The sequence below is a fragment of the Lepisma saccharinum genome, chromosome 2 (genome assembly GCF_977018435.1).
Source record: "Lepisma saccharinum chromosome 2, izLepSacc3.1, whole genome shotgun sequence".
Taxonomy (NCBI): Eukaryota; Metazoa; Arthropoda; class Insecta; order Zygentoma; family Lepismatidae; genus Lepisma; species Lepisma saccharinum.
Genome location: NC_139230.1, coordinates 106,015,347 through 106,303,704, shown reverse-complemented (window position 1 = coordinate 106,303,704; position 288,358 = coordinate 106,015,347). Strand labels below are relative to the sequence as shown.

Genomic DNA, 288,358 nt, shown 5'->3' with positions numbered 1-288,358 from the left:
GCTAATAATTCATGAAAATCCACGTTCTTAGAATATCATTCCCAATCGGTGACATTATGAATAGAAATGCGGAAATATAGAACGCATACTTTGAATCAGTGTTCATTAAAAATAACCCAGGAAGCTTTCAAGTTGAACGGTGCTGAAACTTGGTTCACGTCAAATTTCACGTCTTGTCGAATTGTATTACTCGTCCCCATCTGTCGCCACATCGATGGCGATGCAATCGATCACGGTTAAGCTCTGGCAATTAGTAATATTTTATTATTACTGCAAGAACTGTGCGTTACTTCTAGGCCTACAGTAGTGTAATTGATGATACAACCAGCACCACTTACAAGTGTAGAAAGGAAGAGCCCCTCTCATGCAGATTTGCTACACTTAAAACTTGCTCAACATGCCCATATGAGTTTTTTGCTCTAGTGTGGAACCCCGTCTAATCCAAGATTTTTGTAAAAATGCCCTTCAGAAAGGAAGAGCCTCCCTCAGAAAGGAAGAGCTCCCCTGTACTACCAGTGCCGGAAAGGAAGAGCCCCTCTCATGCAGATTTGCTCTAGTGTAGCACCCTGCCTAACCCAAGGATTTTGTAAAAATGCCCTTCAGAAAAGAAGAGCTCCTCTCAGATTGATTTGTCTATACTTACAAAAGGCACTTCTGTGAGATTGTTGTCCATAAACCTGTCAAAAATATGCCCCTCTTGGGCCACACTTAAAACTAGGCCACCTACCCATACACACCTACACCCACCCACACATATTTACTTCCGGTCCACTTCCGGTCTACTTCCGGTCCACTTCCGGTCCACTTCCGGTCTACTTCCGGTCCACTTCCGGTCCACTTCCGGTCCACTTCCGGTTTGACTACTTCCGGTCTACTTGTGGCCAAGTTGTGGCCTATTTCTGCTATTTTTATCCAGCATAGAGTTTTGATTTGAATCCCAAGAAATTGTATATAAATACCAATGTCAAAAATATCAACACATACACACACATACACACACACATACACACACATACACACACACATACACACATACATACACATACACATACACACACACACATACACATACACACATACTCACACACACAAAGCACAGTGTTGAACCCAGCTGCTATTTTTATCCAGCATAGAATTTTGATTTGAATCCCAAGAAATTGTATATAAATACCAAAGCCAAAAATATTAAGTGTATACACACATACACACATACTCACACACACAAAGCACAGTGTTGAACCCAGCTGCTATTTTTATCCAGCATAGAATTTTGATTTGAATCCCAAGAAATTGTATATAAATACCAAAGCCAAAAATATTAAGTGTATACACACATACACACATACTCACACACACAAAGCACAGTGTTGAACCCAGCTGCTATTTTTATCCAGCATAAAGTTTTGAATTGAAACCCAGGAAATTGTATATAATAAACAACAACAAAAATGCCGAATCAAAAACATTGTAATCAATGCAATAAAAATATATTTAGCTCTAATTGGGCCAGACACCAAAAGATTTGTAACCCAGACAAATACAGAACTCCCACAAAAATTTGCCCCAAATGCCATAAAAAATATAACATGCAATACTTCACATATATACATAAAGATACTTGCTCTGCACAGTCATCAACACAACCATCTACATCTGGTCTGAAAAGAAAGCACGAAGCACCTGTTAATGCTGGACCTGCAAAGCAGCCACGCCATGCACCTATCCATAACAGTTTTAATGCCCAACTTAGGGATTACCGGTTTGTATCAGAGTCAAGATGTGGCATTGAGAATTTTTTGAACAGTATAAATTCTGATCTGCAGGCAATTCTTAATGCACAAAATGGCTCTTATAAACTGTCCCTCAAATTGTTTGTACAATATAAGAAACCAAATGGCATAAAATTTATACAGCCCCACATAACAGAAACTGTACCTGTATACTCAAATGCAAATTCAGACACAATAATAAGCAGCTTGATAAATCAATTGAATATTAAACACTCTGAATTTGCTGCAAAAGAGTCAGGATGGAGCCTATGCGGTTCATCACACAAGCTCTATGTTAATATTTCTGAATTCAGCTCATTACAAGGATCTACATATGTGCCATTACCTGCCAATATCACAAACAAACAAGCCGTGGTTAATATAAAAAATAATGACCAGAAATGCTTTTTGTGGTGTATATTAGCTGCTTTGTATCCAGTTTCAAGAAATCCTCAGAGAATAAATTATTACAAACAACATGAACATGATTTTGACGATGCAATGGAGGGTTTAGAATATCCAATGTCTGTTCAGAATATTGATAAATTTGAAAAAAGGGCCAAGCATATCAATGGCAAACAATTATCTATTAATGTATTTATTTGTTCCACTGGTAATTGCTCGATAGAACCTCTCAGAATCAGTACATTTGATGATGATTCTGCTGTTCCGATTGATCTGCTCTTAATTGAAAAGGATGGCACAAATCATTATACTCTGATACATAATCTTGAAGCTTTAGTCAGAACACAACTAGACAAAACTCATAGAATATTCAAGTTGTGCAGAAGATGTTTGACTGTATTTGATGGTCAAAAAATGGTGAAAGGGGTTCGGGAAGAGAATGCAGAAATTGCTAAAAACAAGTTAATTGAGCATCTGAAATACTGTGGCAACCATAAACCTGTTCATATGCTTATGCCTAATCCAAGTGAAAATTGCAAATTCAAAAAGTTTGAAGCCTTGTTGGAACACCCAGCATATATTGTCTGTGATTTCGAATCGAACCTCAAACCTCTTGCATTCTGCAATCCAGATCCCGAAGAATCTTCAAGTACACCATACCAGCTACATGAACCTTCCAGTTTTTGTTATATGGTTATACGGGATGGCGTAGCTAGTGAGCCACACTTATACATGGGACCAAATGCCATCAAAGAATTTGCACATAGAATAGAAAATGAGTGCCGTGACATAGCATCTAACATCTTATTAAAATCAAAGCCTATGTTGCCTTTAACAGAGGAACAGATTGAAGATTTCAACAATGCAGAAAAATGCCCGGTATGTGATTCTGAATTTTCAGATACAAATATCAAGGTGAAACACCATTCTCATACAGATGGTAAATTCTTAATGGCCCTGTGTAATAGCTGTAATATTAAGATCAAGAGACCAAGATTTGTCCCCATATTTTGCCATGGAGCATCCAATTATGATTTCCATCATTTGATCAGGTACGAGGGGTTTGAGAAGCAGAATTTAAATATTTTAGCTGAAAATGATGAGAAATATATATCTATTAGCAAGATAATTAAAGTTGATGGTGTTCCTATTCACATAAGATTTCTTGATTCTTACAGAATTTTACCTGCTAGCCTGGCTACACTGGCCACTCAATTATCTGATGATCAATTCAAAATCACAAGTGCCTTGTTTCCAAATCAGGACCTGAAATTAATTAGGCGGAAGGGTGTATATCCATATGACTATGTTACAGATTTTTCTAAATTTGATGAGTGTTCTCTGCCACCACAAGAAGAGTTTTACAGCAAAATCAGAGGATCTGGAATCACTGATGATGATTATCACCATGCTCAGTTGATGTGGAACAATTTAAAATGCCAGACATTTGGTGATTATCACAAGGCATATTTGAAACTTGATGTCACCCTCTTAGCTGATATATTGCAGGCATTCAGAAAATCTTCCATGCAAAATTATAAGCTGGATCCAATGTATTTTTACAGTGCTCCGGGCCTAGCATGGGCTGCAACGTTTTTGAACACGAACATGCATTTGGATCTGATCCACGATCAAGATATGTATCTGTTTATGGAGAAATGTATAAGAGGGGGGATGGTGCAATGTTCTCAGAGATATGCCAGAGCAAATAACAAATATATGCCTGATTATGATCCAGCACGGCCATCAAATTATATAACGTATGTAGATGCAAACAGCCTCTATGGTCATGCCATGATGCAAAAACTGCCATATGCAGAGCTTGAATGGGTTGAAAATGTCAATATTGAAGATCTTAAGAATTATGATGACAGTAAGTGTGGCCTCTTCTTAGAGGTTGATCTGGCATTTCCTGATGATTTGCACAATAAATTTTCTGATCTGCCCCCAATTCCCGAGGTTCAGTGCTCACCCGGCTCTAAACAGAAGAAGCTCATGATGACTCTAGAGCCGAAACAGGGATATGTCACATATTACAAAAACCTCCAGTTCCTGATGAAACATGGTGTTCAAGTAACCAAAGTTAGAAAAGTCTTAAGGTTCAGGCACTCAGAATGGTTGAAACCATACATTGATACAAACACGGAGCTTCGAACATCTGCAAAGAGCCAATTTGATAAGGGCTTGTTTAAATTGATGGTGAATTCAGTGTATGGCAAAACAATTGAAAATGTCAGAAAACATACCGATGTTAAAATAATTACTGACCCCAGCCTGAGCAAAAAATTGGTTGCAAAGCCTAATTTCAATTATAGAAGAATTTATGATGAGCACATGGCACTTTTCAACATGAAAAAAACAAAGATTAAGTTTGATAAACCTATTTATGTAGGGGCTGTGATATTGGAATTGTCCAAATTACATATGTTAATATTGTATTATGATGTGCTGAAACCTTTTTATGGTCATCGTGTAAAATTATTGTACATGGACACGGATAGTTTTATTCTTGATATTCAAACAGAAGATGTTTATCAAGATATGTCACAGCCTGAATTGTTTAAATATTTTGATACCAGTGAACATACAAAGATTCAACCCCACAACAAAAAGGTGCCTGGCAAGTTAAAAGATGAGACACTTGGTGATGTTATTGTGAAATTTGCTGGGTTAAGTGCCAAGATGTACACTTTTGAGACATGTAGTGGTGCTGTTGCCAAAAAGGCCAAGGGCATTGGCAGAGTAACTGTTGAAAATGAGCTTGAATTTGAAGATTATGAAAATTGCATCAAATCCCAGAGTTCAATCAAAACATCAGAAAATAGAATTCAGAGTGAGGATCACTTGCTGACTAGCAATATTGTAAGAAAAGTGGCCCTGGACCCACATGATGATAAGAGATGCATTTTATCATGTGACATACATACTTTACCTTGGGGGCATTGTGATTTGAAAAATGGGAATCAATGCCCAATTACAGAGCATGATTTGAAATAAATAAACATGCCCATGAACTTATTTGGGTTCAAAAAACAGGCTGTTATGGAGCTGCCAACACCACAACCCTCTTCTGATATGATATCTAAACTGAGTGGCTTGTTAATTATTCATCTGAACAGCATACTTACAGATGTTGATGATGAAACAGGCAAAATATTGTACATATTTAACAATAATTTAAATCATTACCAATTACCTGTAGGTGGGCAATTGCAATTTATTACAACCCCTGAGGGTGATGTCAAGATTTCAGTAGGGAGAAATATTTATAGAATTAAGCACTCAAACATGATTTCTGGCACTGTATATACTGTTTCTGCTGGTGACTGCTTATATATTGAGGTCCCTGGATCATATGACAAGCTTATACCCTTTTTTATAGAATTAAGAATCAGATACTCTATAATAAATAACCATTAAAACAAAAATGCCTAATGATATATTTGGCCATACAAGACATGAAGATCACAGTGATGAGATTCTGATGCTTGATGTCAGAGTCAAGAAATTAAGAAGTGATTTACAAGCTTTACAAACCACACTCAATGCCAGTCTTCAATTAGAAATTACAAATTTACAATCACAATGCATGGACCCTCTTCTTAAAATTGATTCTGAACTCAAATTGTTGCTTCAGAAATATACTGATCTGGCGACATTAGATAATTTTCAAAGTTTAGAAGAGGCTGTAGCAGCTCTTCAAGCCAAATTTATGACCCAGGCTAACAACTCTGAGCAATTGAAACAGCAATTGGAAGAGCAAATAAATAATGTCCAGACACAGCTCCAAACAATTGTCAAAAGCATAAAATCACAAGAAGATTTTGATCTAGTCATTTCCACTCTAAAAGAACAGATTCAATCACTCCAGATACCTAATCTGGATCCTCTGCACAATGCCATAGCCGAGGTTAAAGAAAAAATTGAGACACTTGAAAATTTTATGAACAACTTGCCATCTTCTGATGCTTTGAATGCAATAACTCGGAGTGTTGCCAACATTAAGCTGCAACTCGAAACATATGAAGATTTTGGAAAAATTCAAAGTACCATAACCCATCTTGAAGGTACAATAGCAGCAGTGCAAAGTGATTTGGCAAATGTACTAGAATCCCGCCTGCCTGGTATTGTAGACACCCTTGTCAGTGTCCAGCAACAGATCACAAAGCTTGAAAACCTCAACACTGAATCTGAACTATCTCATTTTCATCACTTGATCGATGATATCCAAACAAAACTTGAAATTTTACAACAATCCACACCCTCTCAGGCAGATATAGCCCTGCTCCAAAATGCTATGCAAAATGTGGCTGATGCTTCTGAATTAAATAATGTAAAATTGGCACTTGAATCTTTGCAGAATACTGTATCAAATCTGCCTACATCACAGGAACTTAAAAATATTAAGAGAGCTGTGAATCGCATATTGAAATCAGAAGATATCAAGAATATCCAGACAGAGATCAAACAACTCACTCAGACAGTAGCCACTCTACCAACTAATCAACATATTAATGAACTGCATGCCCTGTTTGAGGATATCAGAAGACAGGTCCATGATCTTACTGCTCAAAATTCAAAATTGGCAGTTGTTGAAAATTTGCAACAAATTGTAGCTAATATCAAGCAACAGCTAGGGACCATGGAATCCAATCAGGCAAATGCTCTGTCTGTTTTTGCCACCCAGCTTCAAGAGATTGTGCAACAATACAAGAAACTTATTGTGGACATAAAGATCAAGCCAGGCCATGATGATGTTGTTAGGACCATCAATGAGCACCTTGAATCTGTAACAAGCAGATTGCTTACAGCAGAAAAGGAAATAACAGGCATAATCGAGAATCCAAAACATACAGTAATTCTTGAATTGTACAGCATCCCCAACAAAGAATATGATTCACCATTTACACCAGGTGGCAAAATATATATGCTGTCCCCTGTACAATTTTATTACCAGTTTTTTGTTGGGGGCACATTGAGACCAATCAAGATCAAATATTGGCATCAGCCACAGGCACACCACTACCCTACCTTATCAATAACAAATGCTGACAACAAAGTGAAAATCACCAGTGTAGAGTTGGAGGATTTTACAGACCCCAATACATTAGAAACAGCCTATACTGAAGATGATGGCACTTTGGAATTTAAAATACAAATAGGAGACAAATTATATTTAGAAAATCCTGTAGTATCAGCTGCTGAACACCCCATAGTTGCAATATTCTTGTTTACATATTATGTCTAGACAAATTATTGTTGATGAATTACACAGACAAGCCAGACATAATTATAAGAGACTCCCAGTAGTCACAAAGGGCATAGATGATTTATGGCAGAGCGACTTGATTGAGTTGTCAAGTGGACAGTTGAAAAACTTAGACAAAATCAACAAGGGCTACAAGTATCTACTCACTGTAATAGATACATTTTCAAAATTTGCCTGGGCTGTGCCACTCAAATCCAAGACTGGAAAATGTGTTACAGAAGCCATCAGAACAATCATCAATCAGAGTGGAAGATCACCGCGCTATTTGCAAACAGATAATGGCAAAGAATTTTATAATTCAGTGTTTCAACAATTTATTAAAAGCCAGGCAATAAAACATTACTCGAGTTACAGTGATCTCAAAGCCTCAATTGTAGAGAGATTCAACAGAACTCTAAAAAATCTTATGTATAAACAATTTACCCTCCAAGGTAATTATAAATGGATTAATATTCTTCCAGAACTTCTAAATAAATATAACAACTCTATCCATTCCACAATCAACATGAAACCCTCTGAAGTAACTTCATCTGATGAGCAAAAATTGATCAGGACTGTTTATTATCCTAGATACCAGCCAACAACAAGAAAGGCCAAATACAGGGTGGGTGATCAAGTAAGAATCAGCAAATATAAGCACTTATTCAAAAGAGGCTTTACAAGAAACTGGAGCACTGAATTATTTACAGTGGTTCAAATTAAACCCGGGACCCTTAACACATATATAATAAAAGATCATCGAGGAGAAATTGTCAAAGGCAGATTCTATGAACAAGAGCTCAGCAAAACTAAACAGCCTGACACATATCTTATAGAAAAAATCATCCGCAGAAAAGGCAACAAGTTATTTGTCAAATGGCTGGGTCATCCGGAAAACAGCTGGATCGATGCAGACAAAATAATAATATGAGCACCTGGGATGTTATAAAAAGGCTGCCAGAACCTGAACAACAGAATAAGAGAAATGGCAACTTGCTGCCTGATAATATTAGGTGTCTTATTGTCGGGCCATCTGCTTGTGGTAAAACTACACTAATGGTTGATAATTTTTTATTGGCACCCAACTGGTTAGACTGGAAAAACAGGCACTTGTATATCTTCTCTAAGAGCTTGGAACAATTAAAATATCAGCAGCTGATGAAGCTATATGATGGACTGGATATAGCCACTTTTGAATCAGATGTTAAGCCACTTCACGAATGTCTCGATAATTCTGTTGTTGTGTTTGATGACATTATACTGGATAATCAAAACAAGGTTAGAAATTTCTTTACACAGGGCCGACACAAAAACATTGATTGTTTCTACCTGGCACAGACTTTTTCTAAAATACCGAAGCAGCTGATCCGAGACAACAGCAATTTTATATGTGTGTTTCATCAAGATCATACCAACCTCAAACACATACATGATGAATATGTAGGTGGGGACTTGAGCTACAATGACTTTTCCAAGTTTTGCAGCAGGTGCTGGAACCAGGACAGTTATGGGTTTGTCACTATTGATATGACAAGAACACCTAATAGTGGCAAATACAGAAATAAAATCAACGATTTTCTAGACGTTGAAACATATATAAATAACCATGAAAAGGCCAATTATTGATGATCTTAAGTTAAGAGAATATCTTGTAAAAAGTTTTAAGGGATGGAAATCAGAGAACCGAGGAATTTATGAAAAACACAAACAAACAGAACAGCCTGTAATTGATGCTATTAATAATTTAGGTAAAAATATCAAAACTGTTACAGAGCAAAATCAAAATTTGATCACAGAGCTTGTGCCTGTAGCTGCAAGGAACATATTAGATTATCCATTCACCCCACTTTCCAGTATTCATACACCTAGTCCTATTGCTCCTAGAAGAATTGAAGCTACTCAGGATCCTATTGAATTGGGTCTTCTTGCTCAAAAATATTTAACCACACCTAAAGACAACAAAGATGAGGTCTTTGGCTTATATGCTGACACAGAGCTTGATGGTAGCATCATACATAGAATTGGCAATTTCAGAGTAACATTTATGGGAGATGATATAATTGTTTATTCAGAATCTCGTCTCGGAGAAAAAGGTGGTTTTGTTAAGTACCCCGGAACACCTGGATTGTGGGAATTGATGACTAGGAAAAGGCCTGGCAGCTATACAGATCAAGATTATGAGGATTACAAAGAAATATTAATAAAATCAGATGCTCTATACAAGAACAATGATCCCACACAAAAAAGAGTTAAGTCGAGCAGTGGGGCAAAATACAACAATTTAATCAAGCCCATATGGTCACAGATCAAGACTGGCAGTGGAATCAAACAATACAACACCCTGCCTAAAGAATTTGTGTGGGTTGATGATGTCAGGAAACTTGTAGATAGGTTATTGGTGATAGCTGGGGAGGAAAATGCTGGGAACCACAATTTTTACAATGAAAAGGTTGGAATTATGGACATGATAAGCACAAAATTGTCTAATTTTATAGTGAATGACCCTAAGGGGATTGGATATCTCATAAAAATTATTAATACTCTACCCCCTAAATTTTGGAATATTTCTGAGGGTCGGGGCCTGGTTAATGACATTATAAACAAGCTGCCATTTGAACTACATATTCCAGGCTATCAGTATTGTGGTCCAGGCACAAAATTGGATCATAGATTAAACAGAGGGGATCCTGGTGTAAATCCCCTAGATGCTGCTTGTAGAGACCATGACATAGCATACAACACACATTCTGATCTTGACAAGAGACATGTTGCAGACAAGAAATTAGAAGAGGCTGCATTTGGTAGATTTGTAAGCAAAGATGCATCTTTGAGTGAGAGAATATCAGCATTGGGAACCACCATAGCTATGAGCACCAAACAAAAACTGGGGTGGGGGTTGTGAATATGTATATAATAAACCTACAATGAAGGCCATGGGTGTTATGTATCAAATACCTTATGCAGGTCTCAAATCTCTTAAAACTATTGACAGTCTTTTGACCAAAAAGCAGCGCAAGAAAAAAAGCTCTTGTCTTGCAAAGGGCCATGGTATGAAATTGTTGCTTAGTACCCCCCAATTAAAAAAATTACAGCAATCAAGAAAAAAATCACATGTGGGGGGTTTCATATTTACTATCCCTGCCATCTTAGCAGCACTTGGGGCTGTTGGGAGCTTGGCTGGGGGATCAGCTGCCATAGCAAAAACAGTAATAGATGCCAAGAAAAATAGGGCAGAATTAAATGAGCAGAGGCGCCATAACCTGGCCATGGAGAAAAAAGGCAAAGGTGTTAAGAGAGCCATGAATAAGTTTAAAAAAAACAAGAGCCGCTTACAAACCAAGATATTGAAGCTTTAATCAAGCCACTGGGCATCAAACATTTTAGGGGTGTGTACATGTCTGATTCTTTACCAGAACAACCACTCAACAAAGAGTGTGGCATTGTTAATTTGGATGAGTACAAAAATCAGGGCACTCACTGGATCTGTTATCTTAAATATTTAAACAATGAGGCATTTGTGTTTGATTCATTTGGAGGTGTTCCACCTGAAAATTTAATAAAATATTTAAAATCAGCTAATCTTTATTACAATAATGCCCGTATTCAAAACTTCAAAGATGTTAATTGTGGACATTTGTGTTTATCTGTTCTTAGATATATGTCTCAAATAAATAAACCATCAATTGAAAATTTTCAAAAGGCCCTGTGGTATTTAAAACATCATGGGGGTATTCCATCTCACCAGCCAAAATTCAATATTGAAACTCAAATTGCATGATGACATAGTGTATCCCAAAACAATAGCTCTCAGAGCATTTTATGGCATGTACTTGATCCCTAATATTACACACCACAACAACACAATTGCAGTAGGGGATCAAAAAATTGTTATTACTCCAGGGCAATATAATCTGTCCACTCTAAATGCTCAATTACCCAGAGGTGTAGTGTTAAGTCAAAATTCTGTCACTCACAGAGTAGAGATTGTATCTGCCACAGAAACAGTGGATCTGGGTACTATAGGAGAGCTGTTAGGCTTTGAGAACAACACAAAACTTGAACCGGCCATCAAACACACTGCTATGAATATACCTAAATTCTTAGCCATAGAGACTCTGAATATTCACTGTAATGTGGCTGAGGGTATGATCACCAAATCAAATGGCATAGGCACTCACAAACAAACCGGCATCATTGCAACATTTAAACCTAATTCCGAATTCATGGAGCCCATCATCTACAATCCATCCCCAACATTATATTTTCCTGTGTGCCATAATAGAATAGATTATATTGAATTGATGGTCACTAATGAAAAAGAAGAATTAGTTGATTTTGCTGGAGCCACAACAACTGCTATCATAGAGATTAACATTTAAATAAAAATACATACAATGGAAAATATTGAGAGTTATGAGCTACAGTCATTCCCCCCAAACAGGAGGACATTTGCAAATTTAAATCAACCCAACACAGAGATTGAGGTTGATCTTGACGTAGGGGATGGCTTTATACACCCCCACAGAGCAGATCTATACATCAAATTTGATGTTGTAAAGCTCGATGGAACAGATTATCCGGCAAATTCAAATATAAGATTGGTTGACAAATTTGTGCCGCATCTATTCTCTGAAATTGAGGTCAGAAAGCATGGCGTTGTTATAAACAGAGTGGATTATCCCGGCATTACCTCCACAGCTTTGGCCACACTAAAATTATCCAAAACCGAGGCTTCTTACTACCAAATAGGTGGATTTGAGGCTGGTGATAAAATATTATCCAAGAGCCACACAGTGCTGTTTCCCATGCGCCTGTTGCCAGGATTCTTCTCAGATTACAAAGATATTATGTGGAAGGGCGGGTTAAGAATTACATTTAGAAGAGCTGCAAATGATAACAATGCTTTGATGAGGTACAGCACATTAAACCCTACAGGAGAAGCTCTGCCCAATACCCTACCTGATGAAGGCAAATGCATTATTCAGACTATGGAGTTAAGAATCCCAGTTGTTGAATATGAGGCCAGTTATGCTCTTAAATACAAAGCTGATATAATAAAAAATCCACAGATTCCTCTGCAATTTTACACATATCAATGTGTACAGAAGCCTGCATCTGGCACATATTATGAGTTTGATGCTACAAATTCATTCTCCAGCATACAATACGACATGCCTGATTTTGTGGTGGTATTGTTTCAGACTGGAAGACACAATAATCAGGAAAGAAATTCAAGTAAATTTGATAACTGCAACATCAAGAACATATATCTTAAAAATGGCAGAAATGAGGTATTTCCTAGAGAAAATTACAATTTAGACATGTCCAAGGATGATTTCCTCAAATTATATGAGGCATTTTCTTCCTTCAAACGTGTCACTACTGGCAGTACTGACATGTATTACACACCAGATGAATTCAAAACACAGAGACCCATGTTTGTAATTAACACTTCAAAAAGGAAACAGGTTGTGGTGAATGACAGGACAAATATTAAAATTATCTGTGAATTCCATGAGGCTTTACCTGATGACACCATATGTAGTGTTATTCTCATAGGTGAAAAATCATATGTTTATGATGTAAGAAATGAGAGAGTCACGGAGCAATTCTAGAAGCATTACATTGTTTTAATAATAGATAAACAAATTGAGCCTGGTGTCCAATTGAACTTAAACCGGAAGTGGACCGGAAGTGGACCGGAAGTAGACCGGAAGTGGACCGGAAGTAGACCGGAAGTGGACCGGAAGTGGACCGGAAGTAGACCGGAAGTAAATATGTGTGGGTGGGTGTGGGTGGGTGTAGGTGTGTATAGGTGTGGGTGGCCTAGTTTTAAGTGTGGCCCAAGAGGGGCATATTTTTGACAGGTTTATGGACAACAATCTCACAGAAGTGCCTTTTGTAAGTATAGACAAATCAATCTGAGAGGAGCTCTTCTTTTCTGAAGGGCATTTTTACAAAATCCTTGGGTTAGGCAGGGTGCTACACTAGAGCAAATCTGCATGAGAGGGGCTCTTCCTTTCCGGCACTGGTAGTACAGGGGAGCTCTTCCTTTCTGAGGGAGGCTTTTCCTTTCTGAAGGGCATTTTTACAAAAATCTTGGATTAGACGGGGTGCCACACTAGAGCAAAAAACTCATATGGGCATGTTGAGCAAGTTTTAAGTGTAGCAAATCTGCATGAGAGGGGCTCTTCCTTTCTACACTTGTAAGTGGTGCTGGTTGTATCATCAATTACACTACTGCCTACTACGTAAATTTTCCTTCCATGCACGTTACTTTAAATCATTTTATGAACAAAAGAAATTTAGAAACATTGGTAGGGAACAACCCTAGAGAACAGTGTAATTTATTTTCATTTTTTATGCAAATATTTACAGTTAAAAATTTGATAACAAGATATTGTAGGCCTGGCAGCAACCCCCTCTCCTCGTGATCCAGTCTCGATCAACCTATCTGTGAACAAAGTGAACTATAAAGAAGAATGTTGTTCCCTAGTCATAGAGGATCACCGACCTCTACTCCGATGGAGGTACAAGGACGGATACTTTCATAATGTCACTCGGCCACCCAATATTTAATAACATTTTGAGACGTTTCGGGCGAAAGTATCCCATTTCCCAGTTAATCCGCCCATGACTAAATTTACATTGCATATGCTATTTTGCGCTTAATAGAGAGAGTTTCTTTGATCTCTGTGTCCCATTATGGTTAATTTACGTTTCTCTTCACCGTAGAATGATGAAGTAATGGCATAATAATCGCAAAAACACAATAGAAACAATGTCTATGCCTAACCAGCGTTGAACCCGCTTACCTCTGGCTCTGCAGGCTGTTAACCTCACCACTTAACCGTGGGAGGTTGCAAGTGAAGTTTTGTATTGGTATCAACGTGGCTGGTTGAAACTTTAGTGAATGTACGCATGCCAATAAAATTCCTTATAATGATAGGTTTGATTAGATATATTTAATTCGCTTACTTTCAGTTAATCGCAAATGTTATTTGGATCGAGTGTCTTGAGCACGTACTGCAGGGTCCATGGTAAATATGAAGTTAAGGAAACCGTCCCGTAATATTTCCATTGTACCAGAAAATACACCAGGAAAAATAGGGAGACAGAAGGGTGTGTATTTTAGGGACAAAATATCATTGGACATACCCATAAAAACCATACGAAGATACGATATATGTGTTTGAAAGATCGTTTATTAATTGTACTTCTCTTGAACTTGCTTTCTGGGAGGTGAGAAGTTGTATAGACCTTATCCCATTTACGTATGTTGTCGCCGACGTACGCCGTGTTATTTTATATTCTGCCGTCGTCTTCGGTCTCTTAGCGATTTTCTTTCAATCCTTAAATTTTGTATTCCTCATGACATAGTTATGAACATAGTGATGGACAACTTGCCTGCTGCTTCAGCTGCTAACTTAAAATAAGAGAATGCAAGTAACATTACGCTATTGCAAGTTTAATTTGTGGAAGCAAACGTTATATTTTTCCTTCCTTGATTCCTGCTCTTCGCCGACCATTCTCCAGACTTCCAGGAGCAATGCACTGACACAGCTTGCGGAAGCATTGTTCCCAAACTTGCTTCTGTCCGACTCAAATGCTAGGGGGAATAAGGCATTAGATCGCATCGTTTCTCAACCTATGGGGCGCGACCCACAGCTGGATCCCGATGGGGTGTTTGGTGGGTAGCGAAGTCGGGCTTGAGAATTTACTTACTGTCTTTCAAAACTATTACATTTAAAATACTAATATATATTGTTTCAATATGTTAAATTCAACCCGTGTTGTCCGTAGTCTAAGCTCTACATTTCTGTTATGCGCACCCTACCATTGCTTTTTACCGGAATCTCTCAATTTCAGACTTTTAAATTTTATATGTATGGTACTTTTCTAGAATGAAATATGTGAAATTTGTTTAAGCAAGCGTAAAAGAGGGCTTCGTAAATTACTCGATGTTAGCAAACATACGTACTATTATAAACTGGGTGCACACCTCTTCAAGTAATTCTGCTGGCTCCCATACTTGTGGGTCCCGTGAAGTGAAATATTCTTCAAGGTGGGCCCCGGTCTGAAAAAGGTTGAGAACTACCTGATTAGAGGTCCTTGAAAAGTTTGATTCACTGATTGATTGAGTTTATTTTACTTCGCTTTTCTGCTACTTCTGGCTAATCGCGAAGGAAAGAATGAGTGATGAAATTGAAGAAAGGACTTTCACAAAGAACTCCAATTCCCAGGTCGAGAATCGAACTAAGAACCCGTGGCGTCCTAATGTGGTGTGCTACCCACTTCGTTACGCAGGGCGGTGCACTAAAGGAAAACTTGGAATTGGAAGTAAATTCCGCACATAAATACGTACAGAGTAAGTGAGTGAATGGTGGGTAACATTTTCTGAATACTGATGGAAATAATTAAAGAGTTGTTTTAAGTCCCGATAATGAAGAGATTTTGTTCAAAGCTAATCTGGTTTGGACGGAATCCAAGCAAATATGTGACTCCGCCGGACATGAATTCTGGACCCTTGATAACAAGGTAACAGGATTACCAGTGCACCATCAATATAAACGGTTTTAAAACACATTGCGCTTTGCACGTTTCAAGATGATTGCCAGTTAGAGCAGCGCCAGGGTGCACGTGCAGTCCTGGAGGTCTTTAAGAGCAAATTTAGAGAAAACCGAATGACATATAATACATATACTTTTTCTGAAAATTTATCCAAATGCTGTTTATACGGCCTTACTAAAAAACCTTCTAAAAACACTTCGTTATGTGTTGCCGCACAAAGTTCATACATTGCTGAAGACATTATTAGAGTTCACAATCAAAATTATTTGGTTATGCCATACAGTGTTGTAACGAGGCTAGAAAAAGCCATTTTACCTATCGTATATTAATTTTAAAATGTGACTTTTTGTCGTATTTTTTGTTTGAGTTTGTCCACTTGCTTATGGCAAATCACAGGAATGTAAAAGCTTTAATAACATAAATTGGGGTAGAAATTATCTCACACAAACTAATTTGGAAGCATTAGGTCACTGTAACATCTAGAAACAATAGATTTCGTGATTATAAGTTTCCTGATAATTGCAGGACAAACTACATCGTTGGAAATTGATATTACTGAAATCACTGTCGAATTATCAGGAACGATTGATTGATTAATTTGCTTTATTTTACTTCTCTTCTTGAGCCACTTTTTGCTAATTTGCGAAGATGGGGATGAGTGATGATATGATGAAATTGATGAATGGACACTCGCAAACATCCATGCCTAGGCCGGGATTGAACCCGGGGCCCTGGTGTCGTAGCGCGATGTGCTAACCACTCCGCCACGGGGACCGACTTATCAAGAAAGAAACAAGTTTTAAAATATTACATTTCGCATGTAAATATATCACCGAATGCATAGTCTGCGTATGCATGGGCCGAGTGACGGAGCAACCAAAACATTAACAATTGTTTCATATATGTTAACCAGGCGTTCGTCTACTTGTTAGCTTTGCTCTAACATTGACATTTATGTGCTTATATCTGTTGTAAAATACGAAATTATTTTGTTTTTTTCACTTGCAGGAGGGAGGTTATATTATGGTGGAGCAGTGGTGGCGATTAGAGGGGCGAGGGGGGTACTTGCCCTCTGTTTTTCGTCACTTTTGCCCTTGAACTGTGCTAAACCTTATATTCAAAGGGAAATACTGTCTTTGCTTTCCGGTTTTGGAAACCAATCGCCGCACTGTGGGATAAAATTCGAAAAAGGTGGTCATCATCAAATAACTCGAGACAGAATTGAAAAATCGTGACAATAATCGTTACTCGGGGGGTTTTTGGGGTCGCTGATTACGAATCTGACAATATTTTTACCAAAAACAAAATGGCGGATCCAATATGGCGGCCAAAATTTCACAAATGTTGATAAATATTAATGAAAATCGTTACCCGGGGGTTTTCGGGACCGCTGATTACGAATCTGTCAATATTTTTCCCAAAAACAAAATGGCGGATCCAATATGGCGGTCGAAAATTAATAAATATTGATAAATATTAATGAAAATCGTTACCCGGGGGTTTTCGGGACCGCTGATTACGAATCTGACAATATTTTTCCCAAAAACAAAATGGCGGATCCAATATGGCGGTCGAAAATTCATAAATATTGATAAATATTAACGAAAATCGTTACTCGTGGGTTTTAAAAGTGTATAAATTTAAAAATAATATTTTAAAAACAATTTTTATTGCAGTATACAGTTTCTACCGTGAAAGTAATAATCGATGAAATAAATCGCTCATTGTCGCTTCTCGGCTATGTTTTCTGGAGAAATCTTGTCTATATTTTTTTATTAGCTTGTAACTCGCTTCTTGCGCTTCCTCAGACATCTGACCAATTGGCAACAAAGCTGAAGCGATGATTGAGAATCCATGAATCAACAGCTTGTGAACTGATGTTGGCATTGGATACCATGGATACAAATGGACGAATAGCTCGGCGGTTTCGTAGGAGTATTTACTGAATTTACTGATGTCGATGTCATGGTTTGATGAGATTAATTGTAAAATCACATGCAATCTTTCAATTAAACGTAAATCGACATTTGTAATTTCAGACGAAGCTGCAGCCTCTTGAAAAAAGCGACGAGCCGTGTTGCCGTCGTTGGAGCTTCCGAACGTTTGCTTTGGTTGGTCGACAATTAAGCCTAATTGTTCTTTAAACGCTTGCTGGGTATCTGCTTTTCTTTTATTCACAATCTCTTTTTTATGCGCAGTTCTCGCTTGCCACTTTTGTAACTTAACAAAATTGTATTTAAGTTATTCACTTAATTTAATCGTCATAAACGATATCAGCATTAATATTTATTTTTAAATAATGTAATTAGTCCAAACGTTCCCTTCAGTAAATTTGAATATAATTATTTCAATTTAATATTTCATTATAAATAATTATAATCAAAATTAATATTTATCAACATTTGTGAATTTTTGGCCGCCATATTGGATCCGACATTTTGTTTTTGGGAAAAATATTGTCAGATTCGTAATCAGCGACCTCAAAAACCCCCGAGTATCCATTTTCAACAACATTCATTAATATCTAACCGATTTTCCACCCACGTACGTTATCTTTATATTTTGTTTATGACTGCACATTGTTTAAACAATTAGTCTTAATACTAGGGTAGCAGGTTGTAGCAGCCAATTCTTTGAAATATCGAAAGTTAAGGGTTCAACAAACATTTTCCAGTGAGAATCATCGATCGAGTGAAGTCGAGTGGTTAACGTTTTGCTCAATGTTTATAAAAATGTTCTCAATAAAATGAAAAAACATGAGTGTCTTTAATTATTAATAACTAATTTACAGTTAATTATGAATAAACTTGGATTTAATTATCTTATTACACATACCTTGCAGAAAAGAATCCGAAACAATTTATACTAATATCATATATTATGCCGATAATAGCGCACTATTTCTCCGGCACTTTATATACACGCTGTATTTTTGTTAGACGCGTCCGCTTGCACGTTGAACTTTGAAATGACCTGACTCACTGCTGAGTGGCATCAAACACTTGAAAACCGGTTTTCCTTGTGTTTTGGGGTTCCAACTAACGGTCGGTACACAAGGCAACGTTAAACTGGGACTTTCGATTTTTCCCCAATAGCCAGCTTTTTTCGATTCTATCCCACTGTGCGCCGCAGTAGTTATGGTACCGCCTTGAGTCCGATAAATCAATTGATTGGAAAAGATCGATCAAAGATCAATTGATGACGCAGCAGTTTTTTTTGTTTTTTTTGGATGACGTCATAAAAGGGGCGGGGCTTATTTTGTAAGGATGATTTTGATTGGTTGTGACGTCATAAATGGGCGGGGCTTATTTTGTAAGGAGTGTTTTGATTGGTTGGAGGAATTCGGGTTTTTCCCGCGGGAGTTTCCGGCGTCTGAAAACAGATGGCGTTGATGAGTCAGAAAGTCTGGGGTGGGGAGGAGGAAAAGTACGCGGTGACGGTTGGTTTTCTCGGAATTGGAGTACGTGTTTTCGGGGTCTGAAAACAGATGGCGTTGATGAGTCACGGGTTTTTCCAGTGACGGCTGGTCGGTAGTTTCCGGTGTCTGAAAACAGATGGCGTTGATGAGTCAGAAAGTCTGGGGTGGGGAGGAGGAAAAGTAGGCGACGCGGTGACGGTTGGTTTTCTCGGAATTGTTGTACGTGTTTTCGGGGTCTGAAAACAGATGGCGTTGATGAGTCAGAAATTCTCGGAATTTGGGTGTTTCCGTTGTTTGAAGAGAGATGGCGTTCATGAGTCATTGTTGGGAGGAGGTGTTTTTCTCGGGCGACCGTTGATGAGTTTGAAATTCTAGGAATTGGGTGTGGTCTGAAACATGCCCGAACATGTTATAGATTGATGAGTCATTCTGGGGAGGAGATGTTTTTCTCGGGCGGCCGTTGATGAATTTGAGTGATGGAGAAACGGCAAAAAGAGAAAAAGGAGAGAGAGCGTCTAGATGTAAAGAAAATAAATAGAGTAAAAAAAGTAGGTTTCACGGAGGGGGTGACTGTGCATAGCGTACCAGGGCAGGAAGAAGATAGGAGAGGCACGTGGGCGTTGGATGCTCTGCGCAAAACAATGCGCGCCGAATATAATTCGAAAATACGTCACGGAGACAGTACTATATAAAAAAGAAAAATTGTGTACGTACCGCAGAACTGTTGATCGAAGCCTACCGACCGGAGATCATAACCGAGACTGGCACATCTGTTGCGAGAGTGAAGAAAATTGAAAAGGTAAGAGACAAATATTTAGTTTTAATGTTCTACCTAGAACAATGCAAATCGCTGGTCAAATACTATTATCACCTTCACACAGTGAGAATCGTAAACATAAATACATCTTTCTTTTAAAGCAGACAGCTTGAAAGGTGTGAAAATAAAAAACGGTACCTGTGTCATCAACAGTTTAATGCAGAAGAGGATGACGTTTAACAGTGATCGATGGTGGGGGGGGTCGGCTGCCGGTCCTCTTCTGCTGGGGGTGGGAGAGGGGGCGTATAGCGTCCATCCTCCTCTTCTTCAACCACATCTTCTTCCTGCTCTGACAAAACAGGAGAAACAGTAGAAGAAATAGAAGGAGAAACAGGAGGCACCAGTTGGCGCTGCCGATTGGCTATATCGTCATTTCGGTTACGCATTCTGAAAAACAAAATATAAGAATTAGAATATATTCCGTTCCATGTAGATATCGGCTAGAAAGAAAAGTTATCAGATATGTAGCATATATAATCGGAAAAACAGCATGCTATAATAAACGATGTTATCAGAAATAAACTGAAAAATAATTACCTAGCTCTATACCGACGGAGATTGGCGTGGAGCCTTTCCCTGTTCCGGGTACGTCGAGCCCGGAAAATAGCGGAGGCACGCTGTTGGGCCTCCTCAATTCTATTCTCTTCCTCCAGGTACCGCTCAATGTACCTCGTAGCCTCTGCGAAATGCGCAGCGCCTTCAGTGCCTGCCTGATGTCGATAATATGCATTTCGCAGTGCCTCCCCGTGATGGAGTATGTGTTCCTGAAAATATGTGTGAATTAATATATGAAAGTGATTAATTTGTGCAAAACATAATGAACATATTTTCTGTCTAATTTCAGATGTCGACACTCCCTCTCGGATTCAATTTGATGTATGGCGATATTAAGGAGACAACAGCAGGTCCGACAGAACGAAGGAACTTATGGAGCAAAACACATGCAAGACAGGTTGAAAAACACATCGGCAATTATGTGAATTTCTGTGAAGAAAATGGACTGGCGGAAGAGTTATTGGCAAAATTAGAAGAGACATGTAAAGATATCGAGGTATCGGTGGACTGTTTGGTCAAAATATTTACTTACATTGTTGACAAGAAACGAGATGCGCCAGTGTTTGGCGATTTTGTAGAGAATATACAAAGAGCGCAATATGTGCCTTCCCATCTATCTTTAAGAATATGTTTCGAATTGATGGAGGTGTTTAAAGGTGTGAGAAATGAGAAGGGTGAAAATAAGAAGACAGGGGGAACAGGGGAAAATATACATGAACGAATGATGGAGATGTTGAAAAAAAGAAAACTGAACGAGTAACAAACACATACTAATACACTAACATCTACCAGTAGTGTAACAAAATATGTAAAAATATCTAATAACCTGTAGTACGAGTTGAAATAAAAAGTTTGTACATGTAGAAAACTTGTAATTTTCTGTAGTTCAATGTGTTAATAAAAGATTTTGTACAGAACAATATTGTTTTTGTATATAAATAGTATTATATTAGAATGCCTAACACAGGATAAAAACCCCAAAAGTTTAATGAAAAAAGTACCACGAATCCTGAAATTAACTATGTTTTGATAAAAGAGGTACCGGATTCGAAACCCTCCAGACATGGTTCGAATCCTGGAATTGCCAATGTTTGCATAAAGAAAACCAGGATTCGAAACCCACTCAGGTATGGTTGCGAATGTCGCCGGAGACCCTGGATTCGAATCCTGCAATTAACTAAGGTTCCCTAAAAACATGTTTGATTCTGCTCAGGTATGGTTGTGAAATGTAAAAGGGTACTTACAACATGTAATAAATCTTGGCCATCCATGTTGCTGCTCAGATGAAAAGGAGATGAACTGGAGGGAAGGATGCCTGCAGAAGGAATTATATCCACTTCCTTATAGACACACACATCTGCAATTATTTTTTGCAATGTACGTTAGAAGTCTGCATATGAGATCACGACGTTTTTGTGAGGCACAACAGTTCCTTGATAATTTTCACAGAAGTTCCTTGTTTCGTGTCAGCACATGTTCTTCGAACAAGACTTCCTTATAGAGACGGACATCTGGTATCATTTTTTGCAACGCGGCCCAGATGAAAAGGAGATGAACTGGAGGGAAGGATGCCTGCAGAAGAAATTCTATCCACTTCCTTATAGAGACACACATCTGCAATTATTTTTTGCAACGTACGTTAGAAGTCTGCATATGAGATCACGACGTTTTTGTGAGGCACAACAGTTCCTTGTTCCGTGTCAGCACATGTTCTACGAACAAGACTTCCTGATAGAGACGGACATCTGGTATCATTTTTTGCAACGCGGTTTCCTAATTTCTTTATTTGCAATCGTAGACCCCCCTTCCGACCACTCTAACGAAAGGTCACGACGTGCAGATTACGAATATGTAATCGGATTTGCTCTACGTCAATTAGGGGAGGAGTTAGAGCGATTTAAAAATTTCGATTTTTTCACTTTTTTTTTTTTTTTTTTTTTTTTTGCGAAAACTTAAAATCGCTGTAGCTCGGCTCCTAATTGAGCTAAGAGGGTGATCGATAGCTTGTCGGACTCGGAGTGAAGTCCTCTTTCCTGTGAACCAGGTTTCATTGTTCTAGGACCGGTGGTTTCCTACTTTCTTTATTTTCAATCGTAGACCCACCTTCCGACCACTCTAACGAAAGGTCTCGACGTGCAGATTACGAATATATAATCAGATTCGCTCTACGTCAATTAGGGGAGGAGCTAGAGCGATTTGAAAATTTCGATTTTTGCAACTCATATGAGTCAGGAAGACATCTGCGTTGAATAACAGAATGTGTCACTGCTAAAAACCATCTTGTAAAGACGGTTAATTGATTCCGAGAATTTACATGAGCCTTCGTATCAGTCAGAAAAACATCTGCTGAAGACGTTTGACGATTTCTGAGAATTTTACATGAGTTGTCATATCTGCCAGGAAAACATCTGGTGAAGACGGTTAACTAGCCGCAGTAGAACCGTTAGGAACGGGAATAACTGCTTTGTCATGCTTGCGTATATAAAGAAAGGCGTTCTCTCCACAACACAGTGTTCGTGAAACAGTCATCGTACGATCATGGATGTACAGTTATCCGCTGACGATCTGTTAGCACGTTATCGTGATGGATATTACACAACACATGGACAGTTGCGGGAAGTGTTGACGATCATCGCGCAAAAAATCATCGCGGGAGAAAGTATCTCCCTAGTAGAGGAGTATGACCGTCTACTACAGACCGTGACATCATTCGTACCCGATCTTACCGGAGAAGGATGGAGAGATATTTCCGAAGAGTCGCCAGGCCCGTCATCAACACCTGATCCTGTATCCAGAGTTGCCGAGGAGAAGCAGATAGCCGTCACATCACCAGGAACTTCCAGAAGCACCGCATCCGGATCAGACCCGGAACCTTTACCAGGACCGTCATGGAGACCGGACCCTTTACCCTCAGCAGAACCGTCATCCCAAAGTGCTTCTGTATCAGATAGAAGAGGTAAGAAAAGAAAACGTGATACAGTGCCTCGTGAACAAATAGGGAACATAATATTACACAACATTCAAGAACGTGAATATCCCAAATTCCGTTCCAAAGGACGTCGTGTGGAATTCAGTTTCTCGCACCCTCCAGAAAATGTCGATCCTCACACATGGATCCGTGAAGGTGTCGAAAATCTTCTCACCTACGTTAAAAAAGACACCAAAGATGAAGACAAGATAGGTTTAACTCTGTCTAACATATCTGACCCCACCGTGAAAGATATTTATGTCGGGTGGCACAGATGTGATCAGTTACACAGTGATATGGTGTGGAACATTATGTACAAAATATTGCAGAGTGCGAAAACATTCACAGCTACAGATCGGTTAATTTTGCGAGCCGACCATGTCGACATACCTGTCGGAGGTGGTGGAGGTAAAAGAACATATTGTTTACCTAATTACATGTTAAGCACGCAAAAAAGGAGTATCGTCGGTGTGCCGAATAGGAAAAAACCACTCTGTTTAGCTGAAGCTTTGGTAATAGGAAAAGCCCATGCCGATAATGATCCGTCCTATTCACAGTATCGGAAAAATAGAAATCTTCTCAAACCTGTTTTCGAACTTATGCGCAAAGCAGATGTAGATCTCACAGACAATACGTGTGCAGGAAGTGGAATTCCTGAACTGAGAAAATTTCAGCAAGTTCTTACAGAATATAAAATTGTTGTATACAACAATCTTCGTGATGTGAAAGATGTTTTGTTTGAAGGACAGGTTGAAAATGCTTCCAAATATATATACCTTCTTTATGATAACACTCGACAGCATTATGATGTGATAGTAAACCGTGTTGGAGCATTTGCGGCAAAACAAGAATGTCGCGGGTGTAACGAACTCATATTTCGAACAGCTCATAACCATCTGTGTAAACAATTATGTTCTATGTGCCGATCAACTCCACCGTGTGTGCCTGAACAGGGTGTTCGCAGAATATGTCAGACATGTCACAGAATTTTCAAAAATGAGAACTGCTTCACAAATCATGTTTCTACACCATTCCGAAACGGTACAGTCTGTAGTGAAATCCAGCAGTGTCCCCGATGTTTCAGAATTATTGTAACACACAATACATATGAAAAAGTGCATAAATGTAACATGAAATACTGTACTGTATGCAACTGCGTGAAACCTATAAATAATTTCTGCTACATGGCTATACCCAAACCTAAGCAGAATTCTAAATTTCTATATATTTTTTACGATTTTGAATGTTACACAGATATTCCTCACTCCGAGAAAGAGAAAACTTTTCTTCATGTTCCTAATCTTATTGTGGTGCAGACGGCCTGTCACGCATGTTACAAGAAAGGGGATCTAACGGTTCCATGTTCTGTTTGTGGAACAAGAGAGTTTATATTCTGGGATGACCCTGTAGACACATTCCTGTCCTACCTGGAATTGCAACATAAGTTTTCAAACATAACCATTTGTGCACACAATGCACGAGGTTACGATTGCACGTTTCTATTACGAAGAATGCTGGAAAGAGAAATGAAACCTCGTGTGATCTTAGACGGTACCAAAATCATCAGTATGTCATACCAAAATCTTCATTTTGTGGACAGTCTCAACTACGTTCAGACAAATCTTGCTGGATTTTCCAAACTTTTCGGTTTGCCTGTTCAGAAAGGCTATTATCCGCATCTGTGGAACACTTACAAGAATAGAAATTACATAGGACCGATGCCTCCTCCTTCTGCATACGGCTATGAATATATGAAAACAGTTGAAGATCAGCACCGTTTTATGTCTTGGTATGACATTGAATGCAGCAAAAATGTACCTTTCAACAACAAAAACCAACTACTCCAATACTGCATCAAGGATGTTACCCTGTTGAGACAAGGATGTTTGAAGCTGAGACAGAATTTCCTAGATATATGCAAGATCGACATTTTCAAGGATTGCCTCACAATAGCATCTGCCTGTTCACTAATTTACAGGCAGAAATTTATGCCGTCTAACACTATTGGAATAATCCCTAAAGGAGGTTACCATCATGCAGATCAGATGTCCAAGTTCGCATTGAAATGGTTAACCTATGTTGAAGAACAGAATCATGTAATACTTCTTCACGGTGGACGTACTCGTGAAAAATATGTCATAGGAGGACGTTACAAAGTGGACGGCTATCACGAGGAGACGCAGACAGTGTACGAGGCGCTTGGATGCTACTGGCATGGTTGTCAACGCTGCATATCAATTAACAGAGATATGTATCCGAAAAACGACGACGAAGAAGAAACAGATCAGGATAGTAACAGTCAGAAATATAACGACATGTTGAACACAGCAGCATTCAGATACGAGACAACATGCCGTAAACTTGAGGCTCTACGTTCTGAAGGATACCGTGTCGTTACAATGTGGGAATGTGATTTTAACAAAACATTGAAAGCCGATCCTGAACTCGATAGACATCTATCGACGCATCCTATCGTCTGCTGCATTCCTTTAAATCCACGAGACGCCTTATATGGAGGAAGAGTTGAAACAGTCAGGACGTATTACAAAATCAAGGAAAATGAGAAATTACAGTACTATGATTTTACAAGTTTGTATCCTTATGTCAACAAATACTGTGCCTATCCTGTCGGTCATCCTACCATATTTCTAGGAACTTCTATTCCTTCGGTGAATGAGGTTTTGAACATGGAGGGGCTCATAAAATGTACTATTCTGCCACCAAAAGCCCTTTTACATCCTGTTTTACCTACAAAAATGCACGGAAAACTGATGTTTGTCTTGTGTAACGAATGTGCTATCAGATTAAAATGTGAAGGTACGTGCAGCCATTCCGATGAACAAAGCACACTTTCGGGGACTTGGGTCATCGCCGAGGTGCGTAAAGCTTACAGTTTAGGCTACAGAGTACTGTCAGTGTCGGAAGTGTGGAAGTATGAAACATCGATATACGACCCTGTCACAAAAACTGGAGGACTTTTTGCTGGTTATGTCAACACCTTCTTGAAAATAAAACAGGAAGCGAGCGGCTGGCCTTCATGGTGTCAGAACGACGAGGATAAAAAGAAGTACATACAGAAATATTTCGATAAGGAGGGTATTCTATTGGAAGAAAACAGTATCGAAGTCAATCCTGGTAAACGTACTCTGGCTAAACTTTGCCTTAATTCTTTATGGGGTAAGTTCTGCCAACGGGACAACCTTTCCCAGACGACCATCATCAAGGAATCGAAAGATTTTCTCGATAAAATGACTGATCCAAATATAATGATCGGAGGAGTCGTATTCATCAATCAGGACACCGTTTTAGTGAACTGGAAATATGTTGAAGAGGCTGTCAGTCTGAACAGGAAAGTAAATGTTCCTATCGGAGCCTTCACAACATGCCATGCTCGTCTGAAACTGTACGAACTTCTCGAAAAGTTGGGTGATAGGATATGTTATTGTGATACAGACTCTGTAATTTACGTAGATAGTCCTGAAATGGAGTATCACCCACAGACAGGTGACGCACTAGGAGAACTCACCGATGAATTGGCAGATTTCGGACCCGATGCAGTTTGTGAACAGTTTGTCTCAACGGGACCGAAAAGTTACAGCATGAAAATAACAAAACCGTTCTCCGAACCGCAGTATATCTGTAAAGTGAAAGGAATCACATTGAATACCTCCACATCGGAATTGGTCAATTTCGATACCATGTGCGATATGATAAACGATGAAAAACCTGAAGTTATGGTCGAAAATATTTTCAGGATCAGAAGAACAAGACAGTTCCAAGTAATCAGTACATATGAAAAAAAGCTGTTTCAGCCTGTACTGTTGAAACGACGTTTCGACGATGAACATTTATCGTATCCCTTCGGATACTGTGCTGACTAAAATATGGCTTTAGTGGTCCAGAGTTTGAACCCTTCTTCGGACCGTCAGTGTATAAAATGTGTTTACAATGTGCCTGATCTTCATTTTTCTTCAAATCTCCAGTATAAAACATGTTTCCTAAACTTTCCCATCCTTTCACCATGATGGTCTGCGGAGCATCAGGAAGTGGAAAAACTACTTTTGTGACAAATATGGTCGACTCCATCGTTCATCTCGTCGATGGAACCGTGAAGAAAATCATATGGTGTTACGATCAGGAGAACAGTATTCCGCAAAATCTTCGAGATGTGCAATATCATAAAGGTATCGTCGATTGGCAGTCGTGGAACGGAAAAACCCCTACTCTCATAATCCTGGATGATCTTATGATGGTTGCTCAAGGAGAAAAAGTAGCTGACCTTTTCACAAAAGGCAGTCATCACAAAAACATTTCGGTGGTGTTCATAACACAGAATCTTTTTCATCAAGGGAAAAATTGCAGAGACATATCGCTGAACGTAAAACATTTCGTTATTTTTAAGAATCCGCGAGATATGAACCAATTCACAGTGTTTGCACGACAACTTCATCCTCACCGCATGAAGGAACTCGAAAAAGTATATATAGATGCTACCACTCAACCTTTCAGTTATTTGTATATTGATCTTTCACAGTCAACACCGGATCCTTTACGTTATCAGACAGACATTTTTAACCAGAATTACTCAACTGCATATCTTCCTCAGGAATGTTTAAAACATCGAGATGAGGAGAACGAGGAAGACACGTACCAAATCACGTTCTAACAGGAATTCGACTTCTTTCAAGAAAAATTCCCCTTTTTTGCACGTGTTGAAAAATTCACCGACCAAACTCCGTAAATCGTTGCTGAAAAGTGCTCCGAAGAAGACAATCCGTTTCATCAGCGAATGCTGCCTGAACGTTTTAAAAGGAAACTTGAAGATTAAACCGTCCACAAAACGTCGTCTGGCCCCTTACAAGACAGTCTTACGCAATCTCGTGAAACCGAAAGTGAACATCGAAAAAAGAAGAAAACTTCTTGTGCAGAAAGGAGGATTTCTACCCTTACTTCTAGGGTCTTTGTTATCGGGTCTTCTCGGTACTCTCATTCCTCATTGAAAAATGGCATCTTCTTACAAAAAGATGATCGTCCTTTCACCGGAACAACTAGCACGTATTCGCGGTTCCGACTTGTCTGTAACTCAAAAATTATCCGTTCTGGATAAGAAAATGAATGATATTCTGAAAATGAAAAATATAACAGACGATCAAAAATGGCGGCTTTATAGAAAAGAACTGGACGAGTATTTATGGCTGAGTCGAAAACTCCAAGAACCATTACAAATTCCTATTGTTCAAGATAACGACGGTTCTTCTACTATTTCGCCAGGATCGACGTATTTTCCTCCGAACCTAGCAGAGACGTTACCCCGTAATACACGTCATCAGTTACAAAATATCATCGACGAGTACCAATCTACGGCTCAACATTTGATAGACGAACGTCAGGAAAAAACACTTCCTGATCCGAAGACGTTGAACTTCTCAGCGTCGTCAACGGAAAGCCCTGGACCGTCTCATCGACAGAAACAGAAAAAGAAGAAGAAAGTGGCCGTCCGTGTTTCCAGAAAAACTACACCTTTTCTGAGAACACCTGACGCATACAAGCTGGTTCCTTTGAGAAAAAGCCGTAGACAGAGAGATCAGTCATGGGAGTCCCTAAGTTAAAACACGATAAAATCCTCACCAAAATATATTACGATCCCCGACACCGTGCTTCATTCTCATCTGTAGATCGTTTATGGAACGCGGTACGGGATAAAAATATATCCCGCAATACTGTGAAAAAAATGGCTGATGCACCAGGAAACGTACACTCTCCACAAACCTGCGAGAAAAAGGTTCCTCCGGAATCATTACAATGTGTGGAACATAGACATGCTTTGGGAAGCTGATCTCAACGACATGACTTCGATACAAAAACATAACGATGGATACAGATATCTTCTGACAGTGATCGATGTATTCTCAAAATATGCCTTTGCATTACCGCTAAAAAATAAAACAAGCAATTCGGTAACCGAAGCTTTCAAAACTATTTTTGGACGAAGCAGACGAAAACCCGTCACACTACAGACCGACCAAGGAACAGAATTCACGAATTCTACATTCCAGAAGTTCTTAAAAAATGAAAATGTAAATTTTTCGATCGCTTCAAATTATCCTGTGAAAGCAAGTGTAGTGGAACGTTTCAACAGAACATTGAAAGAACGAATGTGGAAATATTTCACATCGAAACAAACAAGACGTTACGTAGACATTTTACCGCAACTTCTCGAAGGTTACAATACAACTATCCACAGTTCCATAGGAATGCCACCTCGAGATGTGAACGAGTCTAACGTTTACATCGTGTGGAAACGTCTCAACAAACCTGACAAACATATTTCACAACCGTCTTCAGATCTGAATGTTGGTGATTTCGTACGAATCTCTGTCGTCAAAGGACATTTCGAGAAGGGATACGAACAATCGTGGTCACGAGAACTTTTCAAAATCCACTCCCTTGTTCAGCGATCACCTGTACCTGTATACATATTAGACGATTTAAATGAAGAACCTGTAAAAGGTACATTTTACAAACATGAACTGCAAAAAGTTTATTCGGATCCTGACGAAGAGTATAAAATTGATAAGATTTTGAACAGCCGGGGAAAAGGTAAAAATTTGGAATACCTGGTTCGCTGGCTCGGATATCCACCTAGTTTCGATTCGTGGATCAAGGCATCTTCCGTAAAACAGTTATCAGAAAAATAATTTCCAAAACATATTTATATCAAAATATATCGTCACCACGATCCAGTGAATTCTTTGTGTTCGACGAGAATGGACGATAATTTCCATGTTTACCTTCCGTCATCTGCATCGGAGAATTATTTTCCGAACAACACGCTGACCCATTTCAACGTAAAACTTGCAAAACGGATCGATCTGTCTCCAGAATTGTGGGAAGTCGGATTAGCAGAACTGCATTATTCAACTCTATACGACAATGTTTTGGAAACAGATTACGGAACGGTGACCTTTCCTGTTCGGACGTATGCAAGTGCTGAGGACCTGATCTCTACCATCGAAGAATCCCTCCCCAACGACCTGGAAATACGGAGAAACGTTCTTAAGCAATTCTGGCATTTTCTGTTGGAAGCGCAATGGGACGCATCGGGATCTTCTGTTTCTACGGATAATACACTCTATATTAACGAGCAGCCATTTTATTTTCCTGCAGCAACATATACAATAGAGGAGTTCATTCAGTTCCTGAAAACAAACCCTGCTAACGCCGTTGTTCCTACTCATCTCAGATTTTTCTTTAAAGAGGCTGTGAACAAACATCTGTCCGTGATAGGGGTTCCCGATCCTGAATCGGAAGGTGTTCCAACAAATACTGTTACACCCATAGACGAAACTGATGACTACGCTAAATTTCGATATGACGTATTGAAATCTATTTATTCTACGCACGTAGTATCCAATAACGTCGTGGATAGAAGCCCCTACATATTCATTTATTCCGATCTCGTGAAACAGCAATTGGTCGGAGGAGAAATGCTACGTCTTTTACGTCTTGCCCGAAAACAGTATTCGGAAACAGAATCATCTTGCACAGTACCCGTAGCCCATCATACATTTAATCCGATTCATTACGTTTCTCTGGATAAAGGTTCTTTCGAAACAATAGAAATTGCGATGTACGATAGAAAAGGATATTTTCTGCCTTTGAGAAACGGCTCCGTACCTACAATAGCTGTTTTACATTTTCGTAGGAAAGCAAAGTCCTTTTAAAAAACAGTAAGGAATCATTTTGCTCAGTCTATGTCGAAAAGCTGATGAATCACCATGAATTCGCAGACCGAATATTACAGTAATCAGATCCGTGGGGGAATTGGACCCATCTATCGTTCAACTAGAATTCAAAAAGGGAGAGGATTGGGGTGTCTCTTCGCAGGACTCTTTAGAATGGTGAAACCTCTACTCTGGAGTGGTGCAAAAGCGATCGGAAAAGAAGCTTTGAAAACAGGCGCTAACATTGTCACCGACATTGCAACAAGCCAGCAAACTCCGAGAACTATCGTTCGTCAACGTGTACGTGAAGCGGGTCAAAATCTTCAAAGTAAAGCACAACGGAAAATCGACTCTCTGGTAGGTTCCGGTATAAGAACAAAACCTGCAACAAAAATTGCTCAGTCGATGTTAAAACGTTCAGCCACCCGTATTAGAACATCTACGATCCGTAAAAAAAGCGCATCCAAAAAGCGGAGAAAAACATCCACAAAATCTAGGACATCACGCAAAAGGAAAATTAAACAGAAGGCGGCAGGAAAAGATATTTTTGGATAATGATGGAGAATAACACTTGCATGATCTCACAGTTCGATCTTTTCAGCAAAAAACCTATTCAGCAAAATGTCGAAAAAACTTACACGGTCGCCTACAAGCCTATCACTTCCATCGATAATCAGAACATACTTCAATTTGCCGTTCCGCCGGCAGGAACAGATTTTCTAGATCTTTCATCTGCCTATCTCCGTCTGCTAACGCAGATGGTCAATCAAGATGGGTCTCCCATGAGTGCTTCCGAACCTTCCAACGCTCTCACAAAAAACTGCGGGGTCGTAAATTATCCTCTCCATTCACTTTTTTCACAAGTTACAGTGGCTCTCAACGGTATCGCTGTAACAGTTGCCGATAACAATTACGCATATAAATCAATCTTCGAAGCAGAAATCAATTACGGCAGCGATGCTGCGAACACGCATCTCACAAATGCCTTGTGGTACTTGGACACACCTGGACATCAAGATGCAATCACAGCCGACAACAAAGGTTTCACCACCAGAAAAGACTTTTTCCAGCACGTTCCGACAACCGGAAATCCTACGTAAGTGTCTGCCGTAGTCGAACTTATGGGAAAACTGCACATAGATTTTTTCCACCAGCCTAAATACCTGATCAACGGTGTTGAAGTACGTATCGATCTAGCCAGGTCACGTGATGCTTTTTACATCTGGGGAGATCAAACTTCACCAACCACCAGATTAAAAATTTTAAAGGCTGTTCTCGAAATAAATCACATCATTCCTACTCCTACCACCAGTTTGGCCATAGACAGAGCACTCTCTTACGCTCCTGCCCATTATCCGTTCACCAGAAGCGTCATCAAAGCTTATTCTTACGTTGCCGGAACGCAGCAGATTTCGATCGATAATGCTTTTCAAGGTCCTTTTCCGAATGTTGTTCTTTTTGCTATGGTATCCACCGCCAGCTTTCTCGGAGACAGTAAGAAAAATCCGTTCGACTTTAGAAGTTTTAACCTATCTTCTTTCCATCTTGTGAAAAATGGAGAACTCGTACCTTACGAACCCTTGCGGGTCACCACAGGAGGAAACGGAGGATTGATAACACGTGCCTATCAAACTCTATTTTCCGGTACAGGCATTCACCACGCCAATTACGGACACCAGATAACAAGGAAGATGTTCGAGAACGGATCCTTTTTCCTGATTTTCGACATAACACCTGACTCTTCAGGAAACGACACGCACACCAGTCTCCAGGAACAAGGTATCATCGGAGCCGAGATGCAATTTTCTCCCCAGCTGTCGGAAAATATAACATGCCTTCTGTATGCTGAATTCGAATGTGCAGTAGATATAACAAAAGACAGAAGTGTTATCCTCCATCAGTGAGACCGAATTGTCTATAAATATGTGTGCTCGTGTTTCTGGCTCGCAGTGTTATCCAGACAGTTCTGACGTAGACATTATACTATCTGTGATGGAAAAACCAGCCGAACGGAAAACCCGTGATATTAATCATACTAGTGTTTCTTCGAAAGTGACGACTTCCAAACCTGTTGACACACGTTTGCTTCCACGACTGCCAGACGCCAGATTTTACCCTGGACTCGTAGAAATGACCAAAGACAGAGATATTATTATAAACATATGAAAACATATGTAACGTGAGATGAGAAAACTCATCGAACTGTTAACCTGTGATGATATTTATAATAGTGATTCTTCGGAAGTACTGTCCGCCAAACCTGTTGACACGCAACCGTCCCCCAAAATATTAGAAGAATATCATCTTACTCTCATTTTACGTTTTCGGAAACATAGGCAGCATGAACACGTCGCAGATCAGGGAGATTCTATCTCAAAACTGTTCCACCAAGAACATTTTCTACGGTGTTTACTCGAGAGATCTTTTACCTCGGACGTTTCCTACCCCTGCCTTGATAATCGCAAACACTGACACTTCCAACTTCCAGGGTACACACTGGGTGGCCTTCTATTTTGGCAAAAACAATATTGCTGAATATTTCGATTCATACGGATTTCATCCTTTCTATCCAGAATTCGTAACTTTCCTGAATCGTCATTCCTCGGTCTGGACTTACAACAACATTCCCTTACAGGGGGTGTTGGCCACGACGTGCGGCCATTACTGTTGCGTGTATGCTTATTACAAAGCACGCCATGTTACGACCAAGGATTTCATTCAAGCATTTCCGCCCGGTGTCAGTAAAGATGGATATATCCTACACCGTTTTCGTCAGATCTTCAAATGTTTACCCCATTCCAAGTGCCCGAGAGGGGATCAATCGTGTTGCTCCATCCACACCATCCGGTGTCGTGTTATGCAAAAAGCTATATAAATGTGTGCTGCTGTAGCTTTCTCTCAGTGTCGTCGAGACAGCTCTAGTGAAAACATCATGGAGCCTACTAAGGATTCTACAATGGAAAAACACGATAAACTAGTGAAACGCATGACCCATCAGGATGATGCTTCCAAACGTAAAACCCGCAAACGTGTGCAGCCCCTCAAAATCGAAACTGTCCCTATCAAGAACGAACCGATGGACGAGGGGATAGATTTGACTACTGACTGTGATTTCATGAAACGTCGTAGGGAGATCGGCTTTTCCCCAGATACAATCGAATGTCCTGGACTACACAACGTAGATGCATGTTTAGATCTCTATCTTGCTAACACATATTTTCTGAACAAGGAAAAAAACAAGTTCGTGGCAATAGGATTCGAAAAGCAATCCCCTTTCAATTTGGTGTGGGAGTTTTCGCAACAGGGGAGATCACCCGTACGCATCGATTCTAAGCAGATTAGAGAACTGTGGGCTTTGAAATCTGACTTACTGAATTACGTCGAAACAGGTCGTCGATTCAATTACTTGGTTACAGGAAATATCACCGTCAGTGCTGTAAATTTTTTCGGGAAACGTTGTATCTCGATGTATCAGCATCATTCATCCGATGCTTTTATTTTCACAGCCTCTGAACTACACTTATTTTTGTGTAACCTTTTTTGGCCTCTGCAGAAATTAAAGAACGAACGTTATCATAAATTGCAACCCGAAATGGAGGCTTTTGTATATTGTATCAAGAAAAATATGGTTTCAGAAAAAAAAGAAGTGCCCAATTTAGTGAACTATTTTTATATTCTTTGGTACAACGAACTGATGATTGAAATATATCTTGAGAACAATCTTGGGCAGACATTGACATTGTAAATAAGTTCTGTTCCTTTCATGTATCTGATGTTGTAAATGAACCATTGTTCTTTCTGTGTATTGTTATTTTATGTATTGTAATATAACCCTTCAGGTATTGTAAACCTTTCATATTCAATTGTAAATACAACATTTGTGTTATTCTATGTATTGTAAACCTATATCCATATTCTCGATTGTAAATAAAACATTTGTATATTTAAAAAACTCTTTTATTTCTTGTACTTATTACAATAGAAACTGTACATCTTCCAGACATTTTCAACTGCACAGGTTTTTTTTACATTTTCACATTTGCTATGTTCTTTGCATCTTCCTGAAGTGTTTTTCACACTATTCAATTTTGGACATTCAAGTTCTTCGATGTTACGTACGGATATTTTACCCCTACCTTTTTTTCCAAGTAATTGTTCAAACCATTTCACTTTCTCCGTACCTTTGACGTACACTATTTGATTCACAAGCACAACATATAACAGATCTCCTAATTTCTCATACGGCAGCCATCCATCTCCCCAGTTGAGACCGTGTTTGTTGGCACGGAGCCAGTAATTCACTCGGCGATACTTTTCACTCAAACAGTGTAAACCATATGGAGATTTCACTAGACAGTCAAATGCATTGTCAAAAGGAAATTTTAAAATTCCGACTTCTTTCCACACAAATTCTCCTCCTACTCCTCGAAGACCTTGAACGTCCAAAAAACAGACATTCATTTTGTTCATCAGGTGAAAACTGTCAACGTATCTTCAATGCTACCCCGGCATACGGCGCACTTGTTCAATTGGGAAGCACAGGATCCGCAGGAAACAAAATGTCTACACGGGAGAATTACAACACTGCTAGGATTCTCAAAACATATTTTGCACACAGAATCCACACTAGGTTTATCGGACGTTTTCTCAACAGCCTCTGTACTGTCGCAATACTTGCAGCTCTTGGAGTTACGATGTAACGCCGCAACACTCTGTATAAAAGGACACTGGGGTACCAACATGTAATGTCCTAGAATCGGGCAATCCTTGGATGTCCAATCGCAAAGTCCGTACGAACAATGAAAACATAATACTCTGTCGCTAAAGCCTGAATAGTAAAATCCAGCAGTCACTAATTCTTCCGGAGTCTGACGTAATCCTATAGGCCACTTTCTGTATGTTCTGTATCTCGAATTCACTGATAAGTAATTGATAACATACGGCTCGGCGTGAGTCCTGCAGACGTGATAAGTAAACACTCTCATACGTCATAAAAGGTGAAGTAATCGGATACTGTAGGTGACGGCGTCCCAGGTATCGGCGATAAAGGAACAGCCAGAGGATCGTCGGGGAACAGACGTCTGCGGACACCGAAACCTTCTGCAGGAACCACAGGGAAACAGGGATGTCCTTCTAATTTACGTAACAAAGGACGATCACAGCCAGAACACCACAAGGAATTTCTGTTCGCCAACAAAGAAAGCCACTCTTTCACTCTCTCCTTCAAAGCTTCACCGAGCTTATCCTCTTCCTTCCTGCGACGTAGTTCGCACATACACCCGTGACTTGGAAATCCTGTTCTCTCGTCCGCTCTTCTTTTTCTCTCTTCTATCTCCTTCAACGTCTCGCAGTGATGATGGACTCCTTTTCCTAATCCGTTGAACAGGTAACATCCACACCAGGGAGATTCAGGTATCGCTACATACATAAACGGGAAATAACTCAGCACCCGATGCAGGGCCGTTCGATCGTTGTCCAGGTCGCCGCAAGATCGAACAAGTTCCCAGAACTCCTCGTAGCTAACCTCGTAGAAATTCACGGCGTTATCAGACAGTCTTGTACCGCACACATCCATCCTCGCATGACGCTATTATCATGTATCCCTTCTATTTATACCTTCTTTTTTTCTACGTCACGATTTCCGTTACACACACTTCAAATAGTCCTCTAGAAGACCGAGCCTAAAACATGTTCGAACATGTTCCTTTCAGACAGAAAACAACCACACCCGATTCCAAGAATTTCCAAGAATGGCTCATCAACCTAAAACATGTTCGAACATGTTCCTTTCAGACAGAAAACAGACACGCCCAATTCCTGGAATTCCCTAGAATGACTCATCAACGCCATCTGTTTTCAAACACCGGAAACACGTACTCCAATTTATATATGACGTCACATGCCAAAATAACATAACAAAAACTTTTCCTCCTCCCAACACAGACTTTCTGACTCATCAACGCCATCTGTTTTCAGACACCGGAAACTACCGACCAACCGTCACTGGAAAAACCCGTGACTCATCAACGCCATCTGTTTTCAGACCCCGAAAACACGTACTCCAATTCCGAGAAAACCAACCGTCACCGCGTCGCCTACTTTTCCTCCTCCCCACCCCAGACTTTCTGACTCATCAACGCCATCTGTTTTCAGACACCGGAAACTATCGACCAACCGTCACTGGAAAAACCCGTGACTCATCAACGCCATCTGTTTTCAGACCCCGAAAACACGTACTCCAATTCCGAGAAAACCAACCGTCACCGTTTACTTTTCCTCCTCCCCACCCCAGACTTTCTGACTCATCAACGCCATCTGTTTTCAGACGCCGGAAACTCCCGCGGGAAAAACCCGAATTCCTCCAACCAATCAAAACACTCCTTACAAAATAAGCCCCGCCCATTTATGACGTCACGACCAATCAAATTCATCCTTACAAAATAAGCCCCGCCCCTTTTATAAAAAACAAAAACCAAAAAACAAAAAAACTGCTGCGTCATCAATTGATCTTTGATCGATCTTTTCCAATCAATTGATTTATCGGACTCAAGGCGGTACCATAACTACTGCCGCCACTGGGGTGGAGCATTTCCTTTCGTTATTAGGAGCTGTGCCGTTATCCTGTAAACACATTGTCTATGTTAACTTGACGCTCAAGTGTCGACCAACCGCGGAATTGTTTTTTCTCATTTGTTTATTATTTTTGTTTTAGTGAATTGTATTGGTCTTCTTGTGCTTAAGTGGTATTTTCTCATGATGGACAATACACACATATTGTAATGTCTCCCTTGCCCTCCGTGCGCACGTCTATGCGAAGGATTGTTACTGCTGTGGCTTTCCATGCAAAGTATGATTTATCCTGAACAGGTATTGAACTTTTGAAAGATGATTACTTTGAAGATCTGCCTCTTAAAGGAGGAGTTCAATGATGCATGGATTCAACACACACAGAAACGCTCAGGTCGTTAGACCTGACTCAAATTTTTATTATTTTACTTCACTTTTCTGTCACTTTTGACTAATCGCGACGATGAGGATGAAGTTGATGAAGTGACACTCACATCCATGCCCAGTCCAGAATTCGGAACATTCGACGCCGGGCGACAAGTAAATCGAGTTCACAACCGTTGACTTCGTAATAGCCATTGATCCCCGTTTATCTACTCGTCATTAAATGAACACTGACGTCATCGAAGCTGCTACCCTCGAGATATAAATAACCATCAACATTTAAGTTTCCGTGGTGGTAAATTGTAGACAGTTGTTGCTTCATTCTGCGTGCAACATTTCATCGTAACCTAACCTCTCGATTTCAATGCACCGTGCTATCGGACACGCTCTTCTTTTCAACAGTTCACTCATTAAGTCCTTATTTATGTTGTAATTTATATAGGGTAACCGTACTGGGACAGTCCCGTTTGAGAGACGTGTCCCGGTCGTCCCTTCGATATTATTTAAAAATACTATTTGTCCCGTTTTATACAAGTCTGGGTGTTAGCTTTAAAACCAAGTATAAAGTTGAGACATTGCATGCTAAAAAATGTTGTATTGTTTTGCGTCTGTTCCGATATTTGTAGGGCAGTGCATAAGCATGCCCAAGAAGCGTACATGCAGTTTCAATATGGACTTGGACAAGACACAAACCACAAACTCAAATGGCAAATCTCGCGTCAAATGTGTGGGGTAAGGTTTTCAGGGAGATTTATAAACGGTTGATGAAAAATAAAGCTGCTCTCGTGAAGATTGATTGTTCTGATAAATACTTCTTGCACTTCTCAACTTTAGAGTAGGGCTAACATCAAAGGTTGATCAGAAGGAACCAGAAATACTGTGTAAGTCACACCGAGATTATAACAACGACAGTTCATATTTCAATTAATAATAACGATACTTTACTTACAACAATAATTTTATAATTAGGCCTAACTTATTTTCCAGGAGGGGAGTAGGTAAACTGATCTCCTTGGGATGTCCCGTTTTTTGGGCAAAAATATTATGGTTGCCCTACTACTAGCACACAGTATGCGCAAGAACTGAGAAGAAGGGAAGGTGTATAATGTTGATTGCAATACTGAAACCTGAATCATTACAACACTAACTTGAAAACAAGGTCAAGGCGTCCGCAGAAATTTATCCACGATGGGCCAAAATCACTTTCAGACATTATGTTTGTTCGAATTTCTAGGGAAAGCAAGGCATATACTATAGAAAATAAACATTTCTCAGTTAAGTGCATCATTATTAGGAGTATTAGTATTACGTAACAATTTCGTTTTTTGACGTTAAAATTACTTTACTTTTTGTTTTAATATTTACACAGAAATGAAACATGAATCACTATTAGACAGTTTTATACGGCCGGGTCGAGAATAGAATTTGACGTCCTTTGTATCTCATCTTAGGATATTTTTATTCATTCATAAGAAATATCTTTTAAAGAGGGCAAAGTGTGCATGAGCGTCATAAAGCAATTGTATTTCGAGGAAAGCGAAACAAAATTCTAAATGGGACAAGTGTAGCGCATTGCGAGAGGAGTGAGCAAGATTTTATTTAACTGACAAAATTCATTTAAGTTTTTTTCTAAATAAGAATGAGATGGATGTTACTATTAAGAACGGTTCGAAGTGCGTGTCGGAGTGAGCAAGAAATGTTTAGTAAATATATTTCTTGGAAAACTGAGTGCCAATTTTAAAGTAAAAAGCATAACCTTGAGTTGCGGGCCATAGAAACAAATGTTTAGAGTCCGGAGCGAGCAAAACAATTGTTACTAAATAGTACATGGTAAAAACAGACAATTTGGTCTAAATTGAACAAAGTATATCTTGTTCCAATCCTCCATCCCCGGTCACGTGACTGGTCTTGTATGGGAGGTTATTTCAGTCGTTCACCGCCAGCGTGTCGGCCGTTCGGCGGACTCTTCATGCAACAGGTCCCGGCAAATTGCGTTCAGGAAGTCCGTAACAGAAACCGCTTGTTTTGTAATGTTTCCACTTTTCACAATTACAGTTACAATTACAATTGAAATAAGCACATACCTTGTCGCAAGGATGCTGGAAAAGGTGTCCTCGCAAATACAAATATTTCTGGCACCTTATTCCTGACATCTAATCTTAGATTAGACATCGCTACTTTATCCTCAGTTGACATTAAGGGAAGACAGCATCCCGGCGCATAAAGCAAACCGAAAGCGTAAAATGATATTTAAAAGTAATAATAATGATGATCACTAACCTCCTGTGTTATAAGAGATGTTGAAAATGACCTCCTTGAACCTTCTTAGGTTCAAGAGATCCTGTCTCTCGTAATTCCCTGACCACTTTTCTGCAAGAATTCGTTTTCACGTAATTATCGTACATAAAAACTCTCTGTTCAAGAGTATATTTGTTTAACGGCATAAGTAATGAATGAATAACAATTAACACACAATAAACACTGGCCATGAATAGCACATTACAATAACACAGTATAAACAACACGCGTACTGATAAACGCAAACAGAAGTGAACATGAACGTACAGTGACTACGTCTGGTAGCTGACAGTGTTGCTAACCATTTTTCGGCAATGTCCCTACAGACGTAGTCAAAATGTCCCTACAACTGACCAAATGTTCCTGCTCCACGTAAAGCGACTAAAAAAAAAAACACCTCATGAGCATGCAAGACAGAAGATAAAATATACACATTTACTTACCAAATCTTTCTGCTCGGTGCTTCCACAATTAATGAAGGAGCGAATTTACAGTACAGGACCCCTCCCCGATTTTTGTAATATTTGGCATACTCACTAATTGAGGCCTCCTAATCACGAATTTGAAGTTAAAATTTGTGGGTCACGTGTAGAAATTGCAAAATAAGTTAAATTGAGTGGTCCGCGATCGGCACGATTGCTCATTATTTACCGGAAGATTTTGTGTTTCCAATACTTAAAAAACGAAATATACATTCATGATATTACTACGACCCCAAATTTTAACTATGTTTGCTTATCCTAACCTAACCGTACCTGAATGGTTCGTGGGGCTATCCGTCAATGGTTTGTTGGGCTACCCGTGCATGTTTTTTTCGAGCCCAAATTTTAACTATGGTTGCCTTGCCTAACCTAACTTAACCTAACCTTACCGAGAATGGTCAGTGGGGCTATCCGTGAATGGTTTTGCGCTTATGGTGATTACGAACCGATAAAAAATCTTATTTTCGTAGCACTTTAACGGCAAACGTTCATCATCGAAGACGCCATTTTCGTATCCTGCAATTTTATGATTGATGTACTGTTGCCAAATTTACCTGTAATCAAATCAGTTCTTCTACATCGTGATTGTCGCTGTCACATGTAAGGACGTTCTTTGGGCAATATACTGAAATCCATAAGTTTATTAATTAGCCCACAGCCATCCTCCTGCACACTCAACCTAACAATCTGTACAACATTAACAACTTTTTACTGTTCTCTTCCGCCATTATTACACAATTCATGCTCTCCAAGTATGAAATCAACAGTGTGGCAACGCTGTAGAAAGCGTAACTAATTGCAAACGTCAATTGTTCATATCAACAAATATAGCTACCATACTTGTATACGGAGAATCATTGCGAGAATTGAAAAGCTTATTTTACAATTTCTACACGTTAATGAACAATTTTTTCACCTCACCCCAACATGTTAACTTGAGATAAATCATCACGACTAATTATTTCGTGAGTATAAGACGTAGCATAGAAATTACAGAAGGGTCCGGTATTGTAAATTCTTGCCTTAATGAATAATAGGGGTGTGCGGGACAGAATTTTTTGGGTCGGGACGGGATCGGGACGGTAATTTTTTTAAATCCCGACATTCGGGACTGAAAAATTTGCAATTTCCCGACCAAGTCGAAAAATTTTCAGGACGGGAAATGTTCGAAATTTTCCGAAGCACTGGAAATTTAAGTCATTTTCACTTTAAGTGATTGTTTTTGCATTTCTAGAATAAAAATTTACAATTTTCGATAAGTTCCAAAAACTTACAATGCAGAAAACGTCGAGAATTAACGACTTTTTAAAGTGACCATTCGGTATTTCCCGACTGCTCGGGATCCCGAAAAGTCGGGAAGTCATTTCCCGAAGTCGGGATTGGGACGGTAATTTTTTTCCCGATCCCGGTCCTGACTTTTCGGGATCACGCACACCCCTAATGAATAACGTTGAGTCGTTTACTATTGATTATGTTATTTGAAGTCATACATGGTGTTGCTGTGAAGAGATAGATGTTGGTTGGTGATATATGCTGTATTTCCTGCAGTCTTTAACAATTTTGGTCCCATTTTATTTCCCTTTGTTGTTTTTGTATCACTTAACATTGGAAATATTCTTTCCGTTTCCACGTTAGAATGGGGCAATGTTAGCACTATTTTCGCGAGAGTGGAAATGTTTTCAAAAAAGAACGTGCCTTGAAAGTTTTTGGTAACCGATAACATGTTCCAAAATTCTGATGGAGACTTGTCAGTTAGTTCTTTTTTTTCCTCCTCGCTAAAGTATCCAGATAAACTAATACATAAAATGTAATTTTCCAAGATTGAAAAAAGTACCTACGATTTCCCTCATTTGGCAAAATCTGTCCCTACGTCCCTACGCGGGCGAAATTTAGTGAAAAGTCCCTATGCGTAGGGTTATGTCCCTACGGTTGGCATCACTGCCGATACGTGCAGTTTGAAGCGCCCTCTCGCGGCTGACAACTCCCCCAACCTCCGATAAGTTGCCGGCGCTGTCGCGACAACTGAGGATAAAGTAGCGATGTCTAATCTAAGATTAGATGTCAGAAATAAGGTGCCAGAAATATTTGTATTTGGGAGGGCACCTTTTCCAGCATCCTTTCGACAAGGTACGTGCTTATTTCAATTGTAATTGTAACTGTAATTGTGAAAAGTGGAAACATTAGAAAACAAGCTGTTTCTGTTACGGACTTCCTGTAATGCAATTTGCCGGGACCTGTTGCATGAAGGGGCCGCCGAACGGCCGTCACTCTGGCGATGAACGACTGAAATAACCTCCCTGTATAAGTGTCAGGTCATTAGAAACCGAATTCGTTGCCTGTGTGCTCACTGAGGGTCTGCTTGAGACGATTCCCGACACTTTGGCGCCAGCGGTCAGCTGGGTCGCTCGGAACTTGCTTTTGTCGCGGGCACGATTCAAATGGAAACAGACAACTCTGCTAGTGATTGTTGCAGTCTAATTCTCGAATGGATATTTCACTTGCTCTCGCTGCCTTCACGAATTCTATTTAAAGCAGCCCAATAATCAAAGAACGAAATAGCTACATTGGAAACCTTTCAATAACTCCCATATTCGCAAAATAGTACATATTTTGGTTGGTTAAGTCCACTTTATACACTGTAAGGCTAATCGGGACTGGACCTACAGTTTAAAGTGGGATCCGAGCCACTTGTGCCTCCACCGGGTATCGAACCCTGGACACCTTGACGCTACCACTGCGCCATCGGGGAGGCCCAGTACATATTGTGCAAGAATATTATATATTATATTAAATAGTACGTGTTAATTGTATTTTTGACTGTAAACACGAGAATCTAATAAAAATGTTCCTATATTTTTCATCACGTTTTAATGAAGTCAAAAATGCAATGTTCAAACTTTTTTGTAATACTCTTCTAGATATCCAAGTTACAAGATTTTGTAATTTCTCAATGATAACTTTGTTGCAACATTAATATATGTCTGTCATTGTAATCAGCATTTCTCAGCTACGGTATAGTAAACGTTCATGAAACTTCTCACTCATTAAACTTATGCACTTTTTGCGTGAGGCCCGCCATCATAAATTAGGAGGGAGGAAAAGAAACGGATGACACGCTCACTCAACAAGAGGCCTTGCATCAGTGGTGCTTTCAAATCTGGGCCGAATAACAATTACAAAAGTCAGAACGAGTTTACACCATAGATTGAGCTGATGCACTCGTATCCGGACTGAGATTTTCTGTGTGTGTCTTCTGCAGATGACTGTAGGCATAGCAGCTTCGTCGTCGGTCAATATTTTCCAAATAATTGCCCTAAATTAAGAAATGTTACAAAATATTGGGACATTAAGTGAAATATAATATGTGTCACCTTACAACTACATCCATGCAACGCTGTAATGCACTTTACTTTAACCTTGCATGTTTCGCATTCATATTATTTATTAGTATTTTTTGTATTAAGAACTCTACACCTTTCCAACGACATTAAAGTCTAAAGCCTTAAAATACCACCATAAAATAGAGATTGCTCATTTTATGCTCGTAGGCTTGTTGCACTACGTCGCTGTGTATTAGTAGCGACATGTTTTGTGCTGCGATTGGTTGGAAATGTTTCGGGTGTACGTCGATTCAGACTGTTTCTTTCAAGGTTTGTTGGTAAAACTACACACAATAATAAAACTAGACCGTATGATCGCAATAATCGAGACAGTTAGCTTCTTGTGCTTTTGTAGTCGGGTCAGTTTGTTCTGCCAAGACGACACCATCTACTTTTTATAAGTAGTTAATTGAAAACATTTCTTGTGACTAAGAAATGTCTCCCTCTGTTGCTAATATCGGATTCTTGAGATAACAGTGCAGAATAATGGTGTGTTCGCCTCTACCTCACTTTGGTGTAGCCACTTGTTTTATTGCGACATGTTATGAAAGTTATTTCAGCAGACTTTGCAAAGAAAATGTAACGCAACATCAGTTTAGGGTTGTACAGTCTGGGTAGTAATGATCCCATTGAAAGTCAATAATGTTGCTACAACACAGAAGTGTCCGTGACTGTACGATATGATTCTCTGCCTCGAGAACTTTGGTTCATTTCTCTTTCTTAATCGTAGCTGCGTATTGCAAGGGTGAAGTGTTTGTGATATGGAGGTAGCAAGGTGGTAAAAAGGGTTGTTTTTTTCTTGCGTTTGAGACTGGGTAACGACATTAAGACGTATGATATTTAAACTTCTTGACTATATGCTTGCTTTTGGTGCAGGTGGAACTCGTTTGTTTGAGTTGGTGTTTTAAGTCCGCTTTATGCACAGTAAGGCTAATCGGGACTGGACCTACAGTTTAAAGTGGAATCCAAACCACTACGTGCCTCCACCGGGTATCGAATCCGGGATCCCTTGAATACAAGGCGAGGAAGCAACCACTACGCCATTTTTTTAAAAAGGAATATCCCTAAGCGGAAGTATCACTTTATTCTCAAGATTTTCATTTCTTCGTCATTCTCAATTTTCCATTTTTCTCATTTGGACAAACACAAATACCCATGCCTTACCCGGGACTCGAACCCGGAACCTGTGACGTCGTAGCCCGCTGTGCTAACCACTCCGCCACGGAAGTCGACAGGGCCATCGGGGAGATCTTAGGTGGAACTCGTACCCCTCCTACTTGACTGCGAGAAGAACTACCGAAGTAAGAAAGCACCGCGCGTCCGGTAAAAAAGGCGCGAAAAAGAAATGCTTGTGATCCAGGTGCTAGGACGCAAAGAAGCACCAGCAGACTTCATGGGCGACGTGGAAGTAGAGGTCAGGTGATCAACAGTTACTGTGATTGGGTGGTTGCAAGGAATGAGATTTATAAAACATTTTCTTGTTCGCTCCATTCGCGAAACAAACATTTCTGTACGCTTCACATCAAGTTTATACGTCAATCATTCATTATTACAATTATGCCCTATTTCAGGGGATCCCAAACTTTGTAGTTTTAAATTTTTTCCGCGGCACCCAAGTCAGAATGTAGGCATAGGCCTATCTAAAACTTGCAACGCTAAGTTAGTGTTGTTAGGTTGCTTGCCTTAAGTTAAAAGAATAAGCACATATTTCAAATTCAGAAACATTGTTTATGTAAAAAGTACTAAATAAGCACATGTTTGGAACAATCATATCTAAAACCAAGTGTATTCTAACAAGTAAGTGGCATTTCAGTGAAAATATCGGAAAATTTCGCGGCACCTCAGGGCGCCGCGGCACACACTTTGGGAACCACTGCCCTATGCAATTAATATTGAATCAGTTTGTGAAGAAAGGTTTAATTGAAATGTCCATTAAGGCTCACACCATTATATACGTGGATAGTTTACTGTACTGGACCTCTGGTAAATTTTTCCTTTTCTCGTTTTTTCAAATGCACAGTCTACATGGAACAGTCATTTGAAGCACACCCTTCTCCCCCAATCTAATAACTCCAACAGAAGTAAATTTTTTGTCGAGTATAGTCTCCAAATTCTATTCTCACCCAGAGAGATAAAATCGTAATGATGAAGAAAGTGAGATCCTAGCTCCAGCGAATAATTTGTTAGGGCCGCTTCAGCAGATTATAGTGCACGCTGAGTGTGCAAAGAAAATAGAGTTTCAAATATAATGAGTGGCTTCGCAAATGATCTGCGGAGACTTTATTTGAATAAGCATTATCTTCCTTCCCTGAGGAGAATTGAATAAAACAATGGCTTGGTGTAGCTTTCAGAGAGGAGCGGTACGTGACACGCTTAACTTGCAAACCAGCATTCAGAAAGCGACAGGACTAGCTGCATGTGTCGCTCTGATTAGGCAGTTTTCTCAATACCGTGTTCTTGTTAGCTCATGCGCGGTGAATGCTTGAATTTAAACTAACTGTGCTAGTGTCGCTTGCCGCTTGCAGCTTATGTGTGAATTCTCCGTGTCGCTTGTCGCCTGTCACTTGTCGTCTGTCGTTTGCAGCTTTTTTGCTTTGTAAGGGAGATTTCACACGAAAGCGACAACCAAGACGTGTCCCTTGGAAGCGAACCAGCAGTAATGACTTGAACATAAGCGACACGACAAGATGCAGGTTGTCGCTTGTAGCTTGCGTGTCGCTCTGATTGGCCAGTTTTGTTAATACTGTGCATCATGTGGCTTCGTACTTTTCTTCGCGCATGCGCGGTGAATGTTTTGCCTTATGTTTAATGGTCTAATGTCGCTTGTCGCTTTGCTATAAAATCTCCATGTCGCTAGTCGCCTGCCGTTTATGCCGTTTAAGCAGATTCCAGACCGAAGCGTAACGCGACAAGCGACAAGCCTCGGTAATCAATGCTACGTTTCGAACTGATACAGCACGGTAATCTGCAAATATTGCATGTCGCTTGGTTTTGTCATTCAAACTGGCTATTTTATCAATGTTGTGCATCGTGACGCCTCCACTTGTTGTCGTGCACGGGCGGTGAATGTTTTAGTCTACAAGACAAAAGGGACCAGTGTCTCTTGTCGATGTGGAAGCACACTGTCGCTTGTCGCCTCCGTCAGAATTCTTCCCCTGACCCCTTCAAGGAGACTTCAGATCGAAGCGACAACTGGCAGACGACAATCGACAGGCAACACTGGCATGGACGTCAGCAGGATTTTTTCCAGGGGGGGGCAAATAAGCCACATTTTCCCCAATGTTCCCTCAAAAAACATTGCTTACATTTGAATTTATCATGTTCGTGCATTAATTAACACATATTATTGTGGATGAAATGAAATTATATGTGTAAAATATATAATTTTTGGTTGACTTTCTTTTCCAGGGGAGCACGGCTCCACCTTGCCCCCCTTCCGGACGGCAATGAACACTGGCGACTTCAATCTAAAGCAAGAAATTCACTGCTCATTCGCGAAAAACCTAATGCATCGACCCGCAAGCAACATGTGCAGCTTGCCCTGTCGCATCAATGCGAAAGGTCGAATTGGTTACTGAGGGTTCAATTCCAAGCGATACGTATCTCTTGTCGCTTGTTACCCATTGCTTTCGCTTGGTAGCGTGCCAATAAAGAGCTTCGTTTCACACAGTTGAGGCATGATAGGCAGCACAAGCCTGCTTTGATTTCAGAAATCATCAAACAACACATAAAAGTATGCAAAGTAAAAATGAAGATTCAGCGATTAGGGTAAATGTGATTATTTTCTCAATTCCACAGTGGGGTAAAAACTCCTTAAGTACGCCACTGACTGCGGAGCAGTTAATCCCTTCCTAACTCCGCCGCGAGAGGAACTGTGCTTTCCCCCTCCCCCTTCCTAATGCTCTGCGCCGAGACAGATACGTGCAAGCTACGCGCTCTCAATTGACGCTGTAAAGCGCATTTCACAACTTTTTGCCCAATTCGGTATGGCACGTAGCTGCTAACACACAGAAGAAATCATGTGACCTACAAGAATTGTGATTGGTTGGACGGTTTGTGCAATACTGATCGGTACCCAAAACGGATGCAATTGTATTAAAATTACAACACGTAAATTAGACAGGTGATATTGGTACCAGGTTCCAACAAGAACAGTAACCATTTTTTCGTGAGGAAAACTGCATAAATGATAATTTTCAAAAACCACGGTAGTATTTGTAATCACATGCATGGTCTCGACATTTTAAAATGACCTTGATTCTGCTAATTTATCAAATTATAGTGGTTCTAACAACATATGTACACTCACTCGGGCCTTATAAGACCACGTTTACACTTATGTGTGTGTGTACAGAAACACACGCACAAGCACAAAACCTTTAATTGTGGGTAATATGTTCTGAAAATAGAGGTTGCTCATTAAGGCATAGTGATATGAATAAAGGATAAAATTTCGAAACGAAAGGGGTCTTAATTTTTTTCCTTCTAATCAGGGTAGATCACCACTAAAATATATTTGCGCTCAGACAGCATCTTCTATTGGCGCAAACCGGATTTGCCAACAATTATGACTAGGGCTAGGATTTGTATGACCTAAAAATCACCAAAATATGCAAAATAAAATATGCTCTTATGACTAAAACTTTTACAAAATGTGCACTATAATTTGAAAAATATACCCTTACAACTAGACTGTTTCAAACATCAATATCTAACTTATGCTGAAATATTTTTATATACATACTATTTGTGGTTCACTTTATGGGCCCTGACGAGTTGCAATGCAAAATGAATACTTTCTGTAAATTTTCAATTAAAAATGAAAGAGATTTTGCTGCAGTCCAAAATAAGAAAAAACCTCGAGTGAAAATGGGAGTAAGAACGAATCCACTTGGGAAATGACTGTTTATTCCTTGAAAAAGCGAAAATATGCTGAATATGACTCAAAATCCATGAAAATATGCTTTATCACGTAGAAATGGCCAAATATGCCAAAATATGTCCTTAAAAGCACCTTAATATAATTAGTTTCTTCACAATATTAATTTCTATATATTTAGGGAACACATCACCCTTACCAAAAAAAATATGCTAAGTCATAAAAATCCTAGCCCTAATTTTGACGATTAAGAGGGTAACGTTTCACGTTATCTATAGTATGTTCATTAATAACTACAGGAGTGTTGTTTGTAAGATTTTCATCTTTAGAGTGAGAGCTCATTGTGTGCATGACACCTCTCTGTGAGTTAATCGCAGAATTCACTGAAATAAGACTTGTGCGCATCAAATCAGGTGCACAGGTCTTATTTACTGTAGTCATACTACTCACTTCTAAATCTAATAATGTATTACTGATAAGCTGTATGGAGATATCACCACAATCTTTCATATGTGCATCATGTGATCTGAGTAATCTTACCATACCATCATGAATATAATTGTGTTTTGCACTAAAATTACTTAAGCGATCACTAACTGAACAGTTACATCGTACACTAGCATGCATGCGAGACCTAAGCTCCTTGCACTATTACTGCACTTGAAGTTACCAGAGTTTTGCTGAACACTTTCAGTTCTCAAGTTCACATGTGACCTAGTTACGTCATGTTTAAACTTAAATTTTAATTTATTTTCTACATACCCAGTACGTGCACAATCTGTAAGTAAGTTAGGTAGATAATTCAAATATTCACTCTCGTGAACATTGTAAATTTCCAGGTTTTCCTCTACCTTTTCAATAAATTCAGAAGGTATCATATCTGAAGAAACACCATCAAAATGAGGAAAATGCCTCAAATCTTGTGGTTTAATTTTTGGCTTACACCTAACCTTTACAGTATCTCCCAATGGATCAACTTCCGTATGTTTAACATTTGAAACATTTGTCGGAGGAGACATCTTAGATGTACTACCTACATGCCGTCCAACTCTACTAGTTAACTTGTCACCCTTTGACTTGTTTTGCTTTTTAGCAAGTCTAGTATTACAAAAAGGACCATCATCTACGCATGTACTATCATGATCCGAGTTGACATCACAATCAGTCTCTGAATTAGAAATTGCACCTAAAATGTGACTGCTATTACTGTAGTTAGGTGGTACATGAGTAACACTAGGTTGACTTTCACTTTCGTAGTTTCCGACACCCACATTTACATCATTGTCTAGAGCATACAAATATTTTACAGACTTGTCATTTCTAACTATACATTCATTCCTATACTGACCAATTTCAATTTTGAAATCTTTAAGCTCCTTAGTATGTGCATTACTTGCTTCAGTTAGTGCATGCAAAGCTGTGTCAATTTTGGTATTATGTTCTGCTTGCACCTGCAAAGCAGTCTTAATATCACTTTTGTATGAAGTTAGCATTCCGACGATATCAGCCAGTGTGAAATTCCCCTTGACAGTTTCAGTCATTGTTTATATATCAAAACAGACTTGCGAGTTAAATACAGAATTACACAAATTAAATATTTTATTCCCTATCACTTAAGAGACAAAATGAGTCTCGCTAATCTAATATTGATAGAATTTCGACTTTTATGAGACTATAAAAAGCAGAAAAACGAGTTTCAGTAATTTTAATAATGACTGAGACTAAATGAGTCTCATAACTAATATAACCGTTAAACGACATTTTTCCTCGGCTAAGAATTACACAGTCGTGGTTATTTTCTAAAAATAAATTAAGAAAATTGTTTTTTAATTTTACATTATACGTTGCCAAGAAGTTCAAGTCAAATTTCTATGTATTAACTTACTGACCCAATTACTGTATTAACTTTCGAAGTAATAAAGGAAAATTACCAAAAATTCAAATATTAACGAACAGTGTATTTAAACAAAATTAACAACTGCGTAAAAATTGTTCTTACATAAGTTTAGTACATACTTACATATTTAATGAAGCAAGATTTTGCTATACGATTTCACTTTTACATATTTCAAGTTTTTTCTTCACATTAAGCACGATGTCAAATCAATTTATAAGCACATGTAAGATCTTCCTATTTTGCGAAGATTTTTACGAGACAATTTGCATCATACTCTCGATTACATCGAAGAACAATATAAGACAAATTATGTATATACAAGTTCAGTAGATTCTTCAAAATTCAGAGTAATTTATACTTTTCATAACAACAACATGTGTCTTGTCAATTTATGGCTATTTGCCATTTCGAAAATACTTATCTGTAAGTCCGTCATGAAGACAAGATGGCTATCAATTTACGTCTTTACGACAGTTCACTATTTTCATGTTCTTTTGACTTTTAAGGTTCTTCACGGCCTTTCTGAAGATAGAAAAACCGTTACTATTCTTATTTGCATCGAAATATCACATTTCACGGACAAATCTTGTTGTTTTATATAAAATATTTCCAATTTAGGTCTCCGAAATATTTAGCGACTCCATCCTACGAGTCTCGATCTTAGAGATGAAGCAGTGTATCCAAACTCACACTGTTACAACTTTACGCACAGAATACAAACTTGTTATTATTTTTCAAATGACAATTATAGAATTGCACAGATATAATACAGGAAAATGCTTGTAAAATAAATTAGATACAATAAAACAGATATTACAATATTCTATTACTTGTTTACGTATTTTCTTTTCACCTTTACAGTTATTTTAAGTTTTACAATTTTGGTGGGAAAAAGGTTATTTACGTGTAACTTAGATTTTTCCCTTTATGTGAGTTGGCTATGTTTCACAACTTTAAAACTTTAGGATTACTCTTCAAGGCGCTCCTTGTAACAAATCGTAATTTTATCGTCGAAATTCTACCAAAACTTATTTCAAATGGATTGTACGTGTTAGTAATACATATTAAATACATGTTCGTACCCATATACTTATGAATGAGCAAGTAAAACCGGTTGAAACCAAACATATGTGCGATTTTGCATAAATTGGCAATCTACGGTAAGCACATTCTTGATACATCACAAACCAAATTACATCGCTGAGATATAAAAATATTTTAAATGTTTGAAGTTTACATACGTACTTCAATTAGAACAAAGCCAAAGTGATGTAAATTAATTTTGTACAAATATAAACCACCAAATACGAACTTAAATCGTAGATTTGAACTGATAGAATTATTTTATTTATCACGTTATGATGGTACTCATTATGATACCGTCATAGTATCTCAATGAATAAGGAAATACACCTGGTACCGTTCATCAAGAGGAAGAAAGCAGTGGACCGAAACCGGCACGAAAAAAATTTTAAAAAATGTAAATATTCGTGTGTTAGGGGTTACTATGTTCCGTCATCACTCTGCTTCTCTTCCAGACGCCTCTGGCACACAACCAAAGGGCCAATGGCACGCATGGAGGGCGTCGATATCCATATCCAATATTAAGTTCCATATTTGGCGATACTCTGGACAACTGGGGACCTTAACCTCTGCTGCTTACGCTGTCTTCCCTTGTCACCACACCTTGCTTCTCTGAACTACCTTCTGGGTGTTCTCCACCGTAACTCTCCGGTGGTCCTATAGGGCTGCAGTCCCCAGTTGTCCAGAGTAACGCCAAAAATGGAACTAAATATTGGATATGGATATCGACGCCCTCCATGCGTGCCACTGGCCCTTTGGCTGTGTGCTAAAGGCGTCTGGAGGAGAAGCATTGTGATGACGGAAGATAGCAACCCGTAACACACAAATCATTACATTTTTTATATTTTTTCCTGCTGGTTTTGATCCACTGCTTCTTTCCTTTTGATGAACGGTACCAGATGTATTTCCTTATTCATTGCGACACACAACATACTCGATACGGCTAACCTGGAGCATCGAAGGCGAAGTCTGCGTGAACCGTTAACCTCTTAATCGTCATAATTCTTGACGAATCCGGTTTGCGGCAACAGAAAATGCTGTCTGAGCGCAAATATATTTTAGTGGTGATCTACCCTGATTAGAAGGAAAAAAATTAAGACCCCTTTTGTTTCGAAATTTTATCCTTTATTCATATCACTAAGCCTTAATGAGCAACCTCTATTTCAGAACATATTAGCCACAATTAAATGTTTTGTGCTTATGCGCGTGTGTGTGTGTTTCTGTACACACACACACACACACACACACTTCTTACTTTACCTCTAATTTTGCATCATCATTCTCAATTTACCGAGTACAGTACGGTGTTGCGATAACGTAAATGGCACCTTAAGGACGAAGCATGTGGCAACAAGGCAATGTCAGTTCTCATTGAGGCTCGTACCAGCGAACAGCCTCAACGATGCATGCTACGTTGAAAATTCAAGAACATTATATTGAAAACATCATATTTCCAACAACTTTCCTCTCTTTCCATTTTTCGCCATCTGAACTAAAACACAGTTGTCCTATTGTGTCAGACTCTTGAAATACCCTGTATATATACAGAGTGTCAAAAACTGAACTATTTTTATTTCATGGGCTTCGTCTGACACTATTTTGGATGCTTCGGTTGGGATGTGGCACCTCCAAGTCATAAGGCGGTTGATCTCAAACATGATCAACCAGCTGAGAGGGTTATTTTTAGACTTTTTGCTGCCATATTGACCGCCGAATTTAATATTATTTGATAAAATGGGTCTTTTTTAATTTCTTATTATCATAATAGGGTTATAAACTGCAAATTAGGTGAAATTAAGATGTCATGAATGATAAAAAACTGCAATGAACTAACAGGTTTCAGGAATATAATCTTCGTCGTGACCGCCATTTTGAATACGCCATTACAGACAAACGAGGGCTTAAATACTTGGATTCTGTGGCGTTTTACGTTCGGGAATTAATGTAGTATCCGCCCCCCAAAGGGCACGTTCTCCGTCGGAATTTCCAGGGCTCCGACCCCACAAGAGAGAGAGTTCGGAGACTGTATTTACCGATCCCGAACGTGCCAAAAGAGAAGCTGAAAAAGACTAAATTTCTTGGGATACTAAGAAAGTATTGACACCCCATTAAATTAATGTTCTTGAAAGCCTGCGAAGAAATGAATATAAAAATTTTCTTCCCCGCTTCTCTCGCAAAGTAGTGTTTTGCTTGAATGCGTGTTTGGCGCTTTACTGAGGTGAATGTGAAGTTTTATACTATAGCTGCAATACAAGACATAATCGATATTGTCGATATTCATTAATAAAATCAATTCTTAAGAAATAATGCTTAAAGTTGGTATACTATTTAATTTAAAGCAGGTTCATCATTTGGAACAAATATATATCGAATCCGCACTTCTAACTTCTTTTCACAGGAGAATTTAATTTTAACAAGTTAAATTTGCACTGAAAAATATAATCCACGTAATTATTGTTATGGGTTACTAAAATAATTATATTTATCCAGAGAAAACGGGAGTGGGGGTGAGTTCTTTGAAAGAGGAACCGTATTATATTATCGCCCTGAGATTAAGAATTTCTAGATAGGGTTCTGTAACACTAATTGAATCGGTCATACGGCTGGAACATGTTATTTGGTTTGCCACGGTTGAATTTTCTATCTTTGTCTTAAGTTTTGTAACAATTTGTGTTAAATACTCAAATTGTGAGTTTTATAAACCGACTCACAAACACTATTTATATGCATATTTACACAATTTAATTTACTACACTTAACCAATCAATCGGCTAGCTTTAATTTTTTTTTCGAAAATCGAAAAAATAAAAAGTATAGACAATATAACATGGTATTTCGTTCAAATAGACATCAATTATTACGTATTCGTCAAACTATTTTGGGGGATAATGATGAACGATTTCAGGGGCAGTCTTGAATGATTGGCACCCCTGTTTAGGGAGGAGGGGCAGATCAAGTATAGTGCTCAGTAAAGTTAAGAAAAAAAATTACTTTCGGTAGTCACGCTATCATAAATAAATACTTTGTGGAGATTACGATATGGTTTGAGCGCGCGAATGATATTATTTGTGGGACGCATGACATGATATTGGGGGGCTTGCGCCATTGGCCTTGGTGGGGATGGGCACCCCTGTGTAACAGTGCCCATGTTAGGTTTAATGATAACATGCACTATCCACTTTGTATGTAGCAGTAGTTGGCTAGCAAATATCAGCAGCAAAATAAGCTTGTACTAAATTTTCAGTAACTATAACTGCAACTCAAATAATTTATCAGAAATATTATATAGCTAGTACTCAGTTACTGGAAAATATAACTTTCAGCACACCATTATAGTTGGAGAGATAAACTGATTTCTTAAATACTGTTATAGCATTCATTACACTATTAAAAATTTCACTTCGGTTAAATTTAGAATAACACTCCATACTAAACTAACAATAACTTTTTACTATTTTCCAGCTGGGGCTTCATTGGCTGACAATGGTAAGTAAAGGACTTTTGTTCATTCAATCAAGAGTGTGTCGAATTCACATTTCTGAAATAGATCAAAACTGCTGTTATTTAAATTACTCTAGATGGAGTACAGAAATATAATAATGACGAAATGAACACATTTTGGGTGGGATCAATTAGTATCTTGTATTCTCAAATGTAATTACTTTGTAAATATTTTTTAAAAAAACTTTTATTATTGTACAATTAGTTTCAACGTTAATGTTTATTATTCATGAACCTGAATTGCTTCTAATAACATAAATTGTAATTCTAATTTTGCCTTTCCTCAATATATTTATATATATATATATATATATATATATATATATATATATATATATACAGGGTGATTCTAAAGGTATAGTACAAACGAAAACCACAGATACCTCCCATGAAATAGAGACGAAAGTTCCCCTTCCACTTTGCCGAGAGATGCCTCCGTGAGGAGCTAGACAACGCCGAAAACGTGTGAAAATGAACTTCACACCTCTGTACAGCCAGTACCAGTGAAGATAGAAAGGCGGAACAAACGAAGTCAAAAGGAACACCAAAGTCGCCCATCCGAAAAACACTAGGCGGCAGCTGCGCAACGCATGCGCATGGGGTTCCACAAAGGAAATAGGAGTGTCCCGCAAGACAAGTGAAGGGAAAGGGTAGCGATCGACAACGGTAGGGACAAAAGAAGCAATGAAGCATGAAGTAACAATTGCACAGCGGGAAACAAACACATGCAGCGCGTGGGGAGTCCCCAAACACAGTGGGGAGACACCGCAGCAAGAACAAAGCACGGTTCAACAAAAGAGAAAGAGGACCGGACGGGGAATGGTACCTGTCAAGGAGACAACAAATGCGGGACGAGGGATTCCCCGTAGCAGCACCGAGGGGATGTCACACAGAGGTCGTGCGCCAGCAGGACAAACACAGCAACTACGGGCACAGGAGGTGTATTGCCACGCAAAGGTGCACTTACAGATAGGAATAGTACGTAGTACGTAGTCGTACCCCGGACTGACGTTGTTACAAAAGTTGCTCAAATTGACGACCACCACATTCAATGCAGGCATTGCAGCGTCGCAGGAAATTCTGGCGAACCTTATCAAAAATCCCTGGCATGGTACACACCTCGGCCGATGCTGCAAGTATCCGCGCTACCAATGTTTCCTTGTCAGGCACCGGGGTCTCGTAGACGAGTGTTTTCACATGGCCCCACAAGAAGGAATGCATTGGTGTGAGGTCAGGCGAACGGGCGGACCAGGGGACGGGGTCCTCTCTGCCGATCCAGCGCTGTGGGTAGGTACGGTGCAAAAGGGTTCGCACTGTGCCATCAAAATGTGCAGGCGCTCCATCCAATTGAAACCACATACGGTGTCGCACGTTGAGGGGTACATCTTCTAGCAGCTCTGGAAGGACTGATGCAAGAAAGGTGCGATAGAGGCGGCCATTTAAACGTGGTGGCAGCAGGTATGGACCGATAATCTGTTCATCGATGATACCTGCCCAGATATTCACTGCAAACTGGGTCTGATGGTGCACCTCGACTGCTGCATGTGGATTTTCATAATCCCACACATGGCTGTTTCGGCAATTGAAGATGCCCTCACGGGTGAATGTTGCCTCGTCCGTGAAAAGCACATGGCGCAAAAAACGGGGATCGTCGGTACAAAACTGCAACAGTCGTTGACAGAATTCCACACGTCGCGGGTAATCCCCAGCCTGCAACGCGTGGACTCGCTGTGGATGATAGGGATACAGCAGATCATCATGAAGGACACGCCACACTGTCGACTGTGATACTTCCACTGCACGTGCAATGCTACGGGTGCTAGTGGACGGTGTGTCGTCCACGCGAGCAAGTACGTCCTCCTCGACCGCCGCGGTACGCACATGTCTTGGGTGACCGACATGATGGCCTGCACGTAACACACCCGATTCACCAAGGGTACGGTGCACGTTCGAAAACAACCTGCTGTCGGGTTGTCGCCTCTCCGGATACCGTCCGCGATAAAGGCGTGCAGCTGCTCGGCCATTGCCATCTGCAAGGCCGTAGACAAAATGCATGTCCCTCAGTTCTACAAATGTGTAGCGTTCCATGGTACGGTGAGGATAGTGCCAATTATGGAATACTGTACTGCAGTGCACAGGTGGCACACACACACACACTGGTCACAACGGCTTCGATACAACGTACTCAATTGTCGTACGTCTAGCACACCACCACCGCACCGGCTCTTTCACTGACACGCTCCCTGACGCTTCACTTCAAATCAGCCCAAACGTCCGCACGGCGCTGTGGTAAAATCAGCTGACGTTCCTGAGCCACCCGTGCCTGTGCTCTTCACTACCTGACCACTGCCGTCAGGTGGGGCCATGTACTCTGAGGCCTTGTCATCGTGGAACACATGTAGCGTCCTTCATTCTTGCCCCATTCACTCACAACACGTACTTCGTCCGTCTTGCTCGAGCCGACGGGGAGCACTACGTACGAACGTGTGGTGTTTGTGTACACCAATGTGGGGTAACCCAGCAGTTGAACAGACGTGCATACCCCCACGTAGCTTCATTACACGATTGTCCCACGCAGTTTTTCTGTCAAGCCTTGCTCGGTCCGGTCTCACACCCACGCGGCAGTGTGCGGCTGCGGTGGTGTGAGGCCACGCTTGGTTTCGGAGCGGAAGGCTGCTGCCGAGGAGGGACTCGAGTTGTTCGGCTGGGGTTGCGCTCGGAAGCAAGCAGCCGCATCAGGTCTGGGAACGGTGGACCTGGTGATCGGGATGGAAACATTCCGACCTCGTCCATTAGTGTCGTCCATCGTACGGAGTGGTGGGGTCCGTACGACACTCCAGCAGCCTTTCGCCCGCTCCCACCCAGCGATGTGCCTCCGGCTTCATTTCTAAGAGGCTGATTAGGCCCCATCACGACGTTTGTTACAACGGCAGTACAGGGTACGTGGTCCTATCTGTAAGTGCAATAACCTCCTGTGCCCGTAGTTGCTGTGTTTGTCCTGCTGGCGCACGACCTCTGTGTGACATCCCCTCGGTGCTGCTACGGGGAATCCCTCGTCCCGCATTTGTTGTCTCCTTGGCAGGTACTATTCCCCGTCCGGTCCTCTTTCTCTTTTGTTGCACCGTGCTTTGTTCTTGCTGCGGTGTCTCCCCACTGTGTTTTGGGGACTCCCCTTGCGCTGCACCGCCAGCGCCGCCATTTCTGCACCGAAACATGTACGCGTCTGTTGCCTGTCGAGTGTCACGGACCACTTTTCTTGCATTCTCGGTGTGTTTTTACATCCTACGTCGTCCTCCCGTGGTTCTGCAACCCCGCACTACTTTTCTCGACTGCACTGCTTCAGTCATGGTGTTTGTTTCCCGCTGTGCAATTGTTACTTCATGCTTCATAGCTTCTTTTCTCCCTACCGTTGTCGATCGCTACCATTTCCCTTCACTTGTCTTGCGGGACACTCCTATTTCCTTTGTGGAACCCCATGCGCATGCGTTGCGCAGCTGCCGCCTAGTGTTTTTCGGATGGGCGACTTTGGTGTTCCTTTAGACTTCGTTTGTTCCGCCTTTCTATCTTCACTGGTACTGGTTGTACAGAGGTGTGAAGTTCATTTTCACACGTTTTCGGCGTTGTCTAGCTCCTCACGGAGGCATCTCTCGGCAAAGTGGAAGGGGAACTTTCGTCTCTATTTCATGGGAGGTATCTGTGGTTTTCGTTTGTACTATACCTTTAGAATCACCCTGTATATATATATATATATATATATATATATATATATATATATATATATATATATATATATGTGTGTGTGTGTGTGTGTGTGTGTGTGTGTGTGTGTGTGTGTGTGTGTGTGTGTGTGTGTGTATGTATGTATGTATGTGTGTGGGGGGGGGTTGTATGAGGAGGTCTAAGTTCTACAAGTGAAACTTGCTTCATGTTTTTAGGCTTCAGTTGTGCATGTTTCTGTGATCAAATCATGACATGTATAAAATGTCATTTGGGGAGCAGTACTCTTTGCTCTGCAATATTTTGGCAAATTTTCTGGCAAGGGAATCCTGTATCAAGGTTAATTATCAGATCAAATCGTAATTCTTATTTATTTTTACAAGCTACCTGAAAAAAAGATAATGTAAAATAAACCCAATGAAATTATCAATTATGATCGCATTTACTGAGAATTTCGTCATTCAACCTTACCAGGGATTCCCTTGTTATCCATTTTCTTCGTGTTTGGAAACCATAGTGTGAATGGTTTGAAATGAAAAATGCGTTTAATATAATATAATTCACGAGATTAATCTATAACAGTAAAGAGTTATTTATAAACACATGCATGGTTTAAAGTTATGTTTTTTATTATTATTTTTCCGCACATGATAGGTTTCCAGACTGGCAAAGAGTACAGTTACCAGTGGACTGCTACCTCTCTGGCCTCTCACTACGACATATCTGACCAACATGTTGGAGTTATTGTGAAAGGAAAACTGACTTTGCAAGCACCTTCTGAGAATGTTCTTGTTATGAAGGTAAAATATTTTTTCCCAGAAAGTACATTTAATCAAGAATAGATTAAGGTATAGGATAAATTACAATGTGAATTCTTCGATTGTTTCGTTTGATTTGATTTTCGTGTGTCTGTTGCAAGTTCTCTTTATCCTAAGACAGGCTAATTGAAACTAGACCTGCAGTTTTAAAATGCTATCTGAAACACTGTGTAGTGTGGTTCCACTGTCGATAGAACCCAAGATCCCGCAATTAAAAGTCACAGTTATATATTGTTTGCTATACAGAGCACAAAGACGAAACTGCTCTTTCCAATTTAAGAAATCCTTCCTGGAGTATTAAGGAACATTTTCGGTAACATCTGTGGCGGTGTGAAGCACAGACGCCAGAGGTGATGAGTTCGAATCCCGGATTGGGCATCGGAGTTATTTGTGAGTTATCACTCATTCTCATCGTCACGATTAGCCAGAAGTGGCAGAAATGCGACGTAAAATAAGCACATTTAATCAACCAATAAAGTACACTTTAATTCGAGTCACTTTGGTGAATATACGTTTGGCGAGGGAGTTGAAGGTAGAATGCATATTACGCTTCGACGAGAAGAACTTAGGATACGATTTAGTACTACGTCAAACTGTTCTCTGGTGCGAACATTATCAAAATAAGGTATAGCTCAAATATACAGGTCAATCCAATTTTTTTTATTTTAAATCAATTTTAAAAAAATATATTGGAAGCCGTTAAAAACAAATCAGTGCCTACAAGAATTAATTAAATTATTAAAAATATGTTATCCTTACAAGATTGATTTCATAAAATTAGTATTGAATATTGAATTTGCAAATACATAAATTATCCAGATAACTATAAATGTTTGTAGCCTATGAAGCTATTTGAATTATTCCTCTGTTACTGCTATAATGTTGACTTTATTTGAAAATAATTGTTGTTTAATTAGGTCATATTTCAATGTTGTGTGACAGTACATAGATTTTTTATATTTCTATAAAATTTAGTTTGGTTAGTTTGTTTCTTTATATTGTTGTGCTACGGTGGTGAAAAGTGTATTGAGAAATTGAGGATGATAAAGTACCTACACGACAAATTCGTACTGTACATCTATCCGCATCAGATTTATCCACGAAGTTAATGGAACTTTTTTTCTATTCCAGCTCTCTGACCCGAAATACAGCGAGGCTCATGTCCACTTACCCGGAGGCTGGGACTCAGAAATCCCTGAGGAGAAGCTTTCCTATAAATCACTGCCTTTGAGTGGTAATCCTGTACAACTAAAAATACAAAATGGCGTGGTAAGTTAGTATGCCAATTGTTTTAGTGTCGTTAATTTGTAGCATTAAAATATCACGAAATGGCAGTATTTGCAAACTCTCATTTATTACAATTGCATAAGCAGTGCAGTATTTGAGGGGTCTATTGGACTTGATCCTTCCGAAATGTCCTAATATTCCATTAACGTTTATTGTCAACACTTCTTGAACTATGAATATTTTTAAAAAAATACTACACATGAATTTTAATGTCCGAAGGCAACAATTGCAATGATATCTTGCAGCTTGCGAACTGGAGAGACATACGTAAGTTGAGAAAATAATGAAATAAAATTTTAGCTGCCTCCTGAACGAATTCGTAAATACGTATGACGCTGCATATAAAAAAGTATATTGTTACTCACTCCGATTTTGACGAACACTTTAATTTCGTTTTACATTGATGCCTCGAAGAAATGTATTAAAAGGGTAGGTTCAAGGCTAAAGCTGACGATTTCAAAACATGCATTTTTTTTAAAATTAATACTGATATCTATGCTAATAAATAGGTACTTCTGTAATTCTAATATTTCGTAGTTAGTAAACCCAGGACATATGTTCGGATCATATCTCCAGGAAAGCCAAAATTCCTACTTACTTAAGTGACTTGAAAACAGTTTTAAGAAAACAAATTTGAAGAGTAAAGATGTGTTTCTCAAATGTGAAAAATGAAGGTACGTAGGATGTTAAGAAGGATAATTTGGCCATGTTCTGAAATAAAGGGTTCTCAAATATGATGATGAATATTGTCAAATACGAGAGTAATATTTTTATTACTTACGACTTTCTTGCCTTGAAAAGAATAATAATGTTACAAGCTCGTATCAAAGTGAAAAACCTTATTTGTGTCTATGAAACTAAAAATATAGGACACAATTCATCAATTGTTACGTTGTACACCATGTATGTAAAAATTAATGAGTTAACACTCATTTACGAATTTTTGATCACAAAGCTTTATTCTGAAGCAGAAAAGTATAATTGATTAACTTTCAAGAGTTTTATGAACTCTCTTTTTTATGAACTTTGGCATAAGAGTACGTAGGTTACTTTTCCTAATCACGAATCCCACTGCGTTTAGTACATAATTACTACTTGATTATGTTTCACAACAAATTTAACGAACGAATCACTAGCATTTGCCATTATTATTATATGAAGAATATGATGAAGTCCCTTACACAGATATATACGACGCAAAACAATATATTCACAACTTTCATCGTCCTCAAAAATAGAACTAAATATCCGGTATGTTGCGAGTCTCGTATTCTGTCAGACTAAACTGTCCCTCTGTTAGACCGGGTGGCAGACCATCTTAGGTCCAGTAGGTAACTACATTGCTTCCCTATCTCAAATGAAAAGATTAGTCCTGAGTTCACTAGTTGTGTATCTTTCCAAGTTATTTTTTAAAATACATTTCAACATAATTTGTAAATTTCATTCATATGTATATGTATGTGTATATTATATATTTACAATTATTTCCATAATTGTCTAGTCTCAGAGACTCTATCCAGTTCGCCCATGCATTTTGCTGTTTGAAGTGGTTGTAATCATGACAACAATATTTACAACAAAACTCTAACAGACTTAACGTTGTTAACATTAAATAAAATAATATATTATTATTTACATGATAAGAATAAAATAATTACAATGTAATGTAAAAAGTACATGTATTGTAAGTAGGAATTGTGGCTTTCCTGGAGACATGATCCGAACAAGTGTCCTCGGTTTACTAGCCAGGTTAAATCGCCGTTAGCCTCTATTGTTTAGAGCGAATACATTGCTCACATCATCAGGGATTGTTATATTGGAGACCGGTGTAATGTTATATATTTGGCAATGATGGGGCGGAACTTGGACACTGTCTTGTTATTGGTTCCCTCTGGATCCTGGTGTTTCATTGGAGGATGTCGTGCATTTATGGAGAAGTGGGTTCCAAGCGTGACCGACCTGGAGTTCCACGTTCCTGTTGAGGTTCTTGCTTTCCCGGGAAATGGCTATGGGTTATTTTATTCGCCGGTGCCTGTAAAACTGCACATTTGGCAATGATTTTGGTTACTCCAATTACATGTATTATTATTCTTACATGAGTACAAAGCATATTACATGTAATATGTTTGCATTCGTGAAAAATATTTTTTACTAAAATAATAATTATGTTTTATTATTTTATTTTAACATTTTATTATTATTATTTCAGTTTTCTTACATAAAACGCAATAGTTATGCTTGATACATTTACTATCAATAATTAAAAACTAATGCTATGCTAAATGAACAAATATTTTCTTTCTTTAGGTACAGAAGCTGTCAGCCAGTAAAGATGCTAGTACATGGGAAACCAATTTGTACAAAGGCATTGCAAGCCAGCTGCAATTGGACACAGAAGGAAACAACAAGATCCGAAGTCCAGGTTCTCAACTGGAAGCAAGTAACACAGTCTACAAAAGCATGGAGGTAAGTCCTTTCGATCACGTTTCAAACAACTCTTTCAGAATTAGTATAGCTTTTATCTGGTATAGTGTATTCACGAATATGTGTCAATACTACAAAAAAAATATCTAGTAATAATTAGAAAATTTCTAAAACACAGAGACCAACCATACATACACGTATACATATATATACACATATACCCACAAACACACACATATATATGTATACGTGTGTGTATGTTTTCTTTATGTTCCTTGCACGCAGGTGGAAGTAACTGATACGTAAAAATAAACTGAATTTTTACGGTGACTTAAATACTTCAATCACACAACAAAAAGGGGAGAGTGAAGCCGTGGCGGGCAGATATTAATAGTAATTTTTAACTAATTGCCACAAGTATATATCATTATCATTTCACAGAAAAATCCTAACATAATATACGCGTATGTATGTGAAAATCTCGAATTCTATGCACTGTGTCTCCGTCCTTGTAGTAATCGATTTCGCATATCTGGAATGAAAATTACATATATCTAGGTAATTTATGACATTCATAGCGTAAAAGACTTTCAGAATTAAACAATTTTAATGTATAACCAATCCAAATCTCCAACTGTTCGGGATCCCGAAAATCTAAAAATTATTCCACTCATATTGCACGAGAGCTGCGAGCTGAGCTATTACTAGGTTTTTATTCTATTAACCTATTTTTTCCTTTGCAGGTAAATTAGGAATAACAATTTATATCAGCGTTTCCTTAAGAAACGAAAAACTGACGAAGTTCTCTAATGCCTAAAATAACCTATTTTGCTTGTTAGAACCTATTTTAGGTTTATCTGCCTAAATTAAACCATATTTTAGGATTTTATATTTTTTTAGGTTTTACAGGATTTTTATATCTCACAGAGGTATTTACTAGGTTTGGTGGCGAAATAAATCAATGACTGGCGTGTTTGAAACATGTTTTCTGTCGCTTTCTTTCTCTCCAAGTATATGATGTTTATCAAAGCTTTAAATATAACAAAAATGTCCGACGTCACTGTTACCTGCAGACGGTGACGGCGAAAGGGGACAGTTCTCCCCTACTTTTTACCCCTGCACTATAGACTCTTAATGCTAAGCCTTGCATACTAAGATAAACTAAACTGTCCTTGCCCCCCCCCCCCCATCCTCCCCATTCTCAGTTTTGGCACCCAATCGTCTCTACTGCCTGCACAGTCCCAAGTGCAAACTTCTGATCTATGTGGCCTTGCTCACTCTCGTGTCAGTTTGGTCCTTTTTGGCATTCACACCTTGCGAAGTAACCTTTCAGCGTTCAAATTTGCACTACTGACTATGTTTCTGTTGAAAGATAATTCTCAGCACCTGAAATGATTCTCACATACAAGAGGCGGAGTTTGAGTGTGGATAACGCAAAAAGATTCAGGGTGGTCATTAGCACCAAGTAATTCAAGTATAATTCTTGGTTTTCAAGGTGAACTTTCAAAAAGTTCAAGGATACAAGCACATGTTTTCTCGACTCCAACCTTACGTTTTACCGACTCTCGGGCCCTCCCCCATCCACACACAAAAATATTAACAATATAAAGGGTTTGTGTGATTCCAATGTACTAAAAAAAATACCTAATCAATTTCAAGTTATTATTTTCCAATTATAACTCCATTAAGCCTTGTTTCCATGATATGAAAAACTCAAAATGACGAACAAGGTAGAAATTTATTTTATTTAAAAAAATAAACTAAGCGTTTAAATGTGTGCAACGTTTAGTTTATTTTTTAAAATAAAATAAATTTCTGCCTTGGTCAGCATTTTGAGTTTTTCTTATTTTCCAATATTCTTCCGTCTGCTAGATAGATTGTTCTGCAAAAGACACTAACAAAGTAAACGGATTGAGAAAATTTTGTTAAATTTTACATGTAGCTTTCTTTTTCTTCCTAAAAAAAAAAGCTAAATTGAGAGAAACTTGCCTCAGGGCATTTATAAATATGTATAAATTTAATGGGATTTGGATTAATAAAAGTTGCAATTTTTCACGTCTACGGAGAAAAAAATTTTAATAGAGAAAACCTAAGCTTGTACATTTTTGCACGTTTTTTCAAAATTTATGAATAATTTGCAGATACAATAATTCACGCATAATTTCCGGAGCCAATAATTCACGTGTAATTCCTGGAATTCAAGGAATTCCAAGTGAGTAGCCAACCTGATATTGTGCAGCAAATTATACATACGTAATTCATTTTTCATATCAACAAGTAACTTTTTCTAACAGCACAAGTGCAGTATTATAATAATTTGTAGGTAATTTTGAAAATAATATAAAGAAATGAAAATTTGTTCTTGTGAAATTATGTTTTTAACGATTGTATCTAATCAGAAATTTTCAGGTATTTTGTACCAAATTTAGTCTTTTTGCAACCTATTTTAGGATTTTCGAGCCTAATTTAAGGTTTTTAGAACCCATTTTAGGATTTTTAGAGCCTATTTTAGGAACCTAAAAGCGCACTTTTAGAACCTAAAAATCCGACGTCTAGCTATTACGTAAGTTGGTTTATAGTTCAAGAAAGTTTAGATTACTGTAGAATGCTCTCAACCATTCACATAACAAATCCGCTACATCTGTATTCAAAAAGTTGTGAAGTTAAATATTTAAATATAGCGATATGGATAGTGGACAATGAAAGGTAATTTTCAATAAAGTATGCTTTATCGAAGATACTTTGAAGGGTGAACCTCCAACTCCCCGGCCCGTGCTCTCTCGAGGCGTCCTCGGTCCCACACATGCTCCATACGTATTTAAACAATTCCTCTGAATGGACATTTCAGATTTATTAAAATAAAACGATCTTATTCTAATGAAGTCTGCACATGCATTCGAAAACTGTAAGAGAGAGAAGGAGGATTTTTCTGTTAAAATGTGTGAAATGTTACTTATTCTTGCTAATATATCCAGCCAGATTGAAAAAGTTCCGAGTTCATTCATGTAGCATCCAACTCGCTTGTGGTAAAGAAAAGGGCCATGCAATGAGAATTAATTTGTTTCCTTTCAGGCTTCCGTTTCTGGCAAATGTCAAGTTCAATACAGCATTTCACCAGTACCAGAATATCAGATTCAAAACGAGGAAGAACTTGTTCCTCTCCCTGAATTGAGTAATGGACAGTATTTCGAGGTCTACAAAACCACCAACTTTAGCAAATGTGAGAAGAGGCCAGCCTTTTATTTTGGTGTTACCGAAATCACGGACGTCCATTCAGGAGACAATCAAATGGAGAACTTTTTATCAGTAAGTATTTTATAACTTCAAAATTGATATACGTTGGTGGAGAGTTGCTTATATAGCATCAATTTTCTATCAAATGAACGTACGTTGAAAATAAGTGACAGATTGTAAGTTTTTGTATACTAGCACGTAAGGGGATATTCCACTTTCCTCTATGTCGTTTCAGAATATTTTATCTACAGGTATTTTGGAGTGCCAAAAAATAATTTCCAAACTCTCCACCGTGCACCGAATGATGTAATTTAAGAACTGGCGATATTTAGGCAAGTCACTCGTATCATTTCCACTTTTATAATGTTTCAGCACTAAACGCAATAGCCTACTTGTCTTTACTTATGAACATGTAACATAACAGTTATGAAGCTTTTATATGAGTCCTGAAAATCTTCATCTTTAACAGCTTTCATTTGCATTTATAAGAAAACAATTAGGACGCTTCAAAATCTTTCGCTCACACATTATATTCCTTTCTCAGAGTATTTTCTACCACGGTTGCATAGTAATGGCATTGTGAATGTTTTTGTTTTACATGATCATCGTAATGGCCATCATTGGGTATTCGTGTAAATACATATCCGTTGCTATAATAATTTATTTAAGGTCAACATTTTTTTTCTGTATGCTATGTGTATATTGAATTCTCTTCCAGAGATCTTCAGAGACTCGCATAATTGCGTCTGGTACCCGAAAAGATTATATTATTCAAAGTTCAGAAGAAACTTCGAGGACAATTGTCAGTCCTGAATTATACAATCAACAGAAAAGCATGGTCGTCAACAGAGGAAAACTTACATTAGAATCTGTTCAAGATGGAGCTAGCAGAATGGAGGAGCCTTCAGATTTAGAAGATTGCGATGATCTCGTGTATGCATATCCCACTCCATTCCCGCAATATCCAAATTCGGAGCAAAATATGCAGAGAAACTTGCACAATCAAAGCTCCGAATCTAGCAGCAGTTCTGAATCCCAAGGAAGGTCCAACGATAGCAGCGACGAGCAAGGCCGTGGAGAATTGTACAGGAGGGATAGTCGAGAATTCAATAAATCCAGGGGTTTCAGCAGCAGCATGTCATCCAGCAGCAGCAGCAGCTCTGCCGAGTCTCGGGAATATCCAAGGGTAACTAGGAAAGCAACTTTTGGAAGCAGTTCTTCTTCCAGTTCCAGTGAAGACTCAAGTTTCCCCAACGAGCAGCCAACTCCCTCCATGGACTATCCTCCTCAAACACCACTCCTACCTTATTTCGAAGGTCATGACGGAAGTTCAATGAAGAAATTTGACAATATGGATACAATTTCAGCTGCCAAGAAACAAGCACAAGAAATTGCTGAAGAGATTAGGAATCTTTCCTCCTTATCAGAGAAGAAAACTCTGGAGAAATTTAATATTCTTTCAAGGCTCGTTAGTCTAATGAGCGCGTCGCAGATTCAACGTTGCTCTGATCAATTGCATTCTTCTTCTTCCTCATCTGCTAGGAGTGACAAAAATGTTGTGTGGTAAGAATTTTAATTTCGTCAAGATGTATTTATTTCGTGATCCGTTTATTTTACGTTGCTTTTAACGTTATTATGTTACGTTCTAAGATGAGGATAACATATGAATTAATTGAACAGGTGACTGAACAATCACAAATATATATCCATTCCTTTCCTTTTATTCAAACCCAGACTACTGAACCTGCATTAAGATATGATATCAGCTATACTGTACTAGAAAAATAGGTATGTTGAAAACTCCAGACAACATTCGTTTACCTATTTCAATAATTCTAACTTTGTAGTTATTACAGTTCATACATGATATTGCATTTTGAATTTTAGGTTATCTTGTTTGGCTAGTGATAATAAATGAAAAAAATATGTGCTATTAGTTGACTATATTGAGTCATTTTGAAGGTATCTGTGTAAAACCTCACGTATTTCACTACAGGGATTATTCAAGAGTAGACACAGCGAACGTTTAACTTTGGAGACTTAACATGAAATTATTTCTTGTTATTAACGAAATACAGCATCAAATAAAAATGTACGTGAGAAATACACGGTTTCGTTTGGAAACGTCATGTGAAGAAATGTATGTATATTGTCCATATTATTATATGTATCACTTTAAAAATGTTTTATCAATGATGTATGTTTTACTGATATATTTCATATTTTACAAGGAACATTTTCCGTGATGCAGTAGCAGAAGCTGGAACTGGACCCGCTCTTCGTTCAATTATTCAGTGGATTCAAAGGAGGAGAATTGATGCTGAAGAGGCTGCACAACTAATAGCAGCCCTACCAAGAAGTGCAATTCAGCCTACACGGGAGTACCTGAAGGAATTTTATGTAAGTTCAATAAATACAGAAATGTAACTGATGAAAACTTTCGCACCCATTGCTCTTAAATGTAGTTAGTTTGTTTGCAATATAAAAATATTATTTGCAGCACATACATTGCATAAACACGCACACACATTGTGGATCGCCGTAACCAAGCATTCAATGGTCACCTTGTCTCTTTGTAATCAAGGGGTTATTACAGTTCATGCATGATATTACCATTTGAATTTTAGATTAACTTGTTTTGCTAGTGATAATAAATGAAAAAAATATATGCTATTAGTTGACTATATTGAGTCACTTTGAAGGTGTCTGTGTACAACCTCGCGTATTGCACTACAGGGATTATCCAAGAGGTCCATTGCAATGTGGTTAAAATCGCAATTTGAACTGTCTGAGAATATGTTTGACTTAAAGAAACAAATCAAGTCACATGTTATCCTACTGTTATATGTATTGTATTTAAGGTTTGCAAAACGGAAGGTAGTAGTATCAGGCTGCTAGAAAATTGCATTTGATCAGGCGAATTAACGAATTCGGTATTTTCTTTGATATTTTCCAACGTAGGCTGTTCTCTCTGAAAATTCTCGCTTTTCTTGTTTCAACCATTCGTATTTATGAAGATTACATAATTATCAGCAACAATGTTACTATTACATTTGTTTGCAGAAATATAATCATGCTCTCTATTCCAGGAATTAACCAAGTCCAGCGAAGTAGAGAGCCACGAGAATCTATATTCAGCCACTGTTTGCAGCTTTTCGGAACTTCTGCGCGAGGCTTCTATCAGCTCCATCGCCCACAAGAAATACCCAGTTCACAGCTTCGTTCGCATGGCAATAAAGGATCCCGCAGTCACGTCGGAATATATTCCGTTCTTGTCACAAAAACTTAGCCAGGCAATAAATGATGGAAATGACAAGCGAATTCAAACTCTTATACAAGCTCTCGGCAAGACAGGACACCCACGAGTAATTAGAATTTTCGAAAGTCAGCTTGAAAATGATAAATTGTCCACTTTCCAACGGCTTTTGCTTGTCATGTCTTTTAACAAGTTGGCCAAGGTGAATCCTTCTCCAGCAAGGAAAGTTCTGCAAAACATTTACCAGAACTTGGGCGAATCTCACGAAGTTCGATGTGCAGCAGTATTTTTAATCATGAAGACGAATCCCCCAGCCGATCTATTGCAAAGGATGGCGGCATCCACTCATTTTGAACCCAGTGAACAAGTAAAGGCAGCACTGGCATCGTCAATCAGATCTGCAGCTGCTCTTAAAGCGCTTGGCAAAAGAGAACTGTAAGTATTTCAAGCACATTATTTTAACCTCCAAAAATTTGTTCGTTTTGTTTCTAAGCACTGTTAATTATCAGTAAATATCAAATATATTTTTCAAACTAAAAAATAGTGAGTTTCTTTGTATATTCGAACAGACACTTACAAACAGAATAGGAACTCTCACCGTGAAGTATCCTGGTGATTGAACAGGTATCGGATGGAATAAACAGCACACACAGTAACCATTTAATACAATTTGAAATTTTATATATTGAAAAATTCCAGCCGTATTCACATATTGAACAAAATGGAGGTAAGTACTACTTGGATGGGTAAGCCTGGGATATAACCTGGGTGTAACGGAATATGTGTAGTTGATGGTGTGTGAGTGCATCGTAAATCTACTAAGTGGCATACGAAGTCAGAGAAAACTTGAAGAAACTATGTAATTCAATTATGCCTTTTTGACGGCCGAGTGCGTTAAGTGGCCGGTCGACTTTCGCACCGAAGTTCCGGAGTTCGAGTCAAGGCCTGGGCATGGGTAATCTTTGGGAGTAACCCATCATTGCTTTAATCTAATCATCACTCATCATCGTCGTCGAAATATAAGTACAACAAAAGCGACGTTAAATTACACGGTCCAGCCCTCCCTCAAATATAGTACATTATGTAGTTGAATATAAAATATAATTTTTATTTACAACTAAAACATGAATTATTAAGAAAGGTTTGATCGAACATTTTTTATTTTAAATTTAAAATTTTAAACTTTTCGTATTCAGTTATGGTTTGCAAACTGCTGCGTTCACCCTTTCACTGTAAATTTCAAATCTTACAGCGGCAATATAACAAATTTATTGAATTGATTGATTTGGTTTATTTTACTTAGCATCCTTCTGGCCAATCGCGACGATGAGTACGAGTGATGATATGATAAAATTGATGAAGGAACACTCACAAGGAACACCCATGCTCAGGCCGTGATTCGAATCTGAGCACTTGGCGTCGTTGCGTGCTAACCACTCCGCCACAGAGACTGGCACAAATTTAATGAAACGTGCATCGATGCACATACACACAGCACGTACGCATATAAATTTACAATAATTTTCCCTAGTCAATGTAGCATTTTAGCTATTTAAATAGCATTAGAAGTAACTACTACATATTAAATTCAACAGATGATTGATTCTACAGGACGGTTAAATATAAAATGATTGAATTAACTACAATGTACTACAAGATACAATTCTTCGATAGTATAATACAAAGTGCATAGTTATTGGCCCTTCAATAAGAAATGCCATTCCCCAATGAGCTTTTTCGTCATAATATTGCAAATGATTTATTTATAAATGTCATGTTTTATACTGACACCTTTCTAAAGTTTCAGCACATAAAGGATGTGTAATATTGTGACCGAAATATTTATTTTACTTTTCGTTCAAACTTAAACCAATATCTATCCACTGACTCTCTCTCTCTCTCTCTCTCTCTCTCTCTCTCTTCCTCTGTGTGTGTGTATGTGTGGGTGTTACAAGATGTATCAAGCAGCCAAAATGTACTCACATAACAGTTTTTCTGTTACTTTGACTACCAACACAGTTTTTCAAAATTTATTTTAATTACGTCCATGTAATTGGATCACTAAATTATGCTATGTTTTGTGTTTTCAGTGCAAAGAAAGCAGCTGCCGTAGTTTATCTTTTGGCCAATGAACTTCCAAGTGATATACATTTGTCCCATAACTATCTAAGAAACTACATTTTAAAGAAAACTAATGTTGCATATGAGCAGATGGCAGCATGGATTGGAAGTCCAGACAATATCTTGCCTCGAGCTGTTATCTACAAACTGACTCAGAATTTGGGAGGATATAAGGATGAAGCATTCCAAGTAAGTAATAATTCGTAAATTATGTTCCTATTGTGTAACTAATGGGAAAAGTACTTTCTTTTCTGACTCCACAACACTTATTTAGAATTTCCCACCTCTAAAACTAGGCCTTAATGCACTTTCGCTTCACCCAACCCTCGCATCTTCATCACCATCCTCGTCAGTGATAACGTTTTCTTATTCTTCACATTTTCTTGAGCATTTGGTTCATTCTTCAATTATAAATGACCGTATTGCCTTCCATATGATCCTCAGTACACTCTATTAAAGAGATTCTAGTAGAAAGTGTTGCCCGATTCTGTTAAGGACCGGGTTTTTGAAGCGGAAAATAACGAATGTGCTCTCACCGAGATTACATTCAATTACATAATTTAACTTTATTTTGTTTTTTGTGTGTGATCGCTGTTCTTTCCATACATGAAAGTTCACATGAAAGGACATTTCTTCATATCAGTTTCCTAGTAAATAGTCCCTGAGATGCTTTTTCTTTCGAAGTAGAAATTCTATGTGACATAGGGATGTGACGACCTCATCGCCCAGTGACTTGTTCACTGCAGTTAGTCAACCAACAGAGTGAAATGGTCAACATTTTGCTCTGTTGGGATTTACAGAGCTGTCCTGTCATGGCTCTATAAGCATCCCATAATTTGCAGAAGTGGGGTATGATTCTTGGACTACAATATGATCCTCCCAGCTAGATCCGAGGGATCCGCTGACCAGCGACAGGTGCGGTCCTCCATTCAGATTGGGGGTTAGGCGTAGAGCTGACAACTCTGCACTGTATAAAGACATGTCAAGAAACAGCATTATGAGGCCATGGACGTTCCCAAGGTAAAATATTCTGGAGGTAAAATAGTCCCCCATTCGGATCTCCGGGCGGGGACTACTTTGGGAGGTCCCTGGACTAAGGATATTAACTTGCGCACCTGGAATGTTCTGAGCCTTTACCGGCCTGGGGCATTTCAGTGTACAGTTAATGAGATAGTTAAGTATAAATTAGATGTAGTAGCTGTCCAGGAAGTTAGGTGGCCAGGAGAAGGGAATTGTAAAACTAAAATTTATACTTTTTTCTATGGTGGTACTGAAAATCGTAATTTTGAAACAGGCTTTTCATAAATAATAGAATTATCTCGGTTCTTAAAACAGTAGAATTTTTTAATCATAGGGTGTCATATGCAGTTTTACAGGGTAGGTGGTGTAGAATTATTTTAATAAACATACATGCACCAACAGAAGATAAAGATGATAATACTAAACATGATTTTTATGCAGAGTTAGAACAGGTCTTTGATAAATTTTCTCAGTATGATATGAAAATTCTGTTAGGAGACTGTAATGCACAGATTGGCAAAGAAGAGACATTTAAACCCACGATTGGTAAAGAAAGTCTTCATGAATTAAGTAATGATAATGGTATAAGATTGATTACTTTTGCAACCTCAAAGAATTTAATTGTGAAAAGTACCACTTTTAAACATAAAGATATCCATAAATATACCTGGTCTTCTCCAGATGGTAAAACTCATAATCAGATAGATCATATTCTCATTGATAAGAGAACGCATACTAGTATAATTGATGTTCGTACACATAGAGGTGCTGACTGTGCCAGTGACAATTATTTAGTAATTGCTAAATTAAGTGAAAGATTCGCAGTGATAAATCATAAGCAACAAAATTTAAAATTTATAAAATTTAATACAGGAAAATTTGCTGATAAAAGAATTAAGATAGATTATCAAATTAAACTGTCAAATAGATTTGATGTTTTACAGGATTTAAATGATGATGAAAATATAAATGAAACAGACGTAAATAAGAATTAGGAGCACATACGTAATGCAATAGAATCAGCAGCTAAAGAAAGTATAGGATACCATAAACCAAGAAAAAGTAAGCCCTGGTTTGATAATGAATGTCAAAATCTAATAGAAATAACAAATCAGGCTAGACTTAGGTGGTTAAATAACTCTGATGATACAAATCTAAGCAATTATAATAGAATATAGCGAGAAGTTAACACCACGTTTAGAAGTAAAAAAAGAGATTACTTGAAAAGCAAAATTAATGAAATTGAAACAAACAGCAGAAACAAAAATATCAGAGATTTATATAAAGATGTAAATGAATTTAGAAAGGGGTGGCAACCTAATGTAAACCTGATAAAATATAAAGACGGTGATTTTCTAGCTGACCCAAGCGATATTCTAAATAGATGGAAGAACTACTTTAATGACATTTTAAATGTTCATGTAGGAGATAAATCAGAAGTAAATGAAGTCCACACAGCAGAACCTTTAGTTCCAGAACCTAACTTGACTGAAGTTAAAGATGCTATTAAAAGGCTAAAGAATAACAAAGCACCTGGCATTGATTTAATACCAGCTGAGTTAATTAAATATGGTGGAAATTCATTAATATGTCAAATTCATAAATTAATTTTTTAATATGGAATAACAGTGGAAAGAATCCATAATTGTTCCTGTTTTTAAAAAGGTAATAAAATGAACTGCAATAATTACCGTGGAATTTATCTGCTCTCAAGAACATATAAAATATTATCTAACATTCCAAGACTAACACCATATGCTAATGAAATTATAGGTGATTATCAATGTGTATTTGAACGTAACAGATCAACTACAGATCAAATTTTTCATATGAGACAGACACTTAAAAAAAGTGGGAATATAATCAAAATGTCCATCAGCTAATCATTGATTTCAAGAAAGCATATGATTCGGTCAGAAGAGATAAATTATATAATATATTAGTCGAGTTTGGAATACCTAAGAAGCTTGTTAGTATGATAAAAGTATGCACCAGTGAAACAGAAAGTAAAATTCGTGTGGGTATTAATGTGTCCGACAAATTTACAATTCATGATGGGTTAAAACAAGGAGATGCATTATCTCCATTGCTCTTTAATTTTGCCTTAGAATATGCTGTTAGGAAGGTAAGAGAAGCTAACGAAGGACTAAAATTAAATGGTGTGACTCAGTTGTTAGCATATGCAGATGATGTAGACTTATTAGGGGATGATATAAATACAATTAAGTATAATGCTAAAATATTTTTCAAAACTGCTAAAGAGATAGGTTTGGAAGTTAACAAAGAGAAAACTAAATATATGCTTACAGGCCGAAACCAAGTGTTAAGTAATAATCAAAATCTAATTATTAATAACAACTCGTTTGAACCAGTTTCCAAATTCAAGTACTTAGGACTAATACTAGCAAATGAAAATTATATTAAAGAAGAAATAAAAAGTAGGCTTAATTCAGGAAATGCATGTTACATCTCTCTTCATAAACGTTTGTCTTCTCGTTTAATATCTAAGAAACTAAAATTTAAAATATACAAAACAGTAATCTTGCCTGTAGTATTATATGGGTCTGAAACTTGGTCACTTACATTAAAAGAAGAACATAAATTGAGAGTATTTGAAAATAAGATCTTTAGGAAAATCTTTGGACCTAAAAGGGATGAGGAGACAGGTGAGTGGAGAAGGTTACATAATTTAGAACTACATAATTTGTATTCATGTCCAGATATTATTAGAATAATTAAATCAAGAAAACTTAGGTGGGCAGGCCATGTGGCACGAATGGGAGAGGAAAGAGGAGTTTACAGGATTTTTGTTGGGAAACCTGATGGTAAGAGACGTGTAGGAAGGCCTGACGAACGTTGAGATAGACCTGAAGGAAATCTGTAGCAATGGAAAAGATAGGAACAGATGGAAGGCAAGTGTTGCTGCAGCCATGAACCTTCGGGTTTAGGAAGACTAGAGAGTTAGTTAGTTAGTAGAAATTCTATGGAAAGTCTAGTTGGTGCTATAAGAGTTTGAATCTGTTTGAAATCGAGTACACGGGTTTCGGTGAGTTTCAAAAGTTACATACACAGTTATCAAAAAAATGTTAACTCTCATGATCACATGCATTTTCAGTATCAAAATTTAATATTTAGATTTTTATATTAGAATGAGTTTCTACTTAACACTCAAGCCTGGTGCATAAACTAGTACGAACATTTTCAATTGAAGAAAACGGCAATATTGGACTTTGCGCATCCACTAAAATGTAACGAGTTTTAAATATTTACTCTTGTCCTATATGTCTGTGTATTTTTACAAATTTACAGGCTCAAGTCATGGTTTCAAGTGTCAATGAACTTCTAAATTCAATGTTTGAGCAGTTTGAGGACTCTTCAGATGATTCCAGAGCTTCACATGAAATCCGAGATCAGCTGAACGCACCTAAGATTGCTCAGTCATTAAACATTAAACCAAGCCAATCTGAAGAAGTGGAAGCTAATATCGCCATCAAACTTTTAGGATCGAAGAGGAATTTCCCTCTCGATAGCAAAACAATCCAGAATTTACCAGAAAGTAAGTTCAACATTTCCACGTGCTTTAGTTTCTTTTGACTGCCGGTAGGACAATATAGCATTTACAGGGGCAAAAGTGGAAAAGTTTTGAGGAAATTAATCCAGCCTTGATATTTTGATATAATGCAATTTAAATGCTACATCCCTCCAAAAAAATTTCAAGTTACTACATAGTCACATCCTTTACAGCGGTAATTTGGCACATAACACATCTGGTTAAAATTTGTTTACAATTTTTATTATTAGCTATCAAAAATTATTTTACACACATTAAAATGAAACGACCTAAGTCAACACTATGTCATATTGACAAATGAAGAAAGTAACATTTACATTGTTATAACTCTGCTTGTAAAGTTTTGATTTGATTTAGTTTATTTTACTTCGCGTTTTGTGCCTCTTGGCTAATTTGCGAAGATGGGGATGAGTGATGAAATTGATGAATGGACATTCACAAACAACCAAGCCCGACCGGGATTCGAACCCGGGACCCTTGGCGTCGCAGCGCGATGTGCTAACCACTCGGCCACAGGGTCGGGCTCTGCTTGTAAAGGTCCTCAAGGTTAGATAGGTTGGTAATAGGTTAATAGGTTGTCAATAACTTCTAGTTTATAAAATTTTTATAATGTCCATGAATACCAGAAAATACTCACAGGAGAAATATTATTATGGAATATAACTCCATTTATAAATATGAAACATTGCTTGTTAATCCCGGAAATGAAGAAAACATTATCAAATATGAAGAGAAGGATTCATAATCATGATTGCCTCTAAACTTCTGATCCATATACTATACTACTGATATGTGTATAGGCTCTAAAACTAAGACTTCCTTCATCTCCTAAGTAGGTTCATTAAAAAAGGAATTTCAAGGACCATAAAGCTCCATGTACTCCTGAAGATTATTTTAAGTGTTCTATTTTTGTATCTTGTTCTTGTGTGTTATACAAGGTAACCAAAAAAGTTCTTGCCGTTTTTGATGTCCCATTAATCATGCGCTCACAGAGAGGAAACGAAATGACGCACGTGCCTGCCAAGCGATCGGGAGTTAGTCTGACACAGTAGTCATAGCTCGTCCAGTGTCGAAGAGAAATGGAGGTATCGAAGCAGCTTGTTCGCGTGTGTTTGTTGTTATGACTTTAAAGTGGGCCTGTCAGCTGCCGCATCAAGTCGCCTCATTTGTCAGGCATTTGGGAAGAATCCCGTAAACGAACGCACTGCCAGGCATTGGTTCCAGAAATTCCGTTCGGGAGATGTGAGCCTTTCGAATGAACCTTGCAGTGGACGACCACATGTGTTGGATGACGAGGCCCTGAAAGCAGCCGTCGCGTAGGACAGTGGTCTAACGTGTGATGAACTTGCAGAAAGGTTCCATGTTTCCGCTGAAAGAGTCAGACTGCACCTTAATGGGATAGGGAAGTCATACAAGTTAAGCAAGTGGGTACCCCACACATTGTCGGCAGCCAACAAGGAACAACGAGTGACAGCCTGCTTGTCCTTGCTCACTCGGCACCTGAACACACCCATATTTGATCGCTTGCTCACTGGTGACAAAAAGTGGGTCCTCTATGACACTCCCAAGCGTACCAGACATTGGTTGTCGCCACGTGACACCTCAAGACCACCTCTGCACCCACGAAAGGTTATGCTCCTTGTATGGTGGAATTGTCGGCAAGTAGTGCATTACGAGCTCCTTCCACCTGGTCAGACCATCACTACTGACCTCTAGTCTCAGCAGTTGCAAAGGGTGCACCGTGCATTGCGGCAGAAGGAGCCGGCATTGGTGAATAGCAAGAATGTGCTGTTCCTGCACGACAATACCAAGCCACATGTGGGAAAGAGGACCCGGGAGACCCTTCAACAACATATTCACCGGACCTTGCACCAACAGATTACCACTTGTTTCATTCCATCGACAACCACCTCCGTGGGAGATCCTTCGCAAATGAGGGAGACCTGCGGAACGCACTCACAGACTTCTTTGGATCCAAGCCCCCCGAGTTTTATCACCAGGGTATTGTGCAGCTGCAGGAAAGTTGGCAAAAGGTGTTGGATGCTGATGGAGATTACTTCGAAACCTAAAGGTACGTACCGTCCACTGTATTGCTATTTGTTTATCACTGATCTAGAACGGCAAGAACTTTTTTGGTTATCTTGTGCTAGAACATTTATAACTCAACTTTATATATTCATTTATTTTCCGGGTGAATTAGGTACAATTTCCATTCACTTTTTAATATTGAGCACTTCTTTATACAGGTTTTGATAGTTGGTCTACGTGCAATACAAAACAATCCGCACAGTGTAGAGAATTCAGCAAGAAGTAAAGAAAATAAATTGTGTTATGTTAACGTGGACAAGATAACTATGAAGGCATTCAAATTTGTGTCATATTTTCAATGGAAGGAGGAAATAACATGTTTCAAATCACTGAGAAATAGAACTTACTTTGACAACCATAAGTATAAAATAAACATTTCAAATGTTTTCATTACATCACAGTACTGCATAAATGAGATAAAAATCAATGAAAATAACAATAACATAACATTTTTCTTTCAGTTGCAAAACACATTGAAGCTGTATTGCGTTCAGGTCAAAAACTTGATTACACAAAGTTCTATAATCAGTATGCTCTAACAATTGCACATCCATCATGTACTGGCTTCCCTGTTGTTATCACCGTTAAAACACCAACAGTGTTGTCTGTCGCTGGAAAAGTTGGAATGAGGCTTTCAAACACTCGTAGTAGCATTCCTGACAGAGTTTCTGCAAATGCCGATATCGATTTTCTGTAAGTAATCTGCTAAAATATCAGTACACGTAAACTTTATTGAACTAAATGATAATAAAAACTAACTAGCTGTATTCCTTAATGCTAAGATTAGATTGTATACCAAGAAAAAATGATGTTATCCTTGGTATGCTACATTTTTTTTTGTGTTACTTCATTTGATGTTCAACCATGTACGGGCACCCCCAATCACACACTTCACCCCCTACCCTTCCGCCCCCACAACTGAAGTTAATGAAATATCGAATAGTAATGAGAGAGTTCATTTCTAAGAGAATGACGATATTCACCTTTTCTAAATAGTGTATTCGGCATGATATCACTTTTCCTGCTTATAATAACAACTTGACTAACAAACATTATTTTTGTTTTAGTATATATGTGTGTGTGTGACTTTCGTTCAAGATTCCAGCGCTGTCCTGGGCATTCATTTAGGCTCTGTAATAGTCGCGATTAACCTAAGTTTTAACCAGTGAAGAACTGGAAAAGGCCGTTAAATGTGAATGTTTTTAAAGCATGCTGTGTGGTTTTTACGCACACATCTGAAAAATGGAAAGTATATGTGTAAAAGTTTGGATATTTTTAAATGCTCTGGCCTAGGTGGCCTTTTGCTCAGTAGCCGGGGAAGCCAACGGTTGCTTTCCCTCAACGGCTTCCCTGTTTGAAAGGTAACAATAGGGCCTTGCCCCCTTTTTAGGCCGGCTCGTTTGTCGGAGGTATAATTACCGGTTCCGACTTGTTACGGTCTCTCATACGCTCATATTCTCAGGCTCTCAGATGTCGGAATGTGGCCGCCCCTCAATGGATTGAGGCAGTTTTTATGGATGCATAGAGATGTACAGAGAGTGAGCGCCGTATATTTAAGGACCTCTGCGTGATAAACAGCGGGTGCGGGTTAGCGCTGTGCTAAATAGTGCGCTCGTAGCTTAATTAGATTAGAGGGCGGCGTAGGGACTCTTGCGTGATAAACGGCGAGAGCGGGTTAGCGCTATGCTAAATAATGCGCTCGTAGAGTGAAGTCCTGGAAATCTTGATAAGTGCATTTCTCTGTGTGATGAGGCAAATCGTAACTTAGAGCATGTTTATTGGATCTGTAATGGAAAGATGTATATACCGAGTAGAGCAGTGGCGTAAATAAAACTGTACATACAAGAGAAAACTGCGTGATACGTTATTCTTGTCAACAAACATCACGAGCATTCTGAGGACCACAAATACCATCTGTAATACGGGCAAATTATTCTAGTAGTGGTTCGTTAGTGGCAACGCTAATTAGTGAATAAACTTTCAGTGGTGATTCAAGAAAACCGACACTACATGTCAGTTTTGTGGATGCATAGCGGTTTCTGACTATTCAGGGACTTGCTTTTTGAGATGATGATGAGTCTGAGGCAAGCCTTGACATAGGGAATTTCTTGGAACACTTAAAGTTCATTTCAAAATGAGGCGATATTATTCAGAATTGTATTGAACTTAAACCTTAAAATGCAAATTATACTCACCATTCAACTCAAAACAAATTAATCTGCATAATGCCCACACTTATTCTCAGCAAAATAAGTCAGGAAGTGGAAGAGACGAAAGTATTCGCACTGATGTCAGATGTCAGATTGTGAGATTAGAAAAGGACAGATAATTGCATCAAGGGCAGGAAAGAGAACGCTTCTTAGGATTTCCCGCCCTTCAATTATTAGATACAGATTCGCTCTTTGCACTTGTGAAAATCAATGAACTTATTTCCAAGAACTCCATAGATGCCTGTAATTGTGTAGCGCAAACATACTTTGGACTACTCGAGTGAGAGGTGCACCAGGTCAGAATATTTCTAAAATTATGAGAAAACTAACCTTTTTCAGATTTTTATTCCTGTGATATAATTTCCCTACAAAGCCCAAAACTCTTCAGCGTTACGAAGATGGAACGAAAGTAGTCCTTGGTAGTACAAATTGGCATTTCACGAGGTTCAAACTCTAGTTGTATTCTCTGTAACAATCCCAGTTTCCGATGAAAGTGAAATAATCTTTTCGTGTTTGAAACTTTTGAAAAGCCTTGCTCGAAACAGGATGCTCGATGCCAGCTGCCTTGCTATTGAGAAGATGGAATGTCAAGTCTTCGACGTACCGAAGGTGGGCAATGAGTTCTCCAAAGCACGTGTAGCAGAATTCTCCTATAAGAGAATTGCACTACACCAAGTGACTTTCGATGTTTCTAATATTAAGAAAATGTATTTCTTCCAACGTCATGTTTATTTTGCAAGAAAATTAAACTCTTCAAAACATTTCTTTCGCCATTTATATTATTATCTTATAACTTGAATATTTATATCACGAGTTTCATCTCAAGGAAGACGATGGATTATACAATCATAAATTCGGAAACTATTTTAGACCATTTTCTACTTGTTCTACAAACCTAAAATAGACCACTAAAAACAAAGAAACTTAAGGCAGTTTCCACGAATACAAAAATAATTAATGTATTTATTATAACGAATCATATGGAGACAAACTCGTAATAAAGAACTAAATTTAGGCATTAAACGTCCACTCTGAATAAAGGACGAACACACAACAGCATACGTGAATACAATAATAATAAGTATTATTGCTATATATTTATGTATATTATAGGGGAAGGTAGCACATTACCGAACACCTAAGGTTTGAAAATTATTTTTCAGATACTATATTGTTTATTCAAAAAGAAAAATGACGGAACAATAGATACACAAGTTATTTATTAGCTATCATGAACACAAATCTTAAGACGCAAAGGAAATGACCTAAATAAGTGGTTGTAAATCAAGTGAAAATTATCAGATTCAAAGAACAAGCTCCCAGTACCGGACAGCAAACATTAAGTCATAATTATCAAGATTACGAAACATAAAAAGTAAGAAAACTGTGTTCACTGATAAAATAACTACTTTCAATGGTCACAAGTATAAAAGGGAATATGTTCAGTATGAGCACAGTCAACATGAGTCCACCCGTCAGACTTAAGACACTGAACCCACTTCTCATCAAAAGTCTCTGGGCAAACGATACATGTAATATTATTTGTACTAGCTACGTTCTCACCACTATGTAACTGTAGTGGTTTCCGAAGTGTATCTGTGATCGGGTTCCAAAACTGGAGAGGCAAGGTAGAAAACCTAACTCTTTTAGTCTGTCTCCTAGTGTACTTTTCGGGACCAAACTGATTAACAGCGTTACTAATAGACAATACATTTGTCCTCACTTTCTCTATTGCATTTTTAATGTCTTCTTTAGTCCACTTCCCTTTCTTTCTATATTCATTATGTGATATTCCAACTGAAAAAAAGAAAAATTTCCAATTACACAATTGCAAAAGACGAATGGTGCTTACTTTCTTCTGTCCGGTACTGGGAGCAGACCTACCGTCCGGTACTGGGCCACATACACGTGTTATGAAATTCGTTCTCAGACGACGCACAGTTAATACGATAAGAAAGGATGTCAATGATCTTCGATCTTACTTAATCATAGATTAATAAATGCCTATTACGATTCATGAAACTCGCCCTTCAGGATAGGTTTTTCTGTTAAAAATTATCTTACGTTGTTCACTTTCTTCTTACCACGTGCAGAAACCACAACATAATGGTTTCTTGTGACGTAATCTGTGACTTCGATTACTCTAACTGCACCAGTAGCGCCACACAGGCGTCTCTTACATATTCATTGCTGTACGTGTATGATATCTAGCGGGGATACAGAAAAACAGTTACTGTCCGGTACTGTGGGCTGTCCGGTACTGTGCAACTCTCCACTATATATGTAGTGTTTTCGGGCGTTTTAATGTCACTGCCCCTCTACAATATTTTCTCGCCCCCCTTCCGCCCCCGCCCCAGTCACTGAGTGTTTTCGTACAGAAATTACAAAGTTTGGAAAACCGAAACCACGTTAAAGAACATATCCGTTTCTCAAGATTCAGGGAAGGAAATAACTTGAAAATGGACTAATATTTTGCTTGAAGTTTTCCTTATTTTCTATAGACTCAATGAAATCTGTAAATATTTAACTATCACAGAACATATCATCACTGAGTTTTCCAATGATATTTGCAGAAATTCTACTAGGGAATATGTGGTTACAATTAAACTATATTCTCAATTATGCATACGCTGCGGGACGTTGTGAACTTATCCGTTATCATCCTTCGTCCTCAAGTAAACTATTTTGTGAGAAAGAAAGGCGATAGCATTTGAAGAGAAATGAAGGAACATATGGTACATATTGGAAATCCATTGTTATGATTGTATACGCGTTATCTTACGATACATAACATTTCGTAATGACATATTCGTCTGTTTCATTTTCTGAGATTAGGGGAGTTAAAAATAACCGCCCGCTGGTTGTATCCTTGTGGAGATATGGATTAAGGGATTGCTCAACCGTACGTTTGGGAATACGTTGCTGCTGATGGTCAGTTGTGATTGCTTTATCTGTTTCTAAAGTGCTTTTTAGTGTGTACTAAAGCGGAAGTCCAACAAGCGGTGATGTTTCCTCCTTTCGACACCGCCTACAAACGATGTTGCCATCAAGCCCAAAGCAGGGGTGCCCACATGGGGTGATTATGGCGCAGGTTGAGCCATCGAGATTTTTGGGGGGGATTTTTTACCAGTATAAATTTCAACATTTATATATTTTTCCAAAATATATGTAAAAATTGTACACCTTAAATGCACCATATTTAATCCATTAGATGAAGAAAAGAAAGTGTTCAGAGGTATTTTCGAATGGGTGGGGGGGGGGAGATATATCCAACTCTTACATATTAGGCATTGGTAAGTATACTGCTTAATTTAAAGCAGGTGCATCATTTGGAACAAAAATATATCGAATCCGCATTTCTAACTTCGTCACAGGAAAATTTTACTTTAACAAGTTACATTTGCACTCAAGATAAAATCCACTTAATTATGTGTTACTAAAATATATGTACCCCAGGAAAACGTGGGCGGGGAGGATGTATGAGTTCGTTGAAAAAAAAAACCGTATTATGTTATTGCCCTGAGCTTAAGAATTTCTAGCTAGATTTCTGTAATGTCTCGCAAACAGGATCGGTCATGCTGCTCGAGCATGTTATTTGGTTTGCCAAGGTTGAATTTTCTATCTTTATCTTAAGTTGTGGAACAATTTGTGTTCAAACTGTAAGTTTTATAAACCCACTCACAAACACTATTTACATGCATATTTACATAATTTAATTTACTACGTTTAACCAATCAATGTGCTAACTTTACGTTTTTTTTTCGAAAAACGAACAATACATAAATATGGACAGTTTAACATGGTATTTCATTATATATATATATATATATGTGTGTGTGTGTGTGTGTGTGTGTGTGTGTGTGTGTGTGTGTGTGTGTGTGTGTGTGTATTAGCAGGTAACAATATGTTATAAGCACATTCTTACTTTCCAAAGAAGCGCATGTGGGATGGCAAAACGGATCAGGATCCGAAAATTCCGAATCCTGATTCAAAAGTACCGAATCCGGATCCGAAAATTCTGGATCCGGATCCGAAAGTTCTGGATCCGGATCCGAAAATACCGGATCCGAAAAATTTTAGGATCCGGATCCTAAGGATCCGGAACCAACCGGATCCGGATCTGGCCATCCCTAGTCTCGACTACAAGAGAGGCCACATATTATATTTCACTTAATGTCCCACTATTTTGGAAATTTCTTAATTTAGGGCAATTATTTGGAAAATATTGATCGACGACGAAGCTCCTATGCCTGCAGTCATCTGTAGAAGACACAGAATACCTCAGTCCGGATACGAGTGCATCAGCTTAATCTATGGCGTAAACTCGTTCTGACTTTTGTAATTGTTATTCGGCCCAGATTTGAAAGCACTACTGATGCCAGGCCTCTTGTTGAGTGAGCGTGTCATCCGTTTCTATCCTCCCTTCTAATTTATGATGGTGGGCCTCACGCAAAAAGTGCATAATTTTAAAGAGTGGGAAGTTTCATGAACGTTTACTATACCGTAGCTGAGAAATGCTGATTACAATGACAGACATATATTAATGTTTGCAACAAAGTTATCATTGAGAAATTACAACATCTTGTAATTTGGATATCTAGAAGAGTATTACAAGAAAGTTTGAACATTATATTTTTGACTTCATTAGAACGTGATGAAAAATGTAGGAACATTTTTATTAGATTCTCGTGTTTACAGTCAAAAATACAAATAACACCTGCTATTTAAAATATTCTGGCACACTATGTACTGGGCCTCCCCGATGGCGTAGTGGTAGCGTCGTCGCCTTGCAATCAAGGGGTCCAGGGTTCGATACCCGGTGGAGGCACAAGTGGCTCGGATCCCACTTTAAACTAGGTCCAGTCCCGATTAGCCTTACTGTGCATAAAGTGGACTTAACCAACCACAATATGTACTATTTGCGAATATGGGAGTTGTTGAAAGGTTCCCAATATAGCTATTTCGTTCTTTGATTATTGGGCTGCTTTAAATAGAATTCCTGAAGGCAACGAGAGTAAGTGAAATATCCATTCGATAATTAGACTGCAACAATCACTAGCAGAGTTGTCTGCTTCCATCCGAATCGTGCCGCGCCAAAAGCAAGTTCCGAGCGACCCAGCTGGCCGCTGGCGCCAGTGTCTGTAATCGTCTCAAGCAGACAGACCTTCAGTGAGCACACAGGCAATGAATTCGGTTTCTGGTGAAGTGACTCTTATACAAGACCAGGAACGTGACCGGGGATGGAGGGTTGGGACAAGATATACTTTGTTAAATTTGGACCAAGTTGTCTGTTTTTACCATGTATTTAGTAACAATTGTTTTGCTCGCTCCGGACTCTAATTGTTTCTATGGCCCGCAACTCGAGGTTATGCTTTTTACTTTAAAGCTAGCACTCAGTTTTCCAAGAAATATGTTTACTAAACATTTCTTGCTCACTCCGACACGCACTGCGAACCGTTCTTAATAGTCACATCCATCTCATTCTTATTTAGAAAGAACATGCGACTTAAATGGATTTTGTCAGTTTCAAGAAAATCCTGCTCACTTGCTCACTCCTCTCCCAATGTCCCATTTACAATTTTGTTTTGCTTTGCTCGAAATACATATTGCTTTATGGCGCTCATGCACACTTCCCTTGTTTAAAAAATATTTCTTAGGTATTAATAAAAATTTCCTAATATGAGATAGAAATGACGTCATATTCTATTCTCGACCCGGCCATAAACTATCCAATTATGATTCATGTTTCATTTCTGTGTAAATATTAAAACAAAAGGTAAAGTAATTTGATCGTCAAACAACGAAATTGTTATGTAATACTAATACTACTAATAACGATGCACTTAACTGAGAAATGTTTATTTTCTATAGTATATGCCTTGCTTTCTCTAGAAATTCGAACAAATAGGCCCATAATGTATGAAAGTGACTTTGGCCCAACGTGGTTACATTTCTGCGGACGGCGTTGACCAAGTTTTCAAATTAGTGTTGTAATGATTCAGGTTTCAGTATTGCAATCAACATTCTACATCTTCCCTTCTTCTCAGTTCTTGCGCATACTGTGTGCTAACGGGAACTCAAATTTCAAACAAATTCTAATAAGCATGAACAAGATAAAGCTTGTGTGGAATCAAGTAACAATGGATTAGAAAAGGCAGAATTCTGGTCTTCGATTGGCACCGGGTGTAGAGGCTATTAAAAAAATGTTAATTTGACTTCACGTAATGGAAGTTTTCAGTTTTTCAATGCAACGCAGCTGCTCTGCATAGCCATGGAAAGGTACACTCTAGAGTCCAACAGCCATTTGAAGACCAGAGCCTATCAAATGGGTTCTTCCTTGAGCGCATTGAGTCCCATCGACGCTGTTATCATACTTTCTCAATAGGAGCCTGATCGTCCTTATTTAAAAAGAAAAGTGAAGGGAAAGTGCTCCCCTGTGCAATGCACCACTACATGAAGGCGTATAGGGGGTGTGGGGTTAGGGCCTCACACTTACTTGGTCACGGTCGAAGGTGGGGGTGATGTCATCAGCACCACGCCCCTTGCCGCCTTTACCCCCAGAGTTTCCTTCAGGTACCCACTTTATACGACGCTGGGTGGACGCCAGAGCTGCTTGAACAGGCGGAAAATTTTTCGGTTCTCCCCCGCCTGGAGAACCTTATTAAGTCTTTGAATTATATTAATTGTGTTGCGTCATCACCCAAATTTTGGAGCTCTCATCTAAGTTCGAACCCGAGACCGCAGATAATACGCAGGAGACCTTTTCATGGTAAGAGTATGATAATTACAATAGAATGAGAACCCAGGAGCTAGATATTTTGGTTCCTTAGTAGTAGGGTGATCATAATATTTTGACCCCAAAACGGGACATCCCAAGGAGATCAGTTTACCTCCTCCCCTCCTGAAAAATCAGTTAGGCCTAATTATGAAAATTTTGTTTTAATTAAAGTATTGTTATTATTATTATTATTTTATTATTTGAAATATGATCTCTAGTTGTCAAAAGGTATTATTTATTATAATATCGGTGTGACTTATACAGTATTTCTGGTCCCTTCTGATCAACCTTTGATGTTAGCCCTACGCTGAAGTTGAGGAGTGCCAGAAGTATGTATCAGAACAATCAGTCTTATTGAGAGCGGCTTTATTTTTCACCAACCGTTTGTAAATCTCCTCGAAAATCTTACCCCACACATCTGACGCGAGATTTACCACTTGAGTTTGTGGTTTGTGTCTTGTCCCAAGTTCTTATTGAAACTGTATATACGTTTCTTGGGCATGCTTATGCACTCTCTACAAATAACGGAACACACGCATAACAATACAACTTTTTTTTAGCATGAAATGTCTCTAAACTTTGTACTTGGTTTTCAAGCTAACCCCTAGGCTTTTCTAAAACGGTACAAATAGTGTTTTTAAATAATATCGACGGGACTACCGGGACACGCCTCTCAAACGGGACTGTCTCGGTCAAAACGGGACGTACGGTCACGCTATATAAATGACAACATAACTAAGGACCTAATGAGTGAACTGTTAGAAGAAGGCACTCCAATATCAACGTTTCCACTTCCACGTAATACACCTGAGAAACTACGTTCTTGAAGGACATTGATGATAAATCCATTGTCAGTACATATTCTGCGAGGTTGTCAGTTATTGTGCGATTTGTCCATTAAGTAGCGATGCTCCTATACAGCCGGTTCTTACTGTTTCTTTTAGACGCGCCTGAGCTGACGTCTTCCGCGAAAAATTAAATAAAACTATAGTAGCTATTATTTTCTTCTTCTGTAACTGAATCATCACGTTATCGTATTTACGGCTAGAACAGAAGGGGGAGGGCGTGTTCCTTGGCACGCTAAATCACTCGGTCGCTCCTTCTGAATTCCAGAGATTTCGAACCATCAACATGAGCACGTAATTTGATATGATCGAACAGTGGCGTGAAGAAGAACGGTGGCCAATATTCTACCCTATAACACACCGACTGTGCTGCAGCGTTTCTACATGGAAAGACTCGCGCACTTTCGGCGTGGCCTTTGGCCACGTCTTGTACAGTCTTAGAAAAAAATACCTGGGCCACGGGACGTAGAATTTCGTAACGTCTTAAAGCCTGTTGTTTATGCAACCCAAATAACAAAATATTCGCTTAAGTTTGCCTGGTGATTCTGAGTTCTCGGGAAGGATTGAGCTTTGATAGCATGAGTCACATGACTCGTGCCCCAGCCACAACAAACAGCTGGGTGCTACGATGCCTCCAGAAGAAAATTTCAGGAACTGGTTTCTTGACAAGACCTACTCGTAAAGAAATACTATTCTTTCAAGTGATATTAGAGTCATTGTCAAGAGGTTCGCTGAAATGATGGTTCTCATCACAGACCACATGCCACACGTTAATTGTTTAAGTCCAGTTCATGCACTGGACCTACAGATTAAAATGGGATCCGAACCAAATGCCTCTCTATTTGGTATTGAATTCGGAAGCCTTTCATTACATGGCGAAGACGTTACCACTACGACATCAGAGAGGCAATGGAACCCCTTGAGAAAGAGATAAGCGAAAATTGCTACGTGACAAACCATATTTGCCCGTAAATTTTAAAAATAAGACAATATTTTGTACTGACAGTTTCGAACCGTGGGAGATATTCATAATATTCTGCAGTCACTTGAGTTGTATTCACGGGATGCTATCTTTAAAGAAAGCCGTGGTCTCTTCCTTGTCTTTTTTGCTTTCTTTGTGCTCTTGCTTCCCCCGTCACGATTGGTCTAAAACTAATTAATGCGACGTTAATTAAACAATCCAAACAACGAAACAATGCACAATCAACTGCACAAAACAACATTCCAAATGTTTTCGAATCGGAAAACAATTGAGATGCTGTAAAATGACTTAAGATGCAGTAATAAAGTGGGAATTCGGTACCGTATAGAATTAAATCGGTAGAGATGTTCGATTTGATTGGATGTTTGTTATTTAGATTTGCTATTCTTTCACTTTTGGCAAATAGCGACGATGAAGATGAGTGATGCTGTGATGAAATTGATGAAGGGACACTTACCAAGGACACCCACGCCCAAGTCGAGATTCTAACCAGGGACCCATGGCATCGTAGCGCGCTGTGCTAACCACTCCTCCATGGAGTGGACATTATAGCATATTTTGTGTGCTCAATTGGGATCAATCAATGGAATGAATAGGCATATTATATGATTAATAAATTCATATCATAATACCACGTCATATTATTCGGCACGAAGTAACATCAGAGACATTCAATCTTGCATTTTTGCCTTTCAACTAATTCTTTGAATTCAGGTTAATCACAACAATAAGATAAATTATGAAGCAAATGATAGTGAATGTGGGATATTATTACGAATTACCTGACAGAAACAACATTAAGCAGGCTCGGTGGTCAAGCTCATTAAGTGATTGACATTCGATATCGTCGCCAAAGTTCCCGGGTTTGAGTACCGTCCTTGTCGGGGGTGTTTGACTATTTCGTCATCACTCGTCCTTATCGTCGCGATCATCGAACAGGGAATAAAAATTATAAAAATAAATACGATGGAAGAGTACTTATTTCATCTCTCACGAAATCTCCTACAAAACCGGAATATATAAAATACATGTATATTCCTTCACATACATTTTCGATTTCTATATTTAACTAATCGAGACCGAGAACGGGAGAGCAATTTTCAATTCGACAAACCGAGAGACGGAGAAACTGTCAAGTCTCGTTTCTTCTTGGCACCTCCGTAATCGAGTTGTTCTGTTTGTCATTGGCTTTGAATTGGCAATTATTGCCAGTATTCTTCCCCTGCAGGTAAACCATAACGATGAATTATGATGAAATGAAGCAGATAAAAGGGCAAGAACAAGAAAGTCATGCCTGTTCGGGACTCCAACCCAGAACCTTATGTAACGAGATTTGAAATTCTGGAGAAGGCGTCCGTGTTTCGCTTGGTTTTCTCTTTCCTCTACTTCTCTTATATTATCATACATGTATAATAAAAATGGATCTGATACGATATGTTGCGATTCATAATTGTGCTGGTTAGATGCTACAGATGTGAACTCCAAACTGCAATATATTATTCCCTTGTGTTTCGTATGTGGTTGAACATGAAATTTTCTTACACTGTGACAATTTCTTTCTTAGTTTTGGTTTGGTGCACAGATATGCTAATCTGGACTCGACCTTCAGTTTAAAGTGGGATACTAACCACTATGTGCATCCACCGTGTATCAAACCCGGGATCCACTGATTACAAGGCGACGACGTTATCACTACGCCATCGAGGAGGCCCCATGACAAAATGTTATTCACTCGATCTCTACCATAATTTATTTCAGCATTTACATTTTCGATTTCTTCTTCTTTTTTCCTTTTGTTAACTACTCTTATACAACTCTTTTTGCGTCTTCGAATTTCTTCTTGTTTCAGGAAAAAATAATACATGCAGGCTGTATAAAAATCCCCCGTTCAAATAGATAAAACGTTCACTCTCAAGAACTAATTTACATGTTTATCACTAAAGTAACCATTAGGAAGGAAACTATTGAAATGGTAACTGATATAACTGCAGATGAAACAATACTTACAGCCACTAACGAAATATCTATTCTTGTGTAACCTCACAGACAAGTATATGGTGAGTCATTCACTCTTGCTGACTACGGGCGAAGGTCACTGGACTAAAGGGTGGTGGCAAGCAAGCAGGCTTCTGCTCTACCAAAGACGAGGTCACGTGTTCCAGTTATCAATGGCGTACGAAATAAGGAGGAACACAGCTATCTGTCGTATGTTTTGGTCCCGTCATTGCACTTTATCGTCGTGGCCTTGAAGTTCCCTCAGGGCACTCCTACGTAAAGGCTTCTCAGCTAGAAGGATATCTTCCCCATTGAGTGGAGGAAAAGTGGGTGCGTATAGAGGTCCTTCAACTTTCGTATTCTTTTTCATTTCAGAACCCGTGCTGTATCGTCGACTTAATCCAATCTATCCGATGTAGGTTTTAGGTTCTGTTTCTGTTCGGTTATTTCACGTTGTCTTCCTGCTTATGTTATTCGCGACGAAGGCTCTGGATTCGATAATCTGGACAATAACGGGATTGTGTTAGTTGCTTGATTTGGTGTCTTAAGTCCACTTTATGTCCTGTTAGGCTAATCGTGAATGGACCTATAATTTAAAGGGGGATCCGAACCACTATGTTCCTCCACCGAGTATCGAACCCGGGATCCCTTAATTACAAGGCGCCCACGATCCCACTGCGCCATCGGGGATTGTGTTCGAAACGAATGAATCAAATTTGAGTGATATGATATGCAACCATTGGAAGACTATTGAAAGAAAGCCAGTTTTTCTACTGCAGACAGGAAACCATAAACATGGAAGAGAAGCTTATATTCTATGAAACCTGACGCTATGTGCTCGAATACTGGCTAAATATAATCCATAGAGGCATAGCAACGTTAAACAACCTCTTATATGATACATATAGGTTTAAAAAGGTCAAAATACAAAGATTGTGTGCACCTCACTGATGGCGTAGTGGTAAGGCCTTGTAATCAAGGGGTCTGGGGTACGATACCAGGTGATCGCACATAGTGGTTCGGATCCCACTTTAAACTGTATGCACTTCAGATTAGTCTATCTGTGCCGGTGACTCAGTCGGTAACGCGTCTGACTACCATGCTATAGGTCCCGGGTTCGATTCCCGGCCGGTTCAAGCCCGGGAACTTTTCTAACGTTGGAAGCGGCCCCAGCGCCCACCCAGCGTCGAATGACATGGGTAAAGGCGGTCAGGGGCGTGAAGCTGATCACATCACCCCCACTCACGAACGAATCAAGAAAGTGTGGGGCGGCGTTATGCTGATCACATCACCCCCACTCACGAACGAATCATGAAAGTGTGGGGCGTTACCCCCACACCCCCTATACGCCTTCATGGCGTAGCGCCAAGCACAGGTGAGAACTTTACCTTTTTTTTTTTGCATACAGTGGACTTACAACAAAATTTCAACTTGCGATAAAGATTATGATAAGGTATTAAAGAATTGGGTCTAACACATTTTTTTATTGTTTACCAATGACATTATTAACTAATATTCTTAATTTCAGTTTCAAGATGAAATCGGCTACGAAATAAAAGGAGTGGGTTCATATTTCTGTTACGAAATTCCACTTTTGTAGTAGACCTGTGCCACACTAAGTTGTGACAATAAACAAATCTGAGACACTTTCAAAGTATTAAATTTCTATCTACGTATTTGGGAAAAATCTTTCAATATAATACTTTTTTGGACGCGTCAAATCATAGTATTTAATTCCTGTTTTAGCAGCTTTAAGAAACCTGATTTTTTTGGGGGGGGTTACAAATGCCCTTTCTGCTCCCGTCAAGTTACGCCTATGACAAATAGAAATTCAAAGTAAAAGACTGTCCCGACTAAATCGGGAGACACGTCTGATAGATTTACAATTGGGAAAATCATAATTAAGCGTGTAGTTGAAAACAACCTATTTTCATATATTGCATGCAGCTCTACTTTTTCTGCAATGTGGATCAAGAACTGGGGACGTGGAGAAGCACAACACTCCACGTAACCAATAGTCACGTGACCCTCTTTGCTTTCCTGTCATGTTGACCTTCGCGTGGAACACATTTCTCGGTGTTAAGACAGGCAAAATCACCCGATCATCGAAGGGTGCAATATGTGTTGCCTACCCTCCTGCATTACTTGCTCCTATTAAAGCCTTATGGGGAAGAACTTTTTTCCATGACTGTACATAGTATCACATGGTTAACCTTCGGCCACGTTGTGGGCGCAATCATGTTATAGACGGGGTTTCTCAATGATATTAATGATTTTGAAGATGCTTGCATGTTGTATTGGATGAAGGGAAACAAGTGTATAAGTTCGCTTGTGTGTGTGTATGTGCTCTAATATTTTACAAAAATTTAACACATATTATTGTCTAGTTTCATAATAATAAACTGGTACATATGGTCCGTTTCAAAATATTTAGATATTTCATATAAACGAATTAAATAGCGACATGTCTCGTGCGCTCGCCGACGTGGCTCGCTTATTTGAAAAGTTTTGAACATAACGTTATGTGTGTTCGGCCTCTTGTTTACTTTCTAAATAATAAGCTGTGTAAGTAGAAAGAGTTTCAAGTTAGTTAGTTGGATGTTTTCTGTAAACGGATTCAATAGGGACACTAAATTGGAATAGCAATATTTACGTATTGTGTCATTTTCACAATTTAAAACGTAATTGAAAAATAATTGTTTTCCGTCATTCCCCTCGAATTCCACCTCTCCTCTGTAATAAATTATGAGGCTCATATTTTGAAATTCGAACAGTCTAGCATAATTCACTTAGTAGTTTCTGGGATGAAAATAAAGTTCCCTAGCAACGTCTGTTGCCATGGTCAACAACAAGCAAGGTAAGCTCTGAAGAATTGTTTGTCATTATATCTCCAAACATTTAGTTAAAACAAGCACGATGTAGATATTATTGCATTGAGTATACCAATATTTAATTGTATCTGGACTGAAACATCTTCTTATGTAGATGCCAACCTTGTTGGAAGTTCCTTCTCAAAACCAAGAGTGTGTGTGATCTGTGAGAAATAATGTAGCTTCACAATAAAGACTTGAATCAAACAAGATAGTTAGTTTGATGTTTTGTATAAACGAATTCAATAGCGACACTAAATCGGAAAAGCAATATTTTACGTATCTTGTCATTTTCACATTTTTGAACGTAAATGAAAAATAATTGTTTTGCGTTATTCCCTTCGAATTCCTACCTCTGTAATAAATTCTGACGCTCATATTTTGAAATTCGAAAATTTGTCATAATTCACTTAAAGTAGTTTCCGGTTTGTAAATAAACTTTCTTTAAATTCCCTAGTACCCATTTTTAAGATAACATACTAATTATATACTGCACAAACCTTGAAACCTAACTTACGGTGAAGGTAATTCTAGTTATATCTAACATACTATCCATCTATATACTTCTAATAAACTTGCTATCCATCAATGTTCATTTGTTTTCTCAACAATAAAATTAATGAAACATATGTTATATTATTTTGATAGATACCCATAATGTTCTATGGTATATTGTCTTATTGTCTCTTATTGTGCACAAGAATCATTTTTAAACAACATGAGCCACAATCTTAGTTTTCATCTGGTAGTCAATTCCCTTTCACAAAATTTATTTTCCGTAAGGTATGGACAGTTGATACGAGTCATATTTTACGTGACGTTACTACTTGAAAAATATGACATTAAGGTAACATTTTCAACGTCTGCTTCCAAGTTCAATTACAAGCATGGCTAGCACAACAGTATTGCATGTCTAAACAATTCATTAAAATAACCATGATTTATCGAATTTTGAGTACTAATTAAGTAAGTTATTCATGACTGTTTATGTTTTATCTGGACAAAATCTTCTTATGTCACTCTTGTCTGATGCATGTTTTCTAACTAGGAATTTAATCATATGTGATGGTCATTATCTCGAGGGTAATAAAAAAGTTTTGGAAGGCACTAAAAACTCTCAACTAAGCACCGAAAGATACAAAGTGCAAGTCATTTTAATTGTTATTATTTTCTTGGGCAACATGTGTCGCCTCAGTCGAATATGACCATGTACATTTTTAATCTAGCATTGCAACATCTGCGCTTGCATTAACCAGTGCGATTCATAAAAAATCGAAACATATGCAGGAGATTTGTTGTTATTTTAGATATCAAGATTAACTATTTTCAAATTTAGTTTGCAATTAGAAAAATATTTAAAGAAGGTATGTGAATTTCAAATTTAATTATTATATGGGAAAATTGTCGGATTTCTAGCTCCTGGACGAAAAACAGACGTTGCTAGGGAGTATGGAACAGGCATTTTCACCCTTTGAAAAAGGCTAAGTGAGCGTCTCATGCTCTCGCCGACGTGGATCGCTTATTTGAAAAGTTTTCAACGTAATGTTATGTGTGTTTGGGCTCTAATATGGTACACATATTGTCTATTTTCTTATAAGAAAGTAATAACCGTTTCAAGCTTAGTTAGTTGGATGTTTTGTATAAACGAATTCAATAGCGACACTAAATCGGAATAGCAATATTTTACGTCTCTTGTCATTTTCGCATTTTTAAACGTAATCGAATTCCTACCTCTCCTCAGTAATAAATTCTGACGCTCATATTTTGCAATTCGAAAAGTCTAGCATAATTCACTTACACTAGTTTTCGAGGTTAAAATAAACTTTCATTAAGTTCCCTAGCAACGTCCGTTTCCATGGTCAACAACAAGCACGGCAAGCTCTAAAGAATTGCTTGTCATTATACCTCTAAACATTTAGTTGAAACGAGTACGATGTAGATATTCTCGCATTGAGTATACCAATATACATATACGTAATTGTATCTGGACTGAATCTTCTTCTTATGTAGATGTCATCCTTGTTTGAGGCACCTTTTCAAAACCAGGAGTTCATTCATCTGTGTGTGATCTGTGAGAAATATAATGTTAAGAATTAAAGGAAACAATGTGAGCAAAAAGAAAAGCCATGGAAACGGTTGCTAACGACCCTTAAGAAAGGGCCAAATGAGCGATTTTTTAATTTTCTCGGCTTTTTGGGACAATTTCATGTGGGATCGTAATCGGGTATTTTTTGCCTCCGGGGCTTCCTTCATGGAGAACATTTATGTCAGTGAGTGATGGGATTGGGGCTATATACACACACACACACATATATATATATATATATATATTGAACTCGCGTACTTTCGACGTGGCCAAAGGCCACGTCTTGTACGCTCGCATGCGTGACCTTCGGCCACGTTGTGGGCGTAATCATATTATAGATGGGGTAAAATGTCTGCATGTTGCATTGGATGAAGGGGAACAAGTGTATAAGTTCGCTAATTTGAAAAGTTTCGAAAGTTACTTTATGTGTGTATGGGCTCTAATAAGGTACAAATATTCAAAAGAGTATTGTCTAATTTCTTAATAATAAACTGAGTAAGTAATAACTGTTTCAAGATAATTAGTTGGATGTTTTTGCATCAACGAATTCAATAGCGACACTAAATTGAAAATGCAATATTTACGTCTTTTGTCATTTTCACATTTTTGAATGTAATTGGGTAATAACTGTTTTCCGTTTCCCCCAAAATTACTACCTTGCGTCTGTAATAAATTCTGACTCTCGTATTTTGAAATACGAAGTGTCTAGTATAATTCACTTACAATAGTTTTTGGGGTGAAAATAAACTTTCTTTAAGTTCCCTAGAAACGTCCGTTTCCATGGGGAACAACAAGCACGACAAACCCTCTAAATACGTAATAGTTTGTTATTATATCTCTAAACATTTAGTTAAAGCAACCATGATGTAGATAATATTCTCGCATTGAGTTTACCGGTATATACGTAATTGTATCTGGGCTGAAACTCCTTATTATGTAGATGTCATCCTCGTTTGATCCACCTTTTCAAAGCCAGGAGTTGATTCAGCTGTGTGTTATAGATCTGTGAGAAATATAATGTATCTCGACAATTAAGAATTGAAGGAAACAATGTGTGCTGCAAGAAATGTCCGTGGCAACGATTGCTAAGGACGTGAAAAAAGAAGGGCTAATTGAGCTATTTTTGAATTTTCTCGGCATTTTGGGACAATTTCATGGGGGGTCGTAATCGTGCATTTCTCGCTATGTTTGTATACTCTGTCCCGAGAGTGAGTCGAGAGTGATCGACCAATTAACGCGTGAGAGGGAACAGGGGAAATGGGAGAAAAAAGGGTTTTAAATTCGTCGTTGAAATCTTCAGTGATACTTATTCTAAAGGTAAAAGGTAAATATAATCTATGTGCATTGAATCGTGCCGTGAAGGTACACAGGGGTCAAAGGTAGAGCTCTCCCATGGTTGAAAGACCACAAGGTGAATGCAACGCGGTCCTGGAAACTCTCCCTTCTGAAGCATGACGTCATATGAGTTGCAGAGGCGGGTCCCGTTCCTCTGTAGGCAGGGAAGAAGTGAATTGGTGTTTGCAAAACAACAATATTTCATGAGCTTTAGAATATTAGGAGGGAACATTTAAGAAAGTCAACATCTTCTAAAGTCCAAAATTTAGCACTAAAATATTTCTCTAGAGCATGGTTTACTTTAGTTAGTCGTTAAAGACACGCCTTGGAGTAAAAAGTATTCTTTAACAATTAGGTTATTATCAGTCCCTCTGATTTTTATCAGCCTGGTGTGCAGCATTTTTCATTGCTTTGTATGGGTCATACGTAGATAGCTCGGTGGTCGAGCGTGTTCAGTGGTATACTGGTGTCCTAGGTGCCAATGGATCCGGGTTCGATTCCCTGTGTGAGGTGTAAGGCGTGACGTTTGTGAAGAGTACGAATACCACGCAGTAAAACCCTGGACCGCATTCTGCAGAATAATGAGGATCTGGAGCCCAGATGCACGGACAATATAATCCTCTGCGGTTGCGTGTTGGCGCCCTGCATGCTAAGTTGCCCTTCGCAACATCTGTTTTTAACTAGGGCGTACAGACTTGAGTCTTCAGACGACGGCAGTTCTAGTATTTGCCTCGACTGTATGTAATCACTGGCGTAGGCCGAATGGGGCTGGTTGAAGGGGCTACAGTCCACTCCGAAATTTTAAGAAAACCAACATTTTAAATAAAGGTAGTGAAGAACTGGGGAATGGGGGACCAGAGTGAGTGTTAAATGTGCTGACGTGTCCATAATTTAAATAAATCAATAAGTATTTTTAAGTTCCGGCCTGCATGAGTCTACCTTTGTAAGTGTAACTCATAATTCATCTTCGTCGTCGCCAATAGTGGCTGAAAAGAATGCAAACATAAATTCTAGCTCTACGCTGTTTCAATTCTAAACACCTCTCTTACATAAATCAATTTTGTATTATTTTTCTCCATGTAGATGCTTCTCAACACCGATATCTGGTTAGTAAAGGTAGAATGAGAATGAGAGAACGAGAGGCCGTCTTTCCAGATGTTTCCAGCTTTGGCTGAAAATCGCTTCTCCCATCTGGAGAAAGACCAAACTGTTAAAATTCAAATTTGGAGGCAGTATGGGAGATATAACTTTCATTATTGTAATGGTTGTTTCTACATATTTTATTTCTTGAGGACACATTCGAGGATGGTTAGGCACCATTGGCACCCCCCCGTGCGCAAGACTATGCCCTCACATATCATTTTTCATTTGCTTCATCTGTAGAAGAAAGTATTGACGGTAACCAAAATTAACGATGTTGTTTGAGAGTGTGTTAATATCGGGTGTGTTGTAGAAGAAAATAAAGCATTATTTACACTGTTACTCTTCCTTGTACTCGTATTGTGTTTCGTTTGTTGACTGGGACCTCCCCGTTGGTGTAGTGGTAACGTCGTCGCCTTGTAATAAAGGGGTCCCGGGTTCGATAGCCGACGAAGGCATAGGAATATAGTGTTTCGGGTTCCACTTTAAACTGTAGGTCTAGTCCCGATTAGCCATACTGTTCATAAAGTGTACTTAAAACACAAAGTCAATCAATTAATCGTTTGTTTACTGAACGGTGTTGTAACGAGTGCACTCACGGTCCCCGAAATGACGTGTCAATCATACCCCGGCACGGGGCCAAACGTCGTTATGTGTACGGGAAACCGGTCGTGACTCTCACGGTCCAGGTTTTCAAGTTCGGTACTGAGACGGTCGTTTATTGTCGTGCTATTGCAAGGCGGAGATAAATACCTTGAAATGTTACACTGTTTTGTTTACCTTTGATATGTACATTCGAACAATCATAAAACACTAATAGCATAATATCTGATACCTGAAAAACGTCAAATAACAACACTGACGAACGGTAAAAAGTTAATATATATTGTAACAACAAAAAAATATTGCAATCAACAACTGTTTACAAAGCCTCCTCAAACTCTCACAACATTCACTTTATTCTCTTTCACACACATGAGGTATTTTTACATGTGAAGTATAGATACAATTCATGGATCTCCTTAACATATCATTCCTTTTTAGTTTTAAACCTTTATGTGAATTTAGGGTATTTGTCTGCCAGCTCCTGTGATCTTTTAAATTAATTTATGTGCCAGTCCTCGGAAAGCGGTTAACTAAGACAATTGGGTCGGCGTGGTTAAATCTTTCGTTCGAATGAACGTATGCATCCAGTCGTAAGCACGACATTTAACAAGTTTCTCGGACGGGGGTAGTACACATAAGCCTCTTTCGTCCAAAGAGAACACTACACCATTACATAAGGATGCAACACTTAATCGGCTCCAGCTGCTGGAATACACAAATCAATCGTCGGCGCGAGCAAAAATTACGTTAAAAACCGCTATGCAACAAATAATACTACTTCATGCGCACGACCTTGCAATATAAAATTACGCTTTACACAATTAAAAAGGACTCATCAGTCAACTATTGATAAATGAAATGGCGCAACGGGGCGGTCGGTTACAAAAAAATGGAGCACACTTTGACAATTTACACTAAATATTAAAGTAATGAAATGGAGCTTCTAACCCTGAATGCAGACAATTAAATTAGAACATCTGAACATGAAATAACCCTTTTTACAACAATTCCAAAAAAATTTAGACACGGAAGTTAGGTTCGGGGTTTCCTGAGTCACTTTGCAAATAAGTGAGACTTCGGCGTTAACAGTACGGTGTTGATACTAACAATGCACGTTTACATGGACATAAGACCCTCTGAAGAATACTGTACCGGACTCTGCTACATTGCGTGGTCATTCATCTCTCCTGGAGGCGGGACTTGCACACGGTTCCTTTGTGGCGAAATTGTTCTCCGAGGTCGATCGCGACGAAGAATAATTGCGACGATATGGTGAACTTGCACCTCCTTAGTTCTTCGGGGGTTGCTCTTGTCACTAGCGTCGGGTGTATGTGGTCACGCGCCGGTCCGGAATCTCTCTAGTGTCGGACATCAATTGGACGTCGATCTGCAATGATCTCTCTCGGGTAACGGGCTTCGATTGGGCGTCGATCTGGAGTCGTCCTTCTCTCTCTCTCTCTCTCTCTCTCTCTCTCTCTCTCTGGTAACGGGCTTCGATTGGAACGTCGATCTGGAAACGTCCTTCGGGCTTTGGGCGGTGGTTGGTTTTGGCGTCGTCTGGCTGGCTTCTGCATCGTTGCGGTTGCCGGGGAGGCGACGCCCCCCCTTCTCTATCTCCTTTAGCCCTCAATTATTAGGTAGTCCACGCTTGGCAAAAAACAAATCACCGCGTAATACTTTACCAAAATAAGGCGCACACTGGTAACTCTCTATCTGCAATTCGCTCACGGTACGTAAGAAAACAAAGTCCACGGACACAAAACAAAAATCACGCGAGAGTGTAGGGCGGAGATGCTCTCTCTATGAAATCCGGGTCAAAACTGTGTCTGGAATCGTAGTACGCATATTTATAAGAGATTCAAATTCGTCCGTTGAAAAGCACGCTCAAGGTGGCTTGGCTTCGCTTTCTGGGGGGATGGAAATGACCTTTCTCCATTGTCTTGAAACGCGGCCACCGACGCGTCTTCGATCCTTGCAGGCTTGGGCTCCAGCTGATTCTCCTGGTCATCCGTGACAAATGGGTTCGCCCACCCGCTGCGATTTCAAGCCCGGTATCGACGAAAATAATCTTTCCTTTTCTCCGTGTTGGTGCAAATATGTCATGTTCTAAGCCGAAATGACAGTTCAGATGTCACTCAAGAAAAAACCGTCTCCCAACTCCCGACGTCTGGCTCGGATACAATTTTATCCACAAAATAAAATCAAACCTCACACTTTTATATTTGAACATAAAATGAATCAATAAACAAAATTAATTTATATCGAACTGCGTTTCACATGTCACTAGATACCGTGACAGTGTTATTCGAATATGAGCAAAGCGCTTTCGTTACTTACGAAAAATGCTTCTACTTTAACAGAATTATAATCGAAACGTTTCATATCTTTCAGCTATGATTGCTTCGAAAAGTTAAAGGACGTTAGGATTGTAAAATCTCGGTGGACTCATTATCTTAGCACCAAAAATTCTGGGTAGGAATTCCTATGTCAGTTTCGTCTCTCTAATGAGGCAAATAGGAAATAATTTGGAAATATCCTCTGCCCCAGGTATCTCTGCAGCGGCCGAACGAAAGCAAGTCTCTGCGCAATGAGTCAATATGGAGGACTGACTAACGAACGCGTGTGAGGGAACGGGATTGTAGTAAAGGTGAACAGCGACCACCCTTTCCAGCACTGATTCGCTCCGCTTACTCACTCTTGTTCCATAGATACCCGCGACAGAGTATAGAGAGAATTGGTAGAGACAGTAAACGTGCCATTTTGGTGGCAGAAGTACTCACTGCATCTACGCAAAGTATCGGCAGTTTTAAAAAAACAATGGCATCTATTTGCCTTGGTAATACATCAGAAGGTAAAGAAAAAGCAAATGCTGTCATTCACTTTGTTGATGTCTGGTTAAGTATTTTCCTATCTCGTTGTTGTTAACTTTATCGAAAGAGATTTTTTTTTAACTCTGCAAAAGATAAATCGTAATTTTGTTACGAATTGCATGTATCCAGCAGCTAAATATGGACAACAGTAAAAACGCAACAAAACCAGTGTGTAGAAATGAACGTTCCTTTCAACGAAACTCGCACGACTCGACCGCTATCTGTTACTGGCGCCTAAGCGTCTGGACTCTGGGAGTTGTTTCGCCCAGACATGTGTGCTGGATCTACTGTGAGAGCTCGAGTTTCGGGTTCACTTCCAAGTGAACGAGAGTAATGTATACACCCAAGCATCAGTGGCGTGTGCATGGGGATAGTTATAGTTGGGAACGCAATACTCCCGATTGATTCAAGTTCGCTGCACAATTAACGTGAACTGCAAAGAAAGATGGGGAAATAGTATTACTGCTGTCCGCTATCGCAAGTCACGTAGTGGTAACGGTATCACATGTAACGATGCGGCGGTCCGGCGTTCGAGCTTCGGTGGTTAAGTTTCCACTGGATGATATTCATTGCGCGAAATCACACCCACCGTCATGGCCACGATTTCGGCAAACGTTTCGGGGTGTGTTTTTAACACACTTGATAGGCATTGCGCCTACAGTATTTGTGGCAGTGACTGAAGGTACGCATATAACGATTACATTCTAAATGCAGTTCTTCTTCATTTTGTTTTAGTCTCGTAAAAATTACCAGACTATCTATCAGACTATCTAAAATGATGTGTAAGGCCTCACACACTCTTCGATCACGGCCAATTTGGAGGTGATGTGATCAGCACTAAATTCCTGCCGCCTTTACACACCAGAGTTTTACCTCTAGTTACCCACCATTTATTTGAGGCTGGATGAGCTCCAGTCGCTTTACGCGGGGACAACGACTGAAAAATTTCGACCTTAGATCATCCAAGGGACTCCCGTGTGGCAGCCAGGCGCCCTACTGACTAGATTACATTATATTGTGTATAACCATTATTTATTTGGAATAAGCCCCTTCCCCCCGCCCCTAATTAAAATTATATATTGTTAGCACTAGCTTACCCAGGGGGGGGGGAATTCCAGGCCAACCACCTCTTGTTTATCAAATTCCCAACTGTGAACATTTGTATTTAAAAAATGAAAATAAATTAAAATACGTTGCAATGGTCCCTACCAATCTTTCTGAATTAACTTTGCTCATACAACCTTGGTGACAATGAAGTTCAACCAGAAAGGAATACTTGATTAAATGCACAGAGGCATAGGCGGTGGAATGGGTGACCCGCAGAAGTGACGCATGTGTGTAAGAGGAGGCGTGTGAGCAGGCAAGAATCGTGATCCCAGCATGTTGTACCCAAGGTCACGTAAAGAACGAAAACGGGGAACAATACGCGTGACATTGAACTTCGACCAGGCACCAGACCCATACGGAAAATAACAGATAGTTGCGCATTCGACGGAAGCATGACGTCACGGACACGATAAGGGAGTCCGCCGTATATAAGCGCGTGCTGTGCACCGAGGAACCGCAGTGCATCATCACCATGGCCAGGGGCAAACCTATTGACAACACCGTGAGGAGAAGAGTGGTGGAGTTGCAACGGGATGGACTCAGTGAACGGGAAATAAGGCGCCAACTGAACTTACCCAAGTCAACCGTCCACTGCATCATCAAACACCACCAAAATACTGGTACTACAGGGCCAGGTAAGGCCCCCGGTCGAAAACGCCTGCTGAGCGTGCGTGACCTACGGATATTTAGGCGCTATATCCAGACCAACAATCATGTTTCTATGGCCGAATTACGACTGTGGACTCGAGAACGCTTTCACATTGAAGTGTCAACCAAAACCATTCGCTGTTACCTACAGCGATGCGGTTACCGAGTGTACAAGGCGAAACGTAAACCCTTCCTTTCCATGTTGAACAAAGGCAATCGACTACGGTGGGCACGAATGTACCGGGGATGGACATTTCGGCAGTGGAACAGGGTTTTGTGGACGGACGAATCCATTTTCAATGTTGTGTACGGGAAAATACGGAAAACAGTCATTTGTCGGAAGGAGGAACAGAATGAAGCAAAATGTTATGCACGTCGAGTACAGAAACCTGCGTCAGTGATGGTATGGGGATGCATGACTGCATCTGGGGTTGGCCCACTACACGTCCGTGAGGGCATTGTGAATGCACACGCCTATACACGCATACTGGAGCGGCATCTTTCCACAGTGCGAAGGCACCTGTTCCACAGGCGGCGTCTCATCTTTCAACACGACAATGCCAGGCCTCATACAGCGCGGCTGACAAGAGAATGGTTGACTCGCCATCACGTGCGAACTCTGCCGTGGCCACCATCGAGTCCCGACCTCTCGCCCATTGAGAATGTGTGGCGTGTTCTTAAGCGACGTGTGCAACAGAGGGGACCCACGACAGTGGCTGCTCTTATCGCCTGCCTGCAGGAGGAATGGCACCGCATCGATGTGGAATACCTTGAACGACTCGTCCGCAGCATGCCCCGACGCATTGCCACAGTTATTCGCCGACGGGGCGGCGTCACTCCATGGTAAACAGGATCCCCTCTAACAGTGGTCGAACTTCAATGTCACGTGTAGATGGACGAAAATGTTTTATTTTGTGTGGACACCATACATTGCTGCGTTGCAGCGGAAATTTATGTTTTCCTTTGTTCCATGTAGCCTGCTGAATAAAATATGTTCAGCATATGCATGTGTTCTCCTTCTTTCACAACGCACTCCTATATTTGTGACTGGTCGAACTTCATTGTCACTAAAGTTGTACAATGATGAAGGTAAGGTACATAGAAGGAACATTCACGCTCTGGGCCTATCAGTATGTTCCGCCATGAAACTTGTGCCTGTAACAGTGTACAATTGGTTGGTAATTAAAGTAATTAATGTAGTTATTATAATTACTTGAGAACAGCACATACGAAAACAAGAAATAGCATTAATTCGTCATTAACGTGTAATTTTGAGGTCTAGTGAATGATAAAATGTGTGCAATAATTGGTTCACATGATGGTAATTTTGCAATTATTATATTTGTTATATAAGTGCATCTATATGAACAACAAAAGAAGAAATGATTCATTAAAAAAAGTTTCATGAATTTTAATGTTAAAAAGGAAAAAAAATGTCTGGGCCTCTGAGAGCCCCCTCAGGTAAGTTAATTTCTTGTACGCCAGGGCAAGCTAGGGATAAGAAAAACCAAACTTCTTCCAGTCTTAACTGCAGTTCTTTTGTAAAACAATGGTTTCATGCTTGCAATTGTGTCTTATATGGTATTATTGCTGCATGTGTTATTCGCTTTGGTAAGATTCCCATTCATTCAACAATTTGGCTGCCACCTTTCCTCTTCTGTCTTTTACTCCTGTATCTAGAATACAATTCAAATGTAGTCGAAAAAGGTATAGCTAATGTAATTTGTACCTGTTTCATCTTCGATTCCTACAGATCATAAAATTCTAAAGTTGCGACTTCAATAACACAAATCATTTTTGTCGGAATAACAGTTTTAAGTAAGGTATCAAAATGGCTACAAATTTGCCGTGCTTCAACTCTAGATATTAGAGTACCAAGTTAAATCATTTGAGCAAGTAGAAATACAAAATACGTATGTTGAAAGGATATACGTATTGTAGAACAAAGTGAAAACTATAAAAACCAGTGAAATTGAAATAAATAATCTACATTTCTCAAGTAAGCATAAATTAAAGGAAAAGTAACGCACAATTCTTGCAGTAATGATAAAATATTACTAATTGCGACAGCTTAACCGTGAAACGATTGCCCCGCCATCGATATGGAGACACACGGGAACGAGTCATACAATTCGACAAAGTCTGCTAGGCCTCTATTTTGACGTGAACCAAGCTTCATAAGTTCTTTTTAACAAACATTGTTTCAATGTGCGCGAGCTGTACCTCCGCAGTTGTATTAATTTGTAATGACCTACTAAAAGCGCGGATTTTCATGAAAGGCTAGCATGTGAGTCAATGTGTGAAGAACCCCGTCTCCTCGGATTAAAAGCGCGGAGTTAGAGTAGAACCCAGAGCCCCCTGGTAGCAGCAGATTTTTTTGGCGGATGGAGTAGGGGAGGGTTGCACGTAATATTTCATTTATCCTGTAGGAAAGTTCAAATCCGTGAGGACAGCGACAGAGTGCTGAAAACAACTTTTACCACCCTCTTTTTTATTGTTACTAGCGTTTTGGATAAGATTGATTGATTGATTTTTTGTTTCAAGTCCACTTTATGCACAGGAAGGCTAATCGGGTTTTGGATAAAAGTATTTACATTTTAAACGCATAGTTTCCCTTCCCTTGTAGGAATAATGCGGTGAATTCAGCAGTCCTACAACAGCCACCCATCCGCACTCTGTGATGTCTCAAATTGAAAATATATAATACCTTCAAGTACATTAACTTGCCATTTGCATAAAAGTAAAACATTTTACCAGTAGTCTTTAGGTGAGCCTACGTACAAAGATTTAATTTTCCATAATTGTAATTGCTACAGTCAGTTAACAAAGCATACACCCTTAATCCACCATCGTGGAATTTACATTTCTTTTCGCATGCATATCTCAAAGTTCGACTACAGAAACACAATTAATTGACTTGGTGTTTTAAGTCCACTTTATTCACAGTCAGGTTAATCGGGACTGGACCTACAGTTTAAATTGGGATCCGAACCACTAGTGCCTCCACCGGGTATCGAACCCGGGACCCCTTGATTATACAGAAACACAATTACCGGAATTATGAGAATAAATAATATTCACCCATGAAACCGCAAAATCAAGTTAAGGTTTTGCAACTGATGTGGTGAATGCTCCGTGCAGACTTGAAGACGCCAATGCAACAGTCTCTTTTCATCTTCCCAGTTATATCGTTTACGTCTCGGGAAACACTCCCGGAAGCACAAGGTATTTCAGTTCGGCTCTATGGCTGAATTGTTAGAGTAGCGTGCCACAAAACACGGTGTCCTAGGTTCGCATCCCGGTTAAAAAACCTGGACATGAAGTTGTGTTTGTTCCAACAGTCTGTTTCATCATTCATCCTAGCCTTCATATTATATGCGACATTTGCATGAAGACACAACATTTGCTGCTGTTATCTACTTATTGATTTGATTAGTTTACATCTCGCTTCTATCTCTTTTGGTCACTCGCGAAGATTAGGGTGAAATTGAAGCCAGGCAATGACGAACACGCATGGGCGGTTAGCAACACACAGACTGAGTGTGAGTCTAGACGCCAAAGCCCCGTTTGTCTGCAAAATGCACACTCTGTACTAATAGCACTTGTATAGTTTAAAATATCGATACATCTGATTAAAAATATTCATTAAACTTCGTTGTCCTTTAAAACTGCCACTTTCAATATGTATTTCGCCATATAACACAAATACCGCAAACGCACTAAAGGAAAACGGTAGCCACACTGGACGCGAACCAAGAAACAAGGATGTTGATTTCAGCCTTCAATATCTCTCTACTTGACTTTTAATTGTTGCCATTGAAAATGTTTACATTCGTTTATTTCGAGGAACAATTGTTTATATTCGAGCAATAAAATTGTACATATTGTTTGTATCACGTGACCTTTGAAAATATGGTCAGAACTTATGGTAAGAACTTATTTTAGCGCTAGATACTCCTTCGTTCATGAAATAAGCAAGTTAAAGGATTTGACATGTTCTATTTTGCTATTATAACAACGTTAAGAAATGTTAATAGTCCATGGTCTTCTTCACTTCTGCTCCTTCAGCTTCTCATTTTTGTGCGGCCCTAGGTATCCTAGTACCAACCCCCGCCCCCCGTCCTTGAGTCCATCGTGTCATACGTAAAAGAGACGTTGACATTTTGGCGCTTGAAGGAAAGTCATCCCTTACACCCCGCTCTTGTTTGTGGGCAATATTCCCACCCTTTCAGTGGCGTGCCTATAAATGTAGTAAAGGGATGTGAGCATAAGGAGGATATGAGTTATTTCTTACCACTCCTGGATCATGCAATTTTTTCCTAAATTTGACGTTTTCTTAAAAGGAAAGTTGCTCTAAAACCCCTTGTACGAGTAGATAGGCAGCTGTTTCATAAATTTGCAGCTGGCCTATCTTAACACCCGTGATTCACCCAGTGACAGAATTTGGCTCTGTTTAACGTGAAACACAATACAAGCTGACGTAGTGGTTAGGATAACAGACTGATTCTTTAATATTTTCCCACTCATCTTATAAATTAATCATATACAGTATATAACAGTCACGATGAATAAAATACGTGGCGAAACGGCCCTTGAATAACAAACGACTGTTGATTGGTTGACACGTGGTCAGAACATCGAATCACATTGCCGCTGTTATCTGGTTTTCTCGATCGGATCCCACTAATTCACGTAGTTTCCCAACTGGCTTCAAGAGCCAGAAATGTTCGAGCTCCCACCGGTAAATAAATCTGTTATCACGCTAACTTGAGTTCTAAGTTTACTTTATGCAAAGATGGGCTAATCAGGACTGGACCTACAGTTTCAAGTTGTATCCGAACCACTGTGTGTCTCCCCCGGGTATCGAACCCGGATCTCCTTGATTACAGGCCGAAGAAATTACCACAACTACATAGGGCAGGCCCTATATGTTAGGCACTAACCGTTCGACTGCTTCGAAGCACTTTGAAAATCGTGGGTTTAGTACGGAAATAATATTGATAAAGCAAACAAAGTTACAGTAATCTTTGCAGTATCGAATTACCAGCAAAGATACTCCGTAACACCGTCTTTCAGCCCTAAAAGATGGGTCAAACGTTCCTTTTGTAGCATTTTGACTATCTATTCCGTCCGCAATGAACCACCGGACACGGCCTTCTTGTACTGCATGTACAATGTAGTTTGGCGAAAGGAAAAAAATAAAAGCACGCATTTCTTATCGCTTTCTTGCAGGAAGAGCAGAAACGTTTTTCATCCTCTTAGCTTCTTAGTTCTTACACAAGGCATGGTTTTTCCTGTATTTACTTGGGTCTCCCCGATGGCGCAGTGGCAGCATAGTCGCCTTGTAATGAAGAGGTCCCGGGTTCGATACCCGGTGGAGGCACACAGTGGTTTGGATCCCACTTTAAACTGTAGGTCCAGTCCCGATTAGCTGAAAGTGCTATTAAAACACCAAATCAATCAATCCTGCATTTACTTCAAAGGTGAAAACGTATCAGCTGCAAAGAACGGAATTAGCCGAAGTATGATTGAAAGTCGAACTCCACCTAAGAAAAATAGAGAGAATGAATTTGATGTTTAAGCAACAAGGAACCAAGATGTGAAAAATCCACTGGCCCTGTTATTTAATTTTCAACAGTAATGGAGCGGTCGGAGAGTGGTGACGCAATGAGCTGTTTACCATGTGATCCTGCCCCTGCGTTCCCAAAATGTTCAGCATTCTTCAACAGATGGTCGTCACCTTTATTCAGTGCTAAGCATTATCATTATGAACGTCAAACATCGAAAGTCGAGATGTAATATTTATCGTTGTTGAAGCTTTTGATAACGAAGGAGTGAAGGAAACTGGCAACACGGCGGTACTCTGTTAAATGCGGAAGAGAGAGGAGAAAACAAATGACTGCCAGTGACGGATCTACATATTTTGGGCCCATGGCAAACATCACTTAAGGTCCCTTCAATGTAAAATACACAAGTATGTGAAAGGAAATGTCAAAACCTTTGCTGCTATTCCGTTTCTTCAATGTATGTATATATATAATGTTCGTGCGTGCGGGCCCCTGGAAAATAAGATTTTGTTATTTAGCGACGCTTTTCTACGGAGTGTGTCTAATCGCGACGATGAGGATGAGTGATGATAGGATGAAATTACGGAATGGATGCAGCAACACTCACAAGGAACAGCCATGCCCAGGCAGAGATGCAAACCCGTTACCACTGGCGTCGTAAACTCTGTGCTAACCACTTCGTACGGTGGTCGGTATATCTCTGGATTTTTTACTGATAGTTTTAAGTCCATTTTTATGCACAGGTAGGTTAAATGGGACCGGACCTAAAGTTTTAAAATTAGATCCGAACCACTATGTGCCTCCACCGGGTATCGAACAAGGTATACCTCTGAACAGGAAGGTGGAATTGGAAAGGTAGAGTTTTGCAAAATCATGGACAGATGAAACTTTTGATAAGTCACTTATGAGAGATGTCTAAAGATAAAACTCAGCTGGGAATGATGGACCAATAACTGTTTCATAATACATTTCATTCTACATTTGCTCGTTATTACTTTTAATTTGTCAAGCTTTGGGCTGGGTATGCAGTAGTGTTTAGGTAAGCAAATCAGGTTTGATGGTTCCCAATGTAAATAGTAATTTCGTTCTATCCACGGAATTTTCGTCCCTTGCTCCGCCTGTCTGTTACAATTATTACTCATTCATTGGACAAACCATTTGTAATATTAATACTATGCAGGTTCTCTCCAAGAACCAAGTACGACGGTTAACTTTTGCATTCCGAACTCAGTCTCCCTTTGTCTCGGGGGATTAACAATTTCAAATAAGGTATTCTTACTTTTCTTTGATTGTCGTTGTAAATACAAGATTTAGAAAAATAATAAAATACTCGTATTACATTTAAAAAAACTGGGAATGAAACGTTCGATCACAGGTGAGTTTCCTAAGTAAACTGTCACAGAAAAACCAACGCTGTTATTCATTTTGTTAATTCATAGTTCATAACTTCGCTATCCCGTTGTTGTTAGTTATTGCGAAAGAGAAAAGTATTTCACTCTGCAAAAGGGCAATCATAATTAATCTCTAATAATAATCGTCATGTTATATGTGGCATGAGGTATCATTTTGTTACACCTTGCTTGTAGCCCGCAGCGAAAATTAGATACCAGTCAAAATAATTATTACGCACTACTCTCGTAGCCAAACAAGTGGGAGAAGGGGAAAGACTGTAGATTACGGCAGCAGATAACACCCACTTGCTCAAGCAGTAGAAGCACTCTACCATTGAAATATCGAATTGGGACATTTGTACAGTCACTGACACTACTGGTTTGTAATTGTCCAATTAAAAGTCAATGGAATCGTTACAACCCAGAACTGTTCGTGACTGTACAGCTTGTCATGATGCAAGAGAGGACAAGTACAAAGCATGCTTTTCTGGGATTTGAAACCTGAAACGTTACCCTTGCGTGCTGCATGTAAATAAAGACGGACTGGAAGTAAAATTTAGATCTGACATTTTTGTTAATCAGGTTCACCAGAATATGACGAAGAGAAACACTCGTGTCTTAATTTTTAGTTCAAGTTTGTTGTGAAGGAGAGAGTATAAGCAACATATCTTTGGTCTTTGGAAACACTCATGTAGTCTGCAGGCCATGCTAATTTCGTGTTAAAGAAAGGAACATACTAGTATTACATTTTCGGGTTAGTGTAGTATTTTTTTTTATTTGTCCCTAAGTAACTTGGAGTTTTCGATTATAATTTGGCTGGTGTGTCTGTAGAGGCCCTCCCCGATGGTGTAGTGGCAACTTCGTTGTCTTGTAATCAAGATGTCCTGTGTTCGATGGAGACACATAGTGTTATGATTCAACTTTAAACTGTAGGTCCACCATGACTAGCCTATTTCTACACAAAATAGATTTATAATAAAACTGAAGTCAATTTAAATCACCTGGTTCGTCTAACCTATTATGCACAAAAGATCAACAAAACATAGGACAGCTCAATTATTCAGAAATCCTGGTAACGACGAATTGTCCATTGCCAGTGGCGGCAAGGGGGGCACTTCGGCACTTCCTCCCATTCTTTGCAACTTTTATGCTAAACCTTATATACGAAGGGAAAGTAAACTGTCCTTGCCACCTTCCCCCCCCCAGTTTTGGCATCTTCCCCCCAGTTTTGGCACCTTGCACCCCAGTTTTGGCACCTTGCACCGCAGTTTTGGCACCTTGCGCAGCATAAGCAGAGGACATTGCCCGCTTCATACTAACATAATTTACTCCTAAAAACAATATAGGATGTACAATAGAATGAAAATGTAATGAAAATAGCGTTGGGCAATGTTCCTACCATTATCTTTGCCGTTGACTGTGCTTTGGAAGTGTCAATCCCAGAATAAAATGCGTAGGACAGCCAGTTATGAATTTTAGATACCAGTTTTCGGTGTATCGAAATACGGGTCACATCGAAGGTGCAGAACATATTTGTTTGATGACAATACTTGGGGGTCTGTTATATTCATATTTTCAGCAGCCCTAATAAGTATCACGTTTCTTACAAGTTGTATTTATTTTGCAATCAGACAACGTCCTGCATTTCTGCACTTATGTAGGTCCAGTTCCGATTAGCTTATCTATGCATAAAGTGGCCTTGAAATACAAACTCAAAACTAAAAATATATGGGGGGTGAACGTGCGTTCGTTTTTTTTCTCACTAAATTGGCAATTAACGTAAAAGGGATAAGCTTTATGAAAATAATGCAACTTTAGACAAATTAAGTATTACTTCTATTTATACTAAGTCATTTTATGGCACTTTTCTTTGAATTGGGTTAACCGTGACGATCTTATATACTTCTAAACTGTGAATCTGCCGTTACTTTAATATTTTTACTAATATATTATTTTAAGTGTACCCTTCTCTCACTGACATTCGCCAGAATGCACAGTCAAACTGCTAAACAATAGGAAGGGGGACAGGGGCGTGACTTTTCGTGATACACAAACGACGGGTGAATTTTCCATTTCGGCTAATTATAACACACGTAATACGTAACGTCGTTAACTAGTAATGAAAGGGTTCGATACGCGGTCGAGGCGTAGCCCGCTCCAACTTTAAACTGTGGCCCAATCCAAATTAGCCGTTCTGTGGTATTTAAAAAGTGGAATTAAAACAAATTCAACAAGAACCATCACACAATACTGTTTTTTACTGAGACACTTTTAACTGATTATTGAAAATTTTCCCGCTTTTCTTACTTGATTTGGTTATGCATAATTCAGGGCAAGGTCTCTCATAATGCACCACCTCCAACATTTCGGTAGAAGTTCTTCAACTGAATGAAAAAAGATCCCTAATCGAGTACTTACCTGCACCACTGCAAATCGGTGGTTCGTCTGGTTTGTCATCCTTGGAGGTCATTTTCAATATAGATTTTTCACTCAAGATAGCAGAAGCACCACACAAAATACGCGTAACAGAATAACACAGGACGATGGCCACAGTAAAGAAAACACGTGTCCGCAGCTCCCACGCTACGCTTCCAAATAGCACCCTCTTCCTCGCCCTATTTGCAGTGTTACATACGCTCTATATTTCGGAGTTACTGATCACATGCCGGATATGCCCAAGTATTGGTTGGTGATTTTACTTATAATAATATACTATACGCCCGACCCTGTGGCCGAGTGGTTAGCACATCGCGCTGCGACGCCAAGGGTCCCGGGTTCGAATCCCGGTCGGGCTTGGTTGTTTGTGAATGTCCATTCATCAATTTCATCATTTCATCGCTCATCCCCATCTTCGCAAATTAGCCAAGAGGCACAAAACGCGAAGTAAAATAAACTAACTCAATCAATCAATCAATCAATAATATACTATACGACCATTGATCATTGACTAACTTTATATGGTAATTTGTTGATTACTGAAAAGTTTCACACATGAATAATCGTACCGAGTTAGCTGGTTCCACGGATGCATGTAAAATTCTGGAACTTAGAACACTTTTGGGCAGCGTAGACGAGTTCTTTCCAACACCCTTGCCAAGGACAAACGCGGGCCTGGAATCGCTTGCTTTCGACTTTTTATTTAGCGTGAAGGGGGACGGACAGTGACCATGTGAGTACTGCATAAAGCATGACGTCCACTGAGACGCGGAGAAACTCAGCAAATGAACACGACAGACCCGTTTCCGGCGGCTCAGTGGGCGATAATCTGTAACATAACCTGCCAAAAATTTCGTGCTTCGATTTCGCGCGTTTCCCTGTAGTGGGCTTTACACCATTTGATTTAATATCGTGCCACAGTAACCATCAGCCATGGAATCACTTCTTGGTGAACAAGGGCAATTACATTAACATATTATTATTAATAATATTAAATAGAATAGGATTATACACAGTGGCGGCGATTATGGGGGCGTGGGGCAAGTTGCCTCCTCCCAAATTTTGGCACTTTTTGCCCCCGTAACTGCGTCCTCTAACGAAATTTCCTGACACTCCACTCATCTCCACTTCAAAAGCAATGGAATAAAGAAATAAGTAAGTTAAGAATGGATGACCATAATTAGAGGCAAACCAAAAGAGTGATCAGGTGAGAAGTCGACACCATCCTTGAAATAATTTCATTTCGATCAGTCAAGTATGAGTTTTTGAACATTTAACAACGTCTTAGATCAAAATCTTTTTATTACATGAATGCGTGCGTTTCGTTGGTTCTCTTCCTACCGAGCCCATTTGCCATTGCCTTCTCTGCAACGTAAAGGTTGGGGGACGTTCGAGATTCGAACCCGATGCCACGTGGTCAACAGTCTGTCATGCTTTGTCCAGATGTCGGCTCGTTTTGCCCCGTCGGTAAAACTAAAAAAGGAGCTCCCTCTCCTATCAGGAGAAGGAAAACCTCGCGAAGTGACACCCCGGAGACGTGATGTGAGGTGATGCTCATTACTAGGGCTAAAAGGAGATAAAACATCACCCTAGTTGTTGCAATCAATGGCAGAATTGCGATCCAGTCCCATGTCTTCATCTTTGCTTATGGACGCGAGAAATCCCCCCCCTTTTTCCTTTCCTTTCTCATTTCAAGTGCTGGAGAGTAAACTTATACCTTGCAAGTGTCAGTCTCAGAATATTACGAGTATAGAATGAGTTTTAGATACCGGGGTTCAATATCTCGAAATACCGGTTACATCGAAGATGCAAAAAGTACCGGAAAATAACGAAGGTACCGTTTCGATATATCGATATTTCGTTGTTGCCAATGCCTGAGATTCCGATATTTTCAAGTAACGGTAAATCAATAACTCCACCATCTTTAAAAAGTATCACGTTTCTTATCATTCATATTTATTTTCTAATCACACACTTATACATATGCACACATGTGGAGGCTGTGTGCCTGTGCAGTGCTTCTTTCGGAAAAAAGTATTCAGGTACTGTTTCTAAATTCGTAAGCAACAAAAAACGAAAATCCGAAGTTAATAAACAACTATTTATACTCGGTTATTTACAGCGCGTTCAATTTAAAATTGTACCGCAGTCCGCCCATTTACGAATACCTAACGCAATGCATTTCTTTGTTTGTAATGGTAACACGACGGCTGCATAGTCACGTAGCTTGGTGTGGAACGAAGAGGCAAGAAAATGGGAAAGGAAATTAACACTTACTTTCATGATGCTTTTCCGGTGGGTTCAATTTTAAATTGAACGCACTGTATATTTTACGTAGCTCTTCTACCTGTTTTGTTAATCGCTCCGATTTTACATTTTGATACTCCTAAACAATAATGTTGTATATTCAAACGTCAACCTGCTATTATCCTTCACATTTATATGTTTTTACTTTATCAGTGACTCACTGGCAATTGCCATATTGCACAGTCGAACATCTAAGCAAAAGAAGGGCGAAAGAAAATATTATCGCACTGCGTCTCGGTTCTATTTAGGGGTGAAAATGTTCCACATTACTCAATCGCGTCTGAACTGAATCTCCTACCTGCCCCAAAGGAACGATTGATTGATTATATTGCTTTACTTTACTTCGCTTCTTGTGCTACTTTTGGCTAATTTGCGAAGATGAGGATGAGTGATGATATGATGAAATTGATGAATAGACACTCACAAACATCGATGCCCAGGCCAAGATTCGAACTCGGGACCCCTAGCGTCGTAGCGCGATGTGCTAACCACTCTGCCTTCTGGGGCCGGCCCAAAGAAACGAGTAGAAGTGGTTAGTTATCTAAATAACTTACATAAGTTTGTTGAACGAATAAATTGGTCGCTGAAGATAATGGACATTGCTTTGCGTTGATTAAAAAGAGTCTCAAAATATTTTATCATATATACTTGCTTCAAATTAGCAATCTCGTTACATAATTTTGTACAAGCTTCATGCTTTTCGCGTCTTTAAATATGTTGGCTAAAGAAGAGTAGTTGGATAGCCTCAGGCTGAATTATTTTAAAGAAAATACGAGTTGATCTAAAGTTATTTAAAGTATTTTCTGATAATTTTATAAATGTAATTAATAGTTCTGCTGTACACTCAGCGGCGAAAGAAACAGTAGCCAAATTGTACACCACCACCATTTTCATTCAGTCTGTATTACACAATGTGATGATACTGAATTGAAATAATGACGTCAATAAGCAGAGAACAATGCCTGCTTCGAACCAGCAGAGTGTCATTCCTTAAAACAACACAGGATGTAGAATGAAAAGTAATGAAAATAGCAATGGACAATTTGCCTACCATTTCTTTGCCGTTGACTGTTCAAAGTAAAACGAAAACACTCTTTGGTGGGTTCCTTTATTTTCCACAGTGGGCTTTCAGAACACCACAAGCGATAGATAATGCTGTGCAACTTGCTTCGTGGGCTCCCTTGCTGGCAGCGTCAGCGGAGTAAAGAATGGCGCCAGGAAGTCTCATCCCGCGTTCGGAAAAGCTACAGACGCAAAATTGCGTTTGCATTAGCTGCTAGTCACTACGTACTTCGTTTTTGCCATCGTTGGTAACATCTGTCCATCAAACTTGGTCCATCATCCACTTAAGTAGGATATAATTGAAGTCAATACAATTTATAATTTATAATTTATAATTTAAAATATACCAATTTCAATCCAAATTTGTTGTTATTATTACAACTACAAAGCAAAACGAATGAATGTAAGGGTGGGGGGGGTCAATGTTGTTTCATCGTTTAATATAGCCTACGTGTCAAAGCAAAACTTTGGTCAAACCACATTCATCTGTGGTTTAACTTTGTTTTGAGTCCATGTTTTGCATGATAGGCTAATCGGGAAGGACCTACAGTTTAAAGTGGGATTCGAGCCTCTGATCAATCTGCCCCAAACAGGCATGAAAGTTCGATCTCGGAATCCATTCATTACAAAGCGACAGCGTTGGGCATGAAACAATCAGGGAGGCCCATATCTTTGAAACGGAAGGCAGAATATGGGTGTAACATCATCATATTGACTCTTCGTCGTCGCCTTGTAATCAAGTGGTACCGGGTTCGATGCCCGGTGGAGGCACATAGTGGTTCGGATCCCACTTTAAACTGTAGGTCCAGTTCCGATTAGCCTTACTGTGCATAAAGTGGACTTAAAACACCAACTCTATCAATCAATACTGACTCATCTTCTTTTTGCTTCGTGTACATGGTGTGAAATCACTGGTTGAGGGGCACAAAGATATTACTCTACACGTACGTGCGCGCTAATATATATACGTATTTTAAATACAACATTACTAATTACTAAATCACTAAATATTTAAAAATAACATTATTAAATACATTTAAAGGATTTTTTTTACATTTACGTATAAATATCAGATTTGCATCAAGAAGCAAACTGATTTCTTTACTAAGTGGTTAAAAATGTCAATTAATTTCAAAATTGTTGAAATTGTTTTATTATAGAAGAGCTGCAAAATTGATTGATTGAATTGGTTTATTTTACTTCGCTTTTCTGCCACTTTTAGCTAATCGCGAAGATGGAAATGGCTAATGTACAATGAAACCGATGAAGGGACACTCACAAATACCCATGCCCAGGCCGGGATTCGAACCCGGGACCTCAGGCGTCGTAGCACGCTATGCTAACCACTCCGCCACAGATGTCGGCGTAACACTTAAAACATTGTGTTTAGTTTTTCTATTAATATAAATCAATTAGGTTTCATTCTTATATTTATTGTCCTTTCTTGTTTCACTTTAATTGTGAATAAATACGTTGCTATTGCTGTAGATCTGTTAATGATCTTTTGAAGGAGAGATTGTTGGGGAAATACCCCCGTTGCACCTTGCCCTTGGACCTCTCCGCTCCTAATAGTTCTCATGCACTATCATCCGATGAGAGGAGATCGTTTCGAGGGATATTGAGCAATATAGTGTTACGGTGAAAAACCTTCTTTCGTTTCACTTCAGGTGACAAACAAATCGCAAGAAATTAAGTATAAAGAACAGATGGAATTGTTTGTGACATTTTGTAAGATGGTACATGTAAGATGTACATGGTAAGATGTCACTTACTATGATTTACACCCGAGCCCTTCATTTATTGCATTTATTTTGCTTGTAATATTAGTTTTACGTTCAGTTACTCAGGGCTGGGCCTCAAGTTAACTTCTCAGCCCGGACCTTGGGGTGCACGAGTTTGGGGTGGCAAAAAGCCTTATCTTATTTAAATCTTCTTTTCGTCAATATTCGTGAATTGTAGTGATAGTGAGTTGCATGTTATTGAGTAGGAAAGCAAGCAGAGAACAGCAATTTCAGTAAATCAGGCTGTGATTCCGCCCTTTGGAAATTTATTTCTCACTTATTGCAGACGATTATTTGACCAGAACCTTTGATAACTTGCAGGAAACATCCCGTTTCTTCCGTTCTGCACGCCCTCTCATATCCATGTCGTCGTTAACAAGACGGTACAAATTAGTTACTTTCGCCTCGTACTAATCCACACAATCCACAATACTTTCACAAAAAAAAAAAAATACTTGGAACGGTAGACATATTATAACTTGAGCAATGCATTGGTTTGGTTTAGAGTACGAGGTCGTTGTATTATGAAGTTCATCTAATTTTGTGTGGTGTCTCCAGTGTCACATGTTGGTACAATGCTGAGGATTTCGGTTTTCTCCTTAGTTGACTTATATTCAATGACAGCTTAAGGAAAGCTAAGCACTTGTTTATCGCAGAAGAAAATTGTTATAACAATGTAAAATGTGACAAATCCACAACAAAATTATATGCAAGGTAATTTCGTACTTTGTAAGTCACGCGTATATAACCTATACTGAATGAATGAATGAATACGGCATTAAAATTTCTTTGAATATTGCTCATGTATTAGGAGAGTCTAGAGACCACCCCCCCCCCCACCCCCGGTACGCTCTCAGACAAAAAAAGGTACAGTAAATAGTAAAGTTGTTGCGTGGAAATATGGCCATTCTATTCAATTGCTATTGCCTTCGGTTTGTAGACCGATTGATTATAAAAAAAGTTGTTTTCTAAACTTTTTTTCGAAGAGCTTGCATTTTCTGCAGCTTGCGTTTGCAACATTGCAACCAGGAGACAGGACAACCTTACTGTCAAACTGGCGATTTTTTTTCTCTATCGGTATCTAAGGTTGCCAGACCTTCATCTTTTATGATTAACTTTGCTGCTTTTAAATAACGTTATTTTTTCAACATTAAAGCATAAAGTTGGTTTACACAGTTTAAATTGAGAATATTTCTGTTATACGTTTCGTGAAGCAATGCTGAGAGAACACGGGAGTGAGCGTTCTTAGTTCTCTCTCTTCCCACACGACCTGCATGTGTTTCTGAGGCAGTGGCAACCATGCCCACTAAGTACCTCGCCCTAGCAGACAAGAGATGAGGGTAAACCACTCGGTGTTGTTTCTAGATGTTATCTGTAGAAGCACTTCCCAGGTTTCTGTCGCTCTTCCTGTGTGACTTGCGATAAATGCAGAATTCCTGTGCGCACAATCGAAGGCAAATGTAATAATAGACAAATTGCTCATCATTATGTTAATTAAGTCTGTGTTCCTCAATGTGATTTTCAAGGATCGGAATCGTCTTCTTAAAAAAAGCTCTGTCTGGGAAAGTAAATAATGGAGAAAAACTATTGATATCTTGCCTGCTATAATTTTTGCCGTTGACTGTATACAGCAAAAGGACGTTTTGCTGTGGTCTTGGAAAACGATAGCGTCGTGGCTTTGTAATCAAGGGGTCGCGTCACGGGTTTGATACCGGTGGGGACACGTGGTACAGTGTTTCGGATTGCACTTTAGACTGTAGGTTCAGTCTCGAATAGCCTTTCTGTGCAAAATGTGGCAATTGAATTCTTCGAAAAGGAGCACACATTTCAAATCTTGGTCGTCTAATACACGAATGTTTGTGCTCACAGTTGCTATGCATTGGCAATGTCAACATTAAAATAAGAGTTCCAGTGTATTTCTATTTTACGCCCATTTTCTACCTATCTGGTTAATCGCGACGATGAGGATAAATGACGAACCGATGAAATGGTGATGGAACACAAAATGATACATCCATACCTGACCAGGTACGTAGGAACCTGAGGCTTCACAGCGTGTTACGTCGTTTACATCCGCAACGGAAACCGACTAAAGGTTTCAGATGTCAAATGACAGAATGTAGATATCCACATCAACGGTTCAAGGTTGAACCCCTTTAGTATATTCTTTTTTATTTTTTTAGTTTTTGATTTTAAGGCCATTTTATTCACATAAAGCATACACCTATTGTTTGGGAATGAATGTTTTATTTTTGTGTAGTGTATCGTTCAGTGGGTAACACTGTTGTCTTGTAATCAAGGGGTTCCAGGTTCTATTCCCTGCGGAGGCACATTGTGGAGTCCGATCTTTGCAAGAGATTGACTTAAAAGAAATTTTTAATTTTTTTTTTTGTCATCTTTTGTCTTCATCATTCGTTCTCATCGTCGCAATCAATCAAAATTGTCAGAGAGGAGACGTAAAATGAGGAAAGTTCTAATACGACAAAGACGCTTTTCTGATGTCTTGGCTGATAGTCAACAATTTATTAGATGAAGAATTCAATCTAGAGTTTGGTATCCAATGCAAATTACGCTAACCAAAGTGCTTAACGAAAAGTTCTTTCAGTAGCAGGAAAAGGAAAGAAAGAATGTATGAAGTTGATGTAATCTTAGACGTTATTGTTTCAGAATGTATACAACCAGTATACAGTACTTACAAAAATGTGTACATTTTTACTATTTTATCGCTTGTCGGCACTGTGTTGCATGTTGCGCGGAAATCTCAAATCATTATTATCTTTTCTGGAAGTCGCACATATTTTTCGCTCGTAAGTCTTATTGACCGATATAAATAATTTGTAAACACATGTTATAAGTTATCGTGAGAATTTGTTTTTAATCACTTTCTGCATTTCTAAGTAAAAATTCTTTAATCTTGAATTCTGAGAATTCTTGAGATGCTCAAAGTTAATAACTTCTGCATTTGTTTTCTCATATCCCTTCAAAACAGCTATTAAAGTTGACAGGACAGGTTTTTCAGGGAAAACAATAATTGAGCTTTGATAATATAATACCAAAACATTAAAACATATATTTATACAATTTCTACGACTTCTACCTAACTTCACACAAAAATGTGTATAATGCATGTGTGGTTGATTTGAATTGTTAATAAAGTGCACTTTATGCACAGATAGGCTAATCGGAATTGGACCTACAGTTTATAGTGTGATCCGAACCACTGTACTGTGTGCCAGGACCTCTTGGCAAAGCGACAACGTTGCCACTACGCCATCGGAGACGCCCCAGGTGCGTGTGTGGTGTGTTGGAGCAGAGGATTACTTGCAAAATCAAACTAACAAATAACCAAGAGTTCATACGCTAAATGAAAGTGCAAAATTTGTTTTGATTATTTTTATGTTTCAAAACATAAAGTGTCTTTACATTCCCTTCGACAATCTTTTAAATTCAACTTCGGCAATGGAGATTTGAAAGATGCGCGGATCCAGGAACTGCCTGTTTTCTTTTCTTCAGCTTTGGTTTCAAGTTTGGTCCTGCAAAATGGTTAACTCGGATTTGCGACCAGCCAAAGGGATGGCCTGTTTCCTCCGGCCCATTTCTTTCAAGAACTTTTAAGAAATAGTCGGGCTGTTTGCTTTGCTTTATATGCAGTGTAAACTCACTTTTCTCGGTGGCCACTAGGGATGGCCAGAGCCGGAACCTAGCGAATCCGAAATCCGGATCTAAAACTTTGGGATCCGAATCCAGTACTTTCGGATCCGGTACTTTTGGATCCGGATCCGGAATTTTCGGATCCGGATCCGTTTTGCCATCCCACATGCACTTCTTTGGAAAGTAAGAATGTGCTTATACCATAGTGTTATCTGCTAATACACATATATACGTATATAATATACATACACACATATATATGGTGTGTGTGCGCGCGTGCGCGATTTGTAATTAATTAATACACTTACAAGGGAGGTCTAAGTCTCCCCCTCCGATTTCCATGAAACTTGGCAGGTGTATAGAGCCCCCCCTCCTCAAGATGAGGAGAAATTGAAGTGGGGATTTGACCCCGAAACCACGTAAATATGGCATAGGAAGAAAAGGGGGCATAGGGCCTCTCTATACACCTGTCAAATTTCATGCGAATCGGAGGGGGACAGAGGGGTCAGATGATCCCCACGTCAATTTGTCCTCATCTTGACATTTGAGAGAAGGTTGCCCCCTAGAACAGATTTTTAGCCGAAACAAAAAAAACACGTAGTTCTTCATTTGGGCCCGTTTATACACACACCTGCAAAGTTTCATGGAAATCGGAGGGGGACACAGGGGTCAGATCCTTACTTCAATTTGTCCTCATCATGACATTTGAGGGGGTTTTGCCCCCTAAAACCGTTTTTTAGCCGAAACAAAAAAAAAACACGTATTTCTTCCTTCGGGCCCGTTTATACACACACCTGCCAAGTATCATGGAAAACGGAGGGGGACACAGGGGTCAGATCCTCACTTCAATTTGTCCTCATCTTGACATTTGAGGGGGATTTGCCCCCTAAAACAGTTTTTAGCTGAAACAAAAAAACACGTATTTCTTTTTTGGGCGTGTTATACACACACCTGCCAAGTATAATGGAAATTTGAGGGGGACACAGGGGTCAGATCCTCACTTCAATTTGTCCTCATCTTGACATTTGAGGGGGTTTTGACCCTTAAAACCGTTTTTTAGCTGAAACAAAAAAAGCACGTATTTCTTCCTTTGGGCCCCACTATACGCCTGCCAAGTTTCATGGAAATCGGAGGGGGACACTTAGATAACCTCCCTTGTTAGTCTTACACTTTGTAATTATATAACACTGCATATATTATAATGTTTTATTTTAATTTGTAAAGCTGTAACTGTAGAACAATTGTATAATTTTTGTATAACATTTCTATCTTGTTATATGTGTTAAAGGTTTCATCCTGGAATGGAATGTCTCACATTTATGTGTGTTTTCATTTCCAATACATTCGAATGAATACATATTCGTTTCAATGGCATTTACAAAATCACCTCTGACATTTTATGTTAAACAAGTAAGATTATTTTTGTGCACGAGTGTGTTAGCCGATGCGTAGCAAAGTATTTTAGGAACAACACTTGAAAAAATTCTTGTAGGACTAACTAATGAAAAATTTCTTTGTAATCGAAGATCATAATACCTTTTAAGGTGTGGTAATATTATAATGGGATTGAGATAGTTCCGGATCCGATTCGGATCCGGATCAGGATTTTCGGATCCGGATACAGATCCGAAACTTTCGGATCCGGATCCAGATCCGAAACTTTCAGACCCGGATTCCGATCCGGAATTTTCGGATCCGGATCCAGATCCGTAACTTTTGGATCCGGATCCGGATCCGTTTGGCCATCCCTAGTGGCCACATATCTTCGCTTACCTACGAACATTTGAATCATTTATTAAATCTGTTTCTAATTTTAACTTTCCTCTCCTTGCCTTCTTTCGTTTATTTTCGAATTAAACTTGCAATTTAACATCCAGGATATTACTTCTTACTAGTGTTGCGCAATATATCGTCAATAAATTTTAGAACATCTATCGTGTCAGCGATATAACGTCACGATATTTGGCGACATATATGGTGTCAGCGATATATAGTCACGACATTTGGCGATATTTATCATGAAGACGATATATCGTCGGGGCAGGTCCCCGTGGAGTACTGGTTAGCACATCGCGCTACGACATTAGGGGTACCGGACAAGGTACGGAGAATGCAATACGTATATGTATGTTAATGAGTTTCCTTGTATTATACCCTGCCCGAAACAAAGTTAAAGTACCTACAAGTGTGATTGCAAGTACGTTTAGTTCCACGCCTACGCGCATTTGCGTATTATTAATGTAAGAAATGGTCGAACAGTTAGCAATGTTTACCAGTTTTCTTTGTTCAACAAATGTAAAAAAAAAATCATGCTAAAACGCTTTTGCAAGTCAGTTTAAATACAGATGTCTGAAAAATATGTGCAATCAAACCATGGCCAGTATTAATGGAAGGACTATTATGCCAACTCATTTTATACAGGCACACTTTGTGCTTGGGGGAAGTGAGTGGTCAGACGAGGCACTTTCTGCCTCTCCCAAATAAATCAAGATTAAATTCTGAGCTCCCAGCAGCCACTTACGGTTACAACTTTTTCCTTTAGTAGAAATTTTAGACTAAATATTTGGTCAAAATTTCCGCTTTTCCCCTCAATTTTGCAAAAAAATATTTCTTGCTTGCTTCGATTGTAATACAAACGTTTCTACACGTCACAGTATTTTGAAAGAATTGTCGACCTATTCAATTAAAATGTTCCCTACATAGCTATTTCTATTTTGTTTATTTTTGTATTTCGTAGATGAATCGAGACAATGAGGTGGAATGATAAAATGATGAAGGTACAAACACGATGTCCATGACTCCATATTATCGCGTTTATTCTTTAGATTTAGTTGCACCACGGAAAATTGTGAAAAAGTATTAACGCAATCTTTCAAAGCAGAATTTTGGTAATTGTTTGAGACCATCAAGATTGGCCCATGTAAGAAAATGGATCTCCGACGCTGTGCTTCTTGCTTGAGTGCGAGGGGACGTCAAGGGAGGGGGGGTGGTGACGCCGTTCGTGGCTGATTCCAGGGTTGCCGCTTGAAAGTAAGGAAAGGAGGGAGACTATGCTATTCCTGTTTTATCTGTGTTGGTAATATTTCAGAGCATATGACCTGAAAGCAAATGATTGTCTCCAGTCGGATTAAACATTGTGGAGACTCGAGTTTGAACTCCAATTAAAAATTAACCAGTAGAGCTACGTATTTAAATGTCGTCCCGATTGGACCACAAGTTTTTTAATTACAGAATCTCAAAGAGAGCATAGTTTGAAAAACAACAAAAAAGCTGCATTTTTTTGTTCTCACGACGATAAGAAATTGAAAGTATACTTGAAAAGAAAATAGTTTTTTTTAGCTTAAATCAGAATTCAATAAGTTATGTGGTTAATTTTTAATTTGAGTGCAAACTCCAGTACCCATAATTTTTAATTCGACAGTAGTTCGGCAGAATCTTTCTATATTGTTTCTTTTATGACGCAGTGTTTGTGCGAGAGATCGTGATGATTACATATAAAGAGATATCGCTTTTCGTTAACAGCTTGTAAACCAATCGCCTGTTCTCTGTCACCTTAGCACATTTTAAGTATAAGCACCTTTCAACTCATTCAGCAAAGTGTCATGATGTTTTAACTTCATTAACTAGCAAGTATTAATATAATAATTAGTTTCATAATTTAAATGAATAATAGAAATATGGGCACACATAATACGTACGCAAAATTCAGAATTATTTAATAAAATGTGTTCCAAATCGGAGACACTTGAAGAATTCAATCTATCATCATAATTATTTTCTTTCTTTCACTTTCCGGTCTCGGAATGGGGTCTTGAGGCACGGGCCCCCTCCTCTCGCAGTGTGGTGTGTGCGAAGTCACCTATACCACTAACATTGCGTATATATTTCGGGTGAAGACAGCATAGAATTGTTGCAGTAATCAGGTTACCTTATCATATTATGCCCTATAACTCCACAGTCCACACTCCCATGATATTCAGTCGTGGCGCAATGCACAGGGAACAGCTGTATCTTTACTGCGTTCTTTCCATGTAACCTCTATTTGTGCTGAAAGTGTTCGTGTTTAATTCTTTTCGCAATTTTTCTACTCATAGTTGTTCATTAATTTTTGTATCGTTTCATTCTGCTTTTCTTTAAAAAAAATAATGAGAATCCATACACTGACATGGTGTCATTCAATGAAAAACTTCTTGACAACCTTTGGCTTTCCAAGGGAAGTTCAAGTTTCACCAATCAGTTCAGTTAGCGTCCACTAGCGTCCTCCAGGCAGGTGAAAGAAGTCTCGTCTCACACATAAAGATCGATATTTAAGATTTCTAGGTAACCGAAAGCACATACTACCGAAAAAGACTTGACTCAGTTAACATGCATTTATTATTATTATTATTATTAGACGTATAACATATAGCGAATACATTACATTCAGTTAGAGAAGTTGTACAGTGAATATTGTTTAAAATTTGTGCATTCAAAGAGCCGTAGGTTGAGAATTCTACGCCAAAGAAAACAACACAATTCGACACACAAATTACACATCATTAAACTTTTGCTTCTGTCGAAAGTATTATTTTAGAACATATATACTCAATATGAAGGAAAGCTTTCATTGTGAACCGACCGAGGAAATTGTCTTCACTCAATATAGGGTTAAAACGGATAATTTAGACCGGTTTATTAGTGTAAAAAATGTGTATGTGAAATTATCCAATATTTCAAGGCATAGACATTTCCAGCTCCCTAGCCTCCCTCTTCCCTGCATTGAGGGAGCTGCTGCTGTGCAACTGGCCACTGCTGAAACCAACTTTGTTCTATTTTATGTCTTATATTTGTACAGTTATAAGCCCATGAAATGATCCCCTGTTTAAAAGGGAAGTGGGGGGGGGGAGGGTGATGGACTGAGAGATTCATTTGTGGAGTTTATGGACAATACGAAGCTTTGTCGTCTGCCAGGCCACTGTTGTTTAGAAGCCATTTGTATTTGATATTTATTTTATGTCGCTTTTCTTCCACTTTTGACTATTCACGATGATGGATCATGATTATGCTAAATGGATGAAGAGACACTCACAAAACAGCCTCGTCCAGGCTGACGGGACTCGAAGTCGGAGTGTATGGTCACTCAACGCACTCGTCCACAGAGTCGAACCTTTAGAAGTGGGGGAATTAATATTTTCACACCATATTTCTCAGGAAATTAAGTGATTGAAAATATGAATATATTTTAACTGACATTAAAAGTGTTGTTGAAAAGCCGTAATTTCTTTCTATAAAGATGTCACGGTATCTAGTGACATGTGAAACGCAGTTCAATATAAATTATTTTTTATATATTGATTCATTTTATGCACAAACATGAAAGTGTGAGGTTTGATCTTATTTTGTGAATAAACTTGTATCCGAGCCAGACGTCGGAAGCTGGGGACGGGTTTTTCTTGAGTGACAGCCGCCGCTTAGAACATGACATATTTGCACCAACGCGAAGATAAGGAAAGATTATTTTCGTCGCTACCAGGCCTGAGTCGCAGCAGGCGTTCGAACCCATGTTCACGGATGACCAGGAAAACCAGCTGGAGCTCAAGCCTGCAAGGATCCAGGACGCGTCGCCGACCGCGCCTTTCAAGACAATGGAGAGAGGTCATTCGCATCCCCTCTGAAACAGAAGCCAAGCCACTAGAGCACAGATTAGAAATAGGTTTTACAGATGGGAATGTTCCTATACCTCCCGTGGAAATCATTTGTCGTCTGCTAGCGTGCTTCTTCCGCCTGTCGCTGCAGCGCTAGTATCGCCGGGAGCGTGACGTCACATGGTTCCGTCATGCCGTTACCATGGCAACGCACAGCATTCCCTGAACCACCGTTCGTCTGCTTGCTTTCGGAACCACCGATCGTCTGCTTGCGTTTCCATTTTCGCAAAGAAAGCCTTTTTCGTTCGAAGAAATAGGCCAATATTTTATCTTGTAGACAAATTTATTTTTATTAACTAATTAGAATTTCGTGAAAAGTAATAAGAATAATCTTTTGTCTTGAATGAGTTCCTAAAATACATTTTTAGGCAAAAACAAATAGCTAAATTTCTCGAAAAATTCTGTTCATAATGTATTCAATTTTCTTTTCTGCACAAGAAATATTTTAGATGAAGAAAATACTTACACATACACCAAGGTAAGGGTTGCCATATTTCTCCTTTTGCACACAGAACGGGTACATAAAAACCAGTTACACTAACACACAGGTGATATATTTCATACATTTAAATTCGCATTACATATTACATTGAAATAATATATAATTATTCACAGGAACAAAACAAAATTGCACAATAAAGGATATTTGGCAACCCTAACCAAGAGTATGGATTTCGTAGTTTTGAACTTTAGTTTTCGTAGTTTATCTTCATAACACATGGTAGAAAAGAACCTACAACAAACTGTACAGACTATAATTGTATGTTTGCAGAACTGTACTGTAAAATAAAACATTTGAGACTCCATTACATTACGTTAGTAACAGAATGCAATTTCTGATCGTACTAGTTGCAAAAACTAGCAGAATATATCATGAAAAAATTACAGGATTCAACAGGTGGGTTTCATGAGATGCCAGGATTTGCAGTCACCATGTTCATGGCCAATTTTGTGCCATGTGTAAGAACAAAATAGTGAACTTGTTTCAACAACATTATATATAATGAATAATAATTACTATAATGGCAGAAAAGTGCATTGCATTCAGGATTCAAGAATGTGAATATTGTACCAAGTACATCATCAATAAGGTTCAAATCTCCAGCCCACTTGCTTGAATGTGGCCTCCATAATGGCTTCTCAAAGAGACAATGCAATAGTTTGTGACGTAGGTGAAACATGCTCATAACAGAAAATCACTGCATTTGATGAAAGCACTCACATATAAAATGTGGGGGAAATGAAAATTTTGTAAAGTATTAGGCAAGATAGGTGTGGCCATTCCCCATCCAGGATGAAGTCTGAAGCCCTAATAATTAAAGCAAGTCTAAATCTCTTGTTAAAAGTACAGCTTCAGTTTTCATCTTAACCAGCCTTGTTGTAGAAGTTTTTCATTGAATAAAAATATCTATTTTTCTTAATTTCCAACCATACCTAAGTAGGGCATGATTAAATACATGCTAAGAAAAAGGAAAATAAGGTCAAAAATTTTAGATTTGTTATTTTGGTAGACACCCTGACATGCAACTTAAAATTTGGTGAAAATTGCTCAAAAGCTAGCTTCACCACCTGGTGAAAATAGTCACTCCGTAAACTAAACAGTCCTTCAAAAACCAAGGCATACCAACTGGCTTTCAGACAAAAATGCTCAAAATTATTGATTTTAAGTAGAAACTGATTGTCCTCACAATGCTGGGTAAACATCATACATCGTTAGCACATCATTTACACAACCTGGGAAAACTACTTATTTTCACTGGGGACAAAAAAGTGTCTTCACTATCTGCCTGGACTGTTTTCACATAACTTACCTGTAGTACATATTCCCCCCCCCCAACAACATTCATATTATTTAGCAGCATTAGACAAAAACTGGGGTATGGCATAAAACTAGAAATAGAATACACTATTTTTTTCCCACTGCAAGGAATCTGTCTCACCATAAACTGATCAAATCACTGAAAAACATTTTTTTTCAAAACATATTTTCACTAAACGTTAATAATGTTGATACTGACATTTATATTTTTTCTATTCACTTAAATCTTTCATCTTTGTTAAGCAAGTAAGTACACAGGGTTCTTGCAGGATTTATTTCGGAACAGTTTCACTGCAGTTATATACCGCTGCGCTCGATTGTGCCAAGCAGGACATCACACATGTGCATTAGTTTGAGATCTCCATTAAACATTGTCAGGGGAATGTCATTAGTACATAAATCACTTGTCTTGAAATATTTTGGTTGTGGCTCAAACTGAACTGCTGCATCTAAACTGGGAACAGTTGTGAAATGCCACTTCAGAGTAAAAGCAGGGAAGCAGATATTGCATCCTCCATTTTGATTGTTGGTAACCAGTTGCAAATCTGAAAATAAGAACAAATGTTTATTAGTTTTGAAGTTTAAAAAGTCAAGCACATAGCACAAATAATAATTAATTTAATTACAAAGACATAAAAAATTCCCCCAGATTACCATACATATGTTTGCCCACAAACATCTTTCCTCTCCATTTTTGTTAAAAAATGAGGGAGTTGTTCCTCCTTGCATCATAAGCCAACATTGCAAGCTGGGCACAAAAGTAGAGAGAGATGTGTGAAGATAATTTGCAGAAAGCATCACACAACCAATTTCATGATCACCATCTCATGCAAGCCTTGACTAAACACAAGTATACATGGTAGAATTTAAAATTAGCCAATATATGCAACTTTCGATGATAGAGGAAATATACAAGGCAGTTTTTTTTGTATTTTTTTACGTGGTGCAATTATGGACAAAACAGACGAAACACTTGGCATTTATTCAAAAATTACATCGTGCCGTGACTGTACACACAGCTTTCTTTTTAGACAATAACGGAAACATAAGCCCACCCTCAATTTTGTTGCAAGATTCGACTTTTACTAGAAAGAAAGGCTGTTTCGAGCTAGTACACGTCCAAGCACGAGGTGAACATGAAATTAGGCAAATTAAATATTATTTTTACTGTACGTTCAATGGTATCACGCATAGTTGTAAAAATAACTTTCAGAGTTAGATAAATTTCCGAAAACTAATTCTACATAGAAAAAAATATATAAATTTTTATCGTACATACCTCGCCAGATCTTCGGAAATTTTAAACGTTGAGAACTCTCGACTTCTAGCTGCATTACGTAACATGTTTGAAAGATACAAATCCACCAAAGAACAAACAAACTCGAGGAAAATCGGCAAACACTATATAAAAAAAACTCAATGCAGGTTCGACGATATAAAGACGTTGCAAGTTAAATTCAAAACTCGGTGCGTCGGTAACGCGTAGGCTCTCCGAGATTCTCATAATTCCCGATATTCACATAAGTTCCGAGATTCTCGCAAATCCTGGAATTCGAGTTTCGTCCGCCTGCCACGGCAGTTCTAGTGTCGCCCCAGTTACCGCAAAAGCCGTCTGCTTCCCCCGGTTGCACTAGAGCGTCCTGTTCAACGGAATAATTCGAATCTCTTATATATAGGCAGTACTATGATTCCAGACACAGTTTTTACCCGGATTTCACAGAGAGAGCATCTCCGCGCTACACTCTCGCGTGATCATTGTTTTGTGTCCGTGAACTTTGTTTCCTTACGTACCGTGAGCGAATCGCAGATAGAGAGGTACCAGTGTGCGCCTTATTTTGGTGAAGATTACGCGGTGATTTGTTTTTTGCCAAGCGTTAACTACATAATCATGGGCGGCTAAAGGAGATTGAGAAGGGAGTCTGTCGACTTCCCTGACCCCGCAACGATGCATCGCCATCTTCCGATGAAGCCAGTCAGCCAACGCCAAAGACGACATCAAAGACAAACACTGCCCAAAGCCCGAAGGACGTCTTCAGAACGACGCCGATCGAAGCCCGTCACCAGGGAGAGAGATTGAAGGACGACTCCAGAACGACGCCGATCGAAGCCAGAGGGAGAGATTGATGGACGACTCCAGAACGACGCTTCCAGAACGACGCCGAATCGAAGCCCGTCACCAGAGAGATTCCGAACCGACGCGTGACCACGTACACCCGACGCTAGTGACAAGAGGAACGCCCGAAGTTCTGAGGAGGTGCAAGTACACCATATCGTCGCAATTATTCTTCGTCGCGATCGACCTCGGAGGACAATTTCGCCACAAAGGAACCGTGTGCAAGTCCCGCGTCCAGGAGAGATGAAGGACCACGCCATGTAGCAGAGTCTGGTACAGTATACTTCAGAGGGTCTCATGTCCATGTAAACGTGCGTCGTTAGTATCACCACCGTACAGTTAACGCCGAAGTCTCACTTATTTGCAAAGTTACTCAGGAAAACCCAAACCTAACTTCCGCGTCTAAAAATTGTTTTGGTATTGTTATAAAAAAGGGTTATTTCATGTTCAGATGTTCTAATTTAATTGTCTGCATTCAGCGTTAGAAGCTCCATTTCATTTCTTTAATATTTAGTATAAATTGTCAAAGTGTGCTCCATTTCTTGTGTAACCGACCGCCCCGTCGCGCCATTTAATTTGTCAATAGTTGACTGATGAGTCCTTTTTAATTGTGGAAAGCGTAGTTGTTTTTATTGCAAGGTCGTGTGCATGAAATAGTATTATTTGTTGCATAGTGGTTTTTAAGGTAATTTTTGCTCGCGCCGACGATTGATTAGTGTATTCCGGCAGCTGGAGCCAATTAAGTTTTTGCATCACTATGTAATTGAGTAGTTGTTCTCATTGGACGAGAGGGGCTTGTGTGTAATACCCCCGTCCGAGAAACTTGTATAATGTCGTGCTTACGACTCGTACGTTCATTCGAACGAAAGATTTAACCACGCCGACCCAATTGTCTTAGTTAACCGCTTTCCGAGGGCTGGCACTTAAGTTAATTTAAAAGAGCACAGGAGCTGGCAGACAAATGCCCTAAATTCACATAAAGGTTTGAAAAATTAAAAGGAATGATATGTTAATGAGATCCATGATTTGTATCCATACTTCACATGTAAAAATACCTCATGTGTGTGAAAGAGAGATAGAGTGAATGTTGTGAGAATTTGAGGAGGCTTTGTAAACAGTTGTGGATTGCAATATTTTTTTTGTTGTTACAATATATATTCACTTTTTTACCGTTCGTCAGTGTTGTTATTTGACGTTTTTCAGGTACCAGATATTTTGCTATTAGTGTTTTATGATTGTTCGAATATACATATCAAAGGTAAACAAAACAGTGTAACTTTTCAAGGTATTAATCTCCGCCTCGCAATAGTATGACAATAAACGACCGTCTCAGTACCGAACTTGATAACTGGACCGTGAGTCACGACCGGTTTCCCGTACACATAACGACGTTTGGCCCCGTGCCGGGGTATGATTGACACGTCATTTCGGGGACCGTGAGTGCACTCGTTACATTTGGCGCCGCGAACATGGGACGGCAACTTTTGTCATGTCTTTCCAGGAAAGCCAGGTTGCGAGAGCGGTAGAAATTTCATTGTTGTATACGTCATGCAAAAAATTCTTGAGTTAGGTTCCTGATGGTGTGTGTTTTTCGTTTTGTATGTCGAGGGTTATTTTCATGTATTTGTCATAGGTTCACGTGTAAGGACACGTTATTGGGCGTAATTGGTAACAATAGGGCAGATATTTTTTTCGGCGAAAGCAGCAAGGGCAGCTGCATAGGGCATTGTTTATGTACTTTTTGTGTACTTTTTTGGTTTTTGGCGTAATTTATGGCTTCAGGCTGAGTTGCGGGATAAGGGATTCCCGACGGACCTCCTTTTTCTTTTTATGTATCGATTTGTAATTCACATTTTGTGTGAGCTCGCGTAAGTTTGCGTAACTGTTCGAAAGTGCGACAGAAAATCGAGCAGATATTTAGCGAAAGGCCTTCATGAGATTAAGAAATCGTCGTATAGACTGTTTGAACAAGAGTGACGTCATGATGGTTTGCGAGGCTTGTGGAAAGGAATTTGCTGATTTGGAAATCGACAGCCAGGGGTCCAGACCGGTTTGTCTTCAGTGCAAGGGCTCGTTGGAAATGGAAAGGGAGATACCAAGTGCCCAAGGGGGTACATCGTCACGTGCGGACAGCGACCACAGCAAGGAAGAAGATGACGTAGCAAGTGGCAGTGGTGCCAACCAATTTCAGCTGGTCCTCCAGATGCTCCAAGGAATGGAAACCAGGATGCAGACCGAGATGCGGACCAACATGCAAGGAATGGAAACCAGGATGCAGACCGAGGTGCGGACCAACATGCAAGGAATGGAAACCAGGATGCAAGCCAACATGCAAGGAATGCAGACCGAGATGCAAGCCAACATCCAAGGATTGCAGGCTGAGGTGCAAGGGATGCAGACCTACGTACGAGGGATGGAAGAACGCCTCCAAGGGACGGTTCGCGCCTCCGGAGAAGAAGTGACACAACAGCTCCTTCAGACGATCCAAGAATCCGAGGCTCGAATCGAATCCAGGATCGCCAGGACTGACGTTCGCCTCAATGAACAGGAAGCCAAGGTGGCAACACTGGCGCAGAGCGTGCGTGAACAGGAAGGAGCTTTGCAACACATCGGCCAACAATGTGCACAGCTGGAGTCAGACTGCACTCGGAGCAACGATGCCCTCTAGCGACAGGTACGGCGAGCAGCGAGTCTAGCGGAAGGGAATTCCGAGAAGATAAAGGAAATAGAAGAGAAACTGCAGCGACTGAACGTAGCCGATGTTCCCGGATCATCGCGAGAGCCGGCAGCCATGACGTCATCCCAGCCAGCTGCGGTCCCCTCGTCTTCAAGGCGCACGAGTGACGCAAGACCGAATACGCTTGTCAACGGAGGAAGCGAAGTGGAACCTGGACTACATATTCCATCGCCGCGACCGTTCGAAGCCCAAACTTCAACCCGGGAAGATATACGGTCTGAACCAGCACCGACGAGAAGGGCTCTGTTCCCGCCGGAATATAAGAAACATTTCAAGAAGTTCTCCGGGGCCGACAGGATTTTGCCGTCTGCCTTCATCGAGGAATTCGAAGCAACAGCGCGGGAGTTAGGACTTGCGGATGGGGAGCGATTACTCGTGCTGAAAGGCCTAATGCAAGATCGGGCAAAGAACTGGCTGGATCGGAATGAAAGACACTTTCATTCATACTCGGCGTTTAGGGAAGCGTTCCTGACACACTTTCAGCGCCCTATGCAAGTGGAAAGGATGCTCATCCAGCTGAGGAACGAGAGGTACGACAGGAACGGGGGACTTACTTTTTCGCAATATTTCTGGCGTAAGTTCAATGAGTTCCAAGCTCTCCAGCCACAGATGACCACGTCGGAGATAATTGCGGCCCTAATTTATCATTACCCGCAAGAGATAAGACGGCATCTCAACGGGGCGTGCGTTTTCGATGCAGAGGCCATGTCGCTCACGCTCGAGAACCTAAACCAGTGCGAAGAGGAACGCGAGAGGACGCGGAGTGACAGATGGAACAAAAGGAGACGACCAGAGGATGAAGGAAACCGGGGAAACAAGCACCCACGCGTCCATTTCGTCCAGAGGAGGTTCGATGGGCAGCAACGCGCTCCAGGAGCCGAAGTTCGCCAGTTTCGAGATGGTCCGCCTTCGCCACGACAGAGACGCCAGTATCGGGGGCAGAGACGTCGAGGTGGTCAGACTCGCAGTTCGCCGGGTCACCATAACCACAGCAACGACAGCAACTTTTCCAACGGGCGAGTGAACAATGGTTATTATCAACGTCACCCCGACAGTAGACCGGAGAGCCCGCAGCCCGCCGAGGGTTCAAAGGAGCCCGACGCGAAACGCGAACGGGCCGAATTCCAGCAACACATCTCTACAGCCGGGGCCGTCAGGTCGTCAGCGCCGAAGGGAGGAATGGGATGGCGAAACATGGTTAAGGGACATCGCGCCATTTTAGAAGTATAAAATAACATTGCGCCATACCCAGAGTGTATAATATGTATATTTATTATGTAAATTGGAGGTATCATTTATATCAAGTGTGTTGTGTTATCGAACTGGTTTACTTTTCTTGTACAGGGTGTTAAAAAATTTGTAGTCAAAATTTCATGCCCCAGAGTAGTAAAAAAAATGTTATTCGCCTACAGAATTTTTTGATCGGAAGGAGGGCGATATGTCACGGTATCTAGTGACATGTGAAACGCAGTTCGATATAAATTATTTTTTATATATTGATTCATTTTATGCACAAACATGAAAGTGTGAGGTTTGATCTTATTTTGTGAATAAACTTGTATCCGAGCCAGACGTCGGAAGCTGGGGACGGGTTTTTCTTGAGTGACAGCCGCCGCTTAGAACATGACATATTTGCACCAACGCGAAGATAAGGAAAGATTATTTTCGTCGCTACCAGGCCTGAGTCGCAGCAGGCGTTCGAACCCATGTTCACGGATGACCAGGAAAACCAGCTGGAGCTCAAGCCTGCAAGGATCCAGGACGCGTCGCCGACCGCGCCTTTCAAGACAATGGAGAGAGGTCATTCGCATCCCCTCTGAAACAGAAGCCAAGCCACTAGAGCGTCCTGTTCAACCGAAGAATTCGAATCTCTTATATATAGGCAGTACTATGATTCCAGACACAGTTTTTACCCGGATTTCACAGAGAGAGCATCTCCGCGCTACACTCTCGCGTGATCATTGTTTTGTGTCCGTGAACTTTGTTTCCTTACGTACCGTGAGCGAATCGCAGATAGAGAGGTACCAGTGTGCGCCTTATTTTGGTGAAGATTACGCGGTGATTTGTTTTTTGCCAAGCGTTAACTACATAATCATGGGCGGCTAAAGGAGATTGAGAAGGGAGTCTGTCGACTTCCCTGACCCCGCAACGATGCATCGCCATCTTCCGATGAAGCCAGTCAGCCAACGCCAAAGACGACATCAAAGACAAACACTGCCCAAAGCCCGAAGGACGTCTTCAGAACGACGCCGATCGAAGCCCGTCACCAGGGAGAGAGATTGAAGGACGACTCCAGAACGACGCCGATCGAAGCCAGAGGGAGAGATTGAAGGACGACTCCAGAACGACGCTTCCAGAACGACGCCGAATCGAAGCCCGTCACCAGAGAGATTCCGAACCGACGCGTGACCACGTACACCCGACGCTAGTGACAAGAGGAACGCCCGAAGTTCTGAGGAGGTGCAAGTACACCATATCGTCGCAATTATTCTTCGTCGCGATCGACCTCGGAGGACAATTTCGCCACAAAGGAACCGTGTGCAAGTCCCGCGTCCAGGAGAGATGAAGGACCACGCCATGTAGCAGAGTCTGGTACAGTATACTTCAGAGGGTCTCATGTCCATGTAAACGTGCGTCGTTAGTATCACCACCGTACAGTTAACGCCGAAGTCTCACTTATTTGCAAAGTTACTCAGGAAAACCCAAACCTAACTTCCGCGTCTAAAAATTGTTTTGGTATTGTTATAAAAAAGGGTTATTTCATGTTCAGATGTTCTAATTTAATTGTCTGCATTCAGCGTTAGAAGCTCCATTTCATTTCTTTAATATTTAGTATAAATTGTCAAAGTGTGCTCCATTTCTTGTGTAACCGACCGCCCCGTCGCGCCATTTAATTTGTCAATAGTTGACTGATGAGTCCTTTTTAATTGTGGAAAGCGTAGTTGTTTTTATTGCAAGGTCGTGTGCATGAAATAGTATTATTTGTTGCATAGTGGTTTTTAAGGTAATTTTTGCTCGCGCCGACGATTGATTAGTGTATTCCGGCAGCTGGAGCCAATTAAGTTTTTGCATCACTATGTAATTGAGTAGTTGTTCTCATTGGACGAGAGGGGCTTGTGTGTAATACCCCCGTCCGAGAAACTTGTATAATATCGTGCTTACGACTCGTACGTTCATTCGAACGAAAGATTTAACCACGCCGACCCAATTGTCTTAGTTAACCGCTTTCCGAGGGCTGGCACTTAAGTTAATTTAAAAGAGCACAGGAGCTGGCAGACAAATGACCTAAATTCACATAAAGGTTTGAAAAATTAAAAGGAATGATATGTTAATGAGATCCATGATTTGTATCCATACTTCACATGTAAAAATACCTCATGTGTGTGAAAGAGAGATAGAGTGAATGTTGTGAGAATTTGAGGAGGCTTTGTAAACAGTTGTTGATTGCAATATTTTTTTTGTTGTTACAATATATATTCACTTTTTTACCGTTCGTCAGTGTTGTTATTTGACGTTTTTCAGGTACCAGATATTTTGCTATTAGTGTTTTATGATTGTTCGAATCTACATATCAAAGGTAAACAAAACAGTGTAACTTTTCAAGGTATTAATCTCCGCCTCGCAATAGTATGACAATAAACGACCGTCTCAGTACCGAACTTGATAACTGGACCGTGAGTCACGACCGGTTTCCCGTACACATAACGACGTTTGGCCCCGTGCCGGGGTATGATTGACACGTCATTTCGGGGACCTTGAGTGCACTCGTTACAAAGATATGTTTCAAAATATGGATATTGCTGTAAGAATAGAATTTAATCAGTAGGTTTTTATAACTACAATTATATAAGTTTAAAACTTTGATGAAGAGTTTCTTTCATTTCCTAAGATTAATCTTTCATATTAATATGATATTTCGGAGGTTAAGGCTTTCATTTTCAAACCTAAAATTCCCAATCGGTTGTTCGGCGTATAGGCTTAAAAACAGAACACTGAGCGGCGCATAATATGTTGACGCATTACGGTAACATTGCGCCATTTGGGACGCACTACTGTGCTTTCTGTGACGTCACATGTGCTGTTTGAGTCCTTGACATTGATACAAAGATATAACGGCCAAAGAAATTCAAGGCGGTAGAAAAACAAAATCGCCAAGAAGAGCTTGAAATGTAATGCATGCACATAAAACAGCACATAAAAATTCGGAAGGAAAAATTTAAATACTTTATTTTTGTTTTCAGCCACTGCCAACTGCCATACATAATCATCCTCTGTGGTATTTGCGTTATATATTTGTGATTGTCCCTTCTCCATTTCTAACGTTCATTTGCATCCTCGCAATTAGACAGAAATGGTAGAAATCCGACGTTAAATAAACTAAATGAACTAACAATAAAATGCTCTTAGTGTAGCATAAACTGCATAAAATATATGTGACGCTTCGAAAGATGGTATTTTGAATTTAGTAATCCGCCTCGAATGCAAGTATTCCTTACGTTGCTCAACTATCATTTTCCCCTAGGATAGTGAAATGATCCACATTAATGAAGCGACAGAAAAATTCAACATATAGCCTATTAATGTTAATCTGAGTCGCTTTTCTTTAGTTAATCGTTAATGACCATTAATGCTGGAATGCAGATATAAATGATAGAACGAACACAATGGCATATCCATGCCTTACTCAGGATTCTAAATTAGGGCTTCTGCCTTCGTAGCCACTCCTTCCTGGAGGCAGCAAGGTAAAAAAATGAATAAAATAAAATTGATTTGATTAAATTATTATTATGTAGCGTCGCTTTTCTTCCCCCTTTTGGCTAGGCGAAACTATGGGGATGAGTATTGATACGATGAAATTGATGAAAAGAATCCACAAAGAAACACCGAAGTAGCGTCGTAATGCGCTGTGCTAATATTTCCACCACGAAGGTCAGCTGCAATAGAATGACCGATTGATTTACGTTATTTTACTTCGCTTTGTGTCACTTTTGGCTAATTTTCGACAATGGGAATGATGATGATATGATGAAATTGATGAATGGGCACTCACAAACATCTATGCTCAGGCCGAGATTCCAACCCTGGACCCCTACCGACGTAGCCCGATGTGCTAACCACTCAGCCATGGGGCCCGTTAGCTGCAATAGAGTCGAATTTACTGAATAATTGATTGATTTAGTTTATTTTACTTCGCGTTTTGTGCCTCTTGGCTAATTTGGGAATATGGGGATGAGGGATGAAATGATGAAATTGATGAATGGACATTTACAAACAACCAAACCCGAGCGGGATTCGAACCCGGGACCCCTAGACAGCGGAACTAAAGGAAGAAAGCAGACATAGAACTGGATTTAGTCACCATCAAGAATTATACTCCCCACAAACCCCTTCATGTGTTTAGTGCTTCAGTGTGTTCATTGATTTAGTGTTGAGTAAATTTACTAAGCGCACTGAGGAAGTTAACGTCTGGAGTGATGAAATTAAAAGTATATAGTAACAATAAAATAATAAATAAAAAAAAAGACAGGGTGGACGTTTCTTGCCAAGTGTAGTAGGCAACCTTGGTTACAAAAAGAAAAATTAAATTTGTGTACGGTTCAAAGAGTTATTGAAAAAAAAATAGAGTATCTCAACAAATCTATTCTTGAAGCTGGCCGGTCAACGTATTCCGGAAAAAGTTTATAAACCGTTGATGCCAGGTACCTTGGCCTTGTTTTATTTACTGATACTGTCTTTATTATTTAAATATTGCATGCTAGAACCTTACCTAAAAAAACACAGTTCTATAAATTATATATATATATATATATATATATATATATATATATATATATACACATATATATATATGTATATGTATATATAAATGCACTGTCGGTTTTATTTACTGTTTTGCTTTTGACGTCAGTCCACAAAAAAAAGTCATTTTCGAATCCATTTTGTATAACGCTACCTGGGAGTTCCTTCTGGTTATTTGTTGAGATAATTAATACATTAAATAAGAAATCGTGTTAATAATAAGTTGAGATAGGATTATTTCTGTGTAAAATATTTGTGTTCCACGTAAGAAAGTGAAGAAAGAAAGCTGTACAGTTTGATCGGGTGAGCAGGCTCTTTCGTTGCAGCTGTACGGGATTAAGGGATTAGCGAGCTAGCGATAAGTAGGTGAGTGTTACGAATATGGTTCGAACGTCGATCTCTCAGTCTCAGGACGAAGCAGCCGAAATAGGCTGGAATAAAATACTTGAATGCTGCGGCAAGGGATTTTGTTATGAGGGGGCAATAGAATGTAATTTTGTAAAAAGTGGTATCATTAATCTTGCGCGGGAATTAGCGAAGAAGAATTTACGAAATTTGAGTTGCATATAGAAGAAATGTTTTCTTGCAAGATATGCTGCGCACTGTCAGAAAAGGAAAATATCAAGGAAGGAAATGTAAAACTGTACAGAGTGTTCAAAAATTAACTGACCAAAATGAAGAGAGCGTTAGTGTCACGACACTTTTGTTATTTGTGAAGCAGAGTAGAAAAGAGGATAGGCAAGAGCAGCTTAAATTTGGAGAAGATGATAGGCGAAAGCAGCTTAAATTTAGAGAAGATGATAGGCGAAAACAGATTAAATTTAGAGAAGAGGATAGGGAAGAGTAGAATAAAAAAAATTGACATGTTGTATCAGAATGTGGAGGAAAGTAAACGAACCACGAACCATGCAAGAAATGAGCGTCCGGCTGGAAGATAAATTGGATAAGTTAGAAATTAAAGTATATTAATTGAAAGACTAATGTAGTTTAATGTAGAAAGATAGGTCAAACGTCCCTTTTGTAACATTTTGACTATCTATTCCATCCGCAGTCAACCACCGGTCACAGGTTTTCTTGTACTGCATTTGACATGTTTAACTCAATGTAGTTCGGCGAAAAGAAAAAAAAGAAGCAAGCACTTCTTATCTCTATCTTGCAGGAGGGAGAGGGACAGAGCAGAAACGTTTTTAATCCTCCTAGCTTCTTACAGAAGGCCTCATTTTCTTGCATTTACTTGGGCCTCTCCGATGGCGCAGTGGTAACGTGGTCGCCTTGTAATCAAGGGGTCCCTAGCTAGATACCGGATGGAGGCACACAGTATTTCGGGTTTAAATTTTAGGTGCAGTCCCGATTTGCCTTACTGTGCATAAAGTGGACTTACAACACGAAATCAATCAATCATGCATTTACTTGAAAGGCGAAAACGTATCAGCAGCAAAGGAAGTGAATTATCCGAAGTATGATTAGACGTCGAACTCTACCTAAAAGAAGTAGATATAATGATTTTGATTTTGATGTTAGAGCTTGAGCAAGATGAGAAATTCACTGGCGCTGTTGCTGAGAAATTCACTGGCGCTGTTGCAAAATTGTCAACTGTAAGGGAGCGGCCAGAGCCTGGGTGACGCAATGAGCTCTTTACCATGTAATCCTGCCTCTGCGTTGCCAAAATGTTCAGCATGATTCAACAGATGGTCGTCACCTTTATTCAGTACTATACCTGCCGCAAAATTAGTTTGGTATTGACACTTGCGAAGCAAGTCTACGTCACTGCGGGAGGGTGGATTGCTGGCATGCGAGCCAATCAAAATCTTCCCAGTGCTTCACCCAAGCCCTGGTTACCTAGCAACAGAAAACGTTTATCTCGGTGTTGCCACTTATCGTTCGATTCTTCCTGAGATCAATTTTCATGTTGTTGGGGGAGAACTTGTGTGTTTGTTGCGTTGCTGTGATATTTTAACCGGTCCGTTTGTTTAGTGTTTACTGAATTTAGAGTATTCTTTGTTGTATATAGCGTGTTGTTTTAGTGTGTTATTTTTTTGTACATAATTTTCTGAGTTCTGCTTGAATGTGTCGTGTGCTTGTGTGAAGAATGTCAAGCACAGGAGACAATACTCGAGATGACAATGTACCAAAGAGGCCATGCACTAAAAGAAAAAGGAATTCCTCTCAAAGGCCAAACGCGGGAGATGGTTTGTTCTGAGCGCAAATAATTTGAGCAAGAGAAAAACAATGGGGGTCCAATCATTTCAGTAAATAAAGTTCTGGACAGGACTGCTGCTGCTGTCGGCGTGTCTAAGAACAACCATAGGGAAAGACAAATATAATGTGGTAGAAATAAAGAAATAAATGCGAGGCTTCAAAACTGGAAACTAGGAAAGAAGAGGAATATCAGTAAATGCGTGACAAATTTAGATACCTTTCAGCAAGACTCTATTCGTCGCCATATTTACTCTTATTATAGAAGGAAAGATCATCCCACTGTTGGGAAACTGCGCGTTTCGTTGAAAGATTCGGGACTTTTTCAAGGTGGGGAAACATCTTTAAGGACAGTCATAAAATCTCTGAGATTCTCATACAAAAAACTTAATGGACGCAAAATAAAGTAAAGTATGGAGACATATGGGGATGTGGAGGTAGGGTTCCAACATTCTCGACCTCGACCGTATTATGGAGGTGATGAGGTGAAGTGGTTCACCAACCGCCTTTACCCCAGGTTTGCCCCAGGTACTAACTTGGGCTGAATCGGCCCCGGAGCCACTAGGGATATTTGAGAAAGTTTCACAAACCACCGCTGGTCTCCCGCGTGAAAGTCACCAACTGGACTTCGTGCAATTCATTTGCGGTCTAAATGAAAGATGGGCAGAATTTAACGGCAACGGAAAGAAATGGTTATTGCAAGTGTATATATTCAGTATTGTCAGAATGGATTGAAAAGGTAACCTGTAAACAATGCTCGTTTCGTTAATTAGTTCATGTTGTAAGGGAAATGGAAATGAAGAGGGAAAACAATAACACATCTCATCATTGTTGTTCCTTTTCATAACACGTTTTCCTCGACACAGCGTCAGACAGCTGCCCTGCGTACCGTACTGTACCGTACCGCATCGCATGATATGGCAACACCGTGACGCGTGTTCCTTCAGCTCTCAATACCAAACTAATTTTGCGGCAGGTATAAACAGTATAGTCATGAAGCTTACGCATCGGAAGTAGAGATGTAATATTTATCGTTGTTGAAGCTTTTGTTGACGAAACATTGATGGAAACTGGCAACGTGTCGGTACTCGGTAAAGGCTATGCGGAAGGGAGGGAAAGAACAATTGACTGTCAGTAACAGACATATTTTGGGTTCATCGCAAAACATTACTTAAGGTGCCTTCAATGTAAAACACACGTAATTGTGAACTTTTACTCCTACTAAGTTTCTTCAGTGTATGTATGTTGTTTGTGTGTGATTTGATTTTGTTATTATGCATCGCTTTTCTATCACTTTTGGCTAATCGCAACGATGAAGATGAGTGATGATAGGATGAAATTACGAAATTGATGCAGGAACACTCACAAAGGAAACAGATGTCGTTACCATTGGCGTCGTAAACTCTCCTAACCACTCCGTACGGAGGTCGGCATATCTGTGGATCTGTTTTACGTATAGTTTTTAAGTCCACTTTTATGCACAGATAGGCTAAACGGGACTGGACCTACAGATTTAAAATGAAATCCGAACCCCTATGTCCCTTCCTTTATCGGATATCGAACATGATATATACCTATAGAGAGGAAGGTAGAATTGTAAAGGTAGAGATTTGCAAAATCACGTGCAGATGAAACTTTCCATAAGTCACTTACGACAGATGTTTAAATATACGATTCAGCTGGAAATGATGGCCCAATAACTGTTTAATAATATTTCTACATTTGCGCGCTTTTAATTTCAATTTGTCAAGTTTTGGGCTGGGTATGCAGTGCTGGTTTTGTTCTATCCACGGGATTTTCGTCCTTTGCTCCGCCTGTCTGTCACAATTACAAGTATTATACATTCATTGGACAAACCATTCGTTATATTAATACTATGCACGTTCTCTCCAATAACCAAGTACGAAGGTTAACTTTTGCATTTCGAACTCCTTCCCCCTTTGGCTCAGGGCGGTTAACAATTTCAAATAAGATATTCTTATTTTTGTTTGTTTGATTGTCCTTGTAAATAAAAGATTTAAAAAATATATGTAAAATAATAAGAAATTTAAAAAAAAAACTGGGATCGAAACGTTCGATCACAGGCCAGTTCCATAAGAAAACCGTCAAAGAAAGCTAAACGCTGTCTGTTAGCTATTGACTTTGTTTTGATTCATAGTTCGTTACTTTGCTATCTCATTGTTGTTAATTTTAGCGAAAGGGAAAACTATTTCACTTTGCAAAAGAGCAATTCATAATTAATATATAATAATAATCGTCATGTTATATCGCATGACTAATTATTTTCTTAGACTTTGCTTGTAGCCTGGAGCGAAAATTAGATACCAGTCAAAATAATTCTTACGCGCTACTCTGGCAGCCCGATGAGTGGAAGAACGGGAAGGACTTGACGATTACGGCAGCAGATAACACCCACTTGTGCAAGCAGTAGAAGCACTCTGCCGTTGAAATATCGAACTGGAGCATTTTTACAGTCACTGGCACTTCTGGGTTGTAATTATCCGACTGAAATTTAATGAAATCATTACAACCCAGAACTGTTCGTGACTGTACAGCTTGTCATGATGCAAGAAAAGCCAAATGCATGCTTCTCTGGGATTCGAACCCTGAAACGTTACCCTTGCGTTCTACACGTAAACAAAAACGGACCAGAAGTAAAATTTAGATCTAGCATTTTTGTTTTTCAGACTCTCCAGTATTTGACGAATAGAAACATTCCTGTTTCAATTTTTTATTGAAGTTTGTTATGAGGGTATAAGCAGCAGATCTTTGGCTGCGAGTAATGCTAATTCCGTGTTAAAGAAAGGAACATGCTAGTATCAAATTCTGTGAAGTAAGATATTTTTTCGGGTTAGTGTAGTATTTTTAGTGGCCGCGTCGGCAACGCGTCTGACTACCATGCTAAAGGTCCCGGGTTCGATCCCCGGCCGGTTGAAATCCGGGAACTTTTCTAACGATGGAAGCCACCCCGGCGCCCACCCAGCGTAGAATAACATGGGTACCTGGGGGAAACCTGGGGGGGTAAAGGCGGTCAGGGGCGTGATGCTGATCACATCACCCTCACTCACAACCGGATCAAGAAAGTGTGGGGCGTTACCCCCATACCCCCTATACGCCTTCATGGCGTGGTGCTATGCACAAGGGAGCACTTTACCTTCTTTAGTGTAGTATTTTTTTGTCCCTAAGTAACTTGGAGTTAACAATTATAATTTGGCTGGTATGTCTGTAGGGCCTCCCCGATGGTGTAGGAGCAACGTTCTTGCCTTGTAATCAAGGGATCCTGTGTTCGATGGAGACATATAGTGTTATGATTTAACTTTAAACTGTAGGTCCACAATGACTAACCTATTTATATGTAAAGTGGGTTTAAAATAAAGCTCAAGTCAATTTAACTCACCTGATTGATCTAACCTATTAAGCACAAAACATTAACAACATTTAGGACAGCTGTATTACTCGTAAATTCTCGTAACTTTTTTTCCTCTTAAATTTTACAATGATTTTACACTTCTTCTTACAATGCAGTAATATAGTATTTTTCCCAGTGCTGACATTTTTCTATACATATATTAATAGTGGACTAAGAACGCTGTCACTTTATAATCAAGCTTTGTAAGCAAGGGATTAGATGTCCGGTGGAGGCACATAGTTCAGATCCCATCCAGTCCCGATTAGTCTATCTGTTCAAAAAAAAGGACTTACAAAAAATCTTTAGCCTTTACCTGAATATCCAGGAACAGTAAGTTGTTCATCTGAAATAATTCTACACATGTTTATGTAGTTCATTTATTTGTATTTACATCGTTAGAATTAAATGCAAAATTAACATTAAAAGTTTTCCTTCTAAATGCTTTGAATTCAAAACTTTATTCTTCCATAGCATTTGAACTTCAGATGGAAGCAGGCATGAGAAGAACGCTTGGCGCCTCGACGTCTGGACAACAGACCGCGAAGATTAGGGATCAACAAGCGAAAATAACAATTATACCAACACAAAATTAGATTATAGCATAATACAATTACTTGCATTTTGTTACTTCCAGTTTGCAAATGCAGCAGTAGGCAAGTTGTCCATCATTGTGAATATTATGCACATTGCTGTATGCAATAAAAATCGAGGATTGAAAGAAAAGCTCTAAGAAACCGAACACAATATTAGAATGTCAAATAATAGGCACACAGTAGTGACAAGAGAGATGGGAGAAGATAATCTAACGCAACGTGCACACGTCGCGAAAATTGGCTGCTATGGCCTAAGAGCCTTAAACCTGCCCTCTTAATCTAACAACGTAGGCAGTATTATAATTATAATTGTAAAAAATATATACCTGCTAGTTGCTTAGGAGTGTTAAGTTTGGTGCAGTCAGCAAATTTTATCATCACTATTTCCCGAGCGGCGTTCACCGATAACAAAAACATAGATCGGGTGTATTTAGTGTCCACATCAGTGAATTTCGAGTTCAAATTTTGTCATTGTTGACGTGCATTTTGTCCATTTCGTAATTTTTTTTAAAAAATATAAAATTTCAGGAGCTTAGAAAGACCAATGCCTCAGGGACCTCCCCGCATCGCGGGACTTGCGGGGGCGGCTGCTACGCCACTGTCATAAAGGAAATAAATCGATATCTTCAACTCGAGGTTTTTTCCCTTCACCAAATTTTCCTGGTGGGGACCATTACCACAGGTACATTCATTGTTCTCTCTGTTGTCTTGTATATAGAAAAATGCACATGGGCGTGCGGAAGGGGGGAGCAAGAGGGGGCCACGGCCCCACCCTGGAAAATGAATGTGTACTTAAAAATTATATATTTCACACATAGTTTAATTTCAATCACAGTGATTTATGTTAATTATTATAAATTCGTTGAAGAAATAGTGTTTTTTGAGAAGGCATCACTATTTTGGAGAAAAATATGTGTCCTTTGCCCCCCTGGAAAAAAACACCTTGCTTGCCCCTCCCTAGAACAAATCCTGCGGACGTCCTTGAAAATGCATTATACGCATATACGATTATCAATGCTAATATCCCTGCGTAAGTATTTGTATGTTGTTTCTTTACATTTTTACTTTGAATGCACACATTTAAACAGAAGTATCGAGTTCGGCAAAGCAGAACTAGTTTTGACCGCGGCCTTGCCAGCTGGAACTGGAATACTGTGACCAAGGATTATAGAGTATTATAGGAAGAGCATTCCGAGACACTGCGGTCTCCCATTGGCCAAGGCCCGCTGCGAGCTCTGACGTGACCAAGAGGTCTGTCAAGCGTGCGAGGCTCGCGTAGCCAGGCAAACTTACGGGAAATATATTAATTTTTAATCGTACATATCTTGGTTCTATCAACCATTTACAGCAGGATATTAGGCAAAAAGCAAGGAATAAAACTTAGGCAATAATATGAAGAAGTTTACAGCACGTAATAATAATAAATTGCGTTATACAAATCAAGCAAAAAGTAATCACGATTATCTTTATATCACCGCTACATTGAAATCTAAAGTTGCGTATGGGAAAATAAATGCAATATGAAATATTTCGCTACGCCACCAAGACTTATTATCCTTCATACCTTCAAATTTTCACAGATGTTTGTTACTTATAATGGCGTGTTCATAATAATATATATATATGATAAATTTGATGGGAGCGTAGGCTAGATGAGTGTGGCAACTCTATTCAAATCAACATTTCCCACGTAATTCACTGTCCACAAACTATGGGAAAACTGCTGAAATATTCTACCTAAACTGATTTGTGTTTAGAAAACTGTAACTCAGATATATTTTATTTTTGAAAAATTGAAATATGCCTCCTAGACATTGTAAAAGGATAGAATCTAATGTCGTGGGAAAACGTAATCCCTCAATAAAAATTAACTTCCTCCTCCCTTCGTGAATGAATTACAAAGAAACTCGTGCCAGCTCGATGGCCAATGTGGTCAAGTGCGTTAAGTGTTTGATTTTGGATCCCGTCATTAAAGTTCCAGAGTTCGATCACTCGTGGGCATGGATATTCTTTGTGACTGCCCTTTCATCAATTTCATGTGATCATCACTCATCGCCGCGATTAACCAAAAGTGGTAGAAAAGCGACGTCAAATAACAAATACATAAATAACAGGTTTGGCTTCTGTCTTGTTTTAGCAATGTGATTTGTTAATCACTATATATGGTGGAGGCTGCACATGCTTACACACACAATATATATATACATCATATATACTGAGGGCAGCCCAATTGTATTCACTTTCACGTAGAACACCCTGTACTGCACTTTGCATACTAGCGACTAGCGAGGCTCTGGGAGCTGGACTCGTGGCCAGTATAATCCTTGGTGGGGCTCATATTGTATTGTCCTTGCATGTTTATGATTGTCCCTTCATCTACATCATCTTGTCACCATTCATCCTTATCTTCGCGATTAGCCAGATGTAGCAGAAAAGCGAAATAATAATAAATCAATATGAGTGTATGTATGTGTTCTTTATTTAAAGGCGAATTTCTACCGCTTGGGCGGATCGCTACGATTAGGATGAATGTTAAAACTAATGAAGTGACAGATGAGACAAACATTGCTATATGCCTTACTATGGTTCGAACTGGGGCCTCTGGCTTCCTAAATCGTTATGCTGTCATGGAGACTGGTTATATACATGTAAGTAAGTCCCTCTGACTTACTCATTCCTTTCCGTCCAATCTTAATCTCTCTTTATCCTGTTACACTTATGTTCATGGTAGTATAATTAATTAAGCTAGTCAGCTACTTGCATGAAAATATGCCCACGAGACTCTACCCCCATCACCTCCAGCACACACACAAGCCTTTAAAATTGTTTGACTTTAGGATTCTTTGGGTGTTCTATTGTGATCATTTAGATCGGTTTTGCTGCTAAAACCATTTTCGTCCTCTTCTCCTAAGAGAACCAAACCCAACTTGCCTAACCTAACACACAGATTATTTACTACCCCAAAAAGCTAACAGCCAATGGAAATGCTTGAAAAGGTTGTAGCAGCAATTACTACCAATCATTTACCTTCATTGTTGTGTCTTGTAATCAGGGTGTCCCGGGTTCGATACCTGGTGAAGGCACATGGTTGTTCGGATTCCTCTTTAGCCTGTAGGTCCAGTCCCGATTAGCCTTACTGTGCATAAAGTGGACTTAAAACACCAAATGAACCAACCAACCAAGTTTATTGCTGCGTTTAGAAGTGTTGACAAATAGCGTTAAAGAACCAAATATATGGATGCCTTTTTTGCTGAATTCAGCATGAATTTATTCGTCTGCCATCCACAGTTTACTTCAAAAGGTACGAGAATGCAGTGAAAAGGAACTCCATGCTATTAATATTGTTTCTCAATAGTGATAATCGCCTCCGTGAGGTGATAAACCTGTATGCTTTTACATGTTATCAAGCGACCCCCAACTGAGGAACCCTCTTTTATACGACACCCTAGCAGAAGACGTTCACGCTCGCCATAGCGCGCAAAGCCGGAATAACACCCCCTCTACTGTGACAACACAGGAGCAAGTCGTGGTGAGCGTGTACTGAGTCTCCCTCTGGGATGTTGTCGGGTGGGATGTTTCCCCACTCTTGAAGTCCCACGATGCGTAAGGCAGAGCGAGCGGGAAGTGAAAGTTCCAAATACGTACGTGTGGCAACGTCGCAAAACACGTCCAACTGTATCGCTGTCGCCACAGAGCGGGAGTGGAAATTTTGCTTGAACAATCAGTGTTGCCAAACAACATTGTTAAAAAAGAACTGCATTGTAATTAAAATGGGATTAAGGAATGCGACCAAGCTGTTAGCTTTGAGAAGTATAAACAATCGTATCCGTGTTCTATGACTAGGGATCATGTGTTGGAATTCCGTACGAGTTTAGGGAGCTTCCAGACCGAAGCGAGAAGCGACACGTATCACTTGCAAACAAATATTAGATAATAAATGCCACATTTCGAAACTTTCGAAGCTACATGACAAGGTGTACGTCTCCCGTCGCGTCGTTCTGGTCTGGTGGTGTCTGCTGGTAGCGCAGCTGCGGTGAATGCTTGCTTATATTCTTAAGAGGTTCATGTTGCTTGTTACTTCGGTGTGAAACCTCTAGCCTCGATTCAGTCTGAAACCTCCCTGTTGAACTTTCATACCGATGCGACAACTAGCTGTTGGAAACCAAAATTCTGAAATAAATAAAACTTTCGAATAAATGCGACACGACAAACAACACGTGTTGCTTGCATGTTTCTCGCACTGCACCGTTATCGTGTTGCCTCGGTCTGGTGGGCATGCTTAGAGAGAGATTCAAACCGAAGCGACAGGAAACAATTAGCACACGACGCCGGGAAATAACGCTGAAGATTTACACAAAATTGACAAGCGACAAGAAAGACGTGCCACTTCAGTCCACAAGAAAGCATTCACTGCAAAAGCCTGAACACCAGACCTACACGATCCAATTCATGATATTGAGAAACGGAAGCAACAGGAGAGACGTCCAACTTGTTCTGCTTCTTCGTTTCAAAATGTTGCATCCTTGATTCTAAGCGACACGTGTCGCTTTCCGCTTCTGTAAGTCATGAATGTCATGCATTGTGTCGCCATGGTCTGTTTGCATTTACATTTGACAAAAGTGCTTGCTTGTAGACTGGGGTACAGTACTTTTGTCACTTGTCACTTCGATGTGAACACCCCTCCCTTTTGCCTGATCGCTTGTCGCTTTGGTCAGAAATCTCCATTGTTATATATTTTAATAAAAATAATAATTCATTTTCCTCGATCAATTCATTTTTCTTCATCATGACAGAAAGGAGACAAGTAACGAGTTTTTACTGATAACATCTGATAACTGTGATCTTTGTTTCTTGGCTATGGAGGAATGGATTTAACTGCAGCATTTACCAGTATTATAGTAAAACCCAACTGATAATTTGTTATAGGCACATAAGAAAGGGTCACATTTGGAGGAAGAAATTATATTGTAGCATTTTTTTTTTATTGTAGGATTAAAGCCGACCCTCGTGGTGGAGTGGTTAGCACATCGCGGTACGACGCCAGGGGTCTCGGGTTCGAATCCCTGTTTGGGCATAGATGTTTGTGAGAGTCGATTCATCAATTTCAAATATCATCACTCATTCCCAATCTTTGCAAATAAGCCAAAAGTGGCACAAAAAGCGAAGTAAAATAAATCACATCAATTACAATTACAATTGTAGTATTAAAAGATAATAGAAAAAACAGATCTGGCTCCAAAGTTTTAAGTTAGCAACATTGACAACTCGGGAGCAACAGAACGGCCAGACGAGCGGGGAACTCCGTCGTCCGCCGAACGAACCTTTCCTTGCCCCTCAACCCCCTGGGATGTTCGGTACCAATACATGCGAAATAGATCCAAGATTTTACACACCCACACTTCCTGGTCCCAAGAGATGCGATTAAACACCACACTTTTACACAGACGTGAAGCTTCCAGAGCTGGCAGAGTTTAACACACAAGTTAACACACAAATCGAACAAATAGGGACTTTTTTGTATCTTCGAAATGCTTCGCGTACATGTCGAAAGGGGTCTCAGGAGTCTCGCAATGGCCTTCCCGCTGTTGGGACCGGCAAAAAGTCCCAACAATTTTTTTGGTCCCATTAAGAAAGGTGTTTAAACATATTCCACGAGAATATATCTGCGTACTCACACTCACACACACACACACACACACACACACACCCCCCCACACACACACACACACTTACACACTTATACGAACATACATCTGACGTTTTTCAATATTTTGCTATGAAGTTTGCACCGTCGCTATTCAAACAAGGGCAGGCAATGTAGTATTTATGAGTATTAGTAATCCCAAAGTGCTGTTTATTGGTGTCCAAGTTCAGATGTGAGTCTGCTATGTGCCTTTTTCATGGTACTGCATGTGAAGTGTATGCATATTGAGCATTATTTTGTGTGTATGCTTCCAAGTTTTGCTGTTATTTTCCTATAATTCTGCGAGACTGTAGAGTGTTCTCCCTTTTCAAGCAGTTTTCTTTCATTGATTGGATACTTTTTGTGAACTTAGCAGTTTTTTATGTTATGAAGCAGATTGTTGTAGAATATTTTGCATGGTCTTTTGAGATATTGAGTGTCTGCTGTAATGGTAGTAAGTATCTTTCCTTCTTGTGTTGATGTTCTTGTGTAGCTTTCCTATTTTCGGTCAACTTGCAGTACTTAGAATAATCGCTATTGTCTTATTGATCTGTGAAGCTCCTTTGAATAATCATTTGCATGTTGCCCTATACTCCACGCTGTAATTTGTTCTGAGAGCTTTCTTTTGAAGCCTTAGTATTCTGGTAGTACAGTATTATTAACATAGAGGTAAATTAGTTTGTGAAAATATGTATTTTTCTGATTAACTATACTCGTTTAGTTGTTCTAGCATGTATAAGTAGTTACTGCTGATGTTGTTAATTTCCTATTCGCATGTGCTATGTATGATGTAGCTTATTTGGGTAATTATAATTCTGTACTGTAAATAGCCTTTGCTGTGTGTGTGTGTGTGTGTGTTTGTGTGTGTGTGTTTGTGTGTTTGTGTGTGTGTGTGTGTGTGTGTGTGTGTGTGAGTACGCAGATATATTCTTGTGGGAACCAGCGTATGTTTACACACCTTTCTTAATGGGACCAAAAAAATTGTTGGGACTTTTTGCCGGTCCCAACAAAGAAAAGACCATTGCGAGACTCCTGAGACCCCTTTCGACATGTACGCGAAGTATTTCGAAGGTACCAAAAAGTCGCTATTTGTTCGATTTGTGTGTTAACGTGTGTGTTAAACTCTGCCAGCTCTGGAAGCTTCACGTCTGTGTAAAAGTGTGGTGTTTAATCGCATCTCTTGGGACCAGGAAGTGTGGGTGTGTAAAATCTTGGATCTATTTCGCATGTATTGGTACCGAACATCCCAGGGGGTTGAGAGGCGAGGAAAGGTACGTGCAAATGCCGACGGGGTTCCCCTCTCGCCTGGCCGTCTTGTTGCTTCCGAGCTGTCAGTGTTGCCAACTTAAAACTTTGGAACCAGATCTGTTTTTCTATTATCTTCTAACCCTCCAAGTGTAATTGTAATTGATTTGTTTTGTTTTACTTCGCTTTTTGTACCACTGTTGGCTAATTTGCCAAGATGGGGATGAGTGATGATATCATGAAATTGATGAATCGACTCCCACAACATCCATGCCCAGACCGCGATTCGAACTCGGGAACCCTGGTGTCGTAGCGCGATGTGTTAACCACTCCACCACGGGGGTCGGCTTTAATCCTGCAATCAAACAAAATGCTACAATAGAATTTATTCCTTCAAATGTGACCCTTCTATATGTGCCTATAACAAATTATTAGTTGGGTTTTACTATAATACTGGTAAACAGAAATCCATTTGTAAAGCTCATTTTCTTCCTTTATCAGGAAACAAAGAGTAGAGTTATCAGATGTTATTAGTAGAAACTCGTTACTTGTCTCCGTTCGGCCATGATGAGGATAAGAATGGAGATTTCTGACCAAGGCGACAAGCGATCCGGCAAAAGGGAGGGGGTGTTCATATCGAAGTGACAAGTGACACGATACCTCTGTCTACAAGCAAGCGTTTTTCTCAAATGCTCTAACAGACCAAGGCTACACGCTGCATGACATCCATGACTTTCAGAAGCGGAAGCCGAGAAGCGACACGTTTCGAAACGAAGAAGCAAGTCTCGCCTGTTACTTCCGTTTGTCAATATCCTGAATTGGGTCGCCTAGGTCTGGTGTTCGGGCTTTAACAGTGAATGCTTACTTGAAGACGGAAGTGGCTTGTCTTTCTTTTCGCTTGTCACTTCCGTATGAACTTCAGTGTCATTTGCAGCCGTCGTTTGCTACTTGTTGCCTGTCGTTTCGGTTTAAAATCTCTCGGCAAGAAAGCATTCAATGCGTAGGCATGACCACCAGACCGAAGCAACACGATAACGTCCCCAGTGCGTGAAACATGCAAGTGGCATGTGTAGTTTGTCATATCACATTTGTTAGAAAGTTGGGGTTTCTCACTGAAGTAACACTACCCGTGCAGCATAGCATATATTATTGAGTGTTTGTTTAAAAGTGACACGTGTCGCTTCTCGCTTCGGTCTGAAAGCATCCCAAGACTCGTACGGTATTCGAACATAGGATCCCAATTCGTAGAACACGAAGACAAACGTTTATACTTCTCAAAGTTAACGGCTTGATTGCAATCCTTAACTACATTTAATTTCAATGCAGTTCTTTTTTTAACAGTCGTGTTTGGCAACACTGATAAGTGAAGCGAAGTTTTCACTCTCGCCTCTGCAGCCGCGCCGAAACCGTGGACAGAGAGCTGTGGATGTCTTTTTGCGACGTTGCATGCTACACGTATTTGACGTCTTCTGTACTCGCTCGCTCTGTTTAACGTGCGACTAAACGAGAGGGGAAAGTCTTCACCCGACAACGTCGCAGGGGCAAAACAATCGCTTCCTTGCTTGTAGTAAGTTCACCGCGCATTTTCCCCCTGTGTCTGTTGTCACGGTATCTTACGCTTGATCTCTCCATTGCGTTATTCTCACAAAGTAGGAACTGTGTCCTGCTCGTCACTTCGGTTTGCGTGTGTTTCTCCATAGTTCAAATGTAAAAAGATAACATACAAATACTTACGCAGAGATACTTACGCATTTGCTTATACATAATTGATTGATTGATTTGGTGTTTTAAGTCCACTTAGTCCACAATAAGGCTAATCGGGACTGGACCTACAGTTTAAAGTGGGATCCGAACCACTATGAGCTTCCACCGGTTATCGAACCCGGGATCCCTTGATTACAAGGCAACGACGCTACCACTGCGCCATCTTATGCATAAAACAACCGAGAGAACAATGACATGTACATTTGATAATGTTCCCCACCAGAAAACTTTGAGGTAGGGAAAAACCTCGAGTTGAAGACATCGATTTCATTCCTTTTTGATAAATAATGCCTGCAAACAACATGTTTGCCTTCTATGATCTTAACGAAAATATTAAATCCACTGCAGTAAACATTACTTTCAAGATGGCAAAATAAAATGTAAACGACATAAATCTCTTCCCGTTTCTAAACCTGACAATTTATAGCCGTGTATTTGATTGCACTTTATAATTAATAATGAAATTAAGTAAATGGTCACAAAGTATTCAGGTTTAGTGAAAGATAGCGTATTCCTTCCCTCAGTGTGGTCTTTATAAAACAATATTTACAAAGTTACAGAAGCAAATGTACTTGAAGGGACAGCAAAGATTTTATGCCATCAAAATATATGTGGCGACTGCCTGTGTTCTCCCCTGTGTATGGCAGCGTGCCGTGACACCATTCGAGCAAATTATATGGCTCCACACATTCTCGATCTCTGCCGTAGTGAAAGAGACATGAATGATCAACACCACGCTCTGATGTAATCTAGGGGTGGCGGGTTCGAGACGCGGTGGAGGCACATGGCACAGTGGTTCGGATCCCACTTTAAACTGTAGGCCCAGTCCCGATTAGCCTTACTGTGCATAAAGTGGACTTAAAATTCCAATCAATTAATCGATCAAAAACCACGCTCTGATGAAGCATTATAAAGGGAAGTCTCCTTAAAACGAACATATTCAGTAGATTCGACTCTATTGCAGCTCACCTGCGTGAAGGAAAGGTTAACACAGTGCGTTACGACGATACGTGGTTTCAGGTTCGAATCCCGGCCTGCTCATGGGTGTTCCTTTGACGGTGCCCTTCATCAATTTCATCATATTCTTACTCATCCTCGTCGTTTGGATTAGCCAAAAATGAAAAAAACCGACGCTAAAAATAATCTAATCCAATGTATTCATTTGTTACCTTCTGGCCTCCATGAAGAAGTAGCTACGAAGCCAGAAGCCCTACTTTTGAATCCTGGGTGAGGAATGGATATATCATCGTGTTCGTTCTAATTCCACCATTAATGCTTATTAACGATTAACCTACGACGTAGAAAAACGCTTAAAATTAACGTAAATATACGTCGCATTCTTCTGTCGCTTCATTAATGTGGATCATTTCTCTATCCTAGGAGGAAAATGTTAGTTTAGCAACGTGAAGAATATTCGCTTTCGAGGCAACCCAAGGCATTAAGAGGCAGTGGTGTAGCAAGGGGTGAGAGAAGTGCCCGACCGCATGGCTCCTCGCGCGTAAAGGTGCCTCGCGTCGAATGAGCTTGAAACGAAAAATGTTATAAACAGAAGTGGGGGGGACATTCAAAATGCTATTTTTGTGGGAAATAATATTAAAACATTTATTTATTATTTATCTGGTTTTGAATTCTAATTAAACGTTATAATTTGAATGAATACGTCAAATCAGAAGCATAACATACAGACAGGTAGGTCTTAAGCCTAAGGGGCACGAAAGAAGTAAAAAATGATCGTCGTATTTCTCATGTGAAACAGTTAGCAAAAATTCACGATAACTTGCTTAGACATTTTTACCCATTTATTCTTTCATTGAATAAAAAGCCCGTTGTCTTGTATTCTCTTCTTTCTCTTTACCTTTCACTCCCGAATTTAATAAGTTAACAACAAACACCTCCAACTGCCACGAAGCAAGCGTGAGGCATTTAAATGCTCGCGTTTTTTCATTCCTTCCTAGAACAGGCCTGTACCCAGGATATTTTTGAAGTGGTTGGAGACAAATCCGAAAATGTGGAACAAAAGAGAACATCCGAAATGCTGTTGGATTTGTTGAATTAGGCTATTTTACGTCGATTTTCTGACACTTTTGGCTGATCGCGATGATGAGGATGAGTAACGATATGATGAAATTGATCAAGGAACACTCGCAAAGAACATCCATGCTCAAACCTGGATTCGAACCCGTAACCCACGGCTTCGTAGTGCGCTGTGCTAACCACTCCGTCCAGTTGGTCGACCCTGGTCGGCGAAATGTTGTTGGGAGTATAGGATGTGACCACCAATGTTATGGTAGTATTATTGTACGAGCTAGTGCTAGCTCGTAGATACAATGCTAAGTGTACACCCAACGGTTAAAGCAATATGTCCATCTCCTTTGAATTGTCATTCAGTCTGTTTTCCACAGTGTCATGATAATGGGTTGAAATAGAAACGCAGATGTCAACATAAACTTCGCATGAAAAGAATTAATGACCCCGTAGAACAACACAAGTTGTAGAGTAAAGAGAGAATGAAAATGGTGGTGAACAAATTGCCTACTATTATCTTTCCTAGTTGTAGAATTGTAGAGTTGCAATGTTACGGTCCAAAGTATCGGGAAAAAATCAACTCACTGATAACCCCCTCCCCCCTATCCGACAATCAGCATTCAGCAACGCAATCGCTTACAGACTAAAGTTGTCACAAGGCGCACAGCTTCGTGCTTATTGTTTACGTTCAATTCTCAGAAGTATTCGAATATTTCTGTCTTCCGCAAACTAACAATATTTTATTTTTTTAGAAATGTTCTTGTACCAGCACCATTGAACAGCCGTGAAAATTATATGGTTAGAAAATAATACATTTGTAAATGAAATGATATATACATTAGCAATCATTATAAAAATGAAGACCATGTCTAAATGTGGGTTAACCCCCCCCCCACCCCCACAAATAAAACTCGAAACATTTTGGTAAATACGACTTAAGTTTGAAATAAATTGGGACAGGGATTTGGAAGAATGGACTGTCTCGACTAAATTAAATGTCTTGTAAACACGCATCAATGATTATAAAACAAAAATTAGAAGGACAGTTTACTTTCCCTTGGTAGATAAGGTTTAGCATAGTGCTGGCGCAAAGGTGGAAAAAAAGAGGGGAGAGACTACTCGCCCCCATTTCCCCTTAATTTCCGCCACTGGATGGGGGCCTCGCATTCTAATCTCTTCCAGGGCGTTGCTATATGTTGCTACGCCACTGTTGAGAGAGGATTACTAAATTCAAAATTCCATCTTTCGAAGCGTCATATTTGTTTTGTGCACTAGTTTTTATACAAGTACTTATTGTTAGTTGATTTAATTTATTTGACGTCGCATTTCTACCACTTCTGGCTAATTGCGAGGATGCAAACGAATGTCAGAAATTAATGAAGGGACAATCACAGATTTAAGGTTCTTATCAATAGCAACCAATTTTCGCGACGTGTGCAAGTCGCAACTGGACGTGTTCATTGGCAAAATAGGGGTGACGGAACTATGTTCAGGAAGTGAGTTTCGTGAAAATTGTCTGCTGTGGAAACAACAATGAAATTTCAAACGTAGTAACATCACCACCAAAATACGTAGAGATGTTTACGAATTATGTAAGGGTACAGAATGAAAAAAAAATAACCATCCATATACTACTATATACGCAAACGGAACATATCAGGAAAGTATTCATTACGTCACATTAGTAGATAAACTTGTTTGTAAACCAGGAACTTTATTTTGGATCATTCACTTAAATTGGTCTCCTTAGTAAATCGTATAATCAGCACAAATGCACACAGCAGTAATCAGGATAATATTCACTAGTAATAGTGTTCACAATAAAGAAAATGTAGTAACTGAATGTTTTTTGGCATTCTGTATTGTATCGAGGGCGTTTGTAGAATGTGCAACAGGGACCAAAGCGTCACAGTTTTCTTTGTTCCACTTCGAAACGGTTTGTTACGAATTGTAAGAGACATCACAAACACAACCCAGAAAGCAGTAATAAACACAGCAAGCGAACCCTAGCAAGCTAAAGTCACAGGGTGGTTTGGTGAGTGTTCTACCTGCTTCCCCTCTCGCGTTTGGAATCGTACTTTCCAACTAGTTTCGTTTCTTTTTCACGGACTTTACCAGTCAAATAATTTAGAACTCCAAGTTACTTGGTGACAAATAAAAAAGTACTACACTAACCCGAAAAAAATTACCTTACTTCACAGAATATAATACTAATATGATCCTTGCTTTAACATGGAATTATCATTACCCGCAGACTATATGAGTGTTTCCAAAGATCTGCTGCATATACCCTTTCCCTCATAACAAACATCAACTAAAAATTAAAACAAGAGCGTTTCTCTATTTGCAGTCCGCCATTGTTTACGTGTAGCACGCAAGGTTAAAGTTTCAGGGTTTGAATCCCAGAAAAGCATATTTTTGCACTTGTCCTTTCTTGCATCATGATAAGATGTACAAATGTCTCAGCTCGACAGAATTCTACGGCAGAACTATTCTGCTGCTTGCAGGAGTGGATGTTATCTGCTTCAGTAATCTATACTCCCGTGTTCCACCTGCCAGGCTGCGAGAGTAGTGCTTTCAATTATTTTGACTGGTATGTAATTTTCGCTGCTGGCTACAAGCAAGGTGTAACAAAATCATACCTCATGTGATATTGAATTTGAATTTAAAAATTTGGGGTGCGTCAGCACTTAGGCTATTTTGCACCCGTCACAATATACGGGGTCCAGCTCCTTACCATAAATAAAATAGCATTATTGCACTGTCTTGTTACTAAATTACAAAAAAATTCTGGCTTTCGTTAAAAGCTGAGGCTGCAAAGTGGAACTCAGCACACACAAGGACAAAAAACAGGACAAGACACACAAAATTATACTAGCCATAGTGCCAGTCGCCAGAGCCTCGTTCGTCTGCAAAATGTAGTGTAGGGTGTACTACTTGACAATTGGGTGTACTACGTTGAAGTCAACCCTTACACCCCACCTCAAGTGGGGATTATTACAGATTAATTATTCGTTAAAATTAACATCAACAAGATAGCAAACAATGAACTATGAATCAACGAAATTAATAACAGCGTTTGCTTTTCTTTGACGGTTTACTCAGGAAACTGACCAGTGATCCAATATTTTGTTCCCAGTTATTTAAATTCATTATTTTATTATTATTATTATTATTATTATTTAAATCTTGTATCTACAAAGAAAATTAAAAAAAGAAACATAAGGACATCTTATTGGAAAATCTTAACCCGTAGCGTGAAACAAAGGGTGGGAGGGACTTCGAAATGCAACAGTTAACTTTCGTACTTGGTTCTTGGAGAGAACGTGCGTAATATTAATTTAGCGAATGGTTTGTCCAATGAATGATTAATAATTGTGACAGACAGGCGGAGCAAGGGGCGAAAATCCCGTGGATAGAACGAAATTACTATTTACATTGGGAACCATCAAACGTGATGTAGTTACCTAACAACCACTGCATAGCCAACCCAAATCTCGACAAATTAAAAGTAAAAGCGAGCAAATGTAGAAATATTATGCAATAGATATTGGTCCATCATTCCCAGCTGAATTGTATCCCCAGACATCTCTCACAAGTGACTTATCAAAAGTTTCATCTCCACATGATTTTGCAAAACTCTACCTCTCCAATTCTACTTCCCTCTCCAGAGGTATACCATGTTCGATTCCCGGTGGAGGCACATAGTGGTTCGGATCTCACTTTAAAACTATAGGTCGTGTCCCATTTAACCGATCTGTGCATAAAAGTGAACTTAAAACTATACATTAAAAAAAACTCGAGAGATATTCCAATCTCCACACGGAGTGCTTAGCAGAGAGTTTACGAAGCCAATGGTTACGGTTCGCATCTCCCCCTGGACATGGGTGTTCTTTGTAAGTGTTCCTGCATCAACTTCCTAATTTCTTCCTATCATCACTCATCCTCATCGTCGCGATTAGCCAGAGTGATAGAAAAGCGACGCTAAATAACAAAATCGAATCATTCCAGACACACACACACACACAAACAACATACATACACTGAAGAGACTGAATAGTAGGAAATGTTTTGACATTTCTTATCACAAGTATGTGTGTTTTACATTGAAGGTAACTTCAATAATGCTTTGAGATGGCCCCAAGATATGTAGATCCGTCAATGACAGTCATTTGTTTTCTCCTCTCTCTTCCTCCGCATTGCTTTTACCCGAGAACCGCCGTGTTGCCAGTTTCCTTCAGTGCTTCGTTGTCAAAAGCTTCAAAAACGATAAATATTACATCTCTACTTTCGATGTCTAAGGTTCATGATGATACAAATGCTTAGCACGGAATAAAGGCGACGACCATCTGTTCAAGAATGCTTAACATTTTGACAACGCAAGGAAAGGATTGTATTGTAAAGAGCTGCTTGCGTCACCCACGCTCCGACCGCTCCCTTACTGTTGGACTTATGCACGTTGTGGTTCGCATACCACTTTTAATTATAGGTCAGCACCGATTAGCCCATCTTTGCATAAAGTAGACTTAGAACTCAATTTAGCGTGATCACAGGTTCCATTACCGAACATTTCGGTTTCTTGAAGGCAATTGGGGAGCTACGTGAAATAGAGGATAAAGATTTCAGGGGCAAAGGGATTCGATGTGCTGACCACGTGTCAACTTATAAGAAAGCCACTTAACAGGCCTTTGTTATTCAAGGCCGTTTCGCCACGGAGTTTTTTCATCGTAACTGTTATGGAGATGATTAATTTTATATAAGATTGGGGAGAAAATATTAACAAAACATCCTATTATTGCGTTTCACGCTAATCGGAGGTGAATTCTGTTACTGGGTGATAGATGGGTGTTATGATATGTCAGCTGTAAAGTTAAGAACAGTGGCGTATTTAGAAGGAATTTTAGAGCTAGGTAGTCTTATTTTTGCTCAACTTTCTTAAAAAAAACGTCAAATTTAGGAAAAGATGGCATGATCTAGGAGTGTTAAGAAGTAACTCATAATCCCTTTACTGCATTTGTGAGTATGCCACTGGAAGCGTGGGGAATACTGCTGCAAATGGAGAGGGTTCCTTACATAACGATAACAGGAGCGAGGTGTAATGAATGGCTTTCCTGCAAGAGCCTAAATGTCAACCTCTCTTCCACGTCCTGGACTCAGTGGGGGGGGGGGTTGCCATTAGGTTATCCTAGGCTATAACCTAGGGCCACACAAAAATGAGACACTGAAGGGACAGAAGTGAAGACCATGGACTATTAACATTTCTTAATGTTGTGATAATGGCAAATTAAAACATGCCAAATCCTATTACTTGCTTATTTCGTGAACGAAGGACTATCTAGTGCTTAAATAAGTTCTTACACCATGACCTATTTTCAAACGTCACCTAGATCATACAAACAATATGTACCGATATTGTATCAATGTTTTGAACTTTACAAGTGTTATTAGTACAGAGCATGCAGTTAGTGAAAATAAAGTACCATGATATCAAAATTATTAATAAAAATGTCTACAGTACCCGAAAGAAAAGATAGCCTAGGGGCCCAAATTCTATATACTATCCCGCTCTGCATGGGCTGCATTTTGCAGACAATTTGGGCATTGACGTCTAGACTCACATTCAGTCTGTTTGTTGCGTACTGTCCAAACATTTTTGTCATTGCCCTCACAGCAATTCCATCCTAATCTTAGCGATTGACCAAATGAAACAGAAGCGAGAAGTGAAATTAGTTAAATCAATCTGTAGATAACAGTAGAAATGGCTGTGCCTTCCTCAAATTGAAGATTCCTATCGCAAATATATAATATAACATGAAGGATAGTATGAATGATGAAACAGATTGTTGGAACAAACACAATTTCATGTCAAGGTTTTCCAGAATGACCCCGAGTTTTGTAACACGGTACGCCAACCATTCAGCCACAGAGCCGACCTGAAATACTTTCTTTATTATTATCTAAACCTCAAAATAATATGTTAATATTGAATCAATGCTTTTTCTTGTTCACATCACATCACCTACAAATTATCAGTGATTGAAGGGTGTGTGAGGCCCTACACATCGTTTTATATATTCTGATAGATAGTCTGGTCATTGTTAAGAGACTAAACAAAATGCAGGACTACATTTAGAATATAATCGTTATATTTGCACCTTCAATCACTGCCACAATCACTGTAGGTGTAATGCCTATAAAGTGTGTTTACAACACGCTCCGAAACGTTTGCCGTAATAATTGCAATGGGTGTGATTTCGCGCAAACAATTGTGGGGGAAGTTGTTGGCTGAATATCATCCAATGGTAACAGCCGCTGAGGCTCTAATGGTGTACAGCAAACTTGAACCATATTGGGAGTACTGCATTCCCAACTAGTTGCCCCCATGCAGACGCCACTGTTGCTTGTGTATATAAGTTTTCACTCACTTACAAGCGAAACCGAAACTCGAGCTCTCGGCGAGACAACTCCAGGCGCCGTGAAACAGATAACGGTTGAGCCACTGACTTTCGTTGGAACAGGCATTTCTACAGTCATGGCGTCCCACTGCTTTGGTTGCGTTGAAGTATTTTGACAGGTGTCCGTATTTCGTTGCAGGATACATGCAAGACTTAACAGAAGAATGTTAATGATATGCATATGATATAAAATGGTGATTAATTATTATTCGGAAATTAATAGATGATTTCTCTTCTGCAGAGTGTAAGAATGTTTTCTTCCGATAAAATTAACGACGAAATAGTAAAAAAATATTTAACCAGAAGTCAACAAAGTGAATAACAGCCCTTGCTTTTATTTACCTTTTGATATATTACCAAAGCAATTACCGACCTTTTTTTTAATACTGCCGATACTGTGCGTAAATGCAGTCACTACCCCTGCCCCCAAAATGATATGTTTACTGTCTCCTTATATATATATATATATCTGTGCCTCTAATTAATTATATACTTGCCACGTAAGACAGATGAAACTGACATAGGAATTCGAACCTAGAATTTATTGTGTTCAGATAATGAGTCGACCGACATTTAACAATCGTGACGTCCTTTAACTTCTCCAGGCACAAATAGCCTAGATATATAAATTTACTTTCTTTTGGTCTATAAAACACCCGATATTAACACAATTTCAAAAAACATCTTTTACATATGAAGCAAATTAAAACTGATTTGTGAGGGCATAGGAGTGCGCACGTGGGTTGCCAGTGGTGCATGAACACCTCCAAATGCGTTCTCAAAAAATTAAGAATGTAGAGACAACCATTATAATAATGAAAATAATGTCTCCCCTGCTGTCTTGAAATTTGAATTTAATGGTCGGACCTTTCTAAAGGAAGAAGAGTGAATCGACTTGCAGCCAAAGCTATCCTCTTCTCTAAATTTAAGCTGCTCTTGCCTATCCTCTTCTCTACTCTGCTTCATAAATAACAAACGTGTCGTGAGGCTAACGCTCTCTTCATTTTCGTCAGTTAATTTTTGAACAGCCTGTGTAATTTTACTTTTCCTCCTTGATATTTTGCTTTTCTGACAGTGCGCAGCATATCTTCAAGGAAAAAAATCTTCTAAATGCAACTCAAATTTCGTAAATTCTTCTTCGCTCATTCCCGTGCAAGATTTATGGTACCACTTTTTACAAAAACTACATTCTATTGCCCCCTCATAACAAAGTTCCTTGACGCAGCATTCAAGTATTTTATTCCAGCCTATTTCGGCTGCTTCGTCCTGAGACTTAGAGCTCGACGTTCGAACCATGTTTGTACCACTGACCTACTTATCGCTAGCTCGCTAATACCTTAATCCTGTATAGCTGCAACGAAAGAGCCTGCTCACCCGATCAAACTGTAAAGCTTTTTTTCACTTTCTTACGTAGGACACAAATATCTTACACACAAATAATCCTATCTCAACTTATTATTAACAAGATTTCTTAAGTTAAATGTATTATCTCAAAAAATAATCAGAAGGAACTCCCGGTACAAGGCACCATGTAGCGTTATACAAAATTGATTCGAAGATGAATTTTTTTGTGGACTGACGTCAAAAGCAAAACAGTAAATAAAACCGACAGTGGATTTATATATATATATATATATATATATATATATATATATATATATAAAATAATTAATAGAACTGTGCTTTATAGGTGAGGTTTCAACATACAATATTTATACATCCAGGCCCAGGTATCTGACATCAACGGTTTATAAACGTTTTCCGGAATACGTTGAGGGCCAGCTTCCAGAATAGATTTGTTGAGATACAATAAGATTTTTTTTCAATAACTCTTTGTACCGTACAGAAATTTATTTTTTCTTGTTGTAACCAAAGTTGCCTACTACACATGGCAAGAAACTACCTACCCTGTCGTTATTTAATTATTATTTTATTGTTACTATATATTTTTAATTTCATCACTCCAGGCGTCAACTTCCTTAGCGCGCTTAGTAAATATACTCAACACTAAACACGCTAATCAATAAACACACTGAAGCACTAAACACATGGAGGGAGTTGGGGGGAATATAAACCTGGATGGTGACTAAAATCCAGTTGTATGTCTTCTATCTTCCTTAGTTCCGCTGTCTAGGGGTCCCGGGTTCGAATCCCGCTCGGGCTTGGTTGTTTGTAAATGCCCATTCATCAATTTCATCATTTCATCCCTCATCTCCATCTTCGCAAATTAGCCAAGAGGCACAAAACGCGAAGTAAAATAAACTAAATCAATCAATCAATCATTCAGTAAATTCGACTCTATTGCTAACGGCCCCCATGGCTGAGTAGTTAGCACATCGTGCTACGTCGGCAGGGGTTCAGGGTTCGAATCTCGGCCTGAGCATAGATGTTTGTGAGTGTCCAGTCATCAATTTCATCATATCATCATCATTCCCATTGTCGAAAATTAGCCAAAAGTGACACACAAAGCGAAGTAAAATAAAGTAAATCAATCGGTCAATCTATTGCAACTAACCTTCGTGGCGGAAAGGTTAGCACATCGCTAACACTTCGGTGTTCCTTTGTGGATGCTTTTCATAAATTTCATCGTATCATTACTCATCCCCATAGTTTCGACTAGCCAAAATGGGTAAGAAAAGCGAAGCTACATAATAATAATCTATTCAAATCCACTTTATTTTGTTCATTTTTTTACCTTGCTGCCTCCAGGAAGGAGTGGCTACGAAGCCAGAAGTTCTAATTTAGAATCATGAGTAAGGTATGCCATTGTGTTCCTTCCATCATTTATATCTGCATTCCAGCATTAATGGTCATTAACGATTAACTAAAGAAAAGCGACTCAGATCTACATTAATAGGCTACACGTTTAATTTTTACTGTCACTTCATTAATGTGGATCATTTCACTATCCTAGGGGAAAATGTTACTTGAGCAACGTAAGGAATACTTGCATTCGAGGCAATGCAAGACATGGGAGGGGGATTACTAAATTTAAAGTACCACCTTCCGAAGCGTCACATATATTTTATGCAGTTTATGCTACACTGAGAGCATTTTATTGTTAGTTCATTTAGTTTATTTAGTGTCGGATTTCTACCATTTCTGGCTAATTGCGAGGATGCAAATGAATGTTAGAAGTGGAGAAGGGACGATCAGAAACATATAACGCAAACCCCACAGAGGATGATTATGTATGGCAGTTGGCAGTGGCTGAAAACAAAAATAAATTATTTAAATTTTTCCTTCCGAATTTTTATGTGCTGTTTTATGTGCATGCATTACTTTTCAAGCTCTTCTTGGTGATTTTGTTTTTCTACCGCCTTGAATTTCTTTGGCCGTTATCTCTTTGTATCGATGTCACGGACCCAAACAGCACAGGTGACGTCACAGAAAGTACAGTAGTGCGTCCCAAATGGCGCAACGTTACCGTAATACGTCAACATATTATGCGCTGCTCAGTGTTCTGTTTTTTACCCTATAGCTACGCCGAACAACCGATTGGGAATTTTAGGTTTGAAAATTAAAGCCTTAACCTCCAAAAGTATCATATTAATATGAAAGATTAATCTTAGAAAATGAAAGAAACTCTTCAACAAAGTTTTAAACTATATACGAATTGTAGTTATAAAAACCTACCGATTAAATTATATTCTTACACCAATATCCATATTTTGAAACATATTTTTATAGAAATAAATTACGGCTTTTCAACAACACTTTTAATGTCAGTTAAAATATATTCATATTTTCAATCATTGATTGACGCATAGTCGTAACGTAATTTCCTGAGAAATATGGTGTGAAAAGATTAATTTCCTTACTTCTAAAGGTTCGACTCTGTGGGCGAGTGCGTTGAGTGACCGTACACTCCGAGTTCGAGTCCCGTCAGCCTGGACGAGGCTGTTTTGTGAGTGTCTCTTCATCCATTTAGCATAATCATGATCCATCGTCGTGAATAGTCAAAAGTGGAAGAAAAGCGACGTAAAATAAATATCAAATACAAATGGCTTCTAAACAACACTGGCCTGGAAGACGACAAAGCTTCGTATTGTCCATAAACTCCACAAAGGAATCTCGCAGTCCATCACCCTTCCCCCCCCCCCCAACTTCCCTTTTAAAAAGGGGATCATTTCGTGGGCTTATAACTGTACAAATACTATAAGACATAAAATAGAACAAAGTAGGTTTCACCGGTGACCAGTAGCATAGAAGCAGCTCCCTCAATGCAGGGAAGGGGGAGGCTAGGGAGCTGGAAATGTTGTCTATGCCTTCAAATATTGGATAATTTCACGTACATATTTTTTTACACTAACAAACCGGTCTAAATTGTCCATTTTAACCCTAAATTGAGTAAAGAAAATTTCCTCGGTCGGTTCACAATGAAAGCTTTCCTTCATATAGAGTATATATGTTCTAAAATAATACTTTCGACAGAAGCAAAAGTTTAATGATGTGTAAAGGGTGTGTCGAATTGTGTTGTTCTCTTTGGCATACAATTCTCAACCTACGGCTCTCTGAATGCACAAATTTTAAACAATATTCACTGTACAACTTTTCTAACTGAATGTAATGTATTCGCTATATGTTATACGTCTAATAATAATAATAAATGCATGTTAACTGAATCAAGTCTTTTTCGATGTAATGTGCTTTCGATCCCCTAGAAATCTTAAATATCGATCTTTATGTGTGAGACCTGACTTTTTGCCCCTGGAGGAAATCTGTCGACGCTAACTCAACAGATTGGTGAAACTTCAACTTCCCTGGGAAAGCCAAGGTTTGCCAATCAGTTTTTCATTGAATGACACCATGTCAGTGTATGGAGTCCAATTAATTTTGAAAGAAAAGCAGAATGAAACGATACCAAAATTAATGAACAACCATGAGTAGAAAAAATGCGTAAATAATTAAACACGAACACTTTCAGCACGAATAGAGGTTACATGGAAAGAACGCAGTAAAGGTACAGCTGTTCCCTGTGCATTGCACCATGACTGAATATCATGGGAGTGTGGACTGTGGAGTTATAGGTCATAATATGATAAGGTAACCTGATTACTGCAACAATTCTATGCTGTCTTCACCCGAAAAATATACGCAATGTTAGTGGTATAGGTGACTTCGCACACACCACACTGCGAGAGGAGGGGCCCGTGCCCCAAGACTCCATTCCGAGACCGGAAAGTGAAAGAAAGAAAATAATTATGATGATAGATTGAATTCTTGAAGTGCACCCGATTTGGAACACCTTTTATTAAATAATTCTGAATTTTGCGTACGTATTGTGTGTGCCCATATTGCTATTATTCATTTAAATTATGAAACTAATTAGTATATTAATACTTGCTATTTAATCAAGTTAAAACATCATGACACTTTGCTGAATGAGTTGAAAGGTGCTTAGACTTAAAATGTGCTAAGGTGACAGAGAACAGGCGATTGGTTTACATGCTGTTAACGAACAGCGATATCTCTTTATATGTAGGTCATCACGATCTCTCGCACAAACACACGCCATAAAGGAAGCAATAAAGAAAGATTCTGCCGAACTACTCTCCAATTAAAAATTATGGCTACTGGAGTTTGCACCCAAATTAAAAATTAACCACTTAACTTATTGAATTCTGATTTAAGCTAAAAAAAACTATTTTTTTTTTCAAGTATGCTTTCAATTTCTTATCGTCGTGAGAACAAAAAAATGCAGCTTTTTTGTTGTTTTTCAAACTATGCTCTCTTTGAGATTCTGTAATTAAAAAACTTGTGGTCCAATCGGGACGAAATTTAAATACGTAGCTCTACTGGTTAATTTTTAATTTGAGTTCAAACTCGAGTCTCCATAATGTTTAATCCGACTGTAGACAATCATTCGCTCTCAGGCCATATGCCCTGAAAGCAGAGAAAACAGGAATGGCATAGTCTCACTTCTGTCCGTACTTTCAAGCGGCAACCCTCGAATCAGCCACGAACGGCGTCATACACCCCCTCCCCTCCCTTAACGTCCCCTCGCACTCAAGCAAGAAGCACAGCGTCGGAGATCCAATTGCTTACATGGGCCAATCTTGAAGGTCTCAAACAATTATTAAAATTCTGGTTTGAAAGATTGCGTTAATACTTTTTCACAATTTTCCGCAAAGTTTAGCTAAATCTAAAGAATAAACGCGATAATATGGAGTCATGAACATCGTGTTTGTACCTTCATAATTTTATCATTCCACTTCATTGTCTCGATTCATCCACGAAATAGACCAGCGGCGAAAAATAAACAAAATAGAAATAGCTATGTAGGGAACATTTTAATTGAATAGGTCGCTAATTCTTTCTAAATAATGTGACGTGTAGAAACGTTTATATTACAATCGAAGCAAGCAAGAAATAATTTTTTGCAAAATTGAGGGGAAAACCGGCAATTTTGACCAAATATTTAGTCTAAAATTTCTACTAAAGTAAAAAGTTGTTAACCGTAACTGGCTGCTGGGAGCTCAGAATGTAATCTTGATTTATTTGGGAGATGTAGGAAATGTCTCGTCTGAACACCCACTTCCCCCAAGCACAAAGTGTGCCTGTATAAAATGAGTAGGCATAATAGTCCTTCCATTAAACTGGCCATGGTTTGATTGCATTATCTTTCAGACATCTGTATTTCAACTGACTTGCAAAAGCGTTTTAGCATGATTTTTCTTTTACATTTGTTGAACAAAGAAAACTGGGAAACATTGTTAACTGTTCGACCATTTCTTACATTAATAATACGCAAATGCGCGTAGGCGTGGAACTAAACGTACTTGCAATCACACGTGTAGGTACTTTAACTTTGTTTCGGGCCGGGTATAATACAAGGAAACTCATTAACATACATATACGTATTGCATTCTCCGTACCTTGTCCGGTACCCCTAGTGTCGTAGTGCGATGTGCTAACCAGTCCTCCACGGGGGCCTGCCGAGGCGATATATCGTCTTCATGATAAATATCGCCAAATGTCGTGACTATATATCGCTGACACCTTATATGTCGCCAAATATCGTGACGTTATATCGCTGACACGATAGATGTTCTAAAATTTATTGACGATATATTGCGCAACACTAGTAAGAACTAATAACCTGGAAGTTAAATTGGAAGTTTAATTCGAAAATAAACGAAAGAAGGCAAGGAGAGGAAATTTAAAATTACAAACAGATTTAATAAATGATTCAAATGTTTGTAGGTAAGCGAAGATTTGTGGCCACCGAGAAAAGTTAGTTTACACTGGATATAAAGCAAAACAAACAGCCCGACTATTTCTTAAAAGTTCTTGAAAGAATGGGCCGGAGAAATCAGACCATCCCATTGGCTGGTCGCAAATCTGAGTTAACCATTTTTCAGGACCAAACTTGAAACCAAAGCTGAAGAAAAGAAAACAGGCAGTTTCTGGATCCACGCATCTTTCAAATCTCCATTGCTGAAGTTGAAATTAAAAGATCGTCGAAGGGAATGTAAGGACACTTTATGTTTTGAAACATAAAAATAAACAAAACAAATTTTGCACTTTCATTTATCGTATCGAACCGTACTCTTGGTTATTTGTTAGTTTGATTTTGCAAGTAATCCTCTGCTCCAACACACCACACAAGCACGTGGGGCCTCTCCGATGGCGTAGTGGCAACGTTGTCGTTTTGCCAAGAGGTCCTGTCACACAGTACAGTGGTTCGGATCACACTATAAACTGTAGGTCCAGTTCTGATTAGCCTATCTGTGCATAAAGTGCACTTTATTAACAATTCAAATCAACCACACATTCATAGATTTGTGTGAAATCAGGTAGAAGTCGTAGAAATAGTATAAACATATGTTTAAACGTTTTGGTATTATATTATCAAAGCTCAATTATTGTTTTCCCCTCCAATAATTCCCATCAAGCATCGTGTCACAACCCCCTCCCTCCGGACACCCCTGCCTCCAGTTTGTTTCACGACTGAGTTCACTGAAAACCTTGTCCGGTCAACTTAAGTAGCTGTTTTGTAGGGATATAAGAAAACAAATGCAGAAGTTATTAACTTTGAGCATCTCAAGAATTCTCAGAATTCAAGATTAAAGAATTTTTACTTAGAAATGCAGAAAGTGATTAAAAACAAATTCTCACGATAACTTATGACATGTGTTTACAAATTATTTATCTAGGTCAATAAGACTTACGAGCGAAAAATATGTGCGACTTCCAGAAAAGATAATAATGATTTGAGATTTCCCCGCAACATGCAACACAGTGGCGACAAGCGATAAAATAGTAAAAATGTACACATTTTTGTAAGTACTGTATACTGGTTGTATACATTCTGAAACAATAACGTCTAAGATTACATCAACTTCATACATTCTCTCTTTCCTTTTCCCCCTACTGAAAGAACTTTTCGTTAAGCACTTTGGTTAGCGTAATTTGCATTGGATACCAAACTCTAGATTGAATTATTCTTGTAATAAATTTTTGACTATCAGCCAAGACATCAGAAAAGCGTCTTTGTCGTATTAGAACTTTCCTAATTTTACGCCTCCTCTCTGACAATTTTGATTGATTCCGACGATGAGAACGAATGATGAAGACAAGAAATGACAAAAAAATATTTAAAAATTTGTTTTAAGTCAACCTCTTGCAAAGATCGGACTCCACAATGTGCCTCCGCAGGGAATAGAACCTAGAACCCCTTGATTACAAGGCAACTGTGTTACCCACTGCACGATACACTACACAAAAATAAAACATTCATTCCCAAACAAGGGGTGTATGCTTTATGTGAATAAAGTGGCCTTAAAATTAAAACAAAAACTAAAAAAAGAAAGGTAGAAAGCAGAAATAAACTCAAGGGGTTCAACCTTGAACCGTTGGTGATGATATCTACATTCTGTCATTTGACATCTGAAACCTTTAGTCGATTTCCGTTGCGGAGTAAACGGCGTAACACGCTATGAAGCCTCAGGTTCCTACGTACCTGGTCAGGCGTGGATGTATCATTGTGTGATCCATCACCATTTCATCGGTTCGTCATTTATCCTCTTCGTCGCGATTAACCAGATAGGTAGAAAATGGGCGTAAAATAGAAATACACTGAAACCCTTAGTTTAGTGTTGTATTGGCGATGCATGGCAACTGTAACCACAAACATTCGTTCGTGTATTAGACGACCAAGATTTGAAATGTGTGCTCCTTTTCGAAGAATTCAATTGCTACTTTTTGCACAGAAAGGCTATTCAAGACTGAACCTACAGTCTAAAGTGGAATCCGAAACACTGTACCACGTGTCCCCACCGGTATCAAACCCGTGACGCGACCCCTTCATTACAAGGCGACGCTATCGTTTTCCAAGACCACAGCAAAACGTCCTTTTGCTGTATACAGTCAACGGCAAAAATTATAGCAGGCAAGATATCAATAATTTTCCTCCATTATTTACTTTCCCAGACAGGGCTTTTTTTAAGAAGCTGTATGACGATTCCGATCCTTGAAAATCACATTGAGGAACACAGACTTAATTAACATAATGATGAGCAATTTGTCAATTATTACATTTGCCTTCGATTGTGCGCACAACACAGGAATTCTGCATTTATCGCAAGTTACACAGGAAGAGCGAGAGAAACCTGGGAAGTGCTTCTACATATAACATCTAAAAGCAACACCGAGTTGTTTCCCCCCCATCCCTTGTCTGCGAGGGGCTTAGTGGGCATGGTTGCCACTGCTTCAGAAACACATTCAGGCCGTGTGGGAAGAGAGAGAACTAAGAAGGCTCACTACCGTGTTCTCTCAGCATTGCTTCACGAAACGTATAACAGAAATATTTTCAATTTAAACTTTGTAAACCAACTTTATGCAAAATGTTGAAAAAATAACGTTATTTAAAAGCAGCGAAGTTAATCATAAAAGATGAGTGTCTGGCAACCTTAGATACCGATAGAAGAGAAACAAGATCGCCTGCTTGACAGTAAGGTTGTCCTGTCTCCTGGTTGCAACGTTGCAAACGCAAGCTGCAGAAAATGCAAGCTCTTCGAAAAAAAGTTTAGAAAACACCTTTTTTTATAATCAATAGGTCTACAAACCGAAGGCAATAGCAATTGAATAGAATGGCCATATTTTCACGCAACAACTTTACTTTTTACTCTACCTGTTTTTTTTGTCTGAGAGCGTACCGGGGGTGGGGTTTGTAGACTCCCCTAATACATGAGCAATATTCAAAGAAATTTAAATGCAGTATTTATTCATTCATTCAGTATAGGTTATATACGCGTGACTTACAAAGTACGAAATTACCTTACATATAATTTTGTTGTGGATTTGTCACATTTTACATTGTTATAACAATTTTCTTCTGCGATAAACAAGTGCTTAGCTTTCCTTAAGCTGTCATTGAATATAAGTCAACTAAAGAGAAAACCGAAATCCTCAGCATTGTACGTACCAACATGTGACACTGGCGACACCACACAAAATTAGATAAACTTCATAATACAACGACCTCGTACTCTAAACCAAACCAATGCAATGCTCAGGTTATAATACCAATAATATGGCTACCGTTCCAAGTATTTTTTTTTTTGTGAAAGTATTGTGGATTGTGTGGATTAGTACGAGGTTAAGGTAACTAATTTGTACCGTCTGGTTAACCACGACGCGGATATGAGAGGACGTGCAGAACGGAAGAAACGGAATGTTTCCTGCAAGTTATCTAAGGTTCTGGTCAAATAATCGTCTGCAATAAGTTATAACGATAAAATCTTGCTAATTATCAGGTAAATCAATTAATCATCGTAATAATCAATAATATGCATTGGATTGTTGCTGTTCACCGGGACTTGGACGGCAGAGAGCGAAGGACTAGCCTGTTTCCCGAGAGAAGAGGCCGAGCCTCGGGTAAAGAAATATAAAAATACAACTTTGTTACCAATGGTCAGATTCAACTGAAATTAAAGACAGCCCAGCAGCAGATTATCATCGACGAAATCCCCAAAGCAGAATTTGATAGGAGATAAATTAAGCCCGATATCAAAGGTTAAACAGCTAGACTGGATAACAATAGCTACAGACTCCCTGGCACTGTCTTCGGAACGAACGTGCAGGTTACAATAGGCCCGATCTTTGGCTAACCTCTACTCGAGGTGCTGCTCGAGAAGGGTCAAATAACTCCAAATATACGGGCGAAGATAGCAGGACAAGAGGCTACGACTTGATGACAATTTAGCAATGCTTGGACAGAGAGGGTACCGTAACAGACCTTTTGAATAGCAAATAAATAGACGCGCAGAGAAGGGAAACCACCAGTTTTACTCAGATTTTCTTCGGCGTGTTATCGTGCACAATCTTTCGCGAACCACCCGCGTAAAGTATCCGCTTGGTGTGTCGCACCGTTCCGTGTTGTGTTATTTCGCACGTGTCTGTGTACTATCAATATGGAGTAGAGACAGAGAAAGGCCCTGCTGGGGGCGTCCGACCCAGTTGCCAATCCATGAAGACGCGGAGATCCTATCTTATCGCCCGGAAGCCATCTATTGACCACGCCGCAAACATCCACGACTTCACCACGGGGACTTCAGTCAGAGCCGACAAAGGTAAGCCGGAATGGACGTGAAAATGGATAAGCTTCGTTCGCCCCGTCGTGACATCCAATGAACTCGCTTAATTACATTAAAAATCTCGAACAGACATTGCTTATTACGGTGATTAAATTGCATCAACTATCATTTTAACATGTAAAACCGTACAGCGTTCAATTATCCATTCATCCAAAGTATTTAACATTCAGATTGTACGACGCTATAAATTGTCAATATAATTATATATCAGTGATCCTTGTTAACCTCAAAATTAACAATATATAGATTAACATTCATTCAACAACAACAACTTAAAAGGAGTAGTGTTTTGTCGTACAGGTAAAGCTCCGACCGGAACATGTTTTTTTCGTAAATGCAAAAGTAAAATGTCAAATTAAGAACAGTTTAAATTAATGTAGCTAACTTTAAACATGCCGCCGAACTATTATTGTATTAATTACTCATGTCTATTGGATTGCCGAGAAATGAATGCGAGTGTGACTGTGAGAATGAAAGGGGCAATGATGTAATGTTTATGCATGTGCTCTTTTATAGAAATTACAGTGTATATATATAGAACTAACCCTGTGGTGTGATTTGTTCTACCCTATGTAATCTCTTGGGCTCCAACTGATGGCACTTACCCTGGGACAAAAGGTAAATAGGTTCTTAATGATTGCCTTTTGTTTATTTGTTTAATTGTTTTTGTGGGTTTGACATTACCATTGTAATGTAGAACCAGAGTGACGTCAGGCACGTTAAATAAATATTCGACGTCGAGCTAATTAAAAAGTGAGAAATAATTCCAAAGGGCGGAATCACAGCCTGATTTACTGAAATTGCTGTTCTCTGCTTGCTTTCCTACTCAATAACATGCAACTCGCTATCACTACAATTCACGAATGTTGACGAAAAGAAGATTTAAATAAGATAAGCATTTTGCCACCCCAAACTCGTGCACCCCAAGGTCCGGGCTGAAACGTTAAGGCAAAATAAATTCATTAAATGAAGGGCTCTAGTATAAAACATGGTAAGTGACATCTTACCATGTACATCTTACATGTACCATCTTACAAAAATGATCAAAATGTCACAAACAGTTCAATCTGTTCTTTATACTTAATTTTTTGCGATTTTCTTGTCACCTGAAGTGAAACGAAGGAAGGTTTTTCACCGTAACACTGGATTGCTCAATATCCCTCGAAACGATCTCCTCTCAGCGGATGATAGTGCATGAGAACTATTGGGAGTGGAGAGGTCCAAGGGCAAGGTGCAACGGGTGCATTTCCACAACAATCTCTCTTTCAAAAGATCATTAACATATCTACAGCAATAGCAACGTATTCACAATTAAAGTGAAACAAGAAAGGACAATAAATATAAGAATGAAACCTAATTGATTTATATTAATAGAAAAACTAAACACAATGTTTCAAGTGTTACGCCGACATCCGTGGAGGAGTGGTTAACATAGCGTGCTACGACGCCTGAGGTCCCGGGTTCGAATCCCGGCCTGGGCATGGTTATTTGTGAGTGTCCCTTCATCGGTTTCATTGTACATCAGCCATTTCCATCTTCGCGATTAGCCAAAAGTGGCAGAAAAGCGAAGTAAAATAAACCAATTCAATCAATCAATCTTTCAGCTGTACCATAATAAAACAATTTCATTAATTTTGAAATTAATTGACATCTTTAACCACTTAAGTAGTGGTATTTATACTAGGGACAGCGCCGGAAAGGAAGAGCTCCCCTCCAGCAGATTTGCTACACTTAAAACTTGCTCAACATGTTCATATGAGCTTTTTGCTCTAGTGTGGAACTCTGTCTAATCTAAGATTTTTGTAAAAATGCCCTCGGGAATTTTTCGGAAAGGAAGAGCTCCCTCAGATTGATTTGTCTATACTTACAAAAGTTGCATCAGCCAGATTTTTGTCCATAAATTTGCCAAAAATTGATATATTTTTGGCCATACCAGAAATTTAGCAAAAACCCATACATACACACACATATTTACTTCCAGTTTAAGTTTAATTGGACCCCAGCCTCAACTTGCATATCCAATATTAAAACAATGCAATATGCAGAGCCCCTCTAGAATTGCTCCGTGTTTGCATGTTTCCCCCCCTCTGTGTCAGTGTGTACAATTCCCGAGACGGTAGTATTGATTTTTGTTTTGCTTGTTTCTCCTCAGCGCCAGTACTTACAGAAATTCCCGAGTATTGCATCAGCCAGTATTGTGAGAGTGACTGAGGAGAACAGATGTGTTGATACAGTGCTTCTCATACTTACTGGTTTAAATATTCATATTGAACAATATAAAATCTGATATTTGTTGTAATCCCATGTCCTGCATGTCTGTACAGGTATTTGTGCTGGGTCAGTGTGAATGAATATTTATTCTTTTTTTCCACTTGTAAGCTATTGGCTTTACAACCTGTCATAATAAGCATAGAGATTAGATTTAAAACCCAGGAAATTTTATATAAATACCAAAGCCAAAAATATTAAGTGTATACACACCTACACATATACACACATATACAAAGCACACAGCTGAACCCAACTGATATTTTTTATTCAGTATAAAGTTTTGAATTGAAACCCAGGAAATTGTATATAATAAACAACAGCAAAAATGCCGAATCAAAAATATTGTAATCAATGCAATAAGAATATATCCAGCCCCAATTGGGCCAGACACCAAAAGATTTGTAACCCAGACAAATACAGAACTCCCACAAAAATTTGCCCCAAATGCAATAGAAAATACAGCATGCAATACTTCACATATACACATAAAGATACTTGCTCTGCACAATCATCAACACAACCATCCACATCTGGTCTGAAAAGAAGGCACGAAGTACCTCTTAATGCCAGAGCAGCAAAGCAGCCACGCTATGAACCCATCCGTAGCAGTTTTAACGGCCAATTAAGGGATCACCGTTTTGTATCAGAGCCAAGATGTGGAATTGAGACTTTTTTGAACAGTATAAATTCTGATCTGCAGGCAATTCTTAATGCACAAAATGGCTCTTATAAGCTCTCCCTCAAATTGTTTACACAATATAAGAAGCCAAATGGTACAAAATTTACACAGCCCCACATAACAGGAACTGCACCGGTATATTCAAATACAAATTCAGACACAATAATAAGCAGATTGATAGATCAATTAAATATTAAACACTCTGAATTTGCGGCAAAAGAGTCCGGATGGAGCCTATGCGGCTCTCCGCACAAGCTCTATGTTAATATTTCTGAATTCAGCCCATTACAAGGTTCCACTTATGTGCCATTACCTGCCAATATCAAAAACAAAAGAGCCGTGGTCAATATAAAAAATAATGACCAGAAATGCTTTTTGTGGTGTATTTTAGCTGCTTTGTATCCAGTTTCAAGGGATCCTCAGAGAATAACTTATTACAAGCAACATGAACATGATTTTGATGATGCCATGGAGGGTTTGGAATATCCAATGTCTGTTCAGAATATTGATAAATTTGAAAAAAAGGCCAGGCATATCAATGGAAAAAAAAATTATCTATTAATGTATTTATTTGTTCCACTGGCAATTGCCCGATAGCACCTCTCAGAATCAGTACATTTGATGATGATTCTGCTGTTCCGATTGATCTGCTCTTAATTGAAGGAGATGGCACAAATCATTATACTCTGATACATAATCTTGAAGCTTTAGTCAGAACACAACTAGACAAATCCAATACAATATTCAAGTTGTGCAGAAGATGTTTAACTGTATTTGATGCTCAAAAAATGGTAAATGGGGTTCGTGAAAAAAATGCAGAAATTGCTAAAAACAAGTTAATTGAGCATCTGAAATACTGTGGCAATCATAAACCTGTTCATATGGTGATGCCCAATCCAAGTGAAAATTGCAAATTCAAAAAGTTTGAAGCCTTGTTGGAACACCCAGCATATATTGTCTGTGATTTTGAATCGAACCTCAAATCTCTTGCATTCTGCAATCCAGATCCCGAAGAATCTTCAATTACACCATACCAGCTACATGAACCTTCCAGCTTTTGTTATGTAGTTGTACGGGATGGTGTAGCTAGTGAGCCATACTTATACATGGGACCAGATGCCATCAAAATATTTGCACATAGAATAGAAAATGAGTGCCGTGACATAGCATCTAATGTTCTATTAAAATCAAAGCCTATGTTGCCTTTAACAGAGGAACAGATTGAAGATTTCAACAATGCAGAAAAATGCCCGGTATGTGATTCTGAATTTTCAGATACAAATATCAAGGTTCATCACCATTCTCATACAGATGGTCGATATAAACAGGCCCTGTGTAATAGCTGTAATATTAAGATCAAGAGACCAAAATTTGTCCCCATATTTTGCCATGGAGCATCCAATTATGATTTCCATCATCTGATCAGGTACGAGGGGTTTGACAAGCAGAATTTAAATATTTTAGCTGAAAATGATGAGAAATATATATCTATTAGCAAGATAATTAAAGTTAATGGTGTTCCTATTCACATAAGATTTCTTGATTCTTACAGATTTTTATCTGCTAGCCTGCCTACACTTGCCACTCAATTATCTGATGATCAATTCAAAATCACACGCGCATTGTTTCCAAATCAGGACCTGAAATTAATTAGGCGGAAGGGTGTATATCCATATGACTATGTTACAGATTTTTCCAAATTTGATGAATGTTCTCTGCCACCACAAGAAGAGTTTTACAGCAAAATCAGAGGATCTGGAATCACTGATGAAGATTATCACCATGCTCAGTTGATGTGGAACAATTTAAAATGCCAGACATTTGGTGATTATCACATGGCATATTTGAAACTTGATGTCACCCTCTTAGCTGATATATTGCAGGCATTCAGAAAATCTTCTATGGAAAATTATAAGCTGGACCCAATGTATTTTTACAGTGCCCCAGGTCTAGCATGGTCTGCAATGTTTTTCAATACCAAAAAGCTATTGGATCTGATCCAAGATCAAGATATGTATCTGTTTATGGAGAAATGTATAAGAGGAGGGATGGTGCAATGTTCCCAGAGATATGCCAGAGCAAATAACAAATATATGCCTGATTATGATCCAGCACGGCCATCAAATTATATAGTGTATGTAGATGCAAACAGCCTCTATGGTCATGCCATGATGCAAAAACTGCCATATGCAGGGCTTGAATGGGTTGAAAATGTCAATATTGAAGATCTTAAGAATTATGATGACAGTGACAATGGCCTATTCTTAGAGGTTGATCTGATAATTCCTGATGATTCACACAACAAATTTTCTGATCTGCCCCCAATTTCCGAGGTTCAGTGTTCACCTGGCTCTAAACAGAAGAAGCTCATGATGACTCTGGAGCCGAAACAGGGATATGTCACATATTACAAAAACCTCCAGTTCCTGATGAAACATGGTGTCCAAGTGAGCAAAGTTAGAAAAGTTTGAGGTTCAGGCACTCAGAATGCTTGAAACCATACATTGATACAAACACGGAGCTTCGAACATCTGCAAAGAGTCAATTTGATAAGGGCTTGTTTAAATTGATGGTGAATTCAGTGTATGGCAAAACAATTGAAAATGTCAGAAAACATACCGATGTTAAAATAATTACTGACCCCAGCCTGAGCAAAAAATTGGTTCCAAAGCCTAATTTCAATTACAGAAGAATTTATGATGAGCACATGGCACTTTTCAACATGAAAAAAACAAAGATCAAATTTGATAAACCTATTTATGTAGGGGCTGTGATATTGGAATTGTCCAAATTACATATGTTAACATTGTATTATGACGTGCTGAAACCTTTTTATGGTGATCGTGTAAAATTATTGTACATGGACACGGATAGTTTTATTCTTGATATTCAAACAGAAGATGTTTATCAAGATATGTCACAGCCTGAATTGTTTCAATATTTTGATACCAGTGAACATACAAGAATTCAACCCCACAACAAAAAGGTGCCTGGCAAGTTAAAAGATGAGACACTTGGTGATGTTATTGTGAAATTTTCTGGGTTAAGTGCCAAGATGTACACTTTTGAAACATGTAGTGGCGCTGTTGCCAAAAAAGCCAAGGGCATTGGCAGAGTTACTGTTGAAAAAGATCTCCAATTTGAAGATTATGAAAATTGCCTCAAATCCCAGAATTCAATCAAAACATCAGAAAATAGAATTCAGAGTGAGGATCACTTGCTGACTTCAAATATTGTAAGAAAAGTGGCTCTGGACCCACATGATGATAAGAGATGCATTTTATCATGTGGCTTACATACTTTACCATGGGGGCATTGTGATTTGAAAAATGGAAATCAATGCCCAAACACAGAGCATGATTTGAAATAAATAAACATGCCCATGAACTTATTTGGGTTCAAAAAACAGGCTATTATGGACCTGCCAACACCACAACCCTCTTCTGATATGCTGTCTAAGCTGAGTGGCTTGTTAATTATTCATCTGAACAGCATATTTACAGATAATGATGATGAAACGGGCAAAACATTGTACATATTTAACAATAATTTAAATCATTACCAATTACCTGTAGGTGGGCAATTGCAATTTATTACAACCCCTGAGGGTGATGTCAAGATTTCAATAGGGAGAAATATTTATAGAATTAAGCACTCAAACATGGTTTCTGGCACTGTATATACTGTTTCTGCTGGTGACTGCTTATATATTGAGGTCCCTGGATCATATGACAAGCTTATACCCTTTTTTATAGAATTAAGAATCAGATACTCTATAATAAATAACCATTAAAACAAAATGCCTAATGATATATTTGGCCATACAAGACATGAAGATCACAGTGATGAGATTCTGATGCTTGATGTCAGAGTCAAGAAATTAAGAAGTGATTTACAAGCTTTGCAAACCACACTCAATGCCAGTCTTCAATTAGAAATTACAAATTTACAATCACAATGCATGGACCCTCTTCTTAAAATTGATTCCGAACTCAAAGTGTTGCTTCAAAAATATACTGATCTGGCCACATTAGATAATTTTCAAAGTTTAGAAGAAGCTGTAGCAGCTCTTCAAGCCAAATTTAAGACCCAGGCTACCAACTCCGAGCAATTGAAACAACAATTGGAAGAGCAAATAAATAATGTCCAGGCACAGCTCCAAACAATTGTCAAAAGCATAAAATCACAAGAAGATTTTGATCTAGTCATTTCCACTCTAAAAGAACAGATTCAATCACTCCAAATACCTAATCTGGACCCTCTGAACAATGCCATAGCCGAGGTTAAAGAAAAAATTGAGACACTAGAAAATTTTATGAACAATTTGCCATCTTCTGATGCTTTGAATGCAATAACTCGGAGTGTTGCCAATATTAAGCTGCAACTTGAAACATATGAAGATTTTGGAAAAATTCAAAGTACCATAACCCATCTTGAAGGTACAATAGCAGCAGTGCAAAGTGATTTGGCAAATGTACTAGAATCTCGCCTGCCCGGTATTGTAGATACTCTTGTTAGTGTCCAGCACCAAATCACAAAGCTTGAAAACCTCAACACTGAATCTGAACTATCTCATTTTCATCACTTGATCGATGATATCCAAACAAAACTTGAAATTTTACAACAATCCACACCCTCTCAGGCAGATATAGCCCTGCTCCAAAATGCTATGCAAAATGTGGCTGATGCTTCTGAATTAAACAATGTGAAATTGGCACTTGAATTTTTGCAGAATACAGTATCAAATCTTCCCACATCACAGGAACTTAAAAATATTAAGAGAGCAGTGAATAGGATATTGAAATCAGAAGATATCAAGAATATCCAAGCAGAGATCAAACAACTCACTCAGACAGTGGCCACTCTACCAACCAATCAACATATTAATGAACTGCATGCCCTGTTTGAGGATATCAGAAGACAGGTCCATGATCTTACTGCTCAAAATTCAAAATTGGCTGTTGTTGAAAATTTGCAACAAATTGTAGCTAATATCAAGCAACAGCTAGGGACCATGGAATCCAATCAAGCAAATGCCCTGTCTGTTTTTGCCACCCAGCTTCAAGAGATTGTGCAACAATACAAGAAACTTATTGTGGATATAAAAATCAAGCCAGGCCATGATGATGTTGTTAGGACCATCAATGAGCACCTTGAATCTGTAACAAGCAGATTGCTTACAGCAGAAAAGGAAATAACAGGCATAATCGAGAATCCAAAACATACAGTAATTCTTGAATTGTACAGCATCCCCAACAAAGAATATGATTCACCATTTACACCAGGTGGCAAAATATATATGCTGTCCCCTGTACAATTTTATTACCAGTTTTTTGTTGGGGGCACATTGAGACCAATCAAGATCAAATATTGGCATCAGCCACAGGCACACCACTACCCTACCTTATCAATAACAAATGCTGAGAACAAAGTAAAAATCACCAGTGTAGAGTTAGAGGATTTTACAGATCCCAATACATTAGAAACAGCCTATACTGAAGATGATGGCACTCTGGAATTTAAAATACAAATAGGAGACAAATTATATTTAGAAAATCCTGCAGTCTCAGCTGCTGAACACCCTATAGTTGCAATATTCTTGTTTACATATTATGTCTAGACAAATTATTGTTGATGAATTACACAGACAAGCCCGACATAATTATAAGAGACTGCCAGTAGTCACAAAGGGCATAGATGATTTATGGCAGAGCGACTTGATTGAGTTGTCAAGTGGGCAGTTGAAAAACTTAGACAAAATCAACAAGGGCTACAAGTATCTACTCACTGTGATAGATACATTTTCAAAATTTGCCTGGGCTGTGCCACTCAAATCCAAGACTGGAACATGTGTTACAGAAGCCATCAGGACAATCATCAATCAGAGTGGAAGATCACCGCGCTATTTGCAAACAGATAATGGCAAAGAATTTTATAATTCAGTGTTTCAACAATTTATTAAAAGCCAGGCAATAAAACATTACTCGAGTTACAGTGATCTCAAAGCCTCAATTGTAGAGAGATTCAACAGAACCTTAAAAAATCTTATGTATAAACAATTTACACTGCAAGGTAATTATAAATGGCTTACAATCCTTCCAGAACTTCTACATAAATATAACAACTCGGTCCATTCCACAATCAACATGAAACCCTCTGAAGTAACTTCATCTGATGAGCAAAAATTGATCAGGACTGTTTATTATCCTAGATACCAGCCAACAACAAGAAAGGCCAAATACAGGGTGGGTGATCAAGTAAGAATCAGCAAATATAAGTACTTATTCAAAAGAGGCTTTACAAGAAACTGGAGTACTGAATTATTTACAGTGGTTCAAGTTAAACCCGGGACCCTTAACACATATATAATAAAAGATCACCGAGGAGAAATTCTCAAAGGCAGGTTCTATGAACAAGAGCTCAGCAAAACTAAACAGCCTGACACATATCTCATAGAAAAAATCATCCGCAGAAAAGGCAACAAGTTATTTGTCAAATGGCTGGGTCATCCGGAAAACAGCTGGATCAATGCAAACAAAGTGATAATATGAGCACCTGGGATGTTATAAAAAGGCTGCCAGAACCTGAACAACAGAATAAGAGAAATGGCAACTTGCTGCCTGATAATATTAGGTGTCTTATTGTTGGGCCATCTGCTTGTGGTAAAACTACACTAATGGTTGATAATTTTTTATTGGCACCCAACTGGTTAGACTGGAAAAACAGGCACTTGTATGTCTTTTCTAAGAGCTTGGAACAATTAAAATATCAGCAGCTGATGAAGCTATATGATGGATTGGATATTGCCACTTTTGAACCAGATGTTAAGCCACTTGATGAATGTCTCGATAATTCTGTTGTTGTGTTTGATGACATTATACTGGATAATCAAAACAAGGTTAGAAATTTTTTTACACAGGGGCGGCACAAAAACATTGATTGTTTCTACCTGGCACAGACTTTTTCTAAAATACCGAAGCAACTGATCCGAGACAACAGCAATTTTATATGTGTGTTTCATCAAGATCATACCAACCTCAAACACATACATGATGAATATGTAGGTGGGGACTTGAGCTACAATGATTTTTCTAAATTTTGCAGCAGGTGCTGGAACCAGGACAGTTATGGGTTTGTCACAATTGATATGACAAGAACACCCAATAGTGGCAAATATAGAAATAAAATTAACAATTTTCTAGACATTGAAATATAAATAAATAACCATGAAAAGGCCAATAATTGATGATCTTAAGTTAAGAGATTATCTTGTAAAAAGATTTAAGGGATGGAAATCAGAGAACCGGGGAATTTATGAAAAACACAAACAAACAGAACAGCCTGTAATTGATGCTATTAATAATTTAGGTAAGAATATCAAAACTGTTACAGAGCAAAATCAAGATTTGATCACAGAGCTTGTACCTGTAGCTGCTAGGAACATATTAGATTATCCATTCACCCCACTTTCCAGTATTCATACACCTAGTCCTATTGCTCCTAGAAGAATTGAAGCTACTCAGGATCCTATTGAATTGGGTCTTCTTGCACAAAAATATTTAACCACACCTAAAGACAACAAAGATGAGGTGTTTGGCTTATATGCTGACACAGAGCTTGATGGCAGCATCATACATAGAATTGGCAATTTCAGAGTAACATTTATGGGGGATGATCTGATTGTTTATTCAGAATCTCGTCTCGGAGAAAGAGGTGGTTTTGTTAAATACCACGGCACACCTGGGTTGTGGGAACTGATGACTAGGAAAAGGCCTGGCAGCTATACAGATCAAGATTATGATTATTACAAAGAAATATTAATAAAATCAGATGCTCTATACCAGAACAATGATCCCACACAAAAAAGAGTCAAGTCTAGCAGTGGGGCAAAATACAATAATTTAATCAAGCCCATATGGTCACAGATCAAGACTGGCAGTGGAATCAAACAATACAACACCCTGCCTAAAGAATTTGTGTGGGTTGATGATGTCAGGAAACTTGTAGATAGGTTATTGGTGATAGCTGGGGAGGAAAATGCTGGCAACCACAATTTTTACAATGAAAAGGTTGGAATTATGGACATGATAAGCACCAAATTATCTAATTTTATAGTGAATGACACTAAGGGGATTGGATATCTCATAAAAATTATTAATACTCTACCCGCCAAATTTTGGAATATTTCTGAGGGCCGGGGGCTTGTTAATGACATTATAAACAAGCTGCCATTTGAACTACACATTCCAGGCTATCAGTATTGTGGTCCCGGTACAAAATTGGACCATAGACTAAACAGAGGGGATCCTGGTGTAAATCCCCTAGATGCTGCTTCTAGAGACCATGACATAGCATACAACACACATTCTGATCTTGACAAGAGACATGTTGCAGACAAGAAATTAGAAGAGGCTGCATTTGGTAGATTTGTAAGCAAAGATGCTTCTTTAAGTGAAAAAATAGCAGCATTGGGAACCACCATAGCTATGAGCACCAAACAAAAACTGGGGTGGGGGTTGTAAATATGTATATAATAAACCTACAATGAAGGCCAAGGGTGTTATGTATCAAATACCTTATGCAGGTCTCAAATCTCTTAAAACTATTGATAGCCTTTTGACCAAAAAGCAGCGCAAGAAAAAAAGCTCTTGTATTGCAAAGGGACATGGTATGAAATTGTTGCTTAGTACCCCCCAATTAAAAAAATTACAGCAATCAAGAAAAAAATCACATGTGGGGGGATTTATATTTACCATCCCTGCCATCTTAGCTGCTCTCGGGGCTGTGGGGAGCTTGGCTGGGGGATCAGCTGCCATAGCAAAAACAGTAATAGATGCCAAGAAAAATAGGGCAGAATTAGATGAGCAGAGGCACCATAACCTGGCCATGGAGAAAAAAGGCAAAGGTGTTAAGAGAGCCATGAATAAGTTTAAAAAAAACAAGAGCCGCTTACAAACCAAGATATTGAAGCTTTAATCAAGCCACTGGGCATCAAACATTTTAGGGGTGTGTACATGTCTGATTCTTTACCAGAACAACCACTCAACAAAGAGTGTGGCATTGTTAATTTGGATGAGTACAAAAATCAGGGCACTCACTGGATTTGTTATCTTAAATATTTAAAAGATGAGGCATTTGTGTTTGATTCATTTGGAGGTGTTCCACCTGAAAATTTAGTAAAATATCTAAAATCGGCTAATCTTTATTACAATAATGCCCGTGTTCAAAACTTCAAAGATGTTAATTGTGGACATTTGTGTTTATCTGTTCTCAGATACATGTCTCAAATAAATAAACCATCAATTGAAAATTTTCAAAAGGCCTTGTGGTATTTAAAACATCATGGGGGTATTCCATCTCACCAGCCAAAATTCAATATTGAAACTCAAATTGCATGATGACATAGTGTATCCCAAAACAATAGCTCTCAGAGCATTTTACGGCATGTACTTAACACCTAATATTACGCACCACAACAATACAATTGCAATAGGGGATCAAAAAATTGTCATCACTCCAGGGCAGTATAATCTATCCACTCTAAATGCTCAATTACCCAGAGGTGTAGTGTTAACTCAAAATTCTGTCACTCACAGAGTAGAGATTGTATCTGCTACAGAAACAGTGGATCTGGGTACTATAGGAGAGCTGTTGGGATTTGAGAACAACACAAAACTTGAATCAGCCATTAAACACACTGCTATTAATATACCTAAATTCTTAGCCATAGAAACTCAAAATATTCACTGTAATGTGGCCGAGGGTATGATCACCAAATCAAATGGCATAGGCACTCACAAACAAACCGGCATCATTGCAACATTCAAACCTAATTCCGAATTTATGGAGCCAATCATCTACAATCCATCCCCAACATTATATTTTCCTGTGTGCCATAATAGAATAGATTATATTGAATTGATGGTCACTAATGAAAAAGAAGAATTAGTTGATTTTGCTGGAGCCACAACAACTGCTATCATAGAAATTAATATTTAAATAAAAATACATACAATGGAAAATATTGAGAGTTATGAGCTACAATCATTCCCCCCAAACAGGAGGACATTTGCAAATTTAAATCAACCCAACACAGAGATTGAGGTTGATCTTGATGTAGGGGATGGCTTTATACACCCCCACAGAGCAGATCTATACATCAAATTTGATGTTGTAAAGCTCGATGGAACAGATTATCCGGCAAATTCAAATATAAGATTGGTAGATAATTTTGTGCCGCATCTGTTCTCTGAAATTGAGATCAGAAAGCATGGCGTTGTTATAAACAGAATAGATTATCCCGGCATTACCTCCACAGCTTTGGCCACACTAAAATTATCCAAAACCGAGGCTTCATACTACCAAATAGGTGGATTTGAGGCTGGTGAGAAAATATTATCCAAGAGCCACACAGTGCTGTTCCCCATGCGCCTGTTGCCAGGATTCTTCTCAGATTACAAAGATATTATGTGGAAGGGCGGGTTAAGAATTACATTTAGAAGAGCTGCCAATGATAATAATGCTTTGATGAGGTACAGCACATTAAACCCTACAGGAGAAGCTCTGCCTAATACCTTACCAGATGCAGGCAAATGCATTATTCAGACTATGGAGTTAAGAATCCCAGTTGTTGAATATGAAGCCAGTTATGCTCTTAAATACAAAGCTGATATAATAAAAAATCCACAGGTTCCTCTGCAATTTTACACATATCAATGCGTACAGAAGCCTGCATCTGGCACATATTATGAGTTTGATGCTACAAATTCATTCTCCAGCATACAATACGACATGCCTGATTTTGTGGTGGTACTGTTTCAGACTGGGAGACACAACAATCAGGAAAAAAATTCGAGTAAATTTGATAGCTGCAACATCAAGAACATATATCTTAAAAATGGCAGAAATGAGGTTTTTCCTAGAGAAAATTATAATTTAGACATGTCCAAGGATGATTTTCTCAAATTATATGAGGCATTTTCTTCCTTCAAGCGTGTCACTACTGGCAGTACTGACATGTATTACACACCAGATGAATTCAAGACACAGAGACCCATGTTTGTAATCAACACTTCAAAAAGAAAACAAGTTGTGGTGAATGACAGGACAAACATTAAAATTATCTGTGAATTCCATGAGGCTTTACCCGATGACACCATATGTAGTGTTATTCTCATAGGTGAAAAATCATATGTTTATGACGTAAGAAATGAGAGAGTCACGGAGCAATTCTAGAGGCCCGATTCAAACACAGAGGCCCTTTGGATATAAAACAACACTTTACCGTCAGAAAATATATTACCTACCCATTTTATAGCACCTCTGCTCGTAGCAGAAAAGCTTTTACCTACCCAAAACACAGCACATCTGCCATTGCAATTATTCTGTTGCGACAAGACCAAACCTTTGCATGACAATATCCGAGAAGGCAATTCCTCAATATGATGGATAGCAAGTAATTTTCCCTGAAAGGGTGCATAGTGTAGATTAGAATTTCTCTTTGAGTTCCATGACAAATGACATGTAATTTCCCTCGGAAAAGGCACAGTATAGGTAATAGCAACAGATATAATCTCCCAGGCATTTACTAATGACGATGAATAATATGTTATTTCTCTCTGAAAAGACACAATATAGATTATATCTGCTGGCATACAACTCACGGGCATGCAATAATTTATTGTTGGCCGAAACATGGGACTGATCAAAAGATTGGAAAGAACATGGAAGCATGTTTGTTCGCTTCTATTGTATTGATCAGGCAATTTTGCCCGTATTGCTAAGCTAATATTTTCATACCCAGACAACAGAACAAAACTCTGGTGATTCCCAATAGAGAATAATTTTGCTCTGTTGTACAACATTTTTTACCAGGTTTAAGATCTGGGGGCTATCAACAAAACAAAATTATTCTCAAAATCTCACATATAGAATGCCACATATATTTCAATCTCTCAGGACTCAAACCCAAAAGCCTCCTGATTACAAGACAACAATATTAACATTTTGCCATCAGATTTTATGAGGACTCAAACCCGAACCTCCTGATTACAAGGCAATAAAGACCATGCACCACACTCCACTGGGTCTCAGAACCCAATAAATATCAATTCAAGATTCCTGGGATTTTGACAGAAAAACATACTATAAACAATAAGATGATAAGAGAACTTGCCATAGTTTTAAGTATAGACAAATCAATCTGAGGGAGCTCTTCCTTTCCGAAAAATTCCCGAGGGCATTTTTACAAAAATCTTAGATTAGACAGAGTTCCACACTAGAGCAAAAAGCTCATATGAACATGTTGAGCAAGTTTTAAGTGTAGCAAATCTGCTGGAGGGGAGCTCTTCCTTTCCGGCGCTGTCCCTAGTATAAATACCACTACTCACTTAGTAAAGAAATCAGTTTGCTACTTTATGCAAATCTGATATTTATGAAAGTAAAAAATAATTCTTTAAATGTATTTAATAATGTTATTTCTAAATATTTAGTGATTTAGTAATTAGTAATGTTGTATTTAATTACGTATACATATTAGCGCGCACGTGCGTGTAGATTAAGATCTTCGTAAACCTCAACCAGTGATTTCACACCATGTACACGAAGCAAAAAGAAGAAGAGTCAGTATTGATTTATTTATTTTGTGTTTTAAGTCCACTTTATGCACAGTAAGGCTAATCAGAACTGAACCTACAGTTTAAAGTGGGATCCGAACCACTATGTGCCTCCACCGGGCATCGAACCCCCGTACCCCTTGATTACAAGGCAACGACGAAGAGTCAATATGATGATGTTACACCCATATTCTGCCTTCCGTTCCAAAGATATGGGCCTTCCTGATTGTTTCATGCCCAACGCTGTCGCTTTGTAATGAAGGGATTCCGAGATCGAACTTTCATGCCTGCTTGGGGTAGATTGATCAGAGGCTCGAATCCCACTTTAAACTGTAGGTCCTTCCCGATTAGCCTATCATGCAAAACGTGGACTCAAAACAAAGTTAAACCACAGATGAATGTGGTTTGACCAAAGTTTTGCTTTGACACGTACGCTATATTAAACGATGAAACAACAAGACCCCCCACCCTTCACTCATCCGTTTTGGCATGTATTGACTTGAATTATATCCTACTTAAGTGGATGATGGACCAAGTTTGATGTACAGATATTACCAACGATGGCAAAAACGAAGTACGTAGTGACTAGCAGCTAATGCAAACGCAATTTTGAGTCTGTAGCTTTTCCGAACGCGGGATGAGACTTCCTGGCGCCATTCTTTACTCCGCAGACGCTGCCAGCAAGGGAGGCCACGAAGCAAGTTGCACAGAATTAGCTATCGCTTGTGGCGTTCTGAAAGCCCACTGTGGAAAATAAAGGAACTCACCAAAGAGTGTTTTCTTTTTACTTTGTACAGTCAACAGCAAAGAAATGGTAGGCAAATTGTCTATTGCTATCTTCATTACTTTTTATTCTATATCCTGTGCTGTTTTAAGGAATGACACTATGTTGGTTCGAAGCAGGCATTGCCCTCTTCATATTGACGTCATTATTTCAATTCAGTACCATCACATTGTGTAATACAGACTGAATGAAAATGGTGGTGGACAATTCGCCTACTGTTTCTTTCGCCGCTGAGTGTACAGCAGAACTATTAAATACATTTATAAAATGATCAGAAAATACTGTAACTTTAGATCAATTCGTATTTTCTTTAAAAAAAATTCAGCCTGAGGCTATCCAACTACTCTTCTTTAGCCAACATATTTAAAGACGCTAAAAGCATGAAGCTTGTACAAAATTATGTAACGAGATTGCTAATTTGAAGCAAGTATATATGATAAAATATTTTGAGACTCATTTTAATCAACGCAAAGCAATGTATATTTTCTGCAGCGACCAATTTATTCGTCCAACAAACTTATGTAAGTTATTTAGATAACTATCCACTTCTACTCGTTCCTCTGGACCGGCACCAGAAGGCAGAGTGGTTAGCACATCGCGGTACGACGCCAGGGGTCTCGGGTTCGAATCCTGACCTGGGCACGGAAGTTTGTGAGTGTGCATTCATCAATTTCATCATATAATCACTCATCCTCATCTTCGAAAATTAGCCAAAAGTGGCACAAAAAGGGAAGTAAAGTAAAGCAAATTAATCAATCAATCGTTCCTTTGGGGCAGGTAGGAGATTCAGTTCAGACGCGATTGAGTAATGTGGAACTGTTTCACCCCTAAATAGAACCGAGATGCAATGCGATAATATTTTCTTTCGCCCTTCTTTTGCTTAGATGTTCGACTGTGCAATATGGCAATTTCCAGTTAGTTACTGATAAAGTAAAAACATATAAATGTGAAGGATAATAGCAGGTTGACGTGTGAATATACAAATTTATTAATTTGGAGTACCTAAATGTAAAATCGTCGCGATTAACAAAACAGGAAGAAAAGCCATGTAAAATATACAGTGCGTTCAATTTAAAATTGAACCCACCGGAAAAGCATCATGAGAGTAAGTATTAATTTCCTTTTCAATTTCCTTGCCTCTTGGTTCCACACCAAGCTACGTGACTATGCAGCCGTAGTGTTACCATTACAAACATATAAATGCATTGCGTTAGGTATTCGTAAATGGGCGGACTGCGGTACAATTTTAAATTAAACGCGCTGTAAATAACCGAGTATAAATAGTTGTTTATTAACTTCGGATTTTCCTTTTGTGTTGCTTACGAATTTAGAAACAGTACCTGAATACTTTCTTCCGAAAGAAGCACTGCACAGGCACACAACCTCCACATGTGTACATAAGTATAAGTGTGTGATTAGAAATTAAATATGAATGATAAGAAACGTTATACTTTTTAAAGATGGTGGAGTTATTGATTTACCGTTACTTGAAAATTCCGGAATCTCAGGTATTGGCAACAACGAAATATCGATATATCGAAACGGTACCTTCGTTATTTTCCGGTACTTTCTGCATCATTGATGTAACCGGTAGTTCGAGATATTGAACCAGGGTATCTAAAACTCACTCTATACTCGTAATATTCTGAGACTGACTCTTGCAAGGTATAAGTTTACTCTCCAGCACTTGAAATGAGAAGAGAAAGGAAAAGGGGGGGGGGATTTCTCGCGCCCATAAGCAAAGATGAAGACATGGGACTAGATCGCAATTCTGCCATTGATGGCAACAACTAGGGTGATGTTCTAGCCCCTTTTAGCCCTAGTAATGAACGTCCCCCAACCTTTACGTTGCAGAGAAAGCAATGGCAGATGGGCGCGGTAGGAAGAGAACCAACGAAACGCACGCATTCATGTAATATAAAGATTTTCATATAAAACGTTGTTAAATGTTTAAAAACTCATACTTGACTGATCGAAATCAAATTATTTCAAGGATGGGGTCGACTTCTCAACTGATCACTCTTTTGGTTTGCCTCTAATTATGGTCATCCATTCTTAACTTACTTATTTCTTTTTTCCATTGCTTTTGAAGTGGAGATGAGTGGAGTGTCAGGAAATTTCGTTAGAGGACGCAGTTGAGAGGACAAGAAGTGCCAAAATTTGAGGGGAGGCAACTACCCCCACGCCCCCATAATCGCCGCCACTGTGTATAATCCTATTCTAGTTAATATTATTAATAATAATATGTTAATGTAATTGCCCTTGTTCACCAAGAAGTGATTCCATGGCTGATGGTTACTGTGGCACGATATTTAGGGAGTGGCCTCGGCTGGAATCTACGATGGAGTTATTTTTTATGTAATCCGCTTCGAGCTAATTACTTCATTTCCTTGTTTTTAACTTGCTGGTGTATATAGTGCACCGTAAAGCAGGCAAAATTAAAAAAAATATCCTGAAATGGTCACATAACGGGGTATATTTAGTGCTGTTAGAACTATTGATTGATTTGGTTTATTTTACTTCGCTTTCTGCCACCTACGGTTAGTTGAGTTGAGGACGAGTGATCATATAACCTAATGAAATTGATGAAGAGACTCGCACAAACAGCCAATTTCTGGCCAGGGTTCGAACCAGGGACCTCTGGCTTCGTAGCGCGCTGTGCTAGCCACTCCGCCACGGAGGCCGGTTGCTGAAACCATCGATATCCGTTATCTGTACTCGAAAATATGACCTCTAAATATCGATATACTGAGAACCGACATTTTCGGTATCTTCGGTAACCAACATAAAGTACTCTCTTTAATGGTGACATTCACGACCTCCTCACGTTAGGTTCCCACTGTCGTGAATTGAAGTACTTTATTGATTTTAATGATCTCAAAAACTTAAATACTATACAAAATGCCAACGGTAAAACCCTAGATTTAGTCCTAACAAATATAGATAATGTAACGATACTCCGGCAGGATGCACTGGTGCCGGAAGATACTCACCACCCTCCCCTAGGAATAAATGTACCACGCCCCAAACCTAAGCGTAAAACTTCAGAGTCGAGTATTAAGCGATACAATTTTAAGAAAGCTGATTTCGTCAGTATGTTTCACAAATTTAAATCGGCTAACTGGGAACAATTACATAAATACAAAGATATCGATCTTGCAGTGGACAAATTTTATGAAATAATTAAGTGTATATTTGATGAATGCGTCCCGTTCTCCTGCTCAACTTATTCTAATCAGTACCCATGTTGGTTCACGCTAGATATTATAAAAGGTATAAAGATCAAGTCGCACCATCATAAAAAATGGAAACAAAAACAAGGGAATGTAGGGTATCATGAAGCTAACTTTAAAGCCCTAAGAACGAAATTAAAAGCGGAAATAAACAAAGCTTACCAAAACTACCTTAACAGCTGCGAAGCTAATCTGACTCGCGACCCAAATCTATTTTGGTCTTTAGTTAAGAATCAAAGGAAGAATCCACCAGCCCAACCAACCAAACTCAATGGTGAACCTATCGATAACAATAACATCCAGAATGTTTATGCTACATATTTCGAATCTGTCTTTTCCGCGGAACCGTCCTCTTACGAAACCACACGTACGAACGCGCTCCCGAAATCCAAACTTAGTCTCTTAAGCATCCCAGAAATCTCCCTAAAAGAAATCGAAAAAGCCATCAAGAAACTCAAACCAAAAAGAGCAGCTGGACCGGACCTAATCCCCCCCTACGTTATTAAAGGTTGCTCAGAGGCGCTCAAGTTCCCTCTCCACACCCTCTTTAATTTAATCTTGAAAACAGAAAAATTCCCCGCAAGTTGGAAAACGACGGAGATTTGTCCAATCCCCAAAGCGGCAGATAAGACAGACGTAAGTAACTACAGACCAATCGCGAAACTGTCAGCTCCAGCTAAACTCTTTGAGCAAATAATTTATAATCATATTTACTCTCATGTCAAACCTATCCTTTCTCCACACCAGCATGGATTTGTACAAAACCGTTCAACTGTGACTAATCTCGTCGAATTAACAAATTACGTTGCGTCAACTATTGACGATAAAGGACAGGTCGATGTAATATACACGGACTTTTCAAAGGCCTTCGACACGGTACACCACGATACTTTAATTCAGAAACTAGCTTACATCTGCCTCTCCCCGCAACTTATAAAACTACTTGCTTCATATTTACAGAATAGACGACAATATGTCATGCACCAAGGACTAAGGTCCTCCTATTACGTAGCCAGCTCCGGTGTCCCCCAAGGTTCGAACCTAGGCCCCCTGCTGTACTTGATTTTCATTAACGATTTACCAGATGCACTAAAAAACTCCGAAAAATTCATCTTTGCTGACGATGTCAAAATTTTCAAACAAATTAAAAGTGATCACGACTGTACGAAATTACAAGACGAACTTAACGAAGTACTTGATTGGTGCAAGAACAACAAGGTTAATCTCAATCTCAAGAAATGCAAAGTAGTGTCATTCACACGTAACAAACATCCCATCCAATATTCATATAACATTTCCGACATAGAAATCCTAAGAGAGAATACTGTAACTGATCTTGGAGTCACTTTTGACAAAGTTTTAAATTTCCAGACACACACTGCGCGCATCCTCAGTGAAGCGCACAGGAACCTAGGATTTGTGATGAGAATGTGTAGCCAGTTTAAGAAAAAAGAAACCTTTTTGCTACTTTACTATACGTTTGTCAGATCAAAACTTGAATATGCCTCAGTCGTTTGGGACCCGTTATTTATAAAGGAAATCGAAAAAATAGAGAAACTCCAAAATAAATTCTTAAGGTATTTAGTATATAAATTAGATGGCATTTATCCAAAATTCACTTCGGGTGACATCTTACGCAACATGCTGAGTGTCCCGTCCCTTGAAAAAAGAAGACAGATGCACCAGTTAACCTTCCTTTCGAAACTTGTCAATGGAAAAATAGACTCCTCCGCACTTCTCGCAAAAATAAACTTTTACGTTCCATGCTCAAAATTAAGACCCAGAAATGACCTCTTTAAAATTTCACGCGGTAGAACCAGGATGGCTGAAATGGATCCCATGAGGAGAATGTGCGCGTTGTACAATATAGTCTCTAATAATACCCCTGACATTGATCTATTTAGACCTAAAAGCAAACTTATTATGTGAACCCTGTATATAATAGCATTGTAACCAAATATGTTGTATACTTTATGATATACCACCCTTGTATTATATATTGTTGTTATGTAATGATTATTCTGTTCCGTCTTATACGTAGTTATTTTCTACTTGTCTTTGTTGTTTTCTCTTACCAATTTTTAATTACTTGTTTTGTCAATATGTATGTAAACTGAACTCAGTTAACCTCAAAGCACTGTAACTGGGCATTTGCCTGTAGTGTTTAATAAATAAATAAATAAATAAGGTTGAAGAGTAGAGGCACTAACGTTAGGCCCTACGAGAATATTTGTGCGCGTCTGAATTTATTTGCTCTCATCTACCAACAACTTCGACTCATTGTTATATTTATGATAGAAACGGATGATTTGATTTGATTTGATTTGAGTTGATTTAGTTTATTTTACTTCGCGTTTTGTGCCTCTTGGCTAATTTGCGAAGATGGGGATGAGTGATGAAATGATGAAATTGATTAATGGACATTCACAAACAACCAAGCACGACCGGGATTCGAACCCGGGACCCTTGGCGTCGCAGCGCGATATGCTAACCACTTTTTTTTTATATATTTTTTTATTGTCTCATTCTGATATACAAGTTATGGAATTACATTGTTTTTGACATAAGTGTAGTACTGCTATTACAATTCGTATTTCTATCTGGTTAACCTTTACATTTTTGTTTGACCTAAATTAAGTATAAAGCACTAATAAGAAATTTGCATACCATTTCTTCCTTGCTTGGAGAGGAATTTTCTCGTATTGTTCTTGCAAGAAGATACTGAATTGTTTCTTAAAACTGCTCTCGTCATTGTGAAATATATATAATAAGTATTCTGTTATCAACCATTGTACTGCTCGTTGTTTTGTTGGTGGATAAAAATTGAAAGCAGGAAAAACTATATCTGTATCCGTAAACTTTGTTAATGAGGTGCGGCATATACGACTGAGCATTGTTCGCAATTTGTTCCACGCCGTGGAGGAGTTGCGACACTTGGTTATCCTGTGGGCTAAAGAGTCAGGCACGTTGCATGATATACAGTTAGGAGAGTCACTGATTCCATATTGGTATGTCCTATCTCTTGTCACTATAACACGATGAACCACTTTGTACCATATTGATTGGGCAGCTTTTGAAAGGTGTTTGGCGGAGACATTTTCCCATATTTGTGGCCAATTATGTGTATTGAAATCCCTGACTATTCGTGGTACTGTGTGCTTGAAACTATTGATTTCACTATATACCTTTTTAACAGATGGTGTAATTGTCTCATGTCGTAATAACTGGTAGCATATCTGTAAAGCGATGTCCTTATAAAACGAAAATCTTTTGGGGATACTTTGGATATCGATGGGAGCTTCTAATGGAATGTTCTGTATTATCGTCTGTATACATGCTTGGGTCGTTGACTCGTGCAGTGAGAAAGCTGTTTTAAGGCCAGTCTGTACAAACAATGCTCTTGCCTGTGTGTTCACGTGTATTATTGCCAAACCACCTGTCTTCTCTGATAACGTGACCTCATTTATTGCCACCCGGAAAATTGTATCGTGCCACAAAAAGCAGCCAACAGCCTTGTTGAACTTGGCTAAGTGCTGTGTTTTGAAGGGCAGGATTTTTGCTACATACCAAAGTTTAGAGAGAGCAAAAACGTTGATAAATCTTACTCGTGTTTTTAAACTCAGAGAGCGCATCTTGTTCACTCTGAGGACGTAGATTGCCCTCTCGCACGTGAGATTACTATTGGCTTCGATCGTTTCATCGATATTTGCATAGAAGTTTATACCTAAAACTTTTATTTTCTTGTCTACAGGGATCTCCGTATTGTTTGTGAAAGGATTCTCCTTGCCAAGGGGCATTAGGAATGACTTTCGATTGTTTAGTTTTGCTCCTGATGTGAGCTCAAAAGTATGTATTTGGCTTCACCACTCGGCCACAGGGTCGGGCTAGAAACGGATGAAAAACGCCCGCTCTAGTAAAGACGATTTTATTATTATCACTATTAATATTATTATGGTTTGTATATATTCTTTGCCCCAACAGGCAGCGAGCTAGCAGAAGGGCGATTGAGTTGTGTAGAAAGAGCTACAGCTGATGACCGAGACGCACTGGGAAAACATCCCCCCCTTTTTTCAGAAGCGTGCGGTAAAGGAAACGGAGCAAGCACCACTTGCGTTTGTTTTTTTAAACATTTTTGTATCTTAAGTTCATGTCTTTCAATGCCTTTAACACCTTAGAATGGAATTAATTTCTACAACATATTTACATGTGCAGACCTTTCAGTTCTCCTATTTGCAGTGGTATTGCCTGCAAACATAAACCGGCTCGCTCAGCGACGCGGGTTAGCTGATCGCGTTACAAGGAAGAGACTGAAGCTTGACGCCCACTGAGACGCGGCGAAACATGGAAATTTCCGGCAACAGATCTGCTGTCTGCTTCCACTTAAATCAAATGGTGTAACGCCCACTACAGTGAAACGCGCGAAACCGAAGCACGAAAATTTTGGCAGGTTATGTTACAGATTATCGCCCACTGAGACGCCGGAAACGGGTCTGTCGTGTTCATTTGCTGAGTTTCTCCGCGTCTCAGTGGACGTCATGCTTTATGCAGTACTTACATGGTCACCGTCCGTCTCCCTTTACGCTAAATAAAAAGTCGAAAGCAAGCGATTCCAGGCCCGCGTTTGTCCTTGGCAAGGGTGTTGGAAAGAAACTCGTCTACGCTGCCCAAAAGTGTTCTAAATTCCAGAATTTTACATGCATCCGTGGAACCAGCTAACTCGGTACGATTATGCGTGTGTGAAACTTTTCAGTAATCAACAAATTACCATATAAAGTTAGTCAATGATCAATGGCCGTATGGTATATTATTATAAGTAAAATCACCAACCAATACTTGGGCATATCCTGCATGTGATCAGTAACTCCGAAATATAGAGCGTATGTAACATTGCAAATAGGGTGAGGAAGAGGGTGCTATTTGGTAGCGTAGCGTGGGAGCTGCGGACACGTGTTTCTTTACTGTGGCCATCGTCCTGTGTCATTGGTGCTTCTGCTATCTCGAGTGAAAGTAGGGTCTATATTGAAAATGACCGCCATGGATGACAAACCAGACGAACCACCGATTTGCAGTGGTGCAGGTAAGTACTCGATTAGGGATCTTTTTTCATTCAGTTGAAGAACTTCTACCGAAATGTTGGAGGTGGTGCATTATGAGAGACCGTGCCCTGAACTATGCATAACCAAATCAAGTAAGAAAAACGGGAAAATTTTCAACAATCAGTTAAAAGTGTCTCAGTAACAAACAATATTATGTGGTGGTTCTTGTTGAATTTGTTTTAATTCCACTTTTTAAGTACCACAAAAAGGCTAATTTTGATTGGGCCACAGTTTAAAGTGGAAAATGGCTACGCCTCGACCTAGTATCGAACCCTTTCATTACAAGTTAACGACGTTACGTATTATGTGTGTTATAATTAGCCGAAATGGAAAATTGACCCGTCGTTTGCCTATCACGAAAAGTCACGCCCCTGTCCCCCTTCCTATGGTTTAGCTGTTTGACTGTGCATTCTGGCGAATGTCAGTGAGAGAAGGATACGCTTAAACTAATATATTAGTAAAACATTACTCACATTATTCACAGTTTAGAAGTATATAAGATCGTCACGGTTAACCCAATACAAACAAAAGTGCCATAAAATTACTTATTATAAATAGAAGTAATACTTAATTTGTCTAAAGTTGCATTATTTTCATAAGGCTTATCCCTTTTGCGTTGATTCCCAATTTAGTAAAAAAAAAAACGAACGCACGTACACCCCCCATATATTTTTAGTTTTGAGTTTGTATTTTAAGGCCACTTTATGCGTAGATAAGCTAATCGGAACTGGACCCACAGAAGTGCAGAAATGCAGGACGTTGTCTGATTGCAATATAAATACAACTTGTAAGAAACGTGATACTTATTACGGCTGCTGGAAATATCAATATATCAGACCCCCAAGTATTGGCATCAAACAAATATGTTCTGCATCTTCGATGTGACCTGTATTTCGATACACCGAAATCTGGTATCTAAAATCCATAACTGGCTGTCCTACGCATTTTATTCTGGGATTGACACTTCCAAGGCACAGTCAACGGCAAAGATAATGGTAGGAAAATTGCCCAACGCTATTTTCATTACATTTTCATTCTATTGTACATCCTATGTTGTTTTTAGGAGTAAACTACGTTAGTTCGAAGCGGGCAATGGCCTCTGCTTATTGATGTCATTATTTCAATTTATTATTATCACACTGTGTAATACAGACTGAATGAAAATGGTGATGGATAGTGGCGGCAATCGGGAGCCAAAACTGGGGTGCAAGGTGCCAAAACTGCTGTGCAAGGTGCCAAAACGGGGGGGAAGATGCCAAAACTGGGGGGAAGGTGGCAAGGACAGTTTAGTTTCCCTTCGTATATAAGGTTTAGCATAAAAGTTGCAAAAAAGGGAGGAAGTGCCCCCCTTGCCACCTCTGGCGATGGACAATTCGTCGTTACCAGGATTTCTGAATAATAGAGCTGTCCTATGTTGTGTTGATGTTTTGTGCATAATAGGTTAGACGAACCAGGTGATTTAAATTGACTTGAGCTTTTATTATAAATCAACTTTGTGTAGAAATAGGCTAGTCATGGTGGACCTACAGTTTAAAGTTGAATCATAACACTATGTGTCTCCATCGAACACAGGACATCTTTATTACAAGACAACGAAGTTGCCACTACACCATCGGGGAGAGCCTCTAAAGACACACCAGCCAAATTATAATCGAGAACTCCAAATTACTTAGGTATAAATAAAAATAAATAGTACACTAACCCGAAAATGTAATACTAGTATGTTCCTTTCTTTAACACGAAATTATATGACCTGCAGACTACATGAGTGTTTCCAAAGACCAAAGATATGTTGCTTATACTCTCTCCTTCACAACAAACTTGAACTAAGAATTAAAACACGAGTGTTTCTCTTCGTCATATTCTGGTGAACCTGATTAACATAAATGTCAGATCTAAATTTTACTTCCAGTCCGTATTTATTTACGTGCAGCGCGCAAGGGTAACGTTTCAGGTTTCGAATCCCAGAAAAGCATGCTTTGTACTTGTCTTTCTTGCATCATGACAGCTGTACAGTCACGAACAGTTCTGGGTTGTAACGATTTCATTGACTTTCAATTGGACAATTACAAACCAGTAGTGTCAGTGACTGTACTAACGTCCCAATTCGATATTTCAACGGCAGTGTTTTTCTACTGGTTGCGCAAGTGGGTGTTATCTGCTGCCGTAATCTACAGTCCTTCCCCTTCTCCCACTTGTTTGGCTACGAGAGTAGTGCTTAAGAATTATTTTGACTGGTATCTAATTTTCGCTGCGGGCTACAAGCAAGGTGTAACATGATTGATTGATTTAGTTTATTTTACTTCGCGTTTTGTGCCTCTTGGCTAATTTGCGAAGAAGGGATGAGTGATGAAATTATGAAATTGATGAATGGACATTTACAAACAACCAAACCCGACCGGGATTCGAACCCGTTACCCTTGTCGTCGCAGCGCGATGTGCTAACCACTCGGCCACAGGGTCGGGTAACAAGGTGTAACAAAATTATGCCTAATGCCACATATAACATGACGATTATTATTAGAGATTAATTATGATTGCCCTTTTGCAGAGTGAAATACTTTTCTCTTTCGCAATAACTAACAACAACGGGATAGCAAAGTTATGAACTATGAATTAACAAAATGAATAACAGCGTTGGTTTTTCTGTGACAGTTTACTTAGGAAACTCACCTGTGGTCGAACGTTTCATTCCCAGTTTTTCTAAATGTAATATTATTATTTTATTATTTTTCTAAATCTTGTATTTACAACGACAATCAAAGAAAAGTAAGAATACCTTATTTGAAATTGTTAATCCCCCGAGACAAAGGGAGACTGAGTTCGGAATGCAAAAGTTAACCGTCGTACTTGGTTCTTGGAGAGAACCTTCATAGTATTAACATTACGAATGGTTTGTCCAATGAATGAGTAATAATTGCAACAGACAGGAAGAGCAAGGGACGAAAATCCCGTGGATAGAACGAAATTACTATTTACATTGGGAACCATCAAAACATGATTTGCTTACCTAAACACTACTGCATACCCAGCCCAAAGCTTGACAAATTAAAAGTAATAACGAGCAAATGTAGAATGAAATGTATTAAGAAACAGTTATTGGTCCATCATTCCCAGCTGAGTTTTATCTTTAGACATCTCTCATAAGTGACTTATCAAAAGTTTCATCTGTCCATGATTTTGCAAAACTCTACCTTTCCAATTCCACCTTCCTCTTCAGAGGTATACCTTGTTCGATACCCGGTGGAGGCACGTAGTGGTTCGGATCTCATTTTAAAACGTTAGGTCCAGTCCCATTTAGCCTACCTGTGCATAAAAATGGACTTAAACTATCCGTAAAAAATCCAGAGATATACCGACCTCCGTACGAAGTGGTTAGCACAGAGTTTACGACGCCAGTGGTAACGGGTTTGCATCTCTGCCTGGGCATGGCTGTTCCTTGTGAGTGTTGCTGCATCCATTCCGTAATTTCATCCTATCATCACTCATCCTCATCGTCGCGATTAGACACACTCCGTAGAAAAGCGTCGCTAAATAACAAAATCTTATTTTCCAGGGGCCCGCACGCACGAACATTATATATATACATACATTGAAGAAACGGAATAGCAGCAAAGGTTTTGACATTTCCTTTCACATACTTGTGTATTTTACATTGAAGGGACCTTAAGTGATGTTTGCCATGGGCCCAAAATATGTAGATCCGTCACTGGCAGTCATTTGTTTTCTCCTCTCTCTTCCGCATTTAACAGAGTACCGCCGTGTTGCCAGTTTCCTTCACTCCTTCGTTATCAAAAGCTTCAACAACGATAAATATTACATCTCGACTTTCGATGTGTGACGTTCATAATGATAATGCTTAGCAGTGAACAAAGGTGACGACCATCTGTTGAAGAATGCTGAACATTTTGGCAACGCAGGGGCAGGATCACATGGTAAAGAGCTCATTGCGTCACCACTCTCCGACCGCTCCCTTACTGTTGAAAATTAAATAACAGGGCCAGTGGATTTTTCTCATCTTGGTCAAGCTTAAACATCAAATTCATTCTCTCTATTTTTCTTAGCTGAAGTTCGACTTTCAATCATTCTTCGGCTAATTCCGTCCTTTGCAGCTGATACGTTTTCACCTTTCAAGTAAATGCAGGATTGATTGATTTGGTGTTTGAATAGCACTTTCTGCTAATCGGGACTGGACCTACAGTTTAAAGTAGGATCCAAACCACTGTGTGCCTCCACCGGGTATCGAACCCGGGACATTACAAGGCGACGACGCTACAACTGCGCCATCGGTGAGACCCAAGTAAATGCAGGAAAAATCATGCCTTGTGTAAGAAATAAGAAGCTAAGAGGATGAAAAACGTTTCTGCTCTGTCACTTTCCCTTCCTGCAAGAAAGCGATAAGAACTGCGTGCTTTTTTTTTCCTTTCGCCAAACTACATTGTACATGCAGTACAAGAAGACCTGTGTCAGGTGGTGCGGACGGAATAGATAGTCAAAATGCTACAAAAGGAACGTTTGACCCATCTTTCAGGGCTGAAAGACGGTGTTACGGAGTATCTTTGCGAAACTTTTCTTTGGTTTGTTCAAAAGATTTACTGGTAATTCATTACTGCAAAGATTACTGTAACTGTGTTTGCTTTATCAATATTATTTCCGTACTCAACCCACGATTTTCAAAGTGCTTTGAAGCAGTCGAACGGTTATTGCCTAACATATACGGCCAGCCCTATGTAGTTGTGGTAATTTCTTCGGCCTGTAATCAAGGAGATCCGGGTTCGATACCCGGGGGAGACACACAGTGGTTCGGATACAACTTGAAACTGTAGGTCCAGTCTTGATTAGCTCATCTTAGCATAAAGTAAACTAAGAAATCAAGTTAGCGTGATAACAGATTTATTTACCGGTGGGAGCTCGAACATTTCTGGCTCTTGAAGCAAGTTGGGAAGCTACGTGAATTAGTGGGATCCGATCGAGAAAACCAGATAACAGCGGCAATGCGATTCGATATTCTGATCACGTGTCAACCAATCAACAGGCGTTTGTTATTCAAGGGCAGTTTCGCCACGGAGTTTATTCATCGTGACTGTTATATAGATGATTAATTGATAAGATGAGCGGGAAAATATTGAAGAATCTGTCTGTTATCCTAACCACTACGTCAGCTTGTATTGTGTTTCACGCTAAACAGAGACGAATTCTGTCACTTGGTTATGATATGCCAGCTGGAAAGTTATGGAACAGCTGCCTATCTACTCGTACAAGGGGTTTTAGAGCAACTTTCCTTTTAAGAAAACGTCAAATTTAGGAAAAAATTGCATGATCCAGGAGTGGTAAGAAATAACTCATAATCTCCTTATGCTCACATCCCTTTACTACATTTATAGGCAAGCCACTGAAAGGGTGGGAATATTACCCACAAACAGGAGCGGGGTGTAAGGGATGACTTTCCTTCAAGCGCCTAAATGACAACGTCTCTTTTAGGTATGACACGATGGACTCAAGGAAGGGGGGCGGGGGGTTCGTACTAGGATACCTAGGGCCGCACAAAAATGAGAAGCTGAAGGAGCAGAAGTGAAGAAGACCATGGACTATTAAAATTTCTTAACGTTGTTATAATAGCAGAATAGAACATGTCAAATCCTTTTCCTTGCTAATTTCATGAACGAAGGAGTATCTAGCGCTTAAATAAGTTCTTACATCATGACCATATTTTCAAAGGTCACGTGATACAAACAATATGTACAATTTTATTGCTCGAATATAAACAATTGTTCCTCGAAATAAGAATGTAAACATTTTGAATGCCAACAATTAAAAGTCAAGTGGAGAGATATTGAAGGCTGAATACAACATCCTTGTTTCTTGGTTCGCGTCCAGTGTGGCTATTGTTTTCCTTTAGTGCGTTTGCGGTATTTGTGTTATATGGCGAAATATATATTGAAAGTGGCAGTTTTAAAGGACAACGAAGTTTAATGAATATTTTTAATCAGATGTATCGATATTTTAAACTACACAAGTGCTATTAGTACAGAGTGTGCATTTTGCAGACACACGGGGCTTTGGCGTCTAGACTCACACTCAGTCTGTGTGTTGCTAACCGCCCATGCGTGTTCGTCATTGCCTGGCTTCAATTTCACCCTAATCTTCGCGTGACCAAAAGAGACAGAAGCGAGATGTAAACTAATCAAATCAATAAGTAGATAACAGCAGCAAATGTTGTGTCTTCATGCAAATGTCGCATATAATGTGAAGGCTAGGATGAATGATGAAACAGGCTGTTGGAACAAACACAACTTCATGTCCAGGTTTTTTAACCAGGATGCGAACCTAGGACACCGTGTGTTTTGTGGCACGCTACGCTAACAATTCAGCCACAGAGCCGGCTTGCGGAATTGATTTTCGAGACGTAAACGATATAACTGGGAAGATGAAAAGAGACTGTTGCATTGGCGTCTTCAAGTCTGCACGGAGCGTTCACCACATCAGTTGCAAAACCTTAACTTGATTTTGCTGTTTCATGGGTGATATTATTTATTCCCATATTTTCGGTCATTGTGTTTCTGTATAATCAAGGGGTCTCGGGTTCGATACCCGGTGGAGGCACTAGTGGTTCGGATCCCAATTTAAAATGTAGGTCCAGTCCCGATTAATCTGACTGTGAATAAAGTGGACTTAAAACACCAAGTCAATTAATTGTGTTTCTGTAGTCGAACTTTGAGATATGCATGCGATAAGAAATGTTAATTCCACGATGGTGGATTAAGGGTGTATGCTTTGTTAACTGACTAGCAATTACAATTATGGAAAATTAAATCTTTGTAGGTAGGCTCACCTAAAGACTACTGGTAAAATGTTTTACTTTTATGTAGGACTGCTGAATTCACCGCATTATTCCTACAAGGGAAGGGAAACTATGCCTTCAAAATGTAAATACTTTTATCCAAAACACGATTAGCCTTCCTGTGCATAAAGTGGACTTGAAACAAAAATTAATCAATCAATCTTATCCAAAACGCTAGTAAAAAAAAATTAAAAAAGAGGGTGGTAAAAGTTGTTTTCAGCACTTTGTCGCTGTTCTCAATATTTCGGCATCCATGTCTTACTTGAGAAGCATGGACTTGAACTTTCCTACAGTATGAACGAAATATTACGTGCAACCCAAACCACTCCATCCGCCAAAAAATCTGCTGCTACCAGGGGGCTCTGGGTTCTACTCTAACTCCGCGCTTTTAATCCGAGGAGACGGGGTTCTTCACACATTGACTCACATCCTAGCCTTTCATGAAAATTCGCGCTTTTAGTAGGTCATTCCCAGTGAATAGAACTGCGGAGGTGTAGCTCGCGCACATTCAAACAATGTTTGTTAAAAAGAACTTACGAAGCTTGGTTCACGTCAAAATAGAGGCCTAGCAGTCTTTGTCGAATTGTATGACTCGTTACCGTGTGTCTCCATATCGATGGCGGGGCAATCGTTTCACGGTTAAGCTCTCGCAATTAGTAATATTTTATCATTACTGCAAAAATTGTGCGTTACTTTTCTTTTCCTTTATGCTTACTTGAGAAATGTAGATTTATTTCAATTTCACTGGTTTTTATAGTTTTCACTTTGTTCTACAATACGTATATCCTATCAACATACGTATTTTGTATTTTTACCTGCTCAAATGATATAACTTGGTTCTCTAATATCTAGAGTTGAAGCACGGCCAATTTGTAGCCATTTTTATAACTTACTTAAAACTGTTATTCCGACGAAAATTATTTGTGTTATTGAAGTCGTGACTTTACAATTTTATGATCTGTAGGAATCGAAGATGAAAGAGGTACAAATTACATCACCTAGCCTATACCTTTTTTCGACTACATTTGAATTGTATTCTAGCTCAGGAGTAAAAGACAGAAGAGGAAAGGTGGCAGCCAAATTGTTGAATGAATGGGAATCTGACCAAAGCGAAGAACCCTTGCAGCAATACCATATAATACATGATTGCAAGCATAAAACCATTGTTTTACAAAAGAACTACAGTTAAGACTGGAATAAGTTTGGTTTTTCTTATCCCTAGCTTCCCCTGGCGTACAAGAAATTAACATACGTGAGGGGGCCTCAGAGGCCCAGAATTTTTTTTCCTTTTTAACATTAAAATTAAAATTCATGGAACAATTTTTTAATGAATCATTTCTTCTTTTCTTGTTCATATAACTTATATAACAAATATAATAATTGCAAAATGACCATCATGTGAACCAATTATTACATGAGTGTCACACACATTTTATCATTCACTGGACCTCAAAATTACATGTTAATGTTGAATCAATGGTATTTCTTGTTTTCGTATGTGCTGTTCTCAAGTAATTATAATAGCTACATTAATTACCATAATTATCAACCAATTGTACACTGTTACAGGCACAAGTTTCATGGCGGAACATACTGATAGGCCCAAAGCGTGAATTTTCCTCCTATGTACGTTACCTTCATCATTGTATGAGCAAAAGTAATTCAGAAATATTGGTAGGGACCATTGCAACGTATTTTAATTTATTTTCATTTTTTAAATACAAATGTCTACAGTTGAGAATTTGGTTGGCCTGGACCCCCCCCCGCCCCGGGTAAGCTAGTGCTAACAATATATCATTTTAATTAAGGGCGCGGGGGAGGGGCTGATTCCAAGTAAATAATGGTTATGCACAATATAATGTAATCTAGTCAGTAGGGCACCTGTCTGCCACACGGGAGTCCCTTGGATGATCTAAGGTCGAAATGTTTCCGCCGTTGTCCCCGCGTAAAGCGACTGGAGCTCATCCAGACTCAAATAAATGGTGGGTAACTAGAGGTAAAACTCTGGGGTGTAAAGGCGACAGGAACGTAGTGCTGATCACATCACCTCCAAATTGGCCGTGATCGAAGAGTGTGTGAGGCCTTACACATCTTTTTAGATAGTCTGATAGATAGTCTGTTAATCTTTACGAGACTAAAACAAAATGAAGAAGAACTGCATTTAGAATGTAATCGTTATATGCGTACCTTCAGTCACTGCCACAAATACTGTAGGCGCAATGCCTATCAAGTGTGTTAAAAAAACACCCCGAAACGTTTGCCGAAATCGTGGCCATGACGGTGGGTGTGATTTCGCGCAATGAATATCATCCAGTGGAAATTGAACCACTGAGGCTCTAATGGGGATCGAACGCCAGACCGCCGCATCGTCACATGTGATACCGTTACCACTACGTGACTTGCGATAGCGGACAGCAGTAATAAATACTACAGGGAGGTTATTGCAGCATGCCACCGCTTCAGCATCGGCCGCTTGCCGGTCCAGTCATGCAACAGGTGCCGGCAAATTGCGTAACAGATAGCCCGTAACAGAAACCGCTTGTTTTGTAATGTTTCCACTTTTCACAATTACAGTTACAATTACAATTGAAATAAGCACGTACCTTGTCGCACGGATGCAGGAAAAGGTGTCCTCCCAAATACAAATATTTCCGGCACCTTATTTCTGACATCTAATCTTAGATTAGACATCGCTACTTTATCCTCAGTTGACAGAAAGGGAAGACAGCATCCCGGCGCATAAAGCAAACCGAAAGCGTAAAATGATATTTAAAAGTAATAATAATGATGATCACTAACCTCCTGTGTTATAAGAGATGTTGAAAATGACTTCCTTCAACAGCAATACAACACGTTTCTTAGGTTCAAGAGATCCTGTCTATCGTAATCCCTGACCACTTTTCTGCAAGAATTCGTTTTCACGTAATTATCGTACATAAAAACTCTATGTTCAAGACTATATTTGTTTAACGACATAAGTAATGAATGAATAACAATTAACACACAATAAAGCACTAGCACACCAACTCAATAACACAGTATAAACAAAACGCGTACTGATAAACGCGAACAGAAGTGAACATGAATGAGCGTAGACTCACTGTCTGGTAGCCGACAGTGTTGCTAACCATTTTTCGGCAATGTCCCTACAGACGTAGTCAAAATGTCCCTACAACTGACCAAATGTCCCTACGCCAAGTAAAGTGACTAAAAAAAAAACACCTCATGAGCATGCAAACAGAAGATAAAATATACACATTTACTTACCAAATCTTTCTGCTCGGTGCTTCCACAATTAATGAAGGAGCGAATTTACAATACAGGACCTCTCCCCGATTTTTTGTAATATTTCGCATACTCACTAATTGAGGCCTCCTAATCACGAATTTGAAGTTAAAATTTGGGGGGTCACGTGTAGAAATTGCAAAATAAGTGACATTGAGTGGTCCGCGATCGGCACGATTGCTTATTATTTACCGGAAGATTTTGTGTTTCCAATACTTAAAAAACGAAATATACATTCCTGATATTACTACGACCCCAAATTTTAACTATGTTTGCCTATCCTAACCTAACCTAACCGTACCTGAATGGTTCGTGGGGCTATCCGTCAATGGTTTGTTGGGCTACCCGTGCATGTTTTTTTCGAGCCCAAATTTTAACTATGTTTGCCTAACCTAACTTAACCTAAACTTACCGAGAATGGTCAGTGGGGCTATTCCTGAATGGTTTTGCGGTAATTGTGATTACGAACCGATAAAAAATATTATTTTCGTAGCACTTTAACGGCAAACGTTCATCATCGAAGGCCATTTTCGTATCCTGCAATTTTATGATTGATGTACTGTTGCCAAATTTACCTGTAATCAAATCAGTTCTTCTACATCGTGATTGTCGCTGTCACATGTAAGCACGTTCTTTGGGCAATATACTGAAATCCATAAGTTTATTAATTAGCCCACAGCCATCCTCCTGCACACTCCACCTAACAATCTGTACAACATTAACAACTTTTTTACTGTTCTCTTCCGCCATTCTTACACGATCCATGCTCTCCAAGTATGAAATCAACAGTGTGGCAACGCTGTAGACAGCGTAACTAATTTTAATTTGTTCATATCAACAAATATGGCTACCATACTTGTATACGGAGAATCATTGCGAGAATTGAAAAGCTTATTTTACAACTTCTACACGTTAATGAACATTTTTTCCCCCTCACCCCAACATGTTAACTTGAGATAAATAATCACGAATAATTATTTCGTGAGTATAAGACGTAGCATAGAAATTACAGAAGGGTCCGGTATTGTAAATTCTTGCCTTAATGAATAATAGGGGTGTGCTGGACAGAATTTTTTGGGTCGGGACGGGATCGGGACGGTAATTTTTTTAAATCCCGACATTCGGGACTGAAAAATTTGCAATTTCCCGACCAAGTCGGAAAATTTTCTGGACGGGAAATGTTCGAAATTTCCCGAAGCACTGGAAATCTCGAATTTTACAAGTCATTTTCACTTTAAGTGATTGTTTTTGCATTTCTAGAATAAAAACTTACAACTTTCGATAAGTTCCAGAAACTTACAAGGCAGAAAACGTCGAGAATTAACGACTTTTTAAAGTAAAGAATCCAGCACACCCCTAATGAATAACGTTGAGTCGTTTACTGTTGATTATGTTATTTGAAGTCATACATGCTGCTGCTGTGAAGAGATAGATGTTGGTTGGTGATGCTGTATTTCCTGCATTCTTTAACAATTTTGGTCCCATTTTATTTCCCTTTTTTGTTTTTGTATCACTTAACATTGAAAATATTCTTTCCGTTTCCGCGTTAGAATGCGGCAATGTTAGCACTATTTTCGCGAGAGTGGAAATGTTTTCAAAAAGGAACTTGCCTTGAAAGTTTTTGGTAACCGATAACATGTTCCAAAATTCTGATGGAGATCTGTTAGTTAGTTCTTTTTTCTCCTCCTCGCTAAAGTATCCAGATAAACTAATTCATAAAATGTAATTTACCAAGATTGAAAAAAGTACCTACGTTTTCCCTCATTTGGCAAAATCTGTCCCTACGTTCCTACGCGGGCGAAATTTAGTGAAAAGTCCCTATGCGTAGGGACATGTCCCTACGGTTGGCATCACTGCCGACACGTGCAGTATGAAGCGCCATCTCGCGGCTGACAACTCACCCAACCCCCGATAAGCTGCAGGCGCTGTCGCGACAACTGAGAATAAAGTAGCGATGACTAATCTAAGATTAGACGTCAGAAATAAGGTGCCAGAAATATTTGTATTTGGGAGGACACCTTTTCCTGCATCCGTGCGACAAGGTACGTGCTTATTTCAATTGTAATTGTAACTGTAATTGTGAAAAGTGGAAACATTACAAAACAAGCGGTTTCTGTTACGGGCTATCTGTTACGCAATTTGCCGGCACCTGTTGCATGACTGGACCGGCAAGCGGCCGATGCTGAAGCGGTGGCATGCTGCAATAACCTCCCTGTATTTCCCCATCTTTCTTTGCAGTTCACGTTAATTGTGCAGCGAACTTGAATCAATTGGGGGTATTGCGTTCCCAACTATAACTATCCCCCTGCACACGCCACTGATACTTGGGTGTATACATTACTCTCGTTCACTTGGAAGTGAACCCGAAACTCGAGCTCTCACAGCAGATCCAGCACGCATGTCTGGGCGAAACAACTCCAGAGTCCAGACTCTTAGGCGCCAGTAAAAGATAGCGGTGGAGTCGTGCGAGTTTCGTTGAAAGGAACGTTCATTTCTACACACGTGGCCAAAGTCCTTTGTTACACTGGTTTTGTTGCGTTTTTACTGTTGTGAATATTTATCTGCATGATACATGCAAGGCGTGACAAACTTACGATTTATCTTTTGCAGAGTATAAAAAAAAAATCTCTTTCGATAAAGTTAACAACAACGAGATAGGAAAATACTTAACCAGACATCTTCACCTTTTGATGTATTACCAACGCAAATAGATGCCACTGTTTTTTTTAAAACTGCCGATACTGTGTGTAGTGAGGACTTCTGCCACCAAAATGGCACGTTTGCTGTCTCTTCCAATTCTCTCTATACTCTGTCCCGGGTATCTATGGAGCAAGGCTGCGCAAGAAAGGGGAAGAGTGAGTAAGCGGAGCGCTGCTGGAAAGGGTGGTCGTTGTTCACCTTTACCACAATCCCGTTCCCTCGAACGCGTTCATTAGTCAGTCCTCCATATTGACTGATTGCGCAGAGACTTGCTTTCGTTCGGCCGCTGCAGAGAAACCTGGGGCAGAGCATATTTCCAAATTATTTCCTATTTGCCTCATTAGAGATACGAAACTGACATAGGAATTCCAACCCAGAATTTTTGGTGCTAAGATAATGAGTCCACCGAGATTTTACGATACTAACGTCCTTTAACTTTTCCAAGCAATCATAGCTGAAAGATATAAAAAGGTTCGATTATAATTCTGTTAAAGTAGAAGCATTTTTCGTAAGTAACGAAAGCGCTTTGCTCATATTCGAATAGCACCGTTCAGTAAACAAACGATTCATTGATTGACTTTGTGTTTTAAGTACACTTTATGCACAGTGTGGCTAATCGGGACTAGACCTACAGTTGAAGGTGGAACCCGAAACACTATATTCCTATGCCTTCATCCGCTATCGAACCTGGGACCCCTTGATTACAAGGCGACGACGTTACCACTACACCAACGGGGAGGTCCCAGTTAACAAACGAAACACAATACGAGTGCAAGGAAGAGTAACAGTGTAAATAATGTTTTCTTTTCTTCTACAACACACCCGATATTAACACACTTTCAAACAACATCGCTACAGATGAAGCAAATGAAAATTGATATGTGAGGGCATAGTCTTGCGCACGGGGGGTGCCAATGGTGCCTGACCACCCTGGAATGTGTCCTCAAAAAATAAAATATGTAGAAATAACCACTACAATAATGAAAGTTATATTTCCCGTAATGCCTCTAAATTGGAATTTTAACAGTTTGGTTTTTCTCGAGTTCTAGCCAGATGGGAGAAGCGATTTGCAGCCAAAGCTGGAAACATCTGGAAACATCTCCCTTTCTCTCATTCTCATTCTACCTTTACTAACCAGATATTGTTGAGAAGCATCGACAAGGAGAAAAAGTATACAAAATTGATTTATGTACGAGAGGTGGTCAGAATTGCTACAGCGTAGAGCTAGAATTTATGTTTGCATTCATTAATATTTACATCGCTTTTCAGCCACTATTGGCGACGACGAAGATGATTTATGAGTTACACTTACAAAGGTAGACTCATGCAGGCCGGAACTAAAAAATACTTGATTGATTTATTTAAATTATGGACACGTCAGCACATTTAACACTCACTCTGGTCCCCAATTTGGCAGTTCTTCACTGCCTTCATTTGAAAATGTTGGTTTTCTTAAAATTTCGGAGTAGACCGTAGCCCCTTCAACCATCCCCCCTCGGCCTACGCCAGTGATTACGTACAGTCGAGGCAAATACTAGAACTGCCGTCGTCTGAAGACTCAAGTCTGTACACCCTAGTTAAAAACAGATGTTGCGAAGGGTAACTTAGCATGCAGGGCGCCAACACGCAACCGCAGAGGATTATACTGTCCGTGCATCTGGGCTCCAGATCCTCATTATTCTGCAGAATGCGGTCCAGGGTTTTACTGCGTGGTATTCGTACTCTTCACAAACGTCACGCCTTACACCTCACACAGGGAATCGAACCCGGATCCATTGGCACCTAGGACACCAGTATACCACTGAACACGCTCGACCACCGAGCTATCTACGTATGACCCATACAATGCAATGAAAAATGCTGCACGCCAGGCTGATAAAAATCAGAAGGACTGATAATAGCCTAATTGTCAAAGAATACTTTTTACTCCAAGGTGTGACTTTAACGACTAACTAAAGTAAACCATCCTCTAGAGAAATATTTTAGTGCTAAATTTTGGACTTTAGAAGATGTTGACTTTCTTAAATGTTCCCTCCTAATATTCTAAAGCTCATGAAATATTGTTGTTTTGCAAACACCAATTCACTTCTTCCCTGCCTACAGAGGAACGTGACCCGCCTCTGCAACTCATATGACGTCATGCTTCAGAAGGGAGAGTTTCCAGGACCGCGTTGCATTCACCTTGTGGTCTTTCAACGGTGGGAGAGCTCCACCTTTGACCCCTGTGTACCTTCACAGCATGATTCAATGCACGTAGATTATATTTACCATTTACCTTTAGAATAAGTATCACTGAAGATTTCAACGACGAATTTAAAATTCCTTTTTCTCCCATTTTCCCTGTTCCCTCTCACGCGTTAATTGGTCGAGCACTCTCGAGTCACTCTCGGGACAGAGTATACAAACAGAGCTACAATGTGCCTAGCTCGTAACTTCACGCAAAGTTTCAGAAAATTGTACATGAAAGGCCGAGTTATCCAATATATATAAAGCCCCAATCCCACCACTGACTGACTCACTGACACAAATGTTCTCCATGAAGGAAGCCCCGGAGGCGAGAAATGCCCGATTACGACACCCCATGAAATCGTCCCAAAAGGCAGAGAAAATTCAAAAATAGCTCAAATAGCCGTTCTTTTTTCACGTCCTTAGCAACCGTTGCCACGGACATTTTTTGCAGCACACACTGTTTCCTTCAATTCTTAATTGCCGAGATACATTATATTTCTCACAGATCTACAACACACAGCTGAATCAACTCCTGGCTTTGAAAAGGTGGATCAAACGAGGGTGACATCTACATAATAAGGAGTTTCAACTCAGATACAATTACGTATATATATTGGTAAACTCAATGCGAAAATATTATCTACACCGTGGTTGCTTTAACTTAATGTTTAGAGGTATAATAACAAACAATTATTTAGAGAGTTTGCCGTGCTTGTTGTTCACCATGGAAACGGACGTTTCTAGGGAACTTAAAGAAAGTTTATTTTCACCCCAAAAACTATTGTAAGCGAATTATACTAGACATTTCGTATTTCAAAATACGAGCGTCAGAATTTATTACAGACGCAAGGTAGGAATTTGGGGGGAATGACGGAAAACAGTTATTATCCAATTCCGTTCAAAAATGTGAAAATGACAAAAGACGTAAATATTGCATTTTCAATTTAGTGTCGCTATTGAATTCGTTGATGCAAAAACATCCAACTAATTATCTTGAAACAGTTATTACTTACTCATTTATTATTAAGAAATTAGACAATACTCTTTTGAATATTTGTACCTTATTAGAGCCCACACACATATAAAGTAACTTTTGAAACTTTTTAAATTAGCGAACTTATACACTTGTTCCCCTTCATCCAATACAACTTGCAGACATTTTACCCCATCTATAATATGATTTCGCCCACAACGTGGCCGAAGGTCACGCATGCGAGAGAGGCCACGTCGAAAGTACGCGAGTCCAATATATACTATATAGACCCAATCCCACCACTCACTGACATAAATGTTCTCCATGAAGGAAGGCCCGGAGGCAAAAAATGCCCGATTACGACCCCCCATGAAATTGTCCCAAAAAGCCGAGAAAATTAAAAAATTGGCCCTTTCTTATGAGTGAAAATGCCCTTTTTTCACGTCCTTAGCAACCGTTTCCATGGCTTTCTCTTTTTGCTCACATTGTTTCCTTTAATTCTTAACATTATATTTCTCACAGATCACACACAGATGAATGAACTCCTGGTTTTGAAAATATGCCTCAAACAAGGATGACATCTACATAAGAAGAAGATTCAGTCCAGATACAATTACGTATATGTATATTGGTATACTCAATGCGAGAATATCTACATCGTACTCGTTTCAACTAAATGTTTAGAGGTATAATGACAAGCAATTCTTTAGAGCTTGCCGTGCTTGTTGTTGACCATGGAAACGGACGTTGCTAGGGAACTTAATGAAAGTTTATTTTAACCTCGAAATCTAGTGTAAGTGAATAATGCTAGACTTTTCCAATTTCAAAATATGAGCGTCAGAATTTATTACTGAGGAGAGGTAGAAATTCGATTACGTTTAAAAATGCGAAAATGACAAGAGACGTAAAATATTGCTATTCCGATTTAGTGTCTCTATTGAATTCGTTTATACAAAGCATCCAACTAACTATCTTGTTTGATTCAAGTCTTTATTGTGAAGCTACATTATTTCTCACAGATCACACACACTCTTGGTTTTGAGAAGGAGCTTCAAACAAGGTTGACATATACATAAGAAGATGTTTCAGTCCAGATACAATTAGATATTGGTATACTCAATGCGATAATATCTACATCGTGCTTGTTTTAACTAAATGTTTGCAGGTATAATGACAAACAATTCTTAAGATAAGATAAGATAAGATTTATTTCCATCCACTTGATCATATGAGTACAAATAGCACTATGATATGAGATAGGTCAATTACATGTGTAATTTTGAGTAGAAAGGAATTAACACATACTTATGCATATCAAAAGTATAAAAGAGTATGGAATAACTTAAAAAAATAGAAGAAAAATCAAAGGTTATGGGTATTAGTGAACATAAAAATGGAAGAAAATCAAAGGTTATGTCTATTAATGAAAAATATGATCTAAGTACTCCTCTGTGCTATAAAACAAATACTTCATAAGCAAGCTTTTTACTGTTATTTTAAATTTGGTTGGATTATGATTCTTGAATTCCTCTGGCAGCTTGTTATAGAGTTTTACACCTTGAAATCCTAGACCACTATGTGTTTTGGATGTGCGGACAGTAGAAAGGTGGAGGGAGTTATGCATACGAGTGCTGTACTTGTGTATGTCCAGATTTTTTGAGAAGATTTTAGAATTTGTATGAATAAAGTACAACGTTTCTAATATGTACAAACATGGAAGAGGTAATATTTGAAATTCATTGAAAATTTGTTTTGTAGGGTTTGAGAGGGATACATTCTTCATAATGTTTAATATGCGTTTTGCGTTTTTGCCAAATAAAAATTTTCTGCATTTTGGGTGAGCTGCCCCAGAAAGAGATACCATATGTAAGTACAGTTTGAATCTGTCCAAAAATATACTGTTCTTAAAACATTCAAAGTTAAAACATTTCTCAAAATTCTCATCATGTAGCCGAGCCTGCTTATCTTTTGAATTAAATTAGTAATTTGCATGTCCCAAGACAGGTTTGTGTCTGTCAATACTCCTAAGAATTTTATTGCATTGCATTCTTTGACGACTTCTTAAGTTTTTTATTTGTTTTGCTGGATTAAAATTTATTAGAACTGTTTTATTAACATTCAGGGAAAGCTTGTTGTTGTTTAGCCAGGTGTTTAGTTGTGTTGTTGTTGAAATGGAATTCTTTTGAAGTTGCTCATATTCCAGGCTTTTTACTATGATATCAGAGCTTAACTTGCTTCTTGTTGACCATGGCAACAGACGTTGCTAGGGAACTTCATTTTCACCCCAGAAACTACTAAGTGAATTATGCTAGACTGTTCGAATTTCAAAATATGAGCCTCATAATTTATTACAGAGGAATTCGAGGGGAATGACGGAAAACAATTATTTTTCAATTACGTTTTAAATTGTGAAAATCACAAAATACGTAAATATTGCTTTTCCAATTTAGTGTCCCTATTGAATCCGTTTACAGAAAACATCCAACTGTTTTTACTTACCCAGCTTATTATTAAGAAAGTAAACAAGAGGCCGAACACACATAACGTTATGTTCAAAACTTTTCAAATAAGGGAGCCACGTCGGCGAGCGCACGAGACATGTCGCTATTTAATTCGTTTATATGAAATATCTAAATATTTTGAAACGGACCATATGTACCCAGTTTATTATAATGAAACTAGACAATAATATGTGTTAAATATTTGTAAAACATTAGAGCATATACACACGCAAGCGAACTTATACACTTGTTTCCCTTCATCCAATACAACATGCACGCATCTTCAAAATCATTAAGATCACTGAGGAACCCCAGCTATAACATGATTGGGCCCACAACGTGGCCGAAGGTCAAGCATGCGAGCGTACAAGTCGTGGCCAATGGCCACGCCTAAAGTGCGCGAGTCTTTCCACATAGAAACGCTGCAGCACAGTCGGAATATTGGCCACCCTTCTTCTTCACGCCACTGTTCGATCATATCAAATTACATGCGCACGTTGATGGTTTGAAATCTCTGGAATTCAGAAGGAGCGAGCAAGTGATTTAGAGAGCCAAGGAACACCCCCTCCCCCTTCTGTTCCAGCCGTAAATACGATAACGTGATGATTCAGTTACAGAGGAAGAAAATAATATCTACTATAGTTTTAAGGCAACAGTAAGAACTGGCTGTGGAGGAGCGTCGGTACTTAATGGACAAATCGCAGAATAACTAACAACCTAGCAGAATATGTACTAACTATGGACTTAGCATCAATGTCCTTCAAGAACGTAGTTTCTGAGGCGTATTACATGGAAGTGGAAACGCTGATATTGGAGTGCCTTCTAACAGTTCACTCATTAGGTCCTTAGTTATGTTGTCATTTATATAGGGTGACCGTACGTCCCGTTTTGAACGAGACAGTCCTGTTTGAGAGGCGTGTCCCGGTCGTCCCTTCGATATTATTTAAAAACACTATTTGTACCGTTTTAGAAAAGCCTAGGGGTTAGCTTGAAAACCAAGTATAAAGTTGAGACATTTCATGCTAAAAAAAAAGTTGTATTGTTTTGCGTGTGTTCCGTTATTTGTAGGGAGTGCATAAGTATGCCCAAGAAACGTATATGCAATTTCAATATGAACTTGGGACAAACCACAAACTGAAGTGGGAAATCACGCGTCAGATGTGTGGGGTAAGGTTTTTGAGGAGATTTACAAACGGTTGGTGAAAAATAAAGCCGCTCTCAAGAAGATTGATTGTTCTGATACATACTTCTGGCACTCCCCAACTTCTGCGTAGGGCTAACATCAAAGGTTGATCAAAAGGAACCAGAAATACTGTGTAAGTCACACCGAGAATATAATAAATAATAGCTTTTGACAACGAGAGATCATATTTCAAATAATAAAATAATAATAATACTTTAATTATAACTACTACTAGGGTGCCAAATATCTAGCTCCTGGGTTCTCATTCCATTGTAATTATCATACTCTTACCATGAAAAGGTCTCTTGCGTATTATCTGCGGTCCCGGGTTCGAACTTAGATGAGAGCTCCAAAATTTGGGTGATGACGCAACACAATTAATATAATTCAAAGACTTAATAAGGTTCTCCAGGCGGGGGAGAACCGGAAATTTTTCCACCTGTTCAGGCAGCTCCGGCGTCCACCCATCGTCGTATAAAGTGGGTACCTGGAGGAAACTCTGGGGGGAAAGGCGGCAAGGGACGTGGTGCTGATCACGTCACCCCCACCTTCGGCCGTAATCAAGAAAGTGTGAGGCCCTAACCCCACGCTCCCTATACGCCTTCATGGCGTGGTGCATTGCACAGGGGAGCACTTTCCCTTCACTTTTTTTTTTTTAATAAGGACGATCTGGTTCCTATTGAGAAAGTCTGATAACAGCGTCGCTGGGACTGAATGCGATCAACAAAGAACCCATTTGATAAGCTCTGGTCTTCAAAAGGCTGTTGGACTATAGAGTTACTAAATACATGGTAAAAACAGATAACGTGGTCCAAATTTAACAAAGTATATCTTGTCCCAACCCTCCATCCCCGGTCACGTTCCTGGTCTTGTATATATATAAGTGTCACTTCACCAGAAACCGAATTCATTGCCTGTGTGCTCACTGCAGGTCGGTCTGCTTGAGACGATTCCAGACACTTTGGCGCCAGCGGCCAGCTGGGTCGCTCGGAACTTGCTTTTGGCGCGCCACGATTCGGATGGAAACAGACAACTCTGCTAGTGATTCTTGCAGTCTAATTCTCGAATGAATATTTCACTTGCTCTCGTTGCCTTCACTAATTATATTTAAACCAGCCCAATAATCAAAGAACAAAATAGCTATATTGGGAACCTTTCCAACAACTCCCACATTCGCAAAATAGTACATATTGTGCTTGGTTAAGTCCGCTTTATGCACAGTAAGGCTTATTGGGAATGGATCTACAGTTTAAAGTGGAATCCAAACCACAAAGTGCCTCCACCGGTATCGAACCCGGGACCCTTTCATTACAAGGCGACGAAGCAACCAATACGCCATTTTTTTTAAGGAATACCCCTAACCGGAAGTATCCCCCGTTTTTCACTATATTATCAAGATTTTCATTTCTCGGTTATTCTCAATTTTCAGTTTTTCTCATTTGGACAAACAAATACCCGTGCCTTACCCGGGACTCGCACCCGGAACCCCTGACGTCGTAGCGCTCTGTGATAAACACACCGTCACGGAGGTCGACAGGGCCATCGGGGAGGCTTTAAGTGGAACTCGTACCCCTCCTACTTGACTGCGAGAAGAACTACCGAAATAAGAAAGGACCGGGCGTCCGGTAAAAAAGGCGCGAAAACGAAATGCTTGTGATCCAGGTGCTAGGACGCAAAGAAGCACCAGCAGGCTTCATGGGTGACGTGGAAGTAGAGGTCAGGTGATCAACAGTTACTGTGATTGGGTGGTTGCAAGGAATGAGATTTATAAAACATTTTCTTGTTCGCTCCATTCGCGAAACAAACATTTCTCTACGATTCACATCGAGTTTATACGTCAATCATTCATTATTACAATTATGCCCTATTTCAGGGGATCCCAAACTTTGTAGTTTCAAAAGTTTTCCGCGGTGCCCAAGTCAGAATATAGGCATAGGCCTATCTAAAACTTGCAACGCTAAGTTAGTGTTGTTAGGTTGCTTGCCTTATGTTAAAAAATAAGCACATATTTCAAATTCAGAAACATTGTTTATGTAAAAAGTACTAAATAAGCAAATGTTTGAAACAATCATATCTAAAACCCTGTGTAGACTAACAAGTAAGTGGCATTTCAGTTAAAATTCCGGAACATTTCGCGGCACCCCAGGGCGCCGCGGCGCCCCCTTAGGGAACCACTACCCTATTCAATATTGAATCAGTTTGTTAAGAAAGGTTTAATTAAAATGTCCATTAAGACTCACACCATTATAAACTTGGATAGTTTTGCTGTACTGGACTTCTGGTAAATTAACACTTAATTCATTTTACAAAGAAATTAAATAAGTTACTTTTCCTTTGCTCCTTTTGTTCAAATGTACAGTCTACATGGAACAGCCATCTGAAGCACCACCCTCCTCCCCCAATCTAATAACTCCAAGAGAAATAACTTTTTTGTCGACTATAGTCTCCAAATTCTGATCTCAACCAGAGAGATAAAATGGTAACAATTCTATTGCGAGTGACCCTTCACAACGATGAGGAAAGTGAGATCCTAGTTCCAGCGAATAATTTATTAGGGCCGCTTCAGTTGATTATAGTGCACGCTGAGTGTGCACATAAAGTAGAGTTTCAAATATAATGAGTGGCTTAGCAAATGATCTACGGAGACTGTATTTGTATAAGCATTCTCTTCCTTTCCTGAGGAGAATTCAATAAAACAATGGCTTGGTGTAGCTTTCAGAGGGGAGCGGCACGTGACACGCTTAACTTGCAAACCAGCATTCAGAAATAAATGCAACCTTTCGTATCAAGACAGGTCAATCTGCACGTGTAGCTCTGATTAGGCCGTTTTCTCAATACCGTGCATCCTGTCATCTAGTGCTCTTGTTAGCTCATGCGCGGTGAATGTTTGGATTTAGACTAACTGTGCTAGTGTCGCTTGCCGCTTGCAGCTTCTGTGTGAATTCTCCGTGTCGCTTGTCGCCTGTCACTTGTCGTCTGTCGTTTGCAGCTTTCTTGCCTTGTAAGGGAGATTACACACGAAAGCGCCAACCAACACATGTCCCTTGGAAGCGAACCAGCAGTAATGAATTGAACCTTTCGAACAGAAGCGACACGACAAGATGCAGGTGTCGCTTGTAGCTTGCGTGGCCAGTTTTGTTAATACCGTGCATCATGTCGCTTCGTACTTTTGTTCGCGCATGCGCGGTGAATGCTTTGCCTTATATTGAATAGTCTAATGTCGCTTGTCGCTTGTCGCTTTGGTATAAAATCTCCATGTCGCTAGTCGCCTGCCGTTTATGCCGTTTAAGCAGATTCCAGACCGAAGCGTAACGCGACAAGCGACAAGCCTCGGTAATCATTGCAACGTTTCGAATGATGCAGCACGGTAAGCTGCAAATATTGCATGTCGCTTGGTTGTGTCACTCAAACTGGCTACTTTATCAATGTTGTGCATCGTGATGCCTCCACTTGTCGTGCACGGGCGGTGAATGTTTTAGTCTACAAGACAAAAGGGACCCGTGTCTCTTGTCGATGTGGAAGCACACTGTCGCTTGTCGCCTCCGTCAGAATTCTTCCCCTGACCCCTTCAAGGAGACTTCAGATCGAAGCGACAAGTGGCAGGCGACAATCGACAGACAACACTGGCATGGACGTCAGCAGGTTTTTTTTTCCAGGGAAGGGCAAGGAAGGTATTTTTTTTCCAGGGGGAGCAAATAAGCCACATTTTACCCAATGTTCCTTCAAAAAAACATTGCTTACATTTGAATTTATCATGTTCGTGCATTAATTAACACATATTATTGTGGCTGAAATGGAATTATATGTGTGAAATATATAATTTTTGGTTGACTTTCATTTTCCAAAGGGGGCACGGGTCCCCCTTGCCCCCCCTTACGGACTCCCATGAACACTGGCGACTTCGATCTAAAGCAAGAAATTCACCGCTCATGCGCGAAAAACCTAATGCACCGAGCCGAAAGCGACATGTGCAGCTTGCCCTGTCGCATTAATGCGAAAGGTCGAATTGATTACTGAGGGTTCAATTCCAAGCGATACGTATCTCTTGACGCTTGTTACCTATTGCGTTTCGCTTGGTAGCGTTCCAATAAAGAGCTTCGTTTCACACAGTTGCGGCATGATAGGCCACACAAGCCTGCTTTGATTTCTGAAATCTTCAAACAACACATAAAAGTATGCAAAGTAAAAATTAAGAGTCAGCGATTAGGGTAAATGTGATTATTTTCTCAATTCCACAGTGGGGCATAAACTGCTTAAGTACGCCACTGACTGCGCCGCAGTTAATCCCTTCCTAACTCCGCCGCGAGAGGAACTCTTCTTTTTTTCCCCCTCCCCTTCCGAATGCTCTGCGCCGAGACAGACAAGCTACGCGCTCTCAATTGACGCCGTAAAGCGCGTTTCACAACTTTTTGCCCAATTCGGTATGGTACGTAGCTGCTTACACACAGGAAGAAATCATGTGACCTACAAGAATTGTGATTGGTTGTACGGGTTTTGCAATATTGATTGGTACCCACAACGGATGCAATTGTATTAAAATTACAACACGTAAATTAGATATTGGTACCAGGTTCCAACAAGAATATTAACCATTTTTTCGTCAGGAAAACTGCATAAATGATAATTTTCAAAAACCACGGTAGTATTTGTAATCACATGCGTGGTCTCGACATTTTAAAATGAATTTGATTTTGCTAATTTATCAAATTATAGTGGTTCCAACAACATATGTACACTCACTCGGGCCTTATAAGACCACGTTTACACGTATGTGTGTGTGTGTGTGTGTGTGTATTCAAGAAAAATATTTTGTGGGACTTATGATGTACGATTTTAGTGGCGGTCTAGAGTGATGGACCTCCTGTTTATGGAGGAGGGGCAGATCAAGTGTATTGAGTAAAGCTGAGAGAAAAGTTACTTTCGGTAGACACGCTGTCGTAACTAAGTACTCTGTGGGGATTACGATGTGGTTTGAGGGCACGAATGATATGATTTTTGGGGTCGAGGGAACATATGATATGATTTGGGGGGGAAGCATGACATGATTTTTGGGGGGATTGCGCCATTGGCCTTGGGAGGAATGGGCACCCCTGGCCCAAAGTATTATCTTTACTTGAGGTGAAATTCAGGTGCCAAGGTTTTATGGTTTGATATACTTCGTATTAACGTGGTGTCCTTATTCTGATTTTCAGTTATGCCTCCCAGACTGTTTCCAAAGTGAGCTTTTTCACTCCTTTCAACGCCGCCCGATACATTGCTGGATACGATAGACTCAGTCAATTGCATCTTCCTATTAAGGCTCAAATCGATGTTGATTTAAGAGAAGCTTCCTTAAATGCAACTGTAGAACCAGCTGAACATAACCAAGAAGCTCTTGTCTACCACTCCAGCAGCTACCCATACACTGCTCTGCACCGAATTTCTAGCATGACTCCAGCTAGCCTAGATTCCGGTAGCCAAGAAGTTCACGTTAGACAGCCTGAATGGGTATGTTAACTTATCTGTCATTTTTCCAATAGGCTCTGATGACAATGGTATCGAAACAGGAGAAAATGGTACTAATCAAAAAATTCACGCAATAAGTTCAATTATATGTTTAGTTCTCAGCATAGGCAGTACAAATTGTACTCACTGAATAGCTGAATACGTCAAAAGATGTTATCCTAGAAAATAAATCTGAGATTTTATCCCTGTACTGGGAACTAGTACTAGTAATAAAGAGTTTAACGACTTCCTGATTCGTAAACATGATTTCACGTAGAATTTTCTAATTGACCTTAACGTGAAAAAAATTGTTATGTAATTATGTTTTAAATTCTACCCTTCGGTGTAGCACAAATTAGTTGAATAAACTTACGAAAACATTCTACGGAATAGAATACTAATAGTTAATAATAATAATAAACATTTTCCTGTAATAAATGTTACAGTATACAAATATGACAGTCTGAAGTCTACTTTAATATGGACGTACATATATTTTACGAATATTAATGTAATTCCTAGGTTCATTTTTTCTTGTCTCAACTTTATATCTATAATTTACTCGATTAGTTGCACAAAAATAATATTAAGCGTTAGTAGATTTCTAAAATTGAAAGAAAAGCTAATTATTTTCATTTTGATTTGATGTAGTTAGAAATTATCATTTAGTTGTAGGTTGTAGGCATCAATGATGCTAGAAATAATATTTTCAAAATTTGCAATTTAGATTGAAGTCTTTATTTATTATTTTCAATCTTCTAATTTTCTAGTGGGAAGAGAATTATGGCCAAATTCAAACTGGTTTATCATTTAGAGTGGAGTACAGCACCGAAGAGAGACAAGCATTACCCCAGTATGCATGGAACATTGCTCAGGAGCATGATGCTGTATCTCTTCTGAACTTTTTCTGGGCTGAGAATAGCATTCACAGCAGCAACATTAGTGTCTACTATGATGGACAGAAATCATCTTCCAAGTCGGCAACATTTTATGCTTCCTTGGGTACGTTCTATTCCATTCAGTGTTAATTATGACCAGCATGCCAAAGTACCTGCATACAAACTAGAATGATTTAACAGTTTTAAAGTACTGAGTCCTCCTCCGTAGTCGAGCGGGTTAAGGCGTTCACTCGTCTTGAAATCGTTCGCTGCGGGACGGCGAAGTTTCGAATCCGGCTCTGGTCGGAATTTATTCGGCCTACGTATAGGGCCGGTGGCAACCCACCATCGTGAGAAAATTGAGGAGCTCCGAGTGAGTGAGCGTAATCCGGTCGAGAAGACCTACTATAACGGCTGGGAATACGTCGGGCTGACCCCCCGACTATTCCAATACTGGTTGAAGATCTCCACGCTTAGAGGTGACGAAGGAAAGCGTGGGAGGGAGATCGGCAGTCGGTAGGTATGCCTAGGACCTTCATGGGCTGTTGCGCAATTGATTATTATTATTATATAAAGTACTGAGGTCTGTAGACATTAAATATATTTACTTTCGTAACATAACATTAATATAAATTTCCTTGCAGATCCCCCCTCCATTCAAGAAGTGTGAAGAAATAAGGAAAACCTCTAGGTTTAGTTTAAAATATTAAACCAAGACAGAGGGCAGGAGCAAGTTGTTTTAAATATTAATTTGGTAGATACAAGCCCCCTTCCTCTATAGACAGTCGGGAAATTGATATCAGTACCATACAGGTTCCGTGAGCCGAAGAGGCATCTAGCCACCGCCTGTTTCAAATGGATGTCGCCAGATTGAATCAGTTGGGGTATATGTCAATCGCAAATCGAATGCAGACACTTCGTCTAAATAATAGATGCTCTATGAATAAATATGTTATTATTTGAATGAAAGTAAAACTAGTTTGTACATTTATTTCTGCTGAGTTCAACGTGTTTAGGCAACATTAAACATACAACTAAACATTACACAAAGGTACATTTTAAAATCAATAGTGTGAATGTCTCATGACTGAAGTTATCAGGGCGTACTGTTAAACCAGTGGCTCTGATTTTCTTTCTCAACGTCTACTTCATAGAAATTTTGATATAATGAGTCCTCACAAACCTACAAATAATTGCGTTAAACAAATGAAAGAGAAAACGAAATAATAATATTAACATATTTTAAGAGAACTGGGCTGTAACATCTCCTACATGACAAACTTAATATTTAATGTTTCGTGTGTATTTTAAAATTTCAACACGTCTATTATATTTAAACTATCTAATGACACATATTTTTAAAAGTTAGTCACATACATTTTATCATTGGTGTTTTTATGCATGCAAAACAAATATGCTGTATGAGAAAATTAAAGCAAGAAGACGAAGAAAGAAAGACCTCAGTACTTTTGAAATTTAAAAAGTTTAAACATTAAAGGAAAAGTTATTGTTTAGTTGATATTTCCACTCATTCTCAGACACTAATACTCTGAAAGGAGACTCTAGAGAAAATGAGGAGATTAACCAGGAAGGTTCGAATGAAGCCCTTGGTCGCAGGGCAAGATACTTAACAATCCGAAGAGACCAACAGACATCAACTGAGAGCAACCTCAGCTCAGAGAGTGCCGACGCTGAATTGCCTTCTGCAGCCCCACCGACAACTCTTCCGGCAAGCGCAGAGAGGCAGAGAGAATTCCTTAATAGGGTTCAAATGAACATTAGAAGTAAGTATTGCTATGTATTTCATTTTGATAAGTACATTTTAACAAAGATGTAACTTCCATTCACTGTGAAAGAAATGTTCGATTATCAAGCTTTTGTATACGGCTTTATTTCAGTAGAATTTTCCATTTTCTAGGTGTGCAAAGAAAATTAATTACCAAGTAAGATGATGAATAAAAAAGCGGTAAGGTGGAGTCCGTCCGTATACTCAATGGAAACATCATACTAAGGCATGGTAGTGGACTTCCCTGTTACTATTACTCTGCAAGCGAGGAGTGTCTTATTCTATTAATTTTATTGTAAATTATACTCTTCTTTCATCAATGACAAAACCAGGACAGAGTACTACTTTATTGCTTTAAGAATTGGTCTAAATAACCGCTTAGATTGACAGGTATTTGTCATGCCGACATTCAGTCATTGCCTTCAGAGCAACGACTTGCATAACATGAACAATACCTGCAAGCAGCCGAAAGCCACGCCACGCATGTCAGTATTGTTCAGTGATGGAGACAATTATTTTTCTGCATTACTTAATTCTATGTTCCATAATCAGCAAAAGTCAAAATTTAAGAGCCGAACGCATTAGCGGAGGCAAAATTCGTCCATTTTAATGCGACACGGGTGCTTCCTTCCTTTATTTTATTTGCTCTTCACTATTTTTCCTCATTTGCCTTTACTTGTGATTTGGAATGAACGTATAATTATTATGCTCATTCAAACCAAAGGGAAGCAGCAGGCCTTGCAACTTCCACGTAAATATTATACTTCCAAACGAACATAATTTTTTTTATCACACATCGTTTTGCCAAAAAAGAAAACCACCGACGAAAAACAACGTTTGCTTTCATTAATCAATATTCTCTTTTGTGAATATTCTCTTTTCTCTCAGTGTCCAAGGTTCCATATTTCAGAGATAGTGCTAACTGGGAAGACATCTATATTGTTGTAAGCCCGTTTTACCTGGGCTCTGAGGTCACAGGGAAGTTTCATTTAAACATTTAGGTAGAGCTTAATAATGTCTGTTGGCTAAACCTGCTCCGTAGGAGGGTAGAGATATGGAAAGTTGGTGTAAAAGGTTATTCACGCTTGTTCATACCTGGTAGATGTGTGTGATGTCTTGTCCTAATGCTTCTCGCAGACCGAATCGTGACAGTTCCAAGGTTCTATCCAGCGACCCTCAGCTCACCAAACCGGGCGATCCCTTGCGCCTTGTAAGCAGCGGTAACTCCGTGTTCCATCGTCGTAGTTAGCAGTGTAACGTGTTGTAAAGTAATCGGACTAGTTATCCATGTAGCGTCGATGAGTGCCAGAATCAAAAGAGAGCGAGCTCCGGGCAGGAGCTTGCTTTTATCATTCTAGGCGTCGAAAGGTTGTTAAACCTTTCAAACGCGGTAGATCCTGTTTAGATCCACGCGTTTGCCTTTCCAGTTCATTGTTTTACGAAAGTTACAAGTTAGCGCATTCTTGGGATCGCTCGCTGGTCGGACAAGTCCAGGAAATAAGCAAGTGTGAATATTAACATGACGAGGTTTTCTCGGTTTAATAATCTCCATATCTCTACATTCCCCTTGTTGAAATAATCGAACCACTCTGTGATGGTCGACTACCTCGTCCGGAGTAGGTTATATTTAAAAATTATGATTTATTAACATATCAAACTCGTAGAAAACCAATACAGCAAGTCAATCACCAGAAGATTCACATCACCGTAAAAAAAAATTGAAATCACCAGAAGAGTCATATCATATCGTGGCACCAAACACCGTTGAGAAAAAAAAATATAAAAACACGTAGAATAATAAAAAAAATATTAAATTGTATGTCATAGCCTCTTATAAACTCAAAAGGTACGAGCACAATTAACTAAGTCTTGAGGCATGGATAAAAATAATTACATAAGTGTGACACTGAACTAGTTTTGATTGAGTGATGACAGCACAATAATAATAAAAAAAAAAAACACATGTCAGCACAGTGTGAAGAAACGCCGGGAACCGCAAGCGGTTGTATTTACTGTTTGCTGAGTTCAAAGTACACTCGGTGGAACATACACGATGCTGGGCGGAGCCTTGAGGTATGTTACCTATGGCAACTCTGTAAACTGCATGCCGCCATAGGCTGGACGTTCTGTGCAGCTGACGATAAAAAAAAAAAAAAACACAAAAGAAAGAGACGTATCTCTAATCCAGTATGGGCAGTACCCATGGGCACAAACTTTGGCACTGTAATGGTCATGCGTGCGTACTAATAGCGTGTGCCTTACGGTAGTTGAAGTAGCTGAGCACCGGAACACTTTTAGCCGATGAAAAATAACATATGCATCATATGACGTCAGGAAACAAGAGCAGGATGCACTCAGTGGGAGGGGCCTTCTGGAAGTCAAATTTGCGATGGCGCTTCGGGGCAAGAAACGTCCTGGGTAAAAAGCTCCAGTTCTGCATCGCGGCTTGGAAGATGGAAAAATCAGCCATGGGGTCCAGACGGGAACGGGTCCTTGTTGGGGCTGGAACTCCACAAAATCGTCGTCGGTCTCTGCGATGAGCCTAGGTCTCTCGCTCGATGGTACAAGCCGGTGGTCGTCATGGGTCCGGTAACGTCCGTGGCGATGAGAATGAAACAAGCGCAAAAAAGGGAAAAATTAGGAAAAAGCAAAAGGTAGTGGAGCAGATTTACAATAAATGATGACGGGTTATAAAATCAATTGAAAATGGACTTTCAGTTAAAACTGGTGAATTATTTTGGGGGGGATGGGAGGTAATATCTAATTTGAATGACGGCGAAGGGGCGTTGTTGCTTATATGACGTAGAGTTTTTAAGGGGACCTGTTTATGATTAACAGGTTTACATGAGGGAAGTTCGCCGGGGGGGAATGGGGGGGAATAGGTAGAATAGTCGGCTTAGCCGGGATAGGGGCCGGGGGCGGCGGTGGCTTGACTTGAGGTGCCGGAAGTCGGCGTCCTTTCGAAAGAATGGTGGTACATTGAGTTGGAGTATTAATTTGTTTTGTACCAGTAGTGAAAGGGGCCGGGGGAAGAGGGGGTGGTGTGGGAATGACTGGTGTCTCCGGGGCATGCGAAAGTGATTGTAAAGCAATCGGGGCACTGATGGAAAGTTTCTTTAATTGTTGTTGGGGTGTTGTGACACGTGATTTGTGGGAACAACAGCAAGATATAATTAATAATGCCAATAAAATAAGTATGCCGAGAAGAGCTATCACGATGGATGTAATAATAGCATAATGAGCTGGAGACATCTTGTGGTAGGAGTCTGAAATGAGAAAAGATAGGAGAATTCAGCGATAATAGAACGAACTAAGTGATTACGAGACATTTCCTTCTGTAATATGTGTAAATGTCGTTTATAAAAGCAATTGCAAGAATTTTACGTGTATTGTGGACAAAGGTTTAAGCGCCTTCGATTCGCTGCTAATAAAAAAAAATGAAAAAGAAGTGAAAAAGAGTAAGTAATAGATTTGTGTATTAGTTCATTGAAAAATAGAGTAGGTTTTAATTTCATGGGATATGAGCTATACCATGTTGTATGCTATCAATATTTGAACTATAAAATTAAAGGAGAGAGTGGGAACATTTGCCTATATTTATTATATGCTTTATTAACATATTTAGTGCATTGCAGCTTTCAAAGAAGCAGTTCGCGTTACACCTAAGCGTAAATAAAAAAAAATTGCTATGGCCAAAAAGCCAAAAGTTCAAGCAAGTTCTACGCAGTTCATTTGTTCTTTAAATCATTGATCTTGTTCTATCTTAGTTCATTCGTTCTTTTTATGTCTTTGTACTTTTTTCTTCATTTGAGCGTATATGTACCAGCAAATGGGGAAAAAAATATTTGCTAGTTAGGATCATAAACACACTAAGTACTTATTAGTCAAATCAGCTAAGTGATATGTTCTGACTATTACTATGCGTTTAATCGCATATTATAAAATAACATTAAAATATCAGTAAAAATAAATTATTAGGCAAGAGATGTATTATAAATGTTCCGACGATTGAGATAGCATTCTGTAATCCTGATCTTGTTAAAAATAACAATAACCATGTTGTATTAAAAATAAAAATGAGTTCGTTCTAACGCAGAAATGCAGTGCGAGCACTGGAAGTGGAAAGAGGGGGGAGGGGAGTCGATGAGCGTGAGAAAATGCTGGATCATGGGATGCTAGCATGTGCAATGTACGCAACGAGGAGGCTAAAGCGAGTGACAACGGAGTGGCGTGTTAATGAATGTTAGTGGGGTTTTTATGGCACTAGTCGTAGCGGGCTTTGAGTCTAGAAATAGTAATAGTGTCAGTCTTTTGTTTACTCCTGCCGTCGATGAAAGTTACTTCGTAGGAATTCTCATTAACTTTGCGAAGAATAGTTCCTTTGTACTTATAAGAGGACGCAAAAGCTTTTGACACGCCTGGAGTTGGAGTGGCATCTAGAATTCATACATGTTGTCCTGGTGAGTACTGCATTTTCCTAGAAGTGCGGTCTACGTACTTTTTCTGCTGTTCGTAACGCTTATGCAGGTTGTCATGTGCTGTCTTACGTATGGAAGTCAGGAGTTCAAGTCTCTGTGCGTTCGTCTGGGAAACATTGTCGGGGTTCGAAGGAAGGACTGCGTCTGCTAAGATCCTTGGGTTGTAGCCAAACAAAGTAAAATACGGGCTCTGGAGGGATCCAGAATGGATTGTAACGTTGTGGCTGAACGCTGCGCTAGCTAAATAGTCACACCATGAATCCTTCTTTTCTAACACAAAAACTCTCATAGCTTTCTTCAAGTAACTAAATGAACTTTCAACTAATCCATTCGTGAAATGGGCACAAGTATCTACATATTTTAGTTGTACGCCTGTAATATTAGCCAACTCTCGTAAGAGTAAACTTGAATTGGGTGTTGAACGATCTAAATAGATCGTTTCCGGGATGCCATGGACTAAAAAGACTTTCTCAACTAGGGCTGTTGCTATGTTTTGTGCATCGTGATTAGCCAAAGGAGCTGTAATTACGTACCTTGTACAACTATCAACTACCGATAGAAAATATTTGTATTTGTGCGTTTTTGAAGAGACTAAAGGACCACATACGTCAATATGAATTCGTTGGAAAGGAATTTGGACTGGTTGAAATGTTTGCAGCGTATGCGGTTTAGAACCTCGTGGTTTCTTTTAAATCTGACAAGGGATGCAATGTCTAACCTTATCGTACACAAATTTCTTCATATTGGGGAAAAAGTAACGCATAAGCATTAAATTATATGTCTTTTGTGCACCTTGGTGACTTCCATTCATTTTGTGTGCATGAATAAGATCGAAAACTTGATTTCTTAATGCATGGGGAATACAAAGTCTATCCCGATTACCAGTTTTGATTTTATTAGTCCTGTATAAGACTCCATTTTTGAGTACATAAGAATACGAAAGCTTTTCTAGTTTAGGGTCACTAGCTTTATCTTTGTTTTCTAATACGTCAATAATGTCTCTGAAATAGGGGTCTTTACGTTGTTCTGAACTAATATCAAAATCTGCTGCTTGTGCATGAAATACTTGATGAAAGAATAAGTCATCATCATCATCATCATCTTTCTTGTCATGATTAGTCTTGTCAAGCGGTAAACTTGCACGGGAGAGTGCATCCGCAAGTTCATTTTTACTAGCGCTGACATGCCTTATTTCGAAATCAAAATTCTGAAAATAAAGGGCTCTTCTTCCTAGAATAGAACTATGGTGTTTAGTTGAACGAAGATAGGATAAGGCCTTGTTGTCTGTGAGAACCACAAAATGTTGATTCATAAGAAAAAATTTGAAAGTTTTCAATACATAATATGCACCTGCAATTTCAAGTGAAAATGTGTCAGCTCTTTTCTCTGTGTCTGTTAAGGCTCGTGAACAATAGGCACATGGATGTAAATTCCCTTCTTCATCAGGCTGTAACAGCGATCCTCCGATGCCAATTCCACTCGCATCAATGTATACATATGAGGGGCGCTTAGGGTCATAAGGGCGGAGGATAGGGGCGGAAGTGATCATTTCTTTCAGTGTTTCGAAGCTTTTCTGGTGTTCATTAGTCCATTGAAACTTAACATTCTTTTCAAGAAGCTTAAATAAACATTCTGTTGGTCCTGCAAAACCTTGCACAAATCGTCGAATGAAATTGACAAGTCCTAGAAAACTACGAAGCTTGCGTTTGGTGGTAGGGGTGGGATATTCCAAAATAGCTTTAAGAATGTGTTCTGAAATCTTAACTCCCTTTTGAGATACCAAGTTACCAAGGACTTTTACTTCGGTAAAAGCTAGCCTACACTTAGAGGGTGATAATTTAAGGGATGCTGTTTGTAACTTTTGAAACACTCTGTCCAGTATGTTAAGCATGTGGGGGAGATTTGAACTGTAAATAATAATATCATCAGTGTAAACAGAAAGTTCTGAACTGTCTATTCCGCTAAGGGCAAGTTCGCTTACGCGGTTCATTACACCGGGGGATGTTTTCAATCCCTGGCATAACCTAGCATACCTAAAACTACCCAGATTGTTAATAGAAAAGGCGGTAATGTCCTTAGAACGCTCTGTTAATGATACCTGAAAGAATGCACTGGACATATCTAGAATTGAGTAATATTTCTTTCCAGCCATCTCTGTTATGATGGTTTTTATGTCTGGGGATTGTAAGGAAATCGGAGCTATTATCCTGTTTAGGTCGCGGAGGTCAGAGATAAAACGGTAAGTCCCATTGGGTTTCTTAACTAATAGAACTGGGTGTCGATAGGGACTCCCTTCACAGCGCTCTATAACACCTTGGTCTAGTAATTTCTGAACTTCCTGTTTCATGGGTTCTCGGTAATGAAAAGGAATAGGGTAGGTCTTGGCATACACTGGGGTGTCATCTGTCAGTTTGATATCATATTCCAAAACATTGGTTTTAGTCAATTTATCCCCTGGCCAGAGAAAAATATCTGCATACGTGTATGCGAGCTTTAGGATTTTTTCTCTTTCTTCTCGGGGAATATCAGGGTTAACTGTGAGGAGGGAGGGGTCAAATTTCTTTTGACTTTCACTGATTTGTTGCTTTACTGTACTATTTTCATTACTTCTTCTTCTTCTCTTCCATTCCCTTATGCCGTTAAGCGTCGGGTACCTCGTTCTGTCCATCTCATCCACTCCGTCCGGTCTCGACTCATTCTTCTCATTTCGTTCTTAGTTTTTCCATATTTTAATCCTATCTTTTCTATTCTATCTTCCCATGTATTTCTTGGCCTGTCTCTTCCTACTCTACCCTCAACCCTCATCTCCATCACTTGCTTGGCTTTCCTATCTTCATTCATTCTATTTACATGTCCATACCACTTTAGCTGGCGTTCCTCTACTACGTCAGTCATTGTCTTCTTTTGTTTTACCTCTTCTCTTATTCTTTCATTTCTTATTCTGTCTCTTCGAGTTTTCCCCACTGTTCTTCTAAGATATTTCATCTCTATTGCTTGAAATTTACTTAGATGTTTGTCTTGGAGTGCTAAGCTTTCTGTGCCATAGCCCATGATGGGAACTACAATTGAGTTGTAGAGTTGCATTTTTGTTTTTATACTGATCTCTCTTTTTCCCACCAAAGTATTACTCATTTGATAATATGCTGATGCTGCCTTCTTTGTCCTATTCATTATCTCTTGATCAATTTTCCCACTGTTACTTATGATAGTTCCTAAGTATTCATATGTTTCTACTTTCTCTAGTTGTTTCCCTTCGCATATTATATTCAGGGCTTCATTTTCCTTGTCCTCTTTAGTCACCCGCATGATCTTACTCTTTTCTATATTAATCTTCATGCCTTTCCTTTTAAGTTCTTCATACCATTCTTCCACTGCTTGCTGAAGTCTCTCAGGTGTATCTGATATCAGTACGATATCATCGGCATATAATAGTGCTTGGATATATACTGGCCTTAATCTCCACATACCTATCTTCGTTCTGTGTGTTCGTCGTTTGCATATTTTAGCAATTTCGTCTAAAAAGACGTTAAATAGGATTGGACTGAGGCTATCTCCTTGTTTTATGCCTTTCTCAATGTCAAATTCACCTGAGTCAAGGAAGTCAAGGAAATAGTGAAGGAAGCTAAAATAACATCCTGGGAAAAATTTGGAAATATGGTTGAAGAAAAAGCTAGAGAAAAGAATACAAGGCAATTTTGGAAAGTTGTAAAGAACTTGAGAGGAAAATATGGAAAAACAATAAGAACCATTAAAAATGGAGATAAATTGATCACAGAAAAAAAGGATGTGTTGGATGTATGGCGGAAACATTATGGTGAAAAATTCCAGAAAGAAAATAATAACCCAGAGGAGGTAGGGGTGATATATGGACCATACATGGAGGTACAAAACTCAGATATAGAAGGGGAAATAAAGGAAGATGAAGTACAAATAGCAATAGAACTGATGAATACAGGAAAAGCAGCAGGATCAGATGGAATAAATCCAGAATTAATAAAATATGGATGTATGGAAGTAGTTAAGAATTTAACCAAGATGTTTCAAAGAATATGGAAGGAAAACAAAATACCAAATGAATGGAGGAAAAATATCATTATCCCACTACATAAGAAGGGCAGTAGCTATGACTGTAATAACTACAGAGCAATATGCCTCTCATCAGTCGCTTATAAATTATACACAAGGATACTAGAAAGACGTCTCAGAAAAGTGGTGGAGGAAGATATGGAGGAGGAGCAGGCAGCATTCCGCCCTAAAAGGCAAACACAAGATCATATATATACTATAAGAACGATTATGGAAAAAAGAATTGCCAAGAACAAGGACACATATCTAGCTTTTATAGACCTAAAAGCTGCTTTTGATTCAGTCCCTAGGCAATATGTATGGGAAGCATTGGAGGCAAAGAAAGTTCCAGTAAGATTATTGAATGCAATAAAAATTGTATATAATAATCCTGTAGGAATAATTAGAGTAGATGGCGAATACTCAGGTGAAAAAAAAATTGATTTTCATTACAAGAGTATGAAAATACGACATCTTCACTTTTATGTTCCCAAACGGAAGTAACATCACTTAAAATTTCACAGGTCGATATTTCGCCTAATATTGTGTCACTTTCCAAAGTGATTGTGGTTTCCGTAGGGTTGTGTATGTGAATGACAGGTGACTGCGGGTTTACTGCAGCATTGGGAAGGACTACTGGATGCTGGCTCATAAGGGAAGCAGATGGTGTAAAAAGTACAGGCTTATGGGTATTAGGTGTTGTAGTGGTGATGTTCAAATTGATATAAGGTTTGGATCGTGGACTTAACTGAACTGTGTTTGAAAGGGTAGCTTTTCCCTCATACACATTTACATTCTCAATTTGGGTAAATATGTCATGCGACAGCTGGTGAGTCTTGTACTTTGATCTTAAAATACTATAAATTGGAGTACGTCCTAAATGATAAATAGTTATTGTATTGTCTTTTAACGACATTTCGCACCTCTGCGTTCGTAAAAAGTCATTTCCTAAAAGGGGGGGGACATTAGTTGAATCTACTATTCTAAATGGGTGCGAATATTTACGCTTTCCAATTATGATTGGAAGAACTACAATTTCAGACACACTCAGTTTCGATCCGGACACACCTTGGATTGTGGATTGTACCTTGTATGTTTTTCTTTCAGTAGGGAGAAGGTGGGAAGGATAAATTGAGATTTGGGAACCCACGTCAATAAGTAAATCTACCTGTTTTCCTTGTATGCTACTATTAATAAAGTATAGGCCATTTCTCTCAATTATAGGAACTTTATCTAATCTGGTATTATCTTCGATTTCGTTCCTGCAACTCGAAGACGATTTTAGTTTAAACCACTGTCTCGTTGTGGCTTGTAAAAGCAGTTGTCGCTCTCGTGATTATAACGACCGCAAAACCTGCAGGCTGAGGTATTTGCATCGTCGCGATTAGCCTGATCTCGACGTTGAAACCTCTTGTTACTATTACCTCTGAACTGGCCTCGTGAGTTCGACCGAAAGTTACCTCTGTGATTAGCTCTATGATTATTATTATTTCTGTAGGAAGAGGACTTATTATTCCCCTTGTTGAAATCTCTGTTCTGTGCGTTTTGATTAGCCGTTTTCGCAAATTCCAGTACATTTGAGCAAAGATTGAAAAGAGAAGTTGCGTTCATCTGTTCGGTTGAGTGCAAAGCTAAGTTCGACATTTGTGACGAAAGTTTGTTTATTTCATCACCAGAGGCGGCATTTTGAGCGTGTTCCACTGTTGCTACGGCTGGTGTCGCCGCGCAGCGGACACTATCAGAACTCGGTACATGATACATTCCTTGATACATTGCGTGGGAGTTATTTACGGGAGCCGGATTGGACTGTAGACTTTGGACTTGAGCCGATGGTGGGAGAAAAGAAGATGGACACTGGTTGTATGGTACAAATTGCTGACTCGGGTTGTGAGAATTAACTGGGAGGGGGGAGTAAATCTGTGCATGCGAACAGCTGTGAAGTGGTGTCGGGGTGAATGTCTGGGGCAAGCTTGCCTGAGCAATTGCCTGATCTATTTCCAATTTCTCTTCCAACATACGGGAATTAATTAATGACTGCTGGCGTTCGAAATTCTGTAGGTGGGCAATTAATTCTTCTGTTCTGGCAAAATGCTTGTTGGTTAAACAGCCAATGTATTTGGCTCGCAGTCCCGTGATGATGTAAGAGAGAGTTTGTTCTTCAGTGGCGTTCGGGAAGTATTGCTGGACTAATGCCTTTTTAGCAATAACGTAGGTGTGGATGGGTTCGGTTATCATTTGTTTTCTTTGGAGTATTATCTGTACGGGATCTGCTGACAGGTATGATCCCTTGAATAGCGAACTTAGCTCGTCTTTGATATGGGTGTATGTCAAGTCTACAAAATTGGGTCGTTTCTGTATGTCATGAAAATAAGTTAAAGCGGTGTCCGTCAAAAATAAAGGTAACATCTCTTTACGCTTAGCTTCCGACCATCCTGCGGCGTGTGCTACATTTTGGAACTTGAGGAAAAATGAGTCAATGTGCTTAGGGTCATTTCCGTTAAATGGTGCCGGGTATAATGCAGTGGGGATTGGGGTGGCCATGTTAGTGGTGGAAATTTGTACAGCTACGTTACCAGAACTATTAACAGTGTTAGAGGAAGTTGAAACGGGAGCTGGGGTACTTGCTAAGGGTTGGGGTCGGTTTCTGTCGGGTGTTGCTAGTCCAAGGACAAATTGAGGGTAATTTCTATTAGCAGACCTTAACCGTGTTAGTGGAGGGGAGGGAATTGGGGATAAAGGTCGTGAATTTATTGGATTTGCCGTGATTGCAGTTGCTCACTCTATGATTTGGTCGAGGGAGGAATCTAGGTGTTCGTGCAACGCTATCTGTGACGTATTCATAAACGAAGGTTCGTCGTGCTGACCAAAGAACAAATGAAAGTATGGGCATACAGTTATTTATGTCATGAATATATCGCTGGTCAAATAAGTATAAGCAAGTGTTCTCATTCCTGTGTGAATGATGCTTGAATACATGTTATGCAGGAGAACTAGATTTTGTTGAAAAAGGGGGGGGCTCGGCATAAAAGAAAAAGAGGGGTTGTTTTCCATAGGGTAATGCACAAAATTGTCACTGGGTCTGACGCATCTTAAGCGTACTGTGGGAGTATGAGTTGGAATTACTAAAAATTGACTTTAAAAATGCTCCCAAAGTGGGAGGGAGGGGGGGGAGAGAATAATTTAATGTAAAGCAATTCGTACAGGAGGGTACTTAATTGCAAAAAGGGCCTGAAGCACCTCCACCATGTTGTAAGCCCGTTTTACCTGGGCTCTGAGGTCACAGGGAAGTTTCATTTAAACATTTAGGTAGAGCTTAATAATGTCTGTTGGCTAAACCTGCTCCGTAGGAGGGTAGAGATATGGAAAGTTGGTGTAAAAGGTTATTCACGCTTGTTCATACCTGGTAGATGTGTGTGATGTCTTGTCCTAATGCTTCTCGCAGACCGAATCGTGACAGTTCCAAGGTTCTATCCAGCGACCCTCAGCTCACCAAACCGGGCGATCCCTTGCGCCTTGTAGCATGCTAGGCAGCGGTAACTCCGTGTTCCATCGTCGTAGTTAGCAGTGTAACGTGTTGTAAAGTAATCGGACTAGTTATCCATGTAGCGTCGATGAGTGTCAGGATCAAAAGAGAGCGAGCTCCGGGTAGGAGCTTGCTTTTATCATTCTAGGCGTCGAAAGGTTGTTAAACCTTTCAAACGCGGTAGATCCTGTTTAGATCCACGCGTTTGCCTTTCCAGTTCATTGTTTTACGAAAGTTACAAGTTAGCGCATTCTTGGGATCGCTCGCTGGTCGGACAAGTCCAGGAAATAAGCAAGTGTGAATATTAACATGACGAGGTTTTCTCGGTTTAATAATCTCCATATCTCTACAATATGTAACGTGCAATTTGAACAAATTAGGTATGTTTGCATCGGAAATTATAGTCCAGGGGCATATGTAAATATTTGTCCTTGGGTTTTTTAATGAAGGGAATATATGACTACAGCTAATATGTTGCTAGTGTGGTACACAATAACGTACTACTAGGCGTTTTGCATGCAATTGTGGCAGAAGGCCTGTGTGACGTCATAAATCCAATATGGCTACCACTTCATGCACTGACTTAGAAAATCCATCATAACTTCTTTAATAGTGGTTTTGCAAAACATTTTACACATACATGTTTTGATCAGAATTTAGAAAGGAACAAAATGAATTCTTACAGGGTTTTTTCATATCTCGCACTGTTATCGAGATATATCTAGTGAAACTATTTCCTTTCCTTTTCTGCAAGGATTCTATGAATATTTTACACTTTACTTGACATTCTGACATATAAAGGGGGGAAATTACTGCCTGTGATATTTTGTTTATGCCTACTATTGTGGCGTATTTCCTGTGTGACGTCGTACATCCAAGATGGCTGCCTCTGCAGACATTAACAAACAAAAACGACCCCAATCTTCTTAACTTCTTTAGGAGTAATTTTGACCATTTGTAAGATTGTTGGGAAGACATGTGTATGGAGGATGCTTTCATTTAGGGGCATGCAATCATGTATTACAAGGTGTCAGAAACCATACGTGACGTCTGAAATCCAAGATTGCCGCCTTGGATGTTCTGCACCTTTTATACTGTCCATATCCTGATTTAGAGTTCGATTATCAGATTTTTCCACAGGCACTTTCTATTAATAATTAAAAAGTGAAAATTATTATTATAATTTTTATAACTATATTAGTTTTCAAAAGTTAAGCATAACTAAGATATGAGAAAATGTTTTAATAATAAAGTGACAGAACTGCATAAAACATAGTGAAAATTAATCAAAACGTTATGTGGTATACAGTCTGTGGTATTGAAAAGACTCACATGCAAAAAATAGGAAAATAGAAGATACTTCCTTGACGAAAAAAAGAGTCTTTTATGTGGTGAAGTTACCCCTAACAGCTACACAACCTTGCAACGACGTAGCATGCTATTTACAAGGTGGTTCAAGAGTTATACAGGGAGCTGGTTCCATTTCCCATGAAGAGGAGTGCGGAGCTCTGGAAATGTCTTTGGTGGAGGATCGCGAGCTAACTCGTCTCTTTAAGACACTACAGATTTATGCCTGGGGACCTTGGTGGCCAGTCCATGCGGTGAATTTATTGACCTTCAAGAAAGTCATCCACCAATTTGGTTCGATGCACGCATGTATTATCATATATATTTATCCTTGAAGTTGAAGTCTGAGCCGACTGTGCCCCTGAAAAGTCGCACATGTTGTTGGAGTACCTCGTTTCTGTGCCTCTGGGCAGTAAGAGTAGCGACGTGCAGCTCTGTACGTCCATTGAGAATGATGTCTTCCCTTACCAATATTTCATCTTGACCAAACTGATCCCTTTCCACGATATTCCTTGGATTAAATCGTGATCGAGGTTCTCTCCATATGAATGTGCGATGGGAATCATTTTGCAAACTGAATCTGAACTGATCTGTGAAAAAGCACGTTCCTCCGTTCGTTTAGGGTTCAATTTCGATTATGCTGACTCCACTGTAAGCGGGCCCTTCTGTGCACTGGATCAAGCGGGACACACATAGAGACCAGCTGTCCTGAGTCTCCGGTACACAGTTTGGAGAGAGAAACTCTAACCCCTGAGGTGGCTGCAAGCTTTGAGGACAGTTTCGTCGTGCAGTTAAAGCCAGATATCGGCCCTGGTGTGGCGTTGCTACTCGTTGACAACCTTATTCTGGCCTACCATGAACATCTACTTTGTCTTGGAGCCTTCGCCTAAGCCTGGAAATGACTGTGGCACTGTCAACGCTGCCGTGACTTCAGTCTGTGATTGAGCTACTTCCAGACGTCCAATGATTCTTCGCTGACGTCTTTGTGGCATGTTCTTACTGTACATTGCAGACTTTACCAAGAGATTGTCCTTTGATCACAATGAGCGTTCGATACAGAATGAGGCACTCTTGTTCTGATATGTTGTGTTTTGTTTACCTTTCAATCACGGGCCTATTTGACACTATCAGTATTGTTGTCTATACACGTATGGTGAGTTACATTCGTTGATGCTTATTTATGGAAATCGTGCAGATCTCCCCCTTCCATTTTTCTACTGTTTGGACACTACCGTATTATGGTAAAGGAGTAATGACGTCGCCTGTGACTTCCTCATTCAACATTCTCTGCAGCTCTAGGCAGTGTCAATATGACAGGAATTATCTTCTTGTCATTCTCATTTTCTCTTTTCCCATCAACAGCCTATTGAGATGGGTATATTTGGATGATCCTTTTCTGCTTGTAATTGACTCCAATACTTGGAAATAACTCCTTCTGATAAGAAGTGTGAGGGGAACTTTGGTTTGAGCAAGACGTGAGCCTTGAACATCCCTTTTTGCGAACAGATATCATCGTAATTTGCCGAAATATTTGATTTTGGTGTCATGGAAAATCCTGTCATCTTAAAAATCCTGTTATCATATTCGGGGTGTAAGAGACACCCAAATATCAACCTCACTTCCATGAAGTACACCCTGGACAGCATTTTGCAGACTAACAGTGCTCTGACGTCTAGGGCCTCCCCGATGGCACAGTGGTATCGTCGTCGCCTTGAAATCAAGGTGTCCCGAGTTCGTTACCCGGTGGAGGCACATATAGCGGTTCAGATCCCACTTTACATTGTAGGTCTAGTCCCAATTAGCATTACTGTGCATAAAGTAGACTTAAATAAAACACAAACTCAATCAATGAATCAATGCTCTGGACTCATGGGACTTGAGTTGTGTGCTGCCCAGTGATTGTCCTTTCATCTATTTCATCTTATAATTCATTTTCATCCATGAAATTAGCCAAAGTAGCATAAACGAAAAGTCAAATAAATCAATTAATTCTTTCATTCTGTCATCTTGTTCATCCTGTCATCTTGTTCATCAAATCCAGGAGAACCAAGATTTGCAAGAGATTCAAGCACATCATCTTCTGCGCCATCAAATGCGTTCAACAACCACATTTTGCCTTCTTTGCAAGTACAAACACAAACTGGGATACAATTAATAGATTGTGTGAACGCTGCCGCCAAAGTGACCCTAACACCTTTCACCAGGAGGAGTTACTTTCAAGTATTGGAGTGAAATAAAAGCAGAAAAATAAAAACATCTAAATCTATTCAGCCCAATTGGCTGTTGAATGGAGAAAAAAGAAAATGAGGACGACAAAAGATAATTCTTGTCATATTCACACTACCTAGAACTTCAGAGAAGATTACAGTTGACGTGTGGTTGCGGAAAGAGGAAATGTTCATGCATATGCCGGGATCAGTCCCTGCGACTTAGAGGACAGAGACTCAGATCAGAGTGACGAGGAATTTGAATAAAGTTACTATATTGATGACATTATATTTCCCAAATGATTATAACCACTCTCAATCATTATGACAGGCGAGCTTCTTAAATTTCAAAAGACAACGCGAAATTCACAGGCGACGTTATTACTCATTTACTATAATATTTATAATAATAGTAATGATAATGATAATAATAATAATTAATATTTTTCACTTGTTATTTGATAACACAAAATGCCTCTGGAAATATCTGATAATCGAACTCTAAATCAGATTATGGACAGTATTTCATGTGCAGAACATCCAAGGTGGCCATATTGGATTTGGGAAGTCATGTATAGTCTCTGACACATTATCCAGCAAAACACCTGTAGTAATACATGATTGCATACCTCCAAATGAAAGCATCCTCCATACACATGTCTTCCCTACGTGTAAAATCCTAACGAACTTACAAATGGTCAAAATTACTCCTAAAGGATTTAAGGAGATATGGTCGTTTTTGTTTGTTAATGTCTGCAGAGACAGCAATCTTGGATTTATGATATCACGCAGGCAATATGTCACAATAGTAGGCATGAACAAAATATCACAGGCAGTAATTTTCTCCATTTATATGTCAGAATGTCAAGTAAAGTGTAAAATATGCATAGAATCCTTGCAGAAAAGGACACGAAATAGTTTCACTAGATATATCTCCATAACAGTGCGAGATATGAAAAAAATCCTGTAAGAATCAATTTTATTCCTTTTTTAATTCTGAACAAAACATGTATGTGTAAAATGTTTTACAAAACCACTATTAAAGAAGTTATGATGGATTTTCTAAGTTAGTGCGTGAAGCGGTAGCCATATTGGATTTATGACTTCACACAGGCTTTCTGCCACAATTGCGGGCAAAACACCTGGTAGTACGTTATTGTGTACCACACTAGCAACATATTAGCTGTAGTCATATATTCCCTTCATCCAAAAACCCACGGGATTACTAATTCCCCTGGACTATAAAACTATTTGACTTAAAACAAAAATATATCAGAAGTCCCTCACCACCTAATGTAAAATCCGCAGTGATGTATTTTCATGAAATTTGATATGGGCGATACAAAATAGGCCTAAGGGGACAGACACCCTTTGGAGTATGTCACGGGGACGGTCGGCATCTTGGTTCTGCCATCTTGAATTCAACTTTTTTATTTAAAGTTATAAGTGGGTCATGTGTACAATAGGTTAGAATTTCGTCAGGATGTTAAATCTCAAATCAGATTTCTTGTAACTTTATTTGGTGAAAAGTTATTGGCAACTGAAAGTGATGTTTACCCGTTACAGAATGTGCTCGACATGTTGTCCGTGCTGGGCAATGCACGTGTGCAGACGCTTCTCCCAATGTCTGTGGACACCGAGCAAGGTATCTGGTGAAATTTGCAACCATGATACGTTGTTCCAGATGACGAAGATGAATTTTCACACCATATACCATAGCCTTAACGTGTCCCCAAAGGTAGAAGTCCATTGGAGTTAGGTCTGGTGATCGGGTAGGCCATTCAACTGGCCCACATTGACCAATCCATGCCCCAGAAAATTGTTCATCCAGGTACTGACGCACCTGGACGCCATAATAGGGACGCACCATCTTGTTAAAAAAAACCTATGAAATGTACCATCATCCGACATCAGAGCTGGCAGTATCTGTTTCTGTAGCATCCCCAGGTATTGTTCCGAATTTAAATTTCCTTGAATGAAAAAAGGACTGATTATCCGTGTTCCCCATATGGCTGCCAACACCATACTTTTGTTTGCACGGCATTTTGGAGGGGTCTGTCCATGCGGGGTTGTCATGCGACCAATAGTGCATGTTTTGCCTATTCACGTCCCCATTTATATAGAAGTTCGCTTTATCGGAATGGAGTATCTCCATAATGACGTTTGGATTTAGCCGTAATTGCGCGATAGCCCACTCGCAAAATCGCACGCGGCGATCTGGATCGTCCTCGGAGAGGTGTTGCTGCATTTGCACCTTATACGGATGCCACTTGTGCCTCTGTAGTACCCTGTACACTGAACTGTGACTCATAGCACATTGCATTGCTATACGACGTGTGCTTCGCTGCGGTGACGTCGAGAATGAGGCCAGCACTGCGCTAGCTGCTCCTTCATCCCTGACTGTCCGCGGTCGTCCACTACTGTGCCACTGCAACATGTAACACAGGGTGACGTTCTGGATGACGCAGGTTGAAATCGGCAGCCACTGCATGGGTATTTCTCCCACCCCACAGTTTGACGATCTGGGTGCGTTCTTCAGTTGTTAACGGCATGGTTCAGCACCTGCAACAAAAAGATATACATCACTTTCAGTTGGCAATAACTTTTCACCAAATAAAGTTACATGAAATCTGATTTCAGATTTAACATCCTGACGAAATTCTAGCCTATGGTCACGTACCTCATGACCCATTTATCATTTTAATTAAAAAGTTGAATTCAAGATGGCGGAACCAAGATGGCGGGCGTCTCCGTGACATACTCCAATATGTGTCTTCTTAGGCCTATTTTGTATCGCCATATCAAATTCCATTAAAATACATCACTACGGATTTTACAAGGGGTGGTAAGGGGCTTCTGATACACCCTGTACATGTCCTGGCAGTTCTGTTATGTACACACAGAACTGGAAAAGCATCACTTTGGTGCGTCAGTTGAAACGGTCAAATTTATTATTTTGGTTTCTATGAAATGATCGTGTCTGATCTTCACAATTGATGCATTTTTAGTGCATCACAGGGGCCAGTAGCCATATAAGGTTACCTTTGATATATTGCCCTGTGATTTTGATGCACCAAAGAGTGCAAAGATTTTCATTAGTAATTCATGAAGATTAATATGTTTCTGGGTCAACGTATCTGTGTTAGTTGACACGTTTTGGGTTCTGTTGTTAAGTGTGGGTTCGTGATATTTGTAGCAAGGTTCTTAAAGGTCTAGAAATTTAAATAAATCCTTTTCCGGTCCAGGAGAGAAAATCAGCAAGCGTAAATGTGTTCTGGACCGTAAAGAACCTTTTTATCTGTAAAGTATTTCAATTCCGTCTAGGAACCTTTTTCCCCGATCAATTTTAATACGGTCCAGGAACTTTTTTTCTGAATGAATTTAAATACGGTCCAGGAACTCTTTTTCTGAATGAATTTAAATACGGTCCAGGAACCTTTATTCCGGATGAATTTCAATACGGTCCGGGAACCTTTTTTCCTAACCAATTTAAATGCCGTCCGGGAACCTTTTTTCCTAACCAATTTAAATGCCGTCCGGGAACTTATATTCCAGGATCAATTTAAATACGGTCCAGGAACCTTTTTTTCCGAATCAGTTTAAATAGGGTCCAAGTTCCGTATTGAAATGAAACAATACGCAACTTGGATCGATGATAAACAATTATCCACTTGTGAGCATGAAAGACTAATCTCGAGAATCTAAGGTACGGACAAGGTAGAAATGTGTAAAACGCAAACGCTGCAGCCACGTTGCTCCTCTCCATGTAGCCCCATTCTCTCGCGCGCGTTCTTTCACTTGGTTGTAGCAGCACTGCCCGTCCCTGTTGCGATATCTGCTGGGAACACAGCAGCCTCACGTTTCCTCATCGACGGCTCCTGGACAGGGACGGCGCTACAGGGGGTCATAGGGGGGCTGAAGCCCCCCAAAACAGCGCCTCAGCCTCCCTTGTAGCCTCCTAGATTTTTGTAGTTCGGTAGACGCATTCCAACCGAAAACTTAAAAAGTAAAATTTTATTTTCCATTATGAGACTTCCATTTGGTCAAGTACAATGTTCAGGTACATTTTCTAGTTGGGGTAGATCGCAATTACTTTATTACGATGTGTTCTGAAATCAATTGGCCACTGTACATTCGATACTAACAAGTAATTTGCCAATCATGAGTCGTCAAAAATGCTACGAAATCTGCTGCCTGCCCGAAAGATGGACGTATTCAGTGGCTGTGAGATTGTTCTTTGATTGTCGTTGGCATCCTTTGTAAATCTTATCACTATACATTGTAAAAGGTCTAACAAGTGTGACAAATTATTTTTAAAAGTAGGACGACGTTCAAAATCTAAAGAATCGATATGTTTCCTTTCTGTTTGTTAGTTCCGCATTGGAGTTCCGACAATTGTATGAGAGTGAGAGATGTTCTCTTATTGGTTTCATCGTTATATCTATTTCTAAGTAACTAATTCTCCAGCATTCTTAAACACGAAGGTTTATGGCTGCAGCAACACAAGCCTTCCTATTCTTATGACGGATAATCTTCGAGAGGGAGAAATACGAAGTTAAAGAATCAAATGTTACAAACTACCTAATTTCTAAAAGCTAAACATTGCAAATATTAAATTTGGCCTCCCAGCCCCCATAGTCTAGCTATATAATTGCTACTTTAATATCAAGGGGTCCCAGGTTCGATCCCCGGTGGAGGAAATATTTCATTATGTTATTCAGATTCCACAAAAAGGCTTCCCTATGACGTAATGGCAACGTCGTCGACTTGTAATCAAGGGGTCTCGAGTTCGATACCCTGTGGAGGCATATTGCACAGTGGTTCGGATCCCACTTTAAACTGTAGGTCTAGTCCCGATTAAACTATCTTTGCATATAATGGACCTTAATACAAATTTAATGAAGTAATAATTGAAATACGGTGCGAATATCAGCAGGCTAGTCCTACATGCAAATTAATTATAATTTGTTAGATTAGGAAATAATTTCTGCAATACCACCATAGTGGCCAAACTTAATTCTGTACGGAAGAATCAATCTTTGAAGCAAATCTAAATCTATTGATCCAATTGTGTTCAGTAATTATGCATAATATATTCTGAAATTTAATTAAAATCTTCAGCAGTTATTTTCACTAATCCAGTGCAAGAGTTCGAACTATATTCATTGGTTTTATGTCAATGTATTTGTCTCCTAGAGGAGGTGAATTTGTAGTGAAAATATGTTTGTTCCTTGAGAGTGGTGCCTCGTAAGTGGACGGTATTTCTCGCATCCTCCCCATTTCTAGCCCTAAGTTCTGAATTCCAGTTGTTGAACAAAAAAGGTAAGATATTTCATCACGGCAGAGAAAATTGTACGATTAATATACGTTCTATTCAAGGGTGGTATTGTTTATTTGATGCCTACTTTATTAAGTTAGTGCCGCTTTTCTGAAGCACGAAAAGCTACAATATTTCGCCTCTCCCTACTGTTGAAATTTTAACAGTTTAGAGTTATGGCACACTGAGGCAGAAAGGAACTCAAAATAAAGACCCTTCAGCAGCTGCTTGCAATGGTTGAAATATTTAAAATTGCCTTTTACGAACTTTAAAAGTTTTGTGTTATTGAAATGTGCACACCCCCATCCAAGGATGCTTACGGCAAATCAAGTGTTGCCTTCGTAATCAAAATGGTAATAAGAGGTTGAGCGCTATATCTATTCTGTCCTGTGAGAAAGAGCTTGCAAAATCTTTGGATTTAAACAATGTTGTAGCTGCTTATCGTAGTTCCTTGCTGTAGTCTATGGGCCAGCCAAGATGTTGGTCTAATTTGGGGGTACTAATTTTCCTTTATACCACAGTTACATGGTTATGAATGGATGCCAAAAATCCATGATTGCCATCTCAAAGTGGTAGCTAATAGAAATGGCGGCCAATCCAAAATGGCGGATGTTGACATTTGAAAAAATGACTATATCTCTGAAACCAACGGCCCGATCTCAACCGACTTTTTTTTTCAATGAAAGCCTAATATATGCTCTATATTTAATGTTATCTTTAGTGTTTCGATAGAAGCAACCGTTAAGTAGTTAATCACGTATTAGTAAGAAATAATCACATTTTTTACAATTAGTTTTATATTTATCATTAATTTATTAATAATCTAGGCATCTGAGAAGAAAATGTTCCAAACAAACATTGTAGCGTAAACGCTTATCTTTAATTTGACATATTACATTTGTTGGGTTTCACCTTCGAATTTACATAAAACAAATGATTTATGTAGTGTGTGCATCGAATTCTTCCAGCAGCATGTGTCCTTAGTCCTATTTAATTACACGTATTGTAATTGGTATTGACTATTGAATAGTATATTATTGTTATATACATACAATCACATATAATAATAATCATAATAAGTGATATTATTATTATTATTATTATTATTAATAATAATAATAATAATAATAATAATAGTTGTTTTTGCTGTTCCAGTAATTTTGTTTAATTGTTACCGATGTTCATGGAAGAATGTTATTGATTGATTGAAATTAAAATTTTGTATGCGTCAGCACTTAGGCTATTTTCACCCGTCATATTATATGAGGCCAAGCACCTTACAATGTATAAAAATTCACCATGCGTGTTTCTAAAATCGTGTTACCCAGGGTAAAAACCGAGGCGGTACTGGAGCACTCAGCACATATATTCCTATGAGCAATACATAGGAGACCATGCATACAACCACACAAAGGTAGCCTCCCCGATGGCTTAGTGTAACGTCGTCGGCTTCTGATCAAGGGGACCAGGGTTCGATACCCTGTGGAGGCACAAAGTTGTTCGGATCCCACTTTAAACTGTAGATCCACTCCGGATTTTATTATCTGTGCATAAAATGTACTTAAAAAGAAAACCTCAACTCAAGCAACACTACAAAGGATTGTGCTGGCCGTAGGTTCAGACGCCAGAGCCTCGTTTGTCTCCAAGACTGCAATTGCTGAGGTGAATTACGTGGAAATGAGGTTAACATTTGGGAGTGTTCAGAAGAACATCATAGCATACGTGTATACTCGTTATTAGTTATTACAGCTGAAATGTCTGCTTTCAAGAAAGTAAAAATCTGTAAAAACATAAGACGGACCAGAGAAGTTATATTATATGTGGGGGAAATGAATTCACCAAAAGACGTAGATGGTTTTGTACACTGCTGCCGTGAGCAGAAATTTTGATTGAGAATAAAGATGCATGATTTATCGGCTAAAAAAATTCATCCCATGTGTCGAGCCAATTTGATTAATATAGTAAAGCATGGTAAAATTATACCTAGCAAAGTATTACGTAATTACATTTTAGCCGATATTAGTTAGCCCCCTGAGAATTTGACTCAGAAATTCGTAGCCCCATACTTATTTAGGCTGTCGCCGTCACTGCTCCTGGATCGGATGCCAGAGCAACACGTGACGGGTTTGTTTGAACTGAATGTGACGCCACACTAATATAGTCCATTGCGTTATGTGCAGTAACTCTTCTTCAAAGGAGTTTTTGAACCTGGCCAACGAGAGAACAAGAGTGTTTTGATTTATTCCCTGCGCTACGTTTTCTGCAACCGCAGTGTGACATTCCAATGTAAAACTTACTCGCAGACATTTTTAGAAGGCAACTTTTGATCGGTCATCCCTGGTCCAGGAATTGTAAATAAATTCAATCCCGGGCTGGGAAAGAAAATCAGTAAACGTAAATGAGTTCTAGACAGTGCATAACCTTTTCATATTTAAAGCATTTCAATTCGGTCCAGGAACCTTTTTTCCGGATGAATTTAAATGTTGTCCAGGCAGGAACCGTCTTTCCGGATGAATTTAAATTCGGCCCAGGCACCTTTTTTCCAGAAGAATTTCAATTCGGTCCAGGAACCTTTTTTCCAGCACTAATTTAAATACGGTCCAGGAACCTTTTTCAGGAACAATTACAATACGGTCCAGGAAACTTTTTTGAATGTAACAATACGGAACTTGGACCGAATTTAAATTGTGCGAGAAAAAAGGTTCTGGTCCTGTAGCGGAACCCAATAGAACCTATTAGAATTTATGGGTTTCTGGATCTTTAACAACCATGATTTGTAGTAGAAGAAATTCATGGTGAATGAAGCACACTGAAACTGTTTTAAAGTTTACTTCCACAACATATTAAACAATATAAATGCTCACATTATGTTTACAACATTTGCTTCTCATTAAATATACATACACTACAACAAGGCAAGAGAAAAAAGTAGCGCCTCTCCGATGGCGCAGTGGTAGCGTCGTCGCCTTGTAATCGAGGGGTTCCGGGGTCGATACCTGGTGGAGGCACAAGTGGTTCCGATCCCACTATAAACTGTAGGTCCAGTCCCGATTAGCCTTACTCTGCATAAAGTGGACTTAAAACACTAAATCAATCAAGAGGAAAAAGTGACGGGATTTACATTGTTTTGTTAAGTATTTCAGGTTGGGCATTTGCAAGCAATTTGAGCAATATTATTCTTCGAAATTGTATCAATTAAATGGCAAATTTCCATATTACACAAATATCGCTCGCAGGCAACATAAGATTTATTTGAATTACAAACACAATACAGAAAAAGAAAGCAGGAAATTGTTTATAAATTTGTGTTAAGTCTATACTCTGTCCCGGAAATCTGTGGAGCAAGGCAAAGAAGGGGAGACTGAGAGCTGGTGAAGCGAGGGAGTGCGCGCTTCTTCAAATGGCTGGTCACCGCATTCACTTCCTCTCTCACGAGTTCTTTTGGCAATCTCTCTCGAGTCACTACTTGCACGGAGACATGTTTTCGTTAGCACACTCCAGAGATACCTGGGATAGAGTATACTTGTATACTGATTTGGTTAATTTATCATTATCGCGTGGTGAAGTTCAGGTAACTTTAGAGTTGTATGTCAGAACTATTAAAAAGAGTTGAATGGCTTATTGCAGAAAGGGACCTGAGTCACTTTTGCACAATTCTAAGAAAAACAAGAAAAATCGTATAATATTGAGAGTGTAAGAAAGAAATGTGCTGTTGTTGGCTCAAATTTTTAGCATAATGAATAGTTAATTTTGCAACCCTCAATGCGCCCTCCTGCAGTATGCTGCTAGAGACAGAGGAGATGAAAAAGTTGTGACTCCGATACCTCAAAAATGTGACTCAGGTCCCTTTCTGCAATAAGCCATTCAGTTATTTAATGTATTTTCTAAAATATAAACTTAAACATTATTTCATTGCAATTGTTTTTATATATGTACATTAGGGTGGCCCATATTTTTCAACTTTTGAAATCTCTGCTTCCAACCCCTACTCTTGTTCCAATATATAAAAAAGTGAGCCTTGCAAAGTTTCAGCTCAAGTGAATTATTTTAAGGTGACCCTCAAAGGCATTAAAGTTTCAATATTTTACCAAAATAATAGTCAAACGTAATCGAGAGACAATTTTAAATACAACTGTTTTCTGCATACAGTTAGTTATGTACAAGAAAATGTAGCCAATATATTGAGCAAAGATTGAAACCAACAGAGAAATATATACTTTACAAAATAAAGTGTAAAATGGAAATAATAACAATTAAAGTAAACTAGATTTTACTGCTTCAATAGGCCACTTTTGGTAGCATCTGGGTATTTGTTTCTGTTTTCTAACCATCTGAACAATGTATTGCTCTCGTTTTTCATTCTTGGCCAGAATGTTCTGATATTCTTGAATTCGCTTCACTTCTCTCTCTGCCATGTCATAAACTACTACAATGTTTTTCAGTGTTTCCAACCCATGTTGGAAGCTGACATCATCATTTCAAGTAGATGGGCAGTTCAGTAGAAAATTTGTGTGGATTGAAAATCTTGAGATCATCTTCTTCGATCCAGCAGAAATAAAATCATAGAGGTGTTTTTCTATCCACCGGTTGAGGTCTTCTCTTCCAACAATGTACCGTTTAATTTGATTTTCTGCATCGTTGTCCTCTGTAGTCATCTTTGCAATAGCCATTTGTTGCTTAATGACTAGTGGAACTTAATCACCAAAGAATGCGAATGCCACCTTTTCTGGTGAGAGAGACCATAAATAGTTTGCAATTTTTTTCACGGCAGCACATCTAAATTCTGGACCTACTGCCTTATACTCGAATAATTTGAAAAATAATTTAATCTAGGTGAAGAGATTTCACAGCCAGCGGTGCTAGGAATCAAAATTGTAAATAGAATCTGATAAGATAAATGCATATTCACGGGATTACATCAATCTCTATTTTGTTTGGTTTGTTTTGTTTTGTTAAATTGATCTTGGAATAAATATATGTTATAGTTGTAAATAGCCTTTAACATACAGCAAGCATAGCTCAGAGCTCCAAATAAGCGAAATGAGACTCCTTTGGGGGACAAGCACGGAAGAATATCATAACCAATTCTAACAAGACATAACTCAACTGTTCTTGTAGACATTCCAGCATACTGACACGGATATCTTCGGTGACATGCTCTATCCCACTACCGTACTTTTTAGTGTCTATGCTCGATCTGATCTCCCTAAATATTTTAAGCAAGTTCACATCTGATCCAGAAGTTGCACCCATTACTGCATCAAAACTATTTATTATTTTTGTTCATTTTATAGTTATATATTTTTTTTTATTTCAATACTAATTCGAAAATGTTATGCCAACATAGAAGGTAGAGTAAATGAAGATCAAACATTTCTCAAGATTTGTACAGTAACCACCTATTTGACCAGTGTTGCTTGCAGTTGTATCAAAACAAAGCGTCTGCACTTTTTCTTCTATGCCCCATTTTCTACTGCATGGTAAATATCTACAGATTGATCTTCTGTAGATGTTGAAATTTCAGATATACCTAATAATTGTTCTTTGCCGTGAAAATTAACAATTACGGCTAATCTATCAACCTTTTATATGCAAGATAAAGCTGGAAGTAGCTTGCTAACCCAGTGTAACACCAAAGTGTTGGAATCTGCTGGTTGAATTTTCCCTTAATTTCTGCTTGTCTCTGTTCCTGAATTCTTTCCGTCGACATTGTACGTTGTATTTTCTGGGGGTTGTACGAGAACTCATTAAAATTTTAACAAATATACCTGTTGTAACTTGAAATCTGTGTCTGAAGTTAGAAAACTGCCTTATTCGCTCTAAAAGATTTCAATTGGACTGACTGAGAGTTATTGAGTGATGCTATCTACATAAAGGCCACGGAACTTTCTAGATAGTTCTAGAACCTTGTGAAAGATTCTATAACCTTCCAGAACCATTTTTATTGCAAATTAAATTATCTTTCAATGATATTCGGGCGGAATAAACATGATCAATAAGATAAAAACAGTTTAAATAGAAATATTGATTTAGTTCAAGTCTAAATTTTAGGGACTTTAATATTAACTGATTGAACTGAAATTTTATGTACAGTACATTTACATGGATTGAAACAAAGTTAAGGGTTGAGAAATTAAAAATATTTAAGTTCAGAAAATGACATATAATATATGTACATGTATACATTGTCACGCATACGCCTGTAGAATATTTTTCTAATTAGTATTGTTATATTTGCTAATGGTTCCAGGCCCAGAAGCATCTGCTATTGATATGGCTGTAATGTTTAATGGACATGAGGAGAAGTCTTTCGTTGCAACTGTTGCCTATGCTGACAGTAAAGTGGATGAGAAGAGCAACTTATTGGTATTTTTGGCTAAGAAAACCGAGCAGGGCTCAAGGTCACCTCAGGTGAGATCTGGAATTTTTAATATAATTCGAACAACTACAAAATAAACTGGTATTAGGAATACAAGCTTCACGATGTTAAAAACACGAATGAAGAAACAATGAGAAACTTATCTAACAAAGTGTTCGACAGACAACAGAGAGAACATTAAATACATTTCAGACTTATAGAAATATTGTGCCATTTCTTTGTGTTGTAAGAAGTACTGTAGTATATTTATATTATTTTATAATTAATTCTTTTTATTGTCACGTCTTTGTTGTAGAAAAGAAAAATCAGTTTTAGAGCATATTGCAAAATGTTATACTTTGTGTTTCTCCTCAGCCAGTAGCTGGATTAGTCTTTCATGTTTAAGAGTAATTTTATTCGTCAGGCCCGTCATGATATTCAATGTGTCGTGAACAAAAATTGTCCCAGTCACGTTTTTTACGAACGTGCAAACCACACTTGCTCAAGACGAAGCTAGCATAGCGTTCGCCAAACGCCTGGACCGGAATTGATTTTTTTAACAACAATAAAATCTCTTCCTAGTATTGTATAGTATTCCTAGTATTCCTAGTATAGAATCGACTTGAATCGAACTTTCAATTGTATCAGTTTCGGGACCGAAAGAACACTTAAAATTATCCAGCTGGAAGCGAATCAACTTTTGTAGTGCAAGAAACTCAGTTATTATGTGTAGGTGCTAATAGTATGGTCTAGGAATTAATTCGTGCGGTTGTTACGCACACATTTAAGCTGTAGTTCAAACACAAAATACATAAATACCTTAAGAAAAATATTGTCCATCTCGAGCTACCACTTTCGCCCATCTGTCAGGCAAGTTACGGATTCCGTGGCGAAAGAAGTCCTCATCCTTTGAAGCGATCCAGTCAGAGACCCATTTTTCGATATCTTCTGAAGAAGTGAACCGCTGTCCAATCAAATCGTTATTCATGCAATCGAACAAGTAGTAGTCCGAAGGAGCAACGTATGGTGAATACGGCGGGTGGGGTAAAACTTCCCATGCGACATTTTCTAAATAGGTTTTGACCGGTTTTGCGACATGTGGGCGAGCGTTATCATGTTGAAAAATAAGTTTATCATGTCTGTTCTCCCATTCTGGTCGTTTCTTGGCCAGAGCTTGCTTCAAACGCATTAATTGTCGTCGATAACGTTCTCCATTAATAGTTTCACCCGGTTGCAGCAGCTCATAGTACACCACACCTTTCATATCCCACCATATGCACAGCATAACCTTTGCACAGTGAATATCTCGTTTCGGTTGTGATGGATCTGGTTCACCTGGCTTCACCCAGGCCTTTTTTCGTTTCGGGTTCTCGTAATGGATCCACTTCTCATCGCCAGTAACAATGCGATGCAAAAACCCCTTTCTTTTCTGTCTTTGAAGCAGCAATTCGCAAATGGTTTTTCGTCTTTCAACGTCTCTGTCTTTCAATTCATGGGGAACCCAATGTGACATCTTTTGAATCATTCCCATGGCTTTGAGGCGTTTGGAAACTGTTGTTTGATCAACGCCTAATGCTTCTGCAAGTTCTTCCTGCGTTCTTCACGAATCCTGATCGAGCAATGCTCTCAATTCTTCGTCTTCTAATTTTTTTGGCTGTCCAGGTCGATCTTGGTCTTCCAGGCCGAAATCACCAGTTCTAAACCGTGCAAACCACTTCTGACACGTTCGCTCAGCTACCGCATGGTCACCAATCACCATACACTTCCACCAAAATACGATGACTTTCGGTAGCACTTTTCTGCATGTTAAAGTAATGAAGCAGAACACCCCGCAAAAACACTTAATCTGGCACGAACTGCGCCATGTTCAGTTGACTACAAAATGCTGTTGTTGACGCGTCAATCAACTGCCCTATACTACGAACGATGCGCGCTGACAGGAGTTTTCAACGCATGTGTGGATACACGGAACTGTGGAACGATACGCTCGTTACGCCATCTCTTGTCCAGGCGCACGAATTAATTCCTAGACCATAATATTATTGTTGATGGCACGATAAGCAAATATTCGAATGTTTATTGATCAACTTATGGTTAATCGCGAATATGGTGATGAGAGATAATATGATGAAATTTATGAAGGGACATTCACAAACAACACCCATGCCCAGGCCGGGATTCGAACCCTGGCGTCGAAGGGCGCTGTGATAACCACTTCGCCACAGAGGTCGGCAATAGATCGAATGTAAATTCAATTTAACCTATTGTTAATCAATGGAAAGTGAATTTGTACATTTTGCTTTATTTTTGCACAGGTTTGCTTGTCTGCACAAACGAATATTCCTTCTGAGCCTCTTCTCTGGAGAGAAGTGTTCGCAGTTGCCAACAGTCGATCATCACTGAAGGCTAACTTAAGATTTGGAGAAAGCTGCGAGTCAGGAGCACATGTAAAGATAAATGTAAGTAGCATCAATTGATTTGTATGTAAAATTCTATCAATTATCTGTGAGATAAATGTTTATTGATACTTGACGTAATGCCCTGTAAAAAATACTAAGTCAGTCACAGAGTTCATTGTAATACGATGAGAATATACACCTAAAATCATGTGAAACACATTTTCCATTAAAGCGGTGTATTTAGCTTACTTCTATTCTTTCAAATGATAATGTATTACAGTACATATCTTTGTCTAGGGTTACAAATTTTGTGTTTAGTTTTCTTTTATCCTTTTGCAAATTACATTTAGTACTGGCCTATGTGCAATTGCCCTTTTAGTTACGTTTTCATTTTTTTAAAAAAAATGGAGAACCCTCAGAGATACCCACCTCCAACCGCATACTTTCGTGGGCATACTCTTTTGCCCTGGTGCCTTTAATTCAATCAGGACGTAATTTCCTCTGAAGTGGTTTCCAATTATTCTGTTCTCTGTGTGTATCATTCTCTCGAGATTAGTATCTTTTATTTACAGTTTCGTAATTGATTGGTGAACACTTGCAAAGCTACGGTTATGTACTGTTAACAAAAGCCTGAGTTATTGCATGCAGAAACATGCATAGTTACATTCAGTTTCAAATATGATTAATGGATTATTACAATAATTAATATTAGAGTATTAATGTTCTCTACATATCTGAGTAAACTTAGCTACGGTTACAGTTGCTTTCATAGGTTACTGGGGTGTGGTGAATAACAAACAGTCAGCAGATATACTGTGCATAGAAACAGGATGAAAGGAGAAGAAAAAGGAAAAGGATATCAGAAATTGCACTAAATTACAAAATGAACATTAGTACAAATAGATTAAACATTAATTGAGATATTATTACTAAATTATATTCTTAAATCTCTAGAGCTTAGATCAATCACCACTAATGCATTAAGGTAACGTCCATTTTGGTTTTAACACTAGTAATCGGCTGTAAGGATTGGTATATTACATGAATAATCGAAAGTAGAGTAAAGTTCATGCAAGGCTTACCCTGGAATCCAGTTCGAGTGCAAGGGGCACTTACAGGACACCAGCACCTACGTATGATACACAGGATGTGAAACCCTGTAAAAAAAGAAACAAAAAACATCAATAGGACCTTAATGCATCGTCATTTGAAGACTATGGTGCCCTCATTATAGAGAGCCCACTTAGAAACGAGTAATTTAATATTTGCAGCCTCGTTCAACATTTAACGTTCCTATTCTATAAAGATCCACTTCGTATCAGGCAAATGAAAAATATCTTGTGAACATCTTTTTCCGTAAAGACTTGAAACTCAGGTGTTATGGACTGAAATGTTGCTCATACCTAAAAGAGTGTATGGTGAGAACATTTGGAAACAAATGTTTCATTGTAATTATTATGCGATAAAATGTTACGATAAATTTTATATAAAAAACAATGTTTCTCTTTATTTCAAGGCTAATTACAAACAAGCGCAAGCAGGCAATGTAAATCCTCGCCAGTCGCCGAAGTATGAAGAATGCAGGGAGCAACAGCAACAAGGCACCTTACCATCACCGTCGTGTCAATACGTTCTACCATTAGCTAAAACTGGTGAATTCGACATCCAATATAATGAAGTACGTTCATAAAGATTCCTGTTGAATTTCAAATGTGTACTGAGTATCGTAGGGCTTATTGTTAGAAATGTCAATTTTGTGTACAATTATAATTCAGGACTGAATCTCTAGTTAGTTCCTCAAATGAATTTGATTGCATTTGCTTGAGCATTCGTTCGAATAATCGACAAAATGGAATGTTCTAGCCAATAATAGCATTCATGCATACAAATAGATTGATACCAAACTTTACAAAGCTTTTACAGTAAAATTTTATTTTAATTAAAAATGCAAAACAGAAAATATATTAGATTTCACAACAAACAGTCAAGTTCAATAATGTACAGCAAACACACATTATATACATATGTGTGTGTGTTTGTAAGATTCAATTCCAAATTATTCACCAGTGACAGCAATGTAATGTAATGGCCAGTAGCAAATAATGTATTAAAAAATAGGTATAGGGATTGATCAACATATGGGAAATCATCATCTTTCTGAAATAATGTTGTTAATATATAGCTATGTGCGCTGTTCTTACCTACACAAGATTTTTCAATGAATTTCAAGAGGTTTCGTTGTGGCAGTTTTGTCAATTAATTCTGAATTTTTGCAGTTTTAGCGATAGAATACTAATTGAAGATGAAACATTTTCTTTTATGTAGCTTCCCAGCTCCGTACTAAACTACACGCACAAGGCATTTGAATTTGTTTCCTACTTGGCATTCCCCTCTATGGAAAAGGAAGTTCAGAATATCAATAATCCCGACGGCCAGATCAGAGGCACAGTAAAGATTTCACCATACTGGAAAGATATTGCCGTTTTATTGAAATCGCCAAAAATGAACAGTCAATTTTTATGGAGCGATACAAGCCCAGCTTCTCAGTCCGAGACCACCAGCGAAAATGAACCGACTGTGTTGGATAAATTGGTCATGGAGTTTGCACGTAAGTAGTAGAAGAGGAAGAAGTAAAGTTGGCTTAAATTAATTAAGATAATCATCCATACTTAAAATACTTGCTGTTTGCTTAGTAGACATTTCTTTCCCTCAGAGAAAAAATTGTATTCTAACATGACTTCATTATTTCAAATGCAATGCAGACAAAATGGATACGTTGTTTGTATCTTGAATCATATTTTTAGAACTAATATGGAAATGGAGGAAAGGTTGGTTGATTGATTTGATTTATTTTACTTCGCCTTTGGTGCCACTTTTGGCTAATTTTCGTAAATAGGAATGATATGATGAAATTGATGAATGGACACTCATAAACATTCATGTCCAGGCCGTGATTCGAACCCGGGACCTCTGGCGTTGTAGCGCGATTTTCTAACCACGCTGCCACGGGAGCCGGAGGAAATAGAGAAATGGAAAACACGTAATTTACATATTATTATTATTACTTACAGATATGAGATTTTCAACAAAAGTTCCAGGCTATCTGGAACTTTTTATCTGTGCATTCACAATGAAGTCTATTTCGAAATGTAACATTATATTGAGAACATAAAGTAATGTTAGTTTCGTTTAAGGAATGTGTTAATTCTCTCATGAATTTAATATTCCAGTAACAATTGTAATGATTTCATCATCGATTGTGTTTCTCTCTTCGTCTTTCGAACTCTATTTTTTATTTTTGTTCCTTTATGTATTTTTAATTTTGCAAAATGTTCCTTCTGAATGTTAAATACTCTGTTAAAATGATTTCACTTTGAATTTCTCTTATTTAAGCCGAATGCACGATAGATCCAAGGAGTGGAAAAGTGATTACTTTCGATAATAAGGAATACAAAGCCAATTTGGGCACCTGCTGGCACCTGCTGATGCACAGTGACAAGGGCTACTATGCCGAGGAGATTGCTGTTCTAGGAAAGAATGAAGGCAGAAGTCAAAAGGTACGATCTCAAAGGGAAGGAAAATATCATGTCATTCAGCCCTCAATATGCGGAGACATATTATTTTCCCATGTGGCTACGTAGATATTTGTTCTGACATGATGCTTGTTGGGCATGATATCCTCAGACCATCGAACAGGAAATAAATACAGGGTGACCGAAAAGTCCCTTTACACTGAATTTCAATCATGTGCTTACGTAGACAGCTTGCCTCCTATGAATCCCAAACGTCCGTATGGGTTCCATTGTTCGTAGCATAATCTTATGCACCTCCATGTTGGATTGTTCATCCGCAACGGCATATGTAGGGTGACATTTTGAAACGCTTCAGAAACTGCGTATTCCAGCTGCTCGTTGTCGGAGTATCAGCGTTTCCGCACCTCTTCTTTGAAAAGACCCCACAGCGCATTGTCAGGTGCGCTGATATCAGGGTTTCTTGCAGGCCAAGGCAATGGAGCTAGACGGTATCTTGACCCTCATCCGATCCAGTGATTTGCAAAAATTTCGTCAATTTCGAAAATTTGTTGAAGCCATACGGTGTTGGCAATTCCATTTGCCGCCAATTGTGGAAGCAACCACTCAGATAACTGCGCTAATTAACAGAGACATCCAGAAAACAAGTACCAAGCAGGTGTTCCGCCGTCATCCCTGCCCAAACATGAGGCAGATTGTGCTCGATTTCCTAAAAAATAAAGGGTTTTCTTTCGCCCAGAAAATGACATTGCTGTTGCGTTAGCTGCGATAAATCATTCATGATGTCCATCATTGTTTTCCAGTGATTAGGCGTCCGTGGACACACACACAAAGGCTATTCCACAGTAAAAGAAGCATTTGTGTCTGCCATCACGACACGGACGGAATATTAGCGTATCTTTTTTTTCACAAAGGGCAGCAGCTAGTCGCACCTCGAACAGGCCAGTTTAATATTCGTGGCATATGTATTAGTACAACAAGGTAAGGTGCAGTGTAAAGGGACTTTCGGGCCACACCGTATTTGGGATAATACAAATAAAGATAATGAACATTTTAAATCTACACTCTGTCCCGGGAATCTCTCGAGCAAGTCATCAAAAACAAGTCCTGTACGCAAGTAGAACTCGAGAGGGCTCAACCAATGAACGCGTGAGAGAGGAAGTGAGCAGCGCGCACTGCTTTGTTCCGTCCACTCGCTTTCTCGCCTTCTTTATCGTTATTTGCGGCATTGCTCTACATATTCCAGGGACGGAGTTTATGTTACAGCTATTTTTGACAAATATTGAATAGTTTCTGCTTACAAAATTAATGTGTCGACATGAACTACTTCGAGGTAGCACCTTTAAAAATGCACTTCATAAAATTAATTGCAGTGTTTTAACAATTTCCCAGGCAGTAAGAGTTTATGTAGCAAAGCATACTATTGTTGAATTGAAGCCTAAGCAATCAGAGCAGTCAACCAGCGAATCCAACGTCAACGTATTCGTTAATGGTCAGCAAATCCACGTCTCCAGTCAAAAGGTGTACTCTAAGAGAAGGAATGGTGAGAAATGGATCAAGGCATACGCCACCCCCGAAGGAGCTGTGGTTGTGCAACTGCAACAACAGATGTTGGAAGTTATTTCTAACGGACAACTCGTGAAGATTAGGGTGAGTTACAACTTTCCATGTCTGTACAAGTAAAGCCTTGTAAATATGCAGTCAATTTTCTTTTTTGTTGAATATATGACAACTTAGTGACATTACGCACCAAATTTGTTGACCATAGATGCTTCTAATAACATATTTAAAAAAACAACTGATATGCCATTGAATTGCAACATATTTAAACGTAGCAACATTCCTAATGTGTAAAGTTTTAGTGTATATATTCAACAATATCATATAAGGTATCAGTGCTTAGTCGAAGACTAGCACTATCTCACTGTACAGCAGTGCTGAAGATAAGAAGGAAAGCGGTCCAGGGCGGGGGGGGGGGAGATTTTTTTTGGAGTGATTACATCGAAATCTCATCATTAATAAAACAACAAAATTAAGCACCGGACATAAACTATTTAAGGGTTATTGTAAAAAAAATAGCAGCCTATAATATGCAACACATGATATGAAAAATTACGCCTGCGAATATAAGATAATTTGTAATTGACTTCTTACCTTAAATCATTTACTTGAACATCACTCCATTCTCCTCTTGATTGAATTTCTCGGTTACGTTTTCACAAAATGTTTCCTCAGGTGAGTTTCTTTTTAAATGCTGAATAATGTTTTTCTCAATTGACATAACAGCAAAATTGCTCAACCGGGCTTGTTTTCTTATGGCTCTGAGATATATCTTCATCCTCTATAGAGCAGAGGAACTTTTTTCAACAGTTGCAGTTGTAGATGAAAATGTCAAAATTAATTCTGCTAGTTACTGCTAAACACTGTATCAAAATTTTTGAGCTTCGTTCAATTGTAATCACATTCTCTGTAGCCCTCTAAGTAGTTCAAAGGGCGTGTAAAGAGGTCACTAGTGTGGACGTTCTTACGGGCTGATGTGCGGAACAATGCGATTTCCCAACACTTTCGCTTTTGGCACTTACAACGTTTACCACTTTTAGTCCTCAAATACTTTGCTGAATATGATGAGAAGAAATCTAGTGTCGAATTTATACTTGACCAGTCACAAAGTGTATCTTGTACTGATGAAAATAACTTGATAAGGTACCCTCTCTATTCCTTATCATGTCTATTCCACCTTCTTTGTGCCACTCTTCTTTTTCTTTTCCATACAGTTTTTTAGAGCACTTGTGCCGAACGTAGAATGTGAAAAATGGAGAAAATCCTGACAAAGTGCTGAAAAAGCATCTACGTTCTGTTATACTATTTCTAGATTTTGGCAATAGCAAGTTTAACAACCTGCGACGATAGCAATGAATACACATTACTGAGGGATGATTATTCTTTACAAACACATGAAGTTCAGATACATGACCACCATATCAGTTGCTCCATCGAATGTTTGCACTACAAACAATTGAAACCATCTACAAGCTTGGTTAGTAAGAAGCGTTAAGGAGAGTAAAAATTCCCTAGCTGTGTTAATCTCTGTCATCAAATAGGTCGCCGGTCATGAAGTGCTTCGCTTGAGTAAGATTTCATGCTGAAGTTGTGAAGTTTAACACTGCATTGGTAACGCGGATCACTATTGCGATCCATAGAATATTATTGTTTTTACTAATTATTTTTCAAAATTTCTCTGGTTTTATAGCGAGAATGTCCTTCTTGAAGTATTCTGGTTAAGTTATTTCACTCAACACATTTGGCAGGAAATTCAAAATCTAGTGCATTAAATTTGGATGAGATGAAACTAAACAAAAATACATATCTTAGAATTTGCTTTTGTTATTTTCTTTCCCCAAAAAATTACAAACAGGTTTTTGGTGGTTTAAACACACCAACTGCTTATATTTATAACATATTCTAGAAACAAGTACTTACTATGTATCCGAAAACACTCCCATGAATGGTCGCGTGGATTACTATTGTACTCTATTTAAATATGAGCTCTAATAACAAGTCAACGATTGATGAATTTGAAATAACGTCTGCACGAACATAGTCCCTGGACTGTTCCAAGAGGACAGACTGGCAGCCAAGATCAAAAGTCTTGTCAAATTACAGTAGCACGTGAAAATATACGAGTTGATCACTATTGGCATCCGCGCGACCACTTCAGTATTAAACTAAAGACGCTCATAAGCTAACTTTATTTTCTGCCGTCGTTATGTGAGACTGAAGCATCGCTCACATTTCCTAATCGATTATTTCCTGTACTTGGACTAGCCTTCGTACACAGCCTAGCTAGCTTAGAATATAAACGCCTGAAAGATATGCATACTCAAATGTATAAATATTCAATGCGTCACTAATAGTGACAAATAATTACGTGGAACATGCACAACAATTCTAATATTCTGCGATTTCTTGCGTCATAATAATTATATAATATTTAATATGCCAAGTAATTCGTATTGTAAAATATTAATCTCATACTTGCCAGATTTCAAGAAGAGCTTCGAACATGAAACAATAAATATATTGTTCAAAATACGATTAGATTGGAAGATCTAAAACATTATTATAAAAGTCCAAATAATAAGAAATTGAAATTTTCTTCATTTTCATTTAAATTCGTACAAAAGCATACATTATAGTTAACAAATACAAACCAGCACTTGATACGTTTACACACATTTTATAGGTCAAGTGCAATTTCCCCATACATAATTTCTCTTAAGAAAAAATAACATTAATATGTGATTTCTCCACAGAACAAATATATTTATGGAATAAAGTTTTATTTAGTACATCTTGGATCATTTTTTTCAGCCAAGCAACAATTATAGAGGCAATGTTTTGGGTCTTTGCGGAACATTTGATGATGAACCATCAACCGATTTCACCAATCCGGAAGAATGTATAGAGAGAAACCCACAGGAATTAGTAGATTCCTACGTGATTCCAGACGGAGTTTGCTCAAGAGGTCCCCAAAATAATCAACGCAGCAACGAAAGATGCATTAAAAGAGAAACTATCTACACCAGTGCTAGGGCACTATATCAATCTGGCTCTTACGATTTTACACCTGGTGTTAGATCTTCCCAGTCTTCTCGGTTGTCCTCGGATAAATGTTCTAGGCACCAGGTTCAAGTAATAGAGCAGGGAGATGAAGTATGTTTCTCAAAGGAAATTATTCCTGTGTGCAGATCAGATTGCCAACCTACAGAGACTACTCAAAGACAGGTAAGGATAATAGTTTCTATTCTATATTTCTTACATTGAGGGTTATAATATATTATTGTGTGGATCAATTAACATTATAACATTTGGTATGATCGGGCAACACGGTTTGCTCTACAGTGAGTGCATTGCAAAATTATTGTTTAAATATAATGCCTCAAACAAATGTTTCAAAGAGATTTAACAAATCTCTTAAAAAGCTGTCATTACAAATACCCGAAACTGCAAGGGAGAAACTTTTAACCAGGTATTATGTGGAACTCGAAATATCTATAATGATAATAATAAAGACAGTAACATTTCAAAATATGAAATATTTTGCTACAGGAAAGTTGCCATGCTGAGCTCCATAGAACTATGTAATAAGATTTCAAGCTGAAAAAAATACATAAAATTGATTTGATTGTTTCTAGTAGATATATATTTATCACTTGCAGGGTTGCATTTCTTTCCTATCAACGACAATTCGTTCTTTTAGGATACAAGCAATCGTGAATTGGTATAAGCATCATTTAAGCATCAGTTTCAATAATCTCTTGAAAAAGGATATTCGTGAAGTGGTATAGCTAACTCACGTAACATTATGCATATTGTACTTATACTGGGTGAGTCTTTTAAAAGAGGCCCCGTGGAAAATGTGCTGCTTGCATGTAGGCAACCCTGGTACACCGAAGAGAAGAGCGGGGTAGAGAACAGTCCAGGATATCGGTGCCAAGTAGTTTCGACAACATGACATAGAGGGGGATTGAAAAGAAAGTGTCTTTGGACGCACTTTTGGCCTATTCAGCACGGATCCGGTTTCCCGCCATTTTGCATTACTGATTTGGTTGGGGCCTTCGCTGGAACTCCATTCACCGCGAACTCCGTCGTAAACTAATCTGCACACTCTTTCCAAGAACCGAGGCGTGCATAAGTCTCGACAACAAAGATACGCTGCTGCACCGTTAACACCATGCTGACCCACGGAACCACACTCACAACTTTCCTCGCCGCTCAACTAAACTCAACTGACCTGCACGCTGCCTGCCTCAAGGTCACCTTTGGACACTTTCTTCCCCCAAAGGTGGGCGACGCAGCGCAGCTAATGATACGCAGTCCACGAAAATCATCTCGGCGTTTGGCACAACAGTTGCAGGTGACCCAGTCAACCGCTATGCGGATCCTGAAGCAGGACTTGAACTTGCACGCATTCAAAGTTACTGTGATGCATCAGGTGCGGGATGTGGACAAGGCAGGTCGCGTGCAGTTTTGTGAGTGGTTTCTGTCCAATATTGCTCCGGAGGTGTTGCAGGATGATTACTTGTTCATTTCCGATGAAGCATGGTTCCATCTGTCAGGCTACATAAACTCCCAGAACACGCGACAATGGTCAGGTGACAATCCACACATGTTCATGGAGGTTCCACTGCACGCCCAGAAACTCGGTGTCTGGTGTGCCGTGTCTTCACGCCGCATCATCCCCGTGTTCTTCCATGAGACTGTGAATATTCGGTTGCACATTGTTAGAATGAAAGAAACGTTATTTGTGGTGAGTTTTTATATGAATATGAGAAGGATCAGGGGAAAAAACAGGCAAGTCAGCTTTCGTCTAAATCTATAACAAAGAACTTTAATTGCAAAACATTACTGAACATGTAAATGAAAAGGTACAAAAAACATTTGCCTTGATGAATGGAGGAGTCAAACGTGTTATAAAGTCCAGTACAGCATGCATATGACAGGAAATGAATGACACCACTACTTCGCTTATAACAGAAAATAGACATGACTCTTCACATACATATTGACTTTCTATATACATTTATAAATATAAAATTAAATTTTTCATAGATCGATTTCCACTGTATCGAGAAGGGAAATGTCGCTGCTCAGATGGTGAGGAAAGCCAGCAAAGGTGTAAATCAAAACCTCAGTCACAAATCAACCAGCGTGACTCGTCAAGTTTCATATCCAGTACAATGTGAGGCAATACAGAATTGAATGCAAGGAATGAATTAATTTTGCTTATGTTGACAATTCGAAATGTGTGTCATTTTAAGCATCTCCTTGTGAAGAATATAATGTAAATTAATATTTATGTAATAAATGATTCTTTTAAATTATCCTACGTATTTCACTTAAATTACATTACTTCCCTGAAATATTAGGTCAATCAAAAAGTAAATGCAATCATTTTTTTTTATTTTTCACAGCAACAATAGAAAAGTTACAATGATATCATTTTCCAACATAGTCCCCCTGCACTTCAATACACTTGGTCCAACGTTCCACAAGCTTTCCAATACTTGTTCGACCGCTTTTGAACATTTCAATCCACTGGTAAACACTTCGCAGCGGTAAAACATTGTCACCGTATCGTAACGCAACTCCCATGCTGCGTTTGGGATCGAACCAAGAATCTCTAGATTGAATTGGGTGATGTAGTTATTTCTCATTCATCTCTCAGATGGTTATCACTCGCTTGGCCTAAATGTGATAAATGCAAGAGGTTACCTTTTAAAGGAACGGCGATAGAAATTAACTTAGATTAGATATGGATTTTATACTCTCCATGACTGAACCGATATGGATTGGTTAAGAAAAGGATATTACTTGCCTTACAAATATATGAAGATTGTTCCTACACTTGTCCTCTCAACTATCACTGTCTGACCTCCCTGTCAGGCATCGAATCTATTACACACCATCGTCCAATAATCGTTCTCCACTTTGCTTTTCTCTCACAATCCGCAGACCTTACTCTCTCTCCTATTCTCGCCAACTGATCACACCTCCTGAGTCACTCCCCTAACGTTTGCCTAATTGCTTATTCTGCATTCCTTTCTCTGCTACCTGCTATGCTAAGACTTTATACCTCTTACCCAATACCTTGGGTACGATACGGTATTGTGCTGAAAGTCTTCTATGGATTTCAGCTCCTGGTACACCTACAGACCACAAAAAACGGATTACAGAAAGCTGTTCTTCTGTGGTGCACACGGAGAGTGGCGCAGCCATGTTTGCTTGGCAACACTGCAGAGCGAACTGAAGTGATGACGCTGTAACCTGCCACAGGCGAAGACAACGATACTATCTATCGGTTTACGAGCGCAGAAAGCTGTACAGCCAACCTACGGAAGAAAAGAAAAACATTGCATTTACTTTTTGACTAACCTAATAATTTCACATTTATCCAGCTAGTATTTAATTGGCAGATATTGACAGACAAGATCACCTTCCAAGATCGTGCGTACTTTCTGTAGTTTCACGTATGTTTCCTAAACCATGTGATCAATGAATATTCAGAATATTCTACACTTGCTGATAAGATGCAGCATACGAATCAGGAGACCCAGGACATTCAGGGCACATGAGGTTTAGAAAGTGCACGTAGCTGTGCTTTAGGAATTTCTGGCTACCATTTAATATTGGGGTTGCTCTAGCAGATCAATCAACCCTACGCACGAGAGTTGTAGTGCCCTGTTCAAATAATCGTCCAATGCGGTGCTTGGCTCACATTTCCGTTCGAGTAGGCGCGACTTGGGTAAATCTGCATTGTCTCATTTGGCTTGCATAGTCTTTCTGTACCAGCTGTGGTTAGTATACGACAGAGACCCAAACCACGATTTTATTTTCGGAAGGGGGGGGGGGGCAAGTAAGAGGATCAACGTCAAAATAATAATAATAATAAAATGACATTATTATTAGTAGTAGTAGTATCACAGACGTTACTATCCTCGTCAATTTCGAATTAAGAGGTCAGAAGTGGCTGCTAAAGAATTTGTGTTGAAACGAACGACTTGAAATATTTTTACAATTGCACATTATCTAATAATGGAAAACAAGCATAAAAACTGTATTTTTCAAAGACAGAAAATGCTTCATCAAGAATATAATTCTTCTTGTACAACCAACAGCAGATTCAGCAGGAGGAAATGCAATTGTCTGACGGAAAAAAAGTTGGCAATGCTGCGCACACCGAGGAAATCTTGATAAGGCGCTCGAGGAGCGTCGACCAAACTTTCCTGAAACGGTCGACTCCAGTACCGAAGGTCAAGCTACATGTCGATGGGCAACTTTCGGGAGCATGTTGTTTGTCTTCACAATTCTCTCCAAATGCCTGTTTGAAGATGAATCTTTTGGTCATATTTTTTTTTTCAAATGTAGGTCTGACATTGTGGTCATTTTGAAATTATTTTATTTGTTTTTGTTTCGCTTTGCATTTACGTCACTTTTATAACTAATGATCTCAACTATGAGGACGGATGATACTTAGATTAAATTGAAGAAGGGACAATCAAAAAGGAATCGAACGCGGAATCTAAAGTATAGAGGTTTGCGAAGACCGTCAACAACTCTCATCTACGATCTGGTTTTTAATTATTTTTAATTGCTATGGAGTATTTTTTGTTCGGTTCATGCTTAATAGTTGCTTTCGGGCACTTAATTTATAAGTGGCATTATATCTACAATTCGTTCGGCTGGGACAAATTAAAGTTTTATTTGGGACGAGGGACAGTTCTCGTTCATATCACAGAAACAACCATGATCTATATTCGAAATGTAACGTGCTAAGAAAGTACTTTCGGAAATCGGTTGGACTTGGCAATTCTGATATGCAAGGTGCATTTTTCTCTACTCAGATTCATTATGCCCAAATTTTATCCTGATGGATAAACTCGCAACAACGCAAAATAGTTTTGATTTACGCGAATTCATTATAACAAATCTATAATGGACCTGCATTTTTAAATGCAAAATCTGAGAGACGAGATTTTTAAATCACACGAAATGAAAATGCAATATGCATTCAATACACTAAAATGCTGACAAGAGCACGATTTATTACATAGTAACTCACGTAACGTTTCCATCCTCTAACAAGGTTCCATTCAGACTAATATTCACAAGGCTTAATAGGGTTATCATTCGCTACAAAGCAATAGCTATAAACATTAGTTAAACCTGATATAAAAATTCACTATAAAATGGAGTGGTAGAAAGTGGAGCAGGTAAACAAAATGTAAGGAAGAGGTGTGTTAAGTGTAAGTTTCTATGTGAAATTGTCAACCAACGTGACTGAGTGGTTAGCACTAAACGTTTCGACTGGCCTGGACATTGGTGTTCTTTTTCAATGTCCTTTTTTCATATTTTCGGTCATATTTATCGTCGGGATTACCCAAACGTGGCAGAAAAGAGACGCTAAAAAATCTATGTGAAAATTAAAAGTTACTGTAAGAGCTGAAAGGTGAATTATATTTGATGTTTTATAGAAGTTCTTTTAAGATGTCTAACCTGTATCCAAGTTGTACGAAGGATTGAAGATTGAATCTAGCCAGCCCCCATGGCGGTGTGGTTAGCACATTTCGCTACATCCTGGGTTCGAATCCCGGCCTATCATGGATGTTTGTGAGTGTCAATTCATCAATTTCATCATATCATCACTCATTCCCATCTTCGCAAATTAGCCAAAAGTGGCACAAGAAGCGAAGTAAAATAAAGCAAATCAATCCATCAAACATTCAATCTAGGGTCACACAAATATAGCGACTAAGTGACCTAGAGAAATGCAAAGAAAAGAAAGCACTTAATCGTTGGGAGAAACAAGGAATATCAAGGCTGCAAATTTCTGCAAATCTAAGAATTTCAACCCTAAAATAATAATTCTCATGATGTAAGCCAGTGGGATATGAGGTGCTTTTTGTATTGATGCTTTTCGAAATCGTTTTCGTCGCAAGGAATGTTACCATTCTGATATAACAGAATATTTCGATAAGTTTTTAATCAGTTTGGGTTTTTGTTTGAAGTCCATGCACATATAGGCTAATAGGAACTGCGCCTACAGTTATATATATACATTTCCTTTTCACAGATCGATTTCCACTATACCGAGAAGGGCAATGTCGCTGCTCAGATGGTGAGGATAGCCAGCAAAGGTGTATATAAAAACTTCAGTCACAAGTCAACCAACTTGACTCCTCAAGTATCTTACCCAGTACAATGTGAGGCAATACAGAATTGCATGCAAGGAATGATTAATTTTGCTTATGTTGACAATTCGTAATGTGTATCATTTTAAGCATCTCCTTGTGAAGAATATTGAAGATTGAATCTAGTCAGCTCCCGTGGCGTGCTGGTTAGCACATTGCGCTACATCCTGGGTTCGAATACCGGCCTGGGCATGGATGTTTGTGAGTGTCCATTCATCAATTTCATCATATAATCACTCATCCCCATCTTCAAAAATTTGCCGAAAGTGGCACAAAAAGCGAAGTAATAAGAAGCAAATCAATCAATCCATCAAACATGCAATCTAGGCTCACACAAATAGAGCGACTGAGTGACCTAGAGCTGCAAATTTCTGCAAATGTAAGCATTTCAACCCTAAAATAATAATTCTCATGTGACAAATAGTATCGTGTTGTAAGCCAGTGGGATATGAGTTGCTTTGCGTATTCATGCTTTTCGAAACCATTTTCGTCGCGAGGAATGTTACCTTTCCGATATAACAGTAACTGTGCGTAACTGTGCTTTAGGAATTTCTGGCTACCATTTAATTTTGGGGTTGCTCTAGCAGATCAATCTACCCTACGCACGAGAGTTGTAGTGCCTTGCCTACAATACGGTGCTTCGCTTACATTTCCGTTCGAGTAAGCGCGACTTTGGTAAATCTGCATTGTCTCATTTGGCTTGCATAGTCTTTCTGTACCAGCTGTGATTAGTATTCGACAGAGGCGCAAACACGATATTTTTCGAGCGGAGGGCAAGTACCAGGATAAAAGTGAAAATAATAATAATAATAATAATAATAATAATAATAATAATAATAATAATAATAAAATGACATTATTATTAATAGTAGTAGTAGTATCACGCACGATATTATCCTTTTAAATTATGAACTAAGTGTGGTAGAAGTCAGCGCTAAAGCATTTGTGTTGCAACAAACGATTTGAAATATTTTTTTCAACACTCTCAGTTGCGCATTATCTTATAATGGGGAACAAGCATAAAAGCTGTATTTTGCAAAGACAGAAAATGCATCATGAAGAATATAATTATTTTTGTACAACCAACAGCAGATTAAGCCGGAGGAAATGCAATTGTCTGACGGAAAATAAGTTGGAAATGCAGCGCACACCGAAGCATTCTTGATAAGGCGCTCGAGGAGACCAAACTTCCCTGAATTCCTCGACTGCAGTACCAAAGGTCATGCTACATCTCGATGGGGAACTTTCGGGAGCACGTTGTTTGTCTACACAATTCTCTCCAAATGCCTGTTTTAAGATGAATCCCATGCTCTTATTTTATTTTTCAAATGTAGGTCTGACATTTTAGTCATTTTCAAATAATTATTATTTGCTCTTGTTTCGCTTGGCATTTATGTCGATTTTATAACATATCATCGCAACTATGAGGATGGATGATACTTAGATTAAATTGATGAAGGGGCACTCAAAAAGGACATAAGACTCCAAACCGGAACCTAAAGTGCAGAGGTTTGGGAAGATCGTCAATAACTCTCGGCCACGAACTGGCTAATAATTATTTTTCATTGCTCAGGAGTATTTTTTGTTCTGTTCATGCCTAACAGCTGCTTTTGGGCACATAAGTGGCATTAGATCTACAATTCGTTCGGCGTTGACAATTCAAGTTGTTTTTTTTGGTACGACGGGCAGATCTCGTTCATATCACCGAAACACTAATGATCTATATTCGAAATGTGACCTGCAAAAACACTACTTTCGGATATCGGTTGGACATGGCATTTTTGATATGCAAGTTGAATTTTCCTCTAATTAGAATGATTATGTCCAAATTTTATCCTGATGGATAATCTCGCAACAATGCAAAATGGTTTTGATTTACGGGAATTCACCAAAACTAATGTATACTGGACCTACATTTTTTAAATGCAAAATCTGAGTGACGGGATTTGTGAATCACCCGAAATGAAAATGCAATATGCATTCAATACACTAGAAATGATGACCAGAGGAGGCTTCATTACATAGTAACACACGTAACGTTTCCATCCTCTAACAGGGTTCCATTCAGACTAATATTCACAAGGCTGAATAGGGTCCCATTCACTACAAACAAAAGCTTTAAACATTAGTTAAACCTGAAATAAATATTCATTATAAAAGGGAGTGGTAGGAAGTGGAGCCAGTAAACAAAATGTAAGTATGATGTGTGTTAAGTGTAAGTTTCTATGTGAAATTGTTGACCTAAGTGACTGAGTGGTTAGCACCTAACGTTTTGACTGGCTTGAGCATTGGTGTCCTTTTTAAATGTCCTTTTAACATTTTTTTTACTCATCCTTATCGTCGCGATTACCCAAATGTTTCAAAAAAGCGACGCAAGAAAACAAAAACGTCAATGTAAGTGAACATTATAAGTTAATTTAAGAGCTGAAAGGTGAAGTACAGAGTGTCCGAAAAGTCACGCAACCCGGTGTTTACGACCGTATAACGGAATAGCGAAACGGAATGAGATAAAACGCTTTCTGCCAAGAGAATGCCCTGTATATTGGGAAAATTTAGAGAGACAAACATATGTAAGAACATGCATGTTCTAATAACAAATAAGCAAAGTGTTGCCAAAGGCGGAAAAAAAATATTTGCAAATCATGTATATTGATGCACAGAACTCACTGAGGTAAATTATTGCAACATTTCACAATACCAACGAACAATTTGGATGGCCATCTAATGAATTTGACAGAAAAAGAACTTTGACGAAGTTTCAAAAACATTGCAGAAGGGTATAAATGGGCAGTTCCAAAAATCGATGTCTTCACAATATTACGAGGGACACTGGCAACACTGTTGGTGTCACGTGTCACTAACAGACATGTTTCACCTCAGGCTATCACACTAAGGCACTTTTAACGACAAAGGAGAAAGTTGACAAGGGTTGCGTGACTTTTTGGACACTCTGTATATTTGATGTTTTATAGAAGTTATTTTAAGATGTCAAACCAGTATCCAAGTTGTATGAAGGATTGAAGATTGAATCTAGTCAGCCCATTATGCACATTGCGCTACATCCTGGGTTCGTATCCCGGCCTGAGCATGGATGTTTGTGAGTGTCAATTCATCAATTTCATCATATCATCACTCATCCCCATCTTCGCAAATTAGCCAAAAGTGGCACAAAAAGCGAAGTAAAATGAAGCAAATCAATCAATCCATCAAACATTCAATCCAGGCTCACACAAAAATAGCGACTGAGTGACCTAGAGCAATGCAAAGAAAAGAAAGCACTTAATCGTTGGGAGAAACAATGAATTTCAAGGCTGCAAATTTCTGCAAATGTAAGAATTTCAACCCAAAAATCATAATTCTCATGTGACAAATAGTATCGTGTTGTAAGCCAGTGGGATATGAGTTGCTTTGCGTATTGATGCTTTTCGAAACCATTTTCGTCGCGAGGAATGTTACTATTCTGATATAACAGAATAAATTCAATAAGTTCTTAATGAGTTTGGGTTATTGTTTGAAGTCCATGCACAGATAGGCTAATCGGGACTGCGGCTACATATATACCTACAAATTTATTTTTCATAGATCGATTTCCACTATATCGAGAAGGGCAATGTCGCTGCTCAGATGGTGAGGATAGCCAGCAAAGGTGTATATCAAAACTTCAGTCACAAGTCAACCAACTTGACTCCTCAAGTATCTTATCGAGTACAATGTGAGGCAATACAGAATTGAATGCAAGGAATGATTAATTTTGCTTACGTTGACATTTCGTAATATATGTCATTTTAAGCATCTCCTTGTGAAGAATATAATGTAAATTAATATTTATGTAATAAATGATTCCTTTAAATTACCCTTCGTATTTCACTTAAATTACATTACTTCCCTGAAATAAATTCACATTTCTGCAGCTAGTATTTAATTGGCAGATATTGACAGACAAGATCACCTTCCAAGATCGTGAGTACTTTCTGTAGTGCCATGTATGTTTCCTAAACCATATGATCACGGAACTGAGATTCAGAATATTCTACACTTGCCGTGTTTTATCGGAGCACATAACTGATAAGATGCAGCATACGGATCAGGAAACCTAGGATATAATCAGGGCACATGAGGTTTAGAAAGTGCACGTAGCGGTGCTTTAGGAATTTCTGGCTACCATTTAATTTTGGGGTTGCTCTAGCAGATCAATCTACCCTACGCACGAGAGTTATAGTGCCTTGCCTACAATACGGTGCTTCGCTTACATTTCCGTTCGAGTAAGCGTGACTTGGGTAAATCTGCATTGTCTCATTTGACTTGCATAGTCTTTCTGTACCAGCTGTGGTTAGTATTCGACAGAGGCGCAAACACGATTTTTTTCGAGCGGAGGGCAAGTACCAGGATAGACGTCAAAATAATAATAATAATAATAATAATAATAATAAAATAACATTATTATTAATAGTAGTAGTAGTATCACGTACGATATTATCCTTTTAAATTATGAACTAAGTGTGGTAGAAGTCAGCGCTAAAGCATTTGTGTTGCAACAAACGATTTGAAATATTTTTTTCAACACTCTCAGTTGCGCATTATCTTATAATGGGGAACAAGCATAAAAGCTGTATTTTGCAAAGACAGAAAATGCATCTTGAAGAATATAATTCTTTCTGTACAACCAACAGCAGATTAAGCAGAAGGAAATGCAATTGAGGGGTCTAGTGAGAGAGGGAGCTATGCCACAACATTCAAAATAATAATAATAATAATAAAATAACATTATTATTATTATTAGTAGTAGTAGTATCACCTATCCTGGTAAATTACTAATTAAGTGTGGTAGAAGTCAGCGCTAAAGCATTTGTGTTGGAACAAACGATTTGAAATATTTTTTCAACATGATCAGTTGCGCATTATCTAATAATGAAAAACAAGCATAAAAACTGTATTTTTCAAAGACAGAAAATGCATCTTGAAGATTATAATCCTTTTTGTACAACCAACAGCAGATTAAGCAGAAGGAAATGCAATTGAGGGGTCTAGTGAGAGAGGGAGCTATGCCACAAATCTTGAAAATTTTATTTTTTGCCATTTTCAGTCTTCTCATACCATCTGCCATCTATCATGTGAACTACAACCATGTTACATAGCCCCCGCTTGTTCAATAGCAGATTTTCTGAGTTCTTGAATACGTCCTCATCAACATTTTGAGTGAGTTAAAGAAAGAGCTATGTCACGTACTGATGGTGTCTGCAGTAGGAGTGGCAGAGGTTGTGTTGCAGTAACCGGTGCTAGATTTAATATCAGCCCTGAAGTTAAAAGATCTCATGGCAATAATGCCTTATATTTATCCAGTTTTTCATGGTGTTTACCAAAAACTAAAATCCACAGAAACAATGGACAGTGAAGATCCTCCAGAAGACATATGAAGTTGTCTTTATGTAGATCATATGTAACCCTGTGAACAAGATTTACACTCAGGCAAAAGTATTTAAGCCTTGTTCAAAATATTGATGTGCTATATGGATTTTTCCACGTGGGTAAACTACAACAATGTACCATGCGTGTTCATGAATAATGGTATTTATATTGAAATTCATATCTTTCCTTTTGAATAATTTACCTAAAAATATGTTCAGAAAAAAAATTACCCATTGTTATACAAATTATGACTCAACGCAATGCTTTAGAAAACTCAATTTATTTCCATTTCTTGTCAAAGTGGCGTAGCTCCCTCTCTCACTAGACCCCTCAATTGTCTGACGGAAAATAAGTTGGAAATGCTGCGCACACCGAGGCATTCTTGATAGGGCGCTCGAGGAACGTCGTCCACATTCTCCTGACTCGCTCGACTCCCAGTACCGAAGATCATGCTACATGTCGATAGGGAACTTTCGGGAGCACGTTGTTTGTCTACACAATTCTCTCCAAATGCCTGTTTTAAGATGAATCCCATGCTCTTATTTTATTTTTCAAATGTAGGTCTGACATTTTAGTCATTTTCAAATAATTATTATTTGCTCTTGTTTCGCTTGGCATTTATGTCGATTTTATAACATATCATCGCAACTATGAGGATGGATGATACTTAGATTAAATTGATGAAGGGGCACTCAAAAAGGACATAAGACTCCAAACCGGAACCTAAAGTGCAGAGGTTTGGGAAGATCGTCAATAACTCTCGGCCACGAACTGGCTAATAATTATTTTTCATTGCTCAGGAGTATTTTTTGTTCTGTTCATGCCTAATAGCTGCTTTCGGGCACTTAATTTATAAGTGGCATTAGATCTACAATTCGTTCGGCGGCGACAATTCAAGTTTTTTTTGGTACACTCATGATCTATATTCGAAATGTGACCTGCAAAAACACTACTTTCGGAGATCGGTTGGACATGACATTTTTGATATGCAAGTTGAATTTTCCTCTAATTAGAATGATATGTCCAAATTTTATCCTGATGGATAATCTCGCAACAATGCAAAATGGTTTTGATTTACGCGAATTCACCGTAACTAATCTATACTGGACCTACATTTTTTAAATGCAAAATCTGAGTGACGGGATTTGTGAATCACCCGAAATGAAAATGCAATATGCATTCAATACACTAGAAATGATGACCAGAACAGGCTTCATTACATAGTAACACACGTAACGTTTCCATCCTCTAACAGGGTTCCATTCAGACTAATATTCACAAGGCTGAATAGGGTCCCATTCACTACAAAGCAAAAGCTATAAACATTAGTTAGACCTGAAATAAATATTCGCTATAAGAGGGAGTGTTAGGATGTGCAGCAGGTAAGTAAACAAAATGTAAGGAAGAGGTGTGTTATGTGTAAGTGTCTATGTGTTATTCTTGTCCTACGTGACTGAGTGGTTAAAACTGCACGTTTTCACTGGCCTGAGCATTGGTGTTCTTTTCAATGTCCCTTTATCATATCTTCAATCAACTTTATCTTCGCGATTACCCAAAAGTGGCAGAAAAGCAACGCTAAATAACAAAAATAATAATATGAGTGAAAATTAAAAGTTAATTGAAGAGCTGAAAGGTGAAGTATATTTTATATTTGATAGAATTTCCCCTCCAAGGAGCGCCGCCTTAAAGTAGCACTGAATTTGCGGGCGGATGTGTTTGCGTGCTTTGTTGAGGCTGAGAGCTATGCCAGCGGTAGATTTTTCCACCCAGCAGGGTAATCCATGCTGGACAGGTCTCAGATGAGATGCCAGACTATGGCGTTCTGAAAGGTCCCATCTTACCTAGTATATATTGGAAGACCTATATCATCTGAACTTGAATGACTTGATGACTGGAGAACAAATGAAAGCAAATCTCAAAATCAGCTTTCAGACTGGAAGACGTGAGGTTTCGTCTGTAAACGTTGTGTTAGAAACGTCTCCCGCAATGAGAAATATATTCGTAAACAAAGAAAGACTGTACTTGCCATATAAAGTGATTAGAGTGATGGACTTTATCTCCATTGCTAAATGTTATAATTGTAACGAAATTGGACATGTAAGTAAATACTGGTAAAATGAAAGAACTTACAGAAAATGTGGTGAGCAACATACTGTAGAAAATTGCAATTCGGCTTATGTTCGTATCTGTATTTCGTGTAAAATTCGGAAAAGAGATTGCAATAATAATGCCCGTCCTACCTGTCAGGATTTATTGGATAGAGTAATTTCAAAAGCTAATTATGAATAATGTACACAAGATTACATCTGGTAACTCCATAAGACAGGTAAGACTAATACAAAATAATCCGAAAGGGGCTAAAATTGCAATGCAAGAAATTATACATTATATCTTAAACAATAGTATAGACATTGCTATGATTCAGGTAAGCTCCTGGGTCTACCTCAATCAGTCCGTGCATTCACCTGCACTGAGGTACCAAAGGTAGCTACTCTAGTAATGAATAAGGATATTCAGGTCATGCGGAACAAGACACTCTCAACGTCAGATTGTATTGTTCTAGATGTGGATATGGGCACTGGCCCATGGACTTTAGTAAATGTATATTGCCAGTTTAATGACCTGATATCACCTTACATACGAATGATAGAGAGAGCAGTTCATGGATTGGTGGACCGTAAGGCCAATGCAATAATTACTACAGATGCCAATGCCTAATCTCCCCTTTGGTAAAGTTGCGAATTGGATAATAGAGGAAGTTAATGGGAGACTTCCTTTCAAGTGGAAGATTTTGCACGGTCAACAAAAAAAAGTAAAGTGCTCCCCTATGCATAGCACCACGCCATGAAGGCGTATAGGGGGTGTGGGGATAACGCCCCACACTTTCTTAATTCGGTCGTGAGTGGGGGTGATGTGATCAGCATCACGCCCCTGATCGCCTTTACCCCCCAGGGTTTCCCCCAGGTACCCATGTTATTCGACGCTGGGTGGGCGCCGGGGCCGCTTCCAACGTTAGGAAAGTTCCCGGATTTGAACCGGCCGGGTATCGAACCCGGGACCTTTAGCATGGTAGTCAGACGCGTTACCGACTGAGCCACCGCGGCCATTAGTCTTGAAAAAGAAAGTTTACAACAGATACCAAGTCAATCTCAAAAAAGGAATTGGAAATAAAGTGGAGCAGAACCCATTAAGATCTAAGGTTACAAGTCTACTCACAAGCAAACCTGTATCTCTGGATAATAATATAGAAAATAATATTGAGATCATTACATCTGCTTTAAAAACATCTGTAGCCTTTTTTCGGGTACCGCAACATGAAAAAAGGAAACAAACTTGGCCAATCTATCTGTTGAAAAGAAGAACCACTACAAAACGGCTAAGGACATTATTCCAAAAAGCAGTAGATCCCAGACTTAAACAGCAATATTTAGAGAAGTACAGGAAGTCTAAGTGGATTTACGCAGATCTGATTAAACAATACAAAGTCAGGATGTGGGCTAGACTGGTACAAAGTAAAATTACGAAGGACCCATGGGGCATTCCATATAAAGCCGCAACAGGCAAATTAAAAGAGATCTTCACTCCTATCACATTGAAAAAGATGGAAAACTCCTATACAACTACTTGAGAGGACTCGAAATACATCAATATGAAGACAACAATCACGGGAGCCCTATGAGGATGACACACTGGTTTATCCATTTGCCAAGGAAGATATTGCCTTAATAATAGATGGACTGGAGTGCAAGAAAGCCCCTGGACCTGATGGCATCACTAATGAGGTCATTAATATATTAGAAAATGAAATGTAGGAGTGCTCTGCAAGTGGTGTACAGCCAGAGCTTGGCTCTTGGTAGGTTCCAAAGGAAATGGAAACATGCAAATCTTACTATACTTCTTAGAGATAAGAAAATAGATCCTGAAGAACCAAAATCGTATAGGCCGATATGTTTATTAAATGGTTTTGGTAAGATACTCGAGAAACTTATAGTATCAAGACTTAATGAAAGGAGACTTTTAACCGAACATTCAGGAAAACAGTTTGGTTTCATTCATGGAAGATCAGCTGAGAATGCACTTAACTATGTTATGAATTTCGTCCATGGAAATTAACACAAATATGTACTGGCCATCACTCTAGATATATGTGGCGCTTTCGATAATGCGTGGTGGCCATACATCCTGAAAGTACTGAGGGACAATTATATATCAGGCCTTCTCTATAATATCATAAAGGCTTATTTAGGCAATAGAAGCGTACAGTATAAAGGATCACAAAAGGTCGTAACAAAGGATGTAAACAAGCTTTGTCCGCAGGGCTCAGTGTTAGGCCCAACCCTGTGAAACCTTACTTTGGAGCCTCTGCTGATGGAGTTACATCAGTCTACGGAAGTTGCTGATGTGATAGCGTATGCAGACGACATACTTATTATGATTATCGCCAATAGTAGAACTAAATTGGAAAGAATAACTAACCGAAAAAAAGTCTGGTAGAAGACTGGACTAAGACATCAAAAATTAAAGTTGCCAAAGAAAAATCTTAACATATGTTACTTAAAGGGAAGCTATTAAGATCCCAAATTATAAAGGGTACAAATATAACTATTAAAAATCTACTAAAATTAAATACCTTGGCATGTTCCTGGAAGCGCAATTGAGATTGAGACAACATATAGAGGAGGTGTCCTCTAAGGCGAAAGCCCTACTACACAATATCTTGAATATGGGGAACTCGGCATATAAACTTCCTTCTGATGTTTCGATGATCTATTATAGATCAAACTTCCTGCCAGTGATATGCTATGCTGGGTCAGTCTGGGCGTATCTCACAGCGCAAAAACAAATCAGAGATAGTCTCAGATCTGTACAACGGAATGTCCTGTTAAGGATCCTTGGAGCGTTAAGTACAACATTCAAGACTTCGATAATAGCTGTTGCTGGGGTACTCCCCTTAGACTTGTTACTGGCACATGACCTGCTGGGAAATCGGGTCCATTCCATCCAAGAAATTAAACAACACTTATAGAACTCTTGGCAAGAAGAGTGGAGTCAACTCCAAGAATCTGCCCAGACTAGAAAGTACATACCGGACGTACGGGATAGGATGAAACTTTCTTTCTTCAAACCAAGTAGGGGTATGGTCCATTTCATGACGGGCCATGGCCCAAATAGGACTTATCTTCTAAGATTTAATCTTAGCGATGATGATCAGTGCTTAACATGTAGGGTGAAAGGAACACCGGAACATGCAATAGTCAGCTGTAAAAAGTATTCTGACATTCTGATACCACGATTAAGGCAGGGTCTAGATGAGGTCACACTGGCACAGGAAATCCATAGCATCAAGACCTTCGGCAGGATTAACAGACTGGCTGGACTAATTTCGTCATTAGAAGAAATGGACTACAAATCAGCATCTCGAGTTAGTTCTGGAAATGAGACTTCAACATTAGGTACCATCCGACAAGTTGGAATAAGAAGAAGTAGCCGAATCAGACAAAAGAAGACCCCATCGTCAAAACAGAAGACCGAAGAAAATGGACAGACTCAAAATGAACCAAGGTATTGTGAGTAGGGCCCAACCGCCTTGAATCGAAGGAAGTTCTATGTAAAATCCTTAAGAGGCAGTGCACGTTCGAAGAACTAGTGACTTGCAAAGTCGTATGGGTAATTGGTGGAAACTAATTAGCGAATGTGAGGACATTGACGTTCCTGTGAAACGGATTGATAGTGTGGAATTAAGTGTGGTTCTATCAAGATTGTGTCGCCCCTGTCAACACATGCCTTTTAAGCACTAAACTATTCAGTTTATGTTATAAAAATCTATGTTGTTAAGAATTAGTGTTGAATCTTTTCTCTAAAGATTGTTTGATTTCTTGCCATAAAAATGTTATTGTTAATGTTACAATAGGTAATGAATTGTTTAACTTAAATATAAAAAAATGCTGAAACTATGGAAATATTAAACAACTATGTAGTAACCATGGTAAATTGTAAACAAAATTATGATATAAAGAGCTAGACTTTTGTAAGCCTACGGGACATTCTCCTCGTTGCCGAAAGGCTGATGGTTCAGGGGACGTTGGGTAATATCTTGCTTCAATCTTCGGATTGGCTGGTGTACTTGTACTCCATTTGGCAGATATTCCACAAACCCAACTCTGAATAAGGCGTTCTACTGCATCATCAAAAAGACCAGGGTTATAAACTTCGATACAACTAATAGGTTTAGGCCTACAAGTTGTATCGGGTGAATTGTCTGTTTGAAAAGTGTTTTGTATATCATCGGAAGTATAAATAAATCTTCAAGTAAAAGATCTTAATGATCTTTCATTTCAAACCTACATAGGTGATAATTAAAAATAAATCCTGCACCACAGACCTCGCAAAGGGCTTGGTCCTACTAACCCTTAGAAGCCTTTGAGAAGTTCGATAAAAGGGGTTATAACCAGACTAATATAAAGCCCGAAAGGCAGAAGGTGCGTGTCAAGATTTGACTATGTATGGACGCGAAGTGAATAATGGAAATTTGGGAACCGGTATAGTGTGAACTTTGATATGATGAGAATCATTAAGAAGAATGAAGAAGATGACCACAACCTTATGGAATGAAGAAAAAGGCCTTGGAACTTCCTTCTCTTCTGGAAGTCCATTTCATTTGATTCTTTTATGAGGATCAAGGTTTAAGGAGTTATAATTTAGTATGTTCTAATTATTCAATATATATAAAATTTCTCTTTCATTACTTATTCATTACGTATTCTTAATGAAGAAGATAGCCTAAATTCCTTGAAAGCAAAATAAGAAGAAGCCTTTGGAACGTCCTACTTCTGGAAGACCAGATACTTGCAACTCCTTTTCCTTTGGGAGGCTCAAGGTCTAAGGACCTATATTACTCAATAAATTTACTTGATAATGTCATATATTCTAAGTTAGTATTTTATTATATTTATCATTATAAATTTCCGTAAGATTTTCAAGCTGAATATCAGCACCAAACAAATCGTTAACATATACAAGTCAATTTAGAAATTTTGGAAACACTGGTCAAACATATATATGATTTTGTTTGTTATATTTTATATTCATATTCTGTATATAATTTTCTTTTATTATATTTATTCCTCAAGTACAATAATCTTAGAAAACACAAACATATATATACACACACCTTGGTTTTATTAATAGGTACCAAGGTCTGAAACTTCTCCCTACGAATACTCGAATCCTCTTCCGTATTCCAATCCTAAACGGGGCACTACCGCTCTTGGCGAAATAACAGCTATGATAAGCAATCTACGCAAAAGTATACCAAGAGAGAGGGTTGCGTAGTGTGAGTGGCGAGAGGAGGCTGGAGGACCTCGTCCCGATCCTTACCTAGTATATCCTATGCTAATATTCATACCCAGTCCCAAACAGACAAATGCGAACATCGGCATCGGTGTCCAACATTGTGGAGTGGCAAGTGCCAAGGCCTAAAGATGGCAGCCCCATCATGTCACTTGGGGTCAGAGGGCCAATAAATAACCCACTACCATTAAAAATATATTATTAAAGAAACGGAAGGAGGAAATAGCCGGTCGGACAAACTGCTGACGACCTTTCGACTTAAAAATAAAACTGTAATGTGGTTTTGGAATGTTAGCACATTATATGTTGCAGGAAAATTGCAACAAGTAGAAGCAGAAATAGAGAAATATAAGTTGCACATCATGGGAATGAGCGTAGTGCGTTGGAATGAATTTAGAGAGATGAAAACATCTAGTGGTATAACATTCCTCTATTCTTGTAGACCAAATGAGGATGATGAACATCGTAATGGAGTAGGCATACTCATATGCAAGAAGACTGCTCGAAGTATATTGGACTGGAAGCCTGTATCTGAACGAATAATTATGGTCAGATTACAGGCAAAGGTTCGAAATGTTACCACCAAACAATGATATGCACCTACAAATCAAGCAGAAATAGAAGATAAACAAGAGTTCTACAAAGAATTACATGACAATATAAGTAAGGTTAAGAAGAAAGATGTTATTATAGTAATGCCAAATTTGGCTCCAAAAATGTTGGACTGGAGCCAGTGATTGGCAAACATGGCCTAGGTGATAGAAATTAAAATGGGGAAGCATTTGTAGATTGGTGAGCCTCAAATGAAATGACTATTGGTGGTACACTATTTGCACATAAAAATATACATAAGAAATCTTGGGTATCCCTAGATCATAGTACTTAAAACCAGATTGACCATATATAAGAAGGAAATGGAGAACATCCTTATTAGATGTGAGAAGTAAACGTGGAGCAGACATGAGCAGTGATCATCATCTTATGATTTTTCAGAGTAAAAATTATGGCCGCAAAAGAGGAATTTAATAAACAAAGCACAAAGTTTGACATTGGAAAACTTCAGAACAATAGTGTAATAGAGGACTTCAAGTTGAAACTTCAAAACAAATATCAAGAACTAGGGGAACTGGATGGTGATGACGTGGAACAACACTGGGAAAAGGTGAAAAATACAAATAAAACGGTATCAAAATATGTTTTGGCATATTGAAACCCTAAGATAAAGAACTGGATGTTAGAGAAAACTTGGTGGAAAATAGAAGAAAGGAAACACATTAAGCAGAAGATGAATATGTGTAAAACCAGGAAAGAGAGAGCATAATTACAAGAAGAATAAAGGCAAAATGATCATGAAGTGAAATATAGTGCGCGAGCTGACCGTAGAAAATGGACCAGCAAAAATGAACCAGTGAACTAGCCGGGAAGGCAGAAGAAGCAGTAAATGAGGGAAATATGAAGGACGTATACCAAGTTACAAAGATCTTGTCTCAAAAGAAAACCGTACGGAATCGCCCAGTGAGAAATAAAGATGGAATACTCCTTACGAACAAGGAAAATCAGCTTAATAGATGGAAATAACATTTTTCAGAACTACTCGTATTAAACCAAGCCATAGAAGGGACAGAAGATTTGCTTGAAATACCGGAAGAAATGCCAACATATGAAATAGATGATGAAATAACTACAACAGAACCAACAATAGAAGAAATTTAAAAAAGCAATGAGAGAACAAAAGAGTGGTGCTTTGATAACATTCCAGCAGATATTCTCAAGGAAGACATGGAGATGACAATTGAAATATTACAACCACTTTTTGCAAAAGTATGGAAAACAAAATCAATACCAGAAGATTGGGAAAGAGGTTTACTAGTAAAAATACCTAAAAAGGGAGATATTACCAACTGCAATAACTGAAGAGGCATAACACTACTTTCGGTTCCTAGCAAAGTTCTAAGTAGAATTATTTCAAACCGAATTAAAGGATGTGTTGAGAAAATGATCCGGAGAGAACAAGCAGACTTTCCTGTATAGATCATACAAATACATTGCGTATTATTATAGAACAGAGTATGGAAATCTTCTCTATTCTGTACCTTATGTTTGTGGACTTCCAGAAAGCATTTGACTCTGTAAATAGAATGAAAATGTGGACAATTGTAAAGGAATAAGGCATTCCAGCATATATGATTGATCTTATTAAAAACTCCAATGATGGTTCCAAATGCCAAATTGTACATGAGGGAATACTTAGGGATCCAATACAAGTTATTTTAGGAGTAAGACAAGTATGTATTTCAATATTTCTGATGGTAATTAATAAAAGAATGAAGAGGATAACAGAAGGAAAGAGGAAGGTATAAATTGGAGTCTTACCCAACAGCTAGAAGACTTGAACTTTGCAGATGATATTTGTCTGCTATCTCAAACATACCATATTATGGAAAAGAAATTAGGAGATTTGAATAAGGAAGGGAAAATAGTTGGTTTAAAGATAAATAGTGCAAAGACGAAGTTATTAAGAAGAAATGTAAAGAAGATGGAAAATTTCCACTTAAGGAATTTACATATCTGTGGAGTTTATTGACAAATGCAGGGGTCACAGAAGAAGTTGTTAGATCGAGAGTTAGGAAAGCAAATGTGGCATTTATTCAGCTATATAAAGTTTGGAAAGCCAGAGAAATTTCAATAAGAACTAAGCTGCGAATTTTTAGAACTAATGTCAAGTCAGTTCTCCTTTATGAATGTAAAACTTGGAAAGTAACAAAGAAAATTACTAAAGACCTACAGACATTCATAAATAGATGCCTAAGGGAACTTCT

The 288,358-nt window shown here is 39.0% G+C and overlaps 2 protein-coding genes across 2 annotated transcripts; one reads left to right on the top strand and one right to left on the bottom strand.

Moving 5' to 3' along the window:
• Positions 1-64,179: 64,179 nt before the first annotated feature.
• Positions 64,180-286,132, top strand: LOC145983555 (vitellogenin-1-like). Its single transcript, XM_083116634.1, has 21 exons — positions 64,180-64,234; positions 67,265-67,498; positions 68,145-68,989; positions 69,658-69,826; positions 70,516-71,117; positions 72,773-72,992; positions 77,133-77,379; positions 79,944-80,175; positions 225,853-226,147; positions 226,915-227,146; positions 228,561-228,806; positions 255,996-256,156; positions 258,419-258,562; positions 260,019-260,180; positions 260,828-261,110; positions 261,896-262,059; positions 263,425-263,682; positions 266,404-266,817; positions 267,878-268,342; positions 283,492-283,751; positions 285,982-286,132. Exons 1-21 carry the CDS (start codon positions 64,229-64,231, stop codon positions 286,130-286,132), a joined length of 5,790 nt encoding a protein of 1,929 aa, XP_082972760.1. The 5' UTR covers positions 64,180-64,228.
• LOC145984106 (uncharacterized) lies at positions 130,944-132,113 on the bottom strand. Its single transcript, XM_083117529.1, has 2 exons — positions 131,932-132,113; positions 130,944-131,197 (listed from the first exon to the last, which is right to left on the bottom strand). Exons 1-2 carry the CDS (start codon positions 131,984-131,986, stop codon positions 130,950-130,952), a joined length of 303 nt encoding a protein of 100 aa, XP_082973655.1. The 5' UTR covers positions 131,987-132,113; the 3' UTR covers positions 130,944-130,949.
• Positions 286,133-288,358: the final 2,226 nt, after the last annotated feature.

Coding starts and splice junctions, on each gene's coding strand:
- LOC145984106 (XM_083117529.1), bottom strand. CDS start 131,986: ATGCAGCTAGAAGTCGAGAGTTCTCAACGTTTAAAATTTCCGAAGATC. Junction 131,198..131,931: donor ATTTCCGAAGATCTGGCGAG/GTATGTACGATA, acceptor TCTTATTTTCAG/ATTTGCAACTGGTTACCAAC.
- LOC145983555 (XM_083116634.1), top strand. Junction 77,380..79,943: donor AATCCAGAATTTACCAGAAA/GTAAGTTCAACA, acceptor TTTTTCTTTCAG/TTGCAAAACACATTGAAGCT. Junction 262,060..263,424: donor ATGAAGGCAGAAGTCAAAAG/GTACGATCTCAA, acceptor ACAATTTCCCAG/GCAGTAAGAGTTTATGTAGC.